The 257,764-nt window shown below is 52.8% G+C and overlaps 67 protein-coding genes across 67 annotated transcripts, besides 1 other annotated feature; 33 read left to right on the forward strand and 34 right to left on the reverse strand.

Moving 5' to 3' along the window:
* Window positions 1-3,758: 3,758 nt before the first annotated feature.
* Window positions 3,759-5,913, reverse strand: ARA1-0 (L-arabinose-responsive transcription regulator ARA1; the record flags this gene model as incomplete). The annotated part of the gene is made up of 6 exons (XM_037326990.1): window positions 3,759-4,571; window positions 4,618-4,728; window positions 4,776-5,663; window positions 5,717-5,726; window positions 5,780-5,792; window positions 5,859-5,913. 6 exons carry the CDS (start codon window positions 5,911-5,913, stop codon window positions 3,759-3,761), a joined length of 1,890 nt encoding a protein of 629 aa, XP_037173915.1.
* A 1,381-nt stretch (window positions 5,914-7,294) lies between these two features.
* Window positions 7,295-9,381, reverse strand: fsdR-2 (Fusaridione A cluster transcription factor fsdR; the record flags this gene model as incomplete). Its single annotated transcript, XM_037326991.1, has 4 exons — window positions 7,295-7,550; window positions 7,609-8,387; window positions 8,445-9,222; window positions 9,326-9,381. 4 exons carry the CDS (start codon window positions 9,379-9,381, stop codon window positions 7,295-7,297), a joined length of 1,869 nt encoding a protein of 622 aa, XP_037173918.1.
* A 1,388-nt stretch (window positions 9,382-10,769) lies between these two features.
* bfr1-1 (Brefeldin A resistance protein) lies at window positions 10,770-15,439 on the forward strand (the record flags this gene model as incomplete). Its single annotated transcript, XM_037326992.1, has 5 exons — window positions 10,770-11,614; window positions 11,673-12,729; window positions 12,946-13,518; window positions 13,574-15,009; window positions 15,067-15,439. The coding sequence occupies 5 exons, from the start codon at window positions 10,770-10,772 to the stop codon at window positions 15,437-15,439; spliced, it is 4,284 nt and encodes a 1,427-aa protein (XP_037174415.1).
* Window positions 15,440-16,118: 679 nt separating this feature from the next.
* CGCA056_v011747 (uncharacterized protein) lies at window positions 16,119-17,889 on the reverse strand (the record flags this gene model as incomplete). The annotated part of the gene is made up of 6 exons (XM_037326993.1): window positions 16,119-16,620; window positions 16,692-16,976; window positions 17,044-17,155; window positions 17,205-17,388; window positions 17,440-17,476; window positions 17,537-17,889. The coding sequence occupies 6 exons, from the start codon at window positions 17,887-17,889 to the stop codon at window positions 16,119-16,121; spliced, it is 1,473 nt and encodes a 490-aa protein (XP_037173913.1).
* Window positions 17,890-19,039: 1,150 nt separating this feature from the next.
* Window positions 19,040-19,376, forward strand: CGCA056_v011748 (uncharacterized protein; the record flags this gene model as incomplete). Its single annotated transcript, XM_037326994.1, has 2 exons — window positions 19,040-19,302; window positions 19,355-19,376. The coding sequence occupies 2 exons, from the start codon at window positions 19,040-19,042 to the stop codon at window positions 19,374-19,376; spliced, it is 285 nt and encodes a 94-aa protein (XP_037173756.1).
* Window positions 19,377-26,773: 7,397 nt separating this feature from the next.
* Window positions 26,774-27,129, forward strand: CGCA056_v011749 (uncharacterized protein; the record flags this gene model as incomplete). Its single annotated transcript, XM_037326995.1, has 3 exons — window positions 26,774-26,820; window positions 26,880-26,985; window positions 27,040-27,129. 3 exons carry the CDS (start codon window positions 26,774-26,776, stop codon window positions 27,127-27,129), a joined length of 243 nt encoding a protein of 80 aa, XP_037173757.1.
* Window positions 27,130-37,294: 10,165 nt separating this feature from the next.
* On the forward strand, window positions 37,295-39,222 carry inda1-0 (Amino-acid permease inda1; the record flags this gene model as incomplete). Its single annotated transcript, XM_037326996.1, has 4 exons — window positions 37,295-37,463; window positions 37,555-37,850; window positions 37,902-38,356; window positions 38,409-39,222. The coding sequence occupies 4 exons, from the start codon at window positions 37,295-37,297 to the stop codon at window positions 39,220-39,222; spliced, it is 1,734 nt and encodes a 577-aa protein (XP_037174338.1).
* Window positions 39,223-40,292: 1,070 nt separating this feature from the next.
* CGCA056_v011751 (uncharacterized protein) lies at window positions 40,293-42,193 on the forward strand (the record flags this gene model as incomplete). The annotated part of the gene is made up of 2 exons (XM_037326997.1): window positions 40,293-41,821; window positions 42,127-42,193. The coding sequence occupies 2 exons, from the start codon at window positions 40,293-40,295 to the stop codon at window positions 42,191-42,193; spliced, it is 1,596 nt and encodes a 531-aa protein (XP_037174337.1).
* Window positions 42,194-42,832: 639 nt separating this feature from the next.
* CGCA056_v011752 (uncharacterized protein) lies at window positions 42,833-43,366 on the reverse strand (the record flags this gene model as incomplete). Its single annotated transcript, XM_037326998.1, has 1 exon — window positions 42,833-43,366. The coding sequence occupies one exon, from the start codon at window positions 43,364-43,366 to the stop codon at window positions 42,833-42,835; it is 534 nt and encodes a 177-aa protein (XP_037174297.1).
* A 213-nt stretch (window positions 43,367-43,579) lies between these two features.
* On the reverse strand, window positions 43,580-43,984 carry CGCA056_v011753 (uncharacterized protein; the record flags this gene model as incomplete). The annotated part of the gene is made up of 1 exon (XM_037326999.1): window positions 43,580-43,984. One exon carries the CDS (start codon window positions 43,982-43,984, stop codon window positions 43,580-43,582), a length of 405 nt encoding a protein of 134 aa, XP_037174339.1.
* Window positions 43,985-45,561: 1,577 nt separating this feature from the next.
* Window positions 45,562-50,520, forward strand: CGCA056_v011754 (Serine/threonine-protein phosphatase 6 regulatory ankyrin repeat subunit C; the record flags this gene model as incomplete). The annotated part of the gene is made up of 4 exons (XM_037327000.1): window positions 45,562-46,289; window positions 46,339-46,680; window positions 46,741-46,810; window positions 47,140-50,520. 4 exons carry the CDS (start codon window positions 45,562-45,564, stop codon window positions 50,518-50,520), a joined length of 4,521 nt encoding a protein of 1,506 aa, XP_037174341.1.
* Window positions 50,521-51,084: 564 nt separating this feature from the next.
* On the forward strand, window positions 51,085-52,695 carry CGCA056_v011755 (Beta-glucuronidase; the record flags this gene model as incomplete). The annotated part of the gene is made up of 1 exon (XM_037327001.1): window positions 51,085-52,695. One exon carries the CDS (start codon window positions 51,085-51,087, stop codon window positions 52,693-52,695), a length of 1,611 nt encoding a protein of 536 aa, XP_037174340.1.
* Window positions 52,696-53,155: 460 nt separating this feature from the next.
* On the forward strand, window positions 53,156-53,326 carry CGCA056_v011756 (uncharacterized protein; the record flags this gene model as incomplete). Its single annotated transcript, XM_037327002.1, has 1 exon — window positions 53,156-53,326. The coding sequence occupies one exon, from the start codon at window positions 53,156-53,158 to the stop codon at window positions 53,324-53,326; it is 171 nt and encodes a 56-aa protein (XP_037174343.1).
* Window positions 53,327-57,012: 3,686 nt separating this feature from the next.
* On the reverse strand, window positions 57,013-58,903 carry SPP1-0 (Signal peptide peptidase 1; the record flags this gene model as incomplete). Its single annotated transcript, XM_037327003.1, has 3 exons — window positions 57,013-57,018; window positions 57,103-57,907; window positions 57,960-58,903. 3 exons carry the CDS (start codon window positions 58,901-58,903, stop codon window positions 57,013-57,015), a joined length of 1,755 nt encoding a protein of 584 aa, XP_037174342.1.
* Window positions 58,904-59,902: 999 nt separating this feature from the next.
* Window positions 59,903-60,463, forward strand: CYP1 (Peptidyl-prolyl cis-trans isomerase-like 1; the record flags this gene model as incomplete). Its single annotated transcript, XM_037327004.1, has 2 exons — window positions 59,903-59,935; window positions 60,005-60,463. 2 exons carry the CDS (start codon window positions 59,903-59,905, stop codon window positions 60,461-60,463), a joined length of 492 nt encoding a protein of 163 aa, XP_037174298.1.
* A 1,476-nt stretch (window positions 60,464-61,939) lies between these two features.
* Window positions 61,940-63,224, reverse strand: CGCA056_v011759 (uncharacterized protein; the record flags this gene model as incomplete). The annotated part of the gene is made up of 2 exons (XM_037327005.1): window positions 61,940-63,034; window positions 63,156-63,224. The coding sequence occupies 2 exons, from the start codon at window positions 63,222-63,224 to the stop codon at window positions 61,940-61,942; spliced, it is 1,164 nt and encodes a 387-aa protein (XP_037174344.1).
* Window positions 63,225-65,328: 2,104 nt separating this feature from the next.
* Window positions 65,329-66,411, forward strand: san (putative N-acetyltransferase san; the record flags this gene model as incomplete). Its single annotated transcript, XM_037327006.1, has 1 exon — window positions 65,329-66,411. One exon carries the CDS (start codon window positions 65,329-65,331, stop codon window positions 66,409-66,411), a length of 1,083 nt encoding a protein of 360 aa, XP_037173731.1.
* A 516-nt stretch (window positions 66,412-66,927) lies between these two features.
* On the reverse strand, window positions 66,928-68,952 carry glkA-0 (Glucokinase; the record flags this gene model as incomplete). The annotated part of the gene is made up of 4 exons (XM_037327007.1): window positions 66,928-67,028; window positions 67,124-68,501; window positions 68,564-68,643; window positions 68,856-68,952. The coding sequence occupies 4 exons, from the start codon at window positions 68,950-68,952 to the stop codon at window positions 66,928-66,930; spliced, it is 1,656 nt and encodes a 551-aa protein (XP_037173732.1).
* A 5,477-nt stretch (window positions 68,953-74,429) lies between these two features.
* Window positions 74,430-75,920, reverse strand: Mfsd5-0 (Molybdate-anion transporter; the record flags this gene model as incomplete). The annotated part of the gene is made up of 3 exons (XM_037327008.1): window positions 74,430-74,518; window positions 74,574-75,615; window positions 75,666-75,920. The coding sequence occupies 3 exons, from the start codon at window positions 75,918-75,920 to the stop codon at window positions 74,430-74,432; spliced, it is 1,386 nt and encodes a 461-aa protein (XP_037173733.1).
* A 6,572-nt stretch (window positions 75,921-82,492) lies between these two features.
* Window positions 82,493-84,927, forward strand: HSPA12A-1 (Heat shock 70 kDa protein 12A; the record flags this gene model as incomplete). The annotated part of the gene is made up of 4 exons (XM_037327009.1): window positions 82,493-83,080; window positions 83,139-83,243; window positions 83,304-84,675; window positions 84,728-84,927. 4 exons carry the CDS (start codon window positions 82,493-82,495, stop codon window positions 84,925-84,927), a joined length of 2,265 nt encoding a protein of 754 aa, XP_037174164.1.
* Window positions 84,928-86,470: 1,543 nt separating this feature from the next.
* Window positions 86,471-87,766, forward strand: CGCA056_v011764 (Pathogenesis-related protein 5; the record flags this gene model as incomplete). The annotated part of the gene is made up of 2 exons (XM_037327010.1): window positions 86,471-86,923; window positions 86,972-87,766. The coding sequence occupies 2 exons, from the start codon at window positions 86,471-86,473 to the stop codon at window positions 87,764-87,766; spliced, it is 1,248 nt and encodes a 415-aa protein (XP_037173728.1).
* A 1,018-nt stretch (window positions 87,767-88,784) lies between these two features.
* Window positions 88,785-89,644, reverse strand: CGCA056_v011765 (Ankyrin repeat-containing protein; the record flags this gene model as incomplete). The annotated part of the gene is made up of 3 exons (XM_037327011.1): window positions 88,785-89,254; window positions 89,369-89,540; window positions 89,618-89,644. 3 exons carry the CDS (start codon window positions 89,642-89,644, stop codon window positions 88,785-88,787), a joined length of 669 nt encoding a protein of 222 aa, XP_037174158.1.
* A 906-nt stretch (window positions 89,645-90,550) lies between these two features.
* RPC11 (DNA-directed RNA polymerase III subunit RPC10) lies at window positions 90,551-90,993 on the forward strand (the record flags this gene model as incomplete). The annotated part of the gene is made up of 3 exons (XM_037327012.1): window positions 90,551-90,560; window positions 90,616-90,902; window positions 90,958-90,993. 3 exons carry the CDS (start codon window positions 90,551-90,553, stop codon window positions 90,991-90,993), a joined length of 333 nt encoding a protein of 110 aa, XP_037173729.1.
* Window positions 90,994-91,493: 500 nt separating this feature from the next.
* Window positions 91,494-91,939, reverse strand: soh1 (Mediator of RNA polymerase II transcription subunit 31; the record flags this gene model as incomplete). The annotated part of the gene is made up of 2 exons (XM_037327013.1): window positions 91,494-91,769; window positions 91,838-91,939. The coding sequence occupies 2 exons, from the start codon at window positions 91,937-91,939 to the stop codon at window positions 91,494-91,496; spliced, it is 378 nt and encodes a 125-aa protein (XP_037173730.1).
* A 2,676-nt stretch (window positions 91,940-94,615) lies between these two features.
* On the forward strand, window positions 94,616-96,211 carry CGCA056_v011768 (uncharacterized protein; the record flags this gene model as incomplete). The annotated part of the gene is made up of 2 exons (XM_037327014.1): window positions 94,616-94,833; window positions 94,930-96,211. 2 exons carry the CDS (start codon window positions 94,616-94,618, stop codon window positions 96,209-96,211), a joined length of 1,500 nt encoding a protein of 499 aa, XP_037173734.1.
* Window positions 96,212-96,539: 328 nt separating this feature from the next.
* CGCA056_v011769 (uncharacterized protein) lies at window positions 96,540-97,307 on the reverse strand (the record flags this gene model as incomplete). Its single annotated transcript, XM_037327015.1, has 1 exon — window positions 96,540-97,307. The coding sequence occupies one exon, from the start codon at window positions 97,305-97,307 to the stop codon at window positions 96,540-96,542; it is 768 nt and encodes a 255-aa protein (XP_037173735.1).
* Window positions 97,308-99,423: 2,116 nt separating this feature from the next.
* crp-6 (40S ribosomal protein S27) lies at window positions 99,424-100,026 on the reverse strand (the record flags this gene model as incomplete). Its single annotated transcript, XM_037327016.1, has 3 exons — window positions 99,424-99,606; window positions 99,692-99,754; window positions 100,024-100,026. 3 exons carry the CDS (start codon window positions 100,024-100,026, stop codon window positions 99,424-99,426), a joined length of 249 nt encoding a protein of 82 aa, XP_037174306.1.
* Window positions 100,027-100,577: 551 nt separating this feature from the next.
* On the forward strand, window positions 100,578-101,418 carry PLP2 (Phosducin-like protein 2; the record flags this gene model as incomplete). Its single annotated transcript, XM_037327017.1, has 2 exons — window positions 100,578-100,642; window positions 100,701-101,418. 2 exons carry the CDS (start codon window positions 100,578-100,580, stop codon window positions 101,416-101,418), a joined length of 783 nt encoding a protein of 260 aa, XP_037174305.1.
* Window positions 101,419-102,318: 900 nt separating this feature from the next.
* On the forward strand, window positions 102,319-103,966 carry CNOT6 (CCR4-NOT transcription complex subunit 6; the record flags this gene model as incomplete). Its single annotated transcript, XM_037327018.1, has 2 exons — window positions 102,319-102,848; window positions 102,904-103,966. 2 exons carry the CDS (start codon window positions 102,319-102,321, stop codon window positions 103,964-103,966), a joined length of 1,593 nt encoding a protein of 530 aa, XP_037174304.1.
* A 153-nt stretch (window positions 103,967-104,119) lies between these two features.
* On the reverse strand, window positions 104,120-105,467 carry rtcA (RNA 3'-terminal phosphate cyclase; the record flags this gene model as incomplete). The annotated part of the gene is made up of 2 exons (XM_037327019.1): window positions 104,120-105,210; window positions 105,308-105,467. 2 exons carry the CDS (start codon window positions 105,465-105,467, stop codon window positions 104,120-104,122), a joined length of 1,251 nt encoding a protein of 416 aa, XP_037174303.1.
* A 10,155-nt stretch (window positions 105,468-115,622) lies between these two features.
* ustQ-3 (Tyrosinase ustQ) lies at window positions 115,623-116,728 on the forward strand (the record flags this gene model as incomplete). Its single annotated transcript, XM_037327020.1, has 3 exons — window positions 115,623-115,874; window positions 115,926-116,348; window positions 116,408-116,728. The coding sequence occupies 3 exons, from the start codon at window positions 115,623-115,625 to the stop codon at window positions 116,726-116,728; spliced, it is 996 nt and encodes a 331-aa protein (XP_037174029.1).
* Window positions 116,729-119,056: 2,328 nt separating this feature from the next.
* Window positions 119,057-119,401, reverse strand: CGCA056_v011775 (uncharacterized protein; the record flags this gene model as incomplete). The annotated part of the gene is made up of 2 exons (XM_037327021.1): window positions 119,057-119,294; window positions 119,343-119,401. The coding sequence occupies 2 exons, from the start codon at window positions 119,399-119,401 to the stop codon at window positions 119,057-119,059; spliced, it is 297 nt and encodes a 98-aa protein (XP_037174302.1).
* Window positions 119,402-125,892: 6,491 nt separating this feature from the next.
* Window positions 125,893-126,252, reverse strand: CGCA056_v011776 (uncharacterized protein; the record flags this gene model as incomplete). Its single annotated transcript, XM_037327022.1, has 2 exons — window positions 125,893-125,956; window positions 126,005-126,252. 2 exons carry the CDS (start codon window positions 126,250-126,252, stop codon window positions 125,893-125,895), a joined length of 312 nt encoding a protein of 103 aa, XP_037174301.1.
* A 2,846-nt stretch (window positions 126,253-129,098) lies between these two features.
* On the reverse strand, window positions 129,099-131,175 carry FRE4 (Ferric reductase transmembrane component 4; the record flags this gene model as incomplete). Its single annotated transcript, XM_037327023.1, has 4 exons — window positions 129,099-129,105; window positions 129,165-129,175; window positions 129,287-130,904; window positions 131,015-131,175. The coding sequence occupies 4 exons, from the start codon at window positions 131,173-131,175 to the stop codon at window positions 129,099-129,101; spliced, it is 1,797 nt and encodes a 598-aa protein (XP_037174300.1).
* Window positions 131,176-132,456: 1,281 nt separating this feature from the next.
* Window positions 132,457-133,242, forward strand: CGCA056_v011778 (Uncharacterized protein; the record flags this gene model as incomplete). Its single annotated transcript, XM_037327024.1, has 2 exons — window positions 132,457-132,861; window positions 132,991-133,242. 2 exons carry the CDS (start codon window positions 132,457-132,459, stop codon window positions 133,240-133,242), a joined length of 657 nt encoding a protein of 218 aa, XP_037174030.1.
* A 902-nt stretch (window positions 133,243-134,144) lies between these two features.
* Window positions 134,145-136,182, forward strand: HIP1-0 (Amino-acid permease GAP3; the record flags this gene model as incomplete). The annotated part of the gene is made up of 7 exons (XM_037327025.1): window positions 134,145-134,309; window positions 134,371-134,614; window positions 134,687-134,773; window positions 134,839-135,050; window positions 135,111-135,585; window positions 135,640-135,881; window positions 135,955-136,182. 7 exons carry the CDS (start codon window positions 134,145-134,147, stop codon window positions 136,180-136,182), a joined length of 1,653 nt encoding a protein of 550 aa, XP_037174307.1.
* A 560-nt stretch (window positions 136,183-136,742) lies between these two features.
* On the forward strand, window positions 136,743-137,740 carry swnR-0 (Oxidoreductase swnR; the record flags this gene model as incomplete). Its single annotated transcript, XM_037327026.1, has 2 exons — window positions 136,743-137,468; window positions 137,522-137,740. The coding sequence occupies 2 exons, from the start codon at window positions 136,743-136,745 to the stop codon at window positions 137,738-137,740; spliced, it is 945 nt and encodes a 314-aa protein (XP_037173675.1).
* A 24-nt stretch (window positions 137,741-137,764) lies between these two features.
* On the reverse strand, window positions 137,765-138,354 carry STL1-2 (Sugar transporter STL1; the record flags this gene model as incomplete). Its single annotated transcript, XM_037327027.1, has 3 exons — window positions 137,765-138,055; window positions 138,144-138,200; window positions 138,253-138,354. 3 exons carry the CDS (start codon window positions 138,352-138,354, stop codon window positions 137,765-137,767), a joined length of 450 nt encoding a protein of 149 aa, XP_037173676.1.
* A 421-nt stretch (window positions 138,355-138,775) lies between these two features.
* Window positions 138,776-139,555, reverse strand: STL1-1 (Sugar transporter STL1; the record flags this gene model as incomplete). Its single annotated transcript, XM_037327028.1, has 3 exons — window positions 138,776-138,945; window positions 138,996-139,391; window positions 139,456-139,555. 3 exons carry the CDS (start codon window positions 139,553-139,555, stop codon window positions 138,776-138,778), a joined length of 666 nt encoding a protein of 221 aa, XP_037173673.1.
* Window positions 139,556-140,637: 1,082 nt separating this feature from the next.
* Window positions 140,638-141,931, forward strand: OXDA-0 (D-amino-acid oxidase; the record flags this gene model as incomplete). Its single annotated transcript, XM_037327029.1, has 4 exons — window positions 140,638-140,669; window positions 140,725-140,862; window positions 140,916-141,013; window positions 141,096-141,931. The coding sequence occupies 4 exons, from the start codon at window positions 140,638-140,640 to the stop codon at window positions 141,929-141,931; spliced, it is 1,104 nt and encodes a 367-aa protein (XP_037173674.1).
* Window positions 141,932-145,373: 3,442 nt separating this feature from the next.
* CGCA056_v011784 (uncharacterized protein) lies at window positions 145,374-145,727 on the forward strand (the record flags this gene model as incomplete). The annotated part of the gene is made up of 1 exon (XM_037327030.1): window positions 145,374-145,727. The coding sequence occupies one exon, from the start codon at window positions 145,374-145,376 to the stop codon at window positions 145,725-145,727; it is 354 nt and encodes a 117-aa protein (XP_037173679.1).
* A 722-nt stretch (window positions 145,728-146,449) lies between these two features.
* CGCA056_v011785 (uncharacterized protein) lies at window positions 146,450-147,753 on the forward strand (the record flags this gene model as incomplete). The annotated part of the gene is made up of 3 exons (XM_037327031.1): window positions 146,450-146,550; window positions 146,596-146,720; window positions 146,777-147,753. 3 exons carry the CDS (start codon window positions 146,450-146,452, stop codon window positions 147,751-147,753), a joined length of 1,203 nt encoding a protein of 400 aa, XP_037173917.1.
* Window positions 147,754-147,978: 225 nt separating this feature from the next.
* ddh-0 (D-2-hydroxyacid dehydrogenase) lies at window positions 147,979-149,215 on the reverse strand (the record flags this gene model as incomplete). Its single annotated transcript, XM_037327032.1, has 3 exons — window positions 147,979-148,949; window positions 149,014-149,035; window positions 149,138-149,215. 3 exons carry the CDS (start codon window positions 149,213-149,215, stop codon window positions 147,979-147,981), a joined length of 1,071 nt encoding a protein of 356 aa, XP_037173677.1.
* An 8,434-nt stretch (window positions 149,216-157,649) lies between these two features.
* On the reverse strand, window positions 157,650-158,970 carry SMG6 (Telomerase-binding protein EST1A; the record flags this gene model as incomplete). The annotated part of the gene is made up of 2 exons (XM_037327033.1): window positions 157,650-158,820; window positions 158,894-158,970. 2 exons carry the CDS (start codon window positions 158,968-158,970, stop codon window positions 157,650-157,652), a joined length of 1,248 nt encoding a protein of 415 aa, XP_037173678.1.
* A 242-nt stretch (window positions 158,971-159,212) lies between these two features.
* Window positions 159,213-160,062, reverse strand: CGCA056_v011788 (uncharacterized protein; the record flags this gene model as incomplete). The annotated part of the gene is made up of 3 exons (XM_037327034.1): window positions 159,213-159,241; window positions 159,303-159,790; window positions 159,845-160,062. The coding sequence occupies 3 exons, from the start codon at window positions 160,060-160,062 to the stop codon at window positions 159,213-159,215; spliced, it is 735 nt and encodes a 244-aa protein (XP_037173671.1).
* Window positions 160,063-175,578: 15,516 nt separating this feature from the next.
* On the reverse strand, window positions 175,579-178,536 carry emc1 (ER membrane protein complex subunit 1; the record flags this gene model as incomplete). The annotated part of the gene is made up of 2 exons (XM_037327035.1): window positions 175,579-175,614; window positions 175,666-178,536. The coding sequence occupies 2 exons, from the start codon at window positions 178,534-178,536 to the stop codon at window positions 175,579-175,581; spliced, it is 2,907 nt and encodes a 968-aa protein (XP_037173672.1).
* A 383-nt stretch (window positions 178,537-178,919) lies between these two features.
* Window positions 178,920-179,624, forward strand: ISY1 (Pre-mRNA-splicing factor ISY1; the record flags this gene model as incomplete). The annotated part of the gene is made up of 1 exon (XM_037327036.1): window positions 178,920-179,624. One exon carries the CDS (start codon window positions 178,920-178,922, stop codon window positions 179,622-179,624), a length of 705 nt encoding a protein of 234 aa, XP_037174263.1.
* Window positions 179,625-180,115: 491 nt separating this feature from the next.
* On the forward strand, window positions 180,116-180,582 carry CGCA056_v011791 (37S ribosomal protein MRP2; the record flags this gene model as incomplete). The annotated part of the gene is made up of 3 exons (XM_037327037.1): window positions 180,116-180,222; window positions 180,290-180,461; window positions 180,520-180,582. 3 exons carry the CDS (start codon window positions 180,116-180,118, stop codon window positions 180,580-180,582), a joined length of 342 nt encoding a protein of 113 aa, XP_037174262.1.
* A 606-nt stretch (window positions 180,583-181,188) lies between these two features.
* CGCA056_v011792 (uncharacterized protein) lies at window positions 181,189-182,621 on the forward strand (the record flags this gene model as incomplete). Its single annotated transcript, XM_037327038.1, has 2 exons — window positions 181,189-181,256; window positions 181,304-182,621. The coding sequence occupies 2 exons, from the start codon at window positions 181,189-181,191 to the stop codon at window positions 182,619-182,621; spliced, it is 1,386 nt and encodes a 461-aa protein (XP_037174646.1).
* Window positions 182,622-183,001: 380 nt separating this feature from the next.
* CGCA056_v011793 (uncharacterized protein) lies at window positions 183,002-184,657 on the reverse strand (the record flags this gene model as incomplete). Its single annotated transcript, XM_037327039.1, has 1 exon — window positions 183,002-184,657. The coding sequence occupies one exon, from the start codon at window positions 184,655-184,657 to the stop codon at window positions 183,002-183,004; it is 1,656 nt and encodes a 551-aa protein (XP_037174264.1).
* Window positions 184,658-185,104: 447 nt separating this feature from the next.
* Window positions 185,105-186,735, forward strand: CGCA056_v011794 (tRNA threonylcarbamoyladenosine dehydratase; the record flags this gene model as incomplete). Its single annotated transcript, XM_037327040.1, has 3 exons — window positions 185,105-185,281; window positions 185,344-186,220; window positions 186,269-186,735. The coding sequence occupies 3 exons, from the start codon at window positions 185,105-185,107 to the stop codon at window positions 186,733-186,735; spliced, it is 1,521 nt and encodes a 506-aa protein (XP_037173766.1).
* Window positions 186,736-188,663: 1,928 nt separating this feature from the next.
* On the forward strand, window positions 188,664-190,214 carry alo-1-0 (putative D-arabinono-1,4-lactone oxidase; the record flags this gene model as incomplete). The annotated part of the gene is made up of 1 exon (XM_037327041.1): window positions 188,664-190,214. The coding sequence occupies one exon, from the start codon at window positions 188,664-188,666 to the stop codon at window positions 190,212-190,214; it is 1,551 nt and encodes a 516-aa protein (XP_037174259.1).
* A 194-nt stretch (window positions 190,215-190,408) lies between these two features.
* CGCA056_v011796 (uncharacterized protein) lies at window positions 190,409-191,356 on the reverse strand (the record flags this gene model as incomplete). The annotated part of the gene is made up of 1 exon (XM_037327042.1): window positions 190,409-191,356. The coding sequence occupies one exon, from the start codon at window positions 191,354-191,356 to the stop codon at window positions 190,409-190,411; it is 948 nt and encodes a 315-aa protein (XP_037174261.1).
* A 923-nt stretch (window positions 191,357-192,279) lies between these two features.
* On the forward strand, window positions 192,280-197,248 carry atnG-2 (ABC transporter atnG; the record flags this gene model as incomplete). Its single annotated transcript, XM_037327043.1, has 12 exons — window positions 192,280-192,468; window positions 192,524-193,052; window positions 193,099-193,325; window positions 193,373-193,652; window positions 193,705-193,938; window positions 193,994-194,808; window positions 194,858-195,020; window positions 195,071-195,430; window positions 195,491-195,605; window positions 195,654-195,725; window positions 195,775-196,509; window positions 196,570-197,248. 12 exons carry the CDS (start codon window positions 192,280-192,282, stop codon window positions 197,246-197,248), a joined length of 4,398 nt encoding a protein of 1,465 aa, XP_037174260.1.
* Window positions 197,249-197,472: 224 nt separating this feature from the next.
* On the reverse strand, window positions 197,473-198,210 carry CGCA056_v011798 (uncharacterized protein; the record flags this gene model as incomplete). Its single annotated transcript, XM_037327044.1, has 1 exon — window positions 197,473-198,210. One exon carries the CDS (start codon window positions 198,208-198,210, stop codon window positions 197,473-197,475), a length of 738 nt encoding a protein of 245 aa, XP_037174258.1.
* Window positions 198,211-198,640: 430 nt separating this feature from the next.
* Window positions 198,641-199,345, reverse strand: CGCA056_v011799 (uncharacterized protein; the record flags this gene model as incomplete). Its single annotated transcript, XM_037327045.1, has 1 exon — window positions 198,641-199,345. One exon carries the CDS (start codon window positions 199,343-199,345, stop codon window positions 198,641-198,643), a length of 705 nt encoding a protein of 234 aa, XP_037174257.1.
* A 1,834-nt stretch (window positions 199,346-201,179) lies between these two features.
* Window positions 201,180-202,236, reverse strand: ADE1 (Phosphoribosylaminoimidazole-succinocarboxamide synthase; the record flags this gene model as incomplete). Its single annotated transcript, XM_037327046.1, has 3 exons — window positions 201,180-201,754; window positions 201,808-201,967; window positions 202,054-202,236. 3 exons carry the CDS (start codon window positions 202,234-202,236, stop codon window positions 201,180-201,182), a joined length of 918 nt encoding a protein of 305 aa, XP_037174173.1.
* Window positions 202,237-202,748: 512 nt separating this feature from the next.
* Window positions 202,749-204,319, reverse strand: OPSB-0 (putative aspartic-type endopeptidase OPSB; the record flags this gene model as incomplete). The annotated part of the gene is made up of 2 exons (XM_037327047.1): window positions 202,749-203,657; window positions 203,708-204,319. The coding sequence occupies 2 exons, from the start codon at window positions 204,317-204,319 to the stop codon at window positions 202,749-202,751; spliced, it is 1,521 nt and encodes a 506-aa protein (XP_037174349.1).
* Window positions 204,320-205,331: 1,012 nt separating this feature from the next.
* CGCA056_v011802 (uncharacterized protein) lies at window positions 205,332-206,245 on the reverse strand (the record flags this gene model as incomplete). The annotated part of the gene is made up of 2 exons (XM_037327048.1): window positions 205,332-205,881; window positions 205,941-206,245. 2 exons carry the CDS (start codon window positions 206,243-206,245, stop codon window positions 205,332-205,334), a joined length of 855 nt encoding a protein of 284 aa, XP_037174351.1.
* Window positions 206,246-206,931: 686 nt separating this feature from the next.
* On the reverse strand, window positions 206,932-207,489 carry cnxH (Molybdopterin synthase catalytic subunit; the record flags this gene model as incomplete). Its single annotated transcript, XM_037327049.1, has 1 exon — window positions 206,932-207,489. One exon carries the CDS (start codon window positions 207,487-207,489, stop codon window positions 206,932-206,934), a length of 558 nt encoding a protein of 185 aa, XP_037174350.1.
* Window positions 207,490-208,664: 1,175 nt separating this feature from the next.
* Window positions 208,665-211,042, forward strand: rbm5 (RNA-binding protein 5; the record flags this gene model as incomplete). Its single annotated transcript, XM_037327050.1, has 4 exons — window positions 208,665-208,976; window positions 209,042-209,111; window positions 209,165-209,437; window positions 209,493-211,042. 4 exons carry the CDS (start codon window positions 208,665-208,667, stop codon window positions 211,040-211,042), a joined length of 2,205 nt encoding a protein of 734 aa, XP_037174168.1.
* A 558-nt stretch (window positions 211,043-211,600) lies between these two features.
* CKI1 (Choline kinase) lies at window positions 211,601-214,262 on the reverse strand (the record flags this gene model as incomplete). The annotated part of the gene is made up of 3 exons (XM_037327051.1): window positions 211,601-212,410; window positions 212,460-213,874; window positions 214,154-214,262. 3 exons carry the CDS (start codon window positions 214,260-214,262, stop codon window positions 211,601-211,603), a joined length of 2,334 nt encoding a protein of 777 aa, XP_037174346.1.
* Window positions 214,263-218,290: 4,028 nt separating this feature from the next.
* On the reverse strand, window positions 218,291-219,285 carry CGCA056_v011806 (Protein SCO1; the record flags this gene model as incomplete). Its single annotated transcript, XM_037327052.1, has 3 exons — window positions 218,291-218,722; window positions 218,795-219,004; window positions 219,073-219,285. The coding sequence occupies 3 exons, from the start codon at window positions 219,283-219,285 to the stop codon at window positions 218,291-218,293; spliced, it is 855 nt and encodes a 284-aa protein (XP_037174348.1).
* Window positions 219,286-219,937: 652 nt separating this feature from the next.
* spp1-1 (Set1 complex component spp1) lies at window positions 219,938-221,227 on the forward strand (the record flags this gene model as incomplete). Its single annotated transcript, XM_037327053.1, has 2 exons — window positions 219,938-220,595; window positions 220,656-221,227. 2 exons carry the CDS (start codon window positions 219,938-219,940, stop codon window positions 221,225-221,227), a joined length of 1,230 nt encoding a protein of 409 aa, XP_037174347.1.
* A 267-nt stretch (window positions 221,228-221,494) lies between these two features.
* Window positions 221,495-223,539, reverse strand: btb3 (BTB/POZ domain-containing protein 3; the record flags this gene model as incomplete). The annotated part of the gene is made up of 3 exons (XM_037327054.1): window positions 221,495-223,134; window positions 223,197-223,245; window positions 223,318-223,539. 3 exons carry the CDS (start codon window positions 223,537-223,539, stop codon window positions 221,495-221,497), a joined length of 1,911 nt encoding a protein of 636 aa, XP_037174583.1.
* A 589-nt stretch (window positions 223,540-224,128) lies between these two features.
* On the forward strand, window positions 224,129-226,411 carry nim-1 (G2-specific protein kinase nim-1; the record flags this gene model as incomplete). Its single annotated transcript, XM_037327055.1, has 3 exons — window positions 224,129-224,171; window positions 224,242-224,703; window positions 224,760-226,411. The coding sequence occupies 3 exons, from the start codon at window positions 224,129-224,131 to the stop codon at window positions 226,409-226,411; spliced, it is 2,157 nt and encodes a 718-aa protein (XP_037174179.1).
* A 21,074-nt stretch (window positions 226,412-247,485) lies between these two features.
* On the forward strand, window positions 247,486-248,472 carry mtfA (C2H2 finger domain transcription factor mtfA; the record flags this gene model as incomplete). The annotated part of the gene is made up of 2 exons (XM_037327056.1): window positions 247,486-247,687; window positions 247,751-248,472. The coding sequence occupies 2 exons, from the start codon at window positions 247,486-247,488 to the stop codon at window positions 248,470-248,472; spliced, it is 924 nt and encodes a 307-aa protein (XP_037174486.1).
* An 8,139-nt stretch (window positions 248,473-256,611) lies between these two features.
* Window positions 256,612-256,641: a sequence feature (Short protein (CGCA056_v011811, KAF5512982.1) was converted to a misc_feature.).
* The last annotated feature ends 1,123 nt before the right edge of the window (window positions 256,642-257,764 follow it).

The raw sequence follows: 257,764 nt of genomic DNA on the forward strand, positions 1-257,764 counted from the left end.
CGAAGTCACTTCACAGTACCATACCCGATTTCAGTTTGTTGCCTAGATGTCAAGGACGCTAAACTTAATGTATTCCTTCCCAACGATGCAACCTCAATTATTTCATCGTCGTAGCTCTGAACTGTCAAAATATTTGTTTTCTTGATCAACATCTGAAAAACTCCCTCACAGAACGCCTGAGGCATAATAATCAACCGTGACTTAATAGTCAAACGCCGCACGATTCAGACACTTTCGCTTTCCTGTAATTATATCTTCATCTCAAAAGTTATGGGTGAAGCGACTACACCGTAAAATGGGAGGCATTTGTTGAGATCCTTCCGAAGCATGTTTCCAAGCATGTTTCCAAGTGTGTGCATAAAGCTTCTGGGAGATTGGTGCTCAGGAATTTCCTACATGTTTTCGGCGAACAACTAACCGGCCTCAGAGATCTCAACAGGGAACGGTCATCAGCATGGTTGCATGGGACTCTCGATAACATAGCAATGCATACGGTCTTGATGCTAGAAAACGTCATACGGCTTGATGCGCTACAGCCAGGTTCTACTGGCTTGCAAGAGCCGCTGATCGGCGTCGAGACCGGGCAGATAGACTCAACTCCGCGTATCCGCATCAGACGAAAGATGTGCCCCATCAGACGAACCTCTTACACCAAAGCCATGTCACCCAGTCGTGTTAAAATCAAGCCTCTATTAAAAGAACACATCGACTCCGATCTCACAGCAACGTACACCTACTCCGAGTGAAGTATGAGAATGCCAAGACTCTGCGCCCGGGTCCTCCGGTAGTAAGTTACGCCCGTCGCACAGTGCACACCCCACAACTCGGGTTCCCAATTTTCGGTTTCGCTTTCTCCAATAGGTAACATAACTCCCGAACCACCTAACGCCGCCGCGGAAGAGTCTCCCGCGGGATAGAGACAGGATGAGCCCAGACAACCAACTGGCCAAAACGCTCAAGTAGAGTAATCAGAATAGACACTAAGGTTATCCAGTCTGTTTCTCATATATTAACCACGACATCGAGACGATACTCGCATCAGATTCCGACGTACGAGTAAGCGGTGTATCCTCCCCCCAAAACCTTAATAGGCAAGATGGCCCACGACACCGGGTCGATCACAACGTATAGCGGACTGATTACTTAGTGGATGTCTGTTGGTATAGAGGTCTTGACAAGTTCGTCTCAACTCCTACTCGCTCAACTCAACTCTATCCAACCAACTCACACACACAATAACACAACACTTCTTTTTCGCCACCTCACCTCCAATAAAGTTCTGCCCAACATGCGCGTTAACGTCATCTCCATCGCCATGACCGCCCTGGCCGTCTTCTCGCAAGGAGCCTATGCTGTAAGCTGCCAAAGCACGGCGGACTGCCCCCAGAACTGCGGCGGTTTCGCGGACAACCTGTGCCAGTGAGTTGATTCTACCTTTAGAGATTGGATACCTAATGCTACAGTCCAAGCTAACGTTGTTGCCAAAAGTCTGCCGGGTAACTACTGCGAGTGTATCCCGTACTAAGCCCTGTGCTCGAGTCCGGTCTTGGCCGCATGGCAAGGGCGGACAGGCACGGGCAATTGTCCTCGCATAGTTACTATTTGGATTGAACTTCGCTATCCGGGTGGGTAGTGGGCATGAACGACAATAGGTCGACGACGAGATAGTCGTAGGGATAAGTACGACAGGGAAGATAAAACTTTTAAAATAAAGAATATGTTCGACATAATATGTGTACTCCCCCTCTCGGTTAGTAAGAAGTATCCGCCGGGGCAGCAAAAGTCTTCAGCTACTCTGTTTCAGATGAGCCTCCAGCAATAAACGACTTTAAACTGCATCCCACTTCTTGGTCCCCAATCATTTCAACGACATCAGCAACCTCTTAACTAGACAGAACGTAACCTCAAGGGTCCTTAGAAGCAGGTACTAGGTAGTCTCGAAAGTGTTTCTCGAAATTAACACCCACCTACACCCGCAACCCGTCACGCGGGGTCGAAGGATGTTGCAACTTCCCCAGGATCTGAATCATTGAATCCTTCTAGCATCCAAATGTCTCATCTCTCAACTTGTCCTAAGGACCAATCATCGACAACAGGGTAAGCCCAGCCGAGCCACAAGACGAGCCAATGAGAGGGCAGCGTTGTCGCCGGACCGAATCACCGCCGCCGAAGCCCGCCCGCTGCCCTCTATACTAAAAGCGCCACACATTTCTCACACCTCATCCTTCCGTCTTGTGTGCTGCGGGCGCAAAGCCGTTGGGCAGATCCAGGTGGGTTGATGAGCAGCCATCCTTTCGCGGCCGAACCGAGCCACGTGCCAGACGAGTGCAGCGCCCGTTTGCCTGCCGCGCAGCTTCCACACACACCCAAACGAACATGGCGCTGTGTAAGACCACCATCTCAAGGAATTTGGAGAAGACCCTGGCTCGGAGACCCTGGGGTTCGGCATCTGCTAATTGCGGACTGGAACGACAGCGAGCTCTGCATGCCTGCAGTGACACATGCAGGCGTGTTGTGGTCGCTCAGGCAAACCAGACGAGCTTACTCGCCAGTTGTCCCAGCTGTGCCGTCTCTGCATCTGTCACATGACCATCGCTGCGGCCCGTTTTCGAGCCTCGAAATGTCAGAGGTTAAAGAAGGTCTGCTCGGCCTTGTATGCGTCACCAGCATGTCCAATTACGGCGAGGAGTGACAGGATACACGCTGGTGTGACGACGGAGGATCAGTTGCTTCTCGCAGGACGCGGAACAGGCGAGCCCATCGGGTTGGATTGACTGTTGATCCAGCTGCTCTCATATCCCGTGACCAGACAATACAAGTGGCATGAGCTCATCTCGGACTCTGTTCATGCCTCAGCCATACTTACATGAGTTACGTTAAGCCACAATCGTACCGGGACGCGAAGAAGGGTACAGAGCAGAGGTAACTGGCCGCTTCTCATACCCCCTCTCGTCGAACCGAGACCCCAAGTCTGTCGCATCTTGGTTCCAGAGACAAGAACCCGTCAGGCTGAATGGCATTACGGTAATGGGATCGGACATTGCGTTGCATCGTGTGGTTGGTACGCATGGCGATGAACAGCTAAGGGTGTGCGCAAACATGGGACGAAGAAATTGCTTAACCAGATCGGTAGCCGCCTGCAGATGAAGTTCTCTGGCCCGTTTGACTGGCGTCTAGAAATTTGAGACTGCCAGGGGCCCAAGTGCTCTAGCCTTCAGCTCTGCGTCTGCGCAGAATGCGAGTATTTGACACGCCTCCCGTCTCTGGATCTGCGAAGGGCAATCAGCCTGAATTGCGCTCCCTGGCCTGTGGGGAAACCGACCCCAGTCATCAGACGCGGCTCCGTGTTCCCCAACTTTGGTTGGCGGACAATCAGGCCAGTGGCGTTGGCATTGGTCGAGCCACGTCGACTCACCTGAAGGAGTGGCGGGTCCTGTAGTTGGAGTGGATGCAATCATGAGCTGCATTAGCTTGACAGGGTGGTTCGTTTGCTCCGCTGAGGTACGACCAAAGAACGGTTTTTTAAACTTGTCAATCAGTAGATCTGGTGCTGCAGTTCATCTTGTGGGAACAAAAACGATTGTGGTATTTTGGGTATTGATGCGCCGTATTTTCCTGATGTTCAGCAGTCCGATGTTTGCTGTGCCTCCCTCTTCCCGTCGGCCGAGAAAGCCTTGAGTAACCGCCCTTGTGTCGTGACAATAGCACACCGTGACTCAGAGAGCGCAGCTCTTCGTCGCCGCGTGTTTGGTTATTCCTCAGCCAAAGACGATGCCGATTTTCATGTCCGCAGCAACTTGCTTCCACAAGCCTGGGCAGGCCTCAGTGCCCACCTGCTCCTTGCCATAGGCCCGCATGTCCATCTTTCGCCACACTTCCTGGACAACAGCCCATGGCTTCTCTGTGTTGACTGTCCCCCTCTTAGTACCAAACGCTGTGAAAGCTTGGCGCACTAAGCCGCGGTCCCGGCTGCAGACCGCATGGCATGCAGAGAAGAACAATGGCCACAGCATGGTGAGCCCGGCTCCACCGTGAGAAACAGATGCCGCGCAATGCCACAGGGCTGCTTGTGCGTGCTTCTGCACTAGATCGTGCGATGATGGGTATTCGGAGATGGTGCTGTATAGGTAGACCAGCGCGCTCTGCCTATATGCAAGCGCTGTGCTGGTGGTCCATCTAACGTTGGCGAGTTCCGTCTCGGATGCATCTGCAGGCCCATCAACAACCCGGTTGACAAGATTAAAGCTTGGAGGTAGAGTAGGCTTCCATGACTCCAGAGCGTATTCAATGGCCTTGTAAGTGGTCTGATACTCGGTCCGAAGGACAGCAAACTTCGATGCCTGGCCTGTGGCCATGGCACTCTGAAGTTCCCGCTTCATGGTAGTCAATTCCCCCAGGCGATGCAGCGTTGGCCAAAGGTCTTCGGCCATACCCAAGACAGGGTCGACTCCGCTAAAGGTAAAAGGGGGTGGGGAGCTCCCCGGTGAGTATGCTCGATTGGCTTTAGCTGCGGCAAACATTGGGGTCGAGCCGTTGGTGAGAGCGTTGAGTACGTCGAAATATCGGAAAACCTGCAATCCATCAGTATTGGAAAGCCTAGTGATTCGTGAGACGGACCTGTTCGAAGAACTCAACACTGGTACTCTTCGGCGACGGCATGGCACTAATGATGTGCCATGCCCCCTGAAGGTGATTGCTTGTGATGATTGACAGACTTCGTTGCATAAGCTGCTACAGTCAGTGACAATTCACGTCTCAGAGGTTCGACGGCCTACCAAGTCGTACTGCAAAAGCAATACAATTGTCGCGAGCGCCTCCTCGAAGCCATCGCCTTCTTCAATGATCGCCGACAAGCCTGCGACAGCTCGCTCGTGGAAACAAGCCGATCCTTCGGTGTTTTCTAAGCCAGCGTATTCTCGATGCGCGCTGGCCAGAGCGTAGATGGCGCTTCGGACGGCAGAGCTCCTATGCGAAAGAGGGATGATGTGCTGCTCGTAAGGATTGCTGACCCCTTCTCTGAAGCCCATCATCGGCAACATGACCTTAGAGTAGTGATCTAGCAAGCCTGTGTCTTCAGGGCAGTCAGGAGCACTAGGAAAGGAAGGGGGCAACATGCTCAAAAGCGGGGAGGACGCTGTCGACCACGAGGGCTCGTTCCATGACATGTCTAGGCTTGCTGAGAAGAAGGATTCGTCAGTTGAGTGGACACTGCCATCCATGGTGGCTAGCGGGAGTTGGAAGTCGGTATCGGCCATCTTCTGGCATGATCCAATTTCCGTGATTGTCGTGAAGCCTTCTCCAAGAGTTCCGGAATCCTCGTAACCCATTTCGTACTCATACGAGCCGTCCAAGTCCTCGCCCAAAGGAAGCATCGAATCTATGGAGGCAGAAAAGCAGTTATCCGCAGATATCGGCGACATTGAAAGCACACTGGCATTGGATTGCGCGACGTCAGGCGGCGTGAGGACGCTCGTGTCGGGGCTCGTTTGGAGGTCAGTGGTAGCCGTCGGACTACTCGAGTCGTCGGAGGCGTTGGAATCTGAGAACATTGCTGACTTTGTGGACGTCCTCCTTTTTCTCTTCTTAATAGGCTCGTACACACAAGCGACACCGGCTTGCACGCATCGTAGACACTGGGGGTGTTCTTCGGAGCATTTCTTTCTCTAAGATGAGTGTTGGTCAGATGGTCAACAAGGAGGCTGCCATGGTGACGAACCTTGTCTCGGCTGTCAGTCGTCAGCAAAGACTCTCGCAAGCGGGAAGGGCCGGGGTCACTTACCAGTACTTGCATCCTGAAGGTAGGAAAACACATGTCAGACGATTTCAACACTTTGTCTTGCGAGAAGGCTCATACGAACCTGCTCTAGACCGAGTCTTGATCGGCCGGGGACGAACTGGCTGGTTGACGAGCATGCTGATGGAATACTGTCAAAAGATGCGAATGTTGGAAAGATGTTCGGCCTTCGCAGCACAAGGACTTGACGACCCTGCCCGAGCTCGACTCGCATGTGGTGGTGCTTTTCGAGAGACAGCAAGACGAGTGGCCGCTGCGGCCGACAGGAGGCACTGGTATTTCAAAGAGCCATCCTCCCGGGGACGGACTGGGTGTGCAGGGTTCCCCAACTACCCCAGTGCGTGAGGGGAAGGCATGATGGAGGGGCTGCCGTGAGGGTAGGACGATTTGGAGAAGGGGCCGAGGAGTGAATGCACCGCCGGAGACATGCCGATTCCAAGAACGGCTGCCGTCCCAAGCATTCTGGGTGTGGCGGGACCTCTGGGGACCCCAGAAAATGTCGAGCTAGAGGATGCATCGATAGATTAACCGGCCATTCAGCCTCGACTCTGGTGATCATTCGACTGGAAGTTCGTTGGCTCGATGCGCGAATGTGGAGATGATGGACCCTGCTGCTGCGACCTAGCCGCTTAGCGACTGCTGACATGCAAGGGTCGACGACGAGCCATTGACATTGCCATTCACGATGTGGCAGGTGGCGCGTGGTCCGGCCAATCGTTCGAATATACGTTGTTGATGAACAGATGAGATGTGGTCGAAATGAACGGCCTTGCCACTGATCTCGGAGAGAGCGGCCGAGGTGGAGTGATTGGCGTGGCTCTCATGTCTGGCCTGGTGCATCTTGACGATCAGGGCCGCAATGTGGTGCTGGTGGCGCCGTCCCGATTGTGATCTTTAGGGACGTGGAATCGGCTTCACCCGCAGTGGAGATGGATCTGTGCGACGGGAATCAATCGTGAAAATGCACGACCGACTGAACAAACGTAGGCCAGGATCGGGCGAGAAGAGGAGTGCGGGACTCTTTTCCGTGGTAAGGTATCGAGCGTCACCGTGAATGTTGGAGAGAGGGAGGGAAACGGAAAACGGACATCTCGCTGGTCATTGGAGGAGCGGAATTCCTCCGGTGCCATTGGTCTGTTCTCCGCTTTCCATCGTGCCTTCCTCCAAAAAATGAAAATAACGCACGGTCCAGCAGTCTCGGTTAAACCTGCTTCCCACGTGCGCTGGCACCCAACGTCGCCTGCTCTGAAGCCCAGGCCACATCTAAAGTTCTCCTTCATCTGACATGCGACACTGATCTCATCTTTTCAGGAGATGGAACTGTTCTGGAGGAATACCATATACTATTATTTTGCTTTCCGTTGCCTTTCTATATCAACGCCAGCCACCAGTGTCCAGTCATTCCGTCAAATCACTCATACAAGTCTTGACCAGTCGAACGATCCCCGGACCCGAACGCCCTGCTTGATAAAACACAGTGATCCTTTTCTCCAAAGAACATCAATTCGCCAGTTGCTCGCGCTTGGCCTTAGCGATAGCAGAAGTGCCAAGCCGGGTCAACTCCAGAACAAACTCGTCAATCATCTTGACATGAGCCACCTCGTATGCCGTCAAGCGGCGGTTTCGCATGCCTTCAATCAGCTTTGGCACTGATTGCAAAAGCTCCATGTCCTCTTCGGCCTTTGCGTTTAGAGGGTCGAGGAGTAGATTGCAGAAGATCGTTAGGATAGCGGACATGGGGTAGAAAACCACCATCCTGGTCATGTCAGCCAATGATTCGTTGTATCCTAAAGGTGCACCTTTCGGCAACTTACCAGAACGCAACCTGCTCAACACCGTGAATAGCGGCTCGCAGGAAATATAGCGTTGATCGACTCGCTTGCACGGATAGCGCAAGACTCGAGCTGACTCCCTCCAGTCCACCGCCTTCACCACTTGCCCAGCATCGACACCTGCCGCTGGCTCGGTGGATCATGGCCATCAAGTAGTGGTATTCGAAGTGGAGGATGATCTCTTCCATGCCCAACCGGCCTTTCCTGATGGTCATCGTCCCTCGAGGGAACGTCAAAGTCGGCCTGTACGACTGAGGTACTGACATTCTCCATCCCTCCAACTCATCATCCAACTCGCGAATATCTCTCAGCATTTCCGCGTCGCTCTTCTTCAGCGCCGCAACAGAATACAGCATTCGACTGATCTTCGATTTGATGATGGTCAGCTGCAGCGAATCTGGTTGCAGTGTTGACGTGATTGTCGCCTCGTCGAGGAATGATGGCGAACCACCCGTGTCGTCAGAAGCTCGTGTCCACCAATCCATTTGCGGAAGAGTCAGGTCGCAGTGCTCGTCGTCGATGCTCGGCGGTTGACCCGTTCGCAGGGAAATCTCCTTGTCAAGCTTGTACGACAGCCAGAACAGCCTTCGAAGCTGGTTCCTCACTCGCCAAGCATGGTCGTCCCCAGCCTTTGGCGACTGATGGGGGGTGCGGCTCGTCCCGGGCTCAAGATGCCCGCCAAGCATGAACAGGACTCGACATGTGGCCGAATGGAACATGGCCCCTTGTTGGAGGTGGCCGCAGAAGAGATGATACAAACTCTACGGAAGTCAAATGTCAGCAACCTTTCGGCAATTGCCTCACATCCAAAATCTTACCAGCATGAAGACGGTCTCGAGAGCCGTGATATTGGTGTCCTGAAGGATCATTGCCAGCAGACTTTGAGCTGCTCCCGCGCACGCCTCGCCATCGATCTCTGGCACCGACTTCCACTCATCTTGAAAAAGAGAGACAACGGCAAAGAATGAAAAGACACATGCTTTTGCTGTCACGACCTCGAGACTTGGTGAACCGTCAGTGGAGCTGTAAGCCAATTCGATTGTTTCCATGAACAAGGCATGGTCGATAAGGGGGAAAGATAGCCCAAAGTGAGAGGCACGAAAGAGCGCTAGGTACTCTTCGACAGTTACCCGATTAGGAAGTTCACCTCCAGTGTTGGTCTGCGGGAACCCCAGAAGGATGGGAACCGGGTGCTGGGTCTGCCACAGTGGGCCAAGAGCAAATAGAGTGTTGATGGAGGCATCTTCGCCCGTCCGGGAACGAATCCAGTCTTGCCCGTCGGCGGAGAAGAACGGGATGCCATTGTAAGAGCTGATATCGCCCATGTAGTAGCCGGCAAAGTGCATCTTACCCACCGTAGCGCCGGATGCCCGTATAGATGAGTCATAGGCTCGGACTTGGGATGCCTCCGGGGTCCCGTCGGCGGCCGGGGGGTCCGGCCCGACGGTTGACATTGGCGCCGATGATGACGATGGGGACATGGATGGGACCCGCCCCTCATCCCCAGCATCCTGGGCGCCTTGGTTCCGCCGAGCCGCCTCGAGAGCTTGTTCGATACGGTTGAGGCGTTCGACTAGGTCCTTTTCAGATCCAGCCCTGCGGACGTCGTAAATCTTTAATGCTCCGTTCGATGATTCATCGAGAGAGACAGAGATAGGGGTTGGGTGGGGGCCAGGTCCAGCCTACAGGGATAACTCACCTAGCTGTAGCCACTCGCTTCTTCACTTTGGTGGCGCGGTTGAAAGTGCATGCCATTCCATGGTGCTTGCACCAGTTGCATTGCGGCACGGCCCCGTCACATTGAATCTTGAAAGAATGAAAACAGATTAGCATGTCGTCTGAGACAGGTAAACAAATTTGAGTCCACGATAGACGGGCCGGAAGCATACCTTTCTCCTGTGACAGGAATCACACGCTCTCTTCCTCATATTGACCCTTACTCCGGAGCTTCTGATTCGTGTTAGCAGCCGCACTCCGCGGCACGCTGCTTTGGTGTCGCCAAGGACCGGATAGCTCCAGTGAGGTAATCCGTCTCGCGTGCCTCGCGTTCGGTAGGGAATCCGGTTTGCCAGTCGTCCGCCTTTCTTTCTCTCTGCTCGCACCACGAGTAATCAAGAACACGCCTGTTTACGGCAGTCATTCCCCCCTTCGGTAGATGTATGGAAACGGCCCGCTGACTCAGCGGCATCTGACCGCTGTTGACTAAGCGGCAAACGTCAAAAGTGGAGCGTTCTCCTCCGCGCCCCGTGCTTTAATTGGTCCTCACGGGGAAACCTTAACGCAAAACTTCAGGCATGCTCCACCGTCATCTCCAAACTCTGCGCCCGTGCCCGGTGCTCCGAGACACGCCGCCCCGACTCGTTCGGCACCAACAACCCCCCCCCGAAACAACACCAAGCCCTACGAACCCTCCCAAAGATGTCCAACTCGCCGCTGAGTAAGCGGCGTCCTCGCTGCTTTGGGACGGTAGACCGAGTCTAAATGGTGAGCCTCACTGCGGCTCCCGGGTCTTTTCAAGGGATCTGCCTGGGTCTGGCCCAGGGCATCCCGTCGCCTCGGGCAGGGAACCAACCCCGAGCGCCCAGCTGCCACGCCGTCGCATGCAGGGTTCATCCAACCAGATTCCCATGTTTGGTCTCTGGAAGCAAGTGGGATGAAGGGAAAAACAATTATTCAGCGGACCCAGGGCCCTGGGCCACGGTCCCGAAACATTTTTTCTCACCTTCGGACAACAATGGCGTCGTGCAGCGTGCTTGGGGGCGCCTGGAGAGTAAGCTTTCGGACGAAATTTTGTCATCGAAGACACGGGATGACGGGTCACCTTGTTGCCATGGCGTGCCCTCCTTTATCACAATCACTCCGCTTGCCCCGATTTGGACCCGTTATTCCTCCATGCTAGGTGTGCTTGCTTGTTGCACAGAGATCTCTGGTAGCTTCTGATCGGGTCGTAATCTCTGCCCATGTGGCCGAAGTCCATCCATCGGCGGGCCGGCCGGACTTTAGGGGTAACAGAAAATGACGAAAATGACTAGAGATAACAAATAGAAGACCTCCCACACACCCAAGGATGTTCCCATGCTTTTGACTTGCTTCTTTGCTACCAAGCGTGCTCTCGACTCAAGTCCTTCGAGATAGTGTGCACGATGAACTTCACGTCCGAGAAACAAGAAGTCGGCTCATCGTACTCCCGCGAAGGCAACATGGAGTCCGACGGCACACTCAACAACGGTTCCAACTACGAGCAGTCGCTCGAGCTCGCCCAACTCCCTGACGACGATACTACCTGGCATCTGAAGCACAAGGTCGAGGCCGTCAGGCAGAGAGATGAACGTTCTGGTTTCCCTGCGAGAGAGCTGGGTGTGACATGGCAGAACCTCACGGTGCAGGCTGTCAGCGCCGACGCGTCGATCCACGAAAACGTCCTATCACAGTTCAACATTCCCAAGCTCGTCAAGGAGTCCCGCCATAAGCCGCCCCTGAAGACGATTCTCGACAACTCCCATGGCTGCGTCAAGCCTGGAGAGATGCTTTTGGTTCTCGGAAGACCTGGATCCGGATGCACGACACTACTCAACATTCTCGCCAACCACCGCCGCGGATACTCTTCAGTCACCGGCGATGTCCACTACGGTTCAATGTCTCACAAGGAGGCGGAGAGGTATCGTGGCCAGATCGTCATGAACACTGAGGAGGAGTTGTTCTTTCCTACCCTTACCGTCGGCCAGACTATGGACTTCGCCACCCGCCTCAAGATTCCCTTCAACCTTCCGGAGGGTGTATCATCCAACGAGGAGCTGAGAGCGGAGAACAGAGATTTCTTGTTGGAGTCGATGGGTATCCAGCACACCTTCGACACCAAGGTCGGCAACGAGTTTGTCCGTGGTGTTTCTGGTGGCGAGAGGAAACGTGTTTCTATTATCGAGACGATGGCGACGAGAGGTTCAGTGTTCTGCTGGGATAACAGTACCAGAGGACTGGACGCCAGCACGTAAGTTACTCCCTCATCTGATGCTGTGGATGGAGGAGTGGGACTAATATCATTACAGTGCCCTGGAATACACCAAAGCAGTCCGTGCCATGACCGATGTCCTTGGTCTCGCCTCTATCGTCACCCTCTACCAAGCCGGTAACGGTATCTACAACCTCTTCGACAAGGTCCTCGTCCTCGACAACGGCAAGGAGATGTACTACGGTCCCATGAAGGAGGCCCGTCCCTTCATGGAAAATCTCGGTTTCATCTGCTCCGACGGCGCAAACGTCGCTGATTTCCTCACTGGTGTCACCGTTCCCACGGAGAGAGCCATCCGTCCCGGCTTCGAGAAGACCTTCCCCCGCACCGCCACCGCCCTCCGAGCAGAGTACGAAAAGTCGGATATCTACCCCCGCATGATCGCCGAATACAATTTCCCCACAACAGAAGCAGCCAAGGAGAAGACCAAGTTGTTCGAGCAAGGCGTTGCAAACGAGAAGCACAAGCAGCTTCCCGCCAACAGTGCCCTCACGACAAGTTTCATGACTCAGGTTGGGGCTTGTATTCAACGCCAGTACCAGATCATCTGGGGTGACAAGGCCACCTTCATCATCACTCAGGTGTCTACCTTGGTCCAAGCTCTTATCGCCGGTTCTCTCTTCTACAACGCTCCCAACAACTCTGGTGGTCTGTTCTCAAAGGGTGGTGCACTGTTCTTCGCCCTCTTGTTCAACAGCTTGCTGTCGATGTCCGAAGTTACCAACTCTTTCACCGGTCGGCCTGTGCTTATCAAGCACAAGTCCTTCGCCTACTACCATCCCGCCGCCTTCTGTATCGCCCAGGTCGCGGCCGATATCCCGGTCCTCATCTTCCAAGTCTCGGTCTTCTCTGTGGTTCTATACTTCATGGTCGGCCTCAAACTGACCGCCTCTGCTTTCTTCACATTCTGGGCTGTCGTTTTCGCAACCACTATGTGTATGACTGCAATGTTCCGTTCCATCGGTGCCAGTTTCTCGACATTCGACGGCGCTTCGAAGGCATCCGGCTTCATCGTTTCCGCGACGATTATGTACTGCGGTTACATGATTCAAAAGGGCCAAATGCACGATTGGTTCGTTTGGCTGTTCTGGATTGTGAGTGACTTTCTGGGATTTATTTGATCCGTGGTTGTTTTATGATTGATTTTCAATCATTCTGGTGATATTCCGGCGATGCTCCGGACATCCCGGACATCGGCGCCGGGGTGTGGGTCTCCGCACTCCGGACCGACTGGCCTGTGCACACGCACCTCCCCGAAGCACCACGTGAAGTATTTTGCTCCCGATCATTTGCTGACTATTTACTTGCAGAATCCCTTAGCATACGCCTTCGACTCTCTCATGTCGACCGAGTTCTATGGCCAGCTTCTTCCTTGCGTCGGCAACAACCTTGTCCCGAACGGGCCCGGCTACACTGACCCCAACCACCAATCCTGCGCTGGAGTTCCCGGTGCCACTCAAGGCCAGACCTCCTTTATGGGTGATCAGTACCTATCAGCCCTCTCTTACTCTCACAGCCATGTCTGGCGCAACTTCGGCATTGTCTGGGCCTGGTGGGTGCTTTTTATCGCTCTGACGGTCATCTTCACGTCGCGCTGGCGTTCCGCCGCCGAGGGTGGTGCTTCTCTCCTGATTCCTCGTGAGAACGCCAAGGTCACCGCAGCTCTGAAGAATGACGAAGAAGCTCAAACCACCGAGGATGCTTCGGGCAACAAGAGCGACAACGAGAAGCGTGATGCCAGCGGCAACACCAGTGGAGACGAGACCGACCAGAACCTCGTTCGCAACACCTCCATCTTTACTTGGAAGAACCTGACCTACACTGTCAAGACTCCCTCCGGAGACCGCAAGCTCCTGGATAACGTTCAAGGATATGTCAAGCCTGTAAGTCTTCATAGTGCCTAATGTTTAATAACGATTTGCTGACTCTCCTCTGCAGGGTATGCTGGGAGCTTTGATGGGTTCATCTGGTGCTGGAAAGACCACCCTCCTTGACGTCCTGGCCCAGCGCAAGACGGAAGGTACCATCCACGGATCCATCATGGTTGACGGTCGCCCTCTTCCTGTTTCGTTCCAACGTTCCGCTGGATACTGCGAGCAGCTTGACGTTCACGAGCCCTATGCCACCGTCAGAGAGGCGCTCGAGTTCTCAGCCCTCCTCAGACAGAGCCGTGATACATCTCGCGAGGAGAAAATCGCCTACGTCGACACTATCATTGATCTTCTGGAACTTCACGACCTGGCCGACACCCTCATTGGAAAGGTTGGCAACGGCTTGTCCGTCGAGCAGCGCAAGCGTGTCACGATCGGTGTCGAACTCGTCTCCAAGCCCAGTATCTTGATCTTCCTCGATGAGCCTACCTCAGGTCTCGATGGACAGTCCGCCTACAACACCGTTCGCTTCCTTCGCAAGCTTGCGAATGCAGGCCAGGCCGTTCTCGTCACGATCCATCAGCCTTCTGCCCAGCTCTTCTCCCAGTTCGACACCCTGCTCCTTCTCGCCAAGGGCGGCAAGACTGTCTACTTCGGCGACATTGGCGACAATGCGAAGACTATCCGCTCCTACTTTGGTCGATACGGTGCCCCCTGCCCCGAGGAGGCCAACCCTGCTGAGCACATGATCGACGTCGTCTCTGGCCACCTGTCCAAGGGCAAGGACTGGAACGAGGTTTGGCTGTCTTCTCCTGAGCATGAGGCCGTTGTCAAGGAACTCGACCACATGATCCAAGACGCCGCCTCGAAGCCTCCTGGCACCGTCGACGATGGTCACGAGTTTGCTCTCTCTCTCTGGGACCAGACCAAGATTGTCACCCATCGCATGAACGTGTCCCTCTACCGCAACATCGACTACGTCAATAACAAGTTCGCTCTTCACATCTTCTCTGCCCTCTTCAACGGTTTCTCCTTCTGGATGATTGGTGACTCCGTTGGCGACCTCCAGATGCGTCTCTTCACGATCTTCAACTTCATCTTCGTGGCGCCTGGTGTATTGGCTCAAGTTCAACCTCTCTTCATCGACCGCCGCGACATCTTCGAGACTCGCGAGAAGAAGTCCAAGATGTACTCCTGGATTGCCTTCGTCACTGGACTCATCGTCTCTGAGATCCCGTACCTCATCATCTGCGCCGTGCTCTACTACGTCTGCTGGTACTACACTGTTGGATTCCCGTCTGAGTCTTCCCGCGCCGGATCCACCTTCTTCGTCATGCTCATGTACGAGTTTGTGTACACGGGTATCGGTCAGTTCATCGCCGCCTACGCACCCAACGCCGTCTTTGCCTCTCTGGTCAACCCGCTGCTCATCGGAATCCTGGTTTCCTTCTGCGGTGTTCTCGTACCATACGATCAACTTCAGAGTTTCTGGAAGTACTGGATGTAAGTAATCTCCTTTTTATCACTTGTTTCTTGACATTTCGCTAATCACTTGCATAGGTACTGGATCAACCCCTTCAACTACCTCATGGGCAGCATGCTTGTTTTCGACATCTGGGGAACGGAAGTCACCTGCAAGGAAAGGGAGTTCGCCCTCTTCGATCCTCCCAACGGCACCACTTGCGCCAACTACCTGGCCGATTACATGATGGGCATGGGCTCCTCCAGCAACCTCATCAACCCCGATGCCACTTCCGGATGCAAGGTCTGCCAGTACCGTGACGGCAGCGACTACCTGCAGACCGTGAACCTCAAGGAGTACTACTATGGCTGGCGCGATGCTGCCATCGTCGTCATCTTCGCCATCAGCTCTTACGCCTTGGTCTACCTCCTCATGAAGCTCCGTACCAAGACCTCCAAGAAGGCGGAGTGAGCAATGCTCATTCTACTTCGACTCATCTCTCTTACCTCATCACTCTGATACCACACGCGCACTATTGCAGCATCTTAGATTGTACCACCTTCACGGGTAGATCTCGGGATAGCATTTGGGTGGACTCGTTTCTTTCTTGCTGTTTCTTTCTTGCATTAAAGCGGAACTATTCTCATAACGGGCTGTAGATTTCATGGGGGGATTCAATGTTTACTACATAATAGATGTCTAGGGTACATAGATTGGAATGACATCATGATGTCCAACGTCTGATACCCCGTTCGATGTTGGTGACGCCTTTCCTCAATGATTCGGACGAAGAGAGCAATGGCATAATCCACTCTCAACCCTTGTTGAGTTATGCGTTGAATAGTACCCTTTCATCAATACTCTCCTTACTTGTCCGGGATTAGATATCGGCAAGGAAAGCCTGAGGCATGCTGTCTAGCTATTTAGCGATGAAATCATTGACTTGTACCCCATCACGGCCGTCGTCTCTAGTTAGCGGACCGCAATCCAACAACATCTACCACAGCGTCCATCCATTCCTTTTTCAGCTATTTAGCGGCAAGCAAAGCCTCACACAACGGCACATCACAGAATGACCTTGAATGAGCATTAAGGTTTGTCATTATTTCTTGAGGCCACTTGTGCTGTAGAATGGCTCATCCGCTGCCTTTTACTGAGGATAGGTCTTCTCAACAACAACGCCACATGGGTAATAGTTCTTGCCCTCTATACTTCCAGCAACATTCATCAGTGTGTTCCAAATGCTCGTGCAGACAGGAAGTGTAAAAAAGCCAGGAGTCCGCACGCCTCCCGAAAGCATGAGCTCGTCCACAGGTCCACTGTTGGTATCCAAGGACATGTTGTAGCCGTTGCGGTTGCCGTTTGCTAAATAACCGCCATAGGAACTGATCACGATGTCGTCCAGCGTGATGCCACCCCAGCTCTTTCCATCCAAAATGTCATGAGTACCGCCAGCCAGAAGCTGGAAAGGTGGATCAGAGTCGGGAAGACCCGGGGTATCGGCCTGTACATCAACGTCTGGGTATTTTCCAATGGTCAGGACGTAAAATTGGTTTCCGTTCCAGCAGACGCCTGCCTTCTTGTGCGTGTCTTCGTCCATGTATGGGTCTAGTGTCTTCGGCATCGTATCTGAGCACACATCTCCCGTCTTGCTGTTGGGTCGTGTAAGATTGAGGAATATCAGAAGGTGCTCGATGCTAGAGCTTGGGAAGTTTTGACTTACAGCACAAAAGGGGTGAACCCAGCCGGTGCCACTGACCAAGCAATGGGAATCATTTGACCGAACAAGATCGTCTGGACGGTATTCTTCATTTCTGAGAGATTGATGTCGTCGGGGACCATGTTCATCATGCCATCGCGAATCAGTCCTTGGAGCATGCTGTTTGTGGTGCTGTTCGACCCCGAAAACACCTCTGACAAGTAGGCATCCTGAGTCTTTTTCCATACGTCGAAAAGGGTGCCCATTGCAGAGGTCAAGTCATTCTGGACGCTCTCAGAGTCTTTCGCGCTATCAATGGAGTGCGTTAGCCTCTTCTCTGGGAGCGTGTTGGCAAGTCCCATGTTAAATCGCTTACGCTTTGGTAGTATCCTTGGCTAGGGCGAATGAGGAACTGATGGCGCTATTGAAGGTATCCTTGGCGAAGCTTCTGTAAGCGCTCGTGGCGAAGATGGCGGCGTCATGGATAACTGCTCAAATCAGCAAAGGCTTTCAATTGTGAGAGTAAAACAGACTGACCAATGTTCCAAAGCCCCGCTGAAGATATGCCAATGCCAAATGCCAGAACATCAAGAAAAATCTTGACTATAGTTGACTCATCCTTAGCCTTCAACTTTGGGGCAAAGGCTCCAGTGAAGTCTCCCATCACGGCGGAAATACTGAGTTGGGCATCCTGTAGCGCCTCGTGATACTTTTGATAGATCTTATCACCTGTCAGTGGTTAAGCCAGATTGGACTTTAAGTCGCGTCTTACATCGTGCAACTTCGCGAAAGAATTCAGAACGAGAAATCTACATAAGAAGTCAGCCATGACAGTTTGTGAATATGAAAGAGTCGGGGATATGACATACCCTGCTGGCGTCTTGGTGTCGGCGCACTGGACTGTCGTTGAGCAAGGCGTGTTGACGGGATCTTGGCAGTCCCATCCTTCAGGGCCGCCGTAGAAGTCGCTGATAAAGGCTGGAAATTTGAGCTGGACTTGGCCATCTCCAGGTGTATAATTATGCCACGCAGCAACGGCTGCATCCCAAGATGTGTTGGCGTCGGCAGCTTGCCAGCGTATATTAGACGCAACTTTGGCGTCTGTGATGTTCGTATCGGTGCACTTGACCTCTTCCCAGTTTGGTGTGTTTTGACGAATCCAAAGTGTGGTTGGAGAGGCACTGGCCGTGACAGCCAGGAGAAGGAGCGCTGCATTAACCATCATTGTAACAAGGTAGAGACTGGCTGGGAAAGAACGAAGATACAAAGCAACGAACGACGGGTATCACGCGAACGACTGGGAAAGGAATCATGAGCGATCGCCGAATCTTGCAGACGCGAACCGCGGTGCTGGTGCCAGCCTATTAACATCGTCGACAACTTGCCATCTTCAACGCCCTACCACAGGGCCACGGTACGGGCCGGTGACACTGAGTCGCATCACAAGTCGCACGATTTGCTCAGCGACGAAGAATTCGACCACATGTGTGCTACAATAGCTGTCATTGGTGCCGGTTCAGCCGTGCCCACCGTAGATCTATGGAGTTCACGGTTCATCGGAACTGTCACAAATTTCATGCACATTGGGGGCTTTAATTGCCTATCCTCTTGTGTGGGTCGGCGGTACTATATAATGAAGTTAATATGAGGGTGCTCCTGGCACTGCAAAACTGAAAAAGCGCACACAGCCTTCAGACCGAGTCAGTATCAAGGAGCAACGTGGTGAAAATTCCACCCACGTGGTCATTCTTACTGGCCAAGGCGGAAACATGCTCGATTTGCAAATGTTCCTTCATTTTCTCAGCTTTTGACAAGTTTAGAAGTTCGACATGACGAAAAGCAATCGTGCCATCCCTCAGTTTCTTGAATGGCTGAAGGAGGTCCGAAGCGAGTCGTGCTCCGTATTTGTATTAGTGATGGCTTCGGGAAACGTGGGATGAAATCTCAAGCCAGGATTCCCTTAAGGTATTGCAAATTTCCCCGAAATTCTTTTAAGAGTTCAGTTGATTGCATGATCAGAGCTCATCGCACTGGCCAAGGGAACCCAACACGTCTTGTTTTTCACACCTTCGAAACACCCTGGGATACCGAGCATAGAGAAAAGCCAAAACTCGGCCAATACCGACTTCTTTCACACCATGAGTTCAAGCTCAATGTCAATGTCTTTCAAGCTGTAAGTGTTTCTCTTGCAACTAGTCTTGGCGTTGTACAGGAATTGACCGAGATGCAGCCTTAGCCTTCTCCTGCTGGTTTTCTTCCAGTGCCGATCAATTTTGGCGTCAGGATGCACACAAGTACACTGCCAAGTGACGGTCTGCGCCGCAAACGCCGACGAAGCATACAATGAAGCGAGTCTTGGCTTGGTAGCTATTATGGGGCCGGATTGTGCGAGCTGGCAACCCGGCTCGCCGACGAACGCGGGCCAGGGCGCTTGCGCAGCCGGCCTCTCGACCTTTACCGGCAACTTCGACATCTGGCGCGCCTGGACAGCGCACGGCGACGACTACTCGGCGACATTTGCTCAATGGGGCAATTTCATAGGCGCAACTTGTACGGGAGGCAAGACTGTCAAGTGTGATCCCAAGTCGGGCCAGTACCCCGACCCGACGAACGGGAGGTGTCAAACGCAGCAATGGTTAGTACCGTGGACTCTCGAACGCTTTTTGTTCGTCACTAACTTCTCGCAGTGTTCTTGACAAGTCGTGCTGAGACGTTTGAGATGACCAGAAACAGCTTGGTCTTGCATTTGTTCGGCGTTAAAGGTTTTGAGGATTTGAAGCGTTGATTACATGAGCCGGAAGATTACAATCAGCGAAGCGTTGCATCAAGATGAAGAATTTGAAATAGGATTTGGACAGCTGGGCCTGTATCATCCTGTGAAGAAGAAGGATTACATTCGAGTAAAGAGCCAAGCGAGCCCCTGGTGTTCAGGCAGACTTTCGAAGCTCCCGAAGCTGGCGAAGTTAATATCATACTATTTTGATAATCCACATACATTGATCCTTCCGACCCGCATGTTTCTGCCATTACTGGCATAATGTCTCTCGAGCTCTTCAGATATCTTCCAATTTCGAGGTTCTGATGAAGTAGTCTTTTTATGGCAACGTGACCGTTCCAGACTCCTAGCCGTAGGTATGGATTCACATAAGTAGCGGATTTACTTGCCAAGGTCTTTCAGGTTTTCACTTCGGCGAATAAGTTATGCTGGTGTATCACTGATTCAAATCAGACCAAACACTATGGACACTGAAACCGTCAGCGAAGCTCTCGGAGCGAAAGTCCGAGGGTCGGGGCTCTTACCGCCGCTGCTATCCGCGCCTGCCTCACGCGCTTTCCTGCCCTTCTCTCGTTACGCTAACCAACAGCCGACAGGTTTTCGAGCGTATAGACGTGCACGGAACCGAGCTTAGGATCTGTCTCCCAGAGAGTAAACGGATCTCGCTCCAGCTTCGGTGCAAGCGCCTGCACGACAGAAGCTCGCTCCGGAAACCCTTCGCGGTACAACCCGAGAATAACTCCTATTACGCACTGATATGTGATAATTTAGATTGATAGGACTGCTCCCATGAGTAGGAACGTCGGCATCGATGGGCTAAATGGTGGACTACCTTGCGAGGTTCTACAAAATCGTGATTAACCACTGCGTTATTTCTTTGGTTCAAAGCTGACACGTCCATTTGGCCTCAGTCTTCATTTAACTAGGCTATGACGAGGAAGTATTCCATAGCCATGATGCCATCATATCTGTCTTGTTTCTTCTGATTTAGTGAGACAAGCTTTGTACAGTTTTTCGAGAAATCTCTATCTCTGAATTTGGCAACGGCTGCATATTCTGACTTGTAATAGACAAGCTGGAATACTGAGCAGCAGACTAGTATTCCGCAAGCCCAGTAGCCATGTCGACTACGGGAACAGTCTTGGCGTAATTGACTGGATATGATACGTGATCATCGGGATTATCAATGTGACAAAATTGCGGTATCCTGAGTTGTTATACTCTGAGCAGGGCTTGAAATCATGGCAAAAGCAAGAATTGAGTCCCGATTGTTTCTGTATATCAACAGATTCTGTATATCAACAGACATGCCGCTGGAATATGACGGAAGGCCTTTTGAGACCATTATGAGAGGAGTGAAAAGACCAGCAAATATCGCGACACAGGCAACATGAACAGCAACGGAGACTATCAGAGCAACAAATCAGGACAGATACCAAAGAACAATAGAGATAAAACGTACGATCGAACTGAAAGATGGAGTTAACATAGTATTCCGCCTGCCAACCTAGAATCTGGTTGGCTAGTGGAGCTCTAGTCTGGGAAGATATTTGGGGACAGTCGCGTCAGCAGTCAAGTTGACACTAATAGAAGACCACGAGTGTCAATACCTCATATAGAGAACATGAAAGCTCAACAAGGAGCCTCTGATATCACTCAAAGGAGGCATATAGATCATGTGACAGATACTTCAATGTTTCACTCTTACATTCACATGTTGTGGAAATATGGTTCAGACAGGCATGAATGATCTTTCAGCTCACATAGTCCTACATCTAACCCTTGATATCCTCGAATAGTCTGTACAAATAAACACAAGAATTGGAATGGCTGAAAATACCCTTTTAATCCCGGCTTGCCAGGAAGCACAGTATTTGTTTGCAAGCCAACGTTTTCCCAGTCGATCACAAGCATGAAGAGCCGCTATTGCAAGCTTTCAGGCACTCAGCTTTGAACTCATTGTCACCAAGGCCTTCGAAAACGAGGAACTGCGTGTTATCGCTGAAGATTGAAAAGCACCTCTGGATTGTCATTCGTTAGACTTGTCCATCCAAACCGTTGGGCTATCTCGACTCACCCCGTCCTTGGGTTGGGAAGTTGGCAGCCCAACAGCGTTTGTCGGAATGTTAAAGAACTTCTGGCCTGATGCATAACCGTTACACGCTCTTGAAGTACACAGATCATCTCCGTCGCACTTGCAGCTGGCATGAGTGTCGGCCATTGCCCTAGTCATAGTCAGCAGGATGTGTGACATTAAGATGAAGAAACACTCACGCCAAAGGCAGAATTACAGAGGTAAGGAGCGTCAAGAGCTGCATGTTTTGTAATAAAGAAAGAATGATTCGTGATACTAAGACGATGAATGATGGAAGGGCTAGGGACACTCATAAGACAATTCAGCAAGGCCACAAGATATATAGCCCGGGAAAGATTTGAGAAGGCCGATTTTATAATGAACAGTTTGAAATCGGTATGGCGAACGGTCGGACTCCGAGCAGGCTTGAGATAAGTGATTCAAGTTCTAAGTCATTCGCATGATGGCAGGCACTCCATCATCCCGTCGGCTACTAATCAACGGCGGTGGCCTGGTCTAATGGAAAATGGCCAATCAAACAGCACATTGATCATTGGGATCCAATCGCGAGTCGAATAGAAACGTTGTACCCACACGTCTGATTCGAGATGCACGTATGCTGGATTAGATCCGACGGGATACTTTGTCTGAATCTCCTGAGACGAGTTCTTTTTTGGCGGGGATATGAGAACACAGTCCCATTCTTGTGTCCGGCCCTCAACGCAGGACATTCTCGGAAATATTAAGCATTTTACATACTTCGCAATGTTGCACTGAGATGTGTGAGTACTTGAAGCCCAAATGGGGTGTGCTTCTTGCTCCAAGCAGTAGACATGCAGAACAAGTTTTCTTAGCAACCGTTGAGCAGTACAAGTTGCGACGACAATCTGGACCACCGAAAACGTACTGTGGAAGGGTGCATCTTGCGCCATCCATTTTGATGTCGTCTATCCTATGGAGATGCGCATGTATCATCAACAACCGTCAGCCATGTCATCCAGCAAGCACTTACTCAGGGCCATGACATGTGTAATCTCGCCCTGTGTTAACATAGGAACCTTATGAGTCTCGAATTGTGCGATATGTCTCATCTGCCACTTCGAGAACTAGAGGAACCTTTCTCTCCAAATATTCAAGCCAGATCTTAGCTAATAGTAATACAAACCACTCAACTCTGATCCTTCACATAGTAAATAACTCGGAAGGGCAACGTTTACACCGGCGATGGCAACGTGACAATGGCTATCTCCCGATTCATTGTTCATATATATATCCTTACATTCTCAGGCATGACTGATATCTGAGCTCAGCTAGGCCGTTTGCAGGTTCGGTAGGACTTAAGCAATTCTGTATTAAAAGGGATGTGTGCACCTAGGAAAAGTCGTGCTGGCATCGAACGAACAGGTAAATCCTGCAGGGATGAGAATAGACGGGACTTCTAGATCGGCCCAGGGTTTGCCTGCTTCTCATGTGAAGGTCGCCACCATTTGGGCTGCGCCTGAGTCAATTGCATCCCGTGGACGCCGAGTCAGTCATATTATTCCCCTGTCAGCTTTAGATGAACGCGATGATCCTTGGGCACGGCCACCAGACTTCAGCGGCACTGGATGATTGAGGACGCCGGATTCTGGAACATGAGGCGGGACCCACGCAGTTTGAAGCGATTTTCTGCGCAGGATGGGGCTCATGTGGCAAGATTCGACTTGCTTGATATGCTTAACTGTATTCTCCGAGATGCTGCAGAATATATGCCAGAAAAATAAAGTCAAAGAAACAAATCACTACCTAATCCCCAACAGTCTTATGTTCATATTAAACCATAACATAGTGTTTGGGAGGGACCTTGCTCCATAAATATGTCCAGTGCTGTCACAGAACTCAAATGACAATGAAGAGGACCATTAGGTCAATGGAAACCACCGTGATAAGAACCACTACTAGTTCTACTTACTATTCTAAATGCCCAGCTTCGTTCTTTTCACAGCTTTTGAGCTAGGAGAATGCTGCCTACAGCTAATACCACCGCCTTGAAAATCCTTCTTCCTTTCTTACTTTTCTCCTTCTTAATAGTTGCTTCCATGTATATCATCGGCATTTTGAACTATTTTATTGCAATGGAAACGAATCAACATGCCACCTGTGAAGATATGATCATCCGCGCGCCACTGAAAATGGTTTGAGACCAAATCAGCACAGGTATTGCTCGTGGTTTCTCTGAGTCCTTATTGAACACCTAGGTACGATTAAGCGAAACAGCACGACTTGGCAAGTTACCCCTTAGCTCCGCCTAGACTAGTTTTCAGTTTGCTTGACAGTAGTTGTAGCGACGTAAGTGGCAAAGATAGCCACAATAGTTTAGACTTGACGTAATAGCGCAGCTGCAGCAGGGTCCGATAACAGTGACAATTGCCATGTCAGGGATAGAATTTTGGCAAGCATTGACACTTCTGTCGTTCTCGCAGGTAATATATCAAGCGTAACGCGCGTTATCAGAAAGATCGGTTGTCCTCCGTAGATATTTAGCAAGCTGCTCGCCCGCAAGAGTGCTTCTGTTTATTGCTTCTCCGGTACTGCTTCTTTACTACACATCCACTTGTGACATGGGGTGTGCATCACTTCGCACTGCACCAAAATGGCCAAAACTCCACGTCACAATCTGGAGAGCCTTTGGCTCATCTGACCGTATTATTTCTTGCTTTGCTGACCGTTGTGTTTTCTAGTCAGTGCCGCAAAGTCGATTTGAATTGACCAAAGCAAACCCCAAGAGATCTATCATCGACTCGGTCAAGCTGGATAGGTCGATGCTGTATGTCATTCCCCTGCAAAGCTTTGTTAGATTTTGATTCTTATTCCGCTTTTGTCCTGATTCCATACGGTTGTTAACGTCATTTTCTCCACCTTCGGCGTGGTGTTTTACAAGGGAATTCATTTGGTCATTTCCACGAACACTTACCATACATCTTTGAGGAGCATCTGACTGTCACTGTAGATTTCCGGCTGCGCAGACATAAGAGGTCGTGGTCCCTTTTTCATCCTTTCCTGAAGGCGACTTTGTAGAAAAGCGACATCATTGTACCGCCCATTTCTCAAGCTGGTGTAGCTTGCGTTTTACCGCCGAGTATACCAAAGATGTTTCGTATGCGTTGGGGCTGAGCTTCTTTTCTTTGCAAAGTAGTTGCGCACAGGAGTATTCCAAGGCCACCCATGCGATTCAAATCGGTTGAGATAGCGACGCAAAGGCTAAAGATGCCTTGTCGGGTGTGCCACTCCATTCCAGTGATGGGGAGACGCTGCGGCTTGCGGATAGTCATGCGGCTATCATTTCACGAGTCGTTGCGTCCAGCTTGTTGGGGTAATATGTAACGAGTCTGTGAGACTTTGGTGTGACGCGCTGGCTGAGTGAAGCTGTTGCTTGCTCTGCTTTGGCCATCATGCGAACAGCGTACTGACTATGCAAGACTTCATGACAGATTGCCGAGGTCTAAATTTAATATGCCACCTACGGCTCGGAGAAGCGCACATTCAGTTCTTTACTGCTGGCTCTGGCTGAATTTCGGAGCGTGCCGAGCTAAGCGACTCCTGAGGTTTATTTCAGAAGTTTGACTCGCGCAAATGATCTGGGCATTGCAAATCAGCCATATTCCGCCGGACAGTTCCAAACGGGGACATATTCTCTCGCTCTGACATTAGTTCAAACCTTGCTGCCTTCCAGACTTCCTGGGTCGGGCTTTGAAGTCATCGGACATGTGTATCTGAAGCCTTCGCACTTGAAAAGACTAAGTCCGCTCCGCTCCGTGCTGTCAGCAGCCGTGATCCGAGACACCCTCCCGGCCAGGCGGGCGTCTCCATTTACACTTTCTGGAACGACCCAAATTGCTGGGTTCGGTCTTACCGCACGGATTTAGTGAAGGTTTCAGGGGTCAAAAACCATTTCGCTATCACACCCCTTTTCCACGAATCACGGTGCTCAATCGGCAGAAAAAGGAAGGTAGTCCACTAGAAGAGGGCCTGCATGCTGCTGATGTGCGAACGCATGGTTCGTCTGAGGAGCAAAGTACACCACTACACACAAAGACAAGACAAAACCCTCCGACTAACGGTTCTATCCACATGAGTTCGCTAGCACTAGTGTCTTGCTAACCATAACAAGGTTTACGTCGAGGAGGCTATGCTTCTACGCCCAGGCCTATAAGCATTACCGGAAATCGACCCCGCACGCAAAGCCTTGCCATGTTTGCCTCCGCGATCAGGGACTGTTTGGTATTCCACGGCTCTTCAAGTAGCTCACAAGAGCCAGTCTGGGACGAACAGGAACGAACCATCTCTCAGAAGCAAGGAAGACCACCGGTCGGGACTTCGAATACCTGTGATCGTCTATCCGCCTAACAGTTACACATTGTCAGCATTTCTTGCATACGTACGTGTTAATGGTGGTTGACCCTGCTAGTCAAGACATTCGGCTTAAGACCCTTCTAGAATATCTCAAGTACAGCCTGCAGATCCATTACTTGGGGTCTCCACGTTGAGAGATCACTGCTCGTCTGATAGTTCGGCTAGCTAAGATCTGTCTGCAGGGTAGGATTGCTCAAGTGATCAAGTACGCCAAATGAGGAAAGAGGCATGACTCGAAAGCCTGAGACAGCCATTGAGTAGAGCGAAAGACCAAATTATTTTGACGAGAACATCATCAGCTTTCCTTCACAATATGCCTGCTTTGGCTGAAAGACGAGCGAGTTATTTAATTCAGTATCGTTGCAGGTCTTCGTTGAGCTGTCTTCTTTACCACTAGTTGCTACCCCGTTGATTTGTTTTCCTTGAATACTAATCTTGGCTCCAGGAGATGGCAGACAGGGATGCCAGGGGTAGCGAATGAATTTAGGGTTTTCCGGACTACGCCTGCGGTGTGTGCTGGGACAAGGCTCTGTTTCCGTTCTACGTGGAACGTCTGTGGAACGACTCGAGGCCTGCTCGTAGCTCCGTTTTTATTGCTCTGACGCTCTGTTCCATAGTGACGGTTTGCTCCTCAAAATGGCTGTCAAATCTTCCAGGCCGCCAGGCGCAGTGCACTGTGATGTTTGCGCCCTGTGCCCATGATCAGATTAATTAAAAACTGCCCTTCTCGATGTTGGCAATTAGTATATAAGATCGAAGTCACTCCTCACACTTCCAAGAACAGTAGATCATCAGGTTACCTCTCATTCGTTCAACTTAAGCTACTCACTCACTAAACCAACAACCAACCAACCAACCGCAACCATGCAGATTCAGAACGTTGTCCTGGCCATTGCCACTCTCTGCCTTGGGTAAGCTCAAGCTTTTGGAGAGTTCAAAGTGTATCACTAATCACTAACGATCCTCCCAGCGCCCAAGCAGCCTTTGACTGCAAATGCAAAGACGACGCCAAAACCACGTCATGTTGCAACACCCAGAAGTTCATTTCGGCCAAGAGAAATGATGGAAAGCTGATGGTGAGTGACTCCACACTTTCATCTTTTACTGCAGTGCAGGCTAACCGTTTAAAGTGCTATGTCAACAACGTCGTTGCCCCTCTCCCTGCCAGCTTCCCGTTCAAGACCTGCTGCGGTGACGGCGGCTTTGACTTGTGCCGATAAGCGCATAGGTAGTCCCTGTGAGACTTCTCAGTTTTGCACTTTCTAGCTGTCACGAGGCAGCTCTCAGAGAGTCTCGTCAAAGACCACAGTTCGTCTAGCATTTTGTGTTGCATTTTTCAATTACAAGACTACGATGTATCAGTGTTACTAGCCAGGGCATCAGCGCAGATAGATTATGCAGCCCTCGGCTTGCTCATGCTACTCACAAATCTGTTTCGATCAATTACGAGAAGACCGTGTGACTATTTTTTACTCGACAAGGTATTAACTTTGTCTTTCGAACTTCTCTGGAATACCAACGCGTCAATTCTATGTTTTCCGTGGCAGAACACAACCTGACCTGCTTACACGAGCCTCCGAGATCGCCTAATTTTCCTGTGTCTGCGCGGCTATGTTTCCTATGCACTTGATTACTACTATCGAAAGCGATAGTAGCGACAGCGATAATAAGGACGAGGACGACTATAACAACGATAACAATAGAAGCGACAACGACAACGATAACGACGACGACGACAACGACGACGACGACAACGACGACGACGACAACGACGACGACGACAACGATAAGGTTAACGGTAGTAGAGTGATTAGAGTATAGCTACAGGAAAAATAGGCGGTCTTGCCTCCATATCAGTGACCAAGTAGCCGACTTGCTTAATAGCCGAATACAGAAGCATTAGCATTTTATTTATAGTGGATAGTCTTCCCTTAATTCACATCATCGTACCCATCTCCGTCAGTGAGCCTTCACGGCTTGTTGATTTGTCAGTCCTGAATTACAAATCAAGGGCTTGGCCACACTGCTGTTGAAATAACCCCTTCATATAAGGTACGGAATAGTAAAGTTGGAGTCGAAGTCAACAACGCGCCAAGATTCTGTCTTTGATCTATCGAACTCAGATTAATGGCTTAGAGAGCCTGCAATTATGGCGACTACAGTCTTGACCGTCCGGCATGATCAGGCCGAGCAATCGGGGCATGTTCATTCGAGCATTCCACTTGCGTCTCCGGAAGAATCGACACCGAGCCCAACCAGAACTCTCGGCGTACCTCCTGAGTTCTCTTCATTCGCAGAAGAAATCGGCTTCGTTTGCGTCTGCTCCATGGGCCAGCTCCTCTTCGCGATTCACCTGGCCCACTCCTTCGTCAACCAACTTACCTTCAGTGAAGCCCTGGGCACGAGCACCCTCAACACACCATGGCTCATCGGCTCCTTCCTTGTGGCAAACGGCGTATCTGTTGTTATCTCGGGCTCCTTCGCCGACCTCGTCAGCCCCAAATATCTCACCTGCGGCGCCTTCGTCTGGCTCTCCATATGGAGCTTCATCGGCGCTTTCTCAATCTCACCTGAGAGAATCATCCTCTTCTTCTTCGCAACAGCGATGGCGGGTCTCTCGGTTGGTACTCTTTGCGCTGCGGCGATGAGTATGCTAGGAAGAGTGTACAGACCTGGTCTTCGAAAGAACCGAGTCTTCTCACTCATGCGTGCCATGATTCCAATGGGGTTCGCCATCGGCGCGATTCAGGGCCGCGCCTTTAGCTCTCACCTCCATTGGGTCTTCGGGTCTACGGCATTGCTAGCTCTGGTTTGCGTTGGAGGTGCTCTCTGGTGTATCCCCTCGCTCCCTGTAGACTCGGTATCGCTCAAGGACCTTGACTACGCGGGTGCCTCCGCGGCCATGCTGGAGTGTGGGCTGCTCATCTTTGGCTTGACCCAAGGGTCGCCCACGCACTGGAGCCAGTACACCTACGCCCTGGTCATTGTTGGGCTAGCTTCGTTAACAACATTTGGGCTCATCGAAAAGAAAGTTCGCCGTCCCCTCATTGATAATCGACTTTGGTTTACCCCTGGATTCCTGCCGCTGATTGTCTCTTATTTCCTGGGGTACGGAGCATTCGCCGGGGCATGGCAATTCTTCGCCGTGAGACTTTTACTCACGATCCAAGATACGTCTCCGATAATCACAGCTTGCTACTTGCTACCCGTTGGCATAAGTGGTACCATAGCGTCCTGGGTTGTCTCCAGATTGCTGCACGTTATGCCAGGACACTAGATCCTCATGGGCAGCATGCTCGCATTTGCAACGGGGCCAGCCTTCTTCCTCCCGCAGACGTCAGGGACGATGTACTGGGCTTTATTGTTTCCCGGCTTCGTCATCAGCACCTTCGGGCCGGACATGTCTTTCGCGGCAGTTTCCGTGTTCATCACGTCGAATGTGCCCAGGTCTTATCAAGGTGCTGCCGGAAGCCTTGTCATCACAGCCCAGAATCTTTCTACGGCAGTGTTTGCCGCTCTTGGGGATACCATTGGGGAGAAGGTAACGAAAATGGCTGATTCCACTCTGGATTTGGGTGCTCTCCGAGCTGTTTGGTGGATGAGCCTGGCCACCGCCATGACAGGAGCGCTGGTGTGTGCGTTTTTGGTGCGAATACCGAAGAGCGAGGAGAAAGAGCATGTGAGCTAAAGTTCGAGTGGGGCTCCACGAAATTCCTCCGGCTGTACGGACTGCCCATCCCGGACATTTAGTCCGGGATGGACATTGAATTCCGGCCGACACGGCCCCACATCGGCGAAGGTCTGAGCCTGCTGTCGCTCATTGGCGTCGTCTAGCAAGTGAGTTGCATAGAACCCAAGAGATTACAACTCCCCCGCCTGCATCAAATTTACGTCAAATTTCTGAAAGGCAAATGAAGTCCCGGCAATCCCACAGAGGTTTAGCATCAAATAGGATCCGAGTGTACGCAGCAGAGGCATCATATGAAATCGTTTGAACCTTTGAACATTTCAACAGAGTTTTTCTGCAAGCCAAATGGCTCCTTTGTCGTAATGCTTGCTTGATTCAATAGCCAGAGGCTCCTCCGGAACCTTTCAATGCTATATCCTTCAATTTACCGTGAAGGCCTCGGTAAAGATTGAGGACCTCCGATTGTTGGTCCTATGAGCGCATTCATTAGAAGAGTCTTGCTATCCAGGCGGAAAATTACCTATATTAGGACCAGTAGCTAATACTTTTACTACTTTCTTTGCTATTCCTATCTCTCTCTGTGTCCCTATTGTTATTGTCATCGTCGTCGTCGTTGTCGTCGTTGTCGTCGTATTATGCTTATCTCCTTATATACACTACCCGCCCGGTTAGCTAGAAGTACCCTCCCAGATAGCAAAACTTCATTGGAAAGGACGACTGAGTAGGCTTTTTTGTGAAAGAACTGCTTCACCATCATCGAATTGAAGCTTCCACGGGCTCCGACATATTTAAACCCTTTTTGTTTAAAACTCAGTAAAAGAGCGTGAACACTAATCATATTTCTGGGCTCGGCGGTAAAATTTTCCAAGACGAAGTCCATTTATTACATTCATAGAATCTCGGTGAGCCGATGTAGCTGTCGTGCCAACGGTCACAGACCAGCCGCTTTGCTAGGATGCACTGCACCGCACATATAAGTGAGAGCCACTGGCGCACATAGATAGTATGAGCAAAACAATAATGGAGTTCGATAAAGAATCTGTGTAATCAGTGCCATATTTCATCTCTCTGGAGAACCTAAAACGCGTATGTCTGCAGACGTTTCTGTGGAGTGCTATGATGAACGCCGTCGCCTCCCTTCATTGTCCTGCGCACGTTTTACATGGGTGAAGCAAGCAGTATAAACGTATGATATGATCCTGTTGTATGGGTGTTGATGTTTTGCAACTCTTGACCTGCTGGTAAGCCGAACGACATGACCAAGCGAGTCGAAACTGAAACGGAGGCACTAGGCGATTGGCGTGCTAGGGATCATTGTGCTGTTGCAACGTCTAGATCTTATTCGTCTCGTATCCTTTGAATACTTGTTTTCCCAATCGATAGAAACTTTCAGAGTCTAGCCCAGGTTCAATTTTAGAACTCGTGATATCGATGTATAAAAGCAGAGGTAGAATTGTACTTGTAATATGTGTGAGCAATGCTCTTGTCCGGTGAACTGATGAGTTTTCGACATTGCGGATCGCTTCTCGCATTCATTTCGAATCCATTCAAGCCCACAGATGTCCTCAGTCTCAAAGATCTCGATGTAGTGTTGCTTGTTTGGTCACTCTCCCGCGTCGCTTCTTCTGGTGTATTCCGTGGGATAATAATCTACAGCACACCCAACCCATGGTTGATATGCCAGGTTTCGCAAACTACAGAGCTGTAGAAGTCAGGGGAGGCTTTGCTGCGCCCTCGAAGTGGGCAGTAAACGACACGCCTGGCTTCTATTTGGCTCAAGTCCCATAGAAAGGAACAGTTCTGGTTCTTTTCAATACGATGAACAAGGTCACACGCGAACGACACCTCGCTCGCGGTCGCCGGCAAAAACATATGAGGGTGTCCTTACAACGACCTGAGGAAGATATAGAAGCTCAACAGGCAAATGAATCTGTTCATGTATCTGCACGCTGAGATTCTTGGTGGAACTTATAGCTATTTCCTCAGAATGCTCGTCGACGGCCCAAGTGCCCCAAGTGTACGCATGTTTGTTTCTAAGGACACCACCTGGACCTGCACCATGCGAAAACACGAATCAACAGCAAGAAATGGAAGATAACACCAACCGCAGAAGCCCAAATCATAAGGCGCAGAGCCAGTTCAGTGAACAGCGCAACCCATGAAATTCGCATCACATATGGTGTTGGCAATCGCAGAGGAAAGTGCGTCTAGGACGAACGCAATCATCCTAGGAGCTCCAAACGAATTCTTCAATCTGCCACAAACACCGAACTGATAGGCTCTTAAATACAAGCTCTGAATAATTAGCGAACGCGAGCCCGGTCCATCTCGGCAGCGAGTCGCGCACGATACCTCTACCAGGAAACCTCGCCGGACAGCTCAGCAAAACGGCTGAACCTGGCTGAACCTATGAAATCGGTTCATGAATGAAATGCACCTTGATCCAGACCAAAATCGAATCTGGGGAGCACGGCCTTGATCTCCCTCATCTGGGACACTAGCATCATCAGCTCACCAGTGTCGAAGGCCTGTGCCGCAGTAACTCGAGGTCAACTCATTCCGCGATGCCACTGCATTATTCGGGAGACATAGACGGGCGGATAAGCTGACATAAGCGACGACGGGATACCCGATGTCCTCGAAGGCCGTCTTCATAGTTCACCTAAGGTATGTATGGGAATCTAGTGCCCATGGAGCATTTAGAACAAACTCGCGACACCCAATATTAGCCAACTTCTCCGAAAGAGATATTCGCCTGCGGTCTACCTCTCATCGAGAAAATTGAGGTTTGTTTATAATCAAGTCTGACCGCTGAAAGTAAAAGCCAAGGGATATGTGTGCGTCTTGCGTTCTCCGCCTTTGTCCCAGCGTAATAGTAGATAGTCAAGGTGCAATTAACTAGATATCGACCACTGAGTGCGACAAGTACAGTATTTGGATTATGACAACACGATTTCCGAGAAATGGTTAGACGAATCGGTTCTGGAGATACACGACTGCAGAAACTCTTTTCAGTGACTCCCCAACCCTCGTTGCGTCTCGTTGCGGTCTTTTGGAGTTGATGGGTTCGAGATCAGCTCGCCTGGTTTCCCAGACCATTAAGTCGACACTCGACAGCTCAATTTTCCTTCTTGCCGTGTTCGCCACCACCTCTGGTGTCGTCTTGGGTGGTCTCTTCATCCCCGTACACTCTATTTCTGACTTCTTCACTGTCCTTACATTGGGAAGAATTGATGGTGGACTCATGGAGGTACAAAACAAGGCCGACCTGGATGATTCACTGGAAGCCCAGCAATAGCAACATGAGCACTCGCTGGCTCACATCAGTGGCCACCCGGGGCAAACAAGTTCAAACAGGCAGCAACCGCATGTGGCTTGCTTCACCGAACGAAAGGATCGATAGAGATACAAAGCGACGCATTGGAATCAAAGTTTGGCATTCTCACGTAGGGATTGCCGTTGAGGCTGACAGCGGTGCAACCATCCCGGATCCTCGTAATCCTGCAAGTGACAGGCGTTGTACGCAGAGTCAGCTCAGTGAAACACAGTCCAAATAAGCGACAGGGGCAGGTCCACTGAAAGTGCCAGCTGACAAGCTTGCCAAGGAGTGTTTCCCACGCGTTCAGACCAAGCAGCGACCCGCTGGCGTCTGAACAAAGTTGAGTTTTGTGGATGATGAGGGGAAAACCTGGGGAGAAGTTGTCAATCACGTAACAGAAACTGAAGTTCACAGAACTGGTTGACTAGCGAGTAAACCTCGTGTCGAATAGTTCCGCTTTTCCCAGAGGTTGAGAGTCGTGAATGTGGCGTGCTTTTGCTGCTCTCCTTGTGCGGCGCGGCATTCTAGGCACGCTATTAGTAAAAAATTTCCCCGCACCCTGGTCATCGACTCGGGCCAGTGATCGGCTACAGAAGGTCGATAACGAACCAGGGGGTGCTGAAGGAACGGCTCGGTTGAATCGCCGAATCGCTTGTCGAGTGGGCAGTTTCCATCACAACGGTAGGCCAAGCTGTCTTGTATCTCGGCCATCTGGGCACGCCCAATCGACTGGCTTTACCAAGCCGATCTTGCGTCTTTGCTTATGGTCAAGCTTTTGGACCAGATGTGCCAAAGTCTTGGGATTTGAGGGTCTTTAACGACATGTCTTGGAAGTTGAAGATGGTCGGGATGCTCTGTTGATGGCCTTCTTCATCCGCAACGAAGGAGCCGCAAAGCGCCGGGTTGGGTGCGAGGGCTGTGCCAGGCCTGTCAATTGACTCTGCGCCGGGCATGAGCGAATTTTGGCTTCCCCAAACTCATTTAGGGTAGCTCGTTGGAGGTTCTTGGCGTCAGCGGTCGCGATGAATCAGAGCTAAGAAACAGTGCTCGACTGCGCCGAAGGGTGCCAGAGTGCCCTTAGGATTGGCGCTTTTAGGCATGTCTTGGCTCGCGTCAACTGAAAACGCCTCCAACAGTTTGGCCGATCGATAGCCCGCCCCTAGCCGGGATTGATAGCGAGCGTCTGTTCACTATTCGTTGCTGGTAGAGACAGTGTGGACGGCGCTGATGGTTTGCACCCGTCAGCGGCGCGGCATGCCTCGCGCACGCCAGCGAGGCACTCGAGGGGTAACGTGCCGGCGCCAGTGTCGGCTCGACCTCGTTTGAGTGACACATTGAGGCAGATACCCGAAGCCACGGAACGCCGGTGGATCAAGGGCGACGGTTGACGTGCTCTAATGAATGGCACCGTGGTTCAAACATGGAGCGGTTTGTCTCTGGCGGTGGGACTTTTGAGAAAGTGGTCTGTTGTCGCCGCTGAATGGGACGAAGATACTCGTCAATGAAGTTATCATGACAAAAGGGTGGTAGCAATTGACGGCGGCGCCGATTGAGCTATCACGGCTGGTATCGCAAAGATGGTGCGCGTGAGACTGTTATCTTTGCCGAGACTTCGTTCCCCATATTTTGCGCCGTAGGAGGAAATGTCGTGGTATCGCAGGCCAATTGCAGGGCTTAGTGACGCACCCCCCTGAGGATACGATGATGAGCGATGAGGAAGCGGGCGTGGGTAGGTGATCGGTCGTCCAGTGACAGCGGCCGTTGGGAGCTAGATGGACGGGGCGGACTGCTGTGTCGCGTCGCATCAGATTGGACGGGGAATTGCGTCGCGGGAGGTCGAGTCAATGGACTGCGAGGGACGGGCAGGGTGGGTGATGGGCGGCGACGGGAAATTGGGGGTGTTCCGCGGTGAACGGTGACTGGCCCCGGCGATGGTGTGGTCTTGAGCGTCTGGCGGCATTCTAGAAGGATTCCTTCGCATTGTTAGTGGCTGCTGCTTCCCTGCCCCGCGGCCCCCGCCCGTGTCTCTCCTCTCGCGGGTGACATGTCAAAGAGGCAGGAGAGCGAGGAGGAACAGTCGGCGTCGCTTGGCTGCCGGGTCGCATCTGAGTTTGTTCGGTTCGAGGTTATTGAGATGAGATGGGCCTTGGGCAGATGCAATGGATGGCTGCGACGAAGGGAGGGAGGGAGGATGCTGCGAGATTCAACCATCAAGCAATAAGCCCCCGTCTTGTGCCTTCCCGAAGAGGAAGCTGGACTGGATATGGCTTGGAATTGTGCGAGGCGGCCAAGAGGCACCAACTCGACCAAGCCACACAGCCCTGTTCCAGAAGAGCTTGGCTGCAGCTCGGTAGCGCCGGGAGACGGCGTTGGCAGAAGGGGTTGCGTACGGCTGTACGTGTGTGTGTGTGCATTGGGAAGGGGGACGTACAATGTCAGCCAGACCGAACGATGAGGGGAGTTCTTTGTGGGAGAGAGAAACGACTGGATGTCACCCAGAAAGAAAGATGCCTTAGGTAGGTACCTTATTTTTAAGGTGAGGCAGGCATGCAGCATCGATATTCCATTTCGTAAGGAGCTGCGTCAGGGTGCGAACAGGCGGGCAGGTGGGAGTGGAGCAGGAGCAGGTTCATCCGTTGGTGCAGCCATTTCCATGCTCAATTGTGAAGAAGGAACACATGAACCGGCCAACTGCCATTCTCACCTCTACAGTGTCCCCCTCACCTTGACCGAAACATTTTGCAGTCGGGTTGTTGCAGTTGTCTCTTCCATCTCGTCTTACGCAAGCATCCGCCTCTACCGTCCCTATCTTCAAGGCCAAGACAAATGCCCCATCTCTGGCCCGGGCCCATTTCCCAGTGTCATGGATCGCACTCAACTCGTCTGATAGCGCGTCGTCTGCGACCCCTACCAGCCGTCGAAACGTCCATTTAGGTAGGCCCAGGTCTAGTCGAGGTCCAGTGCGCCGTCCCACCCCCGCGCCGCTACAAAATGCCCACAAGCACGGGCTCAGGCACGGTTCACCACCCTACCTACCTGAGGAAGGCAAGGTAGGTACGGATACAAATATCGCTCTTTCTCCCCGCCTCGGCCCAATCATCAACTCCCATCAAGCCAAGAACTACCAATAAGGACCACCGTCAGTCCTAATCACTTGGCAAAAACCGTCTCGGCTCTCCACCTTCTGCTCTCAGAAAGCTTGCTACGAAGACCTAGCTCTTGCCAAGCCGCCGTGATGCCTCGGATGGGATGCTCTGGCCGTGAAGGCGACCACCTCGTGCCCGGCAATTTGGATGCGAACCGATGGGGGAAGAGCACGTCTGTCTGTTTGCTCGACAGTGCCTGTACTCGAATTCATCTTCCAGCCTGATCGGCTGGTCTTACATCCCCTCCCCAGCAGTCTGCCTCGACGGCATCCACAGGCCTGCCTGTCAATCGCGTCAAGTGACACTGCACCACCGTTCGAGGTGACGACGTCCCATGGAAGGGGCATGTTGATCTTCTTTTTCGCCTTCCATACAGCTTCCACCGTTCCCGAGCGTCCATCTGCGCCATCTCCCATGTACGATCAAAGTCAACTGCCCTCGCCCCCGTCCCTCCCTGCTCTGGCGCCGCCGCTATCACGGCTGACCGACCGGTCCAATCGCCGCCAAGACATCACTGATTCGTTCGAGTGCGCGTCGAGTCCTGTTGCTTTCTGCGCGTTAGCGGCGCAGCTATCATGGGTGATTTCCCGGGGAGGAACCCATCCTGGAAGCGAAGAAGAAATAAAAACCAGCAGAAGCTAACATGAGATGGGCAAGGTGCCCTTGAGCGTACCTCAAGTAGGGTCGCGGAAGGAAGGAACCTAGGTAGGGAAGAGGGCTCACCACTCCGGGGACCCTGGTCGACGGTGCAGCTTCCCATCAGTTGGATCAAGTCAACCCTTCGGTGAGGACGTTGGTTGGTCCCTTCCTCGAGCGAGAGGACGTTCCTTCCCCCGTCCTTCCTGCCTGCCTTACCTTCCAGGTCCTCCTGCCTGCCTGCCGTATCCCTACCCTCACTTTCCTATGTTTGGCGTGGCCTGGTCTGTCCTGGCATCGGGTCCCCTTCCCTGTCTGCACCTTGCGCCTGCACATGTCGCTCCCGTTGCTGGCTCTGCTCCTCCCGTCAACGCTTGCCTCGATTCTTTAATAAACGGCCTCCCGCGTCGGTCGTCTCTCACCTCTCTTTCCCCTCTCTCGTCCCTCCTGCCCCTCATACTCTTGTAGCACCTCGCAGAGTAACACCCTCTGTCGTCGACCAGGGCTCCAGTCACGACAAGCGCCAGCGTGCAACTGTTTATACCTCCTTTCTCGGTCTCTTCCCTTAACCTTGAGCCATTGGCGACAGCTTCACAATGTCCAAGGACGAGGCTGATGTCGGCGTTACGCCGCCTAATTACCCCTACGACTCCGAGAAGGGCACCACTACCAAGGCCGCCACCGGTACCGGCCATGTTCCTGAGAACTTCCGCGAGGACGACTTCCTGACCCGAAATGGTCTCAACTTCAAGAGTTTCCAGCGCCGTAGGTTTCCCCTCATGGCGACGTTGGCTGTCGCGACCCCGCATCACCCGTGCCTCACACTTGCGACCGCATGCTAACTCTATCTCTGCAGGCGATTATGGTACCGGTGAGGTCGAGCTTGATCGCTCCATGAAGCCTCGTCACTTGCAGATGATTGCCATCGGTGGTTCCATCGGTGCTGGTTTCTTCGTCGGTTCCGGTAGCGCCCTGACCAAGGGTGGCCCTGGCTCTGTCCTCATCTGCTTCTTGATTGCTGGTGTCATGATCTTCAACGTCGTCTACGCTCTCGGTGAACTCGCTGTCATGTACCCTGTCTCTGGTGGTTTCTACACGTACTCTATCCGCTTCCTTGATCCTTCCTGGGGTTTTGCCATGGGCTGGAATTACGTATGTCGCATCCGTCCTACCGCCTCGCGCATCTCAATTAACACGCCGCAGGTCTTTCAATGGGTCATCGTATTACCACTCGAACTAACGGTCTGCTCATTTACGATACAATATTGGAACAAAGAAATCAGTACAGCAGTATGGATTACGATCTTTTGGCTATTTATCATATTCATCAACGTCTTCGGCACCCTGGGCTTCGCTGAGGAGGAGTTCATCTCTTCTACTTTCAAGCTGATCGCCACCGTCATTTTCATGATCGTTGCCCTCGTTCTCATCTGCGGCGGTGGCCCTGAGGGAGGAAAGTACGACGAATTCTGGGGTGACCGCCTCTGGAGGGATCCTGGTGCTTTCCAGAACGGCTTCCGCGGTTTCTGCTCCGTCTTCGTTACTGCTGCTTTTGCCTTCTCTGGTACCGAGCTCGTCGGTCTGGCTGCTGCTGAGTCCAGCAACCCTGCCAAGGCTCTCCCGGGTGCCATCAAGCAGGTCTTCTGGCGTATCACTATGTAAGCCTCACACTTCAGCTGATACCCCAAGCTCATCGTTAACGTGTTCTAGCTTCTACGTTCTGGGTCTTACCTTCGTCGGCCTCCTCGTCAGCTCCACCGACGAACGTCTTCTAAACTCCGCCAACCCCTATGCCGATGGTGTCTCCCCTTTCGTCTTGGCTCCTCTCGATGCTGGACTTAAGGGATACGACAGCTTCATGAACGTCGTCATTCTTGTTTCCGTCGTTTCTATCGGCGTCTCCTGCGTCTACGGTGGTTCCCGTACCCTTACCGCCCTTGCCCAGCAGGGATACGCCCCTAAGATCTTCTCTTACATCGACCGATCTGGCCGTCCTCTTTACTCCGTTATCCTCAACCTTGCCTTTGGTGGCCTTGCCTACGTCCGCCTGGCTTCCTCCGGTGGCGTTGTCTTTGACTGGCTTCTGTCTCTTTCCGGTCTGGCTGCCCTCTTCACCTGGGGATCCATCTGCGCCGCTCACATTCGCTTCCGCGCTGCCTGGGAGGCACAAGGCCACACTCTCGACGAGCTTCCCTTCCGTGCTATCGGCGGAACTGCCGGTTCTTGGCTGGGTCTCTTCCTGATCTTCATCTCGCTTCTCGCTCAGTTCTACGTCGCCATCGCGCCCCCCGGCAGCGCCGACCTGGCCACCGCTGAGGACTTCTTCAAGGCCTACCTTGCCCTGCCCGTTGTCCTCTTCTTTTGGGCCTGCGGTTACCTTTGGAAGCGCCAGGGCTTCCTCAAGCTTTCCCAGATCGACCTCGACACTGGCCGCCGCGACCACGACTGGGATGAGATTCACGCCTACCGCGCCAAGGTTGCCACCTGGCCCAAGTGGAGACAGTGGCTTGACAAGGTCTTTTAAGCGGCATGTGAATCTGCAACAGCTCGGTCATTCGAGCCATAAAGGGGGATGTTTGGTGTTGCAAATCTGAGGCTTTATTCGAATCTATGTTTTTGTAGAGTCTCGCCATCTTGATACCTATCTAGTCTCTGATCTATAATCAGACACGCGTCTTCGTGCGCTAATACATGAGTTTATTCGTGGTCAACTTCGCCATCGTCTCTCTGTAGGTTTTGCCTATTCGCAGGCCTGTGACCCGGAGTGTAGCGGTTCTGACATCGCGGATGATGCAATCTAACCCCGCCCTTGCACATTCCAAGGCCTATTCTTTGCAGCCAACCACTTGATCTGCATTTCGCATCAAGAATATTCAGCTGACTACAGACAAGGCCAGCTTAGGCGCTGTGTACTTGAAATGAGACGGACACTAGCCTACCTAGCATCCAATCGGCACGAATTTGCCGGTTGAGCAGGTGCAAAGTCAGCACGTCGTCAAAGGAGAGTTTGTGGCGGCCCCGTAGCTGTCGGTCCTGGCCGCCCCCGTTGCGGGTCTAGCGTCGCCGCCGGAGCCGGTCGCAGAAGGTGCATTGACTTCCGGACCGGAGAAAGCGTCAAATTACAAATTTGTCCGTCAGTATATTCGACGAGTTGCAGAAAAAATCCCGCGAGATGTTTTGATTTGGAGTTCCGCTAGATGGGCAGTGTCTACCGCGCACGTATGTAATCCGTATATCCTACGGAGACACCACGCAGCTAATCGATGTAGTGAGTGCACTGCAACCAAGATTGAGGACAATGGCCGGCTAGCAACACTCTTGATTCGTTCCTCTGACGACGTACTGGTACGCGTTGAGAAGACTACGACAATAGGCCAGCAGCGCAAACGGACTAAGACTCCGAAAGAGACGTAAAACTCGGTTAGCGCTTGGCTGGAGACCCCTTCCACGTGGATATTCACTCTATTTTCATGTGCTTGTTGGCTTGGGATCTCGTACCGGCCCCCACGATCCACTGGATACGAGAAGGCCGGGGATCATAAGTGGACCTGCCAACAACACCCCTTCGTATCTGTGTCATTATGAAAAATCACAATGCTCCCCGAGTCTTTGAAACCTCTCGACTCGTTTCTTTGGAATTTGCGAAAGACAACTTTGAATGACCAGACGCTCACTATGCGAGTACCGACATCACCACGCGTAGGATCGACTCTCCTGCTACTGAATACACTCGCCTCAACAACAAGTGCCGCCTACGTCCAGTTTCAAGATTGCTACGATGCCATTTCTTCGGAGGTGGCAGCCTCGTCGAACACTCGACTCACGCCTGAAGGTCTCAGAGCCGCCCTCGATAACTCTGATGCCGTCACGAAACTCCACTTGAACCTCACGGGAAGCTATCCTGGCGTCAAAACTTGCGATCTTGTCCCGTCTTCAAACGTACTGGCGACTGTCGAGATAACCAGCCTCACGGCCTCCAAGAGCTACACGGTACACAATCTCACGACCAGTTGCCACGAAACGAACTACCCGAACCACGATGTCGCCCTCATCCGCCACCAAATGACATTCCTCCTCCATCCGCCTTCTCTCATCGACAGTTGGGACCTCAACCTACACCTATCATCCTTCTCGCAGCCATTCACCTGCGTAACCGCCACGATAACTCCCGCCCTCTCCCCAATCGCCAAATCCATCGCCCAATACCTTTCCCCGGCTACTCTCCTCCTAACCCTCCTCCTCGCTCTCTGGCACGAACTCCTCCCCCTCCAAACCCCCTCGCCAACCTTCAACGGCCCCTTCATCTCCTCCCCCTCCCCAACCCACCTCACCCTCATCTCCCAATGCCTCACCACAATCCAATTCCTCTTCCTCTCCACCGCCCTCACAATCCCCTACCCCTCCTGCCTCCGTCCCCTCGCCGCCCCCTCAAGCTGGTCCACCCTCATGATCCCCCGCGGGCCCGTCCACTCCGCGACCCCCTACTTCGGCCTCAAAGACGCCCTCTACGAAGTCAACGGCACCCTCACCGCGTCCCCAGGCCTCGAGCTCATGACCCAAATCCTCGGCGCCCCCGTCACGCCCCGCAGCTGGGCCAACACGCTCACCCTCGTCGGCCTCCTCCTCCTCGCCGCCGCCGCTGCCGCCCAGCTCGCCCTCCGCCGCCCCAGCAACCGCGCCCGCGCCGCCCGCCTCCGCGGCACCACCGACCCCGGCCTGCGCGGCACCGTCTGGACCGTCCTCCGCGTTTTCCTCACCTACTTCCTCACCCCCGTGGCCGCGTGGTCAACCTACCAACTCTCGGCCGCAGCCTTCCTGCCCCTCTACCACACCGTGCTCACAGCCCTCGTCGTGGCCCTGCTGGTCGCCGCGCTGTGGTGGGGCGTGACGCAGAACTCGCCGCGGAACATGGGTTACCTCCTCCTCGACGCGTCCAAGACGCCGCAGACACCCAGCAGGTTGTCGCGCAGCCAGGACCGGTACGCCATGGCCATATTCGCGCTCATGTTCGTCCGCGGCGCGGCGGTTGGCGGGCTGCAGATGCCGGGGGCCGGGGTGGTGCAGGTGCTTGTGCTGGCGGCGTGCGAGGTTGTGCAGCTGCTTGTGATGGGCTTCACGTGGCGGTGCGTGCCGGTTTTGAGGGTTGGCGGGGCGCTGAGCGCGGCGCGGTTGGTTGTTTTGGGGATGTTTGTGGGATTTCTGCCGGGGGTTGTTGCGGAGGTGAGGACGAGGAATGTGCTTGGGTTGGTGGTGCTGGGGGTTCATGCGGTGGTTTTGGTGGGCGTGTTTGTGGTGCCGGGGTTGGTTAGGGTTGGAGTTTTGATGGCGAGGACGTGGGATGTGGTGAGGGCGGAGAAGAAGAGTGAGAGGGATGGACTTGAGGTGAGGATTTCCAAAGCTTGGTTGGGGACTTTGCTGACTTACGTAGGAGTACCGTCTCCGTCGTCTTGATACAGGAATCATCCCCGAACCACGACCCGATTCGACTGTGGTAGCAGAGCGCCCCAGATGCCCGTCCAGCCTTCTCATGTCGCCCATCTCGACTGTGCCTCTTCGGAAGAGCGTGAGGGATGACGAGGCAAGTTTCAGGGGACGTAGACTTTCATTATCGATTTCAAGCAACGAGTCCTCTGGGAGCTCTGTTGGAGAGGAGAGACATTCCGAGGAAGTCGGAGGGGAGGTTGAGGTTCTGGGGTCGCCGGTCTTTGTGTATGAGGCGAGGGTTGGGAAGAGATTCTCGAGGGCTTCTGTCTTGAATTACTCCAGGCCCTTGGATGGACAGCCGCAGACTCCCTGAGGTTGAGCTGTTGGGTGATCACCTGAATAATTCAGGGCTAGAACTCGAAACTTATCATTCTTGAAGTTTTCTCAGGCGGACCATTTGCTACCGCCGTGCTCAAGTCGTGAGTCAAGAACCAAATTGAAAAGTAAACACAATTCGCCATTGTCTCAATGAGCTATGTCTAAAAGTTTTGGATTCCGAAAGAAAACGACACGAAGCTGAAGAGGTTGTGGGTAGTGATCGATGAGATGGGAAAAGCATTGACGTCGATAATGAATACTATTACCAAGGACCAAAAAGAGTCTCCAAGATAGCTATGGCTCTGTAGTTATCCATGCCTGAAAACCAAAACTTAGGTATGATCCCTTTCACATACCAAAATTCTTAGGGTCGTCGCATAATATTCCTTCTCGTCGTCGGACCCATCGTCATCGCCCCCGTTCTCCAAAGCCTCCTGTCGAGCGCCCATGTCTTCCAGCTTACTCACGAAGCTAAACACATCATCGTCGCAACCGGGATCATCTTCCGCGTCGTAGCCACAAAATTGAGAGGCATAATGCTCAGGCATGGCGTAGTACCTGCAACCTGCCGCATGAAAGACCAGCTGCTCCTTGTGCCACGATCCGAAGTCGCGCCCGAAAACCATTTCCGTCATGTGTTCGTCGACAACGGTGCTCTTGCGCCGAAGACGATGATCTACAAGCCATACCGTCGGGTTCGAGAAATAGTACATTTCTCGTGTGGCTTTGGCCAAACAGTCGTACATCTCCCAGCGAAGGATGTCCAATTCGTCTTCTTCAGTGTGCTCTTCAAAGTTCATACTGCGCTCCCACCCCAACCAATATCTTCCAAGCTCCTTAAGGCTCCACGATGGATCAAAGTCCATGACGACGTGGCGGATCCCATCGAAGCCGAACTCCGGAGATGAAAAAGGCATGTATCGAAGTAATGCGTTCCAATCCGCTCGGGCTTCCTGCGGTGCGAGATGTATGAGATCGTACCTGGGTAAGATAGTCAAAGATTGGGTTCTCCCGTCGGACTCAGCATTGAAGGTTGCCGGCATTTGCTCATTTTTCGAGTCGCTAGATATTATCGAAGCTTAAAGATCTATCTGATTGTTGTCGTAATGCTTGCGTCGTCTTTTACGGAGGCCGAGCCATTCCTCCTGCCTGTAGCGTCGATACATTGCCGCGCGCGACTCTTTGCATGCGGTCCAAAGTCCTGCATCGATAGCATAGGTCGACCGGTTGGCGTCGTACCAGGACGGGCAAGATGCCTCGTTTCCTACTAAGGGGGCTGCAAGAATTTGATTCTGATTCTCTGAGGTCCGGCTGATGGTGTGTCGTTTGAATGCTTCTGGAATCGGTCTGGTGTTGTCCCACGCGTCCAAAGCTGAGAAGTATTGGACTCCGCGGGCGCCGATGGGACGTGTTGAGAAGTCCCAGATCTGATCTCGAATCTCGCCCGGGAGAAGGGAAAAGGAAGAGAAACTCCCTCCGGCCATCTTTGCTGAGGAGATTTTGATATTCCTTCAGATGCTATTGTGGTGTTTGAATTAGGAGTTGTCGTTTCTTCTCACGTACTATGAGGTTCAAAAGTGGGGATAATGAGGAATAGTTTGAAGTTTTATATCAACGTCGCGGAAGAACGAAAGAATATGCCGAATAGAATGGCAATGTACATGTAGTTTAAAGGATGATTTGAAAGGATAAAGATCAAATAGAGTAGACCATCAAGCTGCCTGAAAACCTTTCGGGGCCTTTTTCGAGTAAAGATTAGTGTTTCCATCGCAGGGTGCCTGAAGGGTTTCCCAAGAAGGCTGAAGGCAAATCCAACGACCCGAATGACTTGAAGTCGCAGGGCCAGATATACATATATGGTTCAGGGTTCTCTCACCTTTGTGGATGAGAATCCAAGGTGGTATTAACGCATAGTTCAGACACCCATCAGTTTCTGCAATAGCAGTACATCTACGGCCGTTGTTGATAAGTCCCCGCATTTTTCAATTTGCAATCAAGATGGAAGCGAAAGGCAATATTTAAAGACCCTCGGCACTCCAGTCATATGTGACTCGAAATTTTTGAACATGAGATTCAGGCCTGCCATGGAGGCCGGAGCTTTGCGAACGAGCTTGAGATAGTAGGCTGAGTGCCGAGGCTCCTGCTATTACCTAAACTACTTTGATTGTCATAACAGATTGATTCAAATGCAGATGGAATCCTGTATCCACTTCAGCCCATAAAAGTATCTTTACTTTCAGTTGAGATTTTGGCCTTCACGCGAAAATGGAATCAAATCGTCAGCACAGCCTCTCTTCAAACTCGAAACTAGATGCGTCGCTACGAGTTCTTAATCTAGCAATCCGTTTATATTATAGAAGCAATCAGATTGACGCCCGTATGATCTGATATGTCATCACTCGGCTCGCTGGACTGGACGAATGAAGGCGCTTCGGAAACACCGCGGCACGGAATGGAGCTGCGCCTGCCCATGCATAAGGCTCCGATGCGGCTTTCATGCACAGCAAGGCAGATTTTGAGGCGAACACAGCCTGAATGGCTAATAATTGTTGTCACCGCCAAGCTGAAAGTGTGTGGTAGTGTGTCAGCCTTAAATCAGGCTGCCTGACACCGGTACGCCGCGGGCTTCCTGCATCTATGTGAACGCCTGCACCCAAACTTGAACCTATCTGATACTCACAGTAATCCGTTGTAATTTTCTGGGCAAGATTCAATCATCCTTTGGTCAATCGGCTGAAGGCATGTTCATCGGCGCTTTCTCACTAGTGCCGGCGCCCTTCGACGACCTTCTTTGCTGACTAGGCCTGCTTACCTCGGGTCACCCAATCAGATTGCTGTTCAGAACAGTCATGGACCTTCTCCGTGCGCAGCTTCTGCGCTGTCTCAGTGCTGCCTAAAATCATTAGTGCAATCTCCTCATGAGAGAAACCGAATCAAACAATTTTTCGCCAGTACATGGGGTATTGTCGCGAGGTCATCGATTATGACGGCGACGACGACAATAACAACGACGAAGACAAAGACAGCGGCGAGGGAGACGATCAGATACTAATCAGAGGCCATGGACCACCTAACAAAATCGGTTGGCACGACGCTAAGCTGGAACACATTCTTGTCGCGGACTTCGACATCCAGTTTAACCTGCGCAATCTTTTCTGAACAACAGCGCCAAAATGCTCACGGTCTCGATGATGTTCTCAGGGTCGTCAGCGCACTTAACATACGACGATACCCGCAAGAGGAGCTCACTCAGGAGGAAGTGCTAGGCGAAGGCGAGACTTACGTCGTGAAGAGATGTGCGGTCAAGGAATGCGTGGTCGCCGTCAAGCAGCTTAAGATCGACGATGTATCTGATGAAAAGCTATTCCGTTGTAGACTAGGCTCGGTCATTTTCGAGGCTCAGATTATGAGACATCCTCCCTTGAGAGCTCACCCTAACCTCCCATTAGCCCTTGGATATGGATGGAGCCTTCGCGGAGCATCAGTCATACCCTATCTCGTCGTCGAATACGCATCACTTGGGACACTAAGAGAGTACATCAAAACAACCAAGCCTCGTCTTGCCGACGTAGAGATTCTGCTTGGCGACGTATCTTCGGCCTTGTCGGCGCTGCATACATGTGGCATAGTCCATGGCGATATCAAGTTGGATAATGCACTGGTCTTCCCATCCTGGGATCGCCCAACCAAGGCTCTTGCGAAGATAACAGACTTTGGTCACGCAATCATCTTGAATGACAAGGCAGGTAGCCAAAGTAACGAGATCATCAAGTACGGGGGCACTCTTCTGTAAGTTTCATAAGGCCATGCTTTGGTCTCTGGCTTATGGTCATCACAGCTACAACGCTCCTGAAGTCAAGACTCAGGATCTTTTCCCAATAGAACGCAAAGACCTGTCGAAATGCGATATTTGGGCTTTTGGCCTTATGGTGTGGGAAGCCTGCCTGGGCGGCCAGGAATACACAAGTTGGCTCGCACATCACGGACATGGACATGTCGATAAGGAGGATCAAAATCCTATTGATCCATTGAAACTCCTTGATTACGCCAAGCAATGCATGCCTGCCAAACAACTGGGTACCGCCATGTTCATCCGAATCGTTCTCCACAGGACTATCCAGGCAGATCCATCGAAACGAGCTTCAAGTGTACGGGATCTGCCGCTCTACACCAGGTGGACGTGAGTCTTCTAGCCATCAATACGAGCAGGGATTGCAGCTGATAATTATTATTGATCTAGTGCCGGAGATCTACGTGGCCTCGAAGCTGACTTAGCACTACACTTTGACATCCCTACTCCTACATACGAGGTAAGCATTCCTGGCCTGGACTATCTGAGGGGCTGCTTCGGCCTGTGTGGGCGAAGTTTGTCCTCAGTGGCCAACCATCAGTTCTATTGTCTCCGTTCTTCTTGTCTTCCCCATCGTTGTCCATATCATCTTGACTATCGCTCATCGTCCCTGCCCTCATTCTTATTGTCTCTGTCGTCCTTGTCGTCTCTATCGTTCTTGTAGTCCCTATTGGCCTTATCGGCTCTGTCGTTGTCCGTCTCGTCCCTGCCCTCGAGGAGAGATAAAAACACCTATCCTAATCTAAATCTTGGCTATAAATATGGAGCAAACATCTAACCCTTCTCAAGATGTTTCGTATAGACACAGGCAAGGAGGTTCTTTGGGATCACCAGCAGCAAATATTTAGAGGATTTCAACAGAGTCATTCCAGCAAGCAAGCGAAGGATAAAGGCCCGATAAGCTGGCAAATTGCGCTTTGCTACTACTTGGGGTTTGGAACAGAGCGAAACTTACAAGAGTCACACAAATTTGCGAAGACCGCTCGCTCTGAAAGTCACCCTATTGCCGCAGTCTTTGGTGATCTATTTGATTCCGAGACAGACGCGGTCACGGAGCCGAGAAACGAATCGTATGTCACAAAACTCTCGGGGTTGTTGCGAGCGCAAGGAGCCTTGGCGGAGGAAATGCCCGCCCTGGCCAAGGCATTTTTTGATAGGGATCCAGCAGCCGCCGTGGATCTCCTGTCTGGAGGAGCTTCCTTAGCTTCTTGCACTTCTGACGGATGTGGTCCATTTCATTGGCTGTTCATGATTTGGGAATCAGCCGCTCTTGAGGACATTACCGAAAGGCTTTCCGGAGAGCTGACACGGCGCCTTGTCAATGTCCCCGCAAGCACAATCCGCGAGGCCCATCTACAATGGCCTGTCCAACTGCTGGGAACTCCACTCGCTTTCAGCGAATCAGTTAACAGTCTCCCAGCGGTCAAGGCGCTCCTCGCCTTGGGTGCAGACCCGTTCGCCTATGTCTACAATGAGTCTCAATACCCACCAGAAGACTCACGCTCCCAATGGATGGCCTTCCATGTCGCGGCAAAGTATCATTGCAGCGATATCTTGCGTGAACTCATGCGAAGTTCTGAGTCTCAGAAGTGGGAAGGCCTCGGACCACTCGGTTGCGTTCTTGGTCTCTCCACGCCCCTCGAGCGGCTTGCCATGCACGGTTCCAGTCGCGCGAGTAGGCTAGACGAGACGATCATGCTCATCAAAGACAAACAATGTCTGAATATGCATGATTCAGATGGGAGGACAGCCATTATGGAGGCCATTGACTTGCAGGATGCGGATGTTGTTGCAGCTCTTCTGCGAGCTGAACCTGGACTTGCAAGCACACCGCTTCGCTCGCCGCACGACCCCAACATTTTCACCTATCCCCTCCACTTTGCTTGTCAACTAGCGGCAAGACGGAATGTTGCTGACGCCCTCTTGATTCCCAAGCTCATCGAGTCGCAAACTGGAGATCTTCGGCCCTCCACAACGCCGTCTCGAGACCATCTGGGAAGAACTGTGCTCCATCTCGCAGTCACTGGAGCCTCAGGTCTCGCCACCAAATGGATCCTAGAGAGCCGTCCCGGGCTACTTCATGTAGAGGATAAATGGGGTCGAGCGCCCCTCCATTACTGCGCGTCTTCGGCCAACTGCGATTTGCTTCTAGAAAAGGGAGTAAACATTGACCACACCGATAAGGAAGGGCTTTCGCCCCTCCACAGAGTTTGTCTCATGGGCGCTTGTGCAATTACAGAGGGTCTTCTAAAGAAATCGCCGATATTGGATCTAAGGAACAATGTGTACGGGACGCCGCTGCATTGTGCGGTTATTAGCGGATCTGCCGACATTGTCAACGGGCTTCTCGACGGAGGTTCGCCGATCAACGCGACTGACTTGCGGGGCAATACAGCCGTCCATATCGCTGCCAAGTTGAACCGTTACAGCATTTTGCGTAGCCTGCTGGCGAGGGGCGCAGATGTCACTTTGCTCAACTTGAATGGTCACGATGCGAAGGCTGTTGCTCTTCGTGCAGCAAGTACTGGCAACATTGGCATTCTTAGCATTCTCCGAGGCACCCAAGCAGCTAACAACGGAGACGTTGATCTGGAATTTGGTCAGGAAGATACTGTCCTTCTTGATCGAGAGGGGCAAGTTGGAGAGGCACTCGCTCCCGATTTTCTCTGGGATGAGGCGTCACTTTCTCTTCAGCAGCCGTACGACACCCTCGACCTCCCGAATAATGCAAAACAGGAACAGGAAAGCGAGAGAGAGGAGACGTATGACGAACGGGTAGAGAGACTACAAAGCCTCGATCAGGCCATTGAAATGATCATCGGACACCATTTCTCTAGAGTCCCTCATCATCACTGGGCTAAGAAAGCCGTAATCAACATCGTCTCCATATTCTTCGACGAAATCCTTTGGCAACCTGGTACAATCAACCGAGGAATCGAGATTGTGGCGCGGGCAGCCTACGACTTGGCAACGGTGATGCACTTCTACTACGATGAATCATGGGGAATCCACCACCGCGTGGAGGCATGGGCAGAATACCTCGTCTCACAGAATGGAATCGGGGTACCGCTGCGACTTGAAGCCATCAGAGCGTATCCCAAAGGTGTCCACCCTCGGCAAAAGACCTATGAGTCATCACAGTACGGCATGATCTCAAGCACCAGCAAGGATGATCTTCTTTATGGGTTTGAAGCTAAAATACTTTCCGAGCAAGATCGCCTCGAAGCCGTCTGGAAGTACATGGAAGAAAACGACCCTTCGTCATTACCCCTTGACGGAGATGAGAACCCTACTCTCAAAGACAAAGATGGCAAGCCCGTCCGTCTTGCAGACGGAATGACTACGAGGCTTCTGCGGCTACCTCCTGTTTTCGCGTTTATGGAACAGAAGTTCCCGGTTGCTAAGGTTGGGAAACCTGTTTCACGCGTCTTCATACCAGAGAAAGAGATTGATGGTTTGGTACTCCATGATCCTGGGAATCTTTTGCGGCAAGAAACAAACGATGAAGAGCTTGGTAATGAAAAGACAATCGCCGAGCAGACCGGGGCTGAGACAAGTATGATAGTCGACTCGGAGACCAAGGACGATAAAGGTGATAGTGAGAAGGATGATAAAGACGACGAGGACGAAAAGAACGAAAGCGACGATGAGAACTATAGCGACAGTCATGAAAGCGGAAGCGAGTCACACCTGACGTTGCAAGATCAACCGGACTACAGACCCAAATACGAGCCATGCCAGCAGAGCTCGACTGGGTGTAGTCATCTGGAGCAGGCAATCGACTGTATAGTCACTCTTTTCGTCGATAGGAAACCGCGGGAAGTGTTTCCTGCGAGACAGAAGTCGGACATCGAAGCCATGGTACGGTGGGAAATGAAGACATGGGACATGGTTGTGCCACAGTTTGGAGTCACTCGTAACATATCAACGCTCGAACAGTATTTTCCGCAACTTTCAGGGCAGTCATGGCGAGAAAGCGCGGCTCGTGCCTATTCGGCTTGGAAAGAGAGGTCAACCCCTGCGCTTCGAGATTCAGTCGGAGATGAACACTGGAACTCTGAAGCAAAGGTGGCTCGGGATGAGTTCTACATCAGATTGTACGCGGCCTGTCACCGCAAGTTGAAGGAGACGTCGAATGAGGGCTTGGAAGACAGCGACGAGAGCTTGTAAGAGGGTTTCGAGACAGCTAAACCTTGAACCGACCCAGAAAGCACATGGCAGACACCGCGCCCAGAGTCAGCTGCGGCCTATGACAGCCCACATCGTCTCTTAGTCTCGTATTTGTACAATCTTTACCAGCTAGCTCATTATCAACAGTCTCTTCGGAAGCTCGGAGCCGAGATCCCCGCATCAACGTTGTGCGCGATCTGGGGTCGGTGGGGTGAGCTTTCCCCGCTTCCCCGCGATGACCTCTGGCGCGCCAATCATGGTCTTCAATCATCTTGAATTGGCTTTGAAAAGGTGACATCCCTTGGCAAGTGGCTTGCCCATGATGCCATGAACCTTGACAGGGTCACTTTCTGCACTCAGAAGGATCAGAGGACACTAGCGAGTCCATTCAGGTTGACCCGGCACCATGGCATCGTCATTTTCCGTCTTGTCGGTGCAATCTCGTCCGTCCGTGGCAACATACAGCCATGATATAAGAGCGCTATCAGGCGGCTCCATGCACCTGAACAGTCTTTCCACGTCTAAGGTTTCTCTTCCGCCCTCGAAACACAGTAGCCTGTCATCATGGGTCTTCTCTGGAGTGCCACGGCCTTGCTCGCCGCTCGCGCAGCCCACGCTCTTCCGGCAAGCTCGACTTCGAGCGCCTCAACCCTGAACGTGCCGAGAACAGCCGCAGGAGCTTCAATCCCTCACACCAACTCCTTCGCCTCATTCTCGTTTGAGCCCGCCTTCTGGGTCGAGTTCTTTGGCAACTCCACGACCCCGAACAACCTCACCTTTGGCCTCCTCGACCGCATCCACGAGCATGGAGGACACCCCGTCATCCGTCCTGGCGGCATCACTATGGACAGCATGATCTTCGACCCGGAAGGCCCCGACTCCGTTCGGACTACCAGCCCCGAAGGCGGCGTGTGGCGGACGACGGTAGGTCCGAACTACTACAAGAGCTGGGACAACTTCCCCGAGGGCACGAAGTTCATATCGACGCTCAACTTTGGCAACGAGAGCCTGGACATCGCGAGGGACCTCGCGGTGGCATCCACCAAGTATCAAGGCGACAAGATCTCGTACTTTGAACTGGGCAACGAACCGACCAACTACGCCTCCACGCGCTGGAACTACTCAACGCAAGCGTACGTCGACCAGTGGAAAGAGTACACCCACGCCATCGACGCCGCCGTCAACGAGACCGGCACCAACAACCTCACCAGCGAGCGCTGGTGGGCGTCCTCCGCGACCACCGACGACTCGGGCCTCGAGGTCCGGCCGATCGCCCTCATCCCCGCCGGCGTCGACTCCGAGCACCAGGTCGGCGTCTACTCGATCCACTCGTACCCCTTCTCGACCTGCGATCCGGCCCGCAACGTGCGCGCGACGATCGAGAACATCCTCAACCACACGGAGCTCGTGCGCTACTGCGATGAGGAGATCTACCCCTCCGCCCGCGCGGCGCTCGACGTCGGCAAGAGCTGGAACATTGGCGAGTTCAACTCCGTCTCGTGCTCCGGCAAGCCCAACGTCACCGACACCTTCGCGCAGGCCCTCTGGGTCGTCGACAGCGAGCTCATCTACGCCACGCGCAACGCGTCCGCGACGCACCTGCACATGGGCGCCACGCTGGTGCTCCAGTCTAGCGATCAGAGCAACACGCCCGGCGAAAACGGCAGCCCTGGGTACAGCACGTACTCGATGCTCTACCCGCGCGACAGCCTCAAGCGCGGCCCAGCACGCGCGCTGCCGTCGTTCCTGGCCCAGCTGTTCATGGCCGAGGCGTTCGCCGTTGAGGGGACGCAGGTTCGCGCTCTGGACGCGCCTTCTGGCGTTAACCCCGAGAGCTTCGCCGCTTATGCTTTCTACGTTGACGATGCCATCTCCAAGATTGCACTCGTCAACTTGAAGCCTTATTATGCCAACTCCACCTCCGACTTCTCTGTCAGCGTTGATGTGACTTCTCTTGCGGATGCTGCAAAGGGGGAGAGCATCCATGCGAAGCGCATGACAGCGCCCTATGTGAACACCGGCGACACCAACCTGGCAACATTCGGTGGCCAGTCATTCCCTCAAGGCCAGCCAGTAGGAGATATGGTTATCGAGAAAGTCGACGGAACGGTGGATGTCAGGGGTAGCGAGGCACTCTTGGTGTTCTTCGACGAGAATGGAGTCTACGGACTGTAGAAGTATGACCAGGAAAACACCACTGTAGATCAAATTGAAGACTCTCATGATTAAAGTATCCGAAACTTCCACGAGTTTCCTGTAATTTCAACTTCTGGGCGAATCCTGATGCCATCTAGTCTGCTCTTGGCTTCAATGGTGGCGTCGAACCGCAAGGGTCGCTAAAAACAGAGACGAGACTTTCCGAGAATCAACCTCACAAACGCTTCGCACCTTCTTGATTTCCAATTGCTCACGGCGCCCTCCGCAGAGCGCAGACTTTCACTCTAAGATCTGACACCTATTGTATATCACCAAGCCTTTCTGGCCGATTGTTGGTCCTTGAGTACAACTGCGCCATGGAGCAAAAGCCGCGTCAATCAACCATGCCGCCTGAGGAACGCTTTCCTGCTCCTCAATGGAGGTCATCAAAAGCCACTGCGCGCTCTGTGTCTCGTTTCTGTCGCAGCTTCTTCGCAGAATGGCTCGTCTATGCCCTTCTATTCTATGCGACAACAGCTGTGGTCACCTTCGTCGTCTTTCTTCCTATAGACTGCGTTATCGGTCTGTCTCGTGGAGACTTCAGCAGCGGTCACTTCGTCGACTTCCAGCATACCGCCTTCCTTATTCCTTTCAACAACTTCGTGTTTAGCGCCGTCCCTCTGTCGACCAGGGTTCTTCTTGTGGCACTATGGACGATTACAGCGCGGCCTGCTCTCGCTCTCGCCGGCTGCATCGTCCGAAAGCAACTGCCCGCCTATACGTATCCCTCTGAACAGTACCCTCCAATACGTTGGCTTTTCGAGATCATTTGCTCGTTTGCCAACCGACACCACAAACTTGTGCCTGATATAGAGCTCTATGCTCGGCAGATTCTACGCAGGCTAGGCGCCCGAGTTCCATCAGACTCACATCAGCTGGGAACAATATTACCAGAAGAGCATGACGAGCTTCGCACGTTCGCACGAATGTACTACGAGGTTGTGACCCAGTTCTCTGACAGAAGATCCAAAGAGCCCAAGCTTTTCTGTCTACCTTTTAAGTTGGTAGAAGAAGCACACTACGTATGTGCACTTGAAGTTCTCCGCCAAGAACCTGTCCCTTCGGCAGGATGCAGTGACAAACGCACTCCATTTTTGTGCGGAACTGCACAATTTGCGTCACCCAAGGATACGGCAACCACCCGGACTTGTCTGGATTGGAGGTATGTGCGCTCGGAAGCTAAGATGTTCTGGATTGTGTATGTTGCGATTATACTTTACTGGGCATTCAGGCTTTCAGGAGACTGCTGTGCATTTCTGTTGCCTCGCGCACTTGACGGGAATGGGGTATCTTCGGCTGAGGAATGGTACGGCAGGCACATAGCACCGACTGCGATGGATTGCGAAGGTCTCAGTCAAGCCTCTGCGTCAGGGCAGGAGGCGGGGGATTCCAAGTAAGCGGAGTGTGAATATTCCTAGTAGAACACAAGCTGTTTAAGAACCATTGTCGAGAAGAAGCAATGCATGTGGATTGCTGCTGAACAGGACTTTGGTCCATTTATCCCGGAACACTCAACTCGTACATTCAATCCCGGCAGTGAATTTCTCTCAACTTCCTTCCCAACCTCTGAATTTTCCACAGTGCTGTTCCACAGCAGTAACCAAATTTTATTCAAAACTACACCGGCAATCAGTCGCTGTTCATGCTTGAGAGACAAGGTTTGATTACACGTACTCGAAATGTATCCCAAAGAAGTCTTCTTGCAACTTCATCTTTCACTGTGTTCATGCGAGATCCGGGCCTTAAGATAATACATTTGTTGCGCGGTGCCTCTGGAGATTGGAGATTGTCGCCTAGAGGCCGAAGTGTCGGCCTTGGACAGTGTCGGGCTGAGGATGGATGTGGTCTTTCATCGCCGTCGACAATTGTCGTTAATCATGTTTCCATGTGTATTGCGCTTGTTGTGTATAAATAGCAATGATTCGCTGTCTTTGAGCCAGGAGTTGGACGCATTGTGGTAGTGGTTCATCATCAGGGTGGCCAAGATCTGGCAAGCCGAGCAGAAGCAACGAGGTAGTTGTCCGTCATCATGCGGGAGAATTGCCGCAAGCCCCAAGGCCAGGCAAGCTGCGCAGAATAGCGAGACCCCAAATGTTGCGGTAGCTGGGTGGTTGGGGCTGAGGCCGGGTAGCTGAAGGTCAGGGGGGTGGTGAAGTCGTTGCTGGCGTTCCGGGGGTGTCTGAAGACATAGCCACAAGAGGGCGGGTAGACTCCGTCGCCGCGGACATTGTATTGGGATGAAGTAGGGGGTGAAGCTGTTGGGAGACGTTCAGGAGAGTCGAGAAGAACACGAGATCCAAGACGTTGTCGAAGTAGTGCATCCCGTTGTAGGAGAGATACTGGGAAAGCCAGTGTCACGCACCCATGATGTCTGCGAAATGTGTCAGCAATTAAAGAGCAAAGCATTCGCTCCACGTACGTCGATATTTTCTTATCGCTGTCGTCACTATCGTCCTTGTCGTTCCTGACTGGCGACCGGCATGTTGTGGGATAGGGGAAGTCGCGAAAGCGCCGTGGCCGAGGAACTGAGCGAGACGGGAACGACGCGAACCGCCGCCCATGATGTCTTTGACATGCGTTAGTACTTGGCGGGCAAATGAGTTGCTTGACTTACGTCGATATTTGTTTTTGGTACCCCAAGCCCACCCATTGACCTCCTGCCCACCGAGTGACGACACCCCTCTCTGCTTTTGTCACAACGAATCCGCGCAAAGTTGGGTCACCGTCCACTCAGCAACACTAGGCGATTGCTTCATCGATCAGACAGCTCGCAGCGAACCATCACCCTCCGGCACGCCGCCGGACCCAAGGATCCAACGGCGAAGTCCATTGGGTATATGACAGAACGCTTTGACAACCCGCCCTTCTTCGTTCCCGCATATCGGCTCGTCTTGACTGTCCAGGTACAGCCTCATCAACAAGTTCCCCAGTTCCCACTTCATGGCAAGGACCGCGAAGGCCAAGGAAAGTTCCAGATGGAACACAAGCCAGGAACTGAAGGAAGACTTGTCTCCGCTGACGCGACTGGCCAAGACAGAAACCCCCGTAATAGGTAAAGTCCATGCGGTACAAAAACAGAGGAACACACCCATGCCGGTGGCCAGGCGAGAAATCTTTGAAAGTTGAGCCATGGCGGTTTAGGATGTCGTGAAGAAGAAAAGAAGAACAGGAAAGGCTCCCACCGACCAGCAAGAGTTTTGTGCCCCTTGGTCTCCCATTTCTCTTGCCGCGGAAGTCACCACGGGGGACTTCTTTCCTCAATGGCAGGCACACCTTCTTACCTAGGTCAACTTTGAACGTCAAGGGAAGGTGACCTAATGGCTGCCAGTATAGCACCTTCCCGCTTCATTGGCCGGTCTTTCCTAGCATGTTTAAGGCCCAGAAGCCCTGCCAGATTCAGCAGCAGCCGGCGGACTGACTTGAAAATCTGAGCCCACACTTCAATGGATGATGCTGAAAAGATGCCCGGGTCTTTACTACACGAGGTACGCTCGGATTACTAACTCTGGAAGTGGATTCCATGTGCTCATGGCATGTAGATACGAATCCCAACGATATCGACATTCTCGATTCGCTCCCTCCAAACTTTTAGGCTGAGGACAATACAGATGTAAGTCCGGTTGATATCGGCCTGGGATAAGAAAACACAGACCTATCCGATTAAGCCTTGACTCCTGCCCGTGAGACCACGAAGCTCCCCTTCCTCCGCGGTCGAGAGATCGAACAGGTACGATGAGGTAGCGTCAGTTACCCAGTCTCTCTAACATATGGCACCGCCCATTCAATGACGAGACGAAGAACAAAAGAATAAGAATTCAAGCTGAGATCCAAGCTGTCATAGTAATGTGGCACTACAGTCCACAGAACAGACTTGGGTCATAGGTAAACGAAGATAAAGATAGCACTGATTCATGGGCCTGCCATTGCTTCTTTAGGGTCGGCGCTGCATTTGTCGCCGCGCTTGTTCTCTGTATTCTCTCCTTCTATTATCTGCGCAGGTACGTCCCCTTTTCGTTCTTTAGGTACATGAACAATTTCACATTGGTCAAGAACAGTAGCCAGTAGCAGACAGTATATGATAACGATGAGGACGACGAGGACGACGAGGACGAGGACGACGACCACGGCCACGACGACTATGGCGACAACGTCCACGACGAGGTGGACAATAGCAATGATAGAAATGATAATCACTTCAACTAAGGAGTTGGATAGCGCAATAGATATCGGGGACAGGCGACAAAATGTAGTACGCTTCATAATAACCGTTCTGCGCCTGCAGTCAGATAATTATGTTTATACCTCTAAACCCCTCCCTATCTATGCGATAAACTCCATGCAACATCCGGAGATTTGAGCTCCCGTACCGAACTAATGACTCTTCACCTTCCTAAGGGGAGCAGTGACCGAGAACGAGACGATGCTATACTCCTTTCTCTCAGCATCCCTCTCCGCCTCCTGTCTGTCAGCCAGCTTCTTCTCCTCCGCGGCCTTCTCCTCCTCAATCTTCCGCTTCGCTTCCTCCTCGGCCTTGCGCTTCTTCTCATCCTTCTCGTCATCCTTGATCTCCTTGAGAACGTTACCGTTGCCGTCGAGCTCAACAACAACGTCCCGAGTGTCCAGGCTTCCGTCCTCGGTGTACATCCACATCTCCTTAAGTTCGCCACGAACCAAGCCCGTCAGCCAGAGAGACCCGAGGACGCCTGGAACGAGGTACAGCAGGGCGGGTTGGCCGTGCTTGAAGATGGTCAACATGGCGAGGGTGAAGAGCATGCCGAGGGCGTAGCCGATCAAGGAAGCGTTGAAGTAAGTCTTGTTGAATGTCGAACCGCGGACAGTAGGGGCGACCTCCTTATCGCCCTTGAAAAGGCCACTCCACGAGGAAGACCAGAACCAGTCGCCCCAGCAGCCAGTGATGTCAATCCAGAGGGCCTTCTGCGCAACGTGCTGAGTCTCACTGACGGTGACGACATCGCCAGACATGGTGTCCTGCTTGTGCGACTTCAAGTCGGTGGGGACGTACTTGATCTGGCGCTGATAGTGCATCCACATATCAAAGCGCAGCGCCAGGCACATCACCATGCCGGGGACGACAATGTCACCGAGGCCAAGAATGCTTGATCTAGAAGCGGACTGGAACTGGAGCTTGATGGGGACATCGAGCTTGGTGGCGACAGTAATCATGTAGGGCCTGTTGGCTGTCAGCAGATGTTCGACGCATATCAGAGCTTGGGGTAACTTACGTGTAGAATACCATGACAATGTCGTAGAAGAAGAGGCCCATCAACACCAAGCTGCCAGTGCCAAATGTCGTCGGCGACATGATCAGAGCCGTGCCGTAGCAGAAGCCATAACCCATGATGTTGGAGAGAAAAGGGGATCCGGTCATGTAGTACGCCGACACCGTGCCGAAAGCCAGGAAGAAACCGAGAATGTGCGTGACGGACAGGTGAAATTTCTCCCTAAACAAGCCATGCACCTTGGCCTTGACGGTCCATTCGTCGATCAGGAGATGGCGGACATCCCAGAGGAGGCGGTTTACCTTTGCTGTGATGGGGAAGATCTTGCGCAGAGCGGATGGCAGGGGGTTGCCGGTCGTCATAACCTCCGTCTCTTCGCCGTCATTGCCGTTGGTTTTGACATATGTCTCCCGGTCATCGTCAACCCGGCACAATACACCCTTCTCTCGAACCCAGTTCGGAAACACAAAACCCGAGCCAACTCTCAACGCATGCGCCATCAGAGTCGTGAGACTTGCCACACCCGCGACGGACATGTACACGCGCAGGATCTTGTTGAGGATAGCCGGGTCCTGGAGCCACTGGATGAGGTAGTAGAGTCCGATCAACATGGCGCCTGCCAACAGAGGGAAGACGATGGCGTCAGAGGGCATCAATCCCTCCGTAATGGGCTCGTCCTCCTTGCGGTCAGCCTTCTCGCCCGTCTTCCGCTTCGGGGGAGCTGCGGACGGGGGACGGCGGAGAGCACCGTGCGCGCCGACATAGATGATGGCGAGGGCGGAGAAGATGAGTTTTCCTTCCATCGTGAGGAGACTGGCGACCCTGGCGAGATCCCATTCTGGTGATGCGCCGGCCGTGGCGTTGCTGGCGCCAGTGATGTTGGTGAGGTTCTGGGAGATTTCGTCGAATGGCGGGGTCACCGGACTGGGGACCGCTGATGAAGCCATGGCGCCGGCCGGACGAATGGGCTCCTAGGGTACGATGACTCGGGGCGGTCACAGACGAATACGGTAGAATTCGTGGTTGGAAGCTGCTGAGATGCTGTTGACGGCCTGAATAAGCACGCTCGTGATGTTTCGTGTACGTGATGAAGCTGATGGAGATCTGGATGTGGCAAGTGTAGTTGGTAGGAAGGTACGATGACGCCTGATTATTCAGTCCGGAAACTGGTCCCAAAGTCTCTCTTTTAAGCTTCTCTGAAGCTATCTTGTTCGTGAATGATATTTGCTGCAGAAGATCTGAGAAGCCACCTTGCAGCTCTGGGTGTCGCGCGCACAATAGAAGTTGTCTTGAACAGCGTGTTACCAATAATGCGAAAGTTGGAACCTTGTTAAAAGGCTCGAAGCGTAAAAGGCTCGAAGCGTAAAAGGCTCGAAGCGTAAAAGGCTCGAAGCGGGAAAGGATACGCCACACCGGTACCAGAGACACCTTGCCGGACCCGGTCCTTCTGGAAAAAGAGAGAGCCGGACTTCCACAGAAAAAGATCCGTCCAGTTTTGGAGGCTGCGAGAGGGATGGACGAGCGTTGCAACTTGCAGGAACAAGAGTTGAAGTCACTTGCCAAAGATGCGCTTAGCCTCACACTCAGACAGCTCGGCAGGCAGGCACATCCAGCAAATGATGCAGGATCTGGCCAGAAACCAGCGCGCCGCAAGGTAGGTACCACGACAGGGACCCGGGGCCCATCTCCACAGCGGCCCAGATCCCGCTAACCTGACCTGCGCGACCAATCACGCACCGTAACTGCCTGATTTTCTTCGGCGGCAGGCGGGTGGCTGGCTTAAGCTCCCCACCATCGTCCCAACTCAATCGCTGCTGCTTGCTTGCTTTCACCGCGTCGCGGGCCGCTACATCGCAGCCTCGTCCACGATTCCGACAACCCCTCCATCGCGAATTCCCATCTTCTAGCTGGCACAAACAAGTCGCGACAGCGCAAAGAAAGCCATCATGACGACCAACGTGTCCCTCGAAACCTCAATGGTAAGTCCACTCCCTGTCTTTCCTCTTGCGCAAACCCGCAACCAAGCTAACCAAAATCCCAAACGGTAGGGCACCATCATCCTCGAGCTCTACACCTCCCACGCCCCCAAGACCTGCACGAACTTCGCCACCCTCGCCAAGCGCGGCTATTACAACTCGACCATCATCCACCGCATCATCCCCAACTTCATGGTCCAGGCCGGCGACCCCACCGGCACCGGCCGCGGCGGCACCTCCATCTACGGCGAAAAGTTCGCCGACGAGATCCACCCGGGCCTCAAGCACACCGGCGCCGGCGTCCTCTCCATGGCCAACGCCGGCCCCGACACCAACGGCTCCCAGTTCTTCATCACCCTCGCCCCGACCCCCTGGCTCGACGGCAAGCACACCATCTTCGGCCGCGTCAAGAGCGGCCTGAGCGTCGTCAAGAGGATGGGGCTGGTGAAGACAGGCCCCGAGGACAGGCCGCTGCAGGAGGTCAAGATCGTCCGGGCGAGTGTCGTTGAGGAGGGTGAGCCGGAGGAGTGATGGAGGAGAATACGCGCGCGCGGATAGATATTGAGATACCTTTGGAGAAACGGGCGTTTATGGCGTTGGCGGTTGCGAATCTAGACTGCTTCAGGCGCCTGAGGATATAAAAAGCATCGTGACACACGTTAGGCAGCATAGAATTGGTAGCATATAAGATTTCCTGCTCTTATTGAATAAAAGAAGAAAAAAAGAGTGGAATACCAAAAACGACGACGAAATAAAGTCAAAATGACAAAACGAGCGACCCAACGCATTAGACCCAAGGGCAGACGGTAAATTCGAAGGATTGAAGTCCCACGCTGGGAAGGCCGAGTAGCCTCAGAAGGAAGTCGAACAACCGTTCGACCACCGACCTCAACGGTAGCAGCCAGGCATTGTGCAACTGATAAGCCTTCCTGCCGCCTTGCGCTGTGAGGCGGCCCGGCCCTCTTGGGCTGCTCCTTCCTCACTGCGTCAAAGAGAACTCGGCACCTTCACTTGGTTATCCACCCGCAGCGGATATTAGGCAGCTCAATCTGATCTCACCATTCACCAAATGATTCATAAAAAAAGGGGGATGAAGACAGCGTCACCTCAGTGTCTTCTCCAATAGAAGTCCTCAGCATATTTTGACCTATCTAGCAGAGTATTGTCTCAATCCCGGGAAGCTACGACGCAGGATGTTGTCGACTAGTCAGCGTGTTTCTTCGATCATTTACGACATTTCTAGAAGCGGCTGCCCCCTTTTTGCAACAAGTCATCACTTCCATCAGTAGACTCAAGTTACGCGTAATCAATGGGGAATCAATATCATTGAGTCAATGCCTTTAAAATAACCGCAGTCTCTTGAACGCCGTCATCCGCCTTTCCAGGTGATGCAGAAGAATTGTATGGGATAAGCCACCACCACTCCTACCCAGCGAACTCCCAGTTCATGCAATGTTGTTGAGTGTGAAGGTGTGTGTGTATCAAGAGCGTCTGTTGTACTGCGGTGCCAATCTTTGTTTGAATACAAGATGATGTGTCGGTCTGGAACCCGACAGTTGATCAGTTCCCTGATCTGCTTTTGGCTCCGGTGTTTCCAATGTTCCGGGATGAGTGATGTCTTGTTTCTGGTTCGATACTCAACCAGGCCGGGCATGTTGAAGAGAATAAAGGGATAATGTAGATGTTAAATGGTTGTTACGAGCAGCGTCTCTTCTTGGACTGGTCGTTGATCTTGTCTGGGGGTCTCTTTTGACCCTTAGTAGCAGATTCATCGAACGTTCTCTTCGATATCTTATTGGTGTTCGAAATAGACGGTGACGAAGCAGGTCCAGGCGGAGGTGTCGGCGGCAGATGGCGTTTACCGGAATCAGTTGGAGGATTGCTTCTTGGAACAGACTGAGACTCAGGTTCCGATACGGTAGCAAAGCCAGAGCTTTGCTGGAAGCCTGAGCCGGAGCCGGAGCTGGGGGTTTTCAGCGCTCCGCGGCCAGTTGTGCCGCCAAGCCTCTAGTTTGGCGGCGATGACAACGTGCCGGACGATTCGGACTCTGCATCTTCGGTTCTACCATTGCCATTCTTCGACAGCGGCGACGATAAGGGCGGCTTCGCGGCGCCAAGCTTCAACTTCTTAGCCGGGTTGATGCCTTTGCCCTCCTTAGACTCCTTCTTCTCCTTCTTAGGGGCAACCTCGACAGTGGAATTGTCATCGTCGTCGCCCGCCTTCGATTCGTGGCTCAGCAGTGAGTTGGTCTTGACCTTGTCTTTCTTGGGGCCCTTAGTCTTGAGAATCACCTTCTTCGTCATGACCGTTGGCTTCATCTTCTTCTTCTTATGGCTGTTTTCCGATTCCTCCTCTTCCTCCGGTGCCGCCACTTCCTCACTGTCGCGCTTCTTTGGGCTCGAGGCTCGTGATGCAGGCGCTGGTGTCGCCTTCTGGCTCGATGGGGGTGTTCCGTCGTTCTGGCTTGCGCCGTTGCTGCCGTTTGAAATCTTGGCTGCCGCAGCGCGACTCGCGTTACGGCCGCTGTTGCCGATACACGATCCCATGTGGTTGTTGAGTCTCGTGACGAGGATGCATCGCTTGCACTTGCTGCATGTGGCTGACGGGAACGAAAGCACATTAGCAGGGCGCCCTTCTCCAGGGGCGGGAGACTCGATATTCGGGTCAGGCTTCATGTCCTTCTTCTTCTTGCCTCTTCCAGGGCCCGGCTGAACCCAGGTCTGGCCGTAGATGTCGTAGCCAGGCTTGTCGATGTAAGGGTGTTTCTTGCAGTAGATGACGCTCGGATCGGGCTTTCTCGCCCCCTTGCCGTCGGTCGGGTAGAGCAATCGAGGCAGGTGGCATCTCGGGCAGAGGATCTCGGTCGTTGTCTTCAAGGGATTGCCTTTGAGCATCACCTTGCCGTCTTCGTATATCGCCGCATCGGTTTCGATCCGCACATCGGGTTTCGAGTCAGGCGTCGAGCTTTCTGATGCATCGGAAGCCAGCTTCTCGACACGGATCGCGGCCGTGGTGGCCCTCGCCATTTTCTCGTCGCGGTGCACCTTGAGCAGGAGGTCGTGAACGATATTGTACATTAAGTCGTCGAGCACCGAATGAGCCTTCGCGCCGAAATTGTCAGCATCATGTCATCCCACCGGCGGCATATCGCGGTGGTGTTAATTTGCGATCGAGATGGCTGGGTGCACCATCCGCCAAGTTCGAGGCAGGGCCAGCACTTACAAGATTCTCCATGCTGCCAGCATCGTCGGGAGCGACGATTACTCCAGCCTTGCCCGTGTTGGAAGCCATCTCTCCAAGGGACGGTCGAACGGCGCACAAAGGCTGAGGGAAGAAATTGGGGGGTGGTGATGGCAGCCTCAGAGGGCGAAGCTTTGTGGTCGTGTGTGCAGGTTTGTGGAATCTGAATCGGGTTGACGGGTAACTAAAAAAGGTGCCACACGGGCTGACGAGGGGGCAGCGGTAGCAGTGTGAGATGAGGTCAAGCTGGAAGAGTTGGCGGCCAAAAAAAAGTTTCGGAACCTTGCTTGCTGAAGTAATAAGGGTGCAACGCCGCGGGTTTGCAAGGAGGTGGTATGTATCGGCGATAATTATTAGCAGCGGCAGGCGACCAGCGACTGACTTGACAATTGGAAAGCACGAGCCTCGTGTCGACCGCTCAGCTAATAAGGCGACTTTTGGTCGTTCGTCTCTGCGGACAAGGATCCTATTCCGAATCAGGCACTGGTACGGTTAGGGATTTGAAGTTGATTGTCGCCGGTCCGGAAAGTTGTTGAGTGGAAGAGACTCGGGAAACCGGAGCGGAGGGAAGATTTGAAGATGTGAAAATAGCAAAATGGAAAGTCAAGAAATGGGCAGTTTTTCCGGAGCAGAAATTGCCAAGCCAAGGGAACAGGACGGAGAAGAGCAAGGCAGGCGGAATTGAAGGTACAAACGGGGAACTGCCCGAACGCAACTTCCCAGAACTGTCGACATTTGATTGATCTAAGCGGTCCACTGGGCAGCAGCTTTACAAGAGCTCAAACCGCTTCTTGTCCACCAACTGCCATTGCAAGGTCCCTTTACCTTGAGCTACCTCAACTACCTTTACCTAAAATGCATTGCAAGCATTCGTCATTGGCTTTCCGATGTGCTCTTTGATGCGGAAGGGTAATTTGACGGTTTAGCGGTTCAATCAGCGACTTACACCGCATCACTCTCGACTGCAACTGCCCGAACGAAGACACCAAGAGCGCCTTAGCTGCATCTCGTCGTAAGATGACCACCTCATCCATTCAGAGTTGCATCGGGCCAGCTTCAACTCCAAGTCATGGGTCAGTTGAAGTGGCTGCAGAAACAACATGATACCCGCCCCGGGCCATCGGATTCGGTCTGCGAACTCAGGCCCATCAGCGTATGCATGTGCCTGAGTTAGCTCCCCTTTTAGGGACTTGACCCCAGGCCAACCTCGCGCCTCACGATAACACCCCGGGCGGCAGAAACCATAGAGCATCGGTTTCTCGGAGAAAGTCTTGACCGCCCGTGCAGCACGTAATCCGCCGCACTGCATCATCCATCACCAGCAGAAAGCCTCCCTGTCCGTCCAAAGTAAGGGGGCTCAACAACCAGCCTCACTTGTCAACGGCCTGGAGCTTGGGGCGCTGGCTTGCTCCGGGAGTGGACACATTTCTGTTGGCTGGCACTAAACCAAAACCCTTGTGTTAGCGACAACGAGCTGGACCATTCCATCTTTCTCCCCTGCCGGCCCAGTCCGCCCGAATCTGGGATCTCTGATGAACTGAAGAGTGTCGACCTCAGGCAAGCGCCATTGAGTCGGTCAGGTGGGGCCGGTTGCCGTCGGCTCCTTCCCTGCATCAGTGCATCTCATTCTGCGGCGCTCGACTCCTTCCCTCACTGGAAATTATTGGCTTTAGGAGGCACCCGTGGTAAGAGCACCTGTCTCTGAACCTTCCCGCCATCGTCACAAGGGTCACCACCACCACCACCCTCAGGTTCCCCGGCCTGTCCAACCAGCGCCCGCCCCTTCCCGCAAGGGCCTGGCCTGGGCTCCGTCACTGCGTCGCAACCATTCAGAATTCAGAGACATTCCAACTCCGTCCCGAAACTTCATCCTTTTTTCCACACTCGCACCTCTCCTTTGGGACGCTGATCGTCGCCCTCGCCGGATACATCGACATCCTCCTCACTCCGCAACCAAATAACCACCACCTTTGGCCGCTCGCGTGTAAATAGTGCGAATCTGAATTTGAATTTACGTCAACCCCCATCATAGACACATCTGGCTAGAAGCACCAATCCCTCGCAACCTCAACGACCCTTGGACCCTGAATCTTTCTCGCTTCCGCCAAACATATAATTACACCGACATACGAACACCCCAAAATCGAAAGCCACCATGTCTCTCCCCCAGACGAAGCCAACCCAATCTTCCATAAAATCCTTCTTCCAACCCCGCCAACAACCGTCTTACGCACCTCCTCCGTCATCAACCAAGTTCACCCCGGCACCCGCAGCTCCTCCTCCAGCTGCAGCTGCCCCTCCCCCCGCAACGCAAACCCCCACCTCGACAGCAACGACACCATCACCACCACCTCTCGCGACAGCTTCGTCCGTCCACCCGTCCGCGCAGATCCGCCCTGTTACCCCGACAGACATCCAAGCTCTCCGCCGCATAAACTCCCTGTTGCTCCCCGTCGCCTACCCAGAGCAATTTTACGCCGGCGCCCTCCAAGGCCCCTTCTCCCGCGTAATAACCTGGTCCGACACTTCCTCCTCCTCCACGACCACCCAAGTAATCGGCGGCGTCGTCTCTCGAGTCGAACCCTCTCCCTTCCCGCCGACAACAATCTCCTCGGAGCCCGAACACGCCCTCTACATCCAGTCCCTGGCCCTCCTCTCCCCCTACCGCTCCCACGGCCTCGCGACCGCAACGCTCGATAACATCATCGCCGCCGCCTCCTCTGTCCCAGGCGTCAACCTCCGCCACGTCTACGCACACGTCTGGACAGACAACGACGAGGGCATAAAGTGGTACACCTCGCGCGGCTTCGAACAGTTCGGCGACGAACTCAGGGGCTACTACATCAAGCTCCGCCCAGACTCGGCTTACATCGTCCGCCGCTCCAGTGGACCGCTGTCTCTGTGTTCCAGCAGTCACCGCCCCAACCAAACCTCCTCCACAATGGCTGCCCCGATCCCCGCCGGTCCCACCGCCGCCGTCGCGAACCTTCCTCCGATGAACACGCGCATGGCCGCAGGCGCGAATGGCGATGTGGACAGGCCCCTGATGACGCCGTCAGGCCAATCGTTCCAGAACCGACGCGCCGAGACGGAGTGGAACGACCTGCCGGCCGACATGGCGCCGCCCATGCTCGCGCCGCCGCGGAGCAACAGCGCCTCCGGTGCGAGCTCGCGAAGCAGCTCGGCGGCGAGGAAGAAGAAGGATCGCGCGTACCCGGCCGCTGCTTTCCAGAGTTAGAACCTGACTGAGAATTTGGGGAGGATCAATTAATGGGAACAAGTTGATAAGGACAGATGGAAACCTTGAGAGGTGGCGTTGGGACTGGCAAATCATTTAGCAGGATCATTCGAAACACTTTGTGCCAAGCATCACCATAGACCAAGAAGGAAATAGAGACCAAAAAAAGGATGCCAAAAGTTGTTTCTTCTTTATTCCAGAAGGAGCCAATGTACAACTTTGAGCAAGTAGTAGAACAACAAAACAGAAAATTCGAAGTTTGCTCTTCCCAACTCCATGACCCCAGCTTCGAATATGGAAAAATTCGAACGTCCAAAAAATATTTTGAAAAAAAAAAAACCCCGAATCAAGAACAGCATGCTGAAAATGCTTGCCCAGCCAGAGTGGTGGTGGGTGGTCTCTGCTTTTTTGTCACCCCTTCCCTTGTTCCCAAATGCTTTACCTCCGCCCGCCATCATTCTTCCCTTTCTTTTCACACGTACACACATTCATGACAGTTCATCCCATCATCCACACTCATTGACGGTTATAACGAGACCACCACAGGGCCCCAATGGCTGCAACACCCACTGCGCCGCTAATGGCCAGTGTTGTGTTGGAAATTGCGGGCTCCTCGCCTAGAAGGAAGCACAGAGAGGTTAGTTTGAGGGTACAACAATGGGGATTGTATCGGCGTTTTCGCAGTGCTCCGTGACCGGTGCAAGACACTTACGTGGTGTTGGGATGGTATCGAGCTCACGCTTGACGTTCTGTCTGAACTCCGTCAAAACGTCCGAGTCCTTCTCCATGCCAGCCGCCACGAGGGCAATCAGTGCAGCGCCGACGCCGCTTCCATCCTTGGCAATGCCAATACGAATCTTCTCAGCACCCTTGGCTCCAATGCTGTCAATCGCACGCAGGGCCTCGTAGATCATGTCGCGGAAGAAGGGGTAGTGCTCGACCAAGCTACCGTCGACACCAATGTCAATGACCTCCTCGTTGGGGTCCTCAAGCTTGCCGGACTGGATGACGATGCCAGCGATGGCGACAGCGGAGAGACGGGCAGCGCGGCGGCCAACAGCACCAGCGACAGCCTTGAAGGCCTGGGCGTCCTCGAGAGAGGGGCTGTACACGTGGAGAGCCGATTCGAGCTCTTGGCGGAGAGTGGAGAGTTCTGGGGTGTTGTCGGCGGCGGCAACAGACATGATGGCGCTGTCGAGACCCCACTGCTTGAACATGCCGGACTGGGGGCTGATGTCGGTGGTGGACTTCCAGTCGTTGAAGCTCGAGTTCGCGTCCTTGAAGAGGGACAGCTTCTCGTCCTTGAGCATGTCAAGGATGGTCAGTCGGACGATCTCGCCCAAGAACATGCCAGACACGCGCTTCTCGAACATTTGGATACCGGGGTTCACACTGTCCTTGTCAAGCTGAGCGTCCCAGGGGGTGTTGGGAAGAATGTTGAGCTGGTTGTCGAAGGAGCCCCACTCGACGTTGACGACCATCTCGCCAGTGGCAGCCTCGTAGTCGCCAACAATGGGCTTCTTGATGTTGGACAGCTTCTCGAGGTAAGCGCCGTTGGTACCGGTGCCGAAGATGGCGCCGAGGATCGAGCCAGACTTGCCGGTGGACGTGTAGGATCTCGCCATAAGAGTTCCGACGGTGTCGTTGACGAGAGCGGCGACGCGCACGGGAAGGTGCAGCTTGTCGATCTCGGTCTGCAGCAGAGCGCAGACATCCTTGCCGACAGCATCGGGGATGTCGAAGCCCTTGGTCCAGCGAATCAGGTTGCCCTTGTTGATACCGAGCTGCTGGACGGGGAAGGAGAAGGTAAAGCCGAGGCGGAAGACATGCTCGTCGCGGTAGCCCTCGGGGGCGCTGTAGGTCTGACGACGGCGGACGTGCTGCTCGAAGTGTTCGGCGTGGTGTTCGCGCAGGAAGAGCTCAATCTGCTTGGCCAGGAAAGAGAACAGGTCTTCGGCCTTCTTGGCGACCATCAGCTCCTTGGGGATCGCGACCTTGCTGTATGTGAGGTTGAAGGTGGTGTCGCCGTTCAGCTGAACGGAGCACACGCGGAAGTTGGTGCCGCCGAGATCAACGGCCAAGTAAAGGCCCTGCGGTCGTCAGCATTGGCGTGAGGGGAGTTGGGGAGCTTTCTCCGCTGCTGTGTAATTACCTTCTCGGTGCCATTGGGGACACCAGTGACGTAGGTCGGGATTTGGGACAAGCTCGTTCCGTCCTTCTCGAGGCCCTCGTCTGCAGAAATTGCTCGCGTTAATTTTCAATTCTTTGCGGGGTTATTCGCGCCTTCCCGCAACCAGACAGCTCAAGGTGTTTTGCGCTGTGCGCGCACACTTATTCGCGCACAGAGCATCGCCCAGCTGGGAGCTCCAGCAAGGTAGCTTAGCTGCAGCGGGAAGGAAGCAACGCAAGCAATTGCTTCGGGAGGGAGGGGTCATTCGACTTACGCATCTGGCCGAGGAACTCCGTCACAGCTTCGTTCAAGTAGACATCGGTGACCTCGAACTGGTCGACGACACGTTTTGTCTCTGCTTCGAGCGCCATTGTGAGTGGTTTCGAGATTGGAGGTGTGGTTGGGAACGGCGCGGGGTTCTCGCAGACTGGCTCCTGGAATATTTGAGCCGAAGGGGAGTAGAATGGAGGAGAAGGATGGAAGAATGGGTGTGAGGGGAAAGAAAGAGAGGAACGAAGTTGTTGGAGCTGTAGGTGTTGAGGAAGGAGTAGGAGCTTGGCGTTGCCGAGGAGGAGCTGCGCGAGCTGTGAGGAGGGAGAGGAAGAGGGAAGATTAGTTTACGAGATTGGCTAGCAGACGCTTTTCGTCATGGAGGGTGGATGGATGTTATGGTGGGTAGGCAAGGTAGGACAGTAAGGTAGGACAGCCAAGGGAGATAGATGATGGGATTCTCGGAAATAGGTATGGATGAAGATGGGAGGTAAGGATGTGAGGGTATACAAAGGTAGAGACAAAAAGTCAACAAAAATAATGAGAGGGCTTAGGGGAGGGAAGAGTGGGAGCTTCGAGGATGATGTATGTGACGAAATCGCAGAGGAATGGACGGGGGACGGGGGTGGTCAATTGGCATGGAGCGGAACATGGAGCAAGGAGCATGGAGTACGGAGCACACGCGTGGAGCAAACTGGAGCCCCAGCAGGCATGTCGCTAGCGCCTCAGCACGTAAGGTAAGGCAAGGCCAGGCCAGGCCCAAGTCAGGTACCTTGCACATACGCTACAGAGTGCCTCTTTCAGTGAGGAGTGTGCTTGAAGAAAAAAAAGAAATCGCGGGAAAATGAGGTAATGATGTGGTGGGGTGACAGGCCTCGTGCATCTGTCTTCCAGAAAATCCCCCCCCAGCGCCGCACACACACACGACTTTCCAGCTGGGTAGCCTGGTCCCCTGGCTTGGTAGGGGACTGCTGCAACTTGGCCACGACGTTGGTCTGAACATGCATGAGGAACTGTGGCCGTCTGATCTGACCTGACTGACGGTTCATGATCCTGACAGTTCGCCGAGAACAGCCCAGCCGAGCCAAGGGCCAGGACCGGGAACACACTGATACTGCAGTGCCTTGGTACCTAGGTATTTGCAGAACAAGACGGGGGAGAGAGCTGGCCTGCCAGAACCCGGAGCTGACGGTTAACCCCAGAGGAAACCTGCAACCCAATGGCTACTCTCAGCGCAACTTGCAGATGGAAATGCGGTTGCAGAGCTGCAAGTCTCTCGACTGGGGCAGCACGGAGCAACAAGCTGCGTGTTGGAATCGGGTCTTGGACACCAGCACCCTCTACGCCTGACAAGCAACATATCGTCTCAACATCCCGCTATGGCTGGATGCAGCGAAGCAGTGCAGCAGCGTCAGGCAGGCAGGTAGGTAGCGTGACGTGAGGCGACGACAGCTGGCTGGACACCAGGTTCTTGGTCCTTGGTCCTTGTCCTTGTCCTTGGGAGCTGCGGGGAACGTCCAATGTCAGGCTGCTGGGTCCAGTCGAGCAACCAGGTGCTTGGCCTTGGGTCCTCACTGAGGTGCCTGCCCACCAACAACGCCGTCTGCTGCGAGACCTCGTCATGCCCGCCAAAAACAACAGACAGACACTGACACGGACCAGAACCCGCCCGCCGCAAGAGGAAACACGCTGGAAAAAGCTCGGCGCCGGAGTTCGACCACGCCCATCCAGCCTATTGGCCCGCTGGCTCAAGTTCGGCCCCTCCGCTGTCCCCAATTGGCTTTGCCGGCGGCGCTGGGTCCAGGTTTCTGGAGCTGGAGCGGGCGGCCACTGGACGCTGCATTTCCCTCGCGGTGCTTCTCGCGGGCTTTCACCGAGTCCCCTGCTTTCTCCAGTCTCCAGTCTGTAGGTGCAGCATCTCTCATCCCACACCTTCCCACGCTCGCGGCTCTTCTTCCCAAGCTCGGAAAATCGCCTGAAGCACAAGAAGGAGGAGGGGGAGGCGACCCCCGGGGGAGGACCCCAAAAAGCTGGAGCCCCCGTGATATGCACCGAGAAAAAGTCGGGCAACGTCGATGGGCGAACAACTCATCCGTTCCCCAATCAGTTGTGATGATTTGCTGGTACGATGCGGGAGAGAGAGGCAACTCCAGGCACTTGCACGCCTTCCGTGGGAACCACGACACGCGAAACCACCCCGGCTCCACGGTCCCACTTCTGCGCCGAAGAAGCTCCCGTCCAACATCCACCGGGCGGGCCACCGAACATGCCGGAAATGGAGAGACGCCACTGACGAGAGGGAGAAATAGGGATACCAATTCGAACGGCAGCCACAGAAGGAAAACCCCCAATCAATAAAACGAAAAATACAGACTGTGCGCGTGCTCAGGGTGATGTGGGTAGTGGATTCAGAATGACGGGTGATTTTTGGGACGGGGGGATGAGAATGGATCATGGAGAAAATGTGATAGAACTGGCTGTCCAAACAGAAGGAAATACGGCGACCGCAGGCCGGGTACTTACAAGAACAAGCACTAATAACACGACCGAGCAAAGGCCGTACCAAAACGAGGAGACCCCATGGGAGACCAGGAAGCTGCTCCTCCTTCTCCGGTGCCCAGGTCCTGGAGTCTTCCTCGGTAACGTTGTTGCTGTTGCTGCTGTTGGCTGCCGCTCACTGCCGCTGCCGCCGTTGATCTCGTCCAAGCCGCCGCTGCCGAGCGTCAACACCACCTCCTCCGTGTCGTGATATGCGCCGACGACGCCGTCGTCAAAGTCATTAACGTAGTCCATGTCCTCCACTGCTACCTCGGACATCCTGTCATATTGCATTTGCATGTGGCTGTTGTTTTCCTTGGTCTCGCGAGACACGGTCCTGGTGTTGGCCGGGTCTACTGCCAAGGCCACCCGAGCGCCTGCTGTTCGGCGCTTCCCTCCCGGATGAAGCCCGACAATGTGGCCGGTGTCTGGTGTGAGTGAGATAGCGGGTGTCCCAGATGCAGGTCTCGAAGCGGGCGCGGCGCGAGACTGCCGCCTTTGCGGTGTTTTCTTTTCTCCCTCTAGACTTTCGGGACGGAACGACGGCTAAATGTCCGGCGTTCTCTCCTATCGGCGAGAGATAAAGACGTCCCGGCGTACGAGCGGACGTTCTAGACTCTCGCAGCTACAGGCTGCGTGCAACCTGCGAGATGCGGATGGAGATGCAGGCGGGCGCAATCGCAGCAGAAGCAGCAGTCGCAATACGGTGACTGCAGCGAAGCGACGCCGACGATAATCGCGCTGCCGCTTTGCCTGGCACACACAGACACACCACCTAGCTGCAGCCTACAACAGCTGCTGGGCAGCAGATTGCGGCACTGGTGAGGTGAGGCTGGCGATTTCCGTCCGGTAGTAGTGCGCAGTCCCAGTTTCGGCCCTTTGGAGGAGACAGCACGCGTTTAAACGGCCCGTCTGTAATTAGTTTCCCGGGTGTGACGCTGCGGATAGACGACGAGGACCCAGGTTTGCTCCCCCCAATGAGGTCATGAATGGGGATATCCCGGGGGTGGAAAGCCGCCGATGGGGGGGGGGGGGGGGACTGGACTGGAGCAAGGGCTTTCTTTCGCTGGCCGCGCCAAAAATTCCTCGCTCAAAATCCCAAAAACTCTGCTGTCCTCGTGCAAGTCGCAGTTGGGCGACGGCGGGCCTCTCTTGATTTCCGATCTCTCTCGCTGGTTGGATTGGTGACTGGAATAATTGGCCGTTGTAATAAAATGAAGAATTATGGGATTATGCGGATGGGGAATAATAAGGTGAGAACAGCGAGTAGGTGAAAAGGGATGGCTAATGCTGGGCGCTGGCTCGTTTCGTTTGCGTTTTCTGCTTCGTTCAAATGCTCGTGATGATTCGTGCAGTCGTCCAACAGTTCAAAAAAGGCAGGGTCCCTCACCCCAAGTCTGGATCTCGGGGTGTGTGCTGTTGCGTGGTTTCTCGTTGCTGGTTTCTGGGTTCAGGCAGATCTGGCCGGGCAATGAATCGGTCGGGAATCTCGCTGCACCTGGTGTCGAGATAACCGTCGAGTCGTGCGCCTCGGTTGGGTGGCTTGATCTTGGTATTAATAAACCCGCGCCTGCCTGTCGTTCCGCTGCAGGATTGCGTCCCTTCTTCACTCCGTCTCGTCTCCTCCTTTTTTTGCACTGCGAATTTCCCCTCAGCCTCTAGCGCGCCTGCAGTTGGATGTCATGCGACCACCGATAAAAACGGCTGCTGCAGTGGCTGGTTGGTAGGTTGTCGTTTGAGGAAGTTGGCAGGTGCGTAGCGCGCTTTTCTCGCTGGTGCAGAATCTCCCCTTGTTGAAGTCCAGTCCCACGTCAGAGAACTTGCAGAACTTGGTTGAAAAGAGAGCTCCGAGGTCTTCGCCAGTTTCCCGGTTTTCACGTTTGTTTGGCAAAAGTGGTCGTGGAAAGGGGAGACGCAGTTGAATGGGCGTCCCTTATCGCTGGTTGGCCGTTGGTTGGATGGTTACACCAAAATGATTTGGACCAAGCGCGCAATCCGATGCTCGTGTGATAAGCCCACCACTTCTCTCCAGCGTCAATTCTGAAGAAGCAAGGGCGAAGTTGAGGAAAGACGTCGATTGGTATAGAATGAGATGAAAGACGGGAGACACAACCCGATTGACGCTCAGCAATCAGAGACAAGTGAATAAAGAGCAGCGACGGGAAGAGGCTGGCAGTTGATCCTTCTCTCTGCTAAAACCAACGGCCTTTTCCTTCCCCCTCTTCTCCTCCCTCGAATGCGACTTCTGCATTAAACAGTCCCCTTGGACGGTGGAGGGTGAATTTTGAGTTGGCCACTCAAATCGCTGCTCAGTCGAACCGGTTCGCAAGGGGTTCCGCAAAACAAGTGCGGTGTGGACTGCAAGAGCCGGGGTTGACGACTGCAAGTAGAAGGATCTTAAATGCACCTCACTACGAATGGCACGCCGCCACGCGAGGAGCGCTCACTCGGAATGTCAATCGCTGCCGTGCACTGTTCGAGGCCTTCAGAGAGTTGGAGGGGGAAACTGGAGGTGGACACATCGCAAAAAAGAAGCACACGATACTTGTAGGACACGGCACGCGGCAGCCAAATACCCCGAAAGGGGAAGGAAGCTGGAGCTGATGAAACGGAAACCCAACCCCCAATGAGAACAGGCCCCTGCGTTGAACTCGGTCACTCAACCCCACGACCTCGTTCCCCGGCCTTTGGTTGGCGGCATCGTCACATATCCTGGTCGTCAATATCTCCTTTTGCTGGGGGAGCCTCGCTTCACGTTCAACATGGCTCCAACAGGCCAGATTGCTTCCTTTTGATGCTCTTCCAGAAATTTCCAGTCTATGAAGGATGTCTGACCGTGATTAAGCCACATATCAATGTTCATGCCAATTATACATCGCTCTCCACAGAACCCGTACCTGATGCAAATGCCATGCCTTGAATATACCCATGCCCACGCCCATGCTGAATGGACATTTCATAAACTTGTCCATACGCCCTCAACACCCTTCAATCAGATGCACCTTGCCGTTACGTAACATGGCCCCGAGCGACAAGGCGTTTAGGCAGGGAAGCTCTTCTTGATGATGAAGAAAGATGCCAACAGCAAAGCCGCGCAGGTGATGAAGACCATGTTGCGATGACCGTCGCCTGTACATGAAGTCAGCATGCACGTTGAGTGTTCCTCTCGGAACGGACGACTTACCTTCTTCGTCAAGACTGTGCGCAACGACGACGAATACGTTGAGAGGCAGTCTCAGAAGACTGTACACACGCCCACGAGTACTGTCCTCCACAACTTCGCTCTTCAAGAACGACATGCTTGGGAAATAGGCCCCAATGCATGCCTCGATCATGCAGAGAGCCCAGAACAGCAACTGCTCCTGTTCCAGTAAGATGGCTCCCGACAAGCAACCGCTAACGGTGAGGACCGCAATCATCAGGATAAGGGATGTCGTCTCCTTGGTGTGCGTCTTGGTGTAGAGGGAGAAGAACGCAGACCCGGCCATCATGGAGCACATGAAACTCGAAAAGATGAGACCGAACGGCAGTTCTTCCGTTGAACCAGCCTTGTTTCTGGCACTCTTCAGCGCTGCGGACCAGAAGAAAACAAAGAGGTACATCGAACCCTCGAAGAAGGTCAATGTAAGACCCAAGGCCACGACGCGTGCATTGGCCAAGATTGACTGAATTCCACTCTTGACATCGGCCAAAGAACTTGACTGGCTATTCTGCAGGCCTCCGTAATTCTCCTTCCATGACTTGAGAATGAGCACGATGGCCGTACCAGAGCACGCAGCGCTAGCCATGAACGGCCAGACCCGGCCGCCGAGAAAGTTGACCAGGATGTCGCCAATAATGCCGGACAGGATTGCAACGATGGAGCTGATGGTGGTCATGTTTCCGAAGATAGCGCCCAGCTTGAGCTTGCTCTGGGACAGGCCGCGCTGGTGGTACTCGGTAATCAACCATGCCTCGAAGACGCTGTAAAGGAGAGTGGTTGAAATACCGCCGGCAAAACGACCGACGAACAAGATGAAGAGGTTGTCGGAAAGCATGGTCAGGCACGTCAGGATGTAGGTGACGCAGTACGTGAGGCAAGCGAGACGACGGCCGTATCGATCAGCGAGCTCGCCGGCAAAAGAGGCGGAGATGGCGCCAGAAACAAAGCCGGCGGCGTAGAGCGCAGCAACGACCTTCTCGGGTATGTTCTTCTCGTACTTGTAAATGGCATAGATGTGAGGGCCCTGCGGATGTCAGCTTGGCTCCCACGCACCACCCGTCGCCAACACAATACCTGTAACCAATCCGCCGCCATCGCAAGGGCGTAGACAGGGAAATAGTCGAGCTGGAACTGGCGGGCAGCAGCCTTGGTGTCGGTTCCCAGGAGCGAGCCCTGGTGCTCGGCCTCCCCATCAGAGCCGTAGTCCGCACCAGAAGCCTCCTGCTTGAGCTCCTCAACAACTTCGTCTTGCTGGCGCTGATACTGCCGGTACAGCAGGTAGCCGTTGCCTGCCACGAAGACGGCGAGATTTAGCGAGTAAAAGTCCATGATGTCGAAGCCTCGGCCCTGTGATGGTGCTGTGGGCAGGTCTGGTGAGGATCGCAATGGGGATGCCGAAGCCTTCTAATAGATGCGGAGAACGCGGTGGCCCAACATTCCACGAGGCGAGGTTATCAGCAGTAGTTGCGCGTGTCTTGGGGATATCCTGACATTCAAGGTGTCTCAGTTGCCCTTCAGTAGCACCTCCAGATTTCCACTCACAGAACTGGCGTGGGAGAAACTGAAGACACAGAATTGAAGGTCGACTGCAGGCGGCTGCATTTTTGAAAAAAGTGCCAGATGACGAGGGAAGGAGACAAATCTGATGGCTGTCCGTTTACCTGCAACGCTCTTTCCGCCCGACATCACGCTTGGCAGCTGCCGCCCGCGGCATGCAGAATCGCACTTTCCTGGAAGCGACCATCAGTCAGCCGAAGCCGGCGATTTGAGTATAATAGAGCTGTCATTGTATGAGTCGGTGGCTGCTTGCACTATTGGATCTGCAGCACAGCTGCGAACATATGCCGATGAAGCGTCCCAATACACCTTGGTAGTTTGGCCGGTTCCTTTTCTTCCGTTCAAGAGAGATGATATCCAGAGTTTAACCCAATTCTCAAGGCTGGCGTTCCAAGCCATCGGATCAGGCACGGGGAGGGAGAGCTGGGGCCAATTGAGACGCAGCTACTGCTCCCAGCCAGGGACAAAGTCCAACCACAATTGGGAAAAGGAGAATAGGTAGATACTGGCTACTAGTTAGCCACGCAGGACTTGACAGCACGGACTATTGAGACGGGCGATTGCACTTGCACATTCCTGTCAACGGGGGAAACACTGCGTGCGTCTGGCATGCGCATTCGGGTGCGAGAAGAAGTCCTATGGCACGCTGATTGACCCCTTCAATGTCGTCTGCTTCTCACAAAAGAGATAACTATTGAGTGCCTTTTGAGACGAGAGATGTGACGTCTGGCTCGACACTCATGGGAACAGGGACGCGGGCCAATGAAATAGCTGCATCGCAGCATGAGAGGATAAGCTGGAGATCTCTCGTGATGTGTTGAATGTTACGTTTTCAAGACTTGGAGACCTGCACGCGCGGTTACAAATGAAATCGGGTTCGTCCTCGTCGTCTCCGTTCGCGACGGCGTCAAGATTCACCGCCCGGCACAGAACTTCCGGGGCACCGAAGCCACGCAACGAGCACGTCAGCCAACGTTGCCGGCCATCCAAGTCAACCGACGCGGCGGGAGTGGCTCTGTCCACGCGGACGGTATGAACCCACAATCTTCCATGTTCCATGGCAAGGGACTCGGACGTCGCCGGGGCCAATCCGGAGCTTTGGAGCAGCTCCGAGCCAGAGAGGCCCCACAAAGCGGACGGGGTTCAGAAGGGGCGGTGCATCGGCTCTCGCGAGTTTATCGTATCGACGTCGTAGCGGAGAACCGCAGGCGCTGTCTCCCATGCGTGGGGTCCCTGGCCAACAGAACACCGATGAAGCCGGTCACGGAGCCCACGACAGGATGAAGAAAACAAGCGGCGCCGCGGGTTACCGAGCTACGAAGGAAACGCTCGGCCGAGAGGGGGTGCTTGCGCATTACACCAGCCTGTGCTCTCGGGTGTCGGTGTGATGGGTGAAAATCGAGACAACCAACGCACGGGGGGTGCTCCGCCTTGGCCGCCTGTCGGTACTGCAAAACGGCGGGCATGTTCCCGGGGGTATTGACGGGACAACACCGCTCCGGGGCGGCGGGATGTCTTGGAAAGCGGGAAGCCTCGAACCGAAAAACTCTGGCTTTGGCGCTGACAAGAGCCACAAGCGAGCTCGCGAATGAGAGGAGGAGCGAAGCGGGCTGGCTGATAGACTGGCAGGATTCCGACCGGTCGGGGGACGGAGACTGGACGGGTACGGGGACGCTGGAGTGAACCCAAAAACAGTGCGGCTGAGCTGCAGAGGCCGATCAGAGAGACGAAGGCAGTAACTTGTAAGGGCTCCCCTGTCGAGCCTATCAGATGTCTCCGGGGCTCAGCATGGCTTTTGTGCTACGCCTCACCGCGCCTGGGTTGCCAGTGTGGAACGGGATTGTATTGTCCACCGTTCTTTGGCAGGCGACGGGAAGCCTGCGTCAATGATGTTTCGCTGTTTCTGAATCCTAAGGCAGGTACGCCAGGCCGATTTGGCCATTGGCGTTGGCAGAACGGAGCCAACATGGACGTCGGCGAGGCTTTCTCTGCGGAATATCAAACTGCTTGTGGATGGACTGGACACTCTCGACACCCGACTAATCAGCAAGCGGTGGCCATTGGCGACTGCAGCCGGCGTCTTCCTTTTGCATTACCGGCATGGAAAGCTCAGAACGAACAGCTTGAGTTTTTCGTTGGTTTACTGCTTGTTGGCGAGGGATGCAAGGCCTGGAGCTTGGATGACATGACTGAATCCTTTGCCCCACTTTGCTAAGGCAGCTGGGAGATGCGCATCAGCATTCTGTGGAACAGTTGAATTGCAGGACTACCAGTCCGGGTGCGCTCTCCCCAGCTGCTGTGTGTGAATGCCTTTCTTCTCAAGTCAGAATGTTGTTGGGAGCGGACGAGACGGCATCTTCGAACGACGGCTCGAAGAGATTTCTGTGGCTCGGAAGTTGTCGCCGAGGATATTACATAAGAAACACATGGGGAAAGAGGGGCTCACGCCAGTGCTCAATGTGATTCGAACCTAATCTGGCGGGGTAAGCACGAATCAACGAAGAAATTGAAGGAGATGGCTGGATGGAATACGGCGTTTAAGATCAAATTAAGATAAGGAAAAAAAGGCACACCGCCCAACAAGCCAACTGCACCCCTCCCGAAGCCCAAATCCCAGGACAAAGGACCGGTTCGCCCTGTCGATCGAAAGGAGACGGCGATTGTGCCACGATTTTGATCAAACACTCGAGGGAGAGAAAGAAGGGTGGACCAGTGACCGCCCTATTCATGAGGGATTCCATGATTGACTTTCACGGCTGCTTCAAGCTGAAGGAGTCGGGAAGCCTGATGTTGCTGGTGGCGGCGGTAGACTGCATGTGGTGGGTTTCTTCCTCATGGAATCCTGAAAAGAGGTACTTCAGCGGTACAACCAAGAAGGAGGAAAAGTCCTACAGAAAGTCCTGCATCCCAGGGCCACACAGAACCTGTGAGACCGTGCCGAGCCACGCTAGGTCTGTTTCTGTCGCGCGTATTCCACAGCAGGTCCAGCATGCAAAGATACTTTGGCCGTCAAGGGTCCGGCGGGCTGGCATCGCAACTCGGCTCGCGGCCGGGATAGACGAAACCAAGACGGGGTCCCACGAGACGGATGCTTAATTCTTTGCTAATGGAATGATGGTCAAAATCATGAATCTTTCCCAACCTGCATAGCAAGGTCGCGTTGGGCGTCAATTGTGGCCGTATTCTTCCTCTTGCTGCGCAATGATGCGTGCACGGCCCTCTTGGCCAACAAGCCAGTTCAGACAGCCGAGGGCTTGCAGTAGTTTGTCGGCAGAACCGCAGCCGCTGCTGAGATTCCGCGAGGTGTCTTGAATAGGATACGGAAAGTGAGGAGGAAGGCTGCCACGGCACGCTGATAAACAAGGGTCTGCCGCATCTTCGCGGGATGGACAACACAATTCCCTGCCCTGAAATCCTTAACTCAACCTTAAGCTGGTTGCTGACAAAAGGGCGCATCCAGCGTCCCGGGAACCCCGTGTGTCGTCTCCACGAGAGTCGCAGCAGGATCTCCGCGTCCCTGTCCTTCCTTTTTGCCGTCGTTGCACTCTGTCAGCTGTCAGACATGTCCGACGAGAGGACAAGGTTGAGTTTCTAGGCATCGAAATTGTCTTGTTCCTGAATGTCATCAACGACAACTCTAAGCCTCCCTGGGGGGGAGAGAGTTCCTGTCTGCCCATTCGGTACTTGGTAAACTTCTTTCAACTTCTCGGGAAAGCGAGATGAGACGATTACTACGACTCAGATGCTTTGCTCGGCCCGTCGCCCAGTCGGCGCCGTATTGGGCGATACAGGAAAGCCGTCCCTCCCCCACCACAGACGCCGTCCAATGTCTGCCGCGTCTGATACAGGCACCAAAGACGCAGTCTCAAGACAGGTGTCTGGTGTAGATAGAGGGACGCAGCAGGTTCACTGACAGGACAACGGCGATAGAGACTGGACGAAACCAATGCAGCTGTCTGACCGCTCAAGTCCTGGGTGTAATCCGGCGTAGAATCTGTCGACTGCTCGGCGCAGGGCAACAAGCAGAGTCCTACGAACGTACGAACGGTGCTTGCTGACGACCAAGGTGAGAAGGGAAGTAAGTACCTCACGCGTACCAACGTACGTACCTTGCGTTTGGTGGTAGGTACCCAAAGACGGGACTCTCACGCTGCAGGCTGCAGCCAGAAAGCCAGTTTTAATTGTCGCGAGCCCAATCCAGTGGCAGGCGGCGGCGGCGTCGCTCAGCCTTACACTGCCCAGAAACGAGCCGGGGTAAGTCGTGGGAGTGGTTCCTCCACCAGGCGCACCCGCTGGCTCGTTTTAGTGCCGTCAGCTGCTGGCGCCAGTCCAGCCACCCTACCAGGCCAGGCGGCAGGTGGGATGTAGGTAGGTAAGGCAGGCAGGTAGAGTCCATGCAGAAGCATGCGGTGAGATACTTGCGGTGTCCTACGGCTACCCCACCCCGCCACCTATCGCGGACACTGAGGGAGCACAGGGCAGCTCAGCACCATGGACGACTCCAGCAGCTGGAGGTGCACCGGCAGCAGAGAGCACAGCGCTCACGCTGCAAAACACGACGGGACACAGAAACGAAGCACGGGAAGCAAGAAGTAGAGGCAGGCAGGGCAGGCAGAGGTAAAACAGACCGAGAAACAATGCAAGCGGTTCCTCAGTTTTGATTTCACAGTGTTCTGTCCGTTTATCCGTCTTGACGGTCCCCAATACTCGCTCCAGAATCTCGTATTGCCTCTCCCTCTCCACTATGGATTGAGGTACAAACATACCAAGGTACTGAAAAGGTGGTGCCTCACCAACACCAACACCAGCAAGCAGCAACGGCCAACGGTAACATCATCATCATCATCATCGTCAGCATCCTCCTCCAGCCCGATCCTCGATCCCCAGCGGCAATCTTGTCCGTTGTCGGGAACCACCATCACGTCTTGTGCATAGCATTACTCTGCAGTTATTTACGGCAACAAAAGCTAGGTATTCCGTCCACCTTGTTGCAAAGAGGTCGAATACGTGCAGAGGTATTCCTCCGTCCAGTGACCTCGCTTTGCCTCCTCCACCTCTCCCAAACCAAAACTTCACACATCCCGGTCGTCCCATCCCGCCTTCTGCTTTCGCTATTCGTAAGGTACCTACCTACTCGATCTCTTCGTACCACCGTCCGCCGTCCACCGTCAGTCAATTCTCTTGCATGCACTTCATACAACTACCTGGGTACATTCTTCTTGGACAATACGGCTCCATTGAAGTCGTTCGCTGTCTGTCGCACCGCTCTCTGCACCACCTGCATCATCCCCAGAAACGGAGGAGAATTCATTCACAAAAGCGAAAGCAACAAGCGCCGGCCCACGTCGTCCACCTTCCTTGCCTTGCCTTGGCCTTACGGTGCCACACTTACTTCGGCTTCCCTTCCACAGCCCACGCCCTCGTCGCTCCCCCTCGCTCCTTCCCACCCCGCCAGGGAAGCGAGAGAAAAAAGCAGCACACGGCCCACGAGTACGGCCCACCCCCTCCACCCCCCATCCTCGTTCCGTCGCTGCGTCTGCGTTGCGTTGCGTCCACCTCGCACTCCTCACGCTGCTGCTTGCTCACCACGGGTCCCCCATTCCCAATTCCCAGCCCACCAGTCCGATCCAGTCCAGCCCGGCCCAGTGCACATTCTATTTTCTCACTCCTCACTCTTTCCCACACGTTCTCGTCTGGTCCATCCGATCAGTCCTGTCAAACAGCCCCCAGAACCATACCGTCACAGCCCGCCGAACTGTGTGTGCCTAGTGCAGAGAGTCCGGAATTGCAGACTGCCACCACCTGGGAGAGAGACAGAGAGAGACAGAAACAAAGTGACAGACGGAAAGGAAGAGAGAAGGACAGGTCCTGAGCTACCTACAGAGGCCCGTCCGTCGTCCTGGCTTTCACCCACTGCCTGACTCTCGCTCCCGACTCCCGTCTGTTTCCCGTCTCTCACTATCCGTCCACACGGCGCGCCGTGACTTGACTGCGACTTGACCACCACCCCCTCCCCCCAGCCTACTGCCTGCTCCATCCCATCCTTACCTTACTTGTCTTGTCCTGCCCATCCTGTCCTGTCCTGTCCCGTCCCCAGAAGCAAAAGCACAGCACAGCACAAGCACCGGCGGCAGCAGCAGCAGCGCCCACCTCTGGAGGAGTCCTAAGCCCAAGGTCTAAAGCCCAAGCCTGCGCCCAGGACCAGCCCGGCGAGACCACCACCACACGGCTGCAACCCAAACCGAATCGATATACCCTCTGCTTGTCCTGCCCACCTGAGGCCCGAGTCCCTTTTCCTCTCCCCTCTTCCCTCCTCTTCTTCCCTCCTCCATACCACTTCCCTTATGAGCTTTTCCAATTCCCGCCTGAAAGGCTTTGGTTTCGGTAAACGCAAGTCAACTGCCAGCATCCAGACGCCAGACCCGAACCAGACCCCAAGCCCGACCCCTCCTCCCCAAGGCCACCCGTCCGGCGCCCCTCAAATACCGCAGCAGATCCCCGTTCGTCCTGGCTCGATCGCCTCGACCTCTTCCGCCTCCATCGCTCCTATGAATCACCCAGGCGCCGGGAATCGACCACCGAGTTATTCGGCAAACTACCCCCAAGGCGGCCCTCCTCCCATCGGCCGCACAAGCCCGTTGACGAACCAAGGCCCGACGAGAACCCCGCCTAGCCAAATGGTCGGCGGTCCCCCTCCCATCAACACCGGCGCTCCGGTCGCCGGATACCCCCCTCAGCTCCCTCCTGTCGGCGGCCAAGGACATCCCATGGGTGGTCCTCCTCAGTACGGCGGTGGCGGCGGTGGCTACCCTCCCCCGGGTCCTCCTGGCCCTCCCGGAGGCCCTATGGCGCAATATCAGAGAGGCGGCAGCGCGGCCGAGGTTGAGGGCAACAGCAGGAGCAAGGCTCAGCTGATAGTCGGTATCGATTTCGTACGTGGACATCGGAGAGAAGTGCGGGGGTGACCGGGCTTGCTGACATGACTGACAGGGTACAACGTTTTCCGGTGTGGCTTTCGCTTTCGCCACGAACAACGAGGCTAAGGAGGATATTATTACGGAATGGCCCGGCGCCGGATCATACACAAAGCAAAAGGTTCGACCGAGGAGGCACTGAATTGGTGCGTTCAATCGCAGCTGACAAAACTCGACCTAGATTCCCACGGTCCTCTACTACGATCAGTACCAGAAGGTTGTCGGATGGGGTCCCGATATTGCGGATGCCCTCGCGCCTACTGGGTACCCGAAACCCGGTGTGCAAAAGGTGGAATGGTTCAAGCTGCAGCTGATGCTTTCCGGCAACACATATATCGACCCCATCAACCTGCCTCCTCTGCCTCCTGGCAAGTCCGAAATCGATGTTGCGGCCGACTACCTCTTCAAGCTCCGCCAGGCCATGCGCTCGGCGCTGCAGAAGACGTTGGGTGAAGTGTTTAACCGTGAGGAGAGAAACATTCGGTACTACCTGACAGTGCCTGCTATTTGGAACGATGCTGGCAAGGCCGCCACCAGAGCCGCTGCCATTCAGGCCGGTTTCCTCCGAGACGAGAACGACAACCGCCTGACCCTGGTTTCCGAGCCCGAGGCGGCGGCAATCTTCTGCTCCAAGACTGGCCTTCTTAACTTGAAGGTTCACGACGCCGTCCTGATTGTCGATTGCGGTGGTGGTACAGTCGATTTGATTGCCTACGAAGTCGAGGATGAGAACCCCTTTACGGTGGCCGAGTGCACGGCTGGATCTGGTGACTCTTGCGGTTCAACAGCGCTCAACCGTAACTTCAGCAACATTCTGCGCACCAAGATCCGCAAGATGAAGCTGCCCGACGGATCCAAGACGGCCGGCCGTGTGTACGCCAAGTGCATCATGGATTTCGAGAACCGCATCAAGGCCGACTTCCGTAATAACGGTCAGAAGTGGGCTGTTGATGTCGGTATCGAGGCCGAATTCCCCGAGGCTGGTATTGAGGAAGGTTACATGACCTTCACAAACGAGGAGATTCTGCAGTGCTTCGAGCCTGTCGTAAACCGCATTCTGGAACTCGTCAGAAACCAGATCATTGCCATCCAGGCTCAGAACCGCACTCTGCAGAACATTCTTGTTGTTGGAGGTTTTGGTGCCTCCGAGTACCTCTTCCAGCAGATCAAGCTCCACGTTCCTCCTCAATTCCAGTCGAAGGTGGTGCGTCCCATGGACTCTGTCGCTGCTATCGTCAAGGGTGCCGTTACTGCCGGTATCACGGAGCGCGTCGTCACCCACCGTGTTGCTCGTCGTCACTACCTCATGGCCACTCTCCAGCCCTTCAAGGAGGGCTACCATCCCGAGGCCTACCGCGTGCCATCCCTCGACGGCAAGGACCGTTGCAAGTTCACCAGACAGATTTTCGTGCAAAAGGGCCAGAAGGTCAAGATTGGCGAGCCTGTCAAGGTTTCCTTCTTCAGACAGGTCGCCCCTGGTGCTACCCTCATGTACGAGGATATCCTCTACGCCTGCGACGACGATGTTTGCCCCGAATACACCAAGGATCCTCGTAATTGTATTCCCTTCACAATCCGACCCAGCACTCGCTAACCCCATGATAGGTATCAAGGAAGTCGTCACTCTGACCTCTGATCTTTCGCGCAAGAACCTCGAGAAGGACTTCGAGAGGATGGACACACCACAAGGCACATTCTACCGTGTCTACTTTGACATTTACCTGACTCTTGACGGATCCGAGTTCAGCGCAGAACTGGTTTGCCAAGGCGAGGTCATGGGCCGCTGCAGAGCGCGCTTCAGGTAAAACTGGCGGAGTTTGGGGGGAGAAGAATGATAATCTGTTTGCCGGCTTGCGTTGGGCATTTCGTTTCCATACACTCGGATGATACCTCGAAAAGGTGAAGGAGCAGAAAGGACAGCCGAGGCTAATAATGGCCAGGAGTATATATCTTACGAAGAGACCTCCCAGGACTCACTACTGGAGATGAGGACTGGACTCTGGGAGGCTTTTATTACGACACTGAAAGATGATGGCCTGTAGTCCACTGTAGACGCACGACATTCCCAGCATGGGACAAATCAAGTTTATTGAAGACCAAGAAGGTTGCAATAGCTGCCCGTCTGGGACGTGCAAGGTTATTTTCCTGTCTGTGAGCCTGAAGATATCGCCGGGTCGATGCAGGGTCGAAGTCAACGCCAGATTTTGGCCAAGAAACAAGCTACGATGCCCGGCACGACTCTGCGGGCTTCACTCTGCCACCACGTGGTGAGTCAACGTTCCCCATGTTGGCCCTTGACATTCTCAATGGCATCTAAAGTGATATGATGACGGCAAAAGAGCAACGATACTGAGGCTGTGTGAGAGATAGAGGACAGCTCATGGCAAGGTACAGTCCCACAGTCCGGCGGCAAAGCAGTACTTGTCGTGCTGACCGCTTCTAACAATCTTGGGCACAGCCACATCAGCTTGCAGGTGGAGCTGAGACCAGAACGGCGCGGGGCAATAAGCCAAGCAGGGAAGGCCCCGGTCGTTGACTACCCGAAATGGACCCTGCAGTTCCAACGGGAAACTGGGCAGCCAGTTGCACCTGCGTCATCGTCTGAACATGAACCGCTGAGAGGTTCGACCCAAGGTCCGGCCCTGCAACTGCAACGTCGACAAGCGCCGGCGGGCAGGCGACGATGGGATGGGTTGGTGCTCCCCATCGGCTGCTGTTGGAGGCAGCGGCTCTCTAGCGCCCCCCTTTCCATCGCGTGTGTCGAGAACGTGAGAACGGCGGACAGAACCATTTCCATCTTCAACAACGAGCGTGCGAACCTCTAAACACCCTATCCGCCTCTCTGCATCGCTAGCTCCACGAACACCCTCTTTAAGCGCCTGAAACAGTCTTTTTACCTTCTGCCCTACGACCCAGTTCCTGTGTCATCCGTCCAACCAACCTGCAGCTCCGACCCGGCACCCTCTGACGCTATATCGCGTCGACAGGGATAATCAGGTATTGGCCCTGGATCAAGCAGGCCGATCACCTCTTGGGGCCTCGCCGCCCCTTGCTTCCATTCGTTCTTTCGACGACACGCTGTACGTCACTCGGCGCAGGTCCGTTGCGAGCTATTTGCGGCACCAAATCACCACCTCGCAGAAGCCGCCCGTATATCTTTGCCCGATCGTCGTCTCGCCGGACCATGGAAGCTTGGGGCCTCTGAACCATGAACTGTTGCACCATCCCAGCATAGACCACACCTTCACTCTTGCAAGTCACGAATCGATACCGCTGTTGATTCTTGCAATCATCCTTCTTTGTTTGAACTGTCTGGGTATTCGACCGCAGACGACCGATACGCAGACAATGAGACAGGTGCCGTCGAGGTCGAGGAAAGGCGACGGGCGCTCAACGACATCCAGCCGGAACATCTTCGTTGCGCTGGCCCTCGCGTCGCAGCTCCCAACCACCAATGCCATCGTCTTCCCAAGCACACATCCGAATTACAAGACCGACTACTTGTCACTGAACAAGCGTTACAACCCCGCCAGGCGAGGCCCACCCGAGGATTGGAACGGGAGGATACCCTTGAAGATCACAAACACATGTTCAGAACCGATCTGGCCAGGCATCACAACGCAGCACGGCGTCGGCCCCGGCACCGGGGGTTTCGAACTTGCCGCGGGTGAAAGCCGGGACCTGTGGGTCGGTCCGACATGGCAAGGCCGAGCGTGGGGAAGAACCAATTGCACTGTCAATGGGGAGTCGGCTGGTTGCACGACGGGCGATTGCTTCGGAAAGCTTAACTGCGAGTTCAGTGTAAGTGATCATGGTTCGCGCGGCACTGTGAAATACTAATGAGGACAGGGCGCCGTTCCTGCAACACTAGCCGAGTTCAACTTGGCTGGCGGCGTTTCTGGGAGACAGACCTTTTACGACATCTCCCTCGTCGACGGCTACAACATCCCCGTGGGCATCAATTACATCCCCGCTGACAACACCTCATACATTCCGCCCAACCTCACCAATTGTGCCTGCATCGCCACGGCCGGCCTTCTGTCAAACACCGCAGCGAGTGGTACTGTTTATACCAACTCCACCTACCCCGTCCCCTGGGAACCGACCGAGACGAATAATAGCGCTCGAGATTGGTGTCCTTGGCCCCTTCTTTCCATGCCACCGGAGAAGCCTGGTGACGGTGTCTACCCTTACCCCGATGACAACATCATGCGTCCCGACTTTAGCCCGTGCAAGAGTCAATGTGCCGCCACCAACTCGGATAAGGACTGTTGCATAGGATCGTGGCACGACCCCAACAAGTGCAAGCCGGGGTTGTACTCGAAGCATGCCAAATCAATTTGTCCGGACGCTTACAGTTTCGCCTTTGATGACCAAACATCCACTTTCATTATCCCATCCGGCGGCGGCTGGGAGGTCGTCTTTTGTCCGGCGGGGAGGAGTACCAACATCCTTCGCACCATGGGACCCCAACTTTTCGAGCTTGCGAGCGCCGGATACTTGAGCCAGAAGAACTTGGATCTGGTTAAGAACCTCTCCTACATAGAGTCGCAGAGTGAGAAGAACGCCGCTCCGGGTGTGGCGTCCAAGTCGGCATGGGCCGTCTGTGCAGCGGCTGTAACCGCTCTGCTGATGGCTATCTGAGCGATTTGGCGGCCTTTCTCTTCGTTTCGAACATGACGGGCAGGACCCGCGCAATGAGTCATGTTTTACTTTTGGATTCAAGCATTGGGATACCCTAGAACGATAACACGAGCCGTGGAACGAGAAGTACGAAGTAGACGATAAAGATAGGACTCGAGGGTGTGAGTCGACAATGACAACAGCGAACATTTCTTTCCTCCACGTACCTAGAACTTTCATACCCTGTATCAAACAATAGATCAAGTGTATACTCACGTTTGGGTGCTTTGTGGATGTTTCGATTTGTTTCCTTGATATTGGTATTTGACCTTTTGGATTGTAACTTCGAGAAAGTAGTTGCGTCTTCCGGTGAAGACTTAGTCTCAGGTACGTCGGTTTTGGCTTTCGGGTCCGGTATCCGACGCAGTGGCACTGGAACAGCGGCTCCGATCCAGCCGCATGCATCCAGAACTATTCTGCATCTTGCGTTGACGGCGCTCAGAAACTAGCAACTTTTTTCTTGGTCCCAATCCAGTGAAGAAGACTTCCAAGTAAAGTGACTCGATGCTTTGATAATTGCTGTAATAACGTAATCTCACACTCTCTTCCGGTCCCGTCTAAACCGGTATAAGCACCTCACGGTGGCCATTAGACTACTCTCCATCACTCCCAAGCAGAGGACCATTTGAAATGTCTATGATATTTTTTTGTTTTGCGAAAAGACTTCCCTCGAGGGTTGACGAAACGGCGACGATACCTTAGTCTAACATGTGTTTCTCCCCTCCAACCACTCCGTTACGCAACTTGTACCAAGAAATTGACTCCTCCCGTGAATCTGGTTTTGTTTGTACTTCCCGTCCTGTATCTCACAGCTTTGCGTTCTCTATCTCTCTCTCTCTCTTCTCCCCGAATACCCGCCCGGACGGAGGGATAGCGCGTCCTCTCCAAATGCAAGATATGCCGGAAGTCTTCCCTTCGTCCTCTGGAATGCAATAAAACTGAAAATCCACTCAAACCATCGTAGCCGTAGCAGCCGTCATCAGCCCCTCCTGGCAGCCCTCTCCTTCCGCCTGCGCTCCCACTCGGCCCTCTCCTCGTCGTCGCTCCCGCTGAACTCGGCGTCGTCGTCGCTCTCGTCGTCCTGCACGGGCGGTGCCACGTGGTTGGGCACGGGGGGCGCCTTGCCCTTCGGGGCCGCGGCGGAGGAGTCGACGTTGATGAAGTCACCGGCGTTGAGGGAGGCGTACTCGTGCTTCTGGATGAGGTCGCGGAGGGCGGCGTTGCGGGGGTCGACGAGCTGGAGAGCGGTGAGGCCGCCCTTGTTCTTGACGCGCGGGTTGGAGCCGGCCTCGAGCATCATGTCGACTAGGGCGTTGCCGAACTCGCGCTGGGCGGGGGGTTCCGAGTTGATCCAGCGGATGGCGGTGTGCAGGGGCGTGTCGCCCTCGAGGCGGTTGACGGGGTCGCATTCGAAGTTGGGTTGGTCGAGGAGGAGGTCGATGATTTCGTCTACGGGAGGACGGGTGTGTTAGTGGGATGGACAGATAATGAGTAGATGTGTGTGGAGGAAGGGTGTTGTGGTTGGAAACGAGTGAGCAGTGGTTGGAATGGGTTCCAGCGTACAGTTACCCCGCGAAGCGGCTTCGTGGTAGAGGTGGTTTCCCATGACGGTGGTTGTCTCGTTGAGGATGCGGGAGAGCTCGTCCTCGTCCTTGATGTCGGCGACGACTTCGTTGAAGAGGTCGGTGTTGTTGCGGCGGCAGGCCTCGATGAGGATCTCCTTGACGGAGGCGCCCTGTGTTGGGTTCGATGTCAGTTTACCCCTCCTTGATCTTTTGGGCAACAGGCAGATTGGCGACATGAGCGACTTACCTCGTGTTCCTCGTTGTCACCCGCCATGATCAGTCGGCCCTCGCGAAGGTATTGACGTCGTTGGGATTCCGGGGGAGAGATGTGTTTCGAAATGGCACCGTGCTGGAGTGGGATGGGTGCAGGTAAGGTAAAGGTAGGTTCGGTTGGTGGGGTAAAAGTTGGGTTCGTTTGTCGGTGAAGTCGGAGGAGGAGGGGCTCCTGCGTTGCGTTCGTTCGTTCGTTCGTGTAAGGTAAGGTAGGCCTACGTAATTTGCCCGTCGCAATGGGAAGAAAATCGCGAAATGCAAATGTGCCCAACGAAAGGATGCAGATTTCGCGCGCACGCAAGGCGAGACAGTTGGACCAGGCAGATGTATATCCCGTCAAAGGTACAGGTGTTCGGCAGTGGTGGTTGGCCCAGATCTGGGTCAAGGGGACGTAATTGGGGGAGACGTGAGGTGTTTGGCTGGGAAGACCCGGGCCCAGGAGGTGGCAGTGAGATCTACCGACCCCTGGAGGCTGTCTTCTTTTAGCGGGTGTGGTACGTAACCGCCGGCGGCTTACAGAGGACAAAGGATCGTTGTAACAGCTCACAGTGGTTGGAGTGCCCCGCCGGTAGGCGCTAATTGTCGAGGGGACGGGTAAGGCGGGGGAGCGATGGAAAGGATAGAGGGGCACGGAGATTTATTTGGGCGGGATCCGGCGGGATGAGTCCAGTCAAGGTCGGGTCCTAAGGTGAGTGATGGCTGCCAAGCTTTTCTCGGTGGTGAGTCTTGACCGAGGTGTGACTTCGTCGTCCCCCACCGTCGCATCTCGACCCGCTGAATTTTCTACGATCACGACAGTCACCGAGACATGCTTGCTGCGCATTCGCACTCCTCTCAACAGCAGCAGCATAGCCGCCGCATTATCCACACCTCCCACCTGATACGCTGAAAAGCTCCAGCCGCCAACATGTTGCTCTGTAAGTCCCCCGTCTCCTTTACGCGACGACACCGACTAACGTTATGTCTCGCCAGTCTGCCCCAACTGCGCAAACATCCTGACCGTCTCCGCCTACGCCGGCGTCCGCAACCGCCTCGAGTGCCGCACCTGTCCCTTCGAGCACGCCATCACCGAGCCAATCTACTCGCGCCGCGAATTTGAGCGCAAGGAGCGTGAGGACGTCTTTGGCGGTCCCGGCGAGTGGGACAACGCCGACAAGGCGCGCGCGCAGTGCCCCAAGGATGGATGCAACGGCGAGGAGGCGGCCTTCTTCCAGGTCCAGATTCGGTCTGCTGATGAGCCTATGACTACGTTCTTCAAGGTACGTCGCCGTTGGTGCCATGCAGAGTGGAGGAAAATATGCTAACAGAGTACAGTGCATGACTTGCGGAACGAGATGGAGAGAGAACTAAGGAGGGCGTTGTCGTTGGTCTACATTACTTGGCATTGCGTGGCGTTGGGGAATATTCATCTGCTTTACTAGAGGCGCGATTAATGCGCCTGGGAGAGGGTATCGAGGGGTCTTCTGCCTTGCTCTCTCTAGCTGGTTTAATAAAACCATGTTGGACGTCCGGCCGTCGCCAACCTGCTTGACGCCATTTCCCATATACCTGTCTGACCTCTGTGCGCCACGTCTGTATTGGCATTGATGTGCATGCTTCTCGCGCGCTTCCAAAATCAGCGATAGTAATCGCCTTGCGTAGGCCACAGCATGCGGCTGCGGCGCTTCAGGGCTCTGTAGTTTTGACCCCAGCTCTGGCTCGCATCCATTCACCAATAATGCTGAGATCCAATGCGCCTGGTTCCTGCCGCGTGCCAAGACATGTAAGGGTCCGTATGACGTCCCCAGAACGCCTTCGTGAGATTCAACAGCGCGAATCCAGGCCAGTTCTGTCATCGTTCGTCCTACGCCTCAAGCCTCGCTGCGGTGCCACTCCACCGGCGCCTTCATGCCATCTTCAATCAGCCTCGACACGAGATCGGGACTAATGATATCCTGTCGGAACTGCTCCTGCTGCAGCAGCTCGAGGTGCTTGAGCGTCGGGCCGGGGTACATGATGTACTTGAGGTAAGGCGGACGGGTCCAATATTGCAGGTAGGCGAGGTACGCGACGAACTCGGGGCGAGTGAGCAGCTTTTGGGTGGCTAGGTGGTTGAGGTAGTACGGGTTCGCGAGGGATTGGACGAACTGTTGGCGCGACGGTCAGTGCTGTTCGCGATAATGGAGGGCGGGCGCGAAGAGAGGGGACAACATACCTCGAGCTCGATCTCGAACCGCGTGTGGCCGCCGTAGACGGGCTCATTGTCTGCGGGCGGCGCGGGCGGTTGAGAGGGTGTTTGTTGGGGTGCGGTGGCCATGTTTGCAGTTGCGATGGCGATTGTGGTGGATGAGGGAAGAAGGTTGGATGGTGTTGACGGGTTGGCGTGGGTGTGGTTCTGAGCTGGGACCAGGGTTCGGGGCTAGCTCTGGATGCGCGATAGTTGGGGACCTTTCTGTATTTGCAGGACGTCGTGGCGACCTTTTGCACCGAGTTCTTTGCTCTTATCACGAAGGATCATATAATTACTGGTGGGCGTTTGTTGCCAATTGAAGCGTTGTTAAAGAAAATAATATGATTAAAATCGGGGGAAACAGCTATGGAACTTCAGTGATAGTAGTGCTTCACTAACATTAAATTCGGTGAAGGGTCGGTGAGGTGCAGGAGCTTTCGTGGGGAAGCTGCTAGGTCCCCTGCACTGACATCAGAGACACCCTTCTGCAGCTCAATACCGAGCCTTGGGCATCGCACGGTTTGATCCGTGAGCTTACATGTACAGGATTTTTTCGTTCGGAAGTACACATCAGACGTTCTTGACAGAAGAAGAAAAAGAGTCAAAAGTTCGGTTCTCGAACTCGTCAGTTCGAGAACCTATGAAAATCCAACCAAGACGTCTCTTGAGGTTTTCTACCATTCTTTAATCGGACCGCTGGACTAAGCGGGACGGAAGAGGTGGGAGGGTATGTCTCTCGACCGTCGGATGACAGCAGGCAGGAAAGGCCCCTTTATCAAAGACGGGATGGAAGGATATGGAATGTGGGTGAAAGGTGAAGGTGAGGTGAGGTGGAAAGAGCCGTTGGGAAGGAGGGGTGAAAGGAAGGGGCGGCCCAGGGCAGACCTCTCACCCGAAGCTTCAGTATTTAGCACCATGACCAATCGCAGTCTGCATGAGATACAATCTGCATTTACTGCGGTCGCTTTTCTCAAATGCTTGATGCGACGGTGCGCTCACTTGATTGCGTTTATCAGATGACTTTCATCATTCAGGTTGAAAATTCGGGCCACACGATACTTCAGAGACTACGTGTGAACAACTCTAGGTATCTTTGATTTGGCCTGTTGACCAGCTAGATCCTGTCGACGTATCGCCTCACAAACACTCATCAAACCCTTTCGCGTCTTAATTTACTACATGTACTCATATTCTTTCGAGCCGCCTATTTTTCCTATGCTATAGTGACCATCCTTCCTGTGGTACCATTCTATGTTTTACCGTCGTCTTCATCGTCGTCGCTGCCGTCGTCGTCGTCTTCTCTACCTATATCGTCGTTATCAGCGTCTTCACTGCTATCGTCGTCGTTGTCTTCGATAAGAGCAATTAAGCATACAGTAGTCACTCCAGCACAGAAAACTTAGGCGGTCGCTTCTCTTTTATATTGGAAACCGTTAACCTTACCGAAGTACTTAGGCTCCGCCGTAACATCGTAAGCAGAACCAGCCCATGTTCCGTATGTTAACATACTTCCATTCTCTTTAGAAGAAGCTGCACTGGGCATAGCTTTATATCGACTGGATCGCAGGGCCAAATGAAGAGATTCAAGCCGCAAGAGCAGAGACTTTATGCCATTTTCAAGGTTTGTAGTCAAGCAGACATATTGATTAGCAGTGTACTGCGTTAAAGCTGTTAGTTAAGTATTTTCGTAATTCTTTTTTGTTTTTGTAAACAAATGTAAGCCAGTATATTGAAATGGAGGGACTTATGAGTTCCTTCATTCGATCATTAAGACGAAAGAGCTTAATCTTTCGAAAATAATCACATTGTATCCAGAAAATGTGCACTGCTTCATCAGGTGACAATTTCAAGCATAGGCTATTAAAACGCTTCGAGAACGAGTGAAAAATCAACGAGAAATTCGGAAAAAAAAAAAAAAAAAAAAAAGAGGAAGAGTCAAGCTCGTAGATGGCTTTATAGCTGGTAAATCCTATTATCTGTATAGTTAGTAGCGCTCAGATACGAGAGCTAACGTTGACAATGGCATCCAGTGTGATCTTTCTCTCAATTTAAAGCGGTTATTTAGTTTGCGTTTTATTCCTCACGACTTATAATCTGAGCTCTAGCCTACGACTTCCTATGAAATGAAACGCAAAGCGTACTTAATTATACGGGATAAAAGCTGCCAAGTTGTTTGGGAGCAATACAGATGTCAAAAAGCAGTACTTATCGAGCTTCTCGTCTTGTTCATGCTGTTGTAGCAGTTTGACCACAAAGACCTGAGGCCCCAAGAGGAGCCATGAATCCAGGAAGATATATGAGAAGTTCAATTGAGCATGATTATCATGAAATGGTTGGGCTCATGAAATGTCAATACCTTTCATTAGGATTCTTGCGCCGTCTAAGTTAATGTAGGAGCTACGAAGCTCGTCCGAATGATCCTTGGCATCAGTCAGCACACTCACACGGGTCAGAATAGATTCATAGCTGAGCTGAAGACAGACAAGGATAATTAGAGAAACTTTGTATTCTTCCAGCATCGGTGGTGACTTGTAAACCGCTGTCGGAGCTGGGAGCGGCCCCGGTGAAGTCAAACGGGCTCGGTGAGCGGCCTCAACGGCGTGGGACCCACTAAATAAGGCTAAACCGCCCCACTAAAAAGTTCCTGGGACGTGGACGCGCTAGCCATTTCATCGTCACTGACCTGAGCTCCCGATCACGAAATTTCGCGACTTCAACTCCCAAGAGACAACCTCCCTCCCAGCAACTACTCCCCAAGCCAAGATGGCTTCCAAACGATCCCGCGACACGTCAGACGCCGACACCGACCGGGCTCCCAAACGCAGCAAGAAGCCTCGCGAACACCAGAACGCCCACATTGATCCGACATGGGGCCAGAAATACGTCTTCTCGGCCACAGAGAGCGCGACGACCGTCCCCGTCGACCCCGAGCTCGACTTTGAAGACGACGGAGATGCGATGGCGTATCTCAAGTCCGTAAGGTGAGTCGCTTTCCATTATCTCTGCTCAAAGTTCTGTTCCGTGCTGAACTTGCGTGTATAAAGTTAGCGTTCCGAATGCTGATGGTGAGTATCTAGGACGCAAGCGAACGGAATCCCGCACCTCCTCGTCGCACCCAAGATCCCGATCGGTCCACAGCTGCCCAAAGAACTCCAGAATAACAAAGACGGAGAGGAAGAGCCTGCAGAGGGAGAAGACGTAGAGGAGGACCGCGAAATTTACACCTCGGGCCAGGGCGATTTCAGGGGATACTACCACGACGGCGCATACACGGCCCGCCCGGCAAACTGGGAAGAGGCCAACGACAAAAGCACACATGAAGAGGGCGAGTGGGAAGAAGAAAACGGCGGCGACGGCTACTTCGACCCCAACGAAGACGACCCCGCTGTCCTGCACGAGGCCTACTTCGCCTCCATCCTCGCGCGCTTCAACTTCCTCCGCGGCACCCTCCACGCCACACCCCCCGCCTCCGTCGTCGCCGCCCTCCCCAAGAGCCACGGCCACTTCGTCGGCGCCTTCGGCCCTAAGTCCTCCACCTTCTCCGTCTGGTCGCAGCGCCTGCGGACGTCGGACCCGATGCCGGCGCAGGTGGCGTCGATGGACAAGGACGGCGTGCTGCGGGTTATCCGGGTGCTGCTGGGCGGCAAGTTCCTTAGGAGAGGGTACGAGCTGCGGGAGCGCACGAGCCGGTGGCTGTGGGCGCTGCTGGCGCGGCTGCCGGAGCGCGGGGAGCTGAACCACGCGGAGATTGGGTGGGTCAGGGACCTAGGGAGGCGGGCGGTGTTGATGATGCAGAGCCTGGCGGACATGGCGCGGCTGCGGGACGCGTTGGAGGAGGAGGGGATGGATCTGGGGGTGCACGATGCCGTTGACGAGAGCTCGGACGACGAGGACGTGATGCGGGAGATGGAGGTTGAGGAGAGGGACGGGGAAGCGCCGGCTCCTGACAGCGAGACTAAGGCACCCGCTGAGGAGACGCACGGGGAGGATGCTGAGCCTCAGAAGCCCGCTGAGCAAGGCGGGGTTGAGGACGGAGAGGTCGACGACGATCAAACGTCTGAACCGATGGATGTTTCTGAAGACGGCGAGGTAGACGAAGGTGAGGTGGCGGAAGAGTCTGCACCTGCTGAGACGTTGGAGGAGGCTAGAGCTCGCCTTCTTGCTCAGCTCGATACGACGGCGGCAGACGTGCCAGCTGAGGCAGCAGAGAAGGCCGAGTCTGACGACGAAGACATGTCGGATCAGCTGCGTGCGCGGATGAACATGCGAGCCACGCTTAATATGATCTTGACAGTTGCGGGTGAGTTCTACGGGCAGAGGGACCTTCTGGAGTTTCGGGACCCGTTCACAGGTATGTAATATCACGAGAGAGGAGGTAAATCGCTGGTGGAAAGTGTGTACAATTTGTGGCTCGATGAGCCCCCAAACGTAGCATGCTAGCCTATGATATCGATACAAACAGTGGTGGCACAAGAACCCATTCTGGGCGTACATAATACAGTCCACCTCAAAACCTTCCGCAGACTCATCCTGTTCCCGCAAAGAGATAAATCCATGCAGACGTCCTCAAAGCAGCTCTTGCCGAGTACAAATGCATCCATCCCCTGAATCGTCCAAAAAGAAAGTGAACTCCACACGCCTGCGCCCATGGAAACATCGTACAGTAAAACCAAAAACCTCCGCTCCTCTATGCATCGCTCATATCTGTGTCAGGGGTAACCAGAAAATCCGCATCCTCAAAGTCGTCCGCGACGACCAGGTTCTCCTGTCCCGCATTCTTGCCGCGGCGGCTCTTGCGTGGGACTGCAAGAGTTCTCGCATTCGCCCAGCCAGACGGCGCAAGGCTGCGTGGGCTGATGGCCCCCTCCAACCACGCATCGTGGTTCGCCCACATCTTGACGGGCGCATCGCTCTCCTCCTCGTCGTCAAAGAAGCGCTTGCGACTGCGGCCGTCGCTGGCGGTGCTCTCGACGCTCTCGACGCTCTCCTGGGAGCTGCTCGGGCCGGGCATGTCGTCGAGGCCCGGGACGTCGTTGTCGGAGAACTCGTCCTCGTCGGCGGTCACGGGCTGCGCGGAGAGGCCACCGACCTTGTTGATGCCGCAGAAGGGCATGAGCTCCCGCTGAGAGGAGGCGGCGCTGCGCTGCTTGCGGGAGGTGGTGCCTGTCGGGGTTGTCCGGACGACGGCGGGGCCAGACACAGAGGAGCTGTCGCTCCACAGCTTGAAGCTGCTGTAGGTGCCCGTCTTGTAGCCTTCCGGGACGGACTTGCGGATGCGCATGCCGACGGAGATGAGGTTGGACTGGACGTCCGAGGGGAGGCTGTTCTCGGGAGCGGCTGGTGAAGGGCCGGCGGGCGCTGGGCCGGGGCGGGTGGTGAAGAAGGAGGTGATTTGGCGCTGGGAGGGGTCGACTGAGGCGCCGGCGAAGGGACGCTTCGTTCTTGGGGCCGACATGGTGCAGCGGATGGGGAGGTCGAAAGACCAGGCCACGGTTACGGTTTGCTTGAGGCTTTGGCTGATGATGACGAGAGGTTGTCGTTCGTCAGGTCGAGGCCCTAGCGTTTTAGCTCGGAGGGTCGAGGAAGCTAAGATCGTGGGATGCGGGTTCTTGGTGGTTGGTAGAGTGGAGAGTGTCTCTTTGTCGGACAATTTAAAAAACGACGGTAACCGTAGAAACAATCGGAAAGCGATTGAAGTATGACGTGCAGAAGCGAGAAAGAGGGGAGATGTTGAAAGGAGGGAGAGGGGAGAAGTGGTTGGGAGGAGATTAAGTTGAATTGGAAGGGGACGTGGAGTGAGGTGAAGTGACGGCGGCGGGGGCTGGGCTCTGCGGTGCCAGGTCACTGGCGGCGTTTCCAAGGTGAAGCAGGAGCCCGCTGACGATCCGCAAGACCCAGCTGATCGCGTCTGGGCGTGTTTTTTCGCGAAGAATGCGCGTGAGGTGGGCCACTTTAGCAGGTTTTATGGAGACCATGTGCACTGAAACTGACATTGGCCTCCTGGTGATTGGCGCCGCCGCCCATTCCCTCGCTACCCAATCGTCGGGGACGCTGACGACGGCGTTGGTGAGCGGCAAAAAACTGGCTTGGGCCCGGCCGGGAAGGCAGGGAAGTGGATGCACCCGTTCCATGGACTCCGGCACGTCTATTTTCGGGGTCCAAACATCTTTTTCCTTCCGTTGAAATGCAGTTTGCGAAACGCAATCGTTTTTTGGGATGCCAGCGTTGCGGGTGCTTCATGCTCTCAAGTCTCCGTTGCCAGCTCACTGTGCACTGAGCAGGAATTGCTTTTTGAGAACCCCCCTAAACTCAGCGGCGAGGTGACGCATCCAATGGGTGATCCTGTGTGAAAACGGTGCTGATTTGCAGGAGTGGCACAACCGAGGCCAACTTACACCAAGCGAGCGAGGGCAGTGTGCATCAGTGAGGAGAAGCTCCCCCAACACCCATGTTCCGGCGGTGTAACCTGCAGCAAGATGGCGGACGTTATCTTGGGGCTGAAGTGGCCAATGCTATCAATCAGTAAGACATGCACCAGTCCAGATCTGTGAGAACAAATCAGAGCAGATTAACGGTGCCCCATCTCAACGTGTTAGCCATACCAAGCATACTTCTCTGCCATGTGTATGACAGTGAGAATGCTCATCAGTCGGGTTAGATATTGAGGTGAGTTAAGACGCAGAGTTCTAGAATCCGAAGACGCCGATTGTACGGAAGGGCCGACGGCATGAAACAAATCTTAAGGATAGACACTCGAGCCACATCACATGAGCACGTCTTCATCACGACACCATGCATCAAGATGAGAAACCAAGTGGGCGGGTGGGTTGTGGAGCGTCGCAGATCTATCAAGGTACACACACTTGAACAGACAAGCAGCACGCATGTAGCAAACACGTCGGACACACGAGCATTTCACCCTCACAAGACACCACACACTGCATTTCACCGGTCACCACAATCACATTTTGGGGGTCCGGCGTTTGTGGAAACCATTGAATTTCGCAAGCAGTGCTGATTCCTCCGAACTCACTGCACTCGGGTATGAAGCGATCCTCAATCAGCGGTTCCACGTCCTCACGTCCAGGTCAGGTCATCGCAAGACCACCCCAAACGCTCATGTGAAAAGCCATTTCCAGCTGTCCACCCCATGCAGAGAGAAGACGACGACGTAAACTCCAGGCGTAAACGCAGAACGACGTTAGGAAAGAGGAAGACGACGACGAAGAGCGGTTCTTGTGTGCTTTTGGTAAGAGAAATGCATTCGATTCGTTTTGCGTGTGTGATGCAAGGATATCCGGAGACCCCAAACGCCCCTGTGATTTTTGATTTGGTCAAAAGGAATTTTTGGATGTTCCATCTTCTATCCGCAAAGGTGTCTGATTATGTTCTGTTCGGAGACAGCAGACTCTAAAAGCCTGTGCCAGGGTTGTCTATACGCCCATGCCCAGGTCGCTTGCTTTTGCAGATCCGAGATGTCCCACCAGTTGATGAACCGTCCAAGTCGTTAGATTGAAAACACCCAAGGGCCCTTTTTTTGTTGTCGAAAGAAAAGCGTCCTCGCGGACAGTTTACTTTCTGCGGAAGGAGCAGCCCTCAGTGAGTCTCGCCTTACCACCGGTAGGCTGGCACAGGACGGTGGTGCATCCCTGGCAGATGACGACGGTCTGGGCGTGGGAGAAGACGGTGGTGATGGTGAAGCAACCGGGGCACTTGACGTCCATGAAGAAGGAGCGGGGAGCAGGCACAAGGGTCTGGGTCCAACGTGTGAGCACATCATGGTCGTGATGATGGAAGAGGGGTGGTGATGTTGGCGGTGGTGCGGAGTGGCGGGCGTACCTTGAGCTTGTGCTTGCGGGCCTCAGCGGCCGGGGAGGGGTTGAGGAGATCAACGGCGAGAACCTGGGAGAGAAGCCATCAGCATGATGGTTCCATCATCAAATGATCGCGCGTGCGCAGTCGTCGTGTGTGTTTGCATCGGCGTGCGTGTCCGTCGTGTCCATCCGAGTTCCCCGCCGTACCATCTTTTCCCCCTCTTTCCAAAGTTTTTTTTCTCGTCGCGGGTCGGGCCCAAGTCGTGATTTTTCGATTTGCCGTCGGTCGGGGGGCGAAATTGTTCAAATGCACACACACGGGGCTGCACGTAAAATAAAGCGGCGGTGGGCTCTTACCATCTTGACTGATCTGATCGGTTATGGATTGATCGGTTATCGGTGCGAGTGCGGTCGGTCTTGGACGGAACTGGTGGTGTTGAGAGGCAGTTGGCACTCGCAGAGACTTGAGGGTTGAGCGATGATGGGGAGATCTGAAAAAGTTCGGTTCGTGTGCCAACCGACTCGCTGGGCGGCGAGACGCATGGACCTCCGCCGCTTTTGGACTAGCGAGGAGGGTTAGGCAGCCCCGGCACGTGACGGATCCTCCGAAGGCAGCGACGACCTCCGAAATCTTGGCCCATGCTGCCTTACCTAAGCTGGAGCTTGGGGTAAGGTGAGGTAGCGGGGTTACTGGCTTCGATGCAATTCCTACCCGAGTGTGTCATTGCGTCAAGGTTGGGTACTTCAGGCTCCGAACAATTTACGCAGGTGCCTAAGTCACTTATCATTGATACAGTCGGTCGAAACTTCACTTTGCGCTCTGTCGCTCTTCTACCTCTTCCAACCCACCATTGCCTCACTTCTTCCCATCTCATCCCTTCAACCTCTCCTGCGTCTGCACACACGTCACAATGGCTGCCCCCGGAGACCAAAGAATCGCTGTACCCATCGATGATCCCAACGCAGACACCGAGTGGTACGTTGCCATTCTTCCTTGAGAGCCCCGCGACGAAAGCCTGACACATTTGCGCCAGGAACGATATCCTCCGAAAACATGGAGTCATCCCCGAGAAGCCCCCAAGCCCGACACCCATGATCGAGGAAGCGATCCTCGAGGGTCGACGATTGGCGCACGAGAACAGGTTGGAGGGCAAGGACCTGGATGAGCTCGACGAGCTTGAGGACGACGAGGACGAGGCGTTCTTGGAGCAATACCGTCAGAAGAGGATGCAAGAGCTGAATACGCTCACGAAAAAAGCTCTCCACGGCACCGTGTACCCGATCTCGAAGCCCGAGTACCAGCGCGAAGTCACAGATGCGTCTAAGAACGGACCCGTCTTTGTCAACCTGACCTCTTCGCTCGGCACGAACGTCGAGTCCAGAGTGCTGACCGAGCTGTGGAGGCAAGCGGCTAGGGAATACGGCGACATCAAGTTCTGCGAGATGCGCGCGGACAAGGCCATTGAGAACTACCCCGAGCGCAACTGCCCGACGATTCTGGTATACAAGGACGGTGATATTGTGAAGCAGATCGTCACGCTCGTGCAGCACGGAGGTGTCAAGATAAACATGCTCCAGATCGACAACCTCTTGGTCGAGGTTGGCGCAGTCAAGGACTCAGATATGCGCGTTGTCAAACGACGCAGACAGGCTGAAGACGAGGAGGAGGAGAGGGCGATGGGCAACAAGGGTATTCGACAAGGCACCGTATCAAAGTCAAAAGGCGACTCTGACGATGAAGATTGGGACTGAGGGAAACCTGGCATGACGGTGACCTAGGCGCGGCCCAACTCGGGACTGCTGCACGTCGATGCCTTGAAACAGCATCATGTACGTGCCACATCTAGCGCATGCCGGACAGCCGAAAGCGCTGAATGATAGTTACACAGGGGATATATATATCGCCGACGTGTCTCCCGAAGAGCTCATCTGCTTGAGCCTTATGGGTTGTTCTGCGATACGGACCCCGCTTAGATCGATTGCAAAGATCTACAAGAGCCAGAGGTTGGTCGCACGACCTCCAAAGTCTGCACATACCAGAACACCAAGTCTGTTATCTAGGCAGCCATACTGCAAATCAAGTTGGACAGCGTTGCTCAACTTTGAAAAAGGCCAGGGACAGAGCTGGTTGCTGGCATCGTGTCGTGCATTTGGTGCCCCGCGTGTTGTAGCGGATGGACCCTTGAAGCTGCATGTGGGGGTTCAGGGTTGTTCACTGTCCATGTTCTTCGATTCGATACAGAGTACCCCGCTAACCGTATCCGGAGAGCTCCGGTCGAGTTAGGACGCGCGGTAGCGTGTTCATCAGGCTGCCGCAGATGTAAACAAGCGTTAAGGCTTCAAAGAGCACATCAATTGAACACTGAGCAGTTCAACCTCAATAACCAAATTGCGACAGGCGCCCCCTCGGCAAGTTTGGAGCTGCTCGGAGCTTAGGTCGGAGATCGTGTGATCGCAGTCCCCTGTGGAACCTAATCCCGGCCGCCGAACGCGTTGAGCCCCCACTTGCGTCACGACGCGCCTGGCCGTGTTCCACTCCTGCCGGTGGCGGGCGGGCGCTGCGCTGGGGGTAAGCTTCACTTAGACCTCTCCTTGCGCACAATTTCGTTTCTGTCCACTTCCTCCTAATCTTTCCCTTTGCCATTCTTCGAGATGTCCGACGAACCTAGTCTCCCGAGTCTCCCACCCTCCCTTAGCTGGAACGCGCAAACGGAGCGTTTCAGCAGCAAACCCAATAACCCAAAGAAGCGCAGGTACGACCTCAAGAGCCATTCGGCCGCGCCGCCGTCATGGTCCAACTCGAGCGATCCCGCCGTCTTCTCCAGCGACGATGACCCGGGCCTGGACAACTACATCGAGGGGAGACGCAAGAAGCGGTATATTGGATCATGGTACCAACAGCAGCCTGCCGCATCATCCGACTCAGCCACGGGGGAGCCGCGGCCGGCGCTGAGGGACAAGAGGGCGTTCAAGCGCGACATGGATTCTGGTGTTTGGATGGGCAGCGACAGCACCGACGGGGACGACACGATGATGCCCGAGCTGCCGACGCAGGCGCGGTTGCCTCAGCTGAATGCCGCCCCCGCACCGGTTCGTCGCAATGTGGTTCCTCAGGAAGAGGTGGAGGCGCGGGAGAAGATTCAGAGATTCGTGGACGCAGGGGAGGAAAAGATTGATCTCTCGTGAGTCACTGTTAGCGACCGAATGGCAGGCGATGCGTACTAACCCCTCCGGCAGAATGATGGGTCTCAAATCGCTTTCTGACGCGACTGTCCGGATATTGTCTGAGTTCTCTTGTATCCCCGTTGTCGCCGAAGGAGTACCTTTTGAACACAAGGATCCTTCTTTGGAACTTTATCTCTATCGCAATCCCCTGCAAAGACTCCCTGGTGCCATCTTTGACCTGGAGCACCTGACGGTATTGTCTCTTCGCGGATGTAGGCTGAGAGAGCTTCCTCCGGCGATTGGCAAGATGCGCAAGCTCAAGACTCTCAACCTGGCCCAGAACCTGCTCAGATACTTGCCTGCTGAGCTGCTCGACCTGATGGCTGCGCCGTCGTCTCTCGTGGAGCTGCTCCTCCAAGGCAACCACTTCTTTCAGAACGCTGATCTTCCCCGTCTTAGTGACATGGACAACCTTACTGCTGAAGATCCTGAGGGCAAGAGTCTGCTGGAAGCCTGGCGAGAAGGATTCAGCGGCACTGCTGGCAGATTCTTCGCGCGGTCTCCCGTCCACTACCTGGACACCTCGGGATTCTCGCACTCGGACTTCCGCCTCGACCCCGAGGCGGTGATGGTGCCGATTGACAGGCCGGAGGGTGATGGCGCCTCCCTCGTCACACCTCCCTCGTCGGCCCCGTATCATTCCAAATCAGCTGGCAGAAGCGTCATGAGCGCGCAGGGAAGCCGTGTGCCCAGTTTGATGGAGCTGGCTCTCCGCAGCGCCTACAAGACGTCGAACCTCGAGGAGTTGCCCGACTACATTCCCGAGATGCCTAAGCTTCAGGGCCTGCTGGGGCGTGCCGCCGATCAGAAAGAGGTCGGCGGCCAGACGTGTTGCGCTTGCAAGAAGCCGTTCGTGGCGCCGACCGTCCAGTGGCTGGAGTGGTGGCAGGTCTGCTTGGTCGAGAGCAGACAGAGGGAAGGCAACCACTTCCTTCGGTCGCGACCTTGGACCGATCTGCTCGAGGAGAACGATGGTGCGGTGCCGTTTTTGAGAAGAGGGTGCTCGTGGAAGTGCGGACCCGCTGAGATTCGGGAAGGACAGTGGTCGATTCGACCGGTCGAGGATGCCGCGTAAGGGCGTGGCTGAGAGCCCCTTGGCGGGGTTTCAGTGCGGAAGACGAATGCGCGTATGTCACGGTTCAAAAGGCCAGGAGTTGGGGAAGGACAATTCGAATTTATTGTAATCTTTGTGGGTATAGGTAACGGCGTTTTCTGATTAGCCAGTTCTTTAACTGAAGCTCGTTCCAACACCTTCGCATATCTCGCCTTTGTTGTACCACTTCAACCCTGGCAGGAACTCAGAAGCAACCCACCTCGCCGTCTGCGAATGCATGCTTCCCTGTCCGAAGGGTTTCTCGGTCCTATCCCGCCTCAGTCTGTCCCCAAGATCCAACTCCGCCACGTTCTGCTGTAACGTCTCCGCGCCGCCGCCCTCCGCCACGGGGCTTCGCGAGAACGACGTGCGGCCCTCGGCGAGCGCCTGGAAGATGACGAGCTGGTCTTGGAGGAACTCGTCGCAGACTGAACCCTTGACTGACAGCTCCTTGGCCAGGTCTCTGACTACTGTCCGCGAGACCAGCGACGCGACGCTTTCTTTTTGCTTCCCCTTCTTCGGCGTGGACATGAGTATGTCGCGGCCCCAGCGGAGCCCCGTGGCGGAGCGGGCGACAAGCAGCACGTAGATGCGCGCATCATGGCCCGAGTCCTCTACGATCTTGAAGGCTACCTCTGCCGTGGGGACCTGGGCTGTGATGTCTTTTGTCAGGGCGTTTTGGAGGTCTGAGTGCATGTGCGAGGGGACGACCATGGAGACGTCTACATGGCGGACTTCAAAGTCATGCTCTGGTGGTGGGATGAGTGGTTGTAGTCTCTGGCCCCGCTTGATGGGATGGATTGTTAGGCATATTGAGCCTCTACTCTGTGGTCCAAGACTCCAGCCGCGTTTCTTGAGATTCCTTTCGATGGCGATGCCGAAGACGTCTTGGAGCCTGGGGAGGAGGACTTGGTCGAGGTATTCGTAGCTTAATGACATGCCCACGTTTGTACCACCTGTTATTTCAAGCTCCACGGGTGTTGGCTCATCCTCGCGGTCCGCGGCGTAGAGGAGGAAGGGAAGGATTGCCTGGAGGATCAGCAAGGTGCTGGCAGCGCCCGTGTCAGCGGCGATCTTGATCCATCTGCTCTTCCCATCCAGGGCACCGGCTGGCGGGATCCGTGGGGTGAAGACGAGGGTGCTACTCCCGACCTCCAGGCCCTCCACGTCGGCCTCGGTGGCTTCAGCCAGCCATCTTATCGCGGTGACGTGCTGCGCTTTCAGACCTGAAGGGGGACGTAAGCCGAGGGACTTTGGGTTGCCTTTTCGGGGCAGTGCTTTCACTCAATGAAGGAGTGAATGGGGAAGTTGGAAAGCACTTACCACCGCCTCTGCCGCCTGAACGGGAAGGTCTGTTGCCCCGGACGTTGGTGATCTTGACAGGTTGTGAGGTTACAGCGGCGAGAGCTACGGCGACTCGGACAAGCTGGCCGCCGCCTTCACCTGTCCTGCCATCGATCTCGATGGGCTTTGACGAGGCCATTCGGATGTGCTGGGTCGTAAAATAACTCGAGTCCGTCTCCGGCACTTCGGTGTCTTCGTGCAGTTGCTAAACCCCGAGTGGGTGATTGGTGTAAGTCGGACGCTGACTCGGCGTGAGATGGTAATGTCTAGGGCGTCGGAGGTGCCGGCAGCGAGTATGACAAATTATGTCATGCGGCTGAATCTGCCGGAAGATTCTCAACTCAATGCAGAAGTTTTCTTCGTGATGAATCAGAATTGTTCCTGGCTGAAATACGATTTCTATTTGAGAACCGCGATGGCTGGGATGTTAAGGAAGGACCGTGCTTGTGCTGCCTGCCATATTGAGTCACTCGCCGGAATGACCAGCGGCCTCGCTAACCTGGTTTACTCCTTCACTACGCTCAGTGGTATCAACGAAGATGGATGTGAATCAAAATCGTCAGTCATAGACCTAATTGGAGTTTAACCGGTTGCCTATTTGCACAGGAGCAGGCGCAGTGGTGAGGATCATGCCTCGGATCCATCGTCAAGTTGTTGGCGTGTCCTTACTGAGCTGCGCCCCCCAAGGATAACGCGGTGGTATGACTTGGGCGATTCGTCAGCTTGATGGTATTCATAAGAACCCCGTCCCCATTCTTCAGGAAGTCCCATGGGATATCAGTCTTCTCGATTGAAGAAGATTAAGTGGCGTTCTCCAAAAGGGTGCCTGCAGCTCCAGGTTATTCGGTTTAGCCGCACGTTTGCGACCTTGTTCGATGTCCACCCGCAAACAGAGTTCACGTCCCGGGCGGGCCATCCCGATGCCTTTTTCGCTCTCGGACCCCCAATTTCAACGACATCCCCTTTTTCTCTTCCTTCTCCCCTGTTTTGTTTAACCCTCTTATTTTCTTTTGGCTGCATCCTGGAAATTTTATCTGGTGATGTCTTCATCTCGGAGGTCTCCGGTCGCATGCATACCACCTTCGCGCAGTGCCGAGACATCCCAACAGGCTGGCCATCCACTCAACAGCAGCGGGCAGGCCAATCACACGGCCGATGACAGTCACCAAAAATCAGGGTCCTGCAGAGCAGACGCCTGATTGCAGTGCACTGCCAGCGATCTCCAGCACCCTCCGAGGCCTAGATTGCGATGATCATCAAAGCCGCCACAGCACCGCCTCTCGGATTTCGGAAGAATGGCTTCCATTCGGCCTCGACCACGGCGAAAATGCAACTTCGGCCAGTCTTGACGCCGGGAAGCACGCCGGCATGCTTGCATCTGGCGATAAGGGCCGATGTTGTGTAAAGAGGCGAATTCGAAAGCAAAGTCTTAAGTTGAGGCTTTGCTATGAAAGGGGCGTCTATGGCAGTCCCACGAGAGACTTTGTGTAAGGTGCCTCGACCAGACGATAGGACGACGCGTATCTCCAGGCTGCATGGCATACGCCAGTCATCCAGGCAGGCTACCCCGACTTCCGAGAAAACAATACTGGTCAATCAACGAATTATGAACGACGCGAAGCCTCACGGGTTGACTCAACAACGTGTGGTTCATTGTTGCCTCCGGCCAACGCCTCGTGTAAGGCGATCATATATGTTACCCGGTATGCCTCAGATGTCACAAGGGTCGTGGCTTGCTCATACAGGAGAACCACAGTCTATTGCATTACGGATAAGCCAACGGCAAAAGAAAACAGTCTGATCCAGATATAAAACAGGCGCCCCGGACCACCCTTCGAAAACCAATTTCAAGGACGCCTTCCCTTTGTCTTTCTGTTCTTCTATACATAAACCATCCTACGTTATGATTTTCGAGGAAATCTATTTTTTTTGTAGATGTTTTCGAAGAAGTATTTCACCCCTGGGGGACTGTTCTATGAGGAATGAATCACCGTCGCTGTGTAGTGCAGCAGGAAGGATGTGATGAAAGAAGTTGTACATGAGGTGCGTATTACACACGAGGTGTTGTTGAACCAGTGTTCTCACACGTGCTCCTTCAGTCAACGTTAGCAAGAACCGCTATGAATCCTTCGGAAGAGTCTGCTTACACAACGAAGCAAAGAAGTGTTTGGTCGTCAATCAAAGTATGGTTGACTATCGATAACTGCCAGAGCCATAGTATGATGAGGAGCCTCCCTGGCCACCATTCATATGGCTATAGTACAGTGACGATCCTTGGCCACCGCTCGTTGAGGCATAGTACGACGAAGACTGCTGGCCACCACTGCTATGGGGATGATATGCCGAAGAGCTATTGCCATAGTATGAGGAGGATGTTTGGCCACCGCCGTTGTAGTTGTTGTGGCTGTAGTGGCCATGCTTTGAACCGCCGCCGTAACTCTCGTCGTCGGAGCCGTCGATATTAAGTTGTGGGGCATAGGCCACCGGCCTGGAAGAAGTTTGTGAAGTGTAACCAGGCAAGTTGGAGGCGGCTTGAATCACCCGGTCATGGCTTGGTCGCCGAGGATCCGGAGGGGCCACGCCAGTATGTCCCATGGCATAGTCTCTCTTCTTCCGAGACTCTGATGCGTATTTTTGGTTGAAATCATCTGTGCCACTGAGCATGGTTAGCTCGTAGCCCATGGATTTGTCGAGGCGCCTTCTTACCTGTCCGGGAAGCTTCCTGCGTTGGAGTGCGTTGACCACGAAGGCCCGCTGGCCGCATACGAGGTCGAAGAGGCGGCGGTTGGCTTAGACCTGGGAGCCTTGTGGTGGCTGTCTCTGGTCTTCTTGTCTCTACGCTCAGACATTGTGCTGATTTTACCGTTGGTTTGTTTTCAATATTGTTGTTTCGTTTCGTTCTCGAAGAGAAGTGGATGGGGTGGGAGGTTGTCGAAGGAGGTCGGATGCTTTTCGAAGATATATTTCTCGACTCGGACACGGGCTGCTCGGGGTAGGAGGGGTTAGAGTCGAAGCCTGAGAGGTCAGTCATAAAGAGACGAGAAAACAGCTAACAAGCTTAGGCCAGGACTCGAGTCACAATCCAAGAAGCTTCAGGCAACAAGGAGCCCAGGACTGACTAGTCCTAGTCGCCCTGGCCGACAACTGTGCGCTAAGCAGAGGGTGCAGCTGCGCAGCTTTCTCTACTTTCTTGGGTGTACGTGGATGGATGCCTGCACAGCACAGACGACGACACGCGCCATTGCGCGAATGGACCTAAGCGCCGCCTCACGGAGGCCGGGTCGAAGTGGATCTAGTCAAGGCCGTCGGCTGTCTCATCGCTCAGTCAAACCAGCCCATCGGGGACCTTGTTCGACCGTTGTCCAGCTTATGGACAAGGGAAACCCAGTCATGATGAGCCAGCGACGAGATGAGACTCCCCTAACGCGGTGGTTCGCATCGAGCAACGAGCGTGGTTCGCATGGCCGCCTACGAACGTTCTGGGCCCTAGCTGAAGTCACTTGCCGATGACCTGTCATCCTTTCGCAGTGATGGAGAGGTCCTGGGCAGGATGCTTTTAGTCACCAAAGAGGAAGTGTAAGGAAAGGGAATAGCTTGGTCAGAGCCTAGAGGGCAGAGCAAGGCGAGAGGGCCAGCTCAAGCCTGCGCCTTGGGGGCCGCGCCACGGGCAATGGCCCCCAAAAGCGCCTCACAGAGGCTGATGCCGCTCCGCCCCCAGCGAGGTGACTGGATTCAGGCCTCGGTGGACTGTCAGGGGAGATGGAGAATGGACGGCGGTGAAAAGCCTGACGAGGAGCCCACGACGGAGAGAGTGGCGGCGCTCTTGGGGTGGCAAATCTCTCTGTTTACGAGATTGCGCGGGAGGAGGATGAGTCGGTTTCTTTATGCTTGCTGGGCTGTGGAAAAGTCCCGCGCATGGAGAGGAGTGGAGGTCGGCAGCGTCATGAGACACGTGCGTGTGACCATGATCGCAGTGTGCAGCACTGCGGAAGCAAGAAGCGCATGGCCGGTCGTGGTACGGAGAACATCAACGAGGGATTAGGGGGCAAGGAAGGTGAAAGCTCGAGGAACACGCCGGCAAGGTTGAATCGACCTCTTCCCGCAAGATGGAGGGCATTCGTGCCGAGAGGGCATGTCTCGGAGGGTACCCCTCCTCTCGCTGCACCTCTCCCAAATTGTGCAGCAGGATGACGCCCCCCGATTTCCAGCCACCCACCCATCTTACCTTGGGCTTATCGACAGGCGAACTGGGTGTGGCTGGGCGAGCATGTCTCTTGGCTGAAATTGGCCCAGAGAGCCTTGCAAAGGCACAGTCGTTTGCTTCGGCTGATAACCGATCAATTAACGCAATCTGGGAAATTTCCGCATGTCTGGATGATTGGCGACTCTGCGGAGGCACGTGTGCAACGGACCCCCTGAAGATTGTGCCATTGAAGACCAGGCTGCGTTGTTGGGATCCCACACAATTGAGGTGTGGATGCGGCCTGCCACCCCGCAGCACGTTGCTTTTTCTGCGAACACTGACGTGGGCTCCCGACGAACACCGAATGGCGTCATTCTTCACATTGCCTTGCATAAAAGTCCACACGTGGTCGGTCTCCTTAAACTGAACAGATGCAATGGCGTTCATTATCATAAGCTTTCCTGCGTTCAGTGATATAAGTAGCTTCTCATTAACTTCATTCGATAATCTCCAGACTCATGGTTCTGCAGCGCGATGAGACTATGCAGCGCAACCAGGATCTGTTCCATCGTCCATGTCGTCTGTTATTTGTAATTGAGTTGGGTACGGATATGATGGTCTAGGTGACGATGTCCTGACACCAAACATCTCATCGACCGGTCGCAATTGCAACGTATCCTTGACTTGCCGTAAACGACGACTTTCTGTTGAAGATGAAGTCGCGTAACTCATATTTCCCCCTACTGTTGCCGACCATACCTCGTATTTCAACAGCCAGTTGTATACTTCGGGAACTACTGCCTCCGTGAATGCGTGGGCTTCGTCTCGTGTTTGCCTGTTTGGGGTTCATCAGCATATCGAACTTATCCAACAATGGGCAGCTTACGTAGCTAGGAAACCATATCCCCCATATCCGCCATATCCGCCCCATGAGCCATATTCAGTAATACATGAGGAGGTGTTGTAGGCATTGCGTGCCTTCAAGTTGCCGAGAAAATGGTCCCGCGCGACGTCTAACAGCTTGATTCCTGATGAAGTTGACCACCATGGCTCCATTGGGCTAGCTATTGGAAGTGCAACGCGCTGGACTTGAAAAACCTTCTTGATCTGCTCGATTGTAGCTCTGAAAGGCACAAGATAAGCATGTCCAACAATGTTGGAGCCCACAACATGCCCATAGACATCGAACGTTTTGCGGTCAACTATGATGGATCCGCATTCGCCAGGCTCAATAACTAGCACCGGTGTCAGAACTAGGGCATTTTTAAATGGTGACGAAGGGGATGGATTCGATGAAAACCTTTTTGTGAATCCATTACGACGATCCACACCTTGCACATGTCTTTCCCAGGAGTTGATCCCAGGTAATATACACCATCTATCAGAGTCCCATACCTTTGGCCCTGGACAGCGGATATCATGATGACCGGCGTCGTGTGTATGCGTGGACTGTCGGCTGCTTCTTTCAGGATGACCTTTTCACCGTCCACACTTATCTCATTTTGGCGTCTTGGTAGTAGAGAGAGTTCATGCAGACTGAAGACCGCCCAGTCCAGAAAGGGGCTTGAGGGAGGGAGAGGAGTGAGAGATGTAGTGCGGCTACCAGATTCCCATTGCAGCAAGTCCCCCTCCAGTTGCCTTGTGATCCTTGGTCCACCGATCGATATCCCAACTGTCTATTCTGGGAAGTATTGATGCGCTGCTCTAGGCTGGAAACGATTTCCGTGACGTTCTCGCTCTCTTTGGTCTTAGAAACCTCGCTGTGGTCTTCGCCGCCATCACTATCACCGTCACAAGACCAGATATCGGAATCATCATCGTCATCTTCCTCAATTTCGAATGTCGTACGCTCACCTTCAGGATCGCTATCTTCGCCGTCATCACTGTCAATATTGGTGTAGTTGTTGTCGGAATTTTGTACTTCGACTGCAGCCTCTATCATGTTTCCATGGCTTTCTTGCGGTAAGATATCCTGGAAAAGATGCTCGACGGTGAGTAACTGTGTGATGCCGTTAAGTTCCAATGTCAGACCGACAGTTGCACTAAGTGTCCCGCATTCAACCCAGGCTCCACACCAGGTACTGGAAAGTTTACCAGCAGTAGAATTCGTGACCATGACCCCTGTGTTGCGTATGATATTCAGGCCTTCCGTGTGGCAGAGCCAGAAGAAAGGTCTATCTCTTCGAGCCCCTTTGGGAGTCACTGGATTCGTAAATAGAGGGTAGTTTTTGCAATTAAGTGGCTTTAAGAATCCGTTATCGAACGTTCTCTTTAAGGACTTTCTTAAAGTCTTGGACGCGCTACAGACAACGATCGCAGGCTGGGCTGTGTCGGCAGCATATCCAACCATATAGGATCCGTACGTGATCGAATCAGCACGAGAGCTCAATTCTTTGTCGTCGACAGCTCTCTGGAGTCTTTCCTGGATGTATTTGGCTTTCTTGGCATAGTCTTCTTTCGTGAACGCGTCGCACTTTACTTCGAGCCCAACCCAGAACCTCGAATTCCGATGATCTGATAATGGGTATCCACGAGGAGTGAAGGGAGTGATTCCGCTAATTGCCGGAGTGGTGAAAGTCCCAGCCGTTATCTCTGAAGCCGTAGCTACATCGGAAGATAGAGGGAAGCTATTGTCTGGTGCAGAAACAGCGGTCTGTAGTGGTGGTAGATTGCTGCAAGGCTTTCGACGTGGGCATTGTGTGCTTGAAGATTGTTTAGGTGTCGGATGCAGACTGTCCTCGATCCGCGATACGAATCTTGCATCTTTCGAGTTGAAAAAACTTTGGGCCGTCGATGAAAGTTCTGAATCGCTGGTATTTTCCGGCGATCGGTCTCCGTCATTCGATCCGGAAGGTCTACCATAATCTCAGCATTAGTGATAGTCCAGCTGTCATACCCAGGAGAGGCCAATAAAAGTCACTTACGGAGTATCATCTGGGGACATTGAGAATATGTATAACGTGCCGCAGTGCTAGGGTGGTTAACTGGAACTGTTTAAAGATGATATCATCGTTTATGGGATACACTTGACGACACAGGAAATAACACATCAGTTACAAAGCGGGCCTGTAAGCTACTTCAATACAGCCGGCGGAATCAAATCATTGACTTTCAGGCCTAAGGCATCATTGCGTTAGTGTCCTGCGAGATGCCGGGGCTCATACGCAGCGACCATGCATGGAGTGCGGGCTGAGGTGCGGCTGGCTGGGGGCGTGAGAGTCAGCAGACCGCAACACACGAAAAATGGATTAACCCTTGCATTGTTTCTTTCATAATTCTCGGAGAAGATAAACCTCCCAGCAGCGCCATTTCGTCTTGGGTGTATCCACGAGTTAAACGTATATTGACTAAAGACGATTAGACCATGAAAAGGCTCACTTCGCTCGATAAGATTAACATCTCCCGTCATCTTTTCGGCAATCCCGAGAAGTTCCCCTCCTTCTTTACAGTGTACGACGAGTTTGCCAGTAAAGGTATCGGCGTGGCCATCAATATTGACCCTAACTCCGCGACTGGCACACTGTCTCATGAACATGTCCTCCGTGCTGTCGACAAATTGAAGGAGAACCCGTCAATCACAAGAAAAGATGCGTTCGAGAAAATGAGACAAGTCAATGGTCTTCGATCAGCATCGGATCCTTCAATCGCCAAGGTCCTTGATCTAGCTGTTCGATGTGTTATCATGGTTGATTGTGTAGCCAAGCAACACCATTCGTCAAGTTTCAAGATAGGAGATTACCGGCCTGCGTCTTGGGATATGGACGAGAAGTTTGTCGACTTCGTTACTCGTTCTTTTCCTGAAGTGAGCTCTATGACGGGGCAGGCAGCAAGTCACCTTTCCTCAGACATGTTTCCGTTAAAGGCATGGGAACTCAAGAGACTAGGAATTGAGTTTCGACGAACCAACAACTTGGCAGAGCACTTGCTCTTTGACGAGCGGAAGAATCATCTGTTCGTGTTTCACCAAGCTCAATTTCTAAAAGCGCATATTGCAAAACATTGTTATTCTCAGGACCCCTTTGACCTTACTTTTGGTGAGTCCCTGAAGAGGTAAGATACTTTCTGTATTGCAGTAGAATCTAGCGCTCAAATGTCTCTTAGCGGTACACTTCCACCACAGTTACTCGTTAAGACTCTCTACTCGATACAAGAAGTTCTTTTCGCAGCTCACGAAATCAAGTCTGGGAGGGTTCTTAAGAAATTGATCTCTCCACGTCATGGAAAATTTGACCCTGAATGCTATCAGTATGATGCACTTGACTTGGACGTGCAACCCCCAGAAGGATTCTCCTACATCTATTGGGGCAAACGATTGACTGCTCTGAGAGAGCTCTTTGATAAGAAGCCACCTCGGAACCGGCTTGAGAAATGGCTGCAGAGACAACTCAGCAAAAGGAATGCTTTGCTAGTAGCATTAGTGGCCTTGCTGATCTCAATCGTGGTCGGAATCATCAGCATTGGCCTTTCGGCGGTCCAGGTATGGATTGCCTGGATGGCTTGGAAACACCCGAAGCAGTAAATAATCTGCTCAGCGTTGTAAATTTGTCGTTGAGCAACTTCCTTGGTCATTGTGAAAGGCCTGTTGAGTCATGCGTACCTACCTTTGTCATCAATCATGCCTAGTGTCACTTCGATTTCGACTTCGATCTTGCTGGAAATGCTCAGATTATTGCACCAAGGCTGACAATTCCATCCGGTTTCATAGATGCGATATTACAAGACACTTAGAAAACTCTTATAATCAAGTGAAAACGAACCACGTGGGTACGCTGCCGTTATCACCTATGCCACTTCAACCCCTCAATTATCCGCCATAACCGATAATTCAGGGCTCGGGCGTTTTCGTAAACACTCCATACGTAGTATAGGAGGCGAAATTACGAAACGCATTAATTTTGAAGCTACCTATCTACTGGCTCACTCGGCTGACAGTCTGGAGAGAGGTTGTGAGCCGGGGGTGGCAGTTGAAAGCTTTCGCGTTATCATTTGGGCCTAGATTTACACATACTTACCCGGTAAACAATGAAGGCTAGCTATGAAAACATTCCCAGTAGATCTAATTACCATACATTTTCTCGATTTCGATGCCCGCGGGAAGAAACTGCTTCTGAAGAAAGCTGGGCACCACAATTTTGATCTTCTTCGTTAACGAGAAAGTTGAAACGGAATTTTGATCTCAAATAGAAGACTAGGCAGGACGCCTGGCATTGGCGCTCTTCAAGATTCGCGATTATCCGTCCCTGTCCCATGTCAAAACATGCATGGACGGTGGCTTAGGAGCCCCATACTTGAGCACGGCAGAGCCGCGAAGAAGTAGATGGCAACCCCACACAACCAACCATCTGCGGGAGTGCCGCGAGCAAGGGGGTTACGAACGCCCCCAACTGCCGATCACCTCTTCATTTAGAAACGGAAAAGTCAAAGTGGAAATTTCTTACCTTATTATTCAATGGCTTGAAGACAGGCTGCGCGTCCAGCGGAGCAACACTTTCTAGCGCGCTTTGAATGAGGCTGAAGCAGAGTCTAGTCCTCGCTTCTTAACGAGTTAAACTGGCTATTAGTTATCACAGCCGAAAGAACGGGAAACATCAATCAAAATAATCGAACGGGAATATTCTATAGCATGCAAATTTGGCAGCAGCCTCTTCTACGACTTCTCCCCTTTTGTCTCTCTCCGGTTACCCTATGAGCTCTATTTCGATTACCTGAATGCTGGCGATTGTTGCAGGGATAGAATCACTCACCTTGATCATGATGACTAGAACTAGAACGTGCAAGCAGATCTTGCGAGATGAATCCAGGACGAATTAGCGTACTTGAAAAAGGGGTTGAGCTGACGAAGTTGAGCCTCGGCTGAACGCGTGTCGTGAACGGGATGTGGAAACCAAGTTCCGCACCAGGGGGCGTTGCAGAGCATCCCAATTTTGGAATATCATCTTTGGCCCTCTGGATGGCGATAAAACCTCTTGATGCGAACCACGCAGAAATTTCTTTCTTCCCATATCCAAATCCTTTCCACCGTTCGTTGCACTCATCTTTACACCGTCATTATCGTGTTTGTGCTTGTTTTGTTTGAGTATTTCCCTTTTCAAGACATTCGTTCACTGCACGATGAAGACCCCTGTCATATCTCGGCTAGCCTTCTTGGCGTTTGGTACAGTCGTTACCGCAGCCACTTGCGATTCTCCTGTTCAGCGGAAGAACTTTACATCTCTGTCGAACGAAGAAAAGTTGGCCTGGATTGATGCTGAGAAGTGCCTCACTACCCACGATGCGGTTTTTGGGCTACTCGATGCCGCCACAACTCTTTGGGACGAGCAGCAGTACCTGCATTTGACCATGTCAAACTACATTCATGGAGTGGTTAGTATCTCCAAACGACACAAAAAGGCTCATCAATCTAACCGAGAAAAGGGACAATTTCTGCCTTGGCATCGCTACTATGTGAAGCTGCATGAGTACCTCTTACAGACTTACTGCGACTACACTGGTGGAATGCCTTACTGGGACTTGCAAGTTGACGCTGACAACGTCACCCAGTCTGCTGTATGGGACTTGGTTTACGGCGTTGGCGGTGACGGCAATTCTTCCGAGAGCAATGTTGTGACGGATGGTCCTTTCGCCTACACGGAATTCCATGTCGGAGCTTACTCCTTCAACACCGTCATCCCCAAGGCTGCAACATATTACTTGAATCGTTCTATCAGCGAATCTATCTTCCAGCTGGCAAGTCAATCCAGCGTAGATGAGTGCAACGAGGCAGAAGTATATGAGGACTACTGGGATTGCCTAGGGCAGGCTCCCCACTCAGCTGGCCATGCAGGTACCGGTGGCGTTGTGAGTAGCTTCTTAGAGATCGTTACCCATGGTCTGGGCATTGCTAACTTGCTCCATAGATGCAAGATCCTGTCTTATCCCCTGGAGACCCCATTTTCTTCTTGCACCACAACAACCTGGATCGTCTCTGGTGGGAGTGGCAGTCGATGAATTTGACCGCCCGACTCACAGATGTCAGTGGCCAGAACACCCCGTCCGACTCATTCAACCTCCAGAACAACTGGGAAGCGCCGGGCGCCAACTTCACGGACTACAGCGGCGACCCTGCCAATGTCACAACTTTGACCCATGTTCTGTCCCTGTATGAGATGCTTCCCAACGTCACTGTAGGCGACGTGATGGATATCGGCGGAGATGTTATCTGTGCGGAGTACGTTTAAGTTGGTTGTGAGGTACCCAGACCCATCGGGAAGTTGTGCCTTGGAATCATGGGAAATCGAGGCAGGAGCTTTCAACGAGGAGGCTATAAGGAAGCTATCTTAAAAGTGTTGGCCTATAAGATGCCATGTAGGCCAACTAAAAATTCTCGAGACTCATGTAATCGATGCTTTTCCATTGGCACCTTCATAATTCAAATAAGTCGCTAGGGAGGGAGGAACATGTGCGTTGTTATTATGTCAAAAGCAACCCGATGAGTAGCGGATCTGTGTACACACGCGAGCTGCGTGCTCCCAATGACCACACACGCTGCAAACACCGTACTACAGGAGACCTCCGCGCTAAGAGGGGCCCTCGCAAATTGGATATCTTCAAATGCGAATGCGACGTCCTGGCATTTACAAATTGCCGGCATGATTCATAAGAAGCGGGTGGCATGAGCCATCCAACCCAATCCCTGGTTTTCCGTGGGTTAAGTTGTGTCCGAACATCTCGGGTCAACGCCAGCGAACCCTAGTTCCGCGCTGCTCCTTGATGTATATGGAACCCGATCCTGGCAAAGAGCCGCGACAGCCGCGCAATCGGATTCATAATAATTTTCCATTTGGATTCTTAATTTCTTATTGAAGCACCTGGGCGTATCAATCTGCGTAGGATCAATCAGGTATGTCAGGTCATTTTCAACCGAAGGCATAGACTGTGGAATAATCAGCATCAAATTCGCCGCTTCCATCGGCACAACTGATCTATTCTTTTCTCTTCATAAAAGACCACAATGTTCCGCTATGGTCAACTCCTGCAGCTTGTCTCTGGAGAAACGTGGAATCTTTGGTGCACAAGCTCGATAACGTCACGTCCTGGCGACTGGCATGCGCAAGTGAAACGCAATTGGCCGCGATCTCTACAAGGGCTCAAAAGCGTCTCATAAATCCAACGTGAAGGAAATCACTTTTGAAATCTAATATTCCGCGCTGTCTTGTGATCTGGCCTCCGTTCCACCTACAACCCTTACTACCTTACGTTGAGGTAACTACCAGGGAGATGACCCGCTCTATCGTGAGGGAACCTAGATTAAGAGGGCGTGCCGCTGTACATGAGAATTCATGTTATAAACGTCAACGCAGGCTCTCCCTTTAAAGGCATAGCTGTCGACTATTGGTCCGCCAGTGCTAGGGGCTCTTACTCGAGCATACACCAAGGCGGGCTTGGAGACAACTTGGCTACTCGATCTCCAAGCTGATGATTAGAACGGAGTTGTCAGGTTTCAGGCCATTATTCCCGCGCATTGCAGCGGAAGAACACACAATGGTCTTCTAGTTGCTCACAGCCTTGACCAAATCGCCGACTGACACTATTACTGGTGGCAGCAGTATCCCACAAGTTAGGCAAAGATTTTATGACCAAGCTTCTGTTGATGAGATTGAGGCTTTTGAGATATATATGAAGAGCTCCTAAAGATGGACAAGAACGACGAGAACAACGTCATCATTGTTCAGGAAGCTCTTGTAACGGGCATCAATCTTATGGCGATCTACGTGTTGCTAGGCGAGTCAGTTGTTAGCGAGATATTTGCGCGGGTCTCACCCGGAATTATCCTGAGGCGCGCGAAGTTAATTCTGCCTTGAAGCAAAAGAAAAGACTCTAAGATCGGGAATGAAGTTCTTAAGATGATCGACCTGCGCTCTTTTGATGTAGGGCTACCTCCGCTACCCAGCGCCTACAGTAGTATTTCATTAATCTCGGGTCCAGGCAGTGCCGCCTCAACTTCAACCGCATGGAATTATCTTTTAGCACTATATCGTTCGGTCGATTGCCCTTTTCAAAAATATAGATAATGTTGAACCCACATGGGACCAGGCATTATGTCCCTGATGCAAGTGAATATACAACCATGCCTATTCATAGACACTTTTGGAAGTTCCACAAAACCAGCAACCTTTGAGCAAGCAATTTTACAGAAATAGCTGTTGCAGTTCAGTCTCATGATCTTAGTATTGATTGCCATCAGTGAGATACGAGATAAATCCAATGAGAAAATTGCTAATGATACACACACAAACTGACCCAAACACGATAGCAGTACAGAAATCCAGAAATCCAGAAATCCAAGTGCAGCAAATCCAAAGACAATTCCCCAGAAAAACACCAACAAGAGACAGCCAGCCCGGCTTAAATCAAAGAGGTCCTACGTAGAATACATGCGCCACTGAGGTGAATGACTGCAACCAGATAGAAAACCCGGGTACAGTGAGACCAAGGCTTCAGAGAAAGTTTTCTCCAGCTTCCAACCAATCAACTCATATAACCTGTTCCTCTTCTTTTTGGACTCGTCACTCGTCATTGTTCCGACTAGACGTGTCCTTGTGGGAGCTAGCTTTCATTGGCAACAGCAAGCCGTCAATCTTGTCTTTCAGATCGTTCTTATGGGCACGCCTGCCTTCTCTGTCATGAAGCCTTTGGCGATTCTCCTCCTCACGCTTCCGATCGTTAACGAAAGCAGCGGTATTTCTGTCGTATTGACCGGATTGATGGGTTCTGGCATTTTGTTCATGTTGCGTTCCGCACCAACTGCAAACTTTAGTCTCGGCAAATAGATGAAGATCACATCAGCCTCACCTCCCAGCATAAGCTTGAACGTCATTGTCATGAACGGTCTGAGTTTGCCTTGTGCTCATTGTGATTTGATGAAAGTGAATTCGATTTGTGGCAGTGAAGCTTTGGGGTAGTGTGGTAGAAACCGTTTCTTGATACAGATGGAATAGGTTTGAGGATAATGAGTTCAACATTCTCTAGAGCGTCTTCACAATTGAATGATAGATATACGCAGTGCTAAAGGTGAAATGCTTCTACCTGATGAAGAAAGCTCTGACCCCATAGCCTGCTCAGCCTACCGATTTACCTGCTGCCTCAATTCAAAGTACGGTAAACGAAGCGACGTTGATGACAGGTCAAAAAGCAAGGCCGGATTACATCTGGCATCGTGTGGATATGGTATAGTTTCAATTCAGGGGCCCAGCCGGGAATCCTAGCCGCCGGTGTGCATTCGTGCTTGGGTTCCCGGTAGCCGGGTCGTGCGTCTGGAAATCAGCTCCATGGAAACCCTGGTCTGCTAGGGTGTGTCCACGATGAAGAGCGGGATAGAATGACGATTCTGGGTGCTAAACGGTAGCCTGGCTGTGTAGGTAGGCTAGGTCGGCGATGTCAGTCCAGCAGCTTCACTTATGAAAGGTCAAAACACTGTCTGAGGTCGGCGAGGCAGACTGCGAGTAGCATCAGCTTGTACGGCGATCTTCTCAAGTACGGACGTAAGTCAGGAAGCTGATACTGGTGCCCTGCTTCGTGTGGAATAAGACCAGTTGGCAGGCGATGTAGAGGCAGTGCTCCTCACCGACCGACGAGCGGTGCTGGAAACTTGACTGCCTGCTCGTCCCCCCGTCAGACCGCCCCATGCATATCTCGTTTGAACACAGGCGTGCCCTTGCAATCGACCGTTACATCATCTTATCACTTTTGTTTGGGGATCTCGTGGGCATCGAGGGCGTTTCGATTCGGGTCGTACTGCGTAGGCATCAGCAACCTTGCGCGGGCCCGGCGCAAAGAATGGTCCGCGGGGGCTAGCAAGGCAGTGACGTTACTTGGAGCAGTCAACTCAATGCCGAGAGCGTAGAAGAACGAGGGAACGGAGTCGCCGAAATAAAATCTGGGAAACCTGGCTCAAAGCTGGGGTTCCGACCCCAACGGCCCAGGTCGTTTCAGCGCCGAGTAAGCTCTTGGGGGCCCTTCCCTAATTATCTGATCCCGGTAGCGGGGTGATCACGGCAGGCTTGAAGATTGATCTGTGTGATATGTCCCGTGCACTGCATTCCTCTCTGTGATGGGACCCGATTTTCGACCCCTGTTGTTGGTGCTTGGGACAAGGGTGCTTGTTTGTAAGGCCTGTTGTCCAAAGTCCGAGGTCACATCGGGGACATTCCTTCAGCCTTTTCGTATGGCATGATTTCTTCAAGTTGTCAGTGTCTGGTGTTCGTCGAACGTTGAAAGTCCAGGAAGGGAAATCAGAAATAAGCATGGGTGTCTGTCATTCAAGTAGGAACAGCCAGATCAGGCTGAGATCTCGACTCATCTGGTACCGCGCCCCAGAAGGGCCAGGATCTTTCGCGACCTACACAACCTGGATCCGTAATGGGCGCAGAAACACCTTCGGCCGCAGTTGGTAAGGAAACAAAATCTCCAGCCGCTCTGGCCGCTGGAAACCAATCTTCAGGTATGGCTCGTGGCGTCCATCCATCTACCGTCAGCTTCTGTAAACGGTGAACCGAGCTGATACTTGCATGCATGTTTGCAAGATGTCAGTCTTAATCGGGTTCCATCAGTGTAACACGAGCAGCACGCGAGCGGGGATTATTGGCCGTTGGATGTTGGCCCCGACACCATCACCACCACCCGTTTTATCGCCTTCTACGATACTCAAACCAAGCAGAAATACGCCATTGATTTCAAAAGTCTGGTCGGGCCGAGACTCCTGAGAGAGATTGAATCTTTATGAGTACAAGAACCCCGAAAGCCTGAAAAAGCGGCCGCCCATTTGATGATCTTGTACAAAGAGGGACCGATGCACTGTAAGCTCTTTCCCTACCCGAGATTGCAGTGGACCAGATTGCAGGATTCAATATTAACCACGTGCAGCTTGGCCATGCGGTCTCAGGTGATGCACATGGCCCAGCCAGCGGCACAGCGTCGCGCCCGCCAAGTTCCCTTGTCTCTCTTTCCAACAAGCGAATTGATATCCCCGTCCCGAGCCATGCCTCCGCATGTTTCACCCCCGAAAGCCCGATTGTTCACCGCCGGGAATAGCTAAATGAGATTGCCCGGTCCCAAGCCCACGGATCACGTTGATCAAGAATAGATCTGGGCCATCATTACGGATTTTAGTCAATAGTACTGGACCTCCGTGTGCTTTTTGCGCCGGAGTTCCGAGCCAAAGCTGCCGAACACTGACTTTGTTTGACTTAATTGCGTGATTCGAGGAGCCGCCGCGCCGAACTGCAAACATTGAATCCATGTGCCCCGTTTACACCACCGCCAGGCGGCAAGGTGGCCGGCTGTCATCGCAGAAGGCTGCAGCTGAAGTCTTAAAATGGCAGGTGAGACGTTGCGCAAGGATCAGAATCCTGGAAGAGCCTTGTCAGTGGGTTTCTTGAGGAGCGTCCTTTCACTTACAACGTGTGAACATGACGTTACCTCTAAACTTGACGAACCCGGGTACTAGGACTTCCGTCGTTTTCCAATTTATTTTCAGTGGATTGACGTCTGCATTCATCAACGCAAAAGGGGGCGGCGGTAACCTCTCCGCACATGGCATCGCAAAAGGCTTGCAAGGTATTTGCGGCAGCCTTCCTCTTTTCGTCGATCACTTGCTCTGGGGTGGCGTGACATGCAAGCCTCCTGTAGCTTCTCTGTCTCTCTTCGACATACTCTCTGATGTACGTTGATGGTTGCCACACTGCCGTGTCAGAAAATGCCGTCTTCTCCGTAGGTTCACATCCCTGAGATAATCTGCGCGCAGGCTTAGAAGGGCTGAACATCGAGGGGGTTAACAGGCCTACTCACATGGCTGAACCGCGATTGACCACCATTGAAACATGGCTTGATGTCTTGGCTGTACACTGATAGCTGGCAATTCGATGTTTGGGTTGCAACATCTTCAGCTTGGAGTGGTGGATGGCTGATATTTGGGGGCCCAAGGCCAGTTTCCTGGAGCTCACATTTGTTAGTAGACACCCAAACGATTTATTATGTGGAATAGCCAGGCGGCAGTGTGAGTGTCGCTCTTTGTACTGATTTGATATTTTTCTGGTGAGGCCGCTGAGGGACAACGGCTCTCACCCTTTTGCCATCGGAGATGCGAGTCTGCCTAACCTCTCATCTCGTGAGTTATGACGAAAGTCATCGTGGCCGATGCATCCGCACATATGTTTACTCATTCGTCATTTCAGTACCCCTTATGTGCTGGACCTACCGTTGCAAGGTGACAAGGATGCAGGCTCACCGTCTTGTGGCTCTGCTGCCACTGTGTTCTGGTGGATGCAGTGCTATCCATCAAATATGATGGGGCTGCACGCATCACACTAAGACGTCGACTAGTAAGGCAACCTTTGTAGCAGAGAGCCCAACGGTGAAATGAAAGTAACCTGTGACCTCTGATGCTAACAATCGGGACTTGTCTCAGTTCGAGTTCCCCTCTGCATGATGCCCTCGCCCCCCCTCAGAACACCCTAGGCTGACTAGTCATGGGCTGAATTTCTGCAGGACTTCTCAAAGACGGCTAGCTTCCTGAAGGGCATACCATACGTCGTACTTCATTGTGGCTGGCGCACATGAGAGACACCCTGAAAGTTGGGCTCTTCTGCATGGCGCCGGAGAGAAAGCCCACATCCCTGCCCAAACGAAGCCTGGAAACATCCATTGGATGTATGTCTCTTCCCCGCTCACAGGTTCTCTGGCAGTTGATCTCAAGTACTGGGAACATAGCCGCAGCAAGTAGAAGAACGCTAAAGATTCCTTACCAAAAGCGGGCTCAAAGCCGTCGAGTTGCAAGAGATACCCGCTGTATAGACCACGAGAGGGTAGCTTTAGTTGCACACACCCCATGGCACACACAATGAGGCACACTGAGCCGAGAATTTGCCTGCTCACTTGATCACAATGACAATTTCTTGTAGACTCGGCCGGCACTCCCTGCTCCAAGATGAGGCTAGCCTGCGTACAATTCTCTGGATAGGAGCCGGCCACGTTGGGCCTCTAGGGCGGAGCTTCACTAGCAGCAATTCCCGACAACATACAACTCACACATACGGGGCCCACTTCCCAACTTTTGGTGCCTGGTATGGTTCTATGGGAGCCTGGCTGTGTTGTTCTCGGCGTAGCGAGAGAGTGAGTCGTTGCGTGAATACCCAGGTGCGAAGGTATGTGCATCCGAGGGAGACTTCCGTATATATGGCAACACCTCTACATCAATACTTAGCACGATAACACATTGAACGAATCATCTTTCTGGAGGCTTGTACGGCTGCGCCAGGTCGCGCGGATGAGACATGCATCGACGGAGGTTTGTGGCTGGTATACCAAACCTGGGCAGGGATTGCTATACGGTGTCTGTGCAACTCAATTGGGTCCTGGGGGCAAACTGGATATCCATCAAAGGCTTTAGTAAGCAGAATTGTGTATTTATTAAGTAACTTACAAAAGGAATGTACGTACATGCGACGAAGTCAGTAGTTGTGTGAAGAAAGACGCGGTGGTTGCAATGGGAGTAGTTACAGCACAATTGGGCTTCCCGTAGAAAGTCTAAGAAGACGTCAAACTAACATAGGCCCATTTCAACATGAATAAACTCGATTGACAAGGTCATATAGCCTGGGCCATGGAATCTACTTTTGGTTAGATGGGTAGTCTAATGTTCTCAACTACAGAAACAACCTAGGGTATGCGTAGATGTTTCATGCTAGCCCCTTTGTGTCAACTGGGCGAGAATTCGTGCGTTATGGTTCAACGATATGGTGCTTTGGTTGAATGTGTTGAAGCCGGATTCAAGCAAAAGTTATAGCAAAGGGTTGGAGCGTAGTCAGGTTACGCAAGGCCTAAATCTTCCGAAACAACTACATTAAACCGACAATATCTATGGATGCGTGATATTTGATGTTTCCGCCGTCTTTAATTTGCCTTTAAGTCCCGATATCCCGTATAGTAGGCCACAAATAGTGATGATTCCATCAAAGTGATGATTTACGCATAGCAGATATGATATTTGATAATTGGACTTCAGGAGCTTGTGAAATCGATACGCACGCTCTATACCACAGGTCTCCCAGACAAATGATCATGGATTCGCGAGCAAGTCTGGTATGCTAACTACCACAATGAACGTCAGACATGGCATTGCGTCTAATCCTAGTGTAGGAGTCCGCGATAGTGGAGACCGAAGATCGCACTAAATAGACGACCCGTCACTAGTACGATTACAACGCACGGGACCGGGAGGTAGGAAACTTTGAATTGACGGCAACTTCAGTGGAAAGTGGAATGCTGTTTAGCGCTTTGGCCGGCACTTGGTAGGGGTTGCGTCAGGGTCTGACCAGGAACTGGTTCCTATGGGCGACAGCGGCTTTCTGCAGCTCCTTAATATAGCCTCGCATACACAAGACGTCAAAGTGATTGGCAAAAGTTTCTTGTGAGTGATCACATGATCAATCCGTCAAGCCAGACGCCCGCGAACAGGAGGGGAAGGGTGCCATGGCACGTTGTGTCTCATGGGATGCAACTTAACAGACGTGTTGGCGTTGCCTTCTCTTGACCCCTCAATTCCTACAGACCACAATCTGCATGCCGACCAACACACTTATGGTGTTGTCGTACGAGTAGGAAACCCTCAGCCTGTCAGTCGAGATGGTCTAAGCAACTGAAGCTATCTCCAGGGGTCTTGTGTGGACCCGTGAGGTCTCGGCGCGCGTGATGGCCCATCGTGAACATCGGGAAAAATTGACGACCTAACCAATGAAAAGAGCAGTGATATATGGACAACGGAGCCGCTAGTCACTAAGGACGAGTCAAAGTTGTCAGGGCGGGAACAGGGTTCAACAAATGCTCGCCTCACCTTGCTACTCCACCTCATTGGCCAGGTAGCCGTGGTATGACCACAAGCTAGGAAGTAAGATAATGGGACTGATCAATAATCTAGCTTGAAAAGCACCAGGGTGAAGTCTATTCGCCGGGTCGAAAAGGAGTCGGCATGGTGTTTTGATATAGAGGGCTATTCGTAGTGCATGTTCGTTTACTGATCATAATGGAAGGTCGCTCGCGGTCTGATAACTCACTAGCGCCCACTCTCCTTTTCACAGCATTTTAATCTTGACATCAACTCAGATGCTTGACCAGAATGATTTTAGGTATGCAATATTACGACTTTTCGACTGCACTGACCGACAACTACTAGTACAGCTCTCCTCAAAATGCCAAACAAAAACTTTTCACGCCGCCGGGGGTAAGACAACAACAGAAACCAGGTTTTCCTTCCTCAATGTAGGTGACGTCGAAATGCTATGATGAGTGAGTTCATGGCTCATGCCATGCCATATCCTATATTCTCCCATACCCCCTTCTTTATTCTTTACTTTTGACGATGGCTGGACTTTGAGTGTTTCTTCTTTTTCTTCTTCTCATCATGATTTGGACTGCGACTTCAGTTAGAGAGCCTCCAAGATGCTGGAAGAAACTCATACCTGCTAGGTCTGTTGACATAAGTCGACATCGATCTTTCGGATCTCCCTGGGAGATTTTGCAAGTTCAATTGTATTGGGTCACGGCCGCGGGGATCTTCTTGAGCTGGTACGATATCAAAGTTGGCCCCAGGTGGATTCCAAGCGCCCATGTGCCTGAAATCCTGGGATGACGGGGTTCCGACTGTGAAAGCTGTGGAGGCCGACTGCATGCTCGACGAATAGTACGCGCCGGGAATCGCATCACCCATGGCGGGGTCAGGCTGTGCGGTGCTGAAATCGTTCCCGCTCCCTCCATAAGGCTGAGAAGGCAAAGTTGCATTCCAGTCCATGTGCTGCTGTGCCGCCGGCTGATACCAATATCCATCGGGCTGGCCAGCTGCTGCGTTCTGCGGGGATGAATGGGGGTTGCCAGTCTGTGCGTGGCCCATACCAAAGTGGTGCGATGAAGAATGACAAGGTATGGGCTGTGGCGGCGAGTTCGCCATTTGCTGGGCGTCGTAAGGTTGGTGGGGGTAAGACATGGAACCTCGATTATTCTGGCCCGAAGTGCCTTTCTGCTGTTGGAGATCGGCAAGTGTGCGCTTTGAGCTACTCGAGACTATGTCTGTCTTTGTTTCAACGTCAAGAGAAAAATGACTTTGCTCATCGAAAAGACTTCAGGGGCGAGACAGCGAGGAGAACTGTATTAATACCTTTGGAGGATGTCCTCGAAACATCGTCTTAGGGACAACAGGCGTTTACTACCAGCGGCCTCTTAACTGTCGTCGGGGAATGGGCGATTCGGATCACACTTCACAATCATCATCATAGCGTTGGGCGCGATTTGTTACAAAGATGAAAGCCCTACGGGATCGTTGGGCACGAACAAATGCTTGGAATAGGCACAAAATTCGGATTGCCCTATCATGGGCAGCCTCAAAAACACGGCGTCGTCTGCTAGCTGCTGCTGCCTAGAGTCCTAGAGGAGGTGTGGGCTCACTCAAAGCTGCCTTCTCGCGTTCTTCAGATAGCTGAAAATTCATGAGCAAAACAACTGATGCAGACTAAAGATGGTTCGCCCAAGAGCCTCCGTTTCCGGGAAGGTCAAGGCTAGTAGGATCTCTTGCTAACGCATCTCACAGTTTTCAACTTGAACCGAACACGGATGCACATGGCCGAGGCCGCTCCGAATTCGATGACCATCGCGCTGTATCACAGCTGAAGGACCTATTCGGATAACAAGACAGGGGGTTGCCATCCCGCCGAGGCATACGTACCCCATGGAATCACAGGCCTCGACGCAGAGATGCATTTTGGTTCGTTCATTGGCCAATTCTCAGTAGCCTTGCTTCCAGACGTGCAGAGTGGCTCTGAAGGATCTTCAGGATGTAGCCCATTGAAACAGAACTTGCAGATGCCGTTTCTCAGTCGGCCATTGTTGGCTTCTTTTCGAGCAGAAAGGCCAGAGTGTGATTACGACACCATGTTCTGATTTGGGACTGGGTGGCATCACAGTCTCAATGCGGCCTGTAAGCGCATGTGTGCTCTTCCAGAACAGTGGTCTCCAAGCCCAGATCATCCTTCGTGCGTCAAAATGGTCACGGCAACCCCGAAAATCAAACAGCCACAACAGCAATTGCAACAAGGCGGTGAGGCCAAGACCAGCCCTGCTTGATGCCTGAACTAAATCGGGGTTCATAGTTGACTCTTAGACACAGGAAAGCGAAGAATTAAACGCTTTGGAAACCTAACCAATTTCCTTACTTCATGTGGACGTTTTGGATAGAGGCGTTGTCCCTGTCCGTCTGCACGGTACCTTCAGTGCTTTGGTTTCTGTTGGCCCTGTTGACGCTCAAGCTGCAGTGATCTACAGCGCAGAATTCCCACCACATCGGCTTGCTTCCGCTTGTCCGGCATGCTGGCATCAGCGATTGGGCCAATTCCGCTCAACATTGTATACCTTCAGTGATGAAATTCGTACTTTTGAGTTGCCAAACTCCACAGACTGAACATGACTGGCTTGTTGCGATGGTTGAATTCCTGGCAAAAGTGCTTGCGCCATGCCGGGATTTGCACGAGGCCGAGTAATCCTCAGTTTATGACATTGTGAACGTGCCAAATTAGCTGTCGACAGGTCGTCGCACGCCGAACTACCGGAACTACCATTGCCCCGCTAACGATTCTGAAGATGTTCATGAAAGTTGTACCTGAAGTGGCTACAGCATCAATCGCTGTAGTATTTCGCTCCTGCAGGGTACTTTGCGTGGACGGCTATCCAGCCACTCAAAGACATCACGGTCACCGAAAAATTTACCGGACAGCTCGGCGTCTTCGTTTACTTATTCGAAACCCGCTAAATGAGTGACGGACCGTGGCTCCAGCCCCTATCCCTAATTCTGTCTTGGTAGACCTCCAGCGCCAAACATTTGATATTTGAGCCAGACGTCTTGATCAAGTTTATGGCTTGCATTGTTGATCACTGCAAAGTAAGCAGCACGATCCCGGTCTTCATGTTCACATATCAGTCACAGACACATCGATGATAACCAAGCAACAGACAAGGAAAACTACTTACCTTCCGCAGCCGCAGGGCCTTCGGGCGCCGCCGGCCGCCGACGCTTCCATTCACCCAGTCAGAATGAGCAGTCTGGCCCGCGAGAGTTGGTTGGTCATAGATACTTTGATAGGCCCAAGTCAGCAATCGCTCCGTACTGGGCCGTCTGGGCGACTGCATCTCGCCCTAAGCAGCTACGTATTTGTCATAGGTGACCATAGGATCTGGATGACAAGGCCGACGAAAAGTACATGTCTTATGTCCTTGGAATGAAATACTTTACAAAGAAAGAGTGGGAAGATTTGTGTTAATGTTGCAGTAAGACCAACGTTCGACTTCAAATGAGGTTGTGACTGTCATGTAAAGGAAATCGTACCTTAGGCACCTGATCAGTGACTTCATGAGTCTGAAATGCCAGAAATAGAAAATCGAATCATGCGTCCTTGATATTCGGCGAATTTACGTCTGTCGATACCCAAGTAGCTTCCGCCCAAGTTTAGGGGAATTGCTTTCTGCTCAGTTCGAAGACGCATAATGACACATGCTATAGTTTAATTCCTTCTACGCTCTGATCAGTGCTTATTGCATCAGTATCCGTTTCAATTATGACTGTTTCATTTTGCTGACCCTCTAGCCTTCTAGACCCAAGATCAGAACCCATACTGCTCTGCATGTAGACAGATCCCTTGCGCCCCAGTACCTTTGTGTACGGCTCTCTCGTCTGAGAGTCGGGCGACACAATTTCTAACCGTAGCGACTAGAGACGAGCCACCACAAACAACAACCAAGGATTCCCCGCCGGCAGCTTCAATAGGTTCTCGTATAAAGCTCGAGATGTCCGGCCGCGAGGTTGAGAGGTTGATCTTCGCTGAAGATCTGGCCCCGTTGTTATTGTACGCCTGACGGGCGCCATCAGTTTCAACGTCAGTCATCGCTGAGAACTTCGTGGCCGCTTTTTCGGCCTCTATATCGTAATCGCCTGATGCAAAAGACGAAGGTCTGTCTTTGACCAACCGCGTCAAGTCTGACGAGGACGCAGATGTTACGCCGCCCGTTACCGCAATTTGAACGTTCAACTCCATACAGTTGCTTCCTCGTCCCACCATAGATTTCAACTCTTGCAGACGCTCAACGTAAAATGAGATCTCGTCTGCTTCCTTAGCCATGATAAGAAAGTCAACCCGCGTTACGCAACTTTTCTTGTCTGTTGTCATAACGCCCTCCAGCATGGAAAGAGTAAAGGAGGCGCCAGTAGAGGCCGCAATGAGGACTAAAGTCTCGTAATGGCTACTTGCAGGTGGATGTCCATAGGGACCCATAACAAAGGCCGTCAAAACCTTAGATTGGGCATCGTTCTGAGAGGCGAAGCGATGAAGTCTGCGCGAGAAGCCCGCGTGCTTGCGTACAACTAAATGCATACTATTGTTTCGCGTCTTTTTCTCCTTGTCTGTTGATTGATTTACACCAGCGATGGTGTATGGATGAGTCTGCGTCGGTCCAACCCCTGGTAGCCAGAGATAAATGTGCTGGCCTGGCTTCCAGCTAAAGTCGATGTTCTCAATGGTCAGGACCGTTGTCTGCAATCCTGAAATCTTGATGCGAGCGGGATGACCGAGCCGCCGTCCCGCGCTCATCTGGAAGTTGTTACGAACGAGCAGTACTGTTCTTCCAAGTCGATCGGAGGCAAGAGCTGCTACCGAGACCCAGATAGCTGCCTGCGCGTAGCTGGGAACATGGACGTAAAGAAGCCAGAGGAAAACTACCGCGCTTATGGCGTGTTGCGCTACAAAGAGCTCGTAGCAGAGAGACCTGAGTGGGCCGAGAGAAGTGATAAACTGCAAGGCTAAGACTGCCCAAGCCGCAAAGCCATACCGGATCATGGGGCCCATCATCGATATCTGCAACTCAACCATGTCGGCGAGAACCCATTCGGCGTAGAAGTAGAACCCGTGAACCGTTGCCGAGAGTAGTAGAGTGCGCGCCACCCACCGATGAAGCCAGTTCAGGCGCTCGTGGCCGGAGCCAACGACGAGGCCAAAGATGCTGTACTTAGACGCCAAGAGGTAGACTAGCGGCACTTGCATGGTGGCAATCCAGGCGTTACGAAAGCCAATACGCTCCCAGAAGTATCCGTCCGAGATGGCTGTCCCAGCCGCCATCATGTATGCGATTATGATCCAGTAAACCAGCAATACCAGAGAACGACCTAACGGCGGTGGTCTCATCCAGGAAAGCCATGCTTTGCTGATGAAAAGCTGCGGATAGCTCATCTCTCTGGAGAGGGCTGTCATCGTTGCAAAGACCTTCTGGGAACCATTGATTGGTCGAGTAGGATGTCGGATGGATCCTGAAGTAAGGCGGCGAAGTCTGTAAAATTTCTGAATCAGCCATCAAGTAAAACGATGACGAGAAAGACTACAGTTGATAAGTGTTCTCACCGTATCATACACAAAAACAGAAGATAAAGGCGTACCTACCTGGTACGTGACTGGTACAGACTCAACAGCCGCAACACGGCGATACTGCCGAGGACGCTTCCAATGATGATCCAAAAATCACGAGCCAGCTCGATGTTTGTCGTCTGGAACATGTTCATGCCCATGTCCATGGACATGCCGCCCATGTTACTCATATCCATCGCGGCGAATTTGATGGGAGACGCCACTAAAATGGACGATGTCGTGCGATGTAACGGTTGAGAAGGCCTGCTTCCAGCGCTGGAGTTTTTTGAAGACGATGAAAGAAGAAACCAAGTTCAAATTAGAAGGAAATGTATATGTTTGGGTAAAACAGCATATCAACAGACGTCAAAATCAAACAAAACCGGCTGACGTCTCCAGGCACACGCGGCGGAGGGGAAAGATCGTTGTGACATATCCCAACTGCAACCAGTGACGGTGAACTACTTACAAATTCGGATCTTCTTGGGAAGTCATCCTGCATCATCCGTTCTTCTCACATCCATGTATGCTGTACCATGTGAGTGGGCTTCTTCCCCCGCATGTACAAAGGAGCCATCCGTCCCCTTCGTGTGGACTGGGACTCGGTTTCGCCCAACCAAATAACACCATAGGAGATCAAACCATATTCTGACCAATCATATAATTGAAGATCTAATGAAGTTAAAGAAAGCCCGCAGTTACATGGGGTCTCCAGATATGCTTTGTTGCGCCCGCATGGATCTCCCTCCAGTCCGTGATCCCCTGAAAAAAGGGTTAGGTGGTCGCATTTATTCAATTACCGGCTACTCTTATGCAATATAGAGACACGACTAGTTTTAAAACGCGAGAAGGGGTATGTCTTCGTCTCAACAGAGCTTAGAGCCTTCGTGCCAAAACAAGCTCAATTCTTCTCAATGCCGCGAACTAAGTTTCACTATTTCAGCCACCGGCACCCAGGAACCGTGGTATGCCGTTGTCACTGGATCGTGGAAAAAAAATGCTTGTTTCTCGTACATCGGGTGTTTGCCGCAACTCTGGGAAAGGCGAAATCTGCCTCAATCCCCCTCAGAGTTCTGGTAGTGCTCCAAAGGGTGTGGCGTTGTGCCGCTAACACTGGTCATCTGCTCCCTGGGCAACGATGCTAAGGCGCCGTTGTACCGGCACCGGCAAGCTCCATTTTCACTTCAAACAGCCGTCTTTCAGGGACTGGCCTCACATGGTGGGAAAGCATGATACTATTTCCCAAATTTGTTCAATGATGTTGTGCAGCCTTTACGACATCCTTGGCCGACTATTTATCACCAAGCAGCACCCTCCATCTTTGCGTGACATCCGACAGCACAAACCTTTTGTTTCTTGATTCAAAGTTTCGTTTTGATCGCAGTAACGTTTTCACTGAGGCTGGTTCTCACTATCTTTACATAATACTCAGTCGCCTACATATCATTCTCCTTCCGCCGTGCATCCGTTAACACAACATGGCATCAATTCGATCGATCGCTGCTACAGCTCTGCTGCTGGTGTCAGCAGCTCAAGCACACTTCAAGCTCAACTTTCCGCCCACAATTGGCTTCAGCGATGATAACGAGGGCTCCGCTCCTTGCGGAAGCTTCACTCCAGACTTCACCAAGGACAACGTGACAGATTTCCACGTCAGCGGCGAGGCCATCTCGTTATTGCTTGCGCACCCTCAGGCCAACTGGCTGTTCCGTGGTACACTGGACCAGACGGCTGCTTCGAACTGGAAGCAGCTGTTCCCTATCGTTCAGCAGAAGGGACTCGGCGACTTTTGCGAACCTTCCGTAACTGCACCTGCAAGCTGGGTCGGCAAGAAGGGCGTCTTGAGTGTTGTCGCCGACGGACCAGACGGTTTGCTCTACCAAGTAAGTGATATTATCTCAGCACGATACCTTTTTGGTTTGCAGGTCAAGTCAGACATCTAAGTCTCCATGCTTCCCTGCTCGTTTCCCCTATATCTTGTCTCTGGACAACTACTAATGCATATAATCTAGTGCTCCGCCGTGAACTTCGTCGAGGGTACAGGCACCCAACCCGCGAGCTGCAAGAACGCAACCTCCGTCTCCGCTTCCTTCGCAACAGACTCCAAGCTGACTGCGTTGGTGGCGAACGGGACCGGTAGCGCAACCCAGCCATCGACATCGAACAGCGCCAACAGTGGCGCCCCTGCCAAAGGTGCTGCTATATTTGTCGGTGGTCTCATGGTGCTGGCGGGCGCGGTCGTTGTTGGGTCCGCGATGCAGTGATGAAAAGAGGCAAGAGGCAAGCATGACCAAGGTCAAAAACTGTTATCATCCACATTTGACTAGTTTTATTTCCACTCTCCAAAATACAGTGGTTCTTGCACGTCATTTCATTGTCGTCATTAGCACCCGAGGCATTAGCCATCTCGCTTGCTCTTCCGTAACACATGCGTCTTGGCGTATATTTACCTTGAGCGTTCGGTTATCACTACCCGGACTGAGGCCTGCTATTTCTCTGACACATTCATTCGACTTCGTGCAATCAGCATAGAAGAACCCAAGCCGTTCGATGCCTGCTCAGACCAGCCAGCCCTGCAAGCCTAGACAGCCTAGCGAAGGGGGAGACAGATGACCTGTAAGAACGACAAGGAGCACTGGCTAGCAGAACCAGTCAGGAACAAGTGCTTGAGCGGCACTGAGAATCTTTCCCTATCGTCCTCGAGGTTTGCTTCTTAGCGTTCGGCCGGCTTATGTACAATCCGATAGCCGTCTCTCAAACGCGCAACGCTGTTGCTTTTGAGATATCGAACTCAATCACTATCATCGGATACTCGCTCCGGAGATTTGACCCACATCACCCCGGACATCCCCTTGTAATCGTCCATGTAACGTGCCCGAGATATGCAATGCAGATACGGCGTCATCTTTCTTGTCTATGGAAATGGTAATCATGTTCCCTTCAATCTGATCCTTGGAAAGCTTCCATAAATGGTAGCCTCGTCTGGTCAGTTTTGACAGAACACCGATGTCCCAATATTCAGACCTTTGCAGCATTCCATCTTGAGCTCTCCAAGCTAGTCTGCATCGCCAAGAAAATCAAGCGATAGTGACAGTCATAGACATCTTTGTACCGGTCGATTTGGACAGCTGCGAGTTTTGCAAACACCCACCGACTGTTGTTCACAATGCAGACGTCTCAGATATCCGACATGCAGGCTTCCGAGAAATCAGACCAGGAGAAGCAGTTGTCTCCCGTGCGCACCGCTGAATCTGTCCATCAGGGTCAGATTACATCCGATGAACAGGGGCAAGGGGACTTACACCGAGATTTCAGTCCACGGCATATTCACGTACGTTCTATCGAAACGTATACACATCTCCTTCGTTGCTAGGTTTAACGCATGGCCATAGATAATATCCCTAGGCTCCAGCGTGGGCAGCGGGCTTTTCATCGCGACTGGCAAGGCGTTAGCAACCGGTGGCCCCGGCACTATGTTCCTGGCTTACTTGATTGTATGCACTGGAGTTTGGTCCAATCTCCAAAGCCTGGGTGAAATGACCATCGCTTTCCCTGTATCTGGTAGCTTTGTCAACTATGCCGGTCGATGGGTTGATCCTGCTCTGGCCTTTGGTGCAGGTTTTGCCGAATGGCTCGGTAAGTCTGGTCCCCAATCTTCAAATTCATTGTCTCCTTCATTGCATGTCCTTCTCACTGACTACGAAACAGGTTGGATCGCGGTATTCGCAGCTGAAGCTGAGTTCTTCGTCGTTTTAATTGAGTACTGGACGACTGCAGTACCACACGCAGCTTTGAGTTAGTTATTCTCTCTCTCATTGTATCGCAACCGATTTCGAACTAATTAACGCGTGAACAAACAGTCTCGATCTTTCTATGCACCTGTCTCGTCGTCTTCTTCCTCCCCAATAAGTTCTTCGCTTGGCTTCAATCCATTGGATCGCTCGTCAAGATCATTCTTTTCGTCTTCGTGATCTTCCTCTCTCTTGCCCTGATCGCTGGCACCGGACCCACTGGATCTGTCAAAGATGGAAGCTACTGGCGTGAAGGAAAGGCGTTCCAGAACGGATTCATGGTAATGATTCGGCATTCACGTTTAACGGAGCTTCTAGGCGACTGACATATGTGATCCTAGGGCTTTGCGAGTTGCGCACTTCTAGCTATCTGGGCAGTTGGGGACCAGGTCTTCATTGGCGTCATGGGAGGAGAGGCCAGCTCGCCAAGATACTCGATGGCCCACGCGTCGACTCTGGTCCCGATCCGTGTCAGCTTCATGTATCTGGTTTGCGTGATCTTTATCGGCATCATAGTCCCATCAGATGACCCCCTTCTCCTTGGCGGATCCGGCTCGGCAGCATCGCCTTTCGTTATCGCAACGCGGAACTCGGGCCTGGCGGGCATTCCAGACTTCATCAACGTCTGCATGATCATTGGCATATTGGCCATCGCATTGGAGTCGATATACCTTCCCTCTCGGACCATCCGTACCATGGCTTTTCAAGGTGTGCTTCCAGAGGTTCTGGCAAAGTGCGACGACAAAGGCCGTCCTAGATGGGCTCTTTTTATCAGCGCAGTTGTGGGTGTTATCTTGAGCTATCTCAGTTTGAGCAGTAAGGTCCCTCATTCGTTGATTCACCATCGAGATAGACTAACGTTCGGTGAAGGTGGTGGAACCACGGCGTTGAATTGGTTCATTTCGATCACGAGCGCCTCATTTTTTAGCAACTGGGCCATCATTGCCTTCACGAACTTGAGGTTTCATGCTGCTTTGCGAGCACAGAACGACAAGATATTTAGCCAAAACTTTGCCTGGAAGTCTATTGCCTGGCCGTTTGCACCCATCTGGGGTCTCATTATATCCTCAATGCTTCTGGTCTGTCTGGTTTATGCGGCTGTTAACCCTTCGGTGAGTAATCCAGGTTGAAGTCACCAGGGCTTCCAAGCTCCGTACCCATTCGTACCTGACATTCTTTTTGCAGAACGATTTCTCGGCCGAGAACTTTTTCGAGTACATGATCGGCCTTCTGATGATCGTGGGTGCTACGATTGGCTACAAGCTCATTAGGCGCTCGCGTTGGGTCGATCCTGCGGAAGCTGACTTGGTAACTGGAAGGCATATGCTGAGAGACGAAGAAATTCAATTTCTCAACGAATACTACAGTAGACCTTTGTGGAGGAGGGTGATGACTTACTTGTCATTGATTTGAGAGAACATGTTGTTAAATATGTGGAAGGACCGTTTTTGACTCCAAAGTCTACCATTTCATTCTGCTGGCTTTGTTGTCAAGTTCCATTCAAATGAATAAAACGCATTATGGCAGACATATCCGTGAATCCATTGTGCAAAATGAAGTATGCCGACCCCGGTGCGATCGGCGACGTTGGCGCATAGACTCCCCGGACGCCGAGTCGCGCTACGGCATCTCCATCCGGGCGGCGCTGTCATCTGTTCGGCTGTGGGGGCCACGAACCCCGGGAGCCAAGCAACGTCCGCTTACATATGAACTCACGCCTGGCTATCAACACCTGGCAATACATGCGGGGAAGGGAGAAGGATTTCGCAGGCAATTAGGTCTGATAAGACACCCTAGTGGTCATCGCTGAAACCTGCTAGTTTTGAGAATACTTCTGTAGGCACTACCGGCTGTAACCCCGCGGCATCGGATGCGTATCCCGATGTGAACGTTGATAACGTAGCTTGATTGCCCAGAGCTGCCTCGTATGGCCTACCATAGTGGCTAATCATAGTTCTTTGCATCTGGGCACCATGTCTGAGGATAAACAGACTGTCGTTGTCGCCGGTGCCGGTGATCTCGCGCAGTATCTCGCCGAGGAGTTCAAAGTCGACAACAAGCACGATGTGCTTCTCATATCCCGAAAGGAACGCGAATTCTTCACCAAATTAGGTGTCACTACTCATGAAATAGATGAGTACTCTGCGGACAGCGTCTTGGCTGTTCTCGAAAAAGTAAACGCCACTGTGCTCATTTCGACCCTGCACACCGACGATCCGGCGCTCTACACGTCATTGCACATGGCACTGCTACTGGCCTGCAAGGCTTCCAAGACATGCAAGCGGTTTATACCCAGCGAGTTCCTAGGAAACTTGCGCGAGTTTGACAACATCCCACGCGGAATCGCTCGCGCGCGGAGAGCTTTCCGCTCGGAGTTACTGAACGAGTCCGAGATCAAGTGGACTCTTGTTAACCTTGGATGGCTAGCGGATTACTTCGTTCAGCAGCCTGATGGATCAAAAAGCTACATTAGCCCCTTTCCTCAAGGATGGCCGATCAACATGGAGGAAGGAACCGCTCGAATGATCGGTACTGGGGATGAACCGGTGTGCTGGACAGCGGCACGAGATGTAGCGAAGGCAGTTGTGAAGCTCGTATCTCACGATGAGTGGCCTGACCATGCCTATGTATTCGGAGAGATCGGATCATGGAACCAAGCAATTGAGAAGGTCGAGCGCTACTATGGAATTACATTAACTGTTGGTCGGTCCTGTTTCCCGTACGAATATAGATAGACTGACTTTGTGGACAGCGAACACACGTCACCCAAGACAACATATCCCGAGACTTGGCTAATGAGGCAGTGGTCGAAAAGTGGTACAGGGCTACCATTGACGAGTGGTCACTAGCTGGTGCAACTGCTGTGCCTCTGGAGGAAGCACTTCATCAGCGCGAGAGGTACTTTGGGGAGGTTAAGTTCAGAGACATCAACGAACTATTACGTAGCTCGGAGCATATGCAGATCATTTGAGCAATAGTAAAAACATGAGACAATTTATGCCCTCACCTCCTCAAGCTGATCCAACTGAATGTCGCCTTGCTTCGAATCTAAGCGAGCTTCCAAGGCATGCTGGCCCGGTTGGACTGTTCTTCCACCAGTCGAGTAAACTCCGCCCGTGATACCACCTTTCGTGAAAAGGAGCGGGATATCTTCCAGCTCGAGTCCTTTGGTCTCTGGGTAGAAGAAGTAGACCATGGGTATGAACAGAATCTTTAGAACGGCGAAGATGATGAACGTTCTCCACTCAATGTTTGCTTGTAAATTCTCGTCAGTCCGCTTCAAATACTGGAGAATAGTCAAACCCACAGAAGGAAATAGGGGTAATCTTCACTACAGCAAAGACGGCCATCCAGTTCTAGCCAGAAGCGATTACCTGCATTTTGGAGCGTACTCGGGTGGTCGAAAGTTCAGACGGGTAAAACCATGGGGCCTAAAATCGTTCAGTCTTTATGCATGCGCTTCCAACAGGTTTCCGTGCTTACAGGAAGCCATCCAACGCCGTAGAAGAGCTGGAATAGGAAGATGAAGGCAACTGCTCCAGATGCTGCTCCACTGGAGCCCCTGGTCAACAGTATTGTAACCATGACAAAACAGAAACTCAATCCAGCTGAGCACCACATTAGCAGTACACGACGACCAAACCGGTCCATGAGAAAGACTGGAATTGCGGATCCGACGAGGTATCTAATCTGTGCGCAACCACCTAGGATGAGGGCGAGCTCGCGATCCATGCCCATCGTATCGGTGAAGATCACTAGAACTAACTAGCATGGTTCGAGCAGAATATTGTTGACGGACCTGGCAGGTAGTAATTGATCATGTTGGAGCCACTGAATTGTTGGCCAAGTTGCACGGAGATGGTAAGGATCAGCCGGCGAAGGTTTTGTTGAGAACCCCATGAGAAGAGCTCTTTGAAACGGAACGGACCGTCGCGTTTCTCCTCCTCACGCCCGGACTGGATATCCAGCAAGACTCTTCCAACGGCTTCGTCATCCAGAGGTTTATCTAAATAGCAGCGATAACGTCTCTGCCTTCCTCATATCGGTCGCGTGCAACAAGCCATCGAGGTGTCTCAGGAACTCCGACGATCTGGAGAACAATGAAGACGGCGAAGAACGCTTGAAAGGCTAGCGGGAATCGCCATTGGAAGGAAGACTCGTAGAAACTGGTACCATCTTGTGCATGAAGTCAGCATCTGATCCACGGTCAAGGCAGGGTCGCTCACAGTCAGTCCAGTATGCAATGACAACCCCCAGGATTGTCACCGTCCCTTGAAGTGTCAGGAGAGCACCACGAATGCTGGCTGGAGCGCACTCGCTAAGATATACGGGTGCTGTTGATGAGTTCATGCCGTTGCCAATACCGGTGATGATGCGACCAGCAAGTAGACTGGCAAGGTTCTCCGACGCTCCCAAGAGAATCGAACCAATGATCATTATTGTGGCTCCGGACATGAGCATACTCCGCCGACCAAGTCTTTCGCCGATGAAGTAGGAGATAATTGAGCCTACGACACGTCCAATGTTGTACAGAGAGGTGATATTGCCTTGCATATCGGGATCCGGATTGTTGAAGTCCCGGGCGAATCGATTTTCGGCACCGATGATACCAGACATGACACCTAGATGAGGGCGAGACTTAGCATCAATCTGATGCGTTAGGAGGAGCGCGCATGATGAACTAACCCTGGTCGTATCCCAGCAGCAGGAAGGCCTGGCAGGAGGCCGCCGTGACTGTGAAGACAAGCTTCCTGCCTCGAAAATGATGCTTCCACAGCAAGCCCATAGCGAACAATAATGATTGTTATTATCAACAGTTATCTTCTGGTCAATAAAGCAAGATAATATTGGCCGAGCTTGACCATTGCGACATCAACCCGTTATCACAGAGACTGCCGTCGGCACTTATTAAAGAGCATGCTTCGCGCATAAATATACCGAAATTCCTATGCTTGTCTATTGAGCTGTCAAGAAGATCTACGCTTCCCCAGAAATCCGGGGCAAAGTTTCGGGCAGGGAAGGGGTAGTTGTCGCGTGGAGATGTACCGATCCGTCAACGTCATTGGTCTGTCACACCCTCCCCTCCTCACTACCGGCATGAGATCTCGAATGGAGTAGAATCCGTCGTCTTGGCTCCCAACCCACGAACATGGTTTTAATGATGATTTGATAATCTCAAGCAGCCAGATTGGTCATTAATACAACGCGTCTTCTAGGCGTTCCTCGGTGGCGGGTTGCTTGGTGCTCGGGACAATTGGAACCTTTTAGAGGTTCAAGTCTTGGCTCCTCCACGTGGTCGCCGGCTTCTTCTGAAACAACATCCAGTGTCAACCGTTCGAGCCGGTCAAGTCCCTCCTCCCTCTGGTGTAATGCCAAGTTAACGATGCCCTTCAAGAGATTCGATGATGGCGTAGATTCCTACTCTTGCCAGCGGTCCTATGACATGTAAACACGACGTGCCGGCATGGCTATTATTCACACTGCACAGAAATATGGTGACTCTCTCAACACAATTGGCCCTCACCGCCGGTCTCATGTTTCAGCGCAGTTTTCATAAACGAAGTATCGTTTGGTTAAACAGAAGCCCAGTCCAAGGTGTTGGACCCCTTTGGTTGCAATTAGTGTGCGGGGTTGACGCGTCGGGAAGGGTTCGGCGGCCGCATCCGATTATCTTGCATGATATGTGCCTACCCCATCCGACCGTTCGTTCCACATTGCTATGACGGTAAAGATTACATTTGACTTCCTATCCTCAATTTACTAGAAGTAGATTGCGCCACTTATTGAAAAGGCTTCGCATCTCGAACTTCACTTGTCTTCACATTACCAACATATTGTCAGGCGTTTTTGGTGCATGAGACTATTGAAATGGCTGCAACGACAAACATCGTGGTCCTCGGGTACGATTATTTCTTTATTCTCATCTCTCAAGATCAGAGGAGCTAACTTTGACAGCGCTGGAGTGTCAGGTCTAACAACCGCCCTGCTCTTGTCTAAGAATAAGGCCAACTCTGTCACGATCGTAGTGAAGCACATGCCAGGAGACTATGACATCGAATATGCGTCACCTTGGGCGGGAGCAACCTTCCAACCGTAAGTAAAGTCCACTCAACATTGGCGTGAAAAGAAATGACGAAAGGTTTCAGCATGTCTGAAGAAGAAGACAGCAGATGGGAGCGCCGTACTTGGCCAGAGCTGTCACGTCTGGCATCTTCTGTCCCTGAAGCTGGTATCCATTTTCAAAGTAAGTCATTGTCTTTTATAACTCTAGATACTTAGTATTGGGCTAGTCATACCATTCATATCTTGATGCTCATGTCAACTAGGAACTCACGTCTACCGCCGGAACAAAGACTTTGAAGGCGAAGATGTGCCGTTTGGGCCACTTTTCTCTCCAAACTCATGGCTTCGCGACCTGTTCTCGGACTACCGCGACCTAAAATACGAGGAACTTCCCAAGGGAGTAGACTCTGGGTTTGATTACACAGGTGTTTGTATCAACACATCTATTTATCTGCCCTGGCTAGTTGGCCAATGCAGAGCTCAGAGTGTAGTCCTCAAGCGCGGTGCAGGTTATCATATCGACGACCTAAAGACGATGCACCACAGCGGAAAGCCTGCCGATGTCCTTGTCAATGCTTCCGGTCTTCAGGCTCGTGATTTAGGGGGCGTTATGGATAGATCCCTTGTCCCAATCAGAGGCCAGACTGTCCTGGTGCGCAATGAAGCAGGACCTCTCTACAACATATCGGGAACGGATGACGGAGATGCCGAAATCTCGTATTTGATGATGCGCGCATCTGGAGGAGGTACTGTGTTGGGCGGCACTTACGACAAGGGAAATTGGAGCCCGGAGCCTGACATGAACATTGCCAAGCGGATCATCAAGCGTTGTGTGGCGTTGTCTCCTCAGCTTGCGAATGGAAAGGGGTTAGAAGGTGTCGAAATCATAAGACACGGAGTTGGCTTGCGGCCCTGGAGAAAGGACGGTGTCCGACTGGAGACGGATTTCAATTTGTCAACAAAGGAAACTCTAGTGGTCCACAACTATGGACATGCTGGCTGGGGATACCAAGGCTCTTATGGTTGCGCTGAGTACGTGATTGAGCTTGTCGAAGGTTTCCAGAAGGATAGAAACGTCGTCGATAAGGCAAAACTTTGAACAACTACTTTTCCTGTAGCTATTCTACCTTATCGTCGTACTTCAATCGTCGTCGTCGCTTCTATAGTTATTATCGATTCTATTATCGCCGTCGTTTATACCGTCGTTATCGTCCTCATCGTCCTCGTCCTCGCTAATACTATCGTCTCGGACAGGTATGATTAAATACATAGGAAATATAGCCGCGTAGACACAGGCAAAATAGGCGGTCTCGGTTATTAGGCAGCATTATTCCACCTAAGGCGTGATCACGCGGAAAGACAAATGTTTAGAACGGCTCCACATACAATTGTATGAAGGATTCCAGTTGGCACCAGTCCAAGTAAGACCATAATGGTTTGGGTTGTATTTGGTGAAGTCAAGTCTACTCCGAATTTTGCAAGACGCCTCAAAGCCTTGGGAAGATAAAACTTCAATCTACGATTTCCCCTGCCCGCTTCTAACCCAATCGCTGACTCCCTTGGTTGCGCTCGCCTCTGATAGAGACATCTAGAAGTTACAGCAATGAAACTTCCCATCCGACTGTGTGTGGCAGTCTTTGCTGAAGCATAGACCCTTGCAGTTGGAGTACGTGTCAAAGCCTTGAGGCTGGCATGCCTTAGCAGCCTGAGGGGCGGCGCTGACGGCGGTTGCTGCAACGAGGCAGAAGATGACTTCGAAGAATCTCATGCTGGAGCTGCACATCATGTTAGAGAATATGATACCAACAGAAGCATCAGTTCCTGGAGATACTGACTTGGTGGTGCGTATGCGCGCGTAATGAAGTTTTCTTGATATTTGGCAAGAGCCGAAAGACTGATAGCTAGTTTGGAGGCCTTGGAGTTCCTGTAGTTGATGATCTGCATACAATCGGGGAAAGATATTCTGCCTATTTATATTTGGACTTCTTCCATATCACCTGCAAACTTCGTGATATATAGTTTACCAAAGCGAGTCATTTCTCAAATTCTCCTCTATCTGACAAGCTTTCTTGCATTCCATGGGTATAGGCTATTTTGAACCCGAAGCCATCGTGAAAGCTGAGTTCTAGCCCATGTTGTAGTTACAGGTGGGAGCCCAGCCAATAACTCAAACCTCCCGTCGACTGCCATATACTTGACTTTGTGCTACGGTGGTGTCATGAATGGGGCCTCCATGTCTGATAAGTCGCCGCCGCTAAGTTATCCTGCGTCTTGCATGGCGGGGCCTCCGGGCGAGAAGCTTCCCTCTAGAAGTTAGGCGCCGGCTGGAGAAAAGCGCGCCGAGCTGACAAGAACTCAGGTGTAGCCGGAGATAAAGACAAGCTCGTGTCTTCGGGTGTTATGAACTATCACTTTCAGAGTCTGCAAAGTTTCTGCATGCAATTACTATTCAAGTACGCGTAATCAGACAATTTCTAGAACAGAAAAGAGTATTTCCTTTTAAGGTTTCCAGTCCTCTGACTAGTCATGAGTGCTTGGATGCCCATGGCCTTAAGGTTTGAGCAAGTAAGACGGCATGAGAACAATTTCTGAGGGAAACATACGGCAGAGGATTACGAAATATCCGGCCCTTGTCAGTTCCGAGTCATTTCCCCTAGGGCGCAAGAGAGTGCGACGAGCTCGTTAGGAGGCCGGTATGGCCGCGTAACTTATTTAAGCTCGGTCAGAAGTTCTCTCTGCCATCTGAATGCGGAGAACCCTTGAATCTCGAACGATTCCAGCAGACTGGTCAGAAAGCTTATTTTGACTTTCAACTCCTTTATCCAAGCTCTAGACTATTTTTGAACTCGGCGGTGAATAGATTCTACAAGAAAGTGTCACGACCAGATAGCTTCTCACGTTTATATGTTGACAAGAACATGAAAGCCCCCGTGGGAACTGGTGGTGATGATTCACCGTGTGTACAGATACAGCCTATGGTGTATCTCCCAGCAGTCTATCAAATCTGCCGTAGATTTTCTGGCTACTCCATCTACTAGCGGGCTTCGGCTCCCATCCGCAGTAGTTCGAAGCTTATTTGATCGAGCTACTGTCCGGTCCGAGCAGGTCGTGATGGCCGGCATGGGTGTCACGGTGTCCCCAGCGCATCGAGCTAATGGAACCGCTACCCTACCACGCTCTTCAACCTGGGTGACCATAAGCGCATCTTATCCGGAGAGACCCAGCTTCAATCTAAGGGAGTGGCTTAGATCCGACGGGCCAGGCGCATTGCCATCTTCGTCTCGAATTAAGCCCTCTCTTAGAGCACCCGGTAGATGACGAGGACACACAAGACTTCGCGTTTCACCGTCCACAATCTGCTTAATGCTCTGTTGTTCGTTCTACACAGCCATTACACAGCCCAGAATGCCAAAGATAAGGCGGATCAACTTTCCACGCTCGTAACCATTGTTGCCCATTCCTTCGTCGCGAACGGCCAAATGGGGATCGCAGTTGAGAGCCGGCTGTGGAACAACCTGTGATAGCTTCTATGCAAAGTAACCCTTCTCCAAGATAATCGGCTGTGATTCTAGGGCTGCAATCGCTTGCTCACACTTTATGAAACCGAAAGCATTTACCAAACGCCTCCAGACTGTTGTTTTGGCCCCGGCTCCTAGAGGTCTGTCCATCACTCCACTATCCAATACCAACTTGGCGCAGATTCCCGAAGTGACAACTCGTCTATCTGATCATCAGGATCAGGTGTGACAACCCACGCAAGCAAGCAACATATTTGAATCTTTGGAAGGATTTGGCCGACATACGGCCTTGTCAATCACGCCGTCACGTCTCGTAATGACGACAGCATTAGAGCGTTCGTATTTCAGCCGTTATTTCAGATCGTTAGACGATTTCTGAGGGTTTGCTTCTCTCAATTTGTACTTTTGTTCACGCGTTTACAGTTGCTCAAGATTGTCTTCCCCTTTGTCCCTTGTAGGATTTGTAAAGGCAATGGCCAAAGACAAGTCTGGAGAGTCTATGATGCATCAGCCTTCCGCTCCTTTCTGGTAGGACAAACATTTGGTGCGGGAACATGGAACGGGGTGTCTATTGAACCGAATTTGACAACCACGGTTGGCTCCTGTAGGGTCAGTATTAAGTACTACGTCATTGGCATCACCATCCAGCTCCTGCCTAATGGATTTCAGTGTAGTTCAGGTATGACTTGTGTAATGATACGACGAGAGTTACCTACTACTGTTTGTATGTATGGAGACATTGGGGTATTTTAGACAGCTCCGGATTTGAAGATGATGTTTGACAGTAGAGGTGTCACAGATTTAACCAGCTTGAGCAAAACACATACATAGGGGATAACACTGTTCTTCTTGAATCAACTCGAATCTTTGACTTCACAGTCAAGCAACAACTAGATATCAGCCCAAATACAACAGTCAAGGCAAGCTATCATTCTTCCTCAGCTTCCAAAAGTCCACTTTTTCTGTCAACCCGTCCTCTGGCCTATTTACTAAACCACTCCCGCAGACATTCATCTCCCAACCATGCGTTTCGCCACCTCCCTCATCATCTCCGTCCTCGCCATCACCGCACAAGCGGCCGTTGCTAATGATGATTCGATTGCCGTGGCCCCGCGCGAGGAACTCGTCGACCGGCAAAACCAGGTCTTCTCGCTTAACAAACGGGACTGTGTAAAGACCGGGTGCAAGTGCGACACCCGCGGCTACCAGCGGAGAGTCTGCGGGGCCTGCAAGCACCCGGACACCAAGAAGTACATCGTCACGAGGAAGAGGGCCAGAAACCACATATACGAGTGTTCCGCTGATGGCGAGTCTTGTTGTGACTATGGGGTTGCTGATGATTGTGGCAAAAAGGGGCAGAGATGCCTTTTTGTCTAGGGTGGTTTACAACGCTACGGAGGGATTTTGATGACAATTGGCAATGGTAAACCGTTTCGAAGGATTGTTTCCTTTTTCCATTCATTTTCTCAGAAGGTACTAGTCACTCTCTTAGCGGACTTTGAATACGGTATGCACAGCTTAGCTATCAGTAGAGCCTATCCAAGGCAAAGATCAACGTTATCCAAAATTGTCAACGACGTTTTACATCTGCTTCTGCTGCCCTTGAAAATCCTCGGGAAGATGATGCCCTAGTCAAATGATACTATCAACGCATTCATCCTCAAAGTATCCTAAAAGAATATTGAAGACCCATCAAGCCAGGCAGCGTTGATGAGACAGCCAAAGACAAGTGACCCAGAGCCCATATTTGGTTTCAATGCACAGCACTTGGTTTTATGATTGTAAACTCCATCTGTTTCTGTCGGCTTCATGATGATTCTGAAAGAGTTTAAGACTTTGATGGTATGGCAATACCGAGCCACCTGAGGGAAGATGTTCCCCGGGCAGTTTGCAGTAATGTCTGTCGGCATGGCTCACGGGGGAACATGACTGCGGCCTCAGGACCTCATTCATGACGGTGAACGCTCTAGTAAACAAAGAATCTTTTCTCTTTTGTTTTGATTTCATCCTCGTAGCTTCCACGAGATTCTCTTCCCTCAGACCTCCTCACTTGCTACCACTCATCCTCGAGCTTCGATCATAGGCTCGTCCTGACACAGATGGCGGTCAGCAACCATCAATCCTCCGAAGATGTGGGCATGGCCGACGCTCCAGAGAAGCCCCCCGCCACGCCCGAAGAGCGGGAAAAGTTCATGGAGCAGTAGTTCGCCAGCGTGTTGCGCCAAGAAAAGCGCACACTCCGGAGCTTCTACGATGCCCAGGAAAAGGGCGCTGCGAAGTGGCTCGTCAACAGAGGTGTTCAAGTTGTCTCGGCGTCCTGGTTCGAGTGGGAGGTTCACGTGAAGGTCTGGGCCAAACTTTCCGCTACAGGTTTGTCATCATTGCCTCCCTTTTCCATTGACCCGTACATCCTAACCGACGAACAGGGCCGAAACCTACCCAGCAGACCGACGTCGGAGAGTTTCCTTGGATATATGAAGAGCCCAGAATGGCTCCAGCGAGCCCTACCGACGCGTCCCAGTTGTTCGCCGAGCTCAGACTCGCAATCATCCGAGAGAACAGCCTGCCGGCCCTCACCCGCATCGAGAAACGTCTTCCGTTGATGAACGAGGAGCCGGAGATGGCGCGCAACTTCAGGGGCGGAATGGACCTTGCGCTCCGCCAGAACATCTGGGATGATGTCTTCCTCGGCGAGCCTTGTGTGCCTGGCCATCCCTTCGAGGTAGTCATCCCCTTCGCTGAGAAGCTCCGGACTCACGGTGTCCTCGATGCCGACGAGCTGCGAAACCACCTCCCCGCCGCTGTTCATGGTCGAATCATCCGTCGCCTTAACCCCAGCGGACACTACGTATCTGTCATCGTCTTCGGCCTCGCCCCCAACGCCTTCGATAACCCGATGAATCGCATGAACCTGGCTCTGAGCTACAACATGGCGCTCAACTGGGCCAGGAAGATCGTCGTCACCGGCACCAGCTGCCCTGCTTCCGATGCCTTCAAGAACTTCATGATCAGGCCCGTTCAGAAGCAAAGCGAAGGTGCTTCGCAGGTCGTTGGTGTGGCAGAGCAAAGAGCGTTCACTGATGAAGAGCTGAAGCAATGCGAACACGCCCTCGCGCTCATGCCGTGGACCTCTGAGGCGGACCATGCCGCCTACCGCGTGGGCCAATGGCTGCAGCAGCAAGTCGCCCTCACCCCGGTCCAGGATCGCTACAACCTTTTGCGAAAGTGGTGCCAGCAGAAGCACACCAATCTCGAGAACCTCACGTCGGCTGAGCTGGGAGATGCCTGCCGCCGTGCTTGGGAGAAGAGGGTTTCGGAGTGGATGACTGAGCGCGAGATCACTAGCTGGCCATGGAACATGGAGACCTTCTACGCGAGACAGATTGCAGCCGTCGACTCTTGAAAAAGAATCCGAAGCTAGAAGAGGAAATTCAGCACCGTCACACAATTCCTGTGGGAGATTCTGGATGGTTCAGAAGCGACAAAAGACAACAAGAGGGCTTTGTATTGATCATGTCCATACGCTTTGTATTTACCCCCATAGCACCCGTCTAATTACGTCCCAATCACGCTTTTTTTCCTTTTACACAATCCCGTCCGATCCAAGCGCCCCTCCAAAACCCCCGTTTCAGATGACGTTCTTCAGCGGCTGGCCGGCCAGGAACCGTCTCAAGTTGTACGCCGTCAGGGCCTCCGCACCCTGGGGCCGGCCGCCAGCAGCGTGCGGGGAAACGATAACGTTCGGCGCCTTCCACAGCCGACTCGACTCGGGCAACGGCTCCGTGACAAACACATCCAGCGCGGCGCCGCCGACCTGGCCGGCCTCGAGCGCATCCACCAGCGCGTCCTCGTCGACGGAGGTGCCGCGGCCGACGTTGACGACCCAGGCGTGCTTGGGCAGCAGCTTGAGGCGCTCGGCGTTGAGGGCGTTCTTGGTGGCGTCGGAGCCGGGCAGGATCATGACGAGGGCGTCGGTCTCGGGGAGCAGCTCGGCGAGCTTGTCCTCGCCGTAGACCTCGACGCCGTCGCGCACGCCCTGGCCGCGGGCGATGCCCTTGACCTGGGCGCCGAGGCCGCGGAGGTGCGGGGTGAGCGACTTTGCGATGTTGCCGAAGCCCCAGATGAGGACGCGGGCGTCGCGCAGGGTGGTGAAGGCGCCGGCGGGGCGGTCGGGCTGGGGCCCGCCGAGGTGGCCGGGCCACTTATTCTGCAGCTGGTAGTCGCGCATCTCGTAGAAGCGACGGGCGGCGTTGAGGAGGAGGCCGAGGGCGTGCTCGGCGACGGTGTGGTCGTGGAGGCCGGAGCCGGTGGTGACGGTGATCTTGGTGGCGTCGAAGCCGGCGTTGAGGACGTCGTTGGGGCCGGCGGCGAGGGACTGGATCCACTTGAGGTTCTTGAGGCGGCCAGCGGCGTCCTTGAGGTTGTCGGCGGAGTTGGTCCAGGTCACGAGGATCTCGGCGTCGGTGTGCTCCTCGGGGATGGCCGTCTTGACGTCGTACGGGACGAGCTTCACGGAGAAGCCCTCGAGGGACTCGATGTCGAGCTTGAGGGAAGTCGGGTAGAGGAGCTTCATGGCGGCGGTGGTATCTGGGGCTGGATCTAGAGTTGATGTCAGTATTTGGCCCGGCTCAACTTGTGGTGTTGGCAGATGGAGGGTTCGAACCTTGGGATGCGGGATTAGGGATCTGGTGAAAGCAAAAGGATCGTGAAACTGGAAAAGAAAACGTGCGTGGTGAAGAGACCTGGGTTGTATGGGGTTTTACCTACTCGGCTACAGATTGGCCGACCGACAGCGATGACGGAGGAACGGGATAGCCGCGATTTCGTCTAAAACAGCGTGCTACTTCACCAGTGTTCCCTGCCATGGTGGGGGAATACACCACACTACGACGCTTTGGAGGCACAAAGTGGGGGGTAGTGCCCCTCCCCCTCACGACAAAATGGCGGGGTTCTCTGGAAATGAGGGACGAACACCGACACTGCGATGCCCCGACTCGCCGCGAATTGCCGTCAAATACGTGGTGGCCCACGCTTGGGCGCACCCAAATCATCTCTGACTCGTCCAAACGAGCAAGGAAGGTTGAGAAGACATCGGAAGAAATTGCTCTATTGGTCAATCGATGAATAGCCGGCACAAACACCGAGATGGTGTGCCACTCTCTGCCATTTTCCCGGATTTAAATCCGTGTCGGCAATGGAACCAACCTGTCTACACAGGTCCCCCAACCCCCATCCCATCGTTCCATGATGCATCAGGCTTCTCCTCGTGACCGATCGGTGTGTGGTGATTCACCTTCGCCATCGGCTATCTACCGACTAGCCGTGCTAAGCTTCCGGGTATCGCATGCTCGCAAACCCATCGGCTCCGGCCAGCCGCACTGGATGAACCCGTCCAAGATACGGAGGCACGGTTGGAGGAGTCCTGTGTGAGGGTTCTCGCTGCCTTTAATGGCCGCTGTTAGCTTTACGAATGAGATTCATGCCTCTTGTGTCGACCACTAATAGTCTCAAGGTTCTCTCGTAACCTTTGACGATCGAGATCGGTAGCCGGTTGCCTCCCGTCAGAAGACTTTCGGATCGGGAAGAGGTTCGGCTCGGTACTCCTTTGTGTGATTTCAAACCAATCTTATGATGCCGTGAGGGATCAATGACTAGCAGAAACTGCTTTCAATGACGGGTTGTCAAACGTCCATCTCGATGGCTACAGTGTAATGACTCTTGGTCGAAGGATGCTCGTATGGTTTGAAATCTGGCGCAGGATTTCCAGTCCACAATTCCACAACAGATGTGTTGAGGATAGCCTTTCCGCGCCAAGGACGGTAACAGTTCGATATTCTTTCTGTGAAGGTCATCGTCTGTGATGCCACTCGGACGTGCTGTGTGTGTGGTTCTGGAAGCACAGGCTAACTTGACCTGGAAAATCTCTCGGAGGTCTTTTTCAGAGTACTTGAGCTTTCAAGTCCTTGGTAGCATGCATCATGTTACATTTCCCTTCGCTCTGATGTATAGAGGAAGGTTTCCAGGGGCGAGGAAAGGCTTGCCAGCGGACACACGCCGAGGTGTCTGCCTCGTCCCGAGTTTTGCGACATTATCGGGTCGGAACAATGAACGTTTTTTCAACTTCTTTTGGTGTTAGGTATTGAGGAGTCAGACTCGAGTGATGAAAGTAAGACCAAATGAGTAAAGAGAAGAGAGAGCCGATAAGGGGCTAGGAGAGGAAGGGATATTTATACCCGCTGAGCCCCTGAGACAATATCACGCGATGTATGCAAGTCTTCTTGGCCACCTCAAGCAAAGTACATGCTTTGAATAACATTCAACGTCGACTCAATGGGAATTTTGCCATTACTTTCGGGTCTTTGAAGGTGTTGGCCCACAGCAAAGTCTTCCTCCACAAAGTCTTCCTCCAATGCACCACAGGACTACCCCATAAACCCTGACGGACCAGGGTATTTCTCATCAGCGGACGCCGTCAGCTCTCCCCTGATACGCTTAGACATAACAACCTCTATTCGCTAGAGAAGCCCATGGATCTTTTCTGATTGGGTAAAGGTCCGTAGCCCACCAGCACTCCATGGGATACCACGTCCTGAAGGAGTAGATGGGCAAGGAAGGATCCGTTCTAGACTTCCAATGAATTCCTGAATCAGTAAAGATCACCTGCCTGGGCTGTTATTCGTTGATTTCAGTGTGGGGACTCTGCAGTAGCGTCAAGCCTTGCAAGTTGGTCCTCTTCATCCATAGTATAACGTATCTACTTACTGGAATAAGGTGTAAATCCATGAGAAGCAGACTTCGATGAGCTACTACATTTCTCTTGATTCTCTTGTGGCCCGGACTGATCATCATCATCAGGCTTTGAGAGCTCCATGGTATGTGACGTGGCTGCTGCCGCAGCTGTTGGAGCAAGGGTTGTGTTTGCTTCTCGCATGTTGGAAGCCAACGCAGAACCAACAAGCAACAGCTGAGACAACATTTTGGGCCAATCATGAATCAAAATAAGATGAGAAGGATCCGCAACTGAAATCCTATCCACGACGTCTAATTTCTAGTCTTTTGTCGTTCGTTTTAGCTGATAGCATTGCATTCGCGATCTACGACGCATTCCGGTTGGGCGAGGCGTTCTTTCACGACAACACGCTTCCATTGAGTACCATTGTTTTCACAATGCGTTTCTTTACTCGCCATTCTAAATTCCTCTGAGACTTGACGCCTAATCTTTCGCTCTTGGAAATTCCCCGTAAATCGGTCTTTCGCGGTCGCGTCGCAACCATGGCCCTCTCAGTTACCCCTTTTCTCTCCGCGTCCACGACAGGCGACGAAACCACCACATTTGTCACTGCGACAGTTGTAAAGACCGCAGTCGTCCGTTTGAGTCGATCTACAATAATCTTCACGCTTGGTACTGATTCCGGTCTTTCCACTGCGCAGACGACTTCTGCAGAAACGACACGTGTGGATGCGACAACTTCTGTGCCAACGGAAGCCACCTCGACGACGACGACGACGCCTGAGCCCACCACAACGTACAGTTCCGCCCAATCCACAACTGCCGAGTCAAATTCGACGACGTCAAGTTTGTCTACCACGACCTCAACACCTGCATCTACTGGCATTCCCCTAGCGACGAGCATCGGAGTGGGCGTCGGCGTGGCTCTCGGCATCCTTTTGCTAGCAGCTGTTGGCTTCTTCATGTGGTACAGACGACGCAAACGCAAGAGCAACATGCAGGCATCTACGGTTGCCGAGACGGGACAAGCGGATGGGTTTCGGGCGGAGAAGGCAGGTGTCAACGAGCTTGACGGGGCACATACGGAGAGATTCTGGGGACGTGCTGAGCTGCCGGCTGGCCACCGCTTATCGGAGCTGGATGCTGGGCCTGTGAGCTCGGCATCTACGCCGAACGCCTTCGGCCGGAGATCGGAGATGGCGGCAGACGATACCCTGATGGCACAGAGATAGAATGCCGGGACACGATTTGTGCCGTGATGGGGAAGTAATGCGTTGGATCCATACGACTTTCTTGTTAGCTCAATCAACACTAATTTTCTGAGAACCTCAAAATTTAATATACGGGTCAGTTCAACCTACGTGAAATCCCGTAACAAACCATGAAGGTAGAGAGTTCCAAAAGGTCTTCGAGAATAGGCCCCGGCATCTGGGTTCGAGTTTCTGGGCCCATCTAGATACCCGGAGGTCACTAAACGATGCTTCTTTTCTTTCTATTCTTTCCAGTTGTTTCGAGACCAGATTTCCAGATACAAGAGGTGCATGAGAGTTTTTCCCAGCACCCGAGTTCTGACCATCAATATCCCGAGTCTTTGCCACATCTTTCAATGTTGACGCCTCTGTTTCTCTGAGTATCAAAGTTTTTAGAACTTCTAACAAACGACCCTCTGGTCATGAGAACTCGATTGGTTCCCAACATATACCTCTCAAGTCGCTGTCATGTATCAAGACGGACGGAGAATATGTTCATCCATATATGCTACTGTGGTGGCTTACATGGCTTGAGTTGACGTGCTTATCCTGAAAGTTTAGTTTAACCTCAAACACAAATGCAAGACCCATCGAGGTAGCATTATGACTACATCTTTCAACTCATCTCAGTACCTATCATATGCAACAAACAGAGACACTAAATCAGTGAGAATCTTGTTGGTGTTCCATGGAAGCATGAATATAACTAATATGTACTTGTTCAGTTGAAGTTATCAAGTAGCTCATGCAGTTGTGTGGACACGATTGGCTCTGTAGACTCTGCGTTGCTCGAAAGGTGACTTGAAGAGTCTACTGATGCTGAGTCCTTCTTCACACTATGATAGACACACAAACTCACGATGACTTCTCAGAAATGACCGAAAAATGTAATTTCATTGAAGGATTCATTCTAGCCCAGTCATCAACCATGTTAGCCAGAGCTACGGTTAGGTTGAATATTATTATGCTTCCAAGCAGTACCCAAACTTCATGTTGATGATACTCTTGGAACATCATGGTACCCAGTTTCTAAACAGTCCGTGTCCAAGCCAGCCCTGGATTCACGACTCTGGCACGACTGGGGGACTAACTCCACCAGTAATGCTCCAGGCTTTGCCCTCGGCATGATACCTGAAGATGTACTTGCAGCTTGATGAACATGCACGTCAGCCTCGTACAGATTTTGTTTCGAGCTCGTCGCGGCCAAGCTCATGAATGATTGGGTTCCAAGTATGTTAAATCTGGGTACGACACCCAAGCAAGCTTCTTCATGCTGCCGATCAAAGAAACGAGATCGTAGCCAGTCTGATGCACCACACCATCACATCCTATTAGCTCTTATTCCAGATGCAATATGCCCGTCATCATTTCGATTTCCTTGAAGCTCTGCAAATAGTTTTGAGGCTCAACTGCAATAAGACGGGCCTGGTCTTATCCCCACGTTCGCCGCCTTGCATTCATTCATTGGCACACGTGGTGCAGATGCAACACAGCACTTACATGATGGTCAATTCGTTGGGATTCTTGCATTTCTTCTGCCGTCACATATACAATTACAATTACAGACTCCAGTTGCTTCCTTCGTACGACACCCTTTTGTCAATTCAGACCTCAACATTTAACACACCGCTCATCAGGCTCCGGCTACCGGCGCTGGAATTGCATGTGGCTTCCGCTTCAAGACCACCGGTGTGGTTTCCCCTCATCTTAGCACCAATGTTGTTGTGATAAGCCATGCAGGTGCCCATACCACATCACATTTCCTGGCCTCACCTGACAGTATCGGGTCGCCTGATAGCCTGCTTCCAGTTGCCTTACACTCTATGAGTGCTTTGAGTCTACCTACTTTTTGGAATGGTCTTCACGGTCCCCAAGAATTGCTTGTCTTATTTGTACCAAGATATTTTACTTTTAATTATGTACACCTGCCTCATGATGCACATGGCTTGCAACAGGGTGCATATTCTGGCAGGCTTCCATTATTCCAATACGGCATTTTCAACAATATCAGCCAATGCGCAGCTTCACCACTCAGGCATTGGCCCACGGCGAGTAGCTCAAGTGATTTCCTGCATCAGTGAGGCCACGTCAGGCTTCTGCGCCGAAGGCGATCCCTTACTGAGGGGTTTTTGATATGAGAGCTGCTGCGCCACCTTGTCGTCGTATTATGTCTACTTCGAGAAACAACAAGTTCACTGCTTTCAACCCCTATTCGGCACATCAGATGATCTGATAATGATCTCGGTGAGGAAGCAGCCACTCAAACGAAGGCTTATATGGTGATTTGCCTGGCATTTTTGCCCACCCACCTTCAACGAGAAAGTCAGAAGCTTGATCACAATACGACGGACGAAAATCATGGACATTGTAAGCAGAGATCGACTGGAATCGGTGGCTGTCGGAAGGTTCCACTGGGACCAACAGCGGGGATTCGCTGCTGCCTGGATGATATGCAGCAGTGCGGCAAGGGAGCTCTCAAGCTCAAGCCCCGCTGATGTTGCCCCTGATGTGAGAGTATGAGCAAGCGCCATCAGAATACTCAGATCGTTGTTGAATCAAGTGCCTGCGGATGTTACTCATGGAGTGGGCAGAAATACAGGCAACCCGAGCTAAGAGGAAACGATATGAGTTGCAGGCGCCAATTGCGAAAATAATACCGAAGCGAACTACATTGTCGGAACCATCCTTGGATTGACACAGCGCGTGGGAAATTCGATCAAGATTGCAGATGCTAGCTGCCTGCGTAACAGGGGATGATCCGAAACTAATACCCCTATGGGCCCCAGCGCATGCCATCGCAGCCAGCGTCTCACACACCCGCTACTGGCGATTGAACGAAAGGCAACCAGACTAATACCGGCTCGTTGCCTTCCGCGCGCTCTTCAATTATGCCGCATGCGCCAGTCGTATGTACGCCAGCAGTAGCTGAAGCAAGCTGAAGCTCTCAGCTCAAAACTGCCAGAGAAACTATCGCCCCCAAACGCCGCTCCTAATGCACCACAATACTTAAATCGCTGGCTGCGCAAAGTCCGCTGTGGCTTAGGCGAGAGGTGCCTCGATACCTTTCCGTCATCATTCCTTTGCGCGGCGAAAGAACGGGGCGTTCAGTGCCCGGGAAGACTGACGCAAAATCTAACACAGGAGGCTGGCCCACCGTCGGAACCACAATAAGGCAGAACAGGCAACCGTTCTGCCTAGACGGATATTAAATCCGCAACAAGGCGTCAAGCGACAAAGACCGAGGTTTCATTATCAATTCCATCTTCAGACATGCTTCTCGCTCGTGGGATGCAAGGATAAAGACGCTAGTGAAGGTTCCGGGGGCTCGGGGTGCATTCTTCAGCGATGCTGCCACAGACCGAACTTTCGGTGTCCGGGTGCCGTTCCCACATCAAGCACGAAATGGACTCGGCTGGCTTTCGTGTGAACGTGACGGCCGTGAAGCCGCAAACAGATGTGGAATTTGTGTTTCAATCGTGTCAAATCAGTGGGAAGTTCCTTTCTGCCTAGCACCTTTTGCAGGTTCTCGGGTCCCTCGGTTAGTGGACAGGTAATGGCTGGACTGCGGCGCTGCGCCTACAGGGATGACGATTCAACGCCCTTTCATTCCTACAAAGGCAACGAATAGCATCATAGCCTGGTTGCCTTGAAGGCTGTGTGGAAAAACTCTGAAGCTTTTCCTGTAGTAACCCTGCAGGCTGGCGACTGCAAAGACGTTGTCCGTGGCTGAAGCATACAAATCGCATGTGGACAGAGTTGGTCAATGAGAGATCTATTTTTGTAGAAAACTTTAAGCAACGTGCGTCCAAGAGAACAAATGTATGAATAATCTGGATTCTACCTAGTCATTATTGTCAAACTCGAGACAAGAAACAAATCAATGCTCACCATCATACCAGTGATAAGTAGTACCCTTCTAAGCTCTGGAAGCTTTGCATCTTGATGAAGTTTCCCCACTTCTCATTCCATTCTTTTCTAGATTGAAAGTGGTCTATCTAGTGTTCTCCCTGTTTATATGCAATATGTTAAGTTGTGCTAGGGTTGTAGTTAGCCGCCAACCCTCGAAGACCTTTAAGTAGCCCCAAGCAGCAACAGACGAGGTTTTCGACATAAATTTGTTTCTAGTTGGATAGCGGAGGCTCGCCTAGTCCTTATAAATAAAGCTTTCAATAGTTTCACTCCAGCCGAGTTAAGCCCGCCGCTCTAAGAACTGCCATGCTTTCTTAGCTCAGGAACCCTTTGAATCCTAACTATGACTTTTGGTCAAACCTGGGTTCAAGTGACAGCACAGAGTCCACGAATATCGTTCAACGTTGTCCTCGTGAACTGTCACTCATTGATCTGTAAGTACTAGATACGTATAGGTACGCTTCTTGAGGCCAGCAAGAGGAAAGGTTGCATATGATCGTTCTATCTGCAGGATGAGTACCTCATGAGACAGGCATATCAAGGAGGATGAAGATCATCTTTTCAGCTGTGGAAATTGAAACTAATTTCTTCGAAAACATCTATATATTTCTGAGGTCAACTAGCTAACTTTCTGGGTTTTGTTCACAAAAGCTGCTGAGGTTGACTCTCCTGGTGAGATCCTGCTCAAATATGTTACACAGTTCTCAGTTTAATACGCTGTCGTTGACATATATTGACGCAGTCTTCGTGGCATAGTCTTAGCCGGCTTGAACATCTACTCGTGACTGTTGATATTGGGCAACCCAGTGAAGCATGTCAAGTCAGGATGCTGCCTGTGGGGTTTTATATATAAAAACAGAGCAATTGGCAATTTCATCTGGTGACCTGAATTATACAGAAATTTTATTCGTCTATGAAATTGGTATCAAATTGATGCAGGTGAGAACGCCGCAGCAATGCAAGCTCCTAACGCCAAGTGTTAGTTTTGAACCCACCCGGAGAGCAAGTAAATTACCGTGTCCACAATCCCTAATGCTGTTATGCGCCTTGGTATTGCACCGCCATCAAAGATCTACCTGTCAACCCATATGTGTTGATCAAGTGTCATCGCACAGCGGATATCTTTGACCTTGTCTGGCAAGTCACTTAGTGCAGCACATGCGGCTTCTCTCCAAACTCCCTTCAGGGTTGGATAGGTTGGGCTGAAATTAGCCCAACCATCCAGTCCAAGCTCCAGTCCAGCTGTATAGCTTGGACTGGATACAACCGAGAAGGTCGATAGTTGAAGACCACGGAAGCTAACTCATCGCTGTGTTATTACACAGGCGAGGACCTGGGTCACACCCCGCAGTGCGATGGGGTATAAAGGATGCAGAGCCATCTGGCTCCACGCCTGACAACCAGAAGGTCTTATCCAACAGGCGCATCCGGAATGTCCACATCGCCATCATCTCCTCTTCCCCATCTATTGGGTTGTGTCGGTGTACCACTATCTGTTTCTGAAACCGTTGGCAAGTTGGCAATCTCAACAGCATACTGCGATGCGACGCTGAACTGCCTCAGGTTCTTATCGTACGTAAGCCACGCGCCTGTCGAGGCCAAACGAACTCCCAACCAGAGACAACGGTCCTGCCTCTCTTCCATCATAGAAGCTACTTCGAAATACTTCTCTTCGTCATCGATCTTCGCGGCGGTGAACCAGTCGGCGGGGTAGTACTTCTCTACCCAGAGAAGCCCGCGCTGGGCGAAATCGTCGGGTAGCGGGCGTGGGCTTTCCTTCTCATTTCGGGGAAAGGCCTCACCCTCAACCTTGTCAAAACGTGAGCAAGTGCCGACCAGAGTGTTGAGCATGAGTGAGATGAGCTTCCAGGGGATCTTGGACTCGATATGAGCCATTGCAACGGGGAATTTGGAAAGATGGTGGAGGAAGGAAAGCGTGACGTGAAGATAGGGGGTGACGCTGGGGTCGCCGAAACGTCTGAAGACGACATCGTGCGTGCGGCAGGTGAAGTCAAGGGCATCAAGAAACTTCTGGGATGGTGCGGCAGCTTCAACCCCTTGCATGGCCGTATCTGGTTCGTCGGCGCGCGCTCCTGACTTGATCGTTCGCATGATGACATTAGATTCGCTGCCATACTCCAGAAGGGAGCATCCAAGGGCAATCCCAATGTAGTAGCCACTCTCCATCCATCGTCGCGTGGTCCGGCCAATGTGGTTGTCGAGACTACCGATGAATTCGTCGACGGAGGGTGCGAGTTGTTCTTGGTTGCGGCCAGAGAAGAGGATGCCGTGAGCCCGGACGAAGGCAGCATCGATCTCTTGGAGACGTGTTGGAGATCCGTTGAGATGAGGCTCAAACAGAGTCATGATGCTCTCGCGGGCTGAAAGAAAGGGAATAGGAACACACAAACTCTTGGTGTAATAGAAGAGCTGTTGAAGCGCGTTTGGCCGCGCAAGAATTGCTAGATGATGGTATAACCTGCCAGTTGTGGGTGCCTTGTCGCTTGCTTTGGAATACCAGTGCCTGCTGACAGAAGTCCAAACCTCGCGGTCCTTCAGATCATCATCCTCAATTGCCATACTAGATACGAAGTCAGAACTCATGTCATTCAGTCCCGTCACGTGAAGGCTGTCAGATGCTGCTGCTCACGTACCGATATCTTCCCAGATCACCCAAACACTCGATCCACGTGTCTTCAAAAGTGGGGACCGTTTCATACAACAAGGCCATCATTGAGTAGGCCAAATATATAAAGGTCAACATGTGCTCCAGCGAAGCAGGGAGACGGTGCCGCAGAAGCTCAAGGAAGCTGTGAATTCCGTGCCTCCACATCCGAGCAGGCATAGCGTACTTGCTTGCTAACCTCCTCAGGGCAGGGCTGGCGGACGGGTGCTGCGAAGCCAAGAAAAAGTCGTGATGCTCGTGCAGCAGAGTCCGATGCAGAGCAATGAGGGCTTGCCACTGTTCGTTGTTCAACTTCGGACTCGATTCCGTTGTTGAACTTTGAGCATTGTCGACCTCGATGCATTTGCTTTCAACCATAACCAGACCAGCGTATATACCCTTGACCTCTGCCACTAATTGTTCCTGTGAGATTGGGCGTGTTTCCGGCTGTTTTATCAAGACTTCTGTTTGGTCAACCTCGGGACTGCGTGGCTCGAACGATCGGGACGTAGATGGTCTAGGTGACTCGATGGTGTCTTTTCTTTTCAAAGGTTCTTCTTCGGGAGACCACAGCTTCCCCGACTTCTGCGCGGGCTCTCTCCGAAACTCATTATCAGGCGTACGGCCCGTTTGTATAGGTGCACGAGCTCGACTTCGCTTGGGAGGGAGAGACGATTCTTCATTATCCCGCTTCAGGCTCCTGTTCGAGGCCGGACTCTTCAACCTGCCTCGACGATCCCCTTCCGTGCTAGCTTCATGTACAGGAGTTTCAACATCGCCAACAACAGCAGTCTTGGAAACCGATTGGGATAGGTCTGATGCGGGATTGGTCCCGGCAGGTTGGGAAGCTGTGGCTTGGGTCAGGGGTTCGCCTCGGTCCCTGAGTCTGCAAGCATCTGGGTTAGCTCTTGGACATGCAGCTCTGTTGAAGGGGACGTACTGGGATAGTATTTTCTTTATTAAACTTGGTTTATCAGCTTCATCGCTGTGGTTTTCCTCGACGTGTCGTTTGATGTCTTCTTCCCTGGTGGAGCTGGGAGGCAAGAGCTTCGAGCAAGCCGGACATCTTCGTTTCTGATCTGTTTTCTGGCGTCTCGAGCCAATGATTAGTCTATCAATATCCGCCCTCTGGCTCGATAACGTCTTGTTGTCGGACATCGCTCGTGGGCCTCTTCGCGCGCGACGTGGGCGACCGCTGGAAAGTCCGATTTAGGTGGAATATGGGGCTAAATGTTCGGTGAAACGATTTTCCTAAGCAAATCGAGACGAATACACGATCGTCTTTCGGGACATCGACGTTGTTTTCTATAATTGAGCCTTAAGCCCACGCGTTTTGAAAAGTATTTACCGAAGAAATTGGCGAACAATATTGAGGTCGCCAGAGCCTGCTCTCGAGGCTTTCGGTGTTCTTGTTGAAACCGTGGGCGTAGGCAGAAGTAACAGAGGGCCGGTAAGGCAACCACTAGAATCTACAATGGTTCGCGGCCTATTTGCGAACCAATGCTTCGCCCCTATCAGAACACAGGGTCTTTTCGAGCCCCGTCCTCCGATTTCCTCACTCCCTTTCTCTTCCCAAACCCCACCAAAAACCTATGAATTCCAGCTTTTCCCCAGCTACAGCCTTATATTTTTTTCGCAGGAGGAACACTCTTGAGCCACAGGATTTTGAGGCCGCTGGGAATGCCCAATTATGCAGTTTCACCCATGGCCAGCCATTTCGATAGATCAGAGTGCTGCGCTGGCAGAATTCACGGCTTGTGCGGGGCCGCCAGGGGGCTGGGAACCAGCCACTTTGGGCCTTCGCAGCGCCTGGACGTCTTCGGACTGGACTCACATATGCATCCTCTGGATTTCCATGGTTGCGTTGTTGGGTTCAACCGCTGTCCTCAAATATTCAATGACGATTACGTTTTTCATGCCATGCACATGTAATGGATGCCCGACGATAATTGCACATTCCGAAAGCACTCAGCAGTCGAAAAGGTTGCATTGCCGGGTCAGACGACAGGAATTCCCAAGTCATCCATCCACCCATACTGTGTCTGACATAGTCTAGTACATGCCTTGATCGTGCATCAAGCAAAACCACCGCCCGCCCGCCCTTCATAAGGCCGGTTTTATCCGCTTTGTTCTCTTCCACCTAGATTTCATAGCAATATATTGGCCGGTCTCCATTCCAGGTGTGCCTCTGGTCTCAGGCTTGTCCCCATCCTCATGATCATGCGTTTTCGGTGCCAGGCGAGGCATCGGTATCAAAGACCACCAGACCCGATTGTGGTGTCAGCCATCATGCTGCGGATGACTTTTGCTCTGCAATGCACCGGAACAATCTTTTTGGTCTCATGAAAGTCACTAATCTCAGTATTCGATTCTTTCTAGTGTTTTCCTTCAATCTTTTTCACAGCAAGGTCGACGGCTCAAGTGGTCATTAACTCCGCTGGACCGCTGTTAGCCCAACCCAGCGCCCCAGCACAGCTGCGCGGTGCTTACAGTCCGTTGCACTGACAGCGTCCACCCCCCCTTTTTTTCCCCTCTTATACAAAAATATGAAAAAAAGCCTATTTTACACTATAACACGTATTTTTCTATATTACATATAAAACGCGCTAAATCTATTACTAATGCCTTAATTACTATTAATTACTATAGTTACAGTAATATTTAAACGTATAACTATATAATAGAGATATAAAATATATATCTAATATCTCTACAATAGTTAATTTATTTATAGAGATATTATTAATATAGCTAGTTATTTTATCTCTATGCTAATTAACTAATAAAAAATATATTTTATTTTAATAAGAGATTAAAACAATATTTACTAAAAGTTAAAAAAAGAGATTTATCATATAATTTTATATATTTATTTAGTATATAGTTTATATAGCTTCAAATAATACAAAAATACATTAAAAAACTTAACGTAGTTTTTTAGAATAAATAGCTTTAATAATTAATAAAAATAATAATCTTTTAGATAATTTAGTTTATTTATAATTAAGAATCTATTATTATATAAATTATATTTAGTTATTAATTATTTATTATTAATTACTATATACTTATAATTTACTATGCTAAATATATTAAGAAGAACACTAAATAATAGTAATAATAATAAAATAATATTTAGAATATTAAATCTATAGCTATTAGTAATTATGATAATATTATTATTTAAAAACTAAAAGACTTCTAAACTAATAAATATTATTAGCTATACTAAATGAATAATTTAATGATATAAGTTATAATATAAATATCAATATTATATATAATAATATTATTCTAATTAATTAGTATTTATTAATAAATTTAGCGTTAATAAAGTATTAAGATATAGAGGACTAAATAAATATTAAAAAAGCTTATTGTGTTTTAAATTATAAAAATTAATTAGTTTTCAAACTTTTATATATAAATTTTATTAGTTTTTATGCTAGATAGTATTTTATATTTAATTATGTATTATAATATAACTAGTAATAATAGCTTTTCTTATTAGCTATAAAAATATTTTATTTTAAAATATAAACATTTTCTAAAACTAAATTTAATTATTATTATAGATAATTTCTCTTATTATTATATATTTTAAATTAAAGATTCATATTAAATATTAAACATTAATCTCAAACTTCTATTTTTACATTTATTAGATTTTAACTTTATTAAGGAGTATTTTAGTAATTCAAAGTAACATATTAAGAAAATATATTTAAAATAAAATAATAATAAGAATAATATTTAGGATTTTATAGAATATTTATATAACTATATTATAAAGATTAAATATTATTTGTTTTAGATTAAAAGCTATTTTTATTACTTATTTATTAATTTTAATAAATTAGAGTATATATTTAAGAATATTAAACTATAAAAAAGAGAATAAACTACAAATATTAATATTAATAAATAATCTAAATCTTTATTATATAATTGTAGTACATTTTAACCATATTATTATACAATAGAGAATTATTAGATTTATAATTATAGCTAATAAGATTATAAAAAGTTTAACTATAAATATATTAAAATATATAAAGTATATTATTATTTATTAATTTTACTAATAGCTATATATATATACATTAATTTTATTTATATAGTAACTAAAATATATTAGTAATATTTATAATAATAATTTGTAATATTAATATATTGTTATAGTTTATCATTAGAGATTTTAACTATAATTAGAAACTTTAATTATAATTAACTAAGAAATATTAAAATAAACTAAATTATTTATAAATCTAAAATTATAGTAATTCGATTATTTTTATATATATAGAGTAGTAATATTAAATCTATAGCTATAAATAGACTTTTTTATAGTTGAATATATCATATAAAACATTATATATATATAATAAAACTCTATATTATTTTTATTATATTATTTATTTTCTCTATCCTTTTCTAAATAATATATCTCTATTAATAATATATTATTTAAGATTTTAATCTAATTACTTTTACTATTTAGTTTAGTTTTATTTTATTTAATTTATAACTATTTATATGATATCTATAATACTAATAGTGATAATAATAAAATAAAACTAAAAAGTTCTAGAATATTTATAAAATCAGTCATATTTAATAATAAAAAGCTTTATATATATTTATTTCATTAACTAACTTTAATTAATATATTATAGATCTTTTATTAATAGATTAACATGATACTAAAATATTAATATATTAAAATAACTTCAATTTATTTAAAACTAATATTATAAAGTTTTTAATTAGTATTACTATTATTGTTTCTAATAATTTAGTATATATTTTTATATAAATATCTCTTTCTAACCTTTAATAATATAAGTAAAAGTTAAAATAAGATATTATATTAGAGAGGGTGTTAAACTACTTTCTATAATAAATATTATTATTTATAAAACATTTAATTAAATTTCTAATACTTTTAGTAAAATCTTAAATAAAACCTTATTTAATAAACTAAATATCTAATAATTTATAAATTATTTACAAGCTATTATTTATTAATTATAGTTTATATAGCCTTTTTTCAGCTTTTTATTAATATCATATTACTTATTATAAATAGATTTAAACTACTTAATAAAGCTAGCTATTTAATCTTAAGCTTTTTAAAATAAATCTAATATTACTAATAAGAATAAATAAATTCAAAGTGTAATATTTAGTTAATAGATACTTAGAAGGTTTAATAATAGAAAACTTAGTAATAAATACCATAAAATATTTATGTATAGCTAATATATTAATAATAATAATATTAATAATAATAGCTATATATATATAAATTAAAATACTAAAGATAATAAACCAACACTTTTATATTATTATACATATTTATAATAATAATATTATTAATATTAATTAGACTAAATTTTAACTCTAATAATAGAAATATAGTATTTTTAGCTTTTTTATTATTATTACTATTATCTTCTAATTATTATTAATTTTAATAATGTTTTTACTTGTCTTATTTTAATAATTTAAATTCTTAATAAACTAATTATAAAAAGTCTCACTAAATAGTTTTTTAAATAGTTTTATATTGTTAATATTAATCTATTTAGTTATAATAGCTTTTATTTATTTCTCCACATAATAAAACTTAATTTTGTAATACTTCTAGCTTAATATATAGTATTAATTAAACTTCTTATTAATTAAATTACTTTTTATATTTATAATATTTTAAGTAGATATATATATAGAGAAGTTATCTATATATATCTTCTTTTTAACACTTAATATTTATAAGATCGTTAAACTTATAATGAATTACTTCTTATATACTAACTAAAATATTTATTTAACTACCTTTTTAAAGTATTCATATACTAATTACTATCTTATTAGAAATTAATATACTACTATATTACTATTTAATGATAAAATAAACTTTATTCGTTTTTTTAGTTTATTTAAGAGAGGGAATAATATTAAGCTATAGAATATTTAGCTAAATAACCTTTTTAATAGATAGATATATTTATATAAAATTTAGCGTTAGTTTAAATATATTAGTTAGCTTTTTCTAAATAATGATAATATTAATATTAGCTTTTTTTACATTATATAAATAAATTATTTCTATTTTAAATTAAATATTCCTATTTACTTTTTGGTTTTTATTATTTATATTTAATATATTAATAAACCTAAAACTATTTTTTTAGTAGTTAAATTAAAAGTAAATAATCTATTAAGTTTAAACGTTAAGCTATAAATAATTTAGATTTATAATAAAATTAGTTTATTATTATTTGTATATTTTTTAAATATATTAAGGAATAATATAAATATATTATTAGCATTATAATAAGAAGCTATAAATATATTATCTATAAATTAAATAGTTTAATAAAAAGTTAAGTTAACTAAAATTAAATCTAATTAAAATAATATTGTTAGTAGAAATTGAGTATTTTAAAATTAAATCTTTCATAATAAATGTTCTTTTATTTTCTCTATATTATTATTACTTTTTAATAAAAAGATGTTTTTAATAATAGAGAAGCTATATATTGTTTTTAATAATATAAACTTAAAAGCTACTAAGTTATTAGTTTTAAAACTAGCTTTAATAATAATAACCTTTTTAATAGTTTTTAGTAACTTTTTTAATAATAATAGCTTAATAAGCTCTTTTAATAAATATAATAATCCTAATTAATAATAAAATAAAATATTAGAAAGGATCTCTAGTAATATCTTATATTAGTTATTATATGTATTATTATTTCTATATATTATTAGTAATAAGTAGTAAATAATACCTAAATAGGTTATTATCTACTTACTAAAGCATGTAGTAATACTTAAGAAGTATTATAACGCCTTGAGATTATAAAATTTGATAGGAATAAATTAATTAAAGCTATTAAAACAGGTTAATTATTATATTATAAATATCTATATAGTGTTAGGCAAATCTTTATATATATATAGGGATTATGCGTGCGTAATTTCGGCAAAAAGGGGGGGCGGACGCTGTCAGTGTAACGGACTGTACCACCTAGTCTCCGTGGCTGGCTGACAACACTGCTTCGAAAATATCCTCAAAGCTGAGCATATCATCGCATTTTCTCCTTCAGTCTTGAAGCTTGAAGGCAACGTTGTCAAATCTTTTGTCGTCAAATGATGGCTTGCGCAGTTACGAATGCAGACGGCCAGTGGCGGTCGCCACACATCAGACACAGCCCCACGCCCAGTCAATCGGCTTCGCCGATGCATGACAGGAACACGAGAAAATCCATGGCAGCTGGAGTTCTTTCTTCTGCGCTGAGTAATTTCGTAAGGGGCGATTTCTTTGGTCGAAGAAGCATCTAGATGGAGGCAATACGGAGATTTTACCCCGTTTGGTGCTGTCCGCTGCAATAGGTACCGAGACGGTGAAGCCAAATGGTTCAGATCGCATACGCGCGAACCAATCCATCATCTTCGACCGCAACTCCGATTCAGCCGGGCTGATGATTATCGCAGATGCAGTAATGTGGCGAAATTACATACCCGCTTCACTCATCATACATCAACTTGGTGAAGACATTTTGTCTCCCCGGGGCTTGGGTGGAAGGCCGGACTCGGATGCCTTACTCATTAGTCGGGCCTTTCTTCATGGCTATGAGCTGTGATGGGGTATTCATACGGGTTCACGAAGATCCTTGCTGAAGGCAACGCAAGGCATACGTTACGCAAGGCCATGACAACATGGGTCTATCAGCCTTCATTCGCACAAGAGTCTTTGCCTGGTGGCCAGGATCTGGATTCATGGTGGTTAGAGTCCACTGGTGGATGTTGTTTGCAGGCTGCCATCGAAAAGATTCAGCAAGGCCCAATCGGTAGGCAGCAGCAGGTCACGCTATCAAAAATCAGTTCCTAAAGCAGCAATTAGTGGCGGCATGGAATTGGCCTTCTCTTAAATGACTACCATTCTCCAGCTTATTGGGTAGGAGTCTTTCTAAGCTGCATAGCTTCTGCTCATATGTTCACCGAAGCCTGTGCCGAGCTTTCTCATTTGCTAATCCATGAAGTTGACAGATTCGAATTTGAGTCTGGAGGCCACCGACTGTTGCCTATTCATGCGCAGCAGTGCCGTATTTGCCTAGACATCAACGCAGAGTCTTACATGAATCCAGAGATCCACCATTAAGTGAGTTGTGTGCCCCATCCAATGATATAATCATGAATCATCCTGCCAGACGGGGGATTTTTTCGTGAGCATAGCCACAGCCACATGAAGCGTCTCATTGAAAAGGACCTACACAGGGCGTCTCTCAGTCTTGTTGGTCATTGGGTCAGTCACTGATTTTCAGTACAGTCAGACCTAGAAATTGAAACTTGTCACCTGGTCTAACCCGCCATTAAGAAACCTCATGTAAAGAACCATGCAGATATTCAGGCTTCCTGAGGCCATCTTTAGCTTGGCTCACAAGTCACAGCCACTTTTAAGCCCTAAAACTAAGGCGAAGTCAATTCTCCGTTCACTTTGGTGCACTCTGGGAGCCCGATACTATCGGCCAGGCAACTTCAAGGCTTGCCATGCGGCGAATTCTGCCTGTTCTGGGCACCGAAAGTTGGCCAAAACAAGTGTTTGTGTTTCATCCGTATGCCGACGAAAAGCGTTTGGCGTAGTTTGTGTTGACTCTTGAGACTTAGAAAGCGAGATCATAAATGTCGTCCAACTCTGGGCTCACATAACACGTGGGCGTGTTACGTGGCGTCCGTCGTTGGCCAGTTCAAGATACAATAGGGTGCGACAATGACTGGCCGTCGAGCTGCCCGTTCTGAAAAAGAAAATCATGGACTCCCCAAGCGGATCATCTTAGTTCTGACTGGTTCTTTGTGTTGAGGAAGTTTCAAGCCCACCCAGTAGGGGTTTTTACAGTAGGGGAAAGCCTGACTGGTTCTTTAACAGCCAAGCTTTATCAAAATACTTAGTCTGTGGAAAGGTTGAAGATTATGAAAGTCAACAAGCCTAAAATCTGTTGTGCTTTTTTTTCCCCCCCGGAGACTCGACGAGAGTCGACACTGCAAATTACTTGAGTCGCAAGTAATGTATATCACGCACTCTGGCGGCGGGATCACGCAGTTCATTGACGACCCGTGGCCACCCACGATGTTGGTTTTTGTATACAAAGTATTTTGATAAAGCTTGGCTGTTCTGATAGAGTGCTGCATTATGTACATTAAAATTTCCTTTGACATTGTTTATCTCTTTAAGTATGTTCTATTATTTCCCACTGTAGGCATGCCTACCGTCTTTGCGGTGGTCCTCATCTGTGTTCCTACTGTCCTCCACGTCATTTTTGGTTTTTGGTCCGTTCCCAACTAGATACTTTTTGATTTTCTGGTCTAGTGAGTTATTTTCCGCACTTGATGCGTTTGTATGCTTCAATATTGGCTGTGAGAGTTCACGAACTCAATCGGCATTAAGCTGTCTCAACTGATTCTTGGATATTTGAATGTAGATTTGGACTGTGGTAGTCCCGAACACTGGTGAGGTCCAGAGCCCCACTTCACGCTAGATCTGAAGATGACTAGCTTTGTTGTAAGTAGCGTGGTTCTGCAAGTAATCAAGAATCCTTCTATGCAACACCGTTCTTGCTGAGCAGAGCCATATGCTGCAAAGTCTTGCTGGCACCCCGAACCTTTTCTTGAACTTGACTAATTTTCTCGAGAAAACACTAACAACAGAAGATTGTGAGCCTCTATTATATTCTTGATTCTCCATCATTTGAGCAGTTGGATGACGTTGAAGAAAACATGACGTAAAGTCACCAATGCACCTTTCACACAAAGTGGGTCCACTTCAACTTCCCGTACGAGCAAAGTATCCGAGGCCGACTTGACGGGTAGCTAGGTTCATTCCGTTATCCGGCACGTATTCCATTTCTCACCATGACGCACTCTTGCCCGAACGCGTCACTCCACGGCCAAGCTGGATGAATTGATAATTCAGTATCATACCATGAAAAGAGTCATTTTACGTCTCTGCTCTGGATTGCTTCTGCTCTGTTAAGATGCTCTCCTCCTCGCTGCCTCGACCTACCAAGAGTCAGAATTTCTGCCCGCCATAAATCGCCTGATTTTTCTGCGACATCAAGCCAATGCGAACGAGGCTTGGGAATGTGCAGGTGGCCCCCAGATCTCCTACCAACGTCCGACTAAGTATCCCCAAACGTCACCTGTTTCTGACTGTCACCTTGTCATGAGCAGATATCACGATCGAGTCTTCACACTCTCGTCCGTTCTCGAACCCCATGCGCAGATGAATATCGCCTCGTCTTGCCTTCGTGTCCAGCAAACCGATCGCTTCCGCATTAATCCATACCGAACGATTGCCTCAATCACCTGTTTCGAAGTGATGACCGACCCCATGCTTGAGCGATACCGAAACCCAGCCTCGAAGTCACACCGGGCCCGAAGGCCTACGTAACAAAGCACCTGTGCTTTGTCGAGAGATCTATTGCTGGACCCGAATGCGTGGTTTCGCCCAGCAGGCGGCCAGACAATTAGATGGACTGGCCACTGCTAGGCAACAAGCAAGCACGCCTTGCATGATTTTGCATCCGACGCTCGTATTTCCACATGCGGTTGGGACGCAAGGAAGATCAAGCTCTGCCAAGGGGTTGAAGATTGAGCACATTGCCCTGGGACAAAGCTCGCGGTCTGGCCAGCGCCGGTATGCATTGTTTGGCCCCGAGCGCTTGGAATTGCTGCAGTCAACCGTTCGGGGACGAAGCCGTATCCAAGAATACGGTTGGTACCGGAATTTGCACAATATTTGCGGGCGCCAGAAGCCAATACCATCCCTATTGGGTCCAACAAGATCAGCCTTGTACTAGGCACAGCGGCTTCTCGGTCACCCTCAAGTGGAAGGACATTAGCGACTGCGGCATGAAGGCCATACCGACGTCAATCTCCTTGCATGTCATATCACCAGGCACCAAGGGGGCCAAGATGTCTAGAATTCGGTTCGAGTTCCACGTTTATCAGCTGCCTCGATTTGTCTCAAATAACGAGACCCAGTAAGTAGTATTCATTGCGCTCCATCCCTGGCAGCCTCGTCGCCTCGCGGGGTCCCCTGATAAGACAAGTGTCGTATACTTGCTATCAGTCAACTTGATTTGAAGACGGATGCCTGGCAAACATTATTATTCAGCTCTTGTTCGAGCAGTTGTTAGGCTGTCAATGGCCGGTTAGCGCGCGGCACATGGCATTTTGTCGTCGTTCCAGCCAACCAAGTTTCTGCCATAATGTCCCCGCAACGTTACTATTGGCCACAGAAGTTTCAAAGCCGTGCCTCAAAGCCTTCGGTTTGCGACCAACAATTTACTTTTGAGCATCTCATCCGCCGCCCCCTTTATTGAATGTTCCGCCTCGTTGCCTGGCGTAGATCAAGAACATGTCAGAGGAATCAACTTTGGGAAAGAGATTCGTGGTGTCCCAAGTTAAAACAGATGCGAGCAGGGGTTGGTGTTGACGGCGATACGACTGTCCGCTTTCTTTTTTTATATCACACCTGTCCATTTTCGTACCGCCTGCGTACTCGTATTGGAATCAAACGTGGCTCTGCCCTGATTGCGGCAGCTCATACTCACCGAGCCGGAGGTGTCGTCTCCACGGCACAGGACCTGATATCGAAACAAGTATGTCAGACATTGGAATTTCGAAACTTGGTCGCGACAGTAGGCTGCCTGCAGGAGAGAAAACAAAGCTAGCTCTGTGAGTGGCGATGCCAGGGGCGTTATTGCACTTGTCAACACCTTTTTTCGATTTAGAAGAAGACGTTTGCTTTGCAAATTGCGTCTGTATCACATTTATTCAGTTGAATTTATGTCGTGCAACCAGTGCGGACACCGGGATGGGCATCGGAAGTTCTCTTTGCTTGTACCCGCATTTACCGGCGCCGAAGCCGTCATGTTGATCGGACAACCGGGTGCCGGAGCCTGCAGATAAGTGCGTCAATATCGGCGCACCGGAGGGCATCCCCGTGGTATTGAATACATGCAGCATTTTGCTAGCAAATCTGACACGTCGCGTCTTGGGTCAACCAATATCCTGCAACACAGGTTCTGCACTTTGAAGTGAGTCTTGCCAGCCAATGCCTCGACGCCTTAAGGTTGCCAAGTTCTTCACCGGGTGTCACCATCACATACTCACCGAGGTCGCACACGTTTCCTCACTCCGATGGGCACCACACCCGGTGATCTACGAGGCCAGATGACCATTATCTTCGCATGAAAAGTGGCTTACAACAGCATGTTTCAACCTCCTCTTCGACGCTTCGTTATCGTCATCGGTGCCCGACTCGGCTTTACTCAACCAATTCTCTTATTGCATATTAAATGCCATCCCACCCTCATGTCCACATAGCCTCCTGAAGCAGCTTCAAAACGTCATCTCGACAATGAGGTTGGGCGCCAATACTTTTGGCATGGCCATGTATGCCACCACGTATGGCAGCTGAACTTGCCTTGAAGTTGCCTTAGAATCGTGGCGACTGATTACACGAAGATATGTTCTAGTTGAGCGGGTCACGAGGGCATCAGATTTGAGGCAGGGCTGTAATCCTACGATCTTTGAGCGAATATTGGGGACCTGATGTTCATCGCGCGCGTTTCGAGTAAGCTGTTATGCTGACGGCGGACTTGCCATTGGATCCATCCTATATCAAGGTCGGGGACCCAATTTCTTAGCCAGCTCTCATAGCGAATAAAACCACGGTGATGGGGTTGCTGCTAACCTATCAATCGGGCTCACTACTGCAGACGTGGGCTAAGATAGAATAGTGAGGCGGACGGAGCCCTGCTTGAAAGCATGATGCACTGCTATGCACTGCAGGCTTACTAGTCTTCTGAATCAAACGAATAATAATTTTCCAAAGCACTGATTCATCCATGAGGTGGCATTCGCAAGGGTACGGACGGGCCGGGCCCTGGTGACCCTGGCAACTCTCCCCTTCTGCCTAAGCACATCTGTTCTCGTCAATATGACTCCGCAACACGGACAGATAGGCCATTTTCACCATCGCTCTGGACTTGTGAACCTACGGTCGTCTCCAAAGGCAACGACCGCCTCTCTCGCAGACAGACATCGACATCCAACAGAATGAGAGGCAGAGCCCTCGCTTCGTAAGACAATGGATGCCTCGTCGTCGGTGTCGTCGTTTTGGTTCAGCTCCCGGTGAGTAGGATATTCCCTGCTCGAAGCGGGGATGCTTCAGGCAGCAGCAGCTTGAAGATGGATCCTCCGGCGTTAGGGAAGGATCTGTCGTGAGACTCGATGCCTCGATTCCGACAAGAAGCGCCTTTGGTTGCGACCAACAACAAGGCAACCCTCACCCTAGAAAGAATTGAGGTCCAGGCTTCTTCCTTCCTACTCTTTATGGAGATTTCTCGACATATCCCAAGGAATGAAGCGCAGCTGACAACTGTTAGATGAAATCTGTATCACGGCACGAGCGGAACATCGAACGATCATGGTCCTGCGCGACGTCTCATATAAAATCGTGCACAACATTCTCCAGCGCACCACCTCGGCATTTCGCAGAACGATGCTGTGGTACGGCATGAACCATGGCCTGTGCGAGCGTTGGCAAGACACAGAGAAACCGGATGTCTCGCAAACTCTATTGATGTAGGCGGCTCTCGTCAGACACCAGACTTTTAACCTGGGACGTTGTGAACCAGATGCCTTCGTCGCATGCGCATCTCAGCTCGTGGTAGCTCTCTTCCGATCGCGGCTTTCTGTGGATGACAGGATTTACAAAGGATCCTCGGACACCCGGTTTCCGGAAGAAAGCATAGCTACGGAGCTGAAGCCGTCTGACGTCGGAGGATTGCGGAAGGAAGCACTTCGGGATACGATGTGCTTCTTCCAATGTCTTTCAAACAAGGCAGCAGTGCAGATGTTTTAGCTGCCTACTGGAAATCTCTTCACTTTGCTGTCTTTTAGTTCGTCGGTGTATGAGTTTGCGGTCGGTGAGCCCAGAGTCGTAACGAGCAGGATACCCTATCCTTGCACAAACGACTAGGGACCTTGTCACCACAATAGCTGTGTGAGAGCGGTGAACCCAAATCAATGCCTTGGGGGCCAAGGCACGGGCCGTAGCATTGATATTTGAGCACATGATCCTACTTTTCCAAACTCAATGGTCCTAGAGTAGCTCATCGCGGGTTGGCGGGGACGCTTGCTCAATGTGCAAACGGCCGCCTGGTAAGGTTGATTTCTTCACCGCCAATTAACCGTGTTAGGCTGATTTACCCCGCCAGTTCCCAACCTCGCTGTCAACTGCAAGACCAATGTAGTTGGGAAAGGGTTGGTTGATACTTCTGGTAGAAAGTTTCCACTTTCATCGTGCTGCACAGTTAAGTGCGAGCAATTGGGTGTAGCTATTCAGACCAACGATGCCGGCAGACTGGCTCTTTGATACATATTGAGGCCCAACATGAAGCAACGCCCGCTATGCTGCATTCCTAATCCCTGATTGCCGCCATGTAAATGGCTGCAAGGTCTTTGTGTTGAGAGAGCCCCCCTAAATCCATCATCCTCAAGTTATCTTCGCCAGGACATCAAGTGGAAAATCGAAAGCCTTCATGCAGGATGAGAAGGCAACCGGCCTAAGTATGCATCTTGGTGTCGTATGATGCTATCGTGACCCAACATTGGCTTGGCTCGCGAGTAAATGCCATATTGGTAAGGCACAACATCAAATTCCAATTGCCTTATAGTAAAAGTGCGGGTAACGCGGCAAGAAAGAAGGTGTATACCTTCGATTGGGGCCACGATGTGCGACAAAGTTGCCTTTCATGTAGATCCCGTCGGTAACCATAGAGGTTCTTGAATGACGCTCGAATAAGGCATGGAAGACATTCTAGGCGTCGGAGAAGATCTTCGAAGGTAAGATGATATGAAGGCTGAGGGTAGTGCGAATAGAAGACGGGGGACAGGACCCAAGAGTGCTACAGTCCAGGATCATGGTATCATCGTCTGCCTTCGCCGAAACCCGTTGAAGAATTCTGGCGGGGCCGGTGGTGTCCCCGAAAAGATTGGGCCATGGAGACAAGGTTTTGACATGCATGCTACGTCGGTCAGTCTCGGGCGACCACGACGATGTGGTCAGCGAGATGGGATGAAGGATAAGCGGAGCCAGTGTGCTCTTCCGTCCAGTCCTGGCAAGCGGATATCTGTTAAGCTTAGTTCATCTACAGAACGGGTGGCCTACACGTCCATGAGAGACTAGGATCTTGAGCCCTCCCGGTGATCCCCGATGACGGACTAAGTGGGGTTTCCAAGAGACTCGTGGGAAGCACGAGATGTCTCTGGAAGTTCCACGAACGCGAGATGGGGGAAGTGAGTGATTTATATCACTCTTAGTTGTGGTACACAGTGAAAGAGACGGTCTCAAGCTGGAGATCATAATACCGTTGTTGACTCAAGCGTCCACTGTTGGATAGCCAATCAGACGTATCTTGTAAATCTCTTTGCCTGCGACTGTGAACAACTTCACTTACAGCAGCGCTTGCTACGCTGATCAGTTTACTCGCTCAAAGATCTTTTCCACGTGATAGACCTCTTGACATCCACTTCAACGTTGTCTGTCTACCGTTTGACGCCCAAGATCCGACCCTTGATCGCGAGAGCATACCCAGCAGGACTTCACGGTGACGAGCGCTTCGAGGACTTCAATCCACAATAGCTTATTGGTATCTGTTGGGGAAATTGAGACGGAACACGTGCTATCCCGTAGATGTTTTCAAACAAAACATACCATGGCACAATGAACTTCGTTCTTCTCGGTTGCGAAATGGTTGCCGGCCCAGACTTGTGATTCTGACGGTTTCAGTTGGGCCTTGATGTGTAAGCGCGACGAGATCGCCCTCATATCTTCGCACCATGACACGGCTTTAGACCGTACAAGGGAAGTCTCAAATCGCCGGCCCGTTTTCAAGAAGAACTATCCAAATTCCTTGCGGATATCTTCGCTCTAAGTCAGTGATCTGTCGCAGGGAGCATCGGTGACAGCTCTCTACTCATAGCGAAGATCGCTGCGAGAAACATTCATGAGCATGGCGCAAACCCCCATGTGTTGACTCAAATCTCGCCCCCATTGACAAGCCCGAACAACTTCATGTCAGCGTAAGTGGATGAGAGCCTCCAGCGACGAATACGTCGACTGATGGGGGCGTAGTATCGTGGCGGCGAGCGTGATGGCCTTCTAGATGAGAGGTTGGCGAGGGTAAGCTACAGGCAAACAAGCCATCGCCATCTTCACAGAATGAAGCTCGGAAAGAGGCTCCCATCTCGAAATCACTACATGTGAATCTACGGATGCAGTGAGGGCCAAGACTACTATCCCGGGGCATGTCCGGACCCGCGAGTGCCATGTACCTACCCAGCAACTTGACAATTTACTTCTCACAGCCACTAATGCCCCACGGACTCATATCATTGAGGTGAAGCAGCGAGATGACAGAACTTGAAGGAAGGGGAGACGTCGATGACGCTAGAATGAGCACACGGTAATGACAGTGGCCAGAATACCAAGACGACCATCACGACACGGCAGAAGGCGCCCAGGCGAACAAGAAGGGGCAGACCGGTGACTCAAGCTCGTAAGACTTTATTATGTCATATCATATCATACACTATTTATGCCCATCTCATGTTCGTCTGCTTCTTGCGGACCTGCATAGCGTTAGTCAAAATCATGCATGCCTAGGCTTGGGGTTTACTCACAATGGGGCCCAACACAGCAACACCGACGGTGAGGGCAAGCACGGTCGAAATCAGGCTAATCTTGTTGAAGCCCTTTCCGAGGATATCAAAGGCAAAGCTGGGGGTAGCGCGGGTGCCGAACACATCAACACCGAAGGAGAATATCAGGCTGGTGCTCTCGACGATTGTGGGGGAAGTGATGATCTTCTGGATGCCGATAACGTCGCGCTGGTGGGTGATGACCTGTCTGGGGTCGATCTCCAAGGCCGGGTGATATCTGACCAAGCCCTCGGCTTCCATCTCGGCCGGGGTAGGGTCGCGTCCGACAGGGCGGCGCGGCTCGAGAAGTTGACGGGGCAAGCCGACAATGGCGTGGGACTGTGGTAGGTAGCCGAGAACATGGCGGCTGGTGATGCCCTGCCTGGTCTGAGTGACGGCCAGAGCAGCCAAAGGGGCTGACAAAATCCAAGCCTGACTGATGACGGAGGGAAGAGGAGCACCGGTGGGGGTCTCAACGGGGTCGGTGGAAGAGAAATTAGCAGCATCGCCGAGCGGTCCACGGTCGTTGGCGTAGTCACTTTCGTACAAGTCCGAGACGACGATCTGGTAGCCCTTGAGGGACTGGCCAGATTGGGGCTGTCCGGCGTCGTCCTTCAGGGCGTACTCGCCGAAGAAAGTGCACACAAACCAGTTCTCAGAGAGGGTACACTCGACGTTCTTGTCGGTGTCAACACCTTCGTAAGAAGTAGAGTGGAGGACCTCTCCGGAAACCGAGTCGAGCAGAGACACGCTGAGAGTCGACTTGGCGGCGTTGACGGTAGAGACGACGATGGTGTTCGGGTTCAAATACTTGTATCTGACCTTTCTGTCGCCGAGAACTCTACCGATAGACGCGATGGGGTCATGGACAGGTCGGGTGGCGATGTTGACAATCTCAAACCCGGCCGGTGGTGTAAATTCCCAGGCGACTTGCTCCTTAGCAGTGCCATCCTCGTCGATGTAAGTAAGTCCTTTGAGCTCGCCGTTTGTTCCACGCACAACAACAGTCTGCTTAGGAGCCCAAGCAGCAGGAACATCGCCGATGGCACCGCCAACACCAACCGGGGCAAGCCACGGGCCAGAGGGGCTGTCCACAATAGCGGCAGCCTGGGTTTGCGCCCAGGAACCCTCGGGCATGACATCAACCATCTTACCGGTATCGGTTTTGGCGACGACGTATTCACCGTGGAAGCCGCGAACAGTGACGTGGGACTTGGCATCCTCGACAAAGATGCCCTTTACGTCCCAGGAAGACCCGCGGGGGATCTTGAAAGCGTCAAGCTTCCAGATGACCTTGCCATGCTTGCCAACGTCAAGGCCGAAGAGCTTGCCGCGACGGGTGGCCAAAACAACCAACTTGTTGAAACCGAAGGCATCGCGAGAGAGGCCTTCAGTCTTGGAGACTTCGGCCCCGGTGATGCTGCTGACAAGACGCTGAGGGATTGAGGCGACGTAGTCAGGGAGGTAGGCAAGGTCGTCAATGTGGCGGGTGACACGGTGAATGTAGGCGGACAGAATGCTACTGTGAGCCTCGGCCTCGAGGGTCTTGGCAAGATCCTCGCTCTCGGGAATCTCAGCAAAAGCGGCGGCGACACCACCAGTCAGACCTTCAGGGCGGCTCCAAGCCTGTTCGCCGTTACGAACAAGCAGCCAATCATCTGAAGTGGTGACGGCGGCGCATCGGACGGCGAAGTTGTCGCCAGCCTTCTTGATAACCTCCGAAACGGCGTGAATAGCAGAGACGCTTTCGGTGCCGGCCTTGTATGGCCAACGGCCCAAGATGGCATGAGAGCTGGAAGACGTCAGGATAACCTCCTCCTCGGTAATACGCGTGAACCAGACGTTGGCGCCCTCGGAGCTGGTGGAGAACGCGCCAAGGCCTGGCAACAGAGGGAGTTCGTGGTCCCTGGTGATGGCGTTGTTCTTGATGTTGACATGGTATACCTCGCCCTTGTTGCCAGCCTTTGTCCTGCTGTGGACCAGGAAATGCGGCTCAGACTGGAGGTGATGAGGGGCATGGATGGCCACCTCGAGCGTGTCAGCAGGCAGAGGAAACTCCTGCTTGGTCTTGGTACCAAGGACGTTGACTTTAAGCTTCGAGTGCGCAGCATCGGTCCAGGCAATAATGGGAGATGCCGAGTTGGCACCAACGAGCAGGAGATCCTCCTTGGTCTGGACGTCGCCCTTCGAGCCAAGGCTGATGTCGTCAACGCGCCGGCCGTCAACCGTGTCATGGACTGACACACGAACGCCGTACGAGTTGGCAGAACCATATAGGCTGACCACGAAGATCTTTTCGATGTTGTTGGACACCTGGAGGGGGACGGTTTTGCTCGTGTCGTGGAACTCGAATACGACGCTTCCATCCTTTCCATTGAGCCGTCTCAGGGTCGAAGATCCATCCTCCTCCTCAAACAGCGCCAGCACGTCTTTGCGCCCATTCTCTGTCAGCTCCATGACCTCCAAATCCCTTATGTCGCCCGTGAAATCGGTCCACCACACGCTTCTGCCCGACATGGCGTTCCAAGCCTGTACGGTGTTGCCATACGCAGAGACCACCCAGTCCTCGCCCTCGGCCGCTCGCAGATGTCCACCGCCGTTCGTGATGTTTCCCGTGAGAAATTGGCGCCAGACCACGGCGCCATTGCTCGGGTTGACGGCTCCGACAACGCCGACGTCGCTCAAGGAGTACAAGAGGGAAGCCTTGTCGTCCTTCCTAGGCTTGTGGAAGAAGGTCGTCTCGACCTGAGGCACGCCGATAAGTTCATGGTGGTAGTCGATGTCGCCGACTTCGTCGACGAACACCGCGCCTACCAGAGATGAGGCTGCGAGAAGCAGCGTCGGGAGGCGCATCGTGGGTTTGGTCTGAAGTCGCGCGAGCTGTTGATAGCTCCAGAAATGTCCAGATGTATTATTTAGCTTGGACATAACACTGTTCAGTACGGATACAGCAGCGCGGGCAGCTTCGCCCCACCAAAGTACCTAAGCCGTTGGCTGATTGGGTGCAGAGTGGCCTGTGCTTCGTGGAGAGGTTGGCGCATTACCTTCAATGGAAAGTTGCACCAACTGCTCCTCCGCGACTTTCATCTCCAGCGCCAGCCCGACTCTCATTCCAGGAAGCCCGACGCCTCTCCGGCCCCAAAAGCTGTCAAGATGGTAAGTTATCATAGTATTTCTATGCAGCACTAGAGCGCTAACGTGATTTGCAGGCGCGAAATTCGGAGAAGGCGCAGTCTATGCTGTTTCGCTTCAGAGAGGCACAGGCTGCGGACCTCGGAATCATCGACATTGGCAGAACAAGGCGGCCAAGAGTAATCACCGAAGTCGACTCGATACCCTCCTGCGAAAAATGGCGTGGTCAGGTGCTCAAGGAGATCTCGCGCAAGGTCTCCAAGATCCAAGACCCGGCCCTTAGCGACTACCAGATCCGCGACCTCAACGACGAGATCAACAAGCTCATGCGGGAGAAGTACATGTGGGAGGTACAAATACGGAATCTGGGAGGACCGAATTACATGCGCGGAGGCGGCAAGATTTACGACGAGCAAGGACGTGAGATACCCGGCGGCGGCAAAGGCTACCGCTACTTTGGACGCGCGCGAGACCTCCCGGGAGTCAAGGAGCTATTCGAAGCAGCAAAGGCGAAAGCGAGCGATGAGAGACCTCTGGAGACGAGGGATGACCTGCGGAAACAGGTCGATGCGGCGTACTACGGCTACGCGCCAGATGAGGAGGACAAGGACTTGCTCGCGTACGAAGCTGCCAAGGAGGAGGAAGCATTCGAACACATGGCAAAGTCAGGAAAGCAGCAAGCGCCAGAAGATTGGGAGCCACTGCCAGGCGACGCAGGGGACGGCAAGGGCTGGGTGTTGCCAACGTTGGAGGAGGTGCAAGAAGAGTTGATCAACAGGAGACGGCAGAAGCTCTTGGACCAATTATAGCAATATGGCGCGGCGCTCTCCTCTTCTGCGTACAACGACAAATCTGATAATTCGCCGAGGGTAAAAGGATATTCTGGAGACGATGTGGTGGTGTACTTGTATTTCTGTTGGACGTCCAGATATAGACTGCGACGACGGCTGGCGTTCCGGGGGTCAATGGCTATTCCAATACCAAAATCATTTCCGTCACATCTCAATCGCTTCACAATACTAGCGGTTGCCTTATAAGACCAAGTGTGCGTACCATTCGTGGTTCGCATTGCGTCCCTGAATGGTTGGTTAATACCTTAGCGCTTGGGTAGCATTGAATTTCTTCGCAGACTGCTTGGGCTACCTACCCGTGCTCGGTGAGCTTTCGGTGACTGATAAGATAAGCACCCGCACCGACACCACGTGACGGATCTTCAATTCTGCGCGAGCTCTCTACTGAACTTCTCGAACACCACGACTGTCGACATCGTCGCCGCCCAATTCCCACCAACGCCGCCAAAATGTCGATGTTCCGTGCCAAGAAGCTCGACCTGGGCTGTTTCGTCAACATTCGGACGATTCGTGACCACACCAAGCGCCAGGTCTTCATGGAGCACGAGCCCGAGAGGTGAGAGCATCACCGAGCACCTTCGAAATTGCGCAGACCAGAGCACTGACATTTGCGATCGCTGCAGACAAGCTCTCCGTCACATTATCCGCAACGTGACCCTCCCTCCCCGCGTGCGCGCTGAGGCGCAGCTCCAGCTATCGCAGATGCACTCCTACACCCGCTCGACTCAGATCCGCAACCGTTGCATCCTGGGAGGCAAGTCAAGGGGTGTCTTCCGTGACTTTAAGATGACGAGGGTATGTTGAAAGCTGGCGAATTCTGGGCACGAAGGCAAAGGTGCTAACGCAGTCGCAGTTCAACTTCCGTATGCAGGCCTACGAGGGCAACCTGCCTGGTGTGAAGAGGGCCAGTTGGTAAACGAACCGGTGGAAGGAGACGATTCGACGATTATGGCACGAAAGCGCCTGTGTACAATATAAACATGATTGGGAAGCTCTTCAAGACGAAGTCAACTTCAATCAAGTTTAAACGACGTGTAGACGAAGAAGGCTTGGCGTTTTGGTCGCAGCTTCCCGGATCTGAGAAGGATATGTACAGATACCAAAACAAGTAAAATGCACAACTCCCATTTGTTCCGGGTATTTGATTATTTGCAGTTTCCTTTTGGTCTCCGGAAGCTTTTGGAGAAGGAACAGCCTGGCTTGTGACTTCCCGTTTGCTGCTTGTGGACTGGATATATCTGGACAAAGCGGCCTCTTACTTCCATCTTCCTGTACAAACAACAGCACGCCTTACCTCGACCTTGCTTTCATTTTTCACCTTCTGTCACACCTTCAGGGCACCAAACCAACCAACTAAGCCCTTCGCCAGTTCCTTCCTTCTATACTTCTCATAATTCCTACTCCTCGATTCTTTGGACCCTCTTCCTCTCTTCTTACTTCTCAAGGCAACCTCAGTAATCCTGAGGTCGGCTAGACTTCCTTCAACCAAACCACCTCGCCACTCATCATCACATTCGCAATCATGTTCCGCCGCCGCTGGTCTGCTCTGCCCGAGGACCCTGTGTTCCCCTCGGACATCAAGAAGCTTGGGTAAGCGCCTTCCCTTACGTTCGCTCAGCTGAAGCTAATACCAGCAGCTACTTCATCGACACTGATGATGAGATTCACAAGATCGGAGACCCCAGCTTCTACTTCAAGTACTTCCTTACCAAGAACGAGCGCGTAAACGACCGCCAGCGTTTCCACTTCAATGGCAAGTACCGCTGCAATCCACTTCCTGCCAGCTTTACTAACCTCGTCACAGAGGCCATCCGCGATGTCGTCCACGAGCGCCTCGAGAATCTCGGCATGAGCAAGACGCGCCTTCCTCTGGGCACCCAGGCCACTTCTCCCCACGTGCCCATCTTCACCAGTGCCAATCTTTCCACTGCCTCCCGCGTCGTCGTCATTTTCGGCGAGCCTTGCCAGGATCTCGGCAATGTGGCTCTTCGTGTCGTCAATAGATCTGGCGGAATCGATAAGGGCAGCATGGTCTCCATCGTCCGGGAGCTGCTCAAGCAGCGATCCTCTGCCACCGATCCTTCCCATCCTGGAATCATTCTTGCCAACGCCGGCGAGCTGTGGTGGTGGCCTGAGGGACAGAAGCCTCTGAGCCCCGTCTCGGACTGCGCTGTTCCGATGGCAAGCATGGTTCACCACGGCCGCGCTCACAACCCCAAGGTCCATTCCATCCCCAAGAATGAGCACCCGCTGGCGCACATTCAGTACGTCCTCAACGAGGCCGTTCCCGCCATCACCGCTGCGACTGCCTCCCTCGACATCATCGGCATCGGTCTGAGCGCCGACCACATCATGAAAGCCCTCGACAACCCTGGCACCTTTGATGTTATCGGCAAGAGAATCAACACACTTTCGGTCATTGGCTGCAGCACCAGCGCCGACGAGCTTTCTCACGAGCCCCTCAAGGATCTCCTCATCCGCCGCGGCCGAGCCTACATTACGGATGAGGCTGCCGCCATGACGCCCGTTGCGAAGCCCGGTGGCAACCCCAACACGGCTTCATTCACCCAGCATGGCTGCACCGTCTTCTCTTCTGGCGAGGTCTACTACATTGAGTTGATGTTCATCACCAGCCGCGTCCCGATTCTCGCCTGGCTCGAAGAAGTCGCCAAGGCAGGACCTGACTACCGCCACCCTGAGATCGTTCCCGTCAACCCGGTCATGCCCACCGACGAGGAGTGGGCCGCGACCACTTCCAGCTTCGATAAGATGTGGGAACAGATGCCGGAGTACGCGAAGCCCAGCATCGGATACGCTGTGCCCAAGGAGGTTGCAGAGCAAGCCAAGGCCCTCGAAGAACTGGAGCTTCACATGGAGGCTCAGGTTCAGAAGCAGCTCGAAACCAACAACGATGACGACGAGGAGGAGCAGTTGTTGCAGAGAGCTGAACGCTAGGATATTTCAGGTCGTGCAGCTCCAGCTCCTATCGCGGTCTAAGTCTTCGCACCTGACATATCCGTAGGCCAGGACGGACACATGCATAGACTTCCTCGCACGCAAGACCAGCCACACACGTGAGGGGAGGAGTGATGGAGTGTGTTTTCAGATAGAAGGATGTCATTGAGGGGACGCATGGAAGAGCGCTGCATACTCCCACCAATAGAGTGTTCTGGGGCTCAGCCGGGGATGGTTGGCGGTGCTCATCTGCTCTCTAAAGCTGCAGTACACAGTCACAAGGCATAGATAGGGGATCAAATTTCTTGGTATCATTGCTCTGCATTTTGAGTGTGTGATGTTGAACAATATTATACAGCAGCACAAAGTGCCCACAAGTCTTACGCCCGAAGCAATGATGCAAGCCCAGCAGCAGGTGGCTCGACATTCACCAGGAGCTCCCTGGTGCGGCGTATCCTCTCCGTGACAACGTCTTGCTCCGCAGCCCACCTTCCATCAACCGTCTTGGCCTCACTCCAGAATCCGAACGTGGACTTCGTAGGCGTGGCATTCTTCTTCGCCTCCTCCTCTTTAGCAAGCTTCGCCACCATCGCAGACCAGTTTTCTAGTCCAACACCCAAACACTCGCGGCACGTCTGGCGAGCCTCCCTGTCGCCGCCGACGGTGCCGACCTTGCGGAGCTGCTCCTCGGCAAGGTCAACAGCGTCTCTCGTCCAAGCCAGGCCCTCCTCGCGGTTTGCCTTCGCGTCCTTCGTCGCGAAGAGGATCTCGCCAATGTACAGGTTCAGACTGGCCTCCTCGCAAAGCTCCTTGGAATGTCTCCAGGGCGGGCGGGAGCCGTCGTCCGGCGGGGGCGGGTACTTTGGCGCCGCGGCGGCGTTCCAGACTCTCTGCCACAGAGACGTAGGAACCTCTTGCGGGCGCTCCTGGCCTGGGAGAGGCGTCGTGGGGAGGGCGCGGCGAGCGCGGAGGACGGAGATGAAGATGGGCAGCGCTGCGCTGACGTCGCCGCTCCTCGCCTTGTGCGTGGCGATCGACGTCAGGACGGTCAGGACGTTCTCGGAGGGTGGTGTCGTCTTATCGTTGATGGTGTAAGTGCGTCCGTCAACCAGCGATGCGGAAGCTGTTTCGGTGGCCAGGGCCAGTGCCCATTGGTACATCTTCTCCGCGGCATCGGGCATGCTCTTGAAATCCAGGAATGAAGCGTATGCCAGCGCAGCGTCCATCTTCTGGCGGTTCGTGAAGCCCTTCGTTGTCAGGATGCGCAGGTAGGTGTTCTCCGCCGGCTCGAAGGCGACCTCGCAGTCCTCCTCTCTGGGCGCCGTGTCGACCCCGTGGGGGATCGGCTTCGGATGCGGATTTGACGGTCCGATGACCATCTCTGGAGGAAACACACGGTTGCTCGCTCGATCCATTACCCATCCGTCCATCTGTTCCTGGCCTTCCGCCATCAGCATCAGAACCTCGTAGTATCCCCTCCTCCACTCCTCGCTCTTGGCCGACACATCCTTGCCAGCGGCGCCCAGCCCGTCAATCGACAGCGGCTCGCCCAGAAGCTCCCTGATCCCCTTGCCGTCGCGTTCTACATCCTCCAATATGTTCAGCGCCTCCCTGCACGAGATGATGACCTCGGCCCAGTCGACGTTCCTCAGGTGCGGGTTGACGGCCGCGCTCTTGGCCCCGCGGATCCACATGCGCGTGCGGATGGACCACTCATGCGGCGTCGGGAACTCCTTCTCGAGCGCCTCCTGATTGAGGAGGAAGACGATGGCGAGGACGCAGGCGGCGCCGCCCCAGATGGAGATGTTGTAGCGCAGGAAGAGGCTGCCCTCCCAGCGCAGCCATCGCTTCTTCTCGGTGGTGAAGTAGCGCGCGCGGGGGCGGTTGGCGACGGGTATCGTAAGGAAGGGCAGCTGGGGGCGGGTGGTGCTGCTGCGCGCGGTGAGGGCGGTGTTGCTTGTGAAGGGGCGGGTGGTTTGTTGCAGGCGGAACAGCCTCTGGAGGAGGATCCGCCGGAGGGCGAGGCGTTGGCGCATTTTCGGCTGCTGCGAGGCCTTTTGTGATGTTCAGATGAGGGTGTGGATCATGGACGGGAGAATTTGCGAGGTCGGGATCGTGGGGTTGATTTTGGTGTTGCGATTGATTTGCTGCTATCGTCAAATCTTGAAGCTGCCCTTGTCTGGTTGTGCCATTGAAATCTGGGGGGGGCAGTGGGGATGGAAGGTCCGTCCGTGCCCGTCCCGCTGACGCGGGACACTTTGGTCCCCTCTGATTGGCCATTGACCGAAAATCCATTTTTGACCTTGCTCGCCGATGATGGTGCAACATTTTGATTTTCACGATTAAGACCCAATTGCGAGGGTCAACCTATTTGATAGCAGGTGAGACTGGCTCAGTTGCTGACCTAGTCATTTGTTCTTCTTGAGCCAACCTCGCCAGGAGTCTCTTTTCATCCTTATTCATCATGAGCATACGAGTATAAAATGTCTTCACTTTTTTCAAAAGCGGCGTCAAACCCGCACATACAACTAGCAGCAACAGCGCTGCTATCCGGCGCGACAGTAGCATGTCTTATTTTCGGCTACCAAGCGTTCGAACGAGAAGAACGAATTCATGACCTCAAAAAGTCCATCCCCGCCTCCATCGACTCATCTGGAAACGTAAAGTCAACCCCTCCATTTGTGACTTTCAAAACCTCACAACTAACTCGCTTCAAAAAAAGCTCACCTCATACGGCGGCGCCTCTCCCCCTGTTGACAAAGAGGATGCCCGCAACCAAGCCCTGGCCCGTCGCGCCCAAGCCGGTGACTTTGACGAAGAACTGATCCTGGAACAACTCGCCCGCAATCGCGTCTTCCTCAAGGACGACGGCCTCCGCAGGCTGCGCTCCGCCTTCGTCGTCGTCGTCGGTGTCGGCGGCGTCGGCTCCCACTGCACCGCCGCCCTCGCCCGCTCCGGCGTCTCCAAGATCCGCCTCATCGACTTCGACCAGGTCACCCTCAGCTCCCTCAACCGCCACGCCGTCGCCACTCTCGCGGACGTCGGCATCCCCAAGGTCCAGTGTCTCTACCGCCGCCTCATCGCCATCACCCCGTGGGCCCGCTTCGAGCTCAAGAACCAAAAGTTTGAGAAGGACGTCGCCTCTGAGCTGCTCGCGCCGTGGGCCGAGGACGGCCAGAAGCCCGACTTCGTGGTGGACGCCATCGACAACATTGACACGAAGGTTGCCCTGCTCAAGTACTGCCATGACCACCAGATTCCTGTTATTTCCAGCATGGGCGCCGGTGCCAAGGGTGACCCTACTCGTATCAATGTTGCGGACATCGGCGCCAGCACCGACGACGGTCTCTCGAGGGCTACGCGCAGGAAGCTGAAGCTGCTTGGTGTGACTAGTGGTATTCCTGTTGTGTACTCCAACGAGGTGGCGGCCGAAGGCAAGGCTGCTCTGTTGCCCCTCTCTGAGGAGGAGTTCAAGAAGGGCACCGTTGGCGATCTCAGCGTTCTTCCCAGCTTCAGAGTGCGAATCCTCCCCGTTCTTGGAACCATGCCCGCCGTTTTTGGATACATTGTCGCGAACCACGTTATTCTCAGCATCTCAGGTACGAAACAATCAACCTACTTCAAGACCATGACTAACAGTAAGCTAGGATACCCCCTCGACTACGTCCCGGCGAAGAACCGCGACAAGCTCTACGGCGACATCGTTGGCTTCGTCCAGGGCTCCGAGACCCGCCTCGTCAAGCACCGAGACGGCGTCGAGGCATCCATGGGCATTCGGGTCCCCGTCTCCCTCGGCGACGCCGCGTTCCTGACCGAAGAGCTCTGGAAGGGCCGCAGCGCCGTCACCGGTCTCATTAACAGGCTCGTGCTCGTGCGGTGGAAGAGGCCTGAGGGCAAGACGAAGCTCGTCATTGGTGAGGGCTCCGAGCAGCAGAAATGGACCAATATCCGATTCCGCGACCTGGTCTGCATGACGAGGGATGAGGCTCTCCGCCACGAGAAGGAGTATCTCAACGGCGAGAAGAACCTGGAGGACTTGTACGACGCGGAGGTGATTGCCCGGGTCGAGGCAAGGCTGCAAGAGGCTGCCGAGGCGGAGAAGGATAGACTTTAGAAGATAGAGTATCACTTGATCATGAATGCATGTCCAAACATAAAACCCTAGTGCAATTCCAACAGAGCATGTAGATGCTCCTTTTCTCGGTGCTGTCTCTACGTTCTTGCCTGGGTGGTGGGTACAGTGTGTAGGACTGTGTAAGCTGGTGGATGTCACACTGTGGGTCAAGCCCGTAAGCTCGTCGCGTCCAGTCGCGTTCCTTCTTCTTTTGCGCAACCAACAGAAGGCAATCCACCTCCATCTTCTGCCAGGCTTTCTGACAACGAAACGTCGCACGCCCCGTGAGAATCCACGAGGCAGTTCAGATGATTGAACATGTCGCACAATATTAATTGTCGGGCGTCCTGGCAATTTCGCCATCTAGCCTGCGTCTGGATCGCTATTGCCGTCGCAGAGTCCCAAGACTGACCATTTGATTTCAGATCAACGCACTCGGCGACAGCTCGAGAGCTTCTTTCCAGCCATGTCATCACTCCAACCTTTTCATTCCTTTGCACGAAGCGCCTCTGATCCAGCGCGTGTGCTCTCTCGCTCGCTGGGTGGCTGTCTCCCAAGCGGGAAGCAGCATACTCCGATGCGCCTGAGATCGCCAACATCGTTTCTGTTCCTGATCACTGTACCACTTTTCGAGCAAGCTACCGTTTCCATCCCCTTCCTACTTTCAGAATATCGTCTGCGCTGATGACAACTCTCACAAGGTTATGGGATCGCCAAACGGTGTGGTTTCTAACGAAACCCTCCATTTGGTGACGGGACCAGCACCAAGAACAGAGATCTGAGCAGGCACCAGCTGGTGTTCCCCCAGTCTGGAAACAACTCGTTGCGTTTCTCTTCCAGGCTTGCTCACGTTCTGAGATCACGCGCCGCCATGACCGACAAATTGCAACAAGTCTAGAAGCAAGGTAGTTGGCCGACGGTTGCAACCCCTCTGGGGCAGTGGCTTGCCTTGACCATGCGCATGACAGCAATCATATAGTTTTCAATCGGAGCTGGCCGGTAAGTTCAATCTTTGGCGTGTCTGAGAATACTTGCTAACAGAAGACAGATCTCAGAACTGCTCGCCCAGTGGCTGCGCAGCGAGGAATTCAGAATTGCCCGGTGATGACCCAGAGTCCGAAAAGCCAAATTTGCAGACAGCACAAGGGTACATCCAGTCACTTTGGCGGAGCCCATCGGCCGTTGTCCGTGAGAACAATAAGAGAGCTAATCTGAGGGCATTTTCCTTTCGTTGTGTTGTTTGGTTGTATGCTGGGTATATCTGTCAAGTGGCGGCGACCTGGAAATCTGGTAGCTGTGGGGGGTCAGCCTAGGTACGAGAGACTGTGTTATAATACAATTCACGTTATTTTAGATATCATTCACATACGCGAGAATGCATGAAGAACTGCGACGAGGTTGGAAAAATGCACAGAACGACGGACGGTACGTCTCGGACCTTCCCTCGGCTTGGTCGGTGCAGGGATTGCAGCTCAGCGGAATGCACCCCGCGGACTTGGGGAGGAAGCTGTGGGCTTAGCGTGGTCGGCCCTAGCTTATCGGCGCATCCACATGTCGCAAACAGCAACTCGATGACGCGACCATCCAGATTTCGAAGAGCTCGTCGGGCTAAAACGGTACCGGACTGAGAGACCCTTTTATTCATGTTCCATCCCGTCTCCTTCCAGCCCTTTCCCACGCCAGTCGCGCGGGTCTGGGGTAGAAATTTAGCACATTCCGTCTTCTCTCTCACCAGCCATGCGTCCTTCATCTACCTGTGCTGCTTCCACGGTTGTGCGAATGCGCCGAGCGCCGAGTTGACCTAGGGCGCCAACCTTGATGAACGTGAACAGCCTAGCGAAGTAACTCTGAGCCATCAAGTTACACAGAAAACAAGAAACAGACAAGCTCAACTTCACCCAGGATTGACCTTTCCTACCCCCGGGGCCATGGACCCTACCATCCTTGAAGAGCTCGAAAAGAGCTCCAACGACGTGCCCTTTCGCGCGCGTCCCAACCACGTCCACCACACGTGGGCCAAGACTTTCTACTCCCTCCCGGAGCTTTACATCCAGCCCGAGTCCCTCGCCGAGATCGAAAAGGTGGTGAACCTCGCGCGCAAATGCCGCCGTCGCATCGTGACCACCGGCTGCGGCCACTCGCCGTCCAACATCACCTGCACCTCGAGCTGGCTGGTCAACCTCGACAACTACAACCGCATCCTGTCCGTGGACAAGTCCTCGGGCCTGGCGGTCATCCAGAGCGGCATCCGCCTGTACGCCCTCTGCGATGAGCTCGAGTGCCACGGCCTGGCCATGCCGAACCTGGGCAGCATTAACCAGCAGTCCATCGCCGGCGCCATCTCGACGGGCACCCACGGCAGCAGCCTCTTCCACGGGCTCATGTCCGAAGACGTGCTGGCGCTGAAGATCACCCTCGCCAACGGCAAGACCGAGATATGCTCGCACGATGAGAACCCCGCGCTCTTCCGCGCCGCGCTGCTGTCCCTCGGCGCGCTGGGCATCATCACCGAAATCACCTTCCGCGCTGTGCGCTCCTTCACCCTGAGGTGGACGCAGACCATCGATACAGACGTCAAGATGCTGAACGCGTGGAAGAAGGACCTGTGGACGCAGAGCGAGTTCGTTCGCGTGTGGTGGTTTCCGTACACCAGGAGAGCAGTGGTCTGGAGGGCGGACAAGACGGACGAGAAGCTCGTGGAACCACCGAGGAGGAATTACGACGGCGCGCTGGGGTACTACGTGTACCACAACCTGCTGTATTTGGCGCAGTATGTGCCGCGGATCCTGCGCATGGTTGAGTGGTTCGTCTTCGGCATGCAATACGGCTTCTCCAACGGCTCGACCATATCCGCCGTCCAACCCAGCCGCAAGGCCCTGCTCATGAACTGTCTCTACTCCCAATTCGTCAACGAGTGGGCCATCCCGCTCGAACGGGGTCCCGAAGCCCTCCGCCGTCTATCGTCGTGGCTAAACCACCTAACACCGTCGGACCCAGACTACGTCCCCCATAATATCCCCTTCTCGGCCAAAGGCCTCTACGTTCACGCGCCAGTCGAGGTGCGCGTAAGCGACACGACCCTCACCTCCAACGTGCGGCCGTACCTTGACCCGACCTCCCCCGATGGGCCGACGCTGTATCTCAACGCGACGCTGTACCGGCCGTACCTCATGGACCCGCCCTGCCGAGCGCGGTACTACGAGGCCTTTGAGTGGCTGATGGAGGATCTCGGGGGCAAGCCGCACTGGGCCAAGAATTTCCTCGCGAGCGAGGCGGTGGAGGACTTTTACGGCAGGGAATTGGTGGAGTGGCGGTCCGTGAGGAACGCGGCTGATCCGGAGGGCATGTTTGTCGGGCAGTGGCACCGCGAGAAGGTGCTTGGCAAGGGACCGAGACTTGCGCTGGAAGAAGCTGAGTCTGGGAGGACACGGACGAGGGACGGCGGTTTGGAAGTCTCGGGTGTAGTAGGAAAACGGTAGATACGGCTACTTCTTGATGTCCTTGCCGTCACAGATGCGTTCGAGTCTGTGACGAGTGGAGGGTCTACGCCAGCAAACTACACGAATAGTATTTTCTTGTTACATTATTTCATTCTAGGATGGTACTGCTTGAACTACTCGCAAAGTACTACATGGACACACGTAAGGGGGGCTGGCGTCGCAATGTCGACATCTCACGAGTCCCATTCCTTCGCCTCGATTTGCTCGAGCCCTTGGAAAAGTCTTCTACTGCCCAACACCTCGTCATACAACTCAATTTCCTGCGACATCACATCTCGAAGTTCGACACCACTACTTTGTAATCTTTCTAGAAAAGAAGTCCACTGAGGTGTCTTGGGCAAAAAAATCCAGGATTGCCAATAGAGGTCAGTCGCAAATTGCCTTGTATGCCTCCAGCTCTGCGGGGTATCTTCTGCCTCGCGAAGTAGATAGCTTGTCTGGAAAAATGCCCATTCGTTTAGAACGACTGGCGCCCCGTTGGTGAACTCACGCTGTATGAGTTTGAGGTTTGGGAGCCAGTGCCTCATCTCCAGCAGCCACTTGTTCTCCGATGTGAGCCCGTTCATGTTCTCGATGATTGACTTACACTCGCTGAACCACGTTTCGACGACGATGTTCTCGACGTATCTGAGCCACTGGAGATGCGGCAAGTCGTCGATCAGGTACACTTGAGGAGTCTCCCTGCTCAGGTTTATAAAGTCCACCTCCCAGTTGATCATGACGTCCGACCTCAGGCCCTGCTCAGGTGGTTGCGAGATTGACCAGGGGTCTAGGCTCTTGCGAAGATATGTAGGAAAGCCGAACCGCTTGCGAAGGCTGCGAGCGACGGACCTCGACATACGATCAATGGTGTTGTCGATGGAGTAGTAGTAACTCTTCGCGTTCCAGTTGTGGCCTGGGGCAACGGGGTATAAATCCCAAGATAATAAGATAGTATCGTTCCCTATAAGATCCTCGTAGCCCTCCCAATGCGCGAGGAACTGGCGTGGGATGAGGTAGAACTCTTTCCATATCATTAGTCGAATGGCCGGAGGGAGTTGGTGGAATCGATGGAAAGTCTGGGCACAGGGCGATTCCAAGAAACACTCGTTTCTAGGCGAAGGCTCGTCAATATCCATCATTTTGGTGCGTGTTGCTGTCTTGAGAGGGAAATAAGGCAATGAAATATTTTTGATGTAGGCCTTCAATACTCTTATAAATATTCCAAAAGCCCTCCTAGGGCCATCAAGTCTGGGTGTGAGTCACATGTGTCCGTCCACAAGTGAAATCAAGACTCGGCTTTTTGAATGATGGCCAGACCGTCGAGGTATTTTATGATTCGACCTCGGGGCGAAGAGGTGCCTGAGGCCAGTGAGGCCAATAGAAACGTCAGGGCTATAACAGATGGGATCGGTAGGGAGGGCTACAGGCCTTCGTTGTAGAAGTATCAACGCCAGCGAGATAATTGCGCAATGCCTCTCCTGGTCACGTCATGGTGTTGGCCTGCTCGCAGGTCTTCGCGCAGTATCTGAATGCAATTCTTCATTTAAATTCCTCTTTAGAGTTGGTATTACTGGTATTATGTCATGGCACCGAGAAGACAATCAACCCGAAGATACATAATACATACGCACAACAGCAGGTTGCTAGAGCGATGTGCGATTCCAATACTCGCCTCCAAGATATTCATTCATCCAAGCACAAATACCAAGACTCCAACGGCCGCTGATAAGTGAACAAGAGGCACCAACCGTTACTATTTGAACCCAACCCAGCAGTACGCGTGTCTCTCACTGTCAATTAGCGATGTATTATTGGACGAATCGGTCGCTGCTGTCAACTGCAGTTGGAACACTGTGCCTCCTGTCAGCATCAGCGCGCTCGAATAGGAAGCTGGAATCCTGCGCCAGGGGGTGCGACTGATAACTTGGCGAATGGATAAGAACCTCGTGTTTCGCAAAAGCGTTGGTTATCTGCTTGGTCGCAACGCGCTTTTCCAGCGCATGCTATGTTTCTGACCATTTCCCAAGCGTAAGTCACGTAGCCTCTGAGCGTGACTGGCAGCATGAGCGACGCCGACAACTATTTCGGCCCGCAGGTCAACGGCTACTTTGACTTCACCGTACTCTTTGAGCAGAGCATATTGTCCATCCTGCCCACCGCCCTTATCATCCTCCTTGCTCCGGTTCGCATCACCTGGTTGCTTCGCAATGACATCCGCGTTCGAGCTGGAAAACTGCTATGGTTGAAGCTGGTAATGTCGAATTCTATGGCAAAACAGGTTTCGTATAATGAGCTTATTCGTGAAGGTCGCAATTTCTGTGTTCCTATGCCTCCAGATCGTTCTCATAGCACTATCGTCCATACCATCAACACCCAGAGCTCGCACCTCGGTCGCAGAAAGCGCGCTGGGCTTGATCGAAGCAATCGCCCTCGGTGCCCTATCCTACACGGAGCACAAGCGTTCCATCAGGCCTTCGGCACTCATCGGCCTGTATCTGTTTCTTACCATCGTCCTCGACATCGCGCAAGCCAGAACACTATGGCTCAGAGGTGGTCTGAGATCGGTCGCGGGCATCTTTACTGCCTCTTTGGTAGTCAAGGTGGTCGTTCTCGCTCTTGAAGAGACTCCCAAGCGAGTTCTTTTGGCCAGCAGTGAAAAGGATGTTGCCGTCGAGTCCACTACCGGTGTCGTCAGCAGAAGTCTCTTCTGGTGGCTCAATTCGCTATTCTTCCAGGGCTTCAGGCTTCTCATCGGTCTTGAGGATTTGGGCGCCATCGACCCCAAATTTGACTCGGCGCGTCTGCTTGACATGCTAGATAGAGCGTGGGCTACAAGTGCGTAACACCGTTCCATCTACAGATGCCATCTAATATTGCATAGGTAAGAAGGATAGCAAATGGAGCCTGGTTATCAGCACGTTCTGGGCATACAGAACCACCTTCCTTGCTGGTGTTTTGCCCCGTCTTTTGTTCGCGGGCTTCACGTTCGCCCAACCGCTCCTCGTCAACCGCATAGTCAACTTCGTCGGCAGCCCGTGGGGGGAGGACTCAAGGAACGTAGCTGCCGGCCTGGTCGGCGCTACGGCTTGCATCTACGTCGGACTTGCCGTGGGTCTTTCATCTATCCCCTATGCATCATAGGCTAATAGCCATAGATATCTCGATGCTGGTACCAGCACATGACATTCCAGCTCGTAACCCTCTTCCGCGGCGGACTCGTGTCGCTCATCTTTAAGAAGACCTTGGACCTAGACGCGTCGGCGATCAAAGACTCCGCGCCAGTCACGTTGATGAGTGTCGACATTGAAAATATCGCCGTGTCTTTGACGTTCATTCATGACATCTGGCCTGCGATTGTTGAGCTTCCAATTGGGATCTACCTCCTGTACCGTCAAGTCGGACCACCTTGCTTCCTCCTTCTTATCCCCGGGCTCCGTGAGTGAATTTCATCTGGTCATTTCCCAAGCCGCTGCTAACGAACGTGAAGTCTGCACTGCGGTTACTACAAAGTTATCTGCGCGCATGGCCCCGGCTCGTGTTGCGTGGAACGAAGGCGTTCAGAAGCGTATCTCAATCACATCATCACTGCTGAACCAGATCAAGGGTGTCAAGATGATGGGTCTCGCCGACCATTTCTCCAGCATAGTGCAAAAGTTTCGCATCACGGAGCTGAAGCTCTCCGTCAAGTTCAGAGTTCTTATCACTTTTCTCAGTGTGATTGGTGAGATCTTTTCACCTCAATTCTAGTAATCTGACAACTGACACCACATTTCCAGTTGGAGCCGCCGATCAAATCACACCGGTGGTCATCATCGCCGCCGCCGTCTTCTGGACTCGGGCCGAACAAGGCTTGAGCATAGCCGAGGCCTTCACTGCCCTGTCGATAATCGTTCTCGTGTCTGCCCCCTTTATGAAGTTGATCGTTTCCATCATTCAGCTCGTGGGTGCTCTTGGCTGCTTTACTCGGATCCAGGAGTTCCTTCTCTTGGACGAACTCGAAGACCGGCGGGAGATCTTGACCAACTCTGAGAAGTCCTCGCTGGACTCTACGCGGCTGCCGCCCAGCCTCCACGGGTCAGACTTGCAGCCCCTGACCCCAAGGCATCAAGTCTCGGCTAGCAATGCGGTCGAGTTGCAGTCATTGAGAGCTACCACTCTCAGACCGGCATCCATCGAACTGGGCAAGCCACTTGTCAGCATCAACGAAGCGAAGTTCACTTTGAAAGACGGCACCGAGATCCTAAGGGATATCTCACTTGTGCTGAAGAAGGGCTCCATCTCCATGCTTGTTGGCCGTGTTGGCTGTGGCAAGTCTTCTCTCCTCAAAGGTATACTCGGCGAGTTGGTGATTTCTTCCGGCACCGTGACTCTACATACCTCTTCCGTTGCATTCTGCGACCAAGCTGCCTGGTTGCGTAATGTTTCCGTCAAGGACAACATCATCGGCCAAGTCCCTTATGATGCCGCTTGGTTCTCGGCGGTCGTCCGCGTATGCAGCCTGGACCAGGACATTGCTCTGTTTCCCAAAGCTGAGGAGACTCTTGTTGGCACTGGCGGGGTGGCTTTGAGTGGTGGGCAAAAACAACGAGTGGTAAGTCAGGCTCTGCGGCGTTATTCCATCGTGGCTCACGGACTTCCAGGCACTCGCTCGCGCTGTATACTCTCGAAAAAAGCTGCTGCTTCTTGACGACGTCTTCAGTGGTCTTGACAATAGAACCTCAAAAGCGGTGTTTCAACGCCTGTTAGGGCATAATGGTCTTCTTCGACAGGCTGGCATGACCGTACTCCTTGCCACCAACCATGGTAAGCCTTCTCACAGACTTTACTAACTCTGTAGACTAACACACTTTTAGTGAACTTCCTTCATGCTGCCGATTGCATCACTATGATCGAAGATGGTACCATTGTCCGTAACCAAATCGCTTTCGACTCTGTACCAAGGTCTGTGTGGGGTCATCTCTCTCAGGACGTGAAGGGCAAGGAGCTTGCAGAAGATGACGATCATGATGCCGAAGAGCCGACCGAAGATGAAGCGAGGACCATCAAAGTAGAGGCTCCAGTACCAACTAATGCCAGGGTCACCGAGGCACAGCTCACGAGACAGACCGGTGACACCGAGGTCTATAAGCTCTACTTCAGCTCCATCGGGTGGCGGATGTTGGGTCCCTTCGTATTCATGGTCGTTTTGTACGTGGGCTTTACCAAGCTTCCCCGTAAGTGTCCTTCAACTATGCAAATTCCGATCGTGAGGCTTGCTGACATCTCGATTACAGAGATTTGGCTGCGAGTGTGGACAGAAGAGGGCACGAACGAACGTCCGGCCATGTACTTCGGTATCTACCTCATGTTCGCTTTGCTGTATCTCGTCATGAACGCCGTCTCCCTGAGGTAAGTTTGCTTTCTTTTTCATGTAGACTTTGATGCTAATAACTCAAGTTTCTGGATGCTCACCGTCGTCCCTCGATCCGCACGTCATCTCCACCAGATGCTCCTTGACGCTGTCCTCGCGTATGTATCCAGATCTCCTCTCATCACACTCAACTAACAACCGCTACAGTGCCCCCCTGGTCTTCTTCACAACAACAGATAGCGGCGTGACCCTCAACAGATTCAGTCAAGACATGACTCTCATAGACCACCGCCTTCCCATGTCCGCCTTTGCAACCCTCCACACCTTCCTCCTCGTCATTGCCGAAACGGCTCTCATCGCCTCCGGCGCATCCTACTTCGCCGCCCTCATCCCCCCTTCCTTCGTGGCCCTCTACCTCCTCCAGAAATACTATCTCCGCACCTCCCGTCAGCTCCGTCACATCGACCTCGAAGCCAAATCTCCTCTATTCACCCACTTCACCGAGGTCCTCGCCGGCCTACCCACACTCCGCGCCTTCTCCTGGCGTCCGGCCATGCTGCGCGAGAGCCAGACTCTACTGGACGCATCGCAGAGGCCGTACTATCTCTTCTTCTGTGTCCAGCGCTGGCTTAATGTCGTCCTGGATCTCTTTGTTGCAGGAATGGCGCTCTGCCTGGTTGCTTTCGCATTGCACTTCAATAACACTACTACCAAAGGCGCCATCGGTCTCGCAATGGTCAACATCATCAGCTTCAACCGGACGCTTGCTGAATTCATTGAGATGTGGACTATGCTGGAGACGAGCTTGGGGGCTATTACAAGGCTCAAGTACTTCATTGAGCACACCCCTCGCGAAGACCGAGAGTGCGAGAAAGACATGCCCCCTCCGTCTTGGCCAGAGAACGGCAAGATTGAAATTGGCAACGTGACTGCAGCTTACAGGTCCGCATTATTCCCTCTTCCTCCGTTTCAGATTATCCACTGACGTTTATTCCTCACCAGCGACGAAACCGATCCCGTCGTACGAGATGTGACTCTTGCAATCCAGCCTGGTCAGAAAGTCGGCATCTGCGGCCGCTCGGGCAGCGGCAAATCTTCCCTCCTCCTGACCCTCCTCCGTCTTCTTGACACTGACCCCAGCGGCACTATATCCATTGACTCCGAATCCCTGACCACCATTTCTCGGACCAAGATCCGCACGTCCCTTACAACCCTTCCTCAAGACCCTGTTCTCTTGCCCGGCACAGTCCGTGACAACATCGACCCCGCAGGCCACACCCCTGACGCAGACCTCATCGACGTCCTCCGCAAGACTCGTATCTGGGACACCCTGGAGTCTCGAGGTGGACTTGATGCGGAAATGTCGGAGGCAGGACTTTCAGCTGGACAGAAGCAGTTGTTTTGTCTTGCGAGAGCGGTGTTGAAGCATGAACATGTGGTGTTGTTGGACGAGGCGACGAGTAATGTTGATCATGGGACTGATGAGGAGATTAGGAGAGTGGTGATGGAGGAGTTTAAGGGAAGTACTGTTGTGGAAGTTGCTCATCGGTTGGAAGCCATCGTCGGATATGATGTCGTTGTTGTTATGCATGAGGGGAGAGTTGTGGAGGTTGGAGACCCGAGGGAATTATTGGGGAAGACCTCCAGATTTAAGGGGTTATGGGATAGTCGCGCGGCGTAGATTTGGGACAATTCCTACGTCCCTACAACGATAAGAATCTCGCCGTTCAATCTCAGGCAACTGGCATGACCGAATGTCTTCCATGTCACAGTTGAAAGGAAGGGATGGAGGAGCTCACAGTGACCTCTGATGGCCCCTCGAGTCTCAATCTCTTTCGGTAGAACCGGCAAGCATCGTTGCAAATGGGTCATAAAAGTGACTGAAGATTTCCATTTCAAAGCTTATTACTTCACAATATTCGTGACTACTTCAAACAGAACCTCGGACCAGATTTGATAACCCTTCTCGTTGAGATGAACATGGTCTACCAGACACTCATCCTTATCAACCAAGGGTGGCTCCAGAAACTCTATCCGATCTGATCCTTCCTCTTGAAATTGTCGAACGAGCTCAAAATAGTTCTTATTCGCTTTCACCACCAGTTCGTCATTGATATCCTTCCTCTTGAAGAGCCCGACGAGGAGTATCTTCCCGCCCATTTCGAGCAGAGCCTCGACGATCAACCGAAGTAGAGCTAGATCGGAGTCTCTCAAACCGCGCTTGGGATGCAGGTTGTTTGTGCCCACATGCAACACCCATAATTTGACGTTACGGTTCCGAAGCGCATCCAGCAGACCACCCAGGGGTCTCGAGGGGTCTGATGAGCCGGTAAGTCGATAGATGACATTTTCGTACTTGTCGCCGCCTACGCCTGCATTCAAGACGCCCTGTAACCGTGCAGGCTTAGTCGAAGAGGCATGTGGCTGTTGCTGAGCCATGGTTTCTTCGCTGATCATAGTTGTGGAGGGCCATGGGCCGAAGCTCGGAGATAGGCCAGTTGTGATCATGCGTTCGATCATAGAATCTCCTAGCAACACAATAGACGGTTGCGTAGGGTTGTTCTCGAGTTCTGCAAGGTGCCTCTCACGAGATGTCTCATGAGACCGTTGCTTGTATTTGCCGTGTGGCATCAGATTCTCCATCTTTCCAGGTTTCGACTGACGCAGTGTACTTGACTTATTGATAAAGAATGATCACGAGGAAGGTTGGGTGATGGGTGCAATGTAAGTTGTTGATGTGAAAGACTTCATTTTCGTTTTGAATTGTATCCAAAGTGTTTAGCATTATTTGAGGCTGTATATCCGTCATTCGTCGCACGTGAGAGCGTACTTGCTTATTGGGGCTGTGCTCATCTCACGAACCTACCCAGCCTGCCGTTGACTCATCCGGCATACATCCTTGTCTTTTCACAGCCCACCACGAACAACTCTTCATTCAACTGAATGCAGATGATCAATTGTAGTAAGTCGAAATAGGTCGACGGCATTTGTTGTTTGTGACGGTACATTTGGCTCTTGCTTCAGAGTCCCACCATCCGTTGCCTCTTCATCCTCCGTTGAGCGGCCCAGTTTATCAAGTATGAAAGTAATCAGTTACTCCACCAGCAGTCCCAGAGGGACCATGCCCTACCCAGTCTTTCAGAAGATCATTGAAGTCGAAATCGACAACTAATTCATCAGCCTTCAACGAGTTGCTAGAATCATAGAGAGGAACGAAGTCGCATGTCTTATTCGGAAACACAATGCTGGGGGTGCTCGATGGGCCAATGGTACTGGTACATCCGTTTGGGGGAACTTCATCGCCCGTAACGATGATATCCTCATGTTCTGGCTGCATGTTGTTGAGTATCCTTCCATTTGGAAGGTTGAAGAGATTGGGCTCAACCGGTCCCTGAAGTGCACCTTCCTGCCAAGATCCAACGATATCCGTTGTTGACATTGTCTGCAATACTGGCGGATACTGGAACTTCGGAGAGTTTTGTGGGATGGAATGTTGATGCCCTATGATATCTGCTTCCAGATCTGGAGCGGCGCTCTGATTTTTGAGATCAGAACTTGATACGTCAGGACACATAGCATCTCCGTCGTTCCGTGGGAGCGCTTTCCTCTCCGTGATCTGTTGTACTCTTTCCGCGAAGAACCGTTCAAACGTCTCTAGAACCTTGCGGCGCTTGCGCTTCTCCAAATGACCGCAAATTGGCTCCAACTTCGTAAACATGCGTTCTTCAGACTCTGATGGTATATCGCTGAAAATGCTCTCAACATTGCTCTGGTCCATTGAAAGTAGGTTTTAGTTATTCGAGCGGTCATCGAAGTAGGAATAGTCTTAACGTTATAAGTTAGTTTGCAAACAAGAAATAGAAGGCAAGTCAGCTCATATAGGTCCAAGTAACACTTCGCATCCGGGAACACAATCGCAAATATATCTTACCACTTTTCCTCGTTTGTCGTGACACCAAGCTTTCGCTTCTTGCTTTTCAACTTTTGAATTTGCTCGGCAGTAAGCCCTTTAATAGAAACGCCCCAGGCGACGTCACAAACTTCATCTGGACGACTTAGATACACCTTCACATCTGAAGTATCTGGGAATAATTCGCCGCATCAAATACAGTGTGGCTGCTGCTTATAGACTCTATAGAGATGCTCTCTACGCTGAATATAAGCTTCCCAATACCAAAGATGAGCTATTAGGAGAGTATCCTTACTTGAGACGATGAATAGTTAGATAAGCCGCGGCCCTACACCTATAACTGTTTTTCAGAGGTGCATACTTCAGGTAGGGGCAAGCAAGAAGTTGCGTTACTGTTCGTGTGGTGTTTTTTTTTCCATGATTTGACATGTCGAAGCAGCGGCAGTCTAGAATTATCCTTGGCGTCAAGAGTTTCGCCATCTGGCCCGTTGTCAACTGAATACCTTCGGCATGGTCCAGTTCGGAAAGCGGTTTCTTCGCCTTCTCCCCATAAGTTCTGAGGTTTTTGAGGTATTCTGGGGATAACGAAGAGTCCGTCATCGGACTTGCGTGCGGCTGATCTATGCGGTGATGTTTGAGAATCATGAGACAACGAATGCTCTTGAGAGTCGTCCTGGAGGTCCACGTCTTGCGTTTGGGTGATGTTATCAGCGACAATGGGGGGAAGAGGGGGCTGCACGATTGGTTGGTTGCCTGTTCGCGCACTGCTGGCCACTGCCCGCTGTCCTGCGTCTGGGCTGCTCCTATTCTCCTCGGCAGCGGCGACGCCGCCGCCGCCGCCGTGTCCATCATCGAGTCTCAGATTTGATAATCTCTCTGAGAGATAGCTTGATCCATAAGACTCCGTCTCGCGACGATGAACAATACCGCGTGATATTTCATTGGTGGACGTATGGAGCGTTTCAATGACCGGTCCGCCGATGCTGTAGTAATCCCCAACGCCGCCGCCACCACCACCACCACCAGCAGCTCCGCTGACAAAGTCAAGGCAATTATGTTCATCCAATGGTGGAGAGTAGTAGCAATCCAGCATGGGATTAGGGTCAAGATAATACGGCATCGGCATTGTGCTGTATTTCAATTCGTTCTGACTTGCTGCCACAAGGCCCGAAGGAAACTCGCAAAATATGCAAAATGTTGAAATGAGAAACAGGAAAAGTCCAGTCAAGCTTACTCTCGGATGCTTAAGAGGAGAATCGGCAATGCGCGGATTAGCAATTCCATTTCAGCGTACAATTGACCCTTGTTCACTCATGCAGGCTCGGTCGGCTGCCAAGTTGGATCAAGTGGTGACCACACCTCAACAAACGAATAGGATGGTGAGAATAGGGAATGGGTTGCATGTGTGTGGTCCACCGGTGGGCAGAACTCACAACTCGCGGTAACAAAAAAGCCTTGCCCAATCACTGTGAGGCCTCATGCCAATATTATTCATTCACAGCCGATCTCCATCAAGCAGACATAGTTGATGTTCGCCTTAGCATGGCATCACACCACTGAGTAGTTCAGTTCTTGATGATCAGGAATCGGTACTCCAAAATGTCCCATAGGATTGGATCGATTCCCATATAATTTTTGTTTATCCTAATTCACTGGTAATATCGCATCCCTCAAAACTCGAAAAGACTCACCAAAACCCACCCTACGCCTGCGCAACAACCTCATCAAAGCTCTTCCCAACCAACTTCACAAACACATCCTTGTACTTCTCCGCCGTAGCCAGACACACCTCCTCGGGCAGCTTCACCCCGTCCTTGCCCTTGAGCCCGTTCTCAATCAGCCAGTTGCGGATGAACTGCTTGTCGAAGCTCTCCTGGTCGCGGCCGACCTCGTACTTGTCGGCGGGCCAGTAGCGGCTGCTGTCGGGCGTGAGCACCTCGTCGACGAGCACGATCTCCTCCGTGTCGGGGTCGACGCCGAACTCGAACTTGGTGTCGGCGAGGATGATGCCGCGCTCCTTGGCGTAGTCGCGCGCCGCCGCGTACAGCTGCAGCGCGAGCTCCTCGACGCGGTCCGCCACCTTGGCGCCGACGAGCCGGCGCGCCTCGTCCGGGTGGATGTTCTCGTCGTGCTCGCCCTGCTCGGCCTTGGTGCTGGGCGTGTAGAGCGGCGTGGGGAAAGCCTCGGATTGCTGCATGCCGGCGGGCATGGCGATGCCGTGGACGGTGCCCTTGGACTTGTACTCGTTCCAGGCGGAGCCGGTGATGTAGCCGCGGACTAAAGTTTCGTTAATGTTGATGTTTGTGAGTGAGAGACGAATTTCTACGAACCGATGGCCTCCAGGGGGACGACCTTGAGACGGCGGACCTGCATGGCCCGGTTCTTGATGAGGGCGGCGTCGGCGGCGGGGAGGCCGGCCGGAGGGTCGAGGGTGATGAAGTGGGTCTTGAGGCCGGGGACGCGGTCCGTCAGCACCTTGAACCAGTGGGCCTGGCATCAAAAAAAAAAAAAGTTTTTGGTCAGCGGAGGGGCTCGACGGTGAATTCGGCAAGTCGCGGGTTTGTTGCTGAGCTCACCGAGGCGTGGGTAAGAATGGCGCCCTTGTCGGGGATGCCGTTCTGCATGACGACGTCAAAGGCAGAGACTCTGTCGGAGGCGACGAAGAGGAGGGTCTTGTCGTCGACCTCGAAGACATCGCGGACCTTGCCCTGGCCGATCTTCTCAAGGCCCGTCAAGTCGACGGAGGTGATGCTCGCCATTGTTACTGCTGCTGTTGTAGGTCTAGGATGTGGTGGGGTGGAGGGGTAAGTCGACTTTTGGAGGGGTAATGGAGGGGCAGAGCCAAGATGGACTGGGGGAAGCTCAGTGAGTGAGATTGGGAGAAAGGGTGATCTAGAACAAATTGGCCTGGACGCCTAATATGAGAGAAGCCTGAGAGGTCCTTGAAATGAGTCAACGGGTCGTTGATGCCGAGTTCGGGATGAGATGTGAGGTGAAAAGCCGGCCGATCGGGACGGGTGACGAAAAGTGCATGAAAAAAATTTCCCCATCGGGTGTACCCGCTCCACAGTTTTGTGAGGTAGCCGTTGAAGGCTCGAACTCTACCACTGCGCTTTGAGCTTCACATAGACCTGAATCATGTCATTACACCAGACTAAGATGTAGCAGATAGAGCACTCTGGTGAGACGTTTGCTTATGCTTCTGGCCATGATCAATTCATTCCTCTGTAAGGATATTAGTATTATACATTAAGTTATTCGCGTTCTCAGCTTAGACTGCTAAAAGCGCCGCGCCAAGAATGGCGAAGACGGATGTAAGTGCTGCCACAATGGTTCCATCGAACCCCAAAGGTGCCATGCCTGGCCGCGAAGCAGCATTCTCGGTTGCGCTCGGTGTAGGCGTGGCCAAAATTGATGTCGCGCCCGAGCCCGATTCCCTCCCTCCGCCTCCGCTGCCGCCCGTACTTCCACTGGCTGTCCGTGTCGGGGCTGCAGTTGATACTTGACAGGCCACGCCAGTGGCCGTTGGCAAGGCGGTCTCGTCTGCGCGCAACTCAATGACATTGGAGCGTGTCGAGTTCAAGTTTGCTTGTGCAATGCCGACTTGCTGATTGGTCTCGTCGTATACCACATACGCGCTTCGCAGGAACGTGTCGCCCAAAAGAGCGAACCTGCTGCTGTTGATGTCGAAGGCCGAGTTGCTCTGAATACCGAACATGCACGGATTATCGAACGGAAGCAGTCCTTCCAGCTGATCCATGATCGGGTCGAGGTTGTCAAGAACCATCTCCTCGAGGGGTACTCGAATCGTGACACCGCTGAACTCGAAGTCGAGGAAGTGGTTTTCGCCGTCGGGTCCCCTCCACTTGCAGTCCACGAAGCCGTAGCCGGCGTCGATGACATCATATTTCTCCCAAATTTGGTTGGCGATCCTGTCAGGAAGCAGACAGACTGTTGAGCCGGAATCAAGGACGGTGGAAGCATTGAAGTTTTCCGCAGCCAACTCTGTCATCTTTCCGTCGGGTGTTTCGAGGGAGACGCCGGTCATGGCGACGCTGTAGCTGGTGATACGCTCGGAGTGGTAGTCATCGACCAGGGGCAGTGTTGTGAGGGATCCAATGTACTTCTCAGTGTCGATGCCACCGAAGAGCAACGTCCCTTCTGACGAAGACAGGTCGTTCTGAACTGCCGTTAGCACGGCCGTCCTTCAAACACATTGGAGCTTCATACCAGCCATAGACTGAAGGCTTTACGGCCGATCAACTTCTGTGAAACCATGTTGTCGAGAATCGTGGGATAACTCCGTCTTGTGGACACGCCCGTCGAGAAACCCAGACCCATCAAGCCAGATCCCTTAACCGTCTGAATGGCCAAGCCCAGCTGCTGGCTCGACACCTTCTTCCCGTTGATGTCCACTGTATCCGAGATGTAGTCGCCCTGGATGTTCCTGGCATCGAGGTAGGTGATATCGAAGCCATTCCTTGTGACAAGCTCGTAGGTGGAGCTCTTGGTCGTGTCAAAGGTGCTAGTGCAACCAGTGCCGTACGTTCTTTGCAGGCGTGGGCTGTTGCAGAGGTCCGCCTGTTTGTCTACCACCCAGGTATCACTGCTGCCCGTGTCCAGATGCATGAGCATTTTTTGGCCTGGCGTGCCGACTTCGACTTCGGAATAGTAGCCACCGCCGGTGAGATTGTTGATGGCCGTGACATCGAAAGTATCGCGACGGGTGATTTGCACCAGATCCGGAGGAAACGAGACCCTCTTGAAGTCGGTTGAAACCACCAATTGAGAAGCCGCCACATCCGCCAACGCCGCAAAGAACACAGCTCTTGAAAACCTCATCGTGGTCGTCTGGCAGTCTCGTCAAGGTCCAAAGGCCGCGTAGCTAGCCCGAAGATGTGATGGCTGGTCCCTGTGGCAGCTCCACCCCCACAGCAAGCAGTGCGGAGAAGCTCGATTGATGTTGGAGATATTGGGGTATCCGGGCAATCAACGCTACATGCGTGTGGCAGCTTGCCGAAGGTTCAACAACGAAGAAGCAAACGCAAGGGATCCCGCCGGAGACAGAACTAACGGCGCAGAAAGGCCGGGTCGCATGCCTTTTTCAGCCTCGTCAGAGCATTCGTCGGGCGGACTGTGGATTCAGCCGTGATTATGGGGTAGCGTCCCTAGAGCTGGGCGCCCAGCAGGGCTAAGTGCATCTTTCTTTCGGGCTAAAACTTGCAGCAAATGGTCGCGCCACCTACGAGGCATCTGGGACCCAGATTGGAGAGATTGAATTGTCGCGCCAACCCGAGGTGGTTAGAGAGGCACAGCACATCCTCATAAGGTCCTCAGCTTTCGCTTGGCTGGGAAACACCTGACAGGTCGCCTCGCCGGGTGAGGCTCAGCCGGGGCATCCGTGCCGAGGAAACTTGACTGGAAAGCGCACAGGGAGCGCCTTCGAAATCATGATTGACATGAAAGCTGGGACCAGCGGCGTTCCTGTCAAAGTTAGGCTGGTGGATGCCACATTCTTGTCAGGTGCGTATCGGTGGCAGTTGTGGTTCGCGTTAGATGAGGAAGAAGGAGCGGAAAATGCCCAGGGTCAAGGGGTGGCAGATTAAACTCAACACCAATCTGCTTAGTCACGTCCTCTAAGCGGTTCCTCCTCTTCACCGGTGCGCCTTCAAAACTCTCCTTTGAGTCAGGAGGTGCGATCCGACTTGATATCTTTGTCTCGTTTGAGATGTTATAAGAAATTGCATGGTATTTGTGTGATATCATTAAGCCCAGCAAGTGTCATTCATGACCTGACCCAAACAACGCCCGAAGCCTCCATCCCAGTCCCTCATTGTGTTCAGAAGGATTTCGATTAACTCAGCATAGCCGCTAGATGCATATTATACTTCTTGATAATCGATGTTGATGTTTCGGTCGTTGTTTCCTTCGTGCCAGTGTTCTTCTTCAGAAAACAATTTCCGCCGTAATTCTTCGTCATGATGTCGATCACCCCGTTGAACTGCACTCCGATACACCTCTCGCTGGTGCCGTTGATATTCTTGTTGTATGAGGAGCAAGCCATCATGCAGGTGTCCAGCGTGTAAGATACTAATGCCATGACATCGACATTGTCACCCGTATAATCAACATTGCACTCGGTATCGTAGTTCGACTTGACTCCTCCTACAGCCACAGACATCGTCCTGCCCGTCAAATTCGGGCAATTGATCTGTAAGTCGCCTGTCGTCACCAGACCTGTCGTCGGGATGGAAATGCTGGCAGCGTTTGCTGTGGTTTGCGTCGAACCTGTCGTCGGAGTATTTGTGCCCGTCGCGGGGACGCTCATCGTGCTCGATGCCACTGGCGAATCTGTTGCTGTCGCTTTGGCAGCGGCACTCGCTTGTACTTCTGCTTGAGTCTGCCTAGGTTTCTTATGTTAGACTCTAGGCTCGGGGAGCATAAGTGCGTGGAATTTGCTCACTCTTTCATGCGCAAAACCGCCAACGAGCCGCCAACGCCTCCGCCCACTGATGCTGCGATGACGACTGCTGCGAGGACGACAAAGAAAAAGAAACTCGTCCTCCGCAAACCACATATCCTCCTTTCTGTATTTACAGGCTGTTGTGGTTGCTGAGAGTAGTGTTTGTTATCGTCCCCTTTGTATGTGGGGGATATTGGTGTCTTGGGATGGTAGTATTGATCCGGTATGACTTCTGGCCCGTGGTCTATTTCACGAGCCGACATCTTTTCGGCTTGATTGACTTGGTAGATTGACTTTTCAGCCATTGTTGCGATAGTTCACTGCGACCTTGCCACGACAGGCTGAGGTGAAAGAAGGGAAAGAAATGATCACGAACTCCACAAGGTGAGAAGTTCGACCAGGCTGGCTGGCTGTACAAGTCGGCTACCAGATGACCCACGAGTGCAAATGCGTCTGCCTGGATTGTCCGAATCCTGGCAGCGAAGGCTGGTTGTTCGTATCATGTCGGCGCGCATGAGCGGCACAGCGCTCGCGAAAGACGATGGTGGAGGGCGAGGCGGGTCAAGCTTCAACCGCATGATTATTCCACCAACATGCTTGATCCAATCCACCTGATTGTATCCTTCAACCGACTGAATTTCCTTGTTCCCCTGAAAGAGCCTTATTTTGCACTTCCTGATTGCCAAGACGACAGGAGGGATGCGATGATGTTCATCATAGACCGATTCGAAATGCTGTTGATGGTTGTTGGTTCTGCACTGCCCTCTCAATAACATTGGCACTCTGGAGAGCCCCTATCGTAACCAATGATTTTATAGACCTCGCACGTTTCGGCAGGCGCCGAGCTGACCATGTTTTTTGAAAGAAAACGGAGCCGGGTGTGAAGCTGGGGCTTACTTCGTATTTTGCAGTCGATGTCCGAAGCCAACAGCCTAATTAACTCTAGATCCGTCGCCCGGTTGAGCGTGTAGGTGGGGTTCGATATCCAGCTTCAGCAATTTGGGCCGAGAGACGCAGGGGGCGGCGCAGCATCCGGATCCTGCTCTGCAGAAGCATTCTGCTCGTTGGCGACCTTTTGGCCCGCGATGCCGTCCCGGTTTGCCCTCCATACGCCCTCCTCACCATGAAACTCTTCCCTTTTCCAGACTTCGACCTTGGCCTTGCATTCTTCCAGGGCCTCCTCGCCGGCTCTCCACGCTGCCTGCCGGTGCGGCGAGGACACTGCTATGAGGATGCTCTCCTCTCCAATGGGAACGGTGCCGAGCCGATGGATCATGGCGACGCCCTTGAGACCGTGCTTCTGAAGGATGGACTTGGCGATGGACATCATTGTGCGAAGGGCGAGTGGCGTATACGCGCTGTACTGCAGCTCTTTGACAGGTTTGTCGCCAAATGTGTCGCGCGTGGTGCCGGAGAAGAGGACAATGGCGCCGGCCTGTGGTGAGCGCACCCGGTTCATGATGGCCGCAGCATCGAGGAGGTCGTACGTGAGTGCGACGTAGCAGCTGTTCTCCGCCACCTCCCAAGGACCTTGATCTTGAGAGTCCATGACGGATCGATGAGATGAATAGGCGTTGATTTGGATTTCTGGTGAGTATTTCCGTGCCCTTGAAGTTGGTTGATGTGCGAGTTCGCTCGGTAGCCCGGCCGCTAGGAGATCGTAGAATGGCGGGGTCAAAAGCCACAGTAGCGCCGATTGAGAGCGCTTGTCTGTCTCTTGTACGACCTGCTGGTGCTGGAAAGGATATCAGGTTTCACAGCCGATGATGTCACTCAATGAGGGATCTCTAGCATTCATCAATAAAATCGGCAGCTCTTGCGTTGACAACGTCTACTCTTGACGACCGAATTAATGCCCTCGGAGATGCTGAATAAGTGACCACAGGGCGAGAGGGAGACCTTAGGGCACGTACTGACTGACGATATTGGAGTGAGTGAAGCACAGATCAACAATCCAACAAGCTTATCGAACCCCGCTTTACTAAGCAGAACAGTGTTCCAATTGAGCCTCGAAGCATTTTACCTTAAAGATAAGGTCAGGCAAGGGAAGGTGGTGGCACCTGGTTGCAGCCACAGCACACGACTGGCACGCAAGGGTTGAGCTTCTTGGTGGATCGTCCCTTCTTCAACCTCACCGTTCTGTTTCTGTTTCTTGCAAACTCAGGAACGCATCCTGGTTGCGCCGAACACCCGACGGAATCACAAAGCACGGTCTCGTCGCTGCCTCTTGGGGTCGGCGCCGCGCCTTGCGTTTTTCAACCCCCGTTTCCTCCCTCTTCGTCTTCTTCCGCTTTTCTGCTCTTTCCTTCCGAAACGACCAACACCGAACGCATCCTGCGCTCCCGAGTTCGCATTGCACCCACGCCCCATCCTGCGATCCGCGAACATGTACGAGGACACCTATCGCTCGAGGGAGAGGGGACCTCACGACCGACGAAGATCCCCTCCGAGAGATCACCAGCAATATCCAAACAACGACGCCTATCGCACGCGGCAGGGTAAAGAAACTAAGCTGAGCCTGCGGAGGACATGACCATCTGCAGAACATCTGGCTGGTTTGAGCTTCCGCTAACTTTCCCACGGGCCGACGAGACTATTCTAGATCTCCACCCAGGAATAACCACCACGAGCTGTCCTACGACGACGAGGAGACCCGCTACCGGGATCGGGACCGTGATCGTGGCCGAGAAGAAGAAGTCCGCGCCAGAGACAACCGCTACTACAATGGATCGGCGCGTGAGGCCTACCAGCCACGTCCTGGATCGAGAGATCAAGGCGGTCGTGGGGATGACCATTTGGATCGCCGTGATGAAGACCCTGAGATACTTCACCCATATGACGGCGACGACCGCGGATCACGTCGTTACGATCGAGGTGGCCGGAGCTACTCTCGCCCTTACCACGACGATGGCCCTCGCCGCGATGATGCCCGACGTGGTCCTGACGAGGATTTTCGTCATTTTTCCCCCTCTCCAGGTGGCAGCCCAGGTCGTTATTCTCGTCGCGATCGTTCTGCATCGCCTCTTCGACAAGCTGGTAATCCGAGTGATACTGTGATCCTCGAGGGTTTGCCCACGGGCCTGTTATTGGAAGACGTTAAGGACTGTCTGTTCAGACAAACGGATTTATCGCAATACCCTTCGGTTGAAGTTCGAGTTCCATCTGGCCGAGGTAAGACAGACTAGCTGCCAAGACATGGTTTCTCCCTTGCTGACACGTAACAGGCCAGCGACGTGCTTTCGTACAGTTTGAGCAGGTTGACCAGGCGGTCGAATTTGTCAAGGAGCACTATCCCAAGCTCATGCTTGACTTCGCAGGCATAGTCGACGGTGATGCCGATGGCATGACCTCAATGTACATACACTACGCGAGGAACCGTGACGACGGCGAACGGGAAAGCAAGGCTGGGTATGCCCCGAACTGGACTTGCCCGACTTGCGAGTTCTCCAATTATTCCACCAGGAATCGCTGCAAGAACTGCGGCGGCCCACCAACAGGTATTTTTGATACGATGTCGACATGCTGCTGAATGCCCAAAACTGACCGTGACAGACCCGTCTCAATACCGTCACCTCCTGACCGGCGAAAGCGATGCAGCTGATACGCCATCCCAGATACTGGTGTTCTTTCCACTTGCGGGCGCTGTCACAGAAGACGTGCTTGCCGCCGGTGCTGCAAAGCTGGAACTGGCGCAAAAGCCCGCGGCGCCAAAGAACTCTGGAGAACCACCAAAGCTGAAGTCCACGGCGCCAACTGGCGATGCATCGGGATATGGCGCGAAGCCTGGCTCGCTGCATCGCATCTTTTTGATGCGAGATCAAGACACGAACGAATCATTCAATTTTGGATTTGCCGAGTTCTGGACGGTCGAAGATGCTCTTGCCGCCATGCAAAAGTTCAAGATGATGCGCGAGTTCACCATCGCCGGGAAGCCAGTCACGGTATCGACCATCCACCTGGGTGTATTCGTACCTGAAATGAGAGACGTCACGCGCGCCATCGAACACATCTCGTTTAACCCACTTTTCAACCCAGCCATTCGAGTCAAATACTGGGAGCCCCATGTGTTTCCCAGTGAAAAGGTCATCACTGAGACACCTCCAGGAGGTACATCCAGTAACGACAAGACGGATGCGAATGATGAGGCGAAGAAGACCAAGAAGCGCAAGGCTGAAGGAAGCCTTGCATCTGCAGCTACGAAAAAGTCCGCGCCAATGGCGGGGCAGATGGCCTTTTGGCAGAGACGACACGACGAAATCCATGAAGGCAAGAAGCCTACAGACCCTGCCGATGGTGACGGCAGCGCGGAAGAGCGCGCACCAGTCAAGATCTCTTTGTCTGGGGCCAATGCCATTTCGACTGGCCCAATCAAGATTTCGCTGACAGGAGCGAGTCTGTCCAACCCTGCCCCGCCCGCGACATCACATTCGGCAGAACCGTCGACGGCCCCTACTTCGACTGGTGCTGTAAGCCCCGAGCAGCCTGCTTCGCCGACAGTATCATACGTCGACAGGGAAAAGGTGTGCTGTCTACTATGTATGATGAAGTACAAGTCTCTGGACGACCTCAACACTCATGAGAAGTCAAGAAACCACAAAAATGCCATGGCAGACGAGGAAAAGGTTAAGGCTGCCAAGCCCCGTCTTGCCGCCCGCGACAAGAGAATGTCGAAGCAGACCGAGGAACAGCCTAAGAACGAAGAGTCGGGCCCTCAATACCGCGACCGTGCGAAGGAACGCCGAGAGGTTTTCAACCAGCCATCCAAACCCAAACCTTTGGCTCAGAACACGAAGCCTGCGCGAAGGGAGGACAAGCCGTCTCGTGCACCCGCCGAGAAGACGCCGCCTCCGCAGCCGTCCAAGGGCGCAGGGATGTTGGCCAAGATGGGCTGGAGCACCGGTCAGGGCTTGGGCGCCAACGCCGACGGACGCACCGAGGTGATTGCGACACACGCATACCAGGAAGGCGTTGGTCTCGGTGCGGAGGGCGGAAACCTGGGCGACGCGGCGGAGCTGGCCCAGCGCAAGACGAAGAACAGCTATGCCGAGTACGTGAACACGGTGCAGGACAGAGCCCGGGAGAGATACAACAAGATGGGCTAGACGCCACATAGGCATGCAGCCACCCTGGCTGCTTTTTGTAGATACAATGCGTTGTGAAGTAATAATGGCACAAGAAATACTCTTTCACCGAAATCATGTCTGACTTGTGAGCTCTGCATTCCGCGTTCCCCTCCGTGCTAGCCATGCCCTCATTCCAAGAATGTGAGTGAAGTTCCTGTCTCGGGCATATCCATCACATGTATGATGGAAAGATGTATGCTGGACTGGACTAACACATTGTCCTCGTCGCCATAATCGCTCTCACCATCGTGTTCGATACCCAACACTTTCGTAAATCAAAACGGGAACTAGAAAGTGGAGTCTCTTTTCGCGCTCTCCATCTCACGACTACGTACACCACATGTTACGATTTGACACTTGAGATCTCGCCCAACATAATACGCGTGTCGAAGATTTACATGGTGAGCAATGATAGATACACTGCGATTATGGTAACAGAAGCATCGAGGGGCGCCACCTGAATCGTCCGTCTTTGAACATTGATATTCTTATTGAATAACGCGGGCTTCAAGCATCCCGATAAGAATATATATAAACTTAAAAGTCAACAACCTTGAGGCGGGCCTGCACATCCTCCGGGAACAACTCCTTCTTGACGATACCCATCAGAACACAGTCACCCAGGAAGAAGAACGCCCGCTCCTGAGCGTAGCTGAGGTAGTCGTATTCATCTCCAGCCTCTGCCTCGGCCTCCGCAACGGCCTGACACTCCGCCTTCGCGGCCTCGTCGCCCGCAGCGGCCGCCGCCTCGTTCTGCGCCTGCTTCTCCTGCTGCTCCTTCTCCTCGGGCGACTCGAACCCGGGGACCTTGGCTTGGATGATGCCCCAGGCGACCCACTGCGCGCTGTTGATGCCACGCCAGAGGCGGGTCTCCTCGTAGAGCTCCTTGACCTCCTCCTCGATAGCCTCATCTGCACGGCGCTCTTCTTCCTTCCAGTGTCCCGGAGGCACGCGGGCGTCGAGCATGAACTCGACGATGGAGCTGGACGAGGTGGTAGGCAGGAGAGCCGGCGTGGTGCTGCCTGCTGGAGCGCCATCCGCGGGTGCGAGACGAGGGGTGGAGGCGCCGCCGTGAGGGTACTGCGGCCGGTGCTCGACGTACGCTTTCAGGAAGCGGCGCTGCTCCTGGATTGTTGGGTAGCGGGCCGTGTTGCAGAGATAGGGTGCGGCTTCGTAGTGGTAGTCGTAGGCCCATTCTGTGAAGTGGTTGGCAAACTCGAGGCCTGGGACATTGGCCGCGGCGTATTCGAAGTCGATGACGATAAGCTGCTTGTGTTCGTTTGCTGGTTGGAGGAGAGGGGACTTTTCATCGTCGGGGCGCATACGGAGAATATTACCATATTGTGTCTATCTGTGTCAGTTGTGGACGGGAGAGAGGGGCGTCGAGTGTACTTACGTCGTTGTGGGCAAAGACGAGACGCTCACGGATTCCTTGGGAACCTTTGTAGGCCTTGACGACCAGCTCGCGGTACCTCTCGTACAGAGCCTTGAACTGTGCCCATTCCACGCCGCAGACGTAGCCCTGGCCCGAGAAGACGCTGGATCCGCGGCGGACGTCTTCATCGAGAGCGAGGATCTTCTTCTCGACGTTACCGAGCCAAGTATCCCAGTTCTTGAACACTGCAGCACCTTCATTTTTCTCCTTCTCCAAGACGTCGATACCATCGTGAAGTTCTCTCATACGCTTGGCAATCTGCCTTGACGTGTCTGGATCTCGCAGATCCTTAGGTGTGAGAGTGATCGAGTTGAAGTATTGCTCGAAACGGCCGTTTGTGAAGCATCCGAGGAGTCTTGGGCCAATCTTCTTACGTGCCAATCGACGGAGCACGCTGAGCTCATTTTCACGATCGATCAAGTGCTCAAGGCCGTAGATTCGGAGGAGGAGCTTCGGGGGAGGCTTTCTGCCAGAGGCAGCGTCATCCAGGTCTGTGGGAGGCGAAACCACGTATACGGCGTTGGTAAGCGCTCCACTCAGACGCTGAACAGAAAGACGGTTGCCGCAGTCCAGCGGGACTCTTCGCCAGCCCTTGATCCTGAGTGTGTGTGCGAGGCGCACGATTTCATTCTTGAAGATCGCCCAGGCCTTCTCCTTGTCGTCCACCTTGCCGCTCAGGGACAGGTCGTCGGTGCTCTTGCCCGCATTGTAGCTGAGAGTCTTTGAGTTGTCCAGGACGGCATCGCAGGTAGGAACAACAACGTCACCGTCGATGTAGTCAGTATCGGAGCTTGCCGTCCTATGAAGCATGCTGCGCGAGATGGACTTCTTGAGGCGGCCGGAGGTGCGTCTACCAAGTCTGGGGCCCGACTGTGGAACAGAGCTAATACCCAAGGACGCCATACTTTCGTCAATGATCTTTTGCAGTCTGTCGAATGACACGTCGCTGGAGTCAGAGTCGATGGAGTCTGATCGGGAGCGCGGGGCTGCCTGAGGCGCAGGCTCAGCGTGAGCTTCAGTTTTGGTCTTTGACTGGGGAGAGCGGCGGCGAGGAGAAGTCTTGCTCTTGCGAGTAGCCTTCTTTTTCCTCTCATGCTCAAGCCAGTCGCTCAGTTGAGCCAGTAGCTTCTGGCTCTGGTACATATGTCTTTGGCCATGGCGGTGCTGGTGCTGATGCTGCTGGGAGGCGGCGATTTCCTCGGGAGATTGAACAGGCTCCAGGACCGGGGACGAGCGGGACGAGGACTCGGAAAAAGAGGGCAGACGGCCCGTCAGTCTCTTGGCCATGTTGGCGGCGTATTGTCTCTTGTGATGAGCCTGGTGCTCAGCATTGGGAGCAGCTACAGTCTCAGCCTCTGGCTCGGCGATTTGGACGACTGTAAGGGTGTTAGCAAGTCTTGGCCCATTACATCACAAGCCCAGCGACGATACCGGTCCATCAAGCCTTGTCGGTGGTAGGTATGATGCAAACAGGCGCGAAGCGTCATTGAGTGACCCGGGCAATCATTGAGTGAGAGGTCACCGCAGGTGATTGCCAAAGACATCGACGTGAGCCCTCTCTTATTCCCATGAGGGCAGCACGATACCACTTGATGTAGATGCCGGGCCTGTATGATTTCAGGTTATGACGGAGGAGGCGAATGCTCAAGACTAACCTTTGCCGGGACTTGCGACTGAGGAGGACTTGTCCGTCTCGTCGTCTGTTTTCAAGGCTGGGCGCAGAGGCAAGCCGTTGAGATGCAGCGAAGAAGAGGAGGAGGACATTGTGGCGACGAGGGCACGCGACAGCGACAGGCGACTTTTATGAGGACAAGGGTCTCCAGGGTAGGATTACTGTTGTGCGCGTTGTGCTAGTGGCTCGGTCAGAGAGACACAACGTCTCTGGGGCGAAACGAGGTGCCGGAAGCAGTCGTCGGTGAGGAATATGGAAGATTGTCTCGTGTGTGGTGCGGTGAGGTGAGAGGTGACAGATTGCGGCTGGCGCTCGGGGCAGACAGATCAGGGACGATAGAACGTCTTATCGGAGCAGAGCCAACGAGGGGCTCGTGGGGCAGCAAGAACGGGATGGGCCCCCCGGCTAGGGATGTACCTTTCTGGCTTGTGACGGATAACGGGGCGCTGCGCTATTGGGGTAAGGTAATACAGCGTAGGTGTGTAGTAGCTTGGGGCGCGAGGAGGAATAAGACGGATGGGATGATGGGCGCAGCGGCTAAGTTGTTGGCGAAGGCGACAGTTGCGTGTTGCGCAGGGTTTGTCGATGAAGAGTTGGGAAGGATGACAGCCAAAGCATGCATGTAAGGTACGAAGTTATTGGTGGTCTGGAACTGGAACTGGTCTGAGGCCGCGTAGGAGGTTCAGACGAAGATGGACAGGCAGACAGAGAGACAGACAGAGGTGGCGTCGAAATGTGTGCCCGCAGCAAAATGGAAAGTTGTCGTGTGGTGCGAGGTTGGATGCAGAAAAAAGCATTTTTCCCGAGAACCAGAAAAGGACCCCAGGGACTTTTACCAGAACAAGAGGACTGCAGCTTGCATCGGCTACCAAGCCAAGCAGGCGCAGGGGAGGAGGGGGAGGAATGACCGAGACCCGGGTCCTCCTGCTCGTCTCCCGTCCCCCAGCCCCAGCCATTCATCGCCTAATTATTTTATTCGGACAGGTTTGGGCAGTCTCGTGGGCCATTGACTGTTTGGTGACCGAGCCGTGGGGAGAAGGCAAGGGGAGGGGGGAGCTCATACCCGGCAGCAGCACTCAGTGGAGGGGTAACACAAGGCGGTGGAGTTCAGATTTGCGCCGGTCAGGTGCATGTGGTGGGGCCCACTTCAGCTTCTCTCATCAATCTCTCCCGTCCCAGTGCTGATTGCTGCTGCTGCTGCACCACAGAAATTCCATCGCGTTCCAAGCATCCCCTCAGCACACCCCTGCCACCGCCCACGACAGGGCCCAGCCAGACTCGACTCGAGAGCTCAGGGTCATGCGAGTCGTTGCTTTCCTAATCGTCGCACACACCGAGGCATCTGGCGATGGTCTTCAACACCAACAAAAAGATGGTGCATGGCCAGTCATTCGTTTGACAGGTCGCCCCCAACCACACTCCAACAAGGCAGACGACGCCTCAGCCCAACGCCACGCTATCTTGGACAATTTGACAGTCACCGATGGCAGGCCGTGACGTCAATTGGACCCTGCCATCCAGTCGGGAGCTCCCGACCCTTGCCTCGACCTGCTTGGTTTCCTTGCATGTGACGTACTGCAGCGAGTCCCGACCACACAGCATCCTGCGAAACATCAACCCAAGTCTAAGCCAACCACAACCAGATCTGACCAGCAATTCGCTGGTCAATCACCGTTTGACATTTGACCACGCGCCTTCCTCCGTCTCGTCACTTGTGGCACAGCAAAAGCCTGGATACCTCAGCCACTTGTTTGTATACACCGTCTGATGTTTACTCTCTTGTCCAATTCGTTATTCCAACTACACAGACTGCAGACCAAGGTACAGACTTCTAAATGTTGACTGGCCTTCCCTCCCGCTTCAGCGCCCACTCAACCGCCCGCTTGACATCATCCACAATCATCTTGGGCGTGTGCGTCGGCGCCCCCCTCTCCTGGCTCCAGACGCCCGTCTTGACCAACACCGATGCCCATTCCGTCTCTTTGCTGCTAAAGTCGTTGGCCCCCCTAATGTCGCTCTCCGGGTTATCGCCCACCATGTAAACAGTCTTCAACGGCGCAGCAGACCCCTGCCCGCCCTTCTTCCCCAGCAACGCCTGACGATGCGCGTTGAGCACCCGCTCCGCGTACTTATACGTCGTCGCAAACGGCTTACCAAACACCGTCCGCTGCAGCTCCACCCCGCCCGACACCTCCGACCAAACCCCGGCCACGGCCGCCTGGAATGCCCCCTGCCCGAACCTCGGCTGGTGGTACGTCGTCGACCAGAAGAGGTCCGCGTTCGAGAAGATGAGCGGCGGCTGCCCGTCCTGCTGCCACCCGCGGTTGGGCAGCGTCTTGTCGCCGTTCTTGGACGAGTAAGTCCCCAGGATGCCGTCTCGCGAGAGGAGCAGGTCCGTGATGATCTGGATGTCGAGCGCCCAGTCGCGCGGGTCGTTGAAGACGAACATGGCGTCGATCTTGAGCGCGTCCGCGTCGCGCATGTTGCCGCTGTGGATCGGCTTCGGCAGCGGCTCCGCCGTCTCGGCGTAGACCTGCTTCATCAGGCGCTCAAAGGGAAAGACGTCGGGGTGCGCGCCGATGATGTCTGCTGGTGTTACCACGTTCTTGAAGCCGTACCTGCGCTATCGTCAGCATGGCGCATTCTAGCTTTTCCAGACTATCAAGAACTCACAGCTTTGCAATCTCTCGGCACTTCTTGGCGTCCGCGCCCGTCAGGAAGATGGTCTTGTCGCCGAGACCCTCGGGGCCTTGCACCAGTTCCTGGAACGGGGTGTGCGACTGGACAAAGTTGTCAACCGACAGCTGCACACCGAGCTTGTCGCTGAGATCCTGCACGCGGACAGCCTCGGGCTTGCCTCCGCCGTTAGTCAGGAGGATGAAGGGGATGTTGTTGTCGTTGAGGAACTGCAGTGACTCGGCCGCCCCGGGGATGGGCTTGGCCACGTGCAACAAGACGCCGTCGATGCTGTGATCATCATTAGTTGAGCGTCTTGTCCATGACAGGCGAGAATCACATCTCAGGCCCCCAATGGTTGACTCACTCAAACGCAAAGGCAAAAGACGGTGTCTCGCCTGCCTCGAAAACGCGCTTCTTGCTGCTGAAGCTTCGATGGGATCCCGCCACCCTGCACACCTCCCTAGCAACAGGCCGTAACGCCGTCTTCCTCAAGCTCGCGAATCCCCTCTCCTGGCCGGCTGTACTAGCAGACGCAGCCCTGAACGGAGCTTGCGAGCTTGAGCTCTCGAACGGTCTCGCCAGCCTTCCAAGGCCGCTGCTAACCCTAATCGCCTGCCTCATTGTCCTAGAGTTTCCTGCCAAAATCAACGACGTGCAATACCCCGCATAGTTGGGACGAAAAAGTATATGGAGGTTGAAGTTTGGTGAGTGAACGTTGTCCAAGTTGCTTGCTGGATAGATAGGCAAGCTGCCCGGTGCGTTGAGCCTCCCAATCACCCCCGCCATCCCCTGCGACGCGACGGGACCCCCTGTCGCAAAACTCCACCCCGCTAATTTTAGTGGCGAGACCCGGGGGCTGCAGCGGGCGGCGGCGGGGTGCGGTGCATCGAGAGCTTGGAGATTGCAACGCTCTTCGTTGACGTGATACGCTTCTGGAATTCTTGGCTACATCTGCGAGGCTTTTCGTCCGGAGAGTTGACATTGCAACTGCAAGTGTCTGGCGATTCTTAATTTGACGTACGTGTGTGGTAGGCCACTTCGCTGGTGATAAGAACGGGACCGCGCGGAGTAGCATGTCTAGGTCGTCAGAAGAACATCGGGCGCTTGAACACTTTCAGTCGATAATAGAAGCTAGGTAGAATGGATGCCGTTATCTTCTCCGTTGAAAGGTTGACAGAGATTGTTCTGAAGTACTACAAAGCTTCAAGCGCACCGCCCCGGCCGCATCTCAGGCGCAATGCCAATACGCACTGTGGCTTCAACCTGCATGTGTTGTGATGGTATTGCTTGTTTTGTGATGGTATTACAGTGATTGAGTGGTCTCGGAGCCGATTGCTCAAGATTCTATGCCCATAGACAACTAGTGGTACATATTACACATTCCAGGCCAATACCTGCGTCTCCGTTTTTGTGTCTTCTGTTGGTCTCTCCCCTCCACGCTTTACTCCTTCTTCCACTCGCCCGTCCAGTCCTTCATGTGGTCCAGGATGATCTTGGCGGCGGCCGACGGCGAGTGCTGGCGACCCAGGGCCTCCACGAAGTCGCCCTCGGGGTCCATCAGGTAGAAGTATATGCTGTGGTCCACCAGGTAGTCCTGCCCGGGCTTGACGTGCTGCGGGGTGCTGAAGTAGACACGGTACAGCTTGCACATGGCCTTGATCTCGTCGTAGGTGCCCGTCAGGCCGATGAACTTGGGGTGGAACTCGGAGAGGTACTCCTTGAGCACCTCCGGGGTGTCGCGCTCCGGGTCGCAGGTGATGAAGAGGGGGATCACGGAGCCGGGCCGCTTCTCCTCGACGAGGTCGAACATTTGCGCCATCTTGTCGAGCTCGTCGGGGCAGATGTCGGGGCAGTGCGAGAAGCCAAAGTAGACCTGAGAGAGGGATTCGCATGTTAGCTACGTTTTGGTTTGGTAGTCGAGTCTTGAGGTGGGGTTGGGGTGTACCAATGCATAGCGGCCCTTCATGTCATCGCTGGTGAACTTGTTGCCGTCCTGGTCGATCAAGGAGAAATCGCCGCCAACCTTGGGCCGGCCGATACCCTTGGTCGCCTCGGCGATGCGCTTGCGCTCCATGCGCTGCTTCTCGTGCTCAAAGTACCACGTCAAGCCGGCACCGGTTCCCACGAAAAGAAGGCCGGCTTTCCATGAAAAGGGCTGTTCGACACCGTCATTAGCTGCCATCCCGTCTTATCCCAGCACTAAAACCATGGGTTGCGCCTTACTCCCGCTCTATATCTGCTCTTTGCCTCCTCCACGGTCTTGTACGTCTTCGTCCTCCTTTGCGCCGGGGCAGGCCTCGTCTGGGACATGGTCGGTGCGGCAGTCGGCCGGGTCTGCTTAGGAATCGCCGCTTGGGAGATGCATCGTCGGCATTGTCGGGAGGGCGTGGATAGGAGGGACTTCCACAGCCGCGAGGTGGCTGTTGCGTGCGACATGGCGAGAGGCGAACCGGGAGTTCGGGAGTTTGTCAATTGGCAATGGAGTCGTTTCTGGGATGCTGCAGCCCTTGGGTCGAACCCTGAAATCGTAAGATCGAAAAGCTCTCGGTGAGCTTCAAAAAACGATGCCCGGATCAACTATCGGGGCGCTTCAGCGAGAGCGCTGAGGTCAGGCTGCTACACCGAGAATCTTACCGAGGAAATGTGGGTCACTGAGAAGCTTGGGGACTCCATAAGGTAGTGTGTTGTTGCGTCCTTCATCCATCTTCAACACATCCTACATACCCTGCCAATTCACCAAATAAAGTCATTCATCAGATGCTGACTTTAACTTCATCAGTATCATACTCAATTTGACTTGAATTCTCATCGCCATTCATTGAAGAAAGGTCACAAAGTACTGTGAGCTATGGACTCAGATGTGGACCAGAAGGTCAATGACCGCCAAAATGAGGACCATGAGATGAAAGACATGCCAGCCCAGCACGCATCTTCTTCACAAGGAACATCTCAATCAGCACCTCCACAACAACCGAACCCCGAGGCAAAATCTGCCACACTTCCGTCAGGCATCAGACACCCTCCTTCCTCAACCCAAACAACGACAGCAGATCCTCCCTCACCCGCGCCCCACCTCACCAACACCATCATGGAGACCACAGAAAAGCCAACGGAGCCTCAAAAGATTGCAAACAAAAAGAGGGGAACCGCGACTGTCAAGAAAACGCCAAAGAGACTCAAGGGAAGCGGCCCCTCAAAGAGCGCAAAGACTAAGAAGCAGTCGGACACCGCCTCCACCACCCAGGACGAACCTGAAAATGACCATAACACGGAGGAGCTGGATGAATCTGACAATGGCCCCTACTGCATCTGCCGCGGGCCCGACGACCACAGATTCATGATAGCATGCGACATTTGTGAGGACTGGTTTCACGGAGAGTGTGTCGACATTGACAAGGACGTGGGTGAGAACCTCATCCACAGATTTGTCTGCCCCAACTGCAGGGACGAGAGCAAGAAGATCGTCTCTATTTTCAAGCTCAAGTGCAGCTTACCCTCCTGCAAAAAGGCCATCAGGAAGGACGAGGCTGGCCAGGCGACGGCTTTCTGCTCCGAAGAACACAGCCAGCTGTGGTGGGAGATGATGATCGCGGCGGCGCCGAAGCCCAAGAGGAAGGCCAAGGATCCTCGCGAACTCGAGGGTCAGTCTGAGTTGATCGCCGTCTTGAATAGCAGTCTCGCCGGCGTCGGCCCAGACGGCAAGTTCAGGATCAGCACCAAGCCCTTCAGCACACCTGCTACTGGAGGTATGCATAAACACCCTAACTCTCCCTGTATGGCTTCAAACCGCTTACACTTTTCCGCAGTTGAGAGTTCTGATACAAAGGGTAAGGCTCTCGCCCCCGGCATCCTGACGGAGGAGGAGGAGGCCATCCTCAAGGCCTCCGCAGCCGACCGCTACAGCATGGGCGAGCAGACGGTGCTCTGCACCAAGATGCTGCAGCTCCTGGACATGGCTAACGATCGGCGGAAGGAGCTCATCGCGGCCAAGCAGCTTGAGGACGCCGCGTGCGGGTACGACTTCCGGCTCGACCAGGTCGGCGTGGTGGGGCCGTTCGCGCACTGGCTCGAGACGGACGAGTCGGCCAAGAAGATCTTCAAGACGGGCAAGCTGGACGCCGGCAGCCGCCTGACGGGCGACGACCGGAACATCTGCGACAAGAAGCGCTGCAAGACGCACTCGGGCTGGTTCTCCATGCACACTAGGGATGTGAAGCACCTGCAGAAGCTGCTGGCGGACGACGCGAACAAGATGCTCGAGCGGGAGCGGCTGATCAAGGACGCGGCGGTGGAGAGGAAACTGCGCAAGGAGGCAGAGCGTAGTACTGTGCGCAGTTTCCTTGACGATGGTTCGATGGGTCCGGCTGAAGTGATGTGAGGGCTTGAGAGATACCAGAGGGGTTGTTGTCTTATTTTCGTTACTTGACGGTTGGCGTTTGTAAGGGTTGCATGTATTGCCAGATATGGGAGAAAAGTTGTACGCGTCAGTTTCTAGGTGGCAGGAGAAGATCACGCATTCTTGTAGATGTGTTAGTAGTGAGGCCATCACCAGACTTAAGTAGCGCATCGCAAAGGTCAGATACCTTTAATCATCCAGAGTTAGGATGCATTTTGCCTCTACCATCTAAGGTTTCTAGTATAATGTCTATGCATCCAGCTTGAGACGATCAAGCATCACGTCAATCTTGCCCAGGAGAATCTGATAGTTGATGGCATCCGACGCGAATTCGTCTTCGGCTATCTCGCCACCCAGTGTCTTCACGCCCTCCCAGTCGCCATTCGGAACCGGCACCTCATCCTTCTCCGCCTGAACAGGCACAGGCTCGCCCTTCCCATCGACCTGCTCGCTCTGCGCCGCAATCGTCTCGGCCATGGCAGCGTCGATCTCGCCCTGCTCATCCATCATGTCCTCCAGATTGGCGTCTTCGAATCGCAGACGGAACCGCTCGCCGAGGTAGTACCGGATGTCGTCAAGCAGCTCAATAGTATCCGTCTCCTGACGATTCTTGATGCGCGACGCACTCTCGTTGATCAACTCCGCAAAGTCGGGCTCGTCAATGTAATCCTCCAGCCGGTGGGCCAGGTACCGCGCCGCGAACTCTTCCAGCCGCTGCACGCGCAGGTCCCACGCGGCGTGGATCACGTCGTAGATGTTGATGGGCTCCATCTCCTCCTCCTCCCCTTCGCCGTGGGTGCGGTCGATGAGCGCGTTGCTGGTGCCGCTGCCGAGCGTGCTGATGGCCTGCGCCGCCTTCGTCTTGAGCTTGTCGAGGAACAGGATGTCGGCGGTGTAGAGCAGGTCCAGGGCGAGCTCGAGCGGGCAGTCGACCTTTTCGGTGTAGAGGAACGTGAGCACGATCTCGAGCACGTCCGGGTTGCAGTCGACGGTGACGACGTGTAGGTGCTCCGAGTCCTGGGCCTCCTTGAACTCGCTCGAGAACATGGTCTCGAAGTAGGGGCTGCGGATGAGGATGGCTTTGTGCACGGGGTAGACGACGGACCGCCTGGGTTTCTTTGCGGGCTTGCTGCCGTCACCGTTGGGTGCGGGGCCGAGGGGGATGCCGATGTGGTTGGCGACGGTTTCGGTCTCCTCGGTGGTGTCGTCGGCGCCGTCTTCGCCCTCTGGTTCGTGTGCGCAGAGGAGGCAGTCTGCGAAGATGGAATTGTCATGGCGCCACTTGATGTCGTTTACGCGCCTCGTCTCGATGACCATCTTGTGGCCGAGGACCTTTTCCCGGTAGAATTGCTCAACCTGGCGCTGGGCGCGCTGCACTTCATCCTGGTACCGTTGACGAGCGAGCCGGCGGTCGTTCCCGGCGAGGATTGCCTCCCACAGCTGCTCGATCTCAAGGTAGTCGCTGAGCTTATCAACGCCGATGAGAACGTCCTCCTCCGTCACGGTGCTCCGGGCATCGACCAGATCCCTGGGCACCTCGCCAAGGTACAGGTAGCGCAGCGCGACCTGGAAGGACTCCACGGGGATGGTTGCCGGGAGCTCGTACTTTACTCTCTCGGGCGCATCGGCGAGCTTCTTGCGGAAGTAGGGCGTCCGCGCCGCGAGGAGGAACTTGTGCAGCTCGAACGACTGCGAGGCCGCGATTAAGCTAATGTCTGCTGTCCGGGGCACGGATTTTGTTAGCAGGGTTGTGATGTGGCCGGCCCATGGTTGAAGCGGATCTGTTGATTTGGAGTAGTCGTACTCCAGCAGAAGGTTTCGTATCCTGTCGTTGAGGGCGTTGTAGATGCACCGCTCGCCTTGGAATGTGTTCCTCTCCGCCAGGGCACCTGATGGTCTCAACTCAGCCACGGCATTCTCTTTCCAAATGCGGAAGGAGGACGAGGCTCACCGGATTCCAGAAGGAGCTGGACAAGCTCGAGATGGCCACACAGACTGGCCTTGACACCTATCGTCAGTGACATCCGAGCGACGCCTCTTTCCCGGCTGGGGGGGTTACGGGCTTAGCTTACAATGATCAAGGGCGTGTAGTCAAAGCGGTCCTTGCCATTGATGTTTACCCCGGCCGAGATCAGCTCCTGACATGTTTTCAGATCACCCCGTCTGCAGGCTAGGAGGAACGCCTCAAACTCGGTCGACTGGTCGAGGGGGTTATCCTCCTTCAGGACGCCGCTCTTGATCAATTCATTTTCATTCTTGAGCTGTGTTTCAAGTTCATCTTTCCGGAGCACCATGTTTGCTGATTACTGGATAAAGACACAGCCTCTCTATACCGGGACAAAAAAGAAGTAACCCAAGGAAACACCAGAAATTATGCAAGGAAGAACTGAAAAACCTCAGAATTGCATCCAGGGCAATGAGGACAATGAAGATGTCACAGACAAGTCCGATATCTCCATTCAAGGTCGCCTCCGCACGGGCCACCGATTCCCTTACGTGATGCCTTCTCTGTGCCTTCCAGTTGGTGCAACACCACTGCTGCCACTGCCCCACCATTGAACCCCTCTACAGGGATATGCTCCCTTTATCGATAGGCGGCTGGATTATCCGCTCTCCGACACTAGCGCGGTTGCCATGGCACCCGCCCCAGTCCGACCCAGATTGTTTACCAAGCCCAGATGGGCCCTGTTAGTCGACCTACCTTGCCGTGCACCCAAGTTCACAGCTTTGACTTCAGAAGTGCAGCTCTTCCCGTTCAACACCACCACCAATCTTGATACTAACCACAGCAGGTCTTGCGTCGTCGCTTCCAATTGCCTCTCCTCTTCTATGGATACAAAGAACCGTTTCTTTTAATCAAGTTTATTGCGCGTTGTGTCCAAGATGACTTCAGAGGCGGAAAAGTACGAGGTGCTGGAGAAAATCGGTATGCACGCCCATTCACAAAGCTCTGCAGCTTCCTCCGGAGAGCTCCCAACTGACGAAAACACAAATAGGTCATGGCTCCTTTGGCATCATCCGGAAGGTGCGACGGAAGCAGGACGGCCTCGTCATGTGTCGCAAGGAAATCAGCTACCTCAAGATGTCGCAGAAGGAGCGCGAGCAGCTCCACGCCGAATTCCAGATCCTCTCGACCCTCCGCCACCAGAACATCGTAGGCTACTACCATCGCGAGCACCTCAAGTCAACTCAGGACCTCCACCTCTACATGGAGTACTGCGGCAATGGCGATCTCGGCCGGGTCATCAGGGATTTGGCTGTCAAGGGACAGCGCGCGCAAGAGTCTTTCGTCTGGAGCATCTTTTCGCAGCTGGTTACTGCACTCTACAGATGCCACTACGGTATCGACCCTCCCGAGGTTGGCAGCAATGTCCTGGGTCTCTTCAGCACGGCTTCGAAGCCCAAGACGCCGCCTGGCACCATGACTATCCTGCATCGCGATCTGAAGCCCGAGAATGGTACGTGTTGCCAGGCCACCCAGTCTCTTCTAAGTTGACTAACCGCATTTGTGCAGTCTTCCTGGGAGAAGACAACTCCGTGAAGCTTGGCGACTTTGGCCTGTCCAAGATGATCCAGTCCCACGACTTCGCTTCGACCTACGTCGGAACTCCCTTCTACATGTCGCCCGAGATTTGCGCCGCCGAGAAGTATACTCTCAAGTCCGACATCTGGTCATTGGGATGCATCATCTACGAGCTCTGCGCGCGAGAGCCCCCGTTCAACGCCAAGTCGCATTTCCAGCTGGTGCAGAAGATCAAGGAGGGCAAGGTCTCGCCGCTGCCCAGCTGCTATTCGAGCGAGCTCATGGGCTGCATCAAGGACTGCCTGAGAGTCAACCCTGACCACCGCCCCGACACCGCGCAGCTGCTGAACCTTCCTGTCGTCCGTCTGATGAGGAAGGAGAGGGAAGTTGTCGAGCTCAACAAGGTCATCAAGACCAAGGAGGATTCGTTTGCACGCCGCGAAAAGGACCTGCAGGAGAAGATTGCCGCGTTTGAGGCTGACAAGGCCTCCGTTAAGCAGGAGGTCGACGCCTCTTTGCGCAGAGAGTGGGAGGTCAAGGCGCGCCTGGAGATCGATCGTCAGATCAACCAGGAGATTGAGGCCCTCCGCAAGCGATTCGAGAGTGAGGTGCAGGCCCGCGTTGAGGCCGAGCTTCTGAAGAAGGCCACCGAGTCGGCCCAGGCTCAAGACCTTGCCACGTCCCAGACGAAGTCTGACTACCCCAGATCATCCGTTGGCAACGCCAGTGGCGACGAGGAGTTCTCATCCTCCACAGACCTCACCGATATCTCGACGGAAAGCCCCGTTGCGAGCAACGAGTTGAAGAAGGTTACTCGCACCCCCTTTGGCCGAGCGCAGACCATGTTCGTCGGCGGCATGGGAACTCCCATGGACATCGAGATGGCGTCTCCTTCGCCTATTGCCATCGCTTCTTTGTCTCTTTCCCCCCGACGGAATGCGGCCACCAAGGTGCCTAACGCTAACACCGGTAACCTCTTCTCATCAAAAGCTGCCTCCGAGGACCCTGTCTGGGACCTGGCTCGCGACACCATTAGCATCGATTCCGACGACGACGACATCGTCCCCTCCCCTACTCGCAACATCAAGTCGCGACAGAACCCTTTCACGTCCAAGAACCGCCCGGTTCTTACCTCTCAGAAGTCTGTCCCTATTACTCGCGTCAAGCCCCAGGCTTCTTCGACAGCATTGAACCAAAACAAGACGCTGCCTGCTCTGCCTAACATGGCTTCGAACCCCGACCTGGGCCGTGGCCTGCGCGAGCGGTGCCCGTCCCCCAACCGCCGTCTGAGTAAGATCCCTTCGGCGTCGAACTTGGCGTCGGCCGCCAACGGCAGCGAATCCCCCGGCGGTCTTTCCCGCAAGAACTCTACCAAGAAGGATCAGGAGCCCCTTGGTAAGGTTGCGGCGAAGAACAACATCAAGGGCAGAACCCTCGTTGAGCTCCAGCAGGCTCGCGCAGGCGGTCGCCCTCTCTCTGCTGTCCTGTCTGGCGGCGAGAACATCAGCCCTAAGCGGGCGTTCAAGGACCGCATTGCGGACCGAAGATCCAGCGGCGGCGAGCCGGCCGCGGTGTGGGATCCTGAGCGGGACGAGATGCCCAGTCCGTTCCTGGTGCGACGCAAGCCCATGGCCAGAGTCTAAGATTCTTTTCCTTTTGGCATTACATGAGCGTTGGGTGGCGAAGATACCATAGCATTCACACGGGTCATTCATTTGTTGTTCTTCTTGTCATTACCTCATTACCCCTCTCATTTGTTCTGACGGCACCGAAGAAAAAAGTCTGGAGGAGTATTGCTCCGTTGGAGGTAATTGTGGGTGTTTATAACACACGACTGCCCTTGAGTCCTGGTGATGACCAGACGGGACTCTTGGGCATGCACACTTATGAAGATAAGTTTTTTTTCGGAGGTGTTGGAAAGGGATGGGACGGTGTTGCCGCACTCGGCTGGGTGTCATTTACATTGCAGACGTTGTTTTACGGCGTTTGGGTAGATTGTTGGCTGCTTTGTACATACATGTTGCATACGTGAACTGCAGTTGTAGTTTTATTACGAACAGATATCCTACTTTCCGAAGAGTTTTGATATCCGGGTGGACCACTACCTATGAACTATGGTAAAGCGAATCCCCTTGTCATCCTTGTTGTTATTATCGTTGTCGTCTTTGCCGCCGCCGCCGTCGTCCTTTTTGCCTGTGCTGTCTCCATTCTTAGCACTAATGTTATCCTACTATCACTTCCCCCTCATAGCTATTATTAGTCGCCTGAATAGCAGTCTTCCGGATACGTCTTGTGTCTCTCTGCCACATGCGGTGGTGACACGCAACGCAATACTCCTGCATAGCCCGATCTCCAAGTATTGGATATGGCATGCGGCTTGAGATTGCGCGCGCCAATAGTTGCCATCGGCAGCCACAGATCCTCGCGACGCGATAACCTGCCCGACGACCGCGTGCGTTGTTTCCGATAGCAACCCAGTCACATTGGTAGAGGAGGAGGAGGAGGAGGCGAGAGCGAGAACGCCTCGCCACATGACATTATGAGACAATCCGGGGTTTGGTGGCTGTTTCTAGACGACGAAAACGAGCGCAAGAGAGAGACAGAGAAACAAAACGGCCGCAAAACTCAAAGCCCGCAAAACGAATGTGGCCAGCCATCGGTATCACGTAACCCCCATCACATTCCAGATGCCGTTTTCTCGAGAGACATGCACCCAAGCACACACGCGCGCGTGGGAAAGTAAACACCTATACACATGAGAAAAAGCAAGGCTGCGAGACGTCACGGCGCCATGTTGTCTCCTTGACTCGTAACAATGATCGACGATTAAACCCCGGCCAGTCACATTTTGACGTTCCGAGATGGCAAGTCCTCCGAGACAACACGAAGCAAACGGCGAGGAGTGCTTCTTTTTTGGGAAGAGAGAGACAGGCAGACAGAGAGAGCGAACGAACTGTTTTACAGCAGGAAGGGGTAGGGTGAGGGGAGGGGGTGAGATGAGTGAGAGTGGTGATGGAATGCGGAACATGTTTGCTTTTGCAGAGGAGGTTTAGTTTCGTTGTGTTGAAAATGTTCTAGTAAGCCGCTCGTAAGCAGGAACGAGGAGGACGGAAAGTGAACCCTTGTCTGATATAGCTCATGAGTTTATTATGACTCTGTGCTGATTTCAGCGTGCGCGCAGTTCATGATGATCTCATTGACTGTTTGGCGAAGGAGGGTCGTCTATCTTTTCAGCTCATGGCTTTTTGCATGTGGTTTTGGAGATCGCGCCCGGATGCTGGGGGCTCGGGACTGCATGTCTTGGAAGCCCACCTCCTTCTCCTTCCTCCCGCGCCGCTTAAGTCGCATGTCCATCGTGAATTGCACGCGAAGGCTTGAGCGGCGAAGCTTGGTGGTTTAGCTAGCTTCGAATGAACGCGGCGGCGACACAGAGTGAGAGAGAGGCAAAGGGCGACGACGGTTGCAAAGGGGATTTGTGAGATGTGAGAGTGGGAAGGGGGGCGCCCGGCACGCTGATCGCCGCTGCGCCCGTCACCATGGCGCTGAGACAGACCGACGACGTGCGTGACGGAGGCGTCGTCACCTCTCGCCTGCAGTAGCCTCGATGTTGGCCCACGGGGAGGGCAGCGGAAGGGAAACGGGGAATGAATGGGGCGCGGCGCACGCCTCTCTCTCAATGATCAACGACGAGTGTTTTGACGACGCTTGGACTTGTGGTTTTTGTAACTTCCGATGTGCAGTGTTGACAGCTGAGGACCGCAACCTGGTTGAGGGTTATTGCTCCGATGCATACTTGCTTTATTCTCTGGTGGACGTGAGGTTTTTGAGGGCATTTCCAAGTCCAATGACGGGGCGTGCCACCCTGGTATATCTGCACGGTTTTTTTGGGGACCATGTTTCTATATCTCTCTTTCGATGTCTGGTATCGGCATTTCAGCTGAACCTGGGGCACATGGCCGAGTATGGTTCGTTCATCAGCTCATTTGATGTTGGGGCCTATGCGGTTTTGGGTTTGGTGTTGCTCTGATATGTTTGCTTTTTCCTCCTTCTTTCCCACGCGCGCACCGCACACGCTTCGCTTGCTGGCGCTGTCTTACGTCTTGTCCCCCCTCCCCTCTCACCTTTCTGGAACCCCTGAGCATGTTTCTGCCCGCCGCGAGCTAGCCGCTTCGTGCATACGGGGAAGGAGGCTACTGCGTGCTGCACGGGGGATCACAAGAAGCATGTAAAGGGCACCGGGGGTTGGGTGGTTGAGGCTTTTGAGTGCCACGAGTGATGTTCAGAACGACGACCGTGCCCAGGAATGGAACATTACGCGGGACGCTTTTGTGAAAAGCCCCGAAAGAAGAAAACGGGTGTTTTCCCGTGTCAGCGGAAGCAAGGCATAGGGGGTTGGCGATGAGGTGTTGAGAGAGACGGCACAGCGCGGCGGGCGGACGGACGGACGGACGGGCGGGCAGTGCTTCGGCGCGGCTGGGGCCGAAACCTGGTACTCCTCTCTCTCTATCTCTACGAGTGTCGTTGACTTTCAAGACATCTGATGGGGCTAACGAGGTGGTTGTCCAAGTTGGACTAGTTCTTGACGGCTTACAAGAGAAGTTCGAGATCAGACAAGGGCATCCGTCTCTAAGCTAAAGCCAACGCCAATGTTGTGAGGCCTCATATTCCGGAGCACAACAGGGCTGGTGGCTTGGGGCCGGGGAAAAAATTGAGCATGGTTGAAACAAGATTTATCACATCGTGATTGTGAGCGAGATCTAGATTGTACCTCATTCTTGTTTCCTCGGACTCTGGAGATTAGGTTCTGGGGTGTGTGGAGGAAAGGCGACAAAAGGCAACCCAAGGTAAGGCATGCTTGTGTGTTGGGCTTCTGTCTGGGGGAGGCGTGTATCGTGTCTTGTGTGTCTTGTGCGTGTATTGTCTTGAATGTAGTTCAATGTCTCATCCGCAACGAGATTGTACTATGAGGCAAGGGACATGTCCACATTCCCATCCCCTTGCCGCCGTTGCACGCATGGTCTTTTTTTGACTCTGGCGTCACTGGATCAACCTTTGCGTCGTTACCGACAACGGCGTGGAAAGGGAAGAATGTTCGCTTGGACTCGATGGCTGGGTTTAGTTCTCCTAGTCTTGACTTACCCGTTCGTTAAGAAGCAAGGGTTCAACGAGGCCAGGAAGGGGAACGGTCGAGCCAAAAGAGAACCCCAAACGTATTGTCTCAAGCCACGCGAAGACGCTACGAGCTTCTAGTCCGAACGTCGATCAGCGAAACCCGCAACGGTCGGCTAGAAGAAGGCATTTTTCAACCTCGTTTCTCGACGCGGCTGTATCTTTGCTTTCTGTCTCTTGTCTCTCTTTGGACGTGGCCATCGCGTATCGTCATCCCACAGCATATTACGGCACAACATCGAACGAGACAATCCTGCGGAGGGTTTCCCATGCATGTCGTACTTGACTTGAGGATCTTGGCCGTATTCCGGGGATTGAAATGCAGCATGCTGGTCGCACCTGATCAAAGCCCGCGAGAAGAGAAAGAATGGTCGCTGCCGCCGCAACGCACCCCCCGCCCCGGCTTTGGCCCAGGTTCCGCCGGGGGGCTTTGCTGCGCAGGCAAGACATTACCATTGTTGATCGTTTCTTTTTTCCCCGGATGGCCCTACCGAGAACAGAAGTGACGTCCGACGGCGCGGGATCGTCCAAACGCTCGTTTCTCGGGCTCTGGCGGGCTGCAGGTTGCAGGTTCCTGACTGCAGCTAACCAGGGCACGGAGGCACGAAGGCCAGCCAGCAAGCGAAACAAACACGTTTACTTGTTTCGAGGTTGCGGCATTGCTGACTATCTCTCGCTAACTGACCAACTAACCTCCTGTCTCCTGCCCTCTCTATCTCTCTCTGACATTGCTTTTCTTTCCCCCGGGGTTTGGTAAAGCTGGGCCCCTTGCCAGATCGTTTTGCTTACGAAGACATTACATGGCTGACCGGTTGGTTTGACTCAAACCCGGAGCCCGTATGTATGGGCATTCTTTCCAATATTCTCACACCGAGATTATTGGGGAAGGCTGTACACGGCGAGAGGGATGTAGACAATAGACACGGAGGACCGTCCGGCCATGATACATCGTGCAGGGGGGCCTAAGGAAGCAACCCGCAGCCGTGTAGCCGCCTCCCTCGAGCTCGGAGCACCGTGTGACCCCCCTTCTCCGGGTCGATCCCATTCGGATATTTGGATGACGGGGGGAACTTCAAGGGAGGCTGAATTTCGACTGGCTGGATACCGGACGGTGGCATTGGCTTAGGGAGGAGGAGGATGATGATCACCAACCAGCCGCGGGACGTGCATAGGGGGCCGGGCAGCATGTTTGGAACGCCGCGGTGCTACGCCGCAGCACGGGGAGCATGTTAATCTCGGGGCGTGTAGCGCTTTCCGGTACGGCTATGTGTTTGGCTCTTTTCAGTTGTGATTACGGACAGTAGGAGGCAACATTGCATGCCATTGATGGCTTGCGAGGCTTGGAGCCATGCCATAGACCAGCGAGAGAGCGGCCGTTGGTGGGGGCTGAGGAGGCTTTTCTGGCTAGATTGGGAACGTTCTTGGACGACATCCAGCCGTTGATGGGCGCGTGTTCCGCCCGTTCGAGACGCTCGTCGCCTTCGGCTTGTTGCCGTGTGGCTGCTGACTGAATATCAGAACGTCAGTAGGAAATGCCACCACGCACGCCTTGCATCCGTCCATGTCCCGTTTGGAGTATTAGACTCCTTTCTCCGCCCAGCCCTGCGAACGTTTTGGCCGTGGGCCCTCGCCCCAAGACCTTCTAGACCCACAGGTCGAAGGCTTGAGACGGATTGTGGCGTCTGCGGGCGCGGGAATTGGAACGTGATGAGAAAGGTCGTCGCGACGGAAGGGATTCCTTCTGTGCAGTGGCCGCTGTTTAAGCTGTTTCTCTATTCCTGAGTCCTGAGACATACTTTGGCAGTTGACAAGAGAGTGATAGTCTACTCTGTACTTCCCGCTGCCACCTGGGAGTTTTCTTGTAGGCGTACGCCTCCTGTCGTTTCCGGTCGTATATTGGGCAGATCTAGAAGCACGCGGATACGGAGGTTGGCAGAGCGAAGAGTGTACGAAAGCAACCTCCTTCCCTTTTGGTTTTCGAGCGAATACCGCGGCCGGCAGTGAGACTCGATGCTGGAAGTGGTTAATGGGCCGACCAAGAGGGTGAGGTGAAGGAACCTTTCGCACCCCTCCCTCCTCTGGAGGCGACGCAGATTTGCGAGATCGCATTGTGGGCTGTCACATTTTTACTCGCTGGCCCTACAGGTTACAGATGTGACAGAAAGGCGCAACCAGTCCAGATGCGAGGTACATTTGCCAGCCAGCACAAGGAGAATTCCGTCCGGCTCTCTCTCTCGTGTGTGTGTGTGTGTGCGTGTGCCGTGTGGTGGATTTCACTTCACCGCTGCATATCGTGGGCTTTTGATCTTCAGAGGGATCCATATACGCCCCCCCTTCTCCCCCTCTCTATGAAGCCTTACTCATCCGCCGTTGCCGTCATGTGTCTCGGCCTGAGTGCAAAAAAAGCCTCCTGGACTAACGTCTTGCCCTGAAGCAGACCGGCGGATCCCCTTCGAGGCCAACCTATGCTGCTATTAGATAGGGAAGGCGATGAGCGATACCGAAAGCCCTCAGTGCTTTCACCGAGCCGAGCGACATAGGAGAACAGCAGGGTCCGCTGGATGCGTAATGAGGACTCTGCATGAGGAGAAACAAAGAGGGGGCGAAGGTTTGTCGTCGTTGACGTGCTGGCTGGCGTCTCCCACACACACACCCCCTTGGGCCATGCGCTGGTGATCATCCACAGTGATCTCTGGTACGGCACGTACGGCGCGCATATGCGGTTGTCCACAGCCTGGGCCCCCTCCATATTTCTCCCCGTAGTGTCGACATTCAACGTGAGGATTCAGGGATCTTCAGTGAGATGGGGGGCCAAATAGTGTAGTTTAAAGGGGGGTTTTTGATGCAGAGCGACCTGCTCTCTGTGGCTCCCTCTTGGCCGGTGGGATCGTGCCACATTTACCTATGCCAAGGGCCGCTGACGGCGGCCAGGAGGATCAAGAGCGTTGAGAACGGTCTCTGGGTAGCTTATTGGATGCTTATGAATGGGTAACGTACACGCATGATCTCGTGGGAGCTGAGCATGTGCCGTGCTACCTGAGCCGCGCATTTGGGACAGAGAGAGGCCGCGGTTTTGCCCTCTGGCGAGACTGGCGGCAATAAGGTCCGTTCGGGAGGGACGTTACATGCGAGACCGGCCGAGATCTTGCGAGACGCCGGGACGGGGCAGACGCGGGAACAAGAAAAGGCATGGTCGATGTCAGCGGAGCGCAGATGGCCCAGCCTGGCCCGGCCGGCGAGTCTTCATTCATCTATCTGCTGGAATGAGGTCGGAATGAAAGGGCTCGAAGGATGCTGATCGTCACTTGTTTCCTCTGCTTGGAAATAGCGACTTTCTCAAAGCATCCGGGATTCTCCCCTTTCAAGTGGACTTGGTATGACAGCATGCGCGGTGGATGGGCAGAAACTCCAGATTGCTGGATCCCGCCACCCTTGTTCGACCATGACACAGCAGCGTTCTTCCTTTCCCTCGGAAGGTTTTTTTCTTGCCTGTCGCTTTTTCTTCTTCTCCTCTGCTCATCATGATTTTGTACCAAAGTTGTAGAGATACTGCCCAGGTTGCTCAGTTCCCACCCACTGTACATGTTCATCTTACCCCCCTCTCGCTGAGTTTCTTTCGGGGTAATACCGTCGGGGAATCGGGATGGACGCTGCGATTTGCAAGATCCCTGGAAATGATCCTCTGAATCGCGGTCCTCCCAGTCGCCCCAGGCCCACGATTTTCGATTCGTATGCAAGCACAGCCTCGGTGTTTTCTTACCAGGGGGGGGGGGGGGGGGGGGGGAGGGGAGAGGGACAAGAGAGCCAGTCAGTGGACACCGGATCGAGGTTAAGCTCGACTCGGAGCCCTCCCATTTATGTGTCATGAATACATGCTACTTTGGAGTATACAAGAACTCGATAGAGGGCGCCATCTTGCCTGCCCGTTGACGGGCCCCTTCTCCTCTTCCTTGGTTGCGGTCGTGATCGTATCGTTGTGGGCTGCGTAGTACGTATCGGCCGACGTAACTCTGCAGCCCACAAACGGTCGCGGAGAACGTGTCTCTGCTGGGATCACCCCTATTTATCTGATCCCGGCGGCGAGGAAACTGTGGGCAGGCTTCCTGTTGATGGATGGCGGAGTTCCCACTGAGCAGCTAGTGTCCCTCGTGAGGAGCCCACCGATGAGGAGACGTTGAGAGTTCGTAATGGAAGGTTTCTCTCGCTTTTTGGAATTTTTCTTCTGCTCGCTCTTTTCTTGACCCTGCCGTCTCCGTCGAAACTCTCACAAACGACTCCAATTTTACCCAATATTTTCTTGCTTCTCCCCTGTTCCCAGCGCTTGCCGGGAAGAAGAGCTCCAAAGGCTCGGTACTCGCGGAGCACTCGCGGAACCTCGTCCGCAGCTTGGACGACGTCAAGGTAATTATCAAGGACGGTGATCTGTGGACACCGTGACTCCATCCCGTGTAACGTCAAGCACACGCACTCCCTCATCGAACAGTGAGAGAGAGGCGGACGCGGCACAGGTACAGGGGGGGCGATGTTCTTTTCTGCTTTCGAGGGGAAAATGGGAACGGGGGTGAGGGACAGGACAGGCAGGACAAGGCAAGGACCCATGTCCGCGATGCAGTTGTCGATTTGGGGATAGTTCGAGGGGGTCCGACCTGCATGAGCTTCTGCTTCTGTCTCGAAGAGATGCCATGCCTTTGCCCTTTTGCCCACTCGGAGCCGGTTTCCTGTCAGCAGGCGCATTGGCAATATCCGGAACTCGCCCGACAACTCGGTACAGGTTGCTGCTTCTAACGAATGCTGCTGCTGTTGCTGCTGCTGCTGCCGCGGCTTGAGCTGTGCCTTTGCCTCGCATGGCGTCCAGTCCCTATCCGTCTCCTCCAATATTGGAGAATGACGCGGGGCCTTCCTCTTTTTTTCTCCTCCTCACAGCAGGCGGCTATGCCGCTAAGAGGATTGAATGCAGGTTTCCGCAGGACAGAGCTGCCTCGGATAATGAAAGCCATCCATGAAGCCCCGACCCAACAGCCCGCCCCGTGGCATGTTACACTTGCAACGCAGCCTTCCTTAAAAATCCCCCATGGGCGGCGGGCCGCGCTGACATATGATGGCAGAGTTGCAATATCGAATTGTAAAAAAAGCATCCGGCGTCCGTTCGCGGGCCAGGAAGCCCATTCCTGCCTGGCAAATTGCGTATTTGTCGTGGTATGTTGTTGTTGTTGTTGTTGTGTGTCACAAAGCTGTCAAGGAAAAAAGCAACCCGGGACTTCGGGGCTGTCTTAGCACAGGCGGATATAGGGATTTCCCACGCAAGCAGGGAGCAGGGGGCCGGGGGTCTTCCTTTTTTTTTTTTTTTTTTATCTATTGGTCCTCCTCCTCTGCTCTGTCTGTGTCTGTTCCACTCATAGCGCAGGAAAGGGCGAGCGCCGCTCATTTCGCAAGCCGCCTTTCGTTCCTGGTGACAGGGCTGGGGACGTAAGAAGGGGGGATCATCCTGTCTTGACACTATGAGGAATTCCCAAACGGTCGTCTAGCCCTCGTTGGACGCAAACAGGGACATCCTTCTCTCGCGCCATGTGGCTTGCGAGTCATCATTGTTTCCCAGGGCCGCGAGAATCCTCAAATTTATCGTATTGAACCTGGCTTCTTCCCCGCAGGTGTCCGACTCGTAAGGTCGTTCGAGAGAGATGAGCAAGGCTTATTTTGCTATGCGGATTTGCGTCCTTGTTTGTGGACACGCTCTTCTGTTTCGCCTGGCGGGCAGCTGAGCGCAGAAGGGGAACTTTGGTCATGCTGTCTGCAACTCTCTTTATCCCGATGCGCGTCCCAGGCGCTGAAGGCGGCAAGGCAAGCTGCGTCGTAGACAGAATGGACGTCCTCTCAAGAGTCCGAACAACGAAGAAAGCGTGGTAGTTTACCCACTGATGTGCAGTTGAACTGGCATGCAAACTGCATCTTGGCCGGTCCCAATTGGTGGGCGCGGTGCTACCGTACGTGCCATAAGCTCTCGAAGCCTTAACGCATATGCGGCCCGCTGGTCATCCGTCTTCAACGGTTGCTTCGCTGGGTGTGTCCGATGCGGTGGGCAGAGGATCAACAACAGCAAGCAGCAGCACAGCGGCGGGTACCGAGTGTTGGTGACATCCATCATCCGTGACGAAGCAGCTATGACAGACGTGCTAAGTTTGCAGCGTGCTCCCTACCCTCCTCCGTCAGGCTTGCGCGTTGGACACGCCTTAGCAGAGGGGAACAACAACCGACATGCCGGGGTCCGTCCGACTGTCTCGTGTTGCACCGCAGGCTCGCCCCGATGGTCATCGTGCATCTGTCTGTCTGCCTGTCTGTCGATAGCTGCTCGCTCACCTTGACCCCCTCTACCTGCAAGCTGGCGCACACCGAGGACGGCACAGGCCATAGGCACGGGTAATATGCGTTGGAAGATTGGCGACGGGCGCACCGGTCGAGCATGAGGGTTGCAACGGCCTGCAGATGAGTCTGCATTCCATTCGCTGGCTTCGCTTCCCCGAGGGGCGGCATTTCCCCCAGGGAGCCAGCAGCAGCATGTGCTTGTCATTGACATCCATGGGTTGTCGCAGGAGCAGCAATGATGTGTCGCTCACCCCCAAATGTGTTTCCTCCCCCCTTCCCCCAGTCTATTGATGCATCCATCGCCAATATCTCGACCTAACTTTGTCGAAATTGAAGGCGGAAAGAAGGGGACGTGAGATAGGAAAGATGGCAAAGGGAGCCTGGATCTTCAGTCTCTGAATCACCGTCGTTGGCGTTACAGTTCGGAGAGACAAAGAGTTCAGAAAAAGCAAAATAAACAAGAGAGACACACGATTGGACGTCCCATCCCGGACATATTCCACATTGGGTAATCTCATCGCATTGACAGGTTGTTGCTTGCTGGGCGTTATTAATAGAAATTGTGAATTCAGGCTTCTGAACCCCAGGCATCGTTCCCCCGCGCAAGGCAACCGCGAGGACGCCCGTTGAGACTCTGTAAACGGATGCATTTTGCAATTCAAAGGAAATGATGGGCGTTCGGTCTGGCTGTCCAGTGGGTGTAAGGAGGAGGAGGGGGGCAAGTGAGAGAGAGAGAGAGAGAGAGAGAGAGACAGAAACATTCGGTCCGGGTCGGAGGAAGAGACAACATGTCGTTGACTGGAATGTTTGTCCACCAAGCGACGTTGGAGGATTAGGGCGGCTAGGGGCTTGTTGGTGTGTGTCTGTGTGTCACTGGGCTGGGATTTGCCGTTCGCTGGCAGGACAAGACTGATGGTCCATGGACTCTCTCCAAAAAGCGCGTGAGCTGTGGTTGATGCGGCCATTCTAACAAGCCCAAAGAGAAACCAAGAGGGCGGAAGCACGGGAACCAGACTAACGGCCAGTGTCAGGCCATGATGACGCCCGTAGGCGTCGAATGAGATGTGATGTCCATACGCAGAGCCAGAGGAGCCAGTACGGACGCGGAGGAAGAAGGAAATGGCAACGAGTGACAGTGCCGCAGTTCCCCGGGCCCTTTCTTGACGTCCGAATGGACGATCGATTGGGGGAGCGCTGCATGGGGCCTTGCGATTTATTGACAGGCCCGGGAGAGGTGAACAGGGGGGCAAGAAAAGCCAAGAGGCTGCAAGACGAGGGCTACGGGCTATGGTACATTGCAGAAGAAAAGGGAAGATGGGTAAATGCAGGTCTAGCCACGAGCGGCAGAGGAAACAACAACACACCAAAATGCGAAGAGAATCGGCGGTGCGAATGTACGTGCTTGATAGACAAGCGACCACGACGACACCGACTCATCGTGATGGAGAGCAACGCAAAAACTCGAGTCGCGGCCACCGACCCCATGAACAAGGGCCCTTATTTGGCGTCATGGATAAAGAACGGGTTCCAGGTCCCAACCGTCCACTCAAACCACGGTTCTCCGATGTCGTCTAGCACGCTTTCAGAAGAGGTTGCAGCTCTCGCGTGGTATCTGGCCCCGTTGGGCGGCGCGTCCAGTCCAGTCAAAGAAGCGGTGCTCGCAGGGCAGGGGAGTCCCGGCTGATCGTCGCGGAGGCTGGAGATCACAGGATTGTCCCGTGGGCCTCAGCTTCTTTCCCATGCCTGGGAACGGTGCCTCGCACACCCTCTTCTTCTTCCCTAGTGCGCATGTAGAGAACGACATTGCCGTGAGCGTAGGGAACTTTCGGGAGGATTGGAGAGAGGCGTCCAATGGGATTGCCGGCCGGAAATGTGTTGGAGAAGGATGAGGGAGGCAACGTTCACTGAATAGGAAGGCTAAATTCTGTACGTTGCGAGGGTTCATGTCAGTTGTTCTCGAGTTCAATCAAGAATCGAACGACATGCCGCAGTAGATTGCAGTAAACTGGGCCTTGGTTCTCTTAGTCAGAAGTTTGTGTGGCCAAGTTGGGGGCCAAAGACGAGGGTCTTTCCGTGTCCTTGTACCGCGTGCATGTCTACCTATGCAGTATCTGTCTACGGTGTATCTGTCTGTCTGGTTGCCGTCTCCGACTGACTGTGCGGACTAGTGAACATACCAAGTTCGTGTCCGCCGCCACAGCTCTAGCCGAAACTCTCGGTTAGCCATCTTCAGTCCGGACAATCTGGCGCCTGTCTGGGGCCGAGGAGAGATCTAATCGAGATTGTCCGCGTCAGTATAGTATCGGAAGCCCTAGTTGTTGTGATGAAGTTGAATTGCCCAAATCTCGCTGGCCGGGGCCTATTCAATGCGAGGCGGGCAGCACTGAGGAGCTGGCCCCGAATTGCTAATAAAGCTGTTCCCAGCGGCCGACCGCATGGAAAGCAAATTGGGGCCTGTGCTTCCGCGTCGTCCTTCTTCTTCGTCTCCCCCACTTTCGGAAATCTCAACGCAGCCGAGGGACGGCAAGGGTTCCAGGGGTTGTCGTTCCACAGACGTTCTAGGGGCACAGCCAAGGGGTGTGTGGCATCTCGTTAGTACGCAGAGCGAGCGTTGAAGGAAAGACAATGTCCGCCGTCCGCGGACAGGCGAGGAGGCGTAAGAAGCGGTTAAATGCGAGGCGAGGCGAAGGCGGAAAGATGAAGCTAGATTCATGGCTATTGAAGACACACGTTCCTCGCGTCCTCTCAAAGTGTTTCGTTCTAATGTTTGAGCCTCATTTCCCCCAGAGCGAGCGACGGGATTCTCTCGTCTTTCGTCATCTCCTCGGCCCGCAAGAGAGAATCTTGGAGGAGGAACAAACAACAAGGCACACACACTCTCTCTCAGAAGGATGTGGCGGCGGTGGGGCACGCAACACACGCTGGACGGCTCCCAAAAGCAAGCTGATGGGATGAGAGCCAAGGGTTGGGCGGGTTGCCCCTGTGCTGATCGACAGATCCTTTCTACATCTTCGTACGCACTACGCTTTTTGGCTCCGCATCCTGGTCAGCGACCCTGCCGCGCAAGGGCAAATGAACGTTGCTGGTGACGCCCGTCGAACCGGTACTGGGCACCTTCCATTGGCCCAGACGCGCGCGCGCGCTGGCGGCGGGATTTCGAGAAGGGCGACATCATTGTTCATTTCATCAGATGGCATGGGCAAGGCATGGGATGTGCCGCCGCCGTGCATACCCATCATCCATACACTACACCAACATGGCTGCCTCCCGAGAGTCTCGAGATGCCTTCAGAAGCGACCGCAAGACTAACTTCGGCAGTGGCAGACGCTGTCGCTGCACCTAGGCTTTCTTCTTGAGCAGATTTCCCGAGTGTCCATACGCTACGCTACGCCTTCGTCTTAATAAGTGCCGAGTGGCTGTAGCTTACCGTCGGGTTACTACGACGAAACCTACTATGATAGTGCGCGGAGCTCAGGCGGTCGGCAGTTGCGTAGTGTCTTGGTGCACTCGTGAGCGCCATGAGCCATCAGCATGTTTGCCATGTGGTGGGTGCTCCGGCTGGAATTCGGGCTGCTGTTGATCATCAGTTGCTTGCTACACTTTACATAAGCTCTCGGGGATTTTGAAGACATACGATAAAGACATGACGCATACAGAGGCACACACCTGTGTACTTGTCTTACTGCGAGACTGTGTGGCACTTTTCTGTTCGTGTTTGACCAGCCGTCAGTTTTTACATCTGACCGCCTCGCCGTGTGCCCTTGTCTTTTTCACACTCGTCACCTGGTTAATGGGGCTGGTTAGTGTTGGATGATCTACGCCTGGCAGTTGAGAGGTGTAAGGGGGTTGAGGAAAATCGGATGCGCAACCGGCATTAATCGAACCTGAAGCACAATCCGCACCAAACACACATCGGTCGGTTGGTCTTCCGTGACACCACTCGTGCTTCAGAACGATCATGCATGCACCAAGCGGTGCACATGGCACACGGTAGGTTGCAAGACAAGCTGCTGCCACGGCTCGATTTTAGAGTTAACGGGACATTTGGCAGCGAGGGGGCATCCGGATGGCATTCTCTCCGCAAGAGCCAAGTGTTCGCGGGGTTGCTGTCGCCTGTCCCAAAACCATTTGACGGCTGAGACGTCGAGACACATACGTAGACGATGATGTAGACAAGCAGCGGTGATCTGACCCCATGTCTTATTTCTTCTCGTTCGGAGTAATGAGGCCCTGGACAAACTACTCACTCACTGACCCCCATATTGTCGACGGTGAGCCGCTTCTGATGGAGCCCCGTCGAAGATCTCCCAAGGATCCTACGAACATCACAATGGCATTGCCTGGGATATTCCGGATGTTTTAGCAAAGAGATGCACCGCGCGTCGTCTGCTTACCAGGGGCGTTTTCCAACGCGGGAGCGCAGTGCCGGCTTCAAACGACATCATCGGCCGTCATGGTGGGATCCCAAGTTCCCGTCCGGGTGCGTGGGATGTTCTTCGAGATCAGCACGGCGGGGACCCCAAACCAGCGGTCGCAGCATTACGGCAACGTGCTTCAGTTGCTGACCAAGACGCCCCGAGGCGGCGTTTCTGGGATAATACCCGAAAGACATCGAGGACGATCACCGCGGCCACCGCGTTAGTGCACTTCGGCTAGAGGTACAAGGGCCCAAGAAGCCAGCCCAGCCCTTCTGCGTGTTCCCTTGTACCGGAGATGAGCAGCACACGCAATGGATTGGTCGACAGAGAGGGAGGGAACGCCTCACCGGTGAGCCTATTCACAGATTCGTCGTGTGTGTGTGTGTGTGTGAATGCAGCCCGGAGTCGTTACATCGGGAACAACTGCACCGTGGTCCGAGACCGACCTTCTCGCACCTCTCTGCAGCGTAGACAGACGATCGACGTTTCCAACGTTGCACCACTACGAGAGAGCCGGACTGCCAGCACAGTAGCCCGGTGTTTGGTAGGTGACCATCCGCAACCGGTGGACGGGCTACAACCACAGCTACTGCACCTACGAGCGTGCCGCCTTGGGGGGGGGGGGGGGGAGGAGGGAAGGAAAATGAAGGGCTATATGGGGGCCACGATATGACCTACGGGCAATCAAAGAGGGTCCGAGGTACGACCGCTTCGCGCCGTAGGGTACCCCATACTGCAGGGTCAACACGCAGCAGCAGCAGTCTGCATGCGCGCGCGGGGGGAAACCGCCTGGGAAGGGGAAGGGATACGTCGATACGAAAAGCCTGACGGGTGTGCCACACACACACACACACACTCACACACACACTGGCCCCGATCTGGATGGACGCCGTTTCGTTTGGCACCAGCTAAGCTCAAGACAGGCTGGTGCTTCAGCGAACCAGAGCAGGCCCGCTCACGGCAGCCTGTCTGTCGAAGAGGACTCGCTGGAGGACCCCTTGTCGAGCAGAGATCTGTGATGTGCCAACGACGCCATCGACAACGGAGGAGGCGGGTGCGCTGGGGACTCATGTTCGCGCTAGCAGCTTCAAAGCCCGACGACGTCGTCCACTTCAAACCCCGAATCACGGGACTTGCGCTCTATGTCGTTCGGTTCGGTCTTCGAATGGATCCCTTTCTCTCTGGCTGGGCTCGTTAAGGACAAGAAGATCGTCACTCTTGCGTGGGGAATTAATTGCCTTCTCTCGATACGGAGGCCTAGTCAAAGCAACGAGGGCTGCCGGCCTTAACAGCCAGCGAGCAGAAATAATCCGTATCGAAACAAAACGATTCAACAAGGTTCGCCGATTTCATGCGGGTGCTGAGTCGTTGACAGGTGCTCATTAAAGCCTAGCCAAAGTCAAATAGACGTGGATGGCCGGCCAGGCGGCGATCTGCAGCCGCTGCAGGTTCACGAACTACGCAGCAGAAGCTACTTCATCTACTTGGGAAGGTTTATTGTTTCTGACCTTTCATTTCCCGTGCTTCTTGAGATAGATAGATGGGTGTTTGAGTGCCTCGCAGCCAAAGAAATTGGGCGGATTACGTAGCCCCAGCTTCGAGCCAACGACACGGACAGCCAAGAGAAGGGTGATGCTGTTGGTGCTCGCACATCACGATCCTCTTCATAGTGGGGATCACCAGCTGCTGCCGATTGGCGAGAGAACGAGATGTTACACCGATGGGAGATGGAGGTTGGGGGGGGGGGGGGGTCATCCCACGACGTAGGGCAACGACAATCACGACAGATACTAGGTACAGCAGACAGACAGACAGCCCATGGGGCACCCGCTCGACAGAAGCCAAAGCGGGATGACCATCCGTTAGGCATCATGGAGTATACATACTACTTCATAGTATGAAGTATGTCTCGGTGAATATGAACAGTGAGCAAGTTAAACAGTTAACTATGCAGTAGTATGTCGGCCAACGGCCCAGCAATGTTCAAGTGCCAGCGTCTAGTAAGGCACTGGCAACCACTAGAGGATTCCATGGCGGTTCTGGTGTGAGTCTAGCGTGGTTCGCGGCGGATAAACGACTTGATCGGTGCTAGCACGCGGCATAGCGGTCCCTTAGCAGAAGAAGCCATCGCCTTCTCTGGAGATGGCTTCGTCCGGGACATGGTTAACACACACAGCCGGCGCGAGGAAGAAGCAAGCAACGGCCGGTCGGCCCCCCGGCTCAGGTCAAGCCACGCACGCCTTGCCTTGCAACGCCTCGCCTCGTCACACCCGCCGTCTCTTAATAAGCTTGTTGATGGTGTAACTGAGTTTGTTCACCGAAGGCGGAGGGAGAGTCTTCTTCACGGCTAGCTAGCTCTAACGGAGTCTCACAAGAACAGCGGAGTGTCTCTCTCTTACTGAGCAAAGTCTCGCAGTGTCTCTGGCCCTTCACGTGCTATGGCGCTAAACATTTCGCGAAGTTTGACACGGAGGCGCTAGACGACGCCTTCGCAAGCCATCCTCTCAAGCGAAGTCTGAAGTCTGCCCTTCGTCTCAACGTTCCCCGTCGCCCCGTCCGCCCCGAGGTTGGCAAGCGTGATAAGCCTCTGGGGGGTACGTGTTCCTCATTCTCCAAGAGCCACGCCAAGATGTCGTCAGGTCTCAGAGAGGCTCTTCCGTTACAACGCAACGCACATGGCGATATGCAGAATGCCAGTGCAGAAGAATGCAAAAAAAACGCTATTCGAGTCGCAGCCACAGACACAGATACAGACAACATGCCACTGCGGCCACACACAAAAACAACCACACGCACCAACTTGCTTGCTCTTGTGCCGGCGTTCATACATCGGCAACTCTTGCTCCCATAAGCCACGCGTGGTCACAAAACGTCAGAGCAGCCGGAGCTGTCACGGGCGGAAAGACTTGGGACGACATTGGCGGGACAAGACGTGACGGGGCCTGTCATTTGGTCTTCAGCAGCAATAACGGACGAGTCAACGCTTCATCCGATCGCATTCTGATGCACGATCGTGCCTGAGAAACCCTCGGAACTCGACGTCTTGTTCATGCCATGGCCCGCAGAAGAAGGGCAGCCCCCAGCCCTTTCTCCAACCCAGCAGTCTTCCCTGGCATCCTGTTGCCGTTCCGTGTGCATCCCATTCCCATTCCAAAACCCTTTCCTCCCATCTTGCCCCCGACCCTCGTCTCCAAGGTCGATCACGGACCCCTTTCGCCGGGGCAGTAAGGGCCAAAGAGAGGCACAGGCACCCTGCAGCGGACAGGGGAACGACGAGACATCGTGGTCGGGGCCCGGGGGATCATTTGTTTTGGGAAAGCAAGCACCAGCCCAGAGCAAGAATCACTCACTCACACTCACACACACACACACACACACACACAAGAATCCGAGTATCAGCGGCAGAAGGAGAGCAGAGACGCGGAGCCAGAACCCAGACTTGGTTCCTCTCCTCCCCATGGCCATGCTCTCCCATGCCCTGCCCTCATCCTTGAAAGGTTCAAGCCACCCTGCGCAAGCGAGGGGGGCTTTCCTGGCGCCCGAGCTAAACTGAAGATCATATTGAAATTAGCCTTTGTTTCCGACCGTCTGTTTCTCTGCCCCCCCCCCCCCCCCCCCCCCCCCCTTTCACACACCCTTCGCACACATCTCTCGCACCCCCTCATGCCATGGCAATATGGAGTCTTCCCCCTCTTCAGGAAACAGTCTCTCGGCGCCCCGTGTGCCCCAAATTCCCCTATCGATGCCGTGCCGTCTCTTTGACGCCGCCGCCGTCCGATCCTCTCCCAAAGATGCCCACCACCGATGGAGATAGACGGGGTCACAAGAATGTCGACATGTCAGAGCACACCGACGGCAACCAATGAAGGGGTTTATTGAGCCACTGACAGCAACTGACGTGCGCGGCCCTTTCGCACGGCCGCCGCTGCAAGCGATGTTGACGGCGCCGACTTAGCGGGAGCGCCGGCCTTCTGCGAGTTTGCGGCGACTACGGGAGAGCGTCGCTGGGCGCTTCTGGATGCCTCCCAAGCCACCGGCCGAGGGTCAGGGACTTCAGGCTGTACTCGCAAACTCTATCTGGGATGCGTCGAGTTGTCCTGGTAATTGCGATCATTTGGGCGGAGGCAGGCCCGTCTCTACTGGACTGAACTCAAGTTCCCAACAGTCTCCATTGTCCATTTCGGCCTGCTGCCCGACACGAACGCCTGGCGAGCGCTGTCAATCATTCAAAACCCAAAGAGATGATCTTCACACACGAACTTGCGGACGCCAGAATCCCGCCGCAACGTCTCTCGGCTTCGCCAAGCGGTAGTTGCCTGAACGCTGCGACGCACACACGACATGTTCAGAGCAATCCGGCTCTTGCCGTTGCAAAATGCGCCTCTCACGAGTGTCAACGCCTCGGGTTGGCTCGCCGCCAGCATCCGGCATGAGATGCCAAGACGTGCCGTTTCCACCTCATGGACTTTGCCGTTAAGCTTGTCTAAAAGAGCAGCAAGATGGGCGACAATCAAAACAGAAGAGCACACATCATTATGCTCTCTGCCGCTCTTGCCTGCTTGCCTTTCCTGTCCAACCCTGCAGCAAATCCGGAACATTATTGCAGTTAATGTCCCATGATCGAGGGTTGGGGGGATGGGGGTTTGCTGCCGTGGGTGCTCCGGCACTGACCTCTTCCACCCCGGATGAGCGGCGGACATCAACGTAGAAACAACATATCGTGTGCCAGGAGATGCCAGTTGAGACAAGATTGGGATCATCTCGCATCGGCGGCAAGTTGAGAAAGAAGGAGAAGTTTGGATCTGACAGCATGCATCATGAACATGCTCCATCCCACAGATCAGGAGGAATTCTGGAACAACGACACCAGTCATCCGAACATGGGACCCAGCACGGCACGTCGAGGCACCGTTGCCCCCTCTCGCAGCCTTGGGATGACGTTCTGGCATCTGCACACACGAAGCAGAAGCGACGAACGGCATAAGATCAGCTCGACACTCCGGTCGCAGCACAGGGCTGGCAGGGTATCGATGAAGCTCTTGGGGCCTCACACGCCGCACGCCCCCCGACGTCAGTCAGGCACCAGAGTCCCCGTTGCTCGTCTCAAGTGCGTGCGTGTGTGCGGAGCAGCAAGAAGAGTCTGTGGGTGCGTGCCCACGGCTGGCCATCCCCGTCCGCGAACACCAGACGCAAGATGAGAGAGCGACTATGAGAACAACCTTGCACCTTGTCTATGCCGACCCCTCGGGCCCCTGTCCCAAACACACAAGCCTTCGTGACAGGACAGGGGACACTAAACCCTGTCTGCCCCGTTCTCGGAACGGGACAGAGATTCATATTGGGAAATGGTGGCCCGAGTGGTGCCATGCATAACAGCTCTGGATTCGGATTAGCTCTGCGCATGTTAGCGTCCTTACGCACCACGGCCGTGGGAGGGGGGAGCATGGGAGGTGTGGGCAAGGGTGTGGCATGAAGATGTGTGTGAGTGAGAGAGAAGGGCAAGAGGGCGTGTGGCCAACACATGTAGGGGACTCTCTCAGTACATTCCCGTGTGGGAGGAGAACGCCTCCTCGTTCTGAGAGAGGCCCTGACGAGCGGCAGGGGTGCCATGGCAGACGGCTGGGGTGTCTTCTGGACCAACAGACCCTGCCGTTGCATAAACCAGTGACCGTTTGACCTCGAGCGATCCCATTGACGTTGATCCCAGACGGGGGCCAGTCTCCCTCGATCTCACCCGCAATCCCGGCTGCTGCCACAAGCCAGCAACACGGATACCCATTACCACCAACCAGCAGGCACTCGACAGTCACTCTCTTTTCTGCCCAGGCAAGAGGCAGACAAGACATTGCTGAAGTTCTCGTCGCTGCGTTTTGTGCCCAAGCAGTAGCAGAACAGCATCTTGATCATCACCATCATCAACATCAATATCAACATCGCTGAGGATCCCAAGTCAGAGAACACAAAGCGAACACCCTTAACCCCGTCATCCCATAATCCAGGAGACGCTATAGCCAGGAGGTAGGTTCAGGTTCAGGTTCTCTCTCACTCTCTTTCTTCTCCTGCCTCCCTCGTCGAGTCCCCCAGTCATGTCTACCTAGTACCGATGACCCCGTCTTCCCTCCCCTTGTCATTCAACCTCGCAGTACGACGAGTACGTACCATGTCGATGACCCAGGACGAGGACCTTGGACTGACCCTTGCTTAGCTGCCACCGACTACAACACACCCATGCCTTTCGTCTGGTCCCAGGCCTGGCGTAACGGTCCCAAGACTTATCCCACTCTCTCTGCCTCTGACCCACACACAATTTGTGACAGGCGATTGTGGCATCCCATCCTCCAGGGATCATCGTGTGGATTTACGCTTGATCACCCATTCCACTCTGCTTCGGGAGATCTGATATACTTGCCTCCCCCATCTGCCACCTCTACTCCATCCACCCACCAACAAGCTTCTTTGGCCTGGCCATTTCATACTTAAACTATCCACCCTCCCCTTCCCCTCGTCGAGTTCCTGTTCTGGAATCTTGGAATCCTCCGAACCAAACACAATCTCTAGTATCCAGCTGGCACTTGGGCTAATCACTACTCTACACCTAATACTTGTTGTGCTTCTTAATATTCAACGCCGACAACCATCGCCCTCTGGTCACTCACCAACCGACGAATACCATCAAGACAAACGACCAAGCAAGGAACTACTACTACACGCCAGCAAATCTCAGCAACCCAAGTCAGAAAAGACTTTTTTCAGTCCTCTAATCAGCAACAATGGCGAGCGCTTTAATATCGAACCCGTACGCTGCTCACCAAAGCGCACACTACGGCTACGTCCAACCGCCTCAACCTCCTCCTTCGCCCCCCATGGACGAGACATCAAAGCAGTGCTCTCTCCCCTCCATCTCGAACCTGCTCGGCCTCGCGGACCAGGGCTCTCCCACATCCGAGACTCACCCTCAAATCCCCCAACAAGGTACGGAGCGAACAGGACAACGACCAGCGAGCCCAGCAACACCCAAACTGACTCACGGAACAGCTTCCTCCCAAAAGTCCGAGACGAGACCAAACTCCTCTCACTATGGCAGCTCCGCGATGCGAGGTCTCCCTCCCACGCCGCCCATGAGCTCTGACGCCTCCTTCGACGGCTACAACTCGCCCTCGACAAGATCCGTCAGCCAGCTCTCCGTCGTCTCCCAGCCCCAGAGCAACTACTACTACGAGTCAACGCCTCCCCTCGAGGCCGACGCCCACCGCCCCATGGCTCCCGTCGTCTCGAGGGTCCCCGTCCAGGCCGCCTACGCCCAGCCTCAACCTTTCCCTCCCGCCTACATGCCCGCCCAGAACCCCATGGCGGCGTCCTACTACCCTCCCATGCAGCCCACGCCTCCTCCCCAGGCCCAGATCCAGGGCCTCTACTACCAGCGCCCTCTGCCCCAGCAGTTCCCTCCCATGGCCGCCGTCCCCGTCGGCATGGGTCCCAACCCGGGCGCCAACCCGTGGCAGCACCACCACTACATCTCCCCCTCCTCCGCGGCGTCCTTCCCCCAGAGCCAGGACCGCTACATCTGCCAGACCTGCAACAAGGCCTTCTCCCGCCCGTCGTCCCTCCGCATCCACAGCCACTCCCACACCGGCGAGAAGCCCTTCAAGTGCCCGCACGCCGGCTGCGGCAAGGCCTTCAGCGTCCGCAGCAACATGAAGCGTCACGAGCGCGGCTGCCACAACTTCGAGAGCGGCAGCAACGGCTCATCAATGTAATCTGTTGGATCGAGTCGCCTTGATCCAATCCATATAACGGACTTTTATTGTTCTTTGCTCCATTTCCATTACTCTCTCTCTATATCACGACCAACAACGACAAATCGGGGTTTATCCGAAGGGGATGGCTAGAATCAAACATGGGTTGGCACACACACACAAAGAGTCGGACAAGAGGGGTGGGCAACCGGGGGGTTTCCGGGTCCGGTTTCATCGGGAAAGATACCACGTGGTAGACGACTACCACGACCGCAACTTACAATCACGCCTTGGAATATCAACATCCACACACAAAATACATAATCAGCAACGAGGAACACAAAAAAACAACAACAAAAAAACCAAAAACATCAACGAAGGCCCTTGTGTTATCAAAAGGCGTTTCAACAATTATGGGGCGGACCCGAATTCGACGGTCTGCCCCTCTGGGAAGAAAGAGTACGAAACAGGAGGGGGACGACGAAATCTTAACTGGGATGAAATCGGAAGGGGAGGGGTTTGGCTTCTCCTTCATCGACATGTGTTAACTCGGGAACAAACTTGTTTTACTGGAGCAAAGAGGCGTGAATCATGGGGCTGGGGGGCAAAACAACTGGCAGCGGACATGAAGTCCCGCCAGGCAATGACAAAACTTGGCATTTACAGGAGTTTGTTTTTTCCTTTTCACAGAGTTCAGTGTGGTGGTGTGTGTGGTTCAAAGCCAAGTCGAGGTCCGGGTTCGTTTCCCCCTTGGCAGTGTTTTGGAGTGGTCTTTTTTACTTGACTTATTTCCTTATTACACCTTCGTCCTTTTTTGGTACAAAAATTATGTACGATTATGTGGTAATGTATATAGAACGGAGAAGAATCCTCACAGAATCGACAAGTGGCCAAACCAATAATCGTTCCGTTGCCAATTCTTGTGATATGTTGCATCATCGCTGGCAGCAAAAGTTGGGGCTCTTACTTGGTATGGGGAATGGGGGGTGTTCCTCTTGTGTAACCTGGTCACATCTTCGTCTCAAGTGTTGTGGCGCGTGTTGCGCTTGCAGGTTGTGGGTGTTCGTTTTTTTTTTATTTCCCCTCTTGTCTTAAGGTGGGCTTGTGTCGCAGTGAGGCGAACTGTGCCTGTCACCCCCAGCAGGAGGAACAGCACAACACAGCAGAAGGGCGAACAAATGACCGAAGAACCGGCTTGATCCGAGCATCTCGCGCATCTTCCTTCTTCCCAAGCGAACTAACACACAGACATTTGGTAATCACAAGAAACATCAATTTTACTCGGTTGAGACCCAGTGAGTTTAACGCATGAGACCGGACGGAAGCCGCGCCGATCGCTTCATCGTGAGATGACAGGTCGCTGACACATTTCGAAAGGGAAGAAAGGGAAAAGAAAAAGAGCATATCCGAGTCGAACTCCTCGGCCCTTCTCCGTTCCACCCCTTTTCTCCGCGGCGATCTTCTTCTCTAATTGGGCCTGCTTACCAGGTTTGTTCCGGATGTGGCAGCAAAAGTAAAAAAGCGTGGGTGTGGTGTGGTCTGGTGTGTGGTCTTTCTTGATGCCGCGGAGAGAAGTGCGAACACAGACGAGACTGAAGAGGGGAATTGATGAGCACGGCAGAGCAGGGTAGGACGGGCCGGGGTTCGGGCGTTTTGGGGGAGGAAAGGGCAGATGATCGACGCTGCAGAAGGGTGTCACAGCCTTGGGATGAGACAGTCAAAAATTTACGCTTAAAAGACATCCAGCCTTGAAAGCTCGTTGGTTGCTTGCTTGCTGTTGTTGCTGTTGCTGTTGCGGCAGTCGTGCCGTCAAAGCGAGAAGCAGCCGTCTGAACAGAGTTGCTTCGGTAGTTGTTGCTTGCTTTTCTTCTTCTTGACTTTCAACCCCCCCTTCTTCCGTTTCGGCCGGTCTCTGGCGCGTGCCGATGATCCCTACTTTTCAAGATAGTCCCGTTCTTCCGACGAAAGAAAGGTTAGAAGAGGGGGGAACATGACTTGAGAGTTTTCAGCTGTTTAGCTGCACCGTTGCTGAAAAAGTCATGCGGGGAGTTCAGCAAACAGCATTGGTTGAAGTTTGTCGGTCTGTGTGTCCGTCGTCGCTCTTTACGATTTTGCCTCTCGCTCTTTCGCCTCATCGCTCTTCTGTGACTAACTTTGGGGGACACACACACACAAATCTTACTTCTTCAGCCGATGAAACGAACTGGAGACCCTCAAGCCCGGTCCTGGTCCCGGTCCCGGCCCTTGCCTGACATCCCATCCTTATCCCGTCCCAAAGTTGACCACCAGAAAAGAATCCCCTTCAGCTTGATCATTCTGATACTGCTACTTCCCTCCACGCATTGAACGCACTGTCGTTGCGGCTCAGTCGCTGGTTGGCTGTCCACCTGCTCTGTCAGCCATGTATAATAAGGCTTGATGTGTCTCGTGCACGTCACGGAGTGGGCTTTTCTTGACTTCATGTTTCCAGCCTGTCTACCTGTGTGTCCGTGTGTCCTACTTTCTCTAAACTTGCTGCTGCTGCTTGCTGCTCATGGTCTGCTGTCTGCCGCACCACACACTCTTTCACTCGCATCAGACACCAGACGGGCCAGGGTTTGGGCAGAGAGTGACTATGGTAGGTGCGCGCTGGGAAAAGTCTTGGCCGCGACCAGCGATCTGTTACGGGGGGGTTAGGGACTGGAGTGATGCTACCTTGGCCAACTTTACATCAGCTGCAAAAGAAAAGGGGATGCCTTTTGCCTCTTGCCTTCTTTCGAATTGGGCTACGAATACTGCGTACACAGCCTCGTTCAGCCAAGAAACCCCAAGTTGACGGTAGTCTCCTCTTGGGATAACCGCCGTAGCAGTGCTAAACGCCGATGCTACCGCGGGACAACTGATACATGCAAAGTCCGAGATTGTGCGAGAGACTTTGCTGTGTGGGCACGGCGGCAGCAAGTCCCTCCCTCCAACCCAGCAGTTCGTTCAACCGGTCACGCGGCTGGAAGAAATGAAAGAAAAGGTACATCTCGGCCCACGGCTTCACTGGCTAGTCCCCATCACTCCTTGTGTCTCCTCTCCGATTGTCACTGGGAAGTATAGTAGAAGGACCACCAGCTAGGGAGCAAAAGCTGAACATCTGACAGGCTCAGCCAGCACGAGTAAGTAAGAGGGTGCCAAGAAAAGTGTACAAAAAGGGCAGTAGCAGGTGTGGGGTTGGCAATTGAATGGCAAGGAATGCCGCCACGCCGATCTGCGTGCGATTCGGGGTGAGGTCAACAGGGGGGAGAAACAAAACCTTCAACTCTAAACTGGGAGACGAGATGGGGTGGTGGGCAAAAGGGCTTGGTTGATAGGATAGGCAGCAAGCATTTTTTTCAAGTTCGTTCGTTGGGGACAGCGCCGAAAGAGAGAGGGACAGGAAGGTTTCCAACGCGACGGTGGCATTTGGAGCGGGAACATGGAAAGAGGTTGTTCTCCTGCTCTTCCTCTCTCTGTGTTACCTAAAGTACCATTGGAGGCTGAGTTGGGGGAAGTCTCCGGTCGCGGTACTTTGGCGGAGCCGAATTGACGTTTCCCCCTACCAGCGTTGCACCGGGCTCACCACTGCAGCGTGTTCTATTGGAATTAAGTGCGTAACATTGGGGACAGGATGACACGCCCAAAAGCCGTTGCAGCGTGGGCTGAGTCCTGCCAAGGGATGTTGTGGTTGGGGAACAGAAATCGGCCATTAAGCTTCTCGTGTCGTCCTGACTCGGCCTGCAACGTCAAAGTCTCTCTTCGGCGTTGACATGCAATATCAAAGATGCCAATATGGACAGGCCGGACCAGGTAGGGCAGGCCACGAGAAAGCATCGTTAATGAGACCTGTTCGTCAGTTTCGATCCATCGTCCTGCCGCGCGCGCCCCTCCTTTTCTCCTTCGTTTCGTCAGGTCATTAAATCTCTTTTCACCTCAATCAAAGAAGAATTGAGACTTCTCATCTAATGATCCGCCCGGAGCCGGGGGAGGGCATGGGGCTTCGGAGAACCTTATGTCTTATGATTTGCCCTAGGGTGCATGTCGTGAATGACTCTGTCGAGGAAAAAACAATGATCAGTGATTTTCTGCCCGTCATGAACTCTGTTTGAACACATCAATATTTTAGCGAGCAATCATACTTGTTGTTGTTATTCATATTGGAACGCTGATTGCCGCATGGAATGGATCTCTGTTTTGGACCCTCAATTCATCAATCTGCATTCATTGGCAATACCAAGCTTTTGCTTTCGCTGGCGAATCTATTGGCTTAGGCGTGTGTGTCCATGTCTCTCTTTCGCACATCTCCCAATTGTGCAGCGCTTGCCGATGTTTACCCACGGCCGTGGAGACCTTGTCCGCCTAGACCCGAGAGAGCCGGGCTGCGCAATCTCGGGGGGGGCTTATGGACGGGGTGGATCTCACGCGCGACCCCCGAGATGAAGGGCTTCCAAGCGCCGGGTCGCAACTTGTCTTTTGACGTAGCGGCGTAGTAGCGCTTCTGCTTCGACGATTGCTTGACATTTAACATTATTTTGATCGTTTTGTTATTGTTATTACTTCGACACACTTGTCGAGCAGCCCGACTCCCTGCTCCGTGCCTGATTTACCCGTTGGGTATTCCCTTCAGGCACGAACCCAGTGCCCCTCCGATCAAAGACTCGACCCGCATAGGGGTGATCGCCATTTCGCAGGCCGAGACAGGCTCGATGCCTGTGGCGCCAGGCACGAAAGGTCTTTGCTGGACGCAGGAACGGCGGCGGCGTGGGAAGGATCTCGCTGGTCTCTGAATAAAGATGGGGGTGGGCTGACGATGACATATTGGCGGATGACGCCGGCAAAGTGGATGATTGTTATTGTTCAACGCTCGTCCTCTCGCTGGGCAATGCTTGCCAGAGTCTTTACGACCAATGCTTGCTTCTGCTGACCCTCGAATCTTGAAAGATTGAAGAGAGCAAAGTGTGTCGAGAAAGTGTGAAGCTAGTTTGCTGCGCCCCATGTCTAGCATGAGGACTAGTGTAGCTCCCCTCCAAATGACCTTCCATCCTCGACGCTAGACGCAGACCAAAATCCTTCTAGCCTGCGGTGCGATCCTCACCGCGGAGGGAAGACCCTTGTCCATCCGTGCGCCGGGAGGAGCGCAGCGGTGGCCTGTCTTTGCCGATTCTTGGGAACGCCTAGGTAGACACAGCCCGGCACCAGCCCGCGAGCCCGTCCTCCCAATGACGCCGTCCGCTGTGTACGGCGGCACTATATGGTAGCTCGACGAGGCTGGCTAGTCTTCTCAGACTTTCTGGACATAATTCGACACTAGAAAGTTGGAAGGCCCGGGCCAAGAGCTGAGATGGCCTGATGTCCGGATGCATCCCCTTTATCGCGTCATCAGCGAATCTCCTCCAAGACTCAGCATGAATATTGACAATCTCGTCTCCGAGCAGAGACCCTCTGGAGACCGCCGGGAGGGCTCGTGCGAAAACGAAGAAGCGATCTATGCGTTTCTTTGACGAGGGCGCTTGTCGTTCATGTCGGACTATGATATGGGAGACGCGGTTGTAGGGTCTTAAGAAACCGCTACTATTGAGGCGTGCGCCCCCGGGTATTGTTCCTGACGTAGTAGCTGGTATGCTCACCGTTGCAGAGGTGTCAATCGGCGCAGCCCTCCGCTGAAGATGAATAAGCCTCGCTATAGCAGGGACCGAGGGGTCAGCGAGATTGCTGAAGCACAGGTGCCAGTCAATGGAAGGGGGATCCCATCCGCCCGGCACGAGGTCCGTCTCTTGTTAACCGTAAGAAAGTTTAAGCAGGCAAAATCCTTGCCAAACTCTAACAGGGGGTCTCGCTGTTGGTCAGGCTGGTCATGTTCTTGCAGAGCCGACTCAGGACCACGCTCACCGTCATTGGCAATTGCTCCTCAGAGCCCAGCATTCCCTGCACTGCAGAACCTCAGACGATTAGTTGGAGGAGCCGAGGGGTGAGCGAGGGTGTGCAAGAAGGAAGAGGTACACCTGTGCTTGGCTGTATATCGAGGGGTGGAGGGTGATCTCTGTTATCTTTCCTAGCCTTTCCCTGTTTGGTAGCGTCCGTTCTCCGGACTTTGTAACGTGCGACAATGCTACACGACCACGGCAGTTTGTCGCTTTGGGGAAGAAGAAGGGGTTGTGCGCCGTGCCGCCTTTCCAGCGTCGCGGTGGCGGGAGGGGAGAAAGGGGATTAGCAAGATTGTCACGATCCCAAGGGAGTGTTACGGCCCCATCGGCGCCGTCACGACGGAGAGTCCGTCGAACTAAAAACCAACGTTAGCGCCGGTCCCTTTCCAATGGTAATGAAGACCAGCAGCCGATGCGGGCCCCCGTTGGACCGGGCCATCTTTCGACCGGGAGTCCCTTTCCATCCTTCATGCTGCCCATCAATACTTCTGCCGCTTCTGCAGCGGCCTGCCTTCGTCTTAGCCGGCAGGCTATTGGCCAGGTTGAGTCGTCTGCGAATCGCACGCCTGCCGCTTCCCACCCCCTCGGCGTGGATGGGGACAAATTGCAAAGTGTTGGAGAAATGGCCAAAACCACCACACGCAAGTTTCAAGATTTTCATCTGATCAACTCTGTCCTCCACACCGAGGTGTGTCCAGGTCGTCTCTTTTTTCCCGCCTCCCAGTACCGCAGAACGGTCAGGCCTGGGCTGATAAGGCTAGTTTAGCGTGAAAGAGGGCGGTTCAGACGGAGCGGCCAGTCGTCGTCCGCAGATTTTCTGCTCCCCCTCGCCTGTCACCAGCCACACGACTGAAACAGTCAGATGAAAAGAGACGAAAACCAGCCGATGCCTCGCTTATGCATCATGAGAGACGTCAACGTTTGAGAGCGTCGCCAAGCGAGCTCTAGCTCCAATGCTGTTACGGCACAGACGGCGTTGAACAACGGGGGCAGACGACACAAACGGTCGTTCCCTTTGCTACCGCTCGGACGCCAACGTTGCGATGTCACCTAAACGCCAACTGCAACGCCATGCGCTAGAGAAAAATGGGGAGACGACGTCGAAAAGAGGACAAGACGACACGCATCCCGACTGTTGAACCCCTGCACCGGAATCTTGACATCCCATCTGCACCCCTTATGCCCCGGACGATCCTAGATCAACTGATCACCATGATCAACCCCTTCGACAGCTGCACGGCGCCGTGGCTTCCAAGACAACCACCGCACCGGGCTCTCAGTCTGCCAGGGCTTCCAGAGCGCACTTGTCAGCGACTAGCCAACTGCCGGCTGGTCCTCTCATTTCGTGCTGTCTTTAATTCCCTCAGAAAAGCCACCGCGCTCTCTGAGCCATGCGACAGTGCATAGCGAAACCGAGCGGTGAGAGACATTGATCGTCGAGGAATAAGAAACTATCAACTCTGAAGTTCTTCTTCAAAGTCTGGGCCGACGACGTTATTTTCCCACGGCATGCCTTGCCGTGGCCTTGTCTGCAATGCGTTTCCCTTCTCCGCCTGTGCTCCGCACCCCCCAGGGCCACGCCGCCAGGGCCAGCATTGAGAACGGCTGTTGCGGCTACGCCCTTGACTGGGTCAACAAGCTCAGAAAGCATGGCAAAGAGCCTCTTGATGTTCGAATGAGGATGAATGAGACAGTCAAGTTTGGTAGAGGCGGAGAGACCCTCGTCCAGGTCTGTGACAACCCTCCCGTTTCAGGTGGCTGGGACTGGGTTGCTGCACGCAGCCCTCCTCTGAACTCTTGACAGGCGGGATCGCGGACGCCGGGGCGAACTTTGTGCTGCCCATCACTGGGAGCTCCCGGGCTGTAGCCTTTGACTAACCGCTTTGTAAAGCGACCGAGCTTGACTTTGAGTTTTAGGTGCATTTTGCTCGCGCTTCGCCTTGTAATTGCTTTCTTATTCTTGTGCTATAGAAGCAGCGAGTAGGTTTGACTTGGGCACAGCAATTAAAAACCGCCGACCAGCGAAACCGATCGACGAAACTTTGGACGAGGCCAAGTCTAGCTCGTGGATCGCCGGACGCTAACGCAGTGCCGGGTGGGTGTATCTGTGGGGGGAAGGGAAATGGCGAATGGCAGTGAAGGGGACGTCCAGTCGATAAGATGATGGAGGCTCGCACCCCTGCGCCGACGAACGACAAGGACGACGAGACGACGTGTGAACGGTTGGCGGAAGATGCCGCCCTGGCTCCTACTTCGGCGCTGACTTCCCTTTCCTCTCCAGCGTGGCCTGTATTGGATGCAAGGCGTCTCATGAATCGAGTGTGACGCACGCATGCACAGTCCGTCTCATTGTGCATGGCGTATGGGCCACCCCTTTCGTCCCAACTTGTGCCCCTTGCCAAATTGTATTTTATCGCAAAGCCGGGGAATCCCATTACGTTTCCATGCCGACTCCGAGCGAGCATGGGTGCTGCCAGACCGTCTTTTTGGTGGATGCGGCCCTGGTCATGAATATCCTCAGAGGGGGGAGTGGCTGGAAGTCCATGATAACTCCGCTTCCAATGGCCTGCCTTCACATGTAAGGGTCACGGGAAGAACGCATTCCGTGAAGGAAAACAGGGGAATATGGGAGGCAATAATACCCTGAATACCGGGGATTCTCGGTTTGGTAACGTGTTTCGAGAATCTCCTGGATGAAAGATCGTCGATAGAGTGTGCAAATCCCCCGAACCCTAAACCGGAAGCAACAGGCCTTTATTCGCAATGATCCGACATATTACGCAGTGCCGGTAAATCATCGAGGATGGCGGTGAGAAGCAAAGTATCCCAAGGCCGTGGAGCAACCCGTGGAGCAAAGCAACAGACGGGGGCTTGTCTCGTGAAGGATGGAGAGGGAGTCCGGTAGCGACAGTTCCGTTCAACAGACTCTGTCCTAATTTTCAGCCTCCCGCGATCCCCGCCGTTCGCCTTGTCACCACCTGCCATCAAGGCGTCAAGTTTCGTCTGTATTCTGTCTTCTACGTCAAACTTGACACAGGCTATGCCGTTGCCACTGTCAGGCGGGTTGAACGCGTGGCATCTCATCTTCGCCGGGGAATTTCTAGGCATCGCTTAGGTCGTTTTGGTCTCAAGTTGTTCAGCCTGCCTCGATCTGACAGCCGAGCCTCATGCACTCTGCCACTCATCCGAAAGGAATGTGGGATGGCCAAGCATGTCGAGGTAGCGTTTTCTGGCACAAGACGCATGATACTCTCGACCCCCGTGTGGCTCCGTGATGCTTGTCCTTGAACCATGAACCACCTGGAACGAAGAGCGCGCCAGGCACCTGTCAGCCCCGTGTGGGTTCCCGATGCGGGGGACAAAGGTCGGAGGCTGGCTCGTCCGGG

Source organism: Colletotrichum aenigma, assembly GCF_013390185.1.
Source record: "Colletotrichum aenigma strain Cg56 chromosome Unknown KSG_Cg56_contig08, whole genome shotgun sequence".
Classification (NCBI taxonomy): Eukaryota; Fungi; Ascomycota; class Sordariomycetes; order Glomerellales; family Glomerellaceae; genus Colletotrichum; species Colletotrichum aenigma.